The following is a 276,217-nucleotide window of genomic DNA, read 5'->3' on the forward strand; positions in this document are numbered from 1 at the left end:
GCAGCTGGGGCTGCCCCTGGATCCCTGGAAGTGCCCAAGGCCAGGTTGGATGGGGCTTGGAGCACCCTGGGAAGGTGGAAGGGGTCCCTGCCCATGGAACTGGATGAGCTTTAAGCTCCCTTCCAACCAAACCATTCCAGTATTTTATGATTTAGCTGCACCCATTTCCCTCACCAAAGTGCAAGAAGACTCCCAATGCATCCATGAGGAGCCTGGGCCTCCTCTAACCCTTCCCAGAAGGATCAGGAGGAAGCTGGAATGATCTCAGGATGTGCAGAGTCAGACCAGACAGTTCCCAGCAGGTTCACACACAGAGGAGGGGAAAAACAATTAGAAAAAAAAAATAATTAAAATAAAAATCAAAGCAAAAAGAAATATTCATGTTGCAGCTCTTGCTCCTGGAAATCCCCTGCTTGACCCAGAGTGAGTCAGTGGGATTGCTGACCTTGGAATTATGATGGGAATGCTGTGTGACACAAAAAGAGAGCAGAGCAGCCTGGCTGCAGCCTGGAGCAGTGGCATGAGCCAGGAGCTGATGAGCTCCCAGCTCCAGCCCTGCTGCAAAGGCAGAGGTGCTGTGGGAAGAGAGCTCTGCTGGATTCCAGCAGGAAGGTAAATCCAGGGAAAACAGCTCCTCAGTGGCTGCCCCCTGCATGGAAACAGCCCATCAAACCCAGCATCCACTGGAATGGGCAAGAAACAGGTTGCCTGAATGGTTCAGCAGAGTATTCCCATTTTAATTCCCATTTCTGAGGAATCTCAGCCAATGCCTCATGCCTCAAAGCAAACAGAGAAGGAAAATCCAGTTAAATGTATTTAAATGTATTTTGGCCAGGAAAAGTTTCTCAATAAAATATCCTGGCAAAACCAAGCTTATTTTTGGACCAAGCTGACCCACCTAAGGAGGTGAGGAAGTGTGTAATTAACTAATTAATTGATGTCAGAGTTGTTGCCACTCTGGGAAGATCAGCAGGGAAGGAAGGTGGATTTTGGTCGCTGTCAGGAGAGAAGGGTCAGATCCTGGAAGCTCATCCCATGCTGGGAATCCAGTTATGGGAATATGGGCTGGCCAGGCACCTTTCTCCAGGTTTGGAATATTTGCCATGCACTGACCCTTCCTTCCCCTCAGACTGAAAAATCCCCTCTCTTCCTGGAACAAGGGAAAATCAGGAGGAAATTGCAATGATTTTTTTTCCTCAAGTAATTTCTTTCATTGCCAAGGGGAAAATCCAAACCATACATCCAAGCCAGACCTTGGGAAGTTTTATTATGGATTTATCCTTGGAGTTATCACTGTCCCTTCTGACACCCAGCAGTTCCCAAAGATGGAACATGAATTTTAGTGGAAAATCCCCCTGATTACAGCCATGCTGGAAAAAGGCAGGGATGAGAGGGTTTGGATTGTTCAGCTTGGAGAAGAGAAGGCACTGAGGAGACCCTGGAGCCCCTTCCAGTGCTTAAAGGGGCTCCAAAACTGTTGGAGAGGGACTTTGGAAAAAGAGCTGGAGAGACAGGACAAGGGGGAATGGCTCCCCACTGGCACAGGGCAGGGTTAGGTGGGATATTGAGAGGGAATGTGGATACTGGGAGCTAGATCAGCTTTAAGATCTCTTCCCAACCACTCCATGATTCTGTGACTGAGGCAATGAAGGCAGACCCAGCTGAGGAGTTGATTTTTGAGATTTTTGACATTTCCCGCAGCAGGGTTTTCATTCACCTCCCGATTTCCCAGGAAAAGCAGGGGTGGGCTGCATACTTTGGACTGATAAGGGCAAAGAGGAGTCCCTGCAGCCTCAGCCTGACCTCGGCCGTGGTGTCTCGCTTCTACCTTCTCCTGGAGGATCCGTGCCTGTCGCCATTGCCCTCCTGGCGCTTTCTGCGCCTCCCCCGCTCCAACCCCGGCCTCCTTCCGAGCAGGAGCAGCAGATAAGTGCTTAACGAGCCAGCAGAGCACATCCTTTCCCTGCAAGAAGCATCTCCCTGGGTTCCTGCCAGGCTCCGAGCCTCTCCCCCGTGCAGACCGCCCTGGCAGGCAGGAATTACCAGGGGATTGCCGAGGCTTCCCAGCGCCCCACCCCACAGGAACCCGCAGCTTCCCGCTCCCAAACCAACCTCTGGGGGGATTTTTTAGGGGGGGAAAAGGCCTGGCAGTCCCACTTTGGAGCTTTGGGACACAGAGAAAGAAGGGATGTCTGGAGTTTAGGGAGCTGGGTTTGTTAGTACTCGGAGCAGGGGAGGGCTTGGCCTCCGTTCCTCAGGTCACAGTGACAGCAGAGGAAGTCTGGCAGGGCCGCGCTGAGGGACGGAGATTGCTCTCCAGGGGGACTCCAAAAGGCAATAAAAAGAGAAGACAATAAGGAGAGAGATAATAAAAACCCTCCAGCTTTTGATTTTCTCCCAGCAATGCCAGGCTTTTCAGGAAGACCTAATGTTTGCCTACAGATTTACTGTCCCCCAGGCACAGGGGGCAAAGGGACAGAGGTGACGCCACTCGGCAGCTCCAGCCAAGGATTTGCATCCAGCTGAGCAAAAATTGGATAGAAATGGGGTCAGCATTATCTTTTCCCCTGAAGAGCCCTGAAAAAGGAGTAGGAGCTTAAATGAGAATTATTCCTGCTGGAGGCAGCTTTTGCTCCCTGTAACAAACTCCAGCTCCTTCTGACAGGAATAGGAAAGGCCCTGGACAAACAGTGTCACAGCCTCGGAGCCTGCGGTCACCAGGAATCCTTGGGATGATAAAAGCTGAGCTTGGCTATTCCAGGGGCCAAGAGCAGCTCCAGTTGCTCTCCTGGGCCTCCACCTCAGCACAGATTTCAGTCCTTGGTGCAGCCACCACCCAGAGCTCAGCTCAGTCCCACCAGCTCACCCTGAGCGCACAAAGAGGGTAAAAAGCCTAAATCCAAAATCATCACAGAGTTTGAGGATCATGTCTCCTTGGAGAGCTTGGCTGGTCCCAGAGGATGTCCCTAGGGATGAACCAGGGGGGTGGGATCTGATTCTCATCCATGAAAGCCCCCCCAGGCTGGGCACCAGGTGAGGGAGGATGAGCAGGTGCAGCCAAACCTGGACAGCGAATTCCTCTCACCTTCCCCAGCCCTGCCTCTCCAAACCTGGGTGCTGGACATTCCCAAGGGATGCTCCTGGAGGAGAACCAAGCTTGTGGCCCTTTGCTGTTGATGCTCCAAGCATGGGCTGGGGAATGGGATGTGGAAATAGCAGAAAACATCTTCTGAGAGGAGATTGGGAGGTTTATTTTCACACTTCACTTTCTCTTCTTTCTTCCCCTTGGTACAGGAATGCCTAAGCAGATGTATTGGAAAACACTGGAATGTTTTCTTCCAGGGCAATTGAAATATTATGCTGATATTAAAGAATCATGGAATTCCATTAACAATATGAAAGGAGAAGGCTCAACTCTCTTTTTTTTTAATTTTAAATTCTCCTCTTGATATAAATTGGTGAAACGAAGGTCTCCTCCTTCCTGAGAAGGATTTGATTGCAGCCAAGCCATTTCCTATGGAAAGCTGCTCGGCCTGGCTAACTCTCCTGGCTAAATTCCACTTTTTTTAGTTAGCTTTCCATTGGATTCCATTGGATTCCATTATATTCCATTAGATTCCATTGGATTCCATTGGATTCCATTAGATTCTGTTAGATTCCATTAGATGCCATTGGATTCCATTGGATTCCATTGGATTCCATTAGATTCCATTGGATTCCATTAGATTCTGTTAGATTCCATTAGATTCCATTGGATTCCATTGGATTCCACTAGATTCCATTGGATTCCATTAGTCCCAGGGATCGTGGAACTGCATTCCATGTAGTTCCAATGGAACTGTGGAAAGGACTGGTGGAATCCCAACCCACTGGATTCCGTTAGTCCCAGGGATCACGGAATTACATGGATAATGGCCAGTGCCATGGCTGGTGGTGGAAACACAGCACGTGGAGCACCCAAGATATTCATGACTGACTCTTCTGGGGGAAACCCCTCCATGAGCTAAAAAATCAAACATTTGTCCTCATTAAGGTGACATCATTCTTAGTTTTATTCCCTTTTATTGTTTTGGGGTTGGTTGGGTTTTTTAGTTGGGATTTTTGGAGGGATTTTAGTTGGGTTTTTTTTGTGCTCTCTAACCAGTGACTCTCTACCTCAAAAACCCAAAATCTTTCACCACCTTGACCATGTTTTGGATGCCCCCCAGTGAGGTGAAAAAGCCATTCACACACTTCATGAACCCTGCCAGAAACGCTTGGATATTGGGAAAATCCTAAAAAAAAAAACCCAAGCAAAACTGAAAATCCATGCCTTTCAGCCATGGATGTGTGGAAAAACACATTAATCTTGCAGAACACGGCCAGCAGACAGGAGCCAAAAGGTTGCCACCGGGGTGTGGCGAAGGGGAGACATTTCCATGCTATTGCTCAGCAGGTCACAGCAACAGGATGCTGATAACATCCTGCAAACTTCCTCCCCCAGCTGGCCTGGAAAAAAAAAACCCCGAAAATGAAGGGCCTGAGGCACAGCATGAGCAGCCAACCATTCACAAATCCACCTTCTGGGAATGGAGCGGTCCAGGGCAGGCTGGGGATGGGAGATTTTGGCTGGTTGGAAAGGGGACAAGTGGAAAGGAAGGAAAACAGGGGGAAAAGCGGGGGAAAAGGGGGAAAAAAGGGGGGAAAGGGGGGGAAATGGGAAAAAGGGGAGGAAGGGGAAAAGGAGGGGAAGGGGGAAGGGGGAAAAATGGGGGAAAAATGGGGGAAAAAGGGGAAAAAAGAGGAAAAAAAGGGGGGGAAATGGGAAAAGGAAAAAAAGGGGGGAAAGGGGAAAAAAGGGGGGAAAGAGGGAAAAAATGGGGGGAAAAGGGGAAAAATAAGGAAGAAGAGGAAAAAAGGGGAAAAAAGGGGAAAAGGGGGAAAAAAGGGGGGAAAAGAGGGGGGAAAAACGGGGAAAAATGGGGGAAAAATGGGGAAAAAAGGGGGAAAAAAGGGGGAAAAAAGGGGGGGAAAAAAGGGGAAAAAGGGGGAAACTAGGCAGAGCTTCATGGCCAGCAGGACTTTGGAGTGATGGCTCAAGGATCACATTGCTGGCACAGCCATTCCTTTTATTGTTCCAGATGGATTTGACACGGAAAAGAGGTTTTTTTAACAGCTGGGTTTCCACTTTTTCCTCGTCCTTTAGAGCTCAGAGATGTTCAGTTATCCTCTCAACCACACAGGGATGAATGCAGAGGAAGGCAAAGCAACAGGAGAGGATTCCACCCTCAAAAGGCAGGAGATTCCACCACATCCAACGCCTTTAAAATCCATAAAATGAATTCAGTTCAAGTTCGATGAGAGACGAGCAGGATTTCTGCAGTGCACTCGGGCTCATGGCAGGGGGCAGCAAGTGGAAAATTGTTTGCCCAGAGCACTGAGGGATTTCTTTTCCCCTTTTGCAAAGGAAAACACAAAGAGAGGCTCAGAAAGAGAAACGAAACCTGCCTGCAAAGGAAAATGGCTGAGAATAAAAATCTAAAAAAAAAAACCCAGCAATCTAAATATATCTTGGTTTGAGCAAAATAATTTCCTCCAGCAAGGTCACTGGATTCCAATTCACTCCAGTCATGACAATGGTTCTCAGGGAGGATGGGACTCGGAGCTCTGGGAGATGCCAAGGGCATTCCCAGAGCCCAGGGAAGGGCATTTTGCCTCTCAACAAATCTCAGTTCCCCAGACACAGCCCAAGCCATTTCCAACCATTTCTTCTCTGGTTTTCCCTCTCACCCCCCTAGAAAGGGAGAGGTTCTCCAGGAGGATGAGGAACAGCACTGGTGAGGGCATTTCTCCTGCTCTGAGCAGGGTCACCCGTGCTGGGCCAGGTCCAACCACAAACCTGGGGACACCAAACACGCTTCAAACTCAAGGAAAATGCAGTCCCACCCCTTCATTTCCTCAATTGCGCTGAAGTGGGTGAAAATTGTGAAATTACAGAAGGGTTTGGATTGGAGGGGACCTTCAAACTCATCCAGCGCCACCTTGCCATGGCAGGGACACCTTCCACCATCCCAGGCTGCTCCCAGCCCTGTCCAGCCTAGCCTTGGGCACTGCCAGGTATCCAGGGGCAGCCCCAACTGCTCTGGGAATTCCATTCCAGTCCCTCCCCACCCTCCCGGCCAGGAATTCCTTCCCAACATCCCATTACCCCTCTGGCACGGCAGCTCAGAGCCCCATCCTCTCTAAATCACCAACTCTGGCTCTGTGCCGCTGAACTTCCAGCCCGGGGAATGGGATCGTTCCCAAAAAGGGGAACAGCTGGGGACAGCGTCCCCCTGCTTATCTCCCAGCCCAATTAACACCTTTGAGCGGCCGCCAGCCGCGGGCTGGGAATTCAGCCCTGCTCTCGGGTCCGCTCCTCGCAGCAGAGGGAGCCTGTCAGCCCCCGGCCCCCCTTATCTCCCCCCGGAGCTTTCCTGTTTACATTTCCCATTAGAGCCCTGTAATTAACAGCCCCGACAGCGCGGGATGCTTGGGAATGCTGCTGGATTGCCCCCGGGGATGGGCAGCACCCCCACACCTGGAGATGCCCGCAGGGATTTGGGGTGACGCCTCCCCTGGAAGGATGAGCATGGATTGGCCTGGTTTGGTTTGCAGTGGGAAGGAAGGAGCAGCCCGGAATGCACCCTGAGGGATCTGCCTTAGGATGGATGCAAAATGTTCCTAATAAATGATTTGCAAAACCAAAAATATTTCCTGTGCTGGGGGTGCAGTTTTGGCTGCACATCCCGAAACTCCAGCTCCAGGCAGCCTTGGCACAAGGGGAGCAGCCTGGGACTGTTCTGGGGGCACTGTAAAAGCTGGCACAGGGAGACTCCCTGATCCTTCAAAGGGATCTTTTAATCCCTCAGGAGCTGCTGTTAATGCCCAGCATGCGAGTATTTTCACCCCTGCGTGGCACAGGGCTGCTTCTCCCAGAAAATGCTCAAATCCTCCCTATTTCCCCTCATTTCCCCCCATTTTACCCTGCAGCAAACAGAAAAGTTCCAGCACTCGGGCACAGCTGCTGCTGTCTGTCCAGTCCCAGGGCGGGGAAGGGAGGATGGAGAAGTATTAAAAACTCAGATACTGCTTTTTACACATTTTCCTCCATCTATCCCTAATTTCCAACTGTGGGGGTGTGCACAGGGGTCCCAGGATGAGGGAAGAGATGAGAATCTTGACTCCATGTTTCAGAAGGCTGATTTTTATTTTATTATATATATTATATTAAAAGTATATTATATATTAAAACTATACTAGAAGAATAGAAGAAAGGATTTCATCAAAAAGCTTGAAAGGAATAGAAAAGGAATGATAATGAAATCTTGTGACTGACCAGAGTCCGAGACAGCCGGACTGTGACTGGCCATTAATTAAAAACAACCACATGAGACCAATCAGAGATTCACCTGCTGCATCCCACAGCAGCAGATAATCATTGTTTTTCTTTTCTTCTGAGGCCTCTCAGCTTCTCAGCAGAAAAATCCTAGCAAATGGATTTTTCAGAAAATATCACAGCTACGTCCAACAAAAGAGGCCCCGATGATTCCCAGCTCTCCATCTAGGAGTGGATCAGGCTCCAAAACCATCGGGCGTTTCCTTGGAGAGAAGAAGAAAGAAAAACCTGCCCAGATTTCGCCATCGGGAGAAGACCCCATGGCTCCATCCCGGCTTTTAGATCCCAAAACCCCCCGGTGCCATTCCCGGAGATGCCAGCGGGGGGAAAGCAGAGCCATAAACCCCATCCCTGCCCTGAGCCCGTGCAGATCCCTATCGGAATCAAAGCCCGCGGCTGCGGGGCGTGTGGCAGGGAGCCTTTGGTGGGGACAGCCCCCTGGCTGTGCTGTGGCACCCAGGGGAGCGGTGGCTGTCGCCTTTGCAGAGCTCAGGAATCCCGGGGGATTTCAGGGAGCTGCAGCCCAGCTGTGCCTGCCCCCACATCCACACCTCGCAGCAGGGTGAGAGGTGCCATATAAGAGAGCAGGGTGGGGGCAGATATGGATCTTCGAGGAGGGAAATTTGGCAGGAGGGTGAAGTAAAACAGGGAGGAAAAGAGGGAGAAAAAAGGAAAAGAAAGAAAAAAAAAAGGAAGCTTTGAAATCGAAGCCCTGGTTGGTCGCACCCGGAGGTTGGGGAGATGAGAAGGGAAGGGTGGATTGGGAAGGAAAAGGCACCCCTGGGATGGGGGTGGGGTTGTTGTTAACACCTTTTGGAGGTGCACACACAGACATCACATCGGGCCCAGCAGAGACAGAGGGGCCCGTGCTGCTGACTTCCAAGGAGGCATCCTCAAGGAAAATCCTTTTGGCTCCAGGGTCTGGGAGCTCTTCTGCTCAACTGATAACCCAAAGCATCAATATTCACTTTATTAGTATGTGGCAGAAACGCAACAGAAATAAGCCCAAACCTGGAGGGAGGGGTAGAACATTTTAAGCTTCAAAACCCAGAAAACAGCAGAACTGCACTCTGGGCTTGGCCCACAATATTGAACTTTTTTATTACCTGAGATTGCAGACATGCTCCTGCACTGTCACTGCCCTGTGATCCCTCCACCCTCATTTTTCCAGCACATTCAGCTCATTTCTTTTTTGCTTTCCATACAATAAATCCTGCTCATCCTCTGAGTGTGACCAGCCCCTGCTGCCATTCCACATTTCTTGGCTGGTCCCTCACCTGGGGTTCCTCTCCAGAGCACCCCCAATGCGCACAGCACCCCTGGAATGCGATGGAGAGCACCCACAATGCGCACCGTGCCCTCGGGAGCCGCTGCAGAGCCCGCAGGGGTTCGCAGCCCCCGCAGCATCCCCCGCAGCCCCTGCAGCATCCCTGGCAGCATCCCTGGCAGCCCGTCCCGGCTGCGGGCGGCTCCGGCTCTCGCTAGAGGGAGGCAGAGCCAAGAGAAGCCGCAGGAGGAGCTCTGCGGGCAGCCCGAGCCTGCCCAGCCGCCCGGAGAGGGACCCCAGGCAGCCTTTGAGGATGGGCTGAGCTCCTGTTCCTGCCCGAGGCGTTTCCAGAGGTGAAGCCCCCCGGGATGGCATCTGGCTCTATTTTGGGGAGCTGAGGAGCCCCTGAGCTCCTAAATGTCCCTCAAATCCCTCATCCCTCACATCCTAAATGGCTGGAGAGTGCCAGCAGCACTCACCCAGGGATGCTGGTGCACACCCTCAGCCAGGATGAAAATCAGAACCTGGAGGGGTGTCACCATCACACTTTCTGGAATGATCCCTTTCCACAGGATTTTTCCCCTGGGAAGCTGAGAAGCCTCAGAGAAACAGGAAAACAAATATTATATCTCATTTACTTCTCCTGTGTTTTGCTGCTTTGGAATGTGTTTGGGGATTGTTTACCCACAGGTGACTGTTTCACTGGTTTATTGTGAATTGTTTTGACTCATTGGCCAATCAGGGCCAAGCTGTGTCAGGAGAGAGTCAGGAGTTTTCATCATTATCTTTTTAGCCTTCTGCCTTTTTTCTTTTCTGCATTCTTTATCTAGTTGAGTTTAGTATTCTTTTATATAGGGTAATATAATAAAGTAATAAATTAGCACATAGAGTCAGATTCATCATTCCTCCCTTCAACAGAAAATACCGCAGAGGGGTTTGCCTCCATTCCTTCCCCAAGGGGATTTGGTTTGGGATCTGCAGAGCTCCAGGCTGGAATGAGCCCAGGTTTGGCACAGCCCTGGCTCCAGCTGATCTCATCTCCTTCCATTCCTGAAAGTGCAGAGAAAAATCCCTGGGAATCAGCGCCGTGGGGATTAGAGCAGGAATTCAAGTGCTTTGGGACCCAGGTCATTGCTCACAGGTGGTTTAGAGCATTTCCCCTAAATTTATTATAAAATGATAAATCTGTTACAGCCAGGTAGTGAATTTGCTAATTGGCAGCCAGAGCAAGCAGGAATTGAGGAACAGGAGTGATAAATCCATTTTCCTGTAGCACCAGGACTTCCTGAGGGAAAAATAACTATGGAGCTGCTGGGAAGGGGCTTTTTATAGAAGGCAAAATGAGCAGAATATCAGAAAATTGAGGGGCTTACCTCAATTCCTTCTCCAAATGGATTTGATTTGGGATGGGTTTTAGCTGGGACATTAAAATTTGAAAAGCTTTATGAAGAGTTTTATTCATAGATACACAGGTATTATGTTGAGGCGTAAAACACATGTGGATGGATATAAAAAAATATCCAAAATAAAATATAAATGTGACCATTCTCTCCAGGTTTTCAGGAACAAGGAGCAATTTTAAAAACCCAATAAAATTTCTATGTTAAGATAATCAGAAACTTATTTGCCAGACTGGGCAGCTCATTACATATTTAATGATTAGATGATACTCAGAGGGATAAGGAATAAAAAGTTGCTGAGATTTGATGCAAAAGCCCTTTTTTAAGCTAAATCCCGAGGGTTTCTGAAGAAAAGCAGATATTTAAAAATCAATAGGAGTAGATGGTTCCACTTCCCCTCCAGCCTTAGGGAAAGGAAGAGCCCAGGGAAGGAATAAGTTAAATTTTTAAGGAAGTCGGACAAAAGGTTCGATTTTGAAACTCCAGCGTGCCTTTTCTAGGCTGATTTAGGGGAAAAAGCAGAGTTTCTGCTTTCTCCTTAGCATTCAGGGGGACATTTCTGCTGCTCAGCTACCAGGGCTGCCCTTGTGCAGGATCCCTCCCAGAGCAGCTCCCTGGGGAAGGCACCTTTGGAGCTCCTCTCATCAACATCCCTGCAATTACAGGGACAATTCCAACCACTTCAGGCTGCTCAAAGCCCTGCACAGCCTGACCTGGAAGGGTTTTAGGGATGGAGCAGCCACCACCACTCTGGGCAATGCACACCAGAGTTTTTCCACCCTTTTGGAATAATCTCCCTCATTTTATCCAGTTATTCTTTGCAGTAAGTTCCTGGTCCCACCAATATTCCAGATATCTCCAGTGGTGCAGCCAGCACAGCTTCTACCTTCCCCAATGCTGCTCTGCCTTTCAGCACACAGAATTTACAGCAGCCCAGGCTGTTCTATCACAAAAAAAAGGTGATTTTTACCCCCCCCCCCACCAAACCCAGCCCTGAGGGGGTGCACAGTCAGATTTTGTCAAACCCACACAGGCTGTGTTTGTCCCCAGCTCAGCAGCGCATCCCACAGAAAGAGGAAATGGTTTGGAGGCTGCAAATCTTCTTTTTTTTTGTTGTTGGTTGTTGCAGTTGAAGCGAGTGTCAATGAAATGCTGACCAACAGGGAAGGAGTTTTGCACTGGGAGAAAGTTGAGCAGTGGTCAAGCAGTTCCCACGGGTGATTCTGTGCAGGAGGGGGCTCAGCTGTGCTGCAGGGCACGAGGTTTGGTGGAGGAAATGCTGCTGCAGCGCTGCCTTGGGGTGCCCAGACAGCTCCAGAGCTGGGAAAAGCAGCCCTGGGATTTAGTGCTGGAATAACCAGAACCGGGATTTTTCCCTGGGAAAGCAGCAGGTGATTCCTGCAAGCAGGCAGCTGAGCAGGTTTGAGGTTAAACCCTGCGCCTTGAGAGCAGGAATGAGAAAATTATTTGGTTTTAATCCAGAGCCTTGCCTGAGTTGCACCTCAGATCAGGGGATTTGAAGTGAATTTTCTGGCTCTGAGCACCCAATATCAGCCCCCACAGAGCCCTGGGCCCTCCCAGACCTCCAGCCCTGCTCACCTGGCCAGGTTTGCTTTGGTGCAGGAGGAGGACACTGAGAGGCAGCACCCCAGGGTGTCCCCAGGCCGCTGTCCCAGGGCTGTCCCCTTCCCTGTGGGATGGAGAAGGGAAGGGAGCTCATCCCAACACTCCCCTCATCAGCTGCCCAACAATTTATTTATTTACCAACTCACACAGACACTTCTCTGCTTTTCCAAGCAGGAAACCCCCAAGGAGGGGAAGAGAGCAGAGCAGAGGGCACACCACCATCCTCACCCCCACCCTCAAATCCTGCGGTTTTTTGAAAGGGGAGCCTTGGAGATTTGAGGATAATTCCCCCAGGCCCCTGCTGGGACCTTCCCTGAGGATGGGCTCTGCCAGCAATCCCCTCCCCAGCTGCCCTAGAGCAGTCACTGCTCCACCAGAAAGGATTTCTGGACTCCCACTCATCTCCCCCCAGCCCCAGGATCAGGGAATTTATGCTCCATTGCAAGTCTTAAAGAAAATCTGCCAGCAGCCATTAACTCTGATAAGGCTCCCCCCGGGCTCAGGCAGCCCTGGCTCAGGAACAGCCTCCTCCAAAGGCCTTTCCAAGGGATGCAGAGCACATTTCAGATGAAATCCAGGGAATTTGCTGCCCCACCAGCTGCTGGAAGCAAAAAGGAACAAGCAGCTGGCTCAGCAAACACCGACAGCCCTTGTAGGTTACAGCCTCACTCGAGCTGCTCCAACCACTGAGGCATCAGGGAAAAAAATAAATACCCATGCTGCAGCAAGAGCATTTCCTTTCCTCTGCTCCTAATTAGCCTCATTAACCACAGCGAGGTGCACTGTGCTGAATTTAAAGGGCTGGTGGTTAAAGAGGTGTGTGGGAGAGGTGTCTGGGTAAAGGTGAGCATTGTTTGCTGAGTAAGAAAAGGGAACTGGATTTTAAAAGCTGTTTTAGGAGCAGGGCTAGTGCTGTTGTAGGTACACAGAATAATTCTACTCATTTGCTATGATTTCCAGAGATAAAAATACAGAAATACAAAATATACCTTTCAAAAAAAAAAAAAATCCCTAGGAGAGCCACAGCAGAGAGTTGTGTTTGCTGAGGGGACTTTGCTCTTTCCATCCCAGACAGAAAATTTGTGAGGGCCAAAAATGAGCCCCAGTGTGGGAGGGACCAGCTGGAAAACCATCAAAGCCCAGGTCCCTGGTGCCTGGGATGTCTCTGAACATCTTCTCTGTGACAAAAACTCGCAGCAGATTTAGAAATTATGCCTGGATTTATTGTTTGGTATGACCCGAGCTGAGGAATAAGCTCAGGGGGGAAAAGGAGGTTGGGCTTTTAACCTCCAGAGGTTCCTCTCAACCCTGAAATTGTGTGGTTTTATGAAAAGTGGGCTTGGAGATGTGAGCTGAGATAATTCCCCCAGCAAAATTCCCCCATCCCTGAGGATGGGGTCTGCCAGCCCCTGTCAGGATGGGACCCAGGTTTATCAGCAAGGTTTCCCCAGAGCTGCAGAACTCCCCTGCAGCAGCAGCAGCGACTTGCACTTGAAAAAAGAAATCAGTTTTGTGTCCCTCCAAGGCAGCCAAATCCCCCTGGCTGGGAAAGCAGCGCCCGCGGGTTTCAGAGTCCCTGATGGAGGGAAAAGCCACGGCTTTTGTGCACTTGGAGAAGCGATTTTGGGGGCGTTTGCGAGGCAGAGGCAGCTCGGAGCGAGCAGCCACTGGGTGGCAATCGCCATCCGGCTGCGCGCCGGCACCGCCGAGCATCCCTCCCCTTCGCCCCGCATGCAAATATGGGAACATCTGGCAGCGAGGACTTGTAAAGATAGCCCTCAGCTAAGCAAATGCAGGAACAGGGGTTCAACCAAGCTGTCATGTAGTTAAAGCGCTTTTTTTTAATATATAATTATGCTGCTTTTTTTTTTTTTTCCAATGCTCATTTGCCTGTTTTTGTTCACCCCGCTGCATCTTGCTGGGGTTCATGGGCTCTCTGCAGGGGTGGCACAGTGACACAGAGCTGTGGAATTGTGTTGGAAGGGACTTTAAACCCCATCCAGCCCCAACTCTGTGCCACAGGCAGGGACATCTCCCACCAGACAACGCTGCTCTGAGCCCCCTCCATACCCATCTCCATCCTGTGCTCCTTGTCATTTGAATTATCCTTGAAACTCCCAGTTTGCTCTCCCTGGCTGTTTTGGGCAGGGTTGGGTGCATCTTGGGGCACCTGTCAGCATCTTGGGGCGCTCAGGCAATAGTCAGGAGGCTGCTCTGAAACGCAGCCAAGGCTTTTGTGCAATTCCTCCTCGCTCTGTGCAGGCTGGTTTGGGGTTAGGGCTGGAGGACTGGGAAGGAAATCTGTGGTCTGGGAGTCTGGAGCCTGCTCAGACTGGGAGCTGGAGTGGATTCTCTGAGCTCCTGCAGCCCTGCGTAAATCCCTGCGTGTCCCTGGGATTGGGACAGTGGGACATCAGCACAGTCCTGGCCCAGGGAGGAATTCTGAGCACAAGGGAATATCTGAAACACCCAGAGAGCTTCAGCTGTGCTTCCAGCAAGTTTTGTCACTTATCCTGAAGAGCAGTCCAGTTTAGACTCAAACCCTGGTGAGTCAAGCCTAACTCAGCAAGAGGCAAACCACCACAGAGACCATTCCTTGGGCCAGCTCTGCCCAGGTCTCCACTGCAGCTTCCAGAGCTGCTTCACCACCAGCACTGCCCTGAACCACAGGGACAACAGATCTGCAACCACCCCCTTCATCCCTGAACCACACTGACAGCAAACCTGCAACCATCTGACCACACCAATGAAAAACCTTCACCACCACCTTCATCCCTGAACCACAGTGACAGCAAACCTGCAACCACCTGAACCACACCAACAAAAACCTTCATCACCACCTCCATCCCTGAACCACAGTGACAGCAAACCTGCAACCACCTGAACCACACCAACAAAAAACCTTCATCACCACCTCCATCCCTGAACCACACCAACAAAAAACCTTCATCACCACCTCCATCCCTGAACCACACTGACAACAGCAAACCTGCAACCACCTGAACCACAGTGACAACAAATCTTCACCACCACCTCCATCCCTGAGCCACAGTGACAACAGACCTGCAACCACCACCTTCATCCCTGAACCACACTGACAGCAAACCTGCAACCACCTGACCACACCAATGAAAAACCTTCACCACCACCTTCATCCCTGAGCCCCACCAATGACAAACCTTCACCATCACCTGCATCCCTGAACCACAGTGACGACAAACCTTCAACCACTTTCATCCCTGAACCACACCAACAACAAAGCTCCAACCATCACCTTCATCCCTGAACCACAGTGACAACAGCCCTGCCACCACCACCTTCATCTCTGAATCACACCGAGGACAAACCTTCATCACCACCTTCACCCCTGAACCACACTGACAACAAACCCTCACCAAGACCTTCATCCCTGAACCACATTGATGACAAACCTGCAACCACCACCTTTATCCCTGAACCACACTGACAACAAACCTTCATCACCACCTTCAGCCCTGAACCACACTGACAACAAACCTTCATCACCACCTTCAGCCCTGAACCACACTGATAACAAACCTTCATCACCACCTTCCTTTATCCCTGAATCACAGGGATGCGTCAACCAGACCTAAGACTGTGCAGCCAAGGCTGGGTTTGGAGAGCCCCAAGATGTTGGGTTGGTGGCCATGGAGGACAGCCCAGAGCAGACACTCAGAGCCACCTCTTCCCCCTGCCCCCAAACCACTGCCCAGAGGGAAGGAGGCAATGGGGCAGCATCGCTGGGGTGGTGGTGGTGAGTAAGAGGCTGTGGTTCCCCTCTGGGTTTGTGGGGCCAAGCACCATGGTTGTGATGCTGCGATAGGTCCTGGGAGCCACCACTGTGGTCAGCACTGAAGAAATAGTGCAGTGGAGCAGGCAGAGAAATTGCAGTGGGTGCTGGAATGAGGAGAACCAAGGAACTGCTGCCACGGGACAGCTCAAGGTACCTGGGACTGGGCAGGGGCAGAGGAAGGGGCATGGTGGGACAGGGAGGGGTGGGGTGGTGGTGCTGGGTCACTCAGGGGTTGCTGGTGCTTATCTGAAACGGGGAAAAGAGGAGATTGGAAGGAAGGGTGGATATGAGGAGGAATGGGGAGGAAAGTTGAAGAAAGGGATGAACAGAGCAAGGTGAGACTTCTGTGCAGTCACCTGCAAGGTGCATCTCTGTGGGCTTGGATGGACTTGCCAAAGGAGCCAGCAATGGGCTCGATGCTGCCTGGAGCATCCAGTGAGGGGGCACCAAGAGCCCATTTCAGTTTAGGGAAGGAACCACAGGCTGCCAGCCTCACTTCTTCTGGGAGGTGGTGGAAGCAAACTTTGCCCAGCATGGCAGCCAGGCTGCCTCGTTCCTCAGGCTGGGTTCTCCTCTCCTGGTCACAGGTGGCCCCGCTGCCACCCTGAGCATGCAAGCAAAGCACATGTTTGTCATCACCTCAGTGACAAGAGCCCGTTTCCAACTCCAAGAACAACATCAACCATCAAAAACCATCTTGTTCCTATCGGATGAAGGCACCGAGTGAAGGATTTGCGTGGGTGTGGCGTTCCCAGAAGGGGTGAGGCAAACATCTCCTCTCTCTGTGCTCATGGACACAAATGCCCTAAATCAGCTGGCACATTCCTCATGCTAAGTGTTAAAGAGAAAAATTTCTCCATGGCTTACAGGAAGTTTGCTGGTGACCAACATCTGCTCCCAAAGAATGGCTGCCAAAGTTTCCAGGAAACCCTCCAAGCCTTTTTTATCATATTTGCTCAGTGTTGTAACTCAGTGCCAGTGGCACTTTTGAGGAGAATGTCTCAAGGGATTAAAGCCTGGTTTTAAAATAATGCAAATGATCTAACAAGGGTTAGGTGGAAGACATGTTCAGGCACAAAGAGACTTTGTCCTGCTGGATTTTCAGACATGGACCTGCAGATACTCTGCCACAACAAACTGTTGCTCAGGCTCTCCTAACCTAGAAGATGACAGAGTTTTATTGCAGATCTGGTTTCTGGCCAACTGGGCCTCCAGCTGTTCCATCTCCAGATGTTACCTCAGGTAATGTCCGCTGCTCATGGCTGCAGAGATGGCTTCACAGGAGGTGGGCACAATTGTTTTTCTCAACCAACCTGACCACCAGGTCCTTCCTGTTAGCAGCCAGGAGTTGTTATCTTGGTTGCCATCAGCTGGTTGTGTCTGCAGAGAGGTTTCATGGGAAGCAGGAGCCCTGTGTGGCTGTGCCCATGTGGAAGTGAGGGCCCTCCTGCAGTTTCATGCAGGTGGAACCAAGAGCAACGGGAGGCACCAGCACCGAAAGTCCTATCTTGGTTTCAATGGTGAACCACATGGTTTTGCTGTATTGTTTTTATTCTCAGGCCCAAAAATTACTCCCATCTGGTTATTTCCCCCGAAACCATCGCAAACCGGCACTCAGCCAATCGGAGCGGGGCTCCTCGCCCAAAATTCCGTTCTTCCCTTTTATGGTCATAATCTGGTCTCTCCAAAGATAAAAAAAGGTAGGCACGGACCACGCCAAGATGCGGGCGGTTGGTTCCACATGACAGGTTGTCCCGTGACCTGCTCCCGTCAGGCCACCACAGGGCCAGAAAAGAGGAAAGAGCCCAGCGGGCAGAAGGTGACAATAACAGTTTTGGGCCCAAAAAAACAGCCTGCCCACAGACATCTGGGGTGGTGAGACACAGAGAGCCCTGGGGGTGAGGTGTCAGCCCCCCTGACCAGCTCTGCTAATGACCACACTGATTGGGGCCTGGAAATGGCACTGGGCACCATGGCTGGGACTGGGTGTGGCTCTGGGGAGACTTTCAAGGCTTGGCCCAGAGTGGGGAACTTGTTGCTCTTGTTGTCCAACTGGTATGGGAGGAGAAATCTAATGGAGACAGCTTGATCCAATGAGGAAAGGGTTTTTCTCCTCCCAGCCGTGATGATGGGAGCTGGCAGACATTGATTTCTGTTCACTCTTTGATGGCATTTCCAGCCCTCAGCCCCAAAGGCCTTGGCATGCAACAGCTCATGTCCACCTGGATCAATTCATGATCAAAGCCTGACCTGAGACTTGTCTGCAAGTTCAGTCCTGTCTGAAGACAACAGAGGTCAAACCCCACCACCAAGAGCCAACCCAAGCCTTCCCAGAACCAGAGGTGTTTGGATCTTCAGGTGCTTTTTGAGCTCTTCCTGGTTCCCAACCAGGAGATCACACAGCAGGCTCTGTTCATCTCGTCCTGCCCTCGAGAAGAGGCCGATAACCAAGGGGCCAGCAAGGAAACCACTTTCACTCTGACCCTGAGCAGCCTCCCTGAGGGCCTTTAGGAGCGCTGGATTCGGACAGGATTTGCAATTATTCGCTCTTTTCAAGCAGGATGAGCTACCAGAAGGAGTCATGGAGGATCAGGGATTCAAATCCTGGTCTCTGACCAGGCAGCTCCACCAGATCCCCATCCACCCGCCAGTACTCACCACGCAGCTGCCTCCTCCTGCCCTCCAAAAAATGCAGAACATTTCCCAAGCACAATCCCTCGTCACGGTTTGCAGCTCTCTTAATTCCATTCTCAGACAGAAAAAGAAACAAATTACTGGAAGAGGCAAAGCACCCTTAGAGCAACATTTGACTCCTGTCTGAGCCAATCCTTAATCTGGGGCAGCCCTGGAAGATAAACAGACAAACGCCCTGGAACGTGTTTGTTCCCAGCAGCCCAGTGAATTTCCTCATAGTGATCATATTTAAATCTCCTCTCCTGGCATGAGTGCATTCAAGTATTTGGTTAGAAGGTGGATTCATCTGCCAAGCAGGAAAAAAAAAGAGGTGGCATTGCTTAAAGAGGATTTCATGGATGTCGTGCCTGGCCCAGGCTGAGTTTTTGTCACTTAAAAGCTCTGTAACCAAGGCAGGAAATTTGGTATTAATGAGCAGGGGAGCAGCTCGGGGTTTCACCAGCCCTTCTAGGGCAGCACAGGCACCCCAAGGCTGCAGAGGAGATCTCATTTCTCTCATGTGCTGCTTCTGACAGTCCCGTCATGTAAAATTAGAACATGGGAAGTTTCAGGAACAAATTCTCAAATGTGCTTCAGTTGCAAGAAGTAGAAGAAATTAATACCATGGGGAAAATTTCCTCCCAGGCTGAAACTCTTGCTTGATGAATGGAGAGAGAAATTCTCTGCCGAGTCATGGGCACAGAGAGTGGGGAAGGGTGGAGGAGGGCGAATGTTTAATCTGCTTTTGATCTCCAAAACTCTTGACTCAGACTTTCGTGGCTCTTCATACCAAGAGTGCAATTCCTGCTTTGCCAATTCCCCCTCGTTAAAGGGATGCAGCGACAGGAGAGGCAGGAACAGAAGGAACATTTCTGGGCAGCCAAATCTGCAAAGCCTGGGTAATGCCACTGTATAAATTCATGAGCCCATTCCTCTGGGGAGCCAGGCTTTAGTGCCAAAAGATATTGCAGAATTACAGCAATCAGAAAACAATAAAGAGCTTGGGAAAACGCTGATGAGGGAAACCGGAGAAATTAGGGTAGTTAGAAAGACAAATGAGAAGGAATAAAACCCAGGTATTAAATAATTGGTGGGAGGCAGGAGGTAGATTAAGAGCTGTTTTCATGGCTTGGACCCCGAGCACAAGGAGCCATTAGATGAAAGGAATAGATGGGAAATCAAACCCCCCCAAAGGGCAGCACTTGCACTTGGCAGAGGTAATTAGAGCAGGGAGTTCAGGCTGGAGCCACCATCTGAAGAGGTTCACTTGAGCAGGCAGAGAGAATTCCGTGTGCTCTGCCATTAACAGCAACAAAAGCGGCTCTGAAAGGGCTTTCAGACACCCAGCCCCCTCCTCTCTCGCTCTTTTCCTTTCAACATCTGCAGGGAAGCAGCTGCTGGACCACAAGACTGAAGCAAGAGCCTGATGGAGCCTTGGCATTGGCCAAGAGAGACCTCAGCCACAGCAGGGACTGCTGACACCCACGGGAGTCTTCCCCCACAGCCTCGACCCGCTCTGTCCTGGAGATATTTCAGACCAAGCCCATTATTCATCCCTATGGATGACCTAAACCCAGCAGATTTCTGGGAACCCAGCACTGTGACAGCTCATTAATGTTTAACTCCAGATTAGGGGCTTGCTGCTATCACATATTCCCCTGAGCCCTGATAAGAGATAGCACATCCTACTCCAGGAGTTAAATAATCAGGGATTAAATAACCAGGGGTTAAAAAACACACCCGAGTGATGGAGTTCATGGTCTGACTGGCTCACTCTTTGCCTCATATTGATGTAATCCCTTCAACCAAAGAAGAAAAGTGAGAGTCCCTTATTGCAGCAGTGGTTAACACGGCCAGAAGGAAGCACAGGTGATTATTCACCCCTTCAGGACAAGTTGTACAATACTTAATAATAATTTTATTTTCCCTGTAAACCTCCAGCTCCCAGAGTCCTTTCATTACATGAGAATATCACTCTTCCTTTTTTTGAGAAACAAGAACTGCCAGGCCTCCCTGAATGGGAGGACAAGACACAAAGGGGTATTTTTTGCAAAGATTGTGCCTTTTTAACCCAATTTTTCTGGGTTCTCTCGGGGCTGACTCGTGGCACCCTGAGACACCTTGATTTTTTTTTTTTTTTTTTTTTTTTGCATAATTCCTGACCTTGGCAAAAGCACAGAGATGGTGGCCAGCAAGATAAAATAACGGAGGTGATTAATGCTGCCTCTTTAATTCTGCTAAACTTCATAAACAGCTTGACCTCAGCAGGCAGGAGCTCGAAAGTGAAAATAAAAGCCAGGACAAAGGTCACTTATTCCATGCTGGGAGGGGCAGAATTCGCTTGGCTTTCACAAATACTCTCCCAGAAGTTTTATGAATGACTTGTCGGATTTCTCGGTGACTCTCACGTCCCCAGACAGCCTCCAGCAGCTGGGACCAGTCCAGATCCAGCACTCAGGGATGCCAAAGTGGGACAGACACGTCAGGGGCATCCCCGTGCCTGCACCACAAGTTGAAAATGGGATTTCCTCTCCACTTCGTTGCAAAACTTCCAGACAAACGAGTGTTTCTGAGGGAAGGAGGGAATGGCTGCAATCTCTGCATTTCCAGCCTCTCAACCTCTCCAAACATCAGGAGGTGACATTTGCAGGAGAACAACCCAAGCACTGAGGACCTTGACATTCAAAGCTGCATTGCGGATGTCCTTCTCTAAACAGTATTTTTAGTTGAGGAGCAGTGGCTCCATCTGCTTCTTCCTCCTTTCCTATAAGTTAAATAAAACCCAAATTCCTGGAATCTGAGCTCCTCGTTCAGCTGCAGTTTTAAAACCCCATCACGTTTTGATTTTTTCTCCTTCTGGTCCCATCAGTTTGCTTTAATACTAAAGGCCAATTTTCCAGCAACCACAAGTACCTGGAATTTAGGATCTCATTTTCTCCTCCGTTATTCCCCTCTCTCCAATGAGCAAAACATTTTCCTTTAGAGGAGGAGAAAATGTCACAGCGTGCAGGGCTTCTATCACATCCTGGGGGCCAAAGGACACCTGAAACAGGGTTTTTTACATGGGGTGACACTTTTTCAAGCTCATAACCCATGGTAAAAAGTCACAAACATCTGTAGATGTGCCTGATGATATCCCAGCATCTGCCCCATGTCCTGGGGGTGCCACAGGTCTGCCTTGGAGGTTGGCATTTTGTGGCATGTGCCTGGTCAGGAGCGGGGCCACCTCACAAGTTTTGCCTTCATCTTCTTTGGGGTTTTTCTGTTCTTTGGAAGGTTTCAGGCAGAAACAGTGTTTCCCCAAGCCAAAAATAGGCTTTCAAATGTGTAATTATTTTCAGGGTGCCTGCAGAGAGAGGGAGGGCTGCTGTGAAAGCCACGGTGCACCAGGGACACATCCTTCCCCCACTGCTTTGGGCCAGCAAGTGGAAACACCAATAAATCAAAGGAGAAAAAGAAAAAATCATGGGAGTTTTTGGGAATAACTCAAAAAACTCTCATTTCCCCTGGTGTAGCAGTGCATAGAAGATGCTAGAAGTCTGCTTGACTTTGAATTGAATTTTTTGAGGTGCACGAGCATCCTTTGACAGGAAGCACAGCCACTCCTTACACTCCCCACCCTTGCTGCTCTTTAGCAGGGTTTGACCAAGGGGTTTGCTCCCCCTTCCAGGCAAAGCCAGGCAGAGGCCGAGCCGAGCCGTTTGAGCCCCTGCAAAGGCCCTTCAGCCTGGCTGGGTTGTGTTTCCTTCCCTGGCAGGGCAGTGGAGGCAATGCCAAGAGCTCACAACTGGAGTTGCACAACCCCGGGCCAGCGCCGGCTCCCAACCGTCAGCGCTCGGAGGCGGCAGCGGCGGCGGGAGGGGAGGACGTGCAAAGCCTTCTGTGGCCCCCCCAGGCTCTTTTTATACTTTAGAGAAGTTGGGCTCATCCCTAAGTTCCTCTCCCACAGATTGTTCCTGTTGTTGTCGCTGCTCCGACCTCGCAGATCATGCGGCTCGGGGTGACCTGGGCGCAGCCAAGCCGGTGCTGGGAGCTCCCAGTGCCTGTGCTGGGGACACTGGGGACACTGGGGACACTGGGGACACAGACAGAGGTCCCTGTGGCTCCACAGCCCCGTGCTTTTTGCCTCCTCACCATCTCCTCGTTTCTGCTTTTGCTAACTTGCCACGCACCTGTGGCTGAAGGCTGTGGAGCTCTCGATGGTTTCACTGAGGTGCAGTGATTTTCCCAGCCATCACAGCTGGAGATTGCATGCAAAATCCACAGTGTACTGAGATTATAAAACAGAGATAGATCTCGGCTTTGAGTCTGTGGGCTCATGGCAAATAACCCATGTTTACTCGGTGTAGTGTTTTTTCTTTAAACTCTCTGTCATCTTCGCCTTCAAAAGTCAAAAAAAAACCAAGGATTAGATAGAATTCAAACTTGGAGAAAAATAGGATTCCAATTTATTACAATATCCTGGCTATACCATTCAAGAATAATTGAAAGATCCCAATCAACATTTATTAAAACTGTAGAAAGCTTTTGAGCACGACTGACAGTCCATCCCTTTAGGGAACTCACTCCTGCTCTAACTTCCTAAATACAAAACTCTCTCTGTTCCTCTGCCACCTCTACCTTGGCAGCTGTGCCAGGGAGAACCTCTGGCTTCCAGCACCCCAAAAAGCTGTGCCCAAGCAGAGAGAAGGGATTTCATTTTTGGGGAGCATCCCTTGAGCAGGCTTGGCAGGAAGGGCAGGGTGGTGGTTAAAGGTGAAGCTTTCCCTCCTGCTGCTGGGTATCTTCCAGATTTTATCTGCTGCATCCTGCCTGGGTTCAAATTCCCGGTGGTTTGGGTGCAATAAACCCTGATTTATTTCTGGGGTCGGGTTTGCTGGAGGGCTCAGCCAGGAAATTGAGCTGCAGCCCTGCTCTGATGCACACCTGGGCACGGCCACCCCTCTCTGTGCCAGGGACTGCAGGGTGGGACACGGAGCCGGGAGCAGAAGGGAGAGCACCCATGGAACAAACCGAGCTCAGAGGGACCCACAAGGGCCAGCGCTGCTGACCCTGCTCTGGACAGCCCCGGGAACCACTCCAGGTCCTTGAAAGCGCTTTCCAACCCATGTCCCTGCTCCCAGGGCAGGCAGGGAGAGCTTTAACACCCAGAGCAAGGGTAGTCAGAGCTTTGCTGTGAAATGGGTGATTAACAGGGGATTAGGCAGCAGGGATTGATGAGGCAGGTCCTTGGGATGGCTCTGGGACAGCAATTCCCCCCAGTGCTCCACTTGGAGTTGCTGGGCTTGGATGGGCACTCAGGGGTCCTTCCCAAGGTTTCCAGTGCTGGTGGCCAGCAGTGAATCCCATTCCTTTTGCCTCCCACCAGTGGATTTCCACCAAGTGGATTTCAGCACAAAAATCCATTTTTCTAGGGAAAAAAAGCCCCAAAGAGCAGAGCAAACAGTGCAACATCCCACCCAAATCCATGCCCTGCAAACCAGCAGGTGCAAACCAGCCCATCCCATCGAGTATTTGAAATTTTCCATGCCAGTGACCACTTCCTGCATCAACTGGATCGATTTTCAGCACAATTCCTGCTGGAGGGAGCAGTCGGCGAGTCAAAAGAGCAAACTTGGTTATTCTATAAAACAAGGTGAACAATAATGGTGAGACTCTGACCGTGCCCGTTGCATTTATGGCTGCAGCACGTGGGCAAGGGGATCAAGGTGTGCAGGAAGGAGGGACAGAGCCGAAACAGCCCCCAGATTTGCAAATTTTTGTGCAAAAAAACACAGCAAAGGGGTGGTGGAGGGGTTTTTTTGCCATCTCCCTGTGATGCCTTGAGAAGGCTGAGCTAGAACAGAGGCTGGAAAGAGTTAAAGAATAAAGTAGGGATTTATTATTTCTTAAAAGCATCTCCTCCACGGATCCACCTTGGGCAGCACCAGAGCCCAGCCAGGGCTGCACCCAGGATGAAACAAAATGGTCCCAAAATGAACCCAAGGTGAACCAAAATGGTCCCAAAATGAACCCAAGATGACCCAAAATGGTCCCAAAATGGTCCCAAAATGAACCCAAGATGAACCCAAATGGTCCCAAAATGAACCCAAGATGACCCAAATGGCCCCAAAATGCCCGAACGCTCCCGGGGTCTCTCCCTGGGATCAGCTCTGCTCCATTCCCACCTTGCAGTTCATTGTCCCAGCCCAGCTTTAGCCCAGGCAGTCCCAGCCTTGTTTTTCTCTCTCCAGCCCACGGGGTTTGTGCTCCTGGGCTGAGATTTGGCTCATTTGTCCTTGGTGCCCAGCTGGAGCAGGAATTGTTTTGTCTCCCTGCTCTGTGCACAGAGCTCACCATGCCCTGATGGGAACCCAGCCCCACACACTAAAGCAGCACAGAATGTGAGAAATAGAAAAGCCAAACCTGAGGCATCACCAGCCCCTAATCAGGCTCTGGGAGGTGCTGAGGGAGATCTGCTCCTGGTGTTGCAGAAGGCACCAGAAGCCCCAGCTGGGATTGCCACTGATGTCACAGCAGTGGGGATTTATGACAGCAAAAAGAAAATCATGGAAAAGTCGTGAAAACAGAAGTTTGATGGTTTGGAGGAAGGGCAGGGAGATGTTCCCAGTGGAACGGCCTCTCCAAGGAGCCCCTGAGGCTTTCCATGCTTGGGGCTGCAGAAAGCACATTCCAAAGGCCCTGTGGAGCTGCTTCCAGGCTGCAGAACCCTCCCTCCCTCCCTGGGATTGTCTCTGCTTTCTCCACATTTTCCCTCAGTAACACACGTTGTGCCCATCCGGTTTTTGCAGGACCTTCCAGTGGGGAAAGAGCAGTGGGGATTTGGGGGAGTGATTTTCCATAGCCCTAAAGCTTCCTCTGGAGAGAGGAGCTCCCTGAGGCAGGGCTGGACCCAGCCTGGAGCTCTCCCTGTGGAGGGATGGAGGATTGAATTCTTGATTTCGATCTTGGGGGTTGAAATCCCCACCTTTTGAGGACTTGGAGCCACTTCCCTGGCAGAGACATGGAATCTGCCAGGAGAGGATTGCCCATCACCCTCTGAGGGGGCAGGACCTGCAGAGCAGGGGCACCACCTCCACTAATGGGGGCTGATCCCCAATTCCAGCTTCCTCCATCACTCAGAACCATGGAAAATCACACCTGCTCGTGGATTTATCATTTTTTTGGGGTTTTTTTTCCCTCTAACCACAGCCTGTGGTTTTCCCAGTGACTGGACACGGGGTCTCAGCAGCTCTGCCAGGCTGGTGCCAGGCTCTGCTCCCAGTCAATCAGCCCTAATTAACACTGACTCTAATGGTTCTGTGCACTCTCCCTGTTCAGACAGAATATTCCCACTGCTCACTTCCCAGGCTGTGCTTGTTGTTTCTAGACAGATCTTTTCCCCTATGAAGGAAGAAATCCAGAAGGATTTGAAGCTCCTAATTTCAGAGATTTGCTTAGAAGTCATGTTTTTCACACTGCTTTATTTATTACAAACAGAAAACCACATTTTTTTCCAAGCAAATACCAAGAATAAGCAGCTAAAAAAGAAATCAACACCCTGAGCAAGTCCTGTGATCTCAGCTCTGTGTTGTAGCAACACTGGAATGGGGATATTTGCATTTTGTAGAGGCGTGAGCAAAGTTTGTTAGCAGCAAAACAATTCCCAGGCTCCCTGTAAAACCCTCAGCACAAACATTCCCACTTCCAGTGATCCAGGGGGTGGGATTTAAAGGAATCCACACAGAGAAATGTGTTTAGCCCCTGGAAGCACCAAGGAAATATTTAATACACGTGGAGGGAGGGGTTTGGCTGGGGAAGGGCAGCAGGGAATGTGGAATTCATAGCACACATCAAGGAATGCACCACAAGCCTTGGTGATCCACAAAAACAGAGGGAAAAAAAACCTGGATTTGTTATGGCTGAGCTTCATCTTGTCTGGAGGTGCCTGTGGAGGATTTATGGGGTACAGGGGGGATGGTTTAAGGATTATCCCAGCCTGGAAGGGGGGTAGGGTATCATTTATGGAAAGGTTTGGGTTGGAAACGGGCAAGTGTGGGTATTAATTGCTGTGGTGTTGTTGGGGTCTCCAGGACGAGGTGAGAGATGAGAATTGACTCCAAGGTCTAGAAGGCTGATTATTATATATTAATTATATTAATGATTATATTATATTATATTATATGATATTATATTATATGATAGTATATTAGATTATATTAGTATTATCTGAATTATATTATATTATATTATATTATATATTATATTATTATTATTATATTATATTCTATTATATTATCTTCTATTATATTATCTTATATTATATTATATTATATTAATTCTATTATATTATTCTCTATATCTGAGTATATATATTTATTTTATTATATTGTCTGTATTATATTATCTTATATCTATTCTATTTTATATTTATATTGTATTCTATTCTCTTTTTATATTCTATTCTTTTATTATCTTATATTATATTATATTATTATATTATATAGATGTACTAAAACCATACTAATGAAAGAGAGAAAGGAGACATCAGAAGGCTAGAACAGAATTATGATAAAAAACCTGTGACTGAGCAGAGTCGTGACACAGCTAGATTGGGATTGGTCATTGAGTAAAATCAATTTACATGGAACCAAGCCAAGGTGCACCTGTTGGTGAGCAGCCTTCAAACCCCATTCCAAGCAATCAGATAATTATTGTTCACACAGATAATTATTGTTTACATTTCATTTCTGAGGCTTCTCAGGAGAAAAATCCTGGATTTTTCACAAATGATGACAGTGAGAGGCAAGGACACCTTCCCAGTGGATCTGAGAGCCCCGAGGTTTGCTGGGAGCAGCACAGGGTCCCACCCAAGCTGCTGGAGAGGGTCCAGAGGCACCAGGGTGATCAGAGGGATGGAGCAGCTCTGCCCTGAGGAAAAGAGGGGACAGCTGGGATTGCTCAGCCTGGGAAAGGGAAGATTCAGGCTGGTTTCACTGGGGCCTGAAGAGAGCCCACAGCAAAGGTGGAGAGAGACAGAAAGAAGAGAGACTTTGGGCAAGAGCTGCAGTGACAGGAGAGGGGAATGGCCTCACACTGAGGGGGAATTTTGGGCAGGAATTCTTCCCTGGGAGGGTGGGCAGGCCCTGGCACAGGTGCCCAGAGCAGCTGTGGCTGCCCCTGGATCCCTGACAGTGCCCAAGGCCAGGCTGGAAAGGGCTCAGAGCACCCTGGGCTGGTGGAAAGTGTCCCTGCCACGGCAGGGCTGGAATGAGATGAGATTTAAGATCCCTCCCATCCCAAACCAACCAGCGGTTCATGATCCCACTCCCAGTGCTGCTCTGGCTGTATCCCCTCCCCACCTCGCACTCAGACCCCCTCCCTGGCCAAAAGCCCCCCCAGAGCCAGCCCAAGTGGCATTTCAGTGCCCCTTGGTGCCCCACACCCCCCACCCCGAGCAGCCCTGGCCCGTCCCGGCCGGGAACGCGGTCGGAAAACGAAAATGAACTTTCCCTCAGCAGCAGAAACTCTGGGGTGAGGTTTGATTATTTTGGGTGGCAGCTGCAGCCAAGCAGAACCAGGCCTGGGCTGTCCCCACCTTCGAGCAGCACCCGCTGTGCTCTCACCCCTCTCTAGCGTGGTTCCTGCCCGCCCTGCCTGGGGGGTTCTGTCAATCCCAGCCCTTTTGTCACTCAGCCCCAGCTGGGTGGCACCTGGGTGGCACCTGGGTGGCACCAGGGGTCCCAGGACAGGGGAAGAGATGAGAATCTCGACTCCATGTTTCAGAAGGCTGATTTGTTATTTTATGATAGATGTTATATCTCATAACAGCACTCTCATCTTTGCTATTTCACTTTTTCCTCATTTAGATCTGGTTTGACACTTTATTTAAGGCTTTCAATCCTATTTTCCTCCACTTTTGAATGGACCTGGAAGCTGATTTATTTTTTGCTAAATATCAGTGAGATGCACATCATCTTGTGAAATTTCAATAATTAAACTATACTTAAAGAATAGAAGAAAGGATTTCATCACAAGGTTTGAAAGGAATAGAATGGAATGAATAACAAAATCTTGTGACTCTCAGAGAGTCTGAGACAGCTGGACTGTGATTGGCCATTAATTAAAAACAGCCACACGAGACCAATCACAGATGCCCCTGTTGCGTTCCACAGCAGCAGATAATTGTTGTTTACATTTCATTTCTGAGGCCTCCCAGCTTCTCAGGAGAAAAGATCCAAACGAAAGCATTTTCATAAAATTTGTCTGTGACAGGAGGGAGCTGCCCAAACCCCACCAGCACCATGCCCTGACTCCCCTCAGCAGCCCCAGGAAGATCAAGCACACGGGACTGCCAGAAAAAGTCTTCATTTCCTTATAAGCTCCATCATTTCAACTCAAATCTCGTTTTTTTCCCCCTCCACTGTGGCTTCTCGCACGCAAGGAGCATTTTCTTGAGAAAGCCGTGGCTCAGGGGGGATTTTGGAGGGTGGGTGACCTGCCCTGAGCTGTCCCCACAGAGGGGTGGAATGGGGAAACGCTCCTGAGATGCTGCACCCAAAGGCTGAGCCAGTTTTTGAGAGATTTTTTTAATTTTCTCTTCGGTTTTGCACTACCTTGCGGCTTCATGGGAACTCCTCTCTGGGCGCCCAGCGTTTTCATTAAGGAACAAGAATCCTGTTTTTTTACAGCCCTTCCTCATCAGCCAAACCCAAAGGGAAGAAAGAAGATTATTACCCAGGAGACAACGAAAGTGGAGCCTTCCTAAATCTGGGCTTGCAGCTCGTGGCTCCCTGCAAGAGCTGCAAAGAGCAGGGACAAAGCCCTGGCTGAGGATGGGATGAGGATGGGATGCTCCAATCCCAGGGCCTGGCAGGGTTCTGCTGCCCTGAGAGGCATCTCCAGCTCTGTTTGGGCCCCAAAAAAATGAGATTTTGGGGCTGGGAAAAGGCCCACAATCTCTGTAACCACCCCCTTCGTGTTTCCTAATTGCCTTTCTGCAGGGGTTATTATTGAGTAATGCCTATTTGGGTGAAAAATTGCACCACAAACAGCCAACAGGGAAGGAAATAAATAATTGCTAATAAATGTCAAAGTGGATTAGCAAAGCAGAAAGAGCAAATTTTTTTCTCTTTTTTTTTTTCTTTTCTTTGGCTTGGAAAACAACTCCTTGCAAAGATTGGCTTTAATGAAAATTATTTCAGTGCCTCGCAGGGGAGTTAATGCTTTGTCATTTCCTCAGAGTGGGTTAAAATCTGTCTGACTCCCCCACAGCCTGCAGCCAGCCTGGAAAAACAGCCTTTCCTTCTGTAAAACAAGGAAAAGGAATAAAAAATTGATGGATTTCTCCTGAGCACACCAGAAGCTTGGAATATTGGATGCAAAGAGGTTGAGAAAATTGGGAAATTTGTCAGGTTTAGCGACTCTCCAGGGTTTGAAATTTCACAAGATGATGTGCATCTCACTGATATTTAGCAAAAAATCAGCTTCCAGGTCCATTCAAAAGTGGGGGGAAATAGGATTGAAAGCCTTAAATAAAGTGTCAAACCAGATCTAAATGAGGAAAAAGTGAAATAGCAAAGATGAGAGTGATGTTCCTTCACAGCCAGCAGTGTTTGGGAGCTCCCTGTGCAGCCCCTCTCTGGAAGGAGACACCAGGTTTGCCTTGGCCACCACAAACCTGTGATTTAAAGACTCATTAACATCCCTGCAAAGCTGTGCTTGCCAGGCTGGCTGCTGGGAGCTGTGAAAGTGACTTATGGAGAAGGGAAAAATGGGAAAAATGAGGAGAAACTCCCCCTCAGCTCTGCCCTTGGACCAGCAGCACCATCCCAGGGTGTCCCCCTTTGCCAGGCAGGGCTGGTCCCTCTGGTTGCTGCAATGATCTCAGGTTGTTAAGCTCAAAAAACTGATTTTTTTAAAACCAGAATGCAGAGAAACAGCCCCATTTTGAGCTACTTCAGCACAAACCCCGGGCAATCCTCTTTATTTCCTTTTCATTTTCTCCTCTTTCTGTGAGAAACTCATATAGCCCTGCTGTTGTGCAGAGGAAATAAAAACCTCCAGAGAGCAGAGGATGCTGAAATGAATGGCCAAGCCCTCTGCTATTCCTCGTGGCTCCCCTAACTCCTGCCAGCTCAACTTGTGGTTGAGATTACAGCGATAAATCACAAGCTTCTCTTTGAAATAACAGCTCTGATTTCACCCAGGGTGAGGAAGGAGAAGGAGAAGGAGAAGGAGCCAGGGGGGTTGTGCAAGGTGGGGGGACGGGGATGGGATGGTTTCCCCTGGGCTTGGTGGGGAGCACAGGGGTCCCAAACGCATGGATGGGAAGGGACAGCACTCTCATCTTTGCTATTTCACTTTTTCCTCATTTAGATCTGGTTTGACACTTTATTTAAGGCTTTCAATCCTATTTCCCCCCCACTTTTGAATGGACCTGGAAGCTGATTTATTTTTTGCTAAATATCAGTGAGATGCACATCACCTTGTGAAATTTCAAACCCCTGGAGAGTCGCTAAACCTGAAAAATTTCCCAATTTTCTCAACATTTGAGCTCTTTGCATCCAATATTCCAAGCTTCTGGTGTGACCAGGGGGTCCCTCACAAAATTCCAGGCATGTCCTCAGCTCGTGGGCCATGGGTGGAAATTCCAGAGAGAGATTTTCACACTGTCCTCGTGCAGGGATGGAAGATTTGAGCGTCCTCATGGGCAGGATGGAGCTCAGCTGGAGTGTGCAGCTACACTGGGATGCTGGGCTGGACCCTCTCTATGAGGCAAAGGTGCCAAACCTGCAGATTTCTCCCAAAAAACCCCAAAATCTGTGGGTACAGCACAGCTTTGAGCCCCAGAATGCAGCTCCCCGCCAGGGTGGTGACCCCACAGAGCAAACACAGGCGATGCCCAGAGGTGATGGGGAGACCCCCACTAAACCCCTGCCCAAGAGTGCTCCCCCATTCCTCCAGCTGAGCCCCCCAAGCAGAAATAACCCCAAAGACACCCCCAGCTTTTCAGTTAGCCCAGACTGAGTTTCACCTCACGCTTTGGGATCTTCAGAAAGTGGCACCACACCCCTATTTTTAGCCTGTCCCCTCAGCCCCAGCTGCTCTGGCTGGGAGACCCTCACAGCCCTGCTGTGGCCAGGCCAGGCGTTATTTTGGGGTGTTTTGAGCTGTGTCCAGCTGTGCTGGGCCAGGCTGGGTGAGGGAAGGTGTGGTTTGAGCATCTGTGAGCGAGGCCGGCCGGGCAGGAGGAGCAGAAACGGCTCCAAGGGCTTCTTGGCCGTGGCCAGCAGCAAATGTGGAAGTGGCTCCTCAATCCTGGGCTCGGGCAGGGTTAAATAAAGAAAAGGGTGGCTGGGACTGGTGGGTTTTGGTGCAGCTGAGCCCAAGCTCCCCCTCAGGAGGGGAGAGATGGAGCAGCTCCGTGCCCAGACCCATCTGTGCTCTGAAAGGGGCAGAGAGAGAAGACAAGAGGTTTCTCCTCTTCTGTCACCCCTGTATGCCCTCCTGCAGCTCCTGGCTCTGCCACAGGGACCTCAGCATCACCCCAGCCTTGGTGCAACCCTGGGTGCTGGAGTTGACCCCAGTTTTGCTCTCCTGAGAGGCAGATCCACAACTCTCCAGAAGCCACGGCCCCAGCGCTTCCCTTTTCTCAGAATGAAGGGAGATGTTTCTCCAAGAGCAGCAACAACATTAAAAAAGAAACCACGGCCCCCAAAAAAAGCAACGCTGGAACTTTTACTTTCCCTGTGCCTTTTGCTAAATTTCAGGTGGGATTTGGGAAGTTGCTGCAGGTTTGGCAGCTTTCGACTTCGTGTTTTCACTTTTTAAAGCCAGCTGTGGTGGCTGAGATCTGCCTGCCTCTCCCACACTACCTTTGCCTGGAAATACCCAATGGAAAATAAAAAAAAACATCTCCAAAGGAGCCTCTGGCTCCTCTGATGGCCTCACCAGGGTCACTGGTGGGAGTGGGAGGCTGTGGGTTGGTGGGAGCAGCTCTGATGCTGCTGGGGACATGAGCAGCCTCTCCAGAGGTGGTGGCCAAGGTGGTGATGGTGGTGACTCCAGGTATGGACATGGAGTGACCACCTGACTTTATAATCTTGGAACGGTTTGGCTTGGAAAGGACCTTGAAGACCATTTCATTCCAACCCCTGCCATGAGCAGGGACAGCTCCCACTATCCAAGACGGCTCCAAGCCCCATCCAACCTGGCTTTAAACACTTCCAGGGATCCAGTCCTGGATGTGAATCCCTCATCACCCAGCACTATTGAGGGGACATTGAGCCAGCCAGGACTTCATCCTCAGCCAGGCAATGAAGGTTGGATCCCAGCATCACCTGCACCATCACCCGCACAGGGGAGGCCCATGAGCTCCTGAGCAGAGCCTGCACCCCACAGCTGCTCACCCAGAGCTGTCCCATCCAAGCCCCACCATCCCAGGGGCCATTTCCACCTGGACATCACTCCAGGCCAGGCCATGGAGCATCCAAGCCTGCCCTGATCCCACCCCACACACCAGAGCTGAACTTTGGCCCACGCCGTGCCGGCTGCCCTTCCCCTCACCCTTCCCACCCGGGGCTCCTCTTCAAAGCGCACAGCTCAGGATTTATAAATAAAAGAAATAAATAAGGCCTTTTAATGTTCAAATTTAGCCCGGGGCAGACAATGTGTCCGCCCGGTGAAAGACTCGGTTTCCTGTCTGTTTGTCGGGGCTCCTCAGAAGCTTCCTCTGCATAACAAACCCGGCCTGGAGGGCGGAAAGGGTAAGGACGGAGCTCTGGAACGTGAACAGAGGGATTGCACAACAGCCCTGGGCAGGGGCAGCCTCCAGGCTCTGCCATCCAGCTGGATTCCAGGCCCAGGGTGCCGTGCCCTCGGCTCACCCACCTGGCCCGGGCAGCATCAGGGAGGGGAGGCGCACGCCCCGGCCCAAAAATAGTCCTTGGGATCCACAAAATGAGTCATTTGGTTTCTGGACCAAAAATATCTCCCTGCTGAAGGCTTGGGGCTGAAAGGAAAAGCCGGGGGGGTGTCTGGGCCCGGCGGTGCCGGCGGATCCTCGGCCCGGAGGAGGCTTGGGAGGCTGATCCCGGCTGGGAGTGTGGGAAGAGCAGAGCCAGAGCTGAGAATGATGATGCAGCGTTGTTCTTGTGGTATTTCTGGCCCAGCCAGAAGTGGGAAGTATCAGAAATCTCATGAGGCCTTTTGTGAGATTTCCAGCTCTTTTGCAAACTCCCCCCCCCCTCAGGCCCCGAGGCCTGGATTCATCTCTGACCTGGTTTGCTCTCTCTTTTTCTGTTGTTTATTCCTATAAAACACCCTTTGGCCCTGAAGGGATGCTCAGTTCTGTCTTCCTTCCACAAGGATGTGGAAGGAGTGCAGGGATTAATGTCCCATTCCACCCTGCAACCTCCTGCACCAAAAACAGTGGGGGAAAAAAGGGACAAGGAGTCCATCAGCAACAGCAGGAAAAAGGAAATAAAGCAGGAAAAATGGATTTCTCTCATTCCCTGGCATACTCAATACAGCAGAACAACCACTCCTCCCCAGCCCTGCAGCTGGTCTGGCACAGCATTTATTGGTTAAGGAAAGTCTGGGATGCCAAAAAAAGCTCCTTCCTTAAGGACTCTGTTAAACGTGTCCCTTTCCCCAGGAATGTCCACAGGCTCAGCTCCTGCACCCATGCTCAGCAAGCTGGGCCTTCAGGGAGATGGGATCCTGCAGCATTCCAGGGTCAGCCCAGAGGGATCCATTTCCCAGCGTGGCTCGAACACCAGCTCCCCTCCACAAAACACTTCTGTTTCCTTCAGGTCCAAAGGCTTGGACAAAATACCTTGGGGAATTTTTCTCGGAGAATTTTGTGTGCTCCAAGCCCCATCCAACACTTCCAAGAATGGAGCAAGGCTCCTGGGAGGAGGAAACACAGCAATAAAATCACTGAGGTCAGAAAAAATCTCTAAGATCATCAAGCCCAGACATTTCACGAGCCAAGGTAGCCACCAGGAGAGGTGACAAAGGAGAGGCTCAACCCCATCACAGGACACCAGCCAATTCCCCCACGAGGAGAAGAGGTTTGGCAGCTCTCAGGGCTTTTCCCCCTTCAAGACCTTGCTCCAGCCCTGAGGGACACCAAACCAACAGGGGGTTTTAGGGCCCAGCCTGGCGCTGACAGGAAAGCAGCTCACGCCCCAATTCTCACCCAAAAATGTAAATGAGCCCCCAGGCCACTCCTGCACCCACTCTGGCACTCACCACTTTTTCTGCCAGAATTTCTGCAAGGAAATTCTGATTTTGAAAGCACCCTCGGGCTCAGCATCCCACAGGGGGAAACCCAGGAGCTGAGATCTCACTAAGAGCAGATTCATTAATTCTCAGCAGAGGCCAAAGTCTGAACTCAAGGCTTGTTCTGTCACAGGGAATGGATCTCAGCCTGGCTCATCCCAGCAGGAAAAGTCCTGCTTGACTATTCAGGGAGCTTCAGTAGAATAAAATAAATATTTATTTTGTGAATTTTGTTTTTCTCTGCACGTGGGTTTTGTGGACTGCAGCTCATCGGTTTAATTTTTTTTCCTCTAATTTCTTTTGAAAATTTGGTCTCAAGCCAGAATTCCTCTTAAATTCCAGATTCAGGAGGAGGCTGTAACACAAGCACATAATAAATATCTGGAAAAGGAGAGGGGTTACAGGATATAAAGGACTTTTTTCAGCTCATTTCAGTGAAACTCCAGGTTTCTTCGATACAAAACTGAGAGCAGCTCTTGGTGTTGGGGGAAAAGAGTTGGGGAACTTCTTTTGCAGCTCTGTGAATTTTCAAAGCTTAATCACTTGTGTTTTGTGGGCAGTGGAGCTACCTCAGAACCAGATGAGATGGTCACACCTGCAGACTCCGAGGATGAAGCACGTGATGGAAAGATGCTGGTTTTGGGGAGAATTGGCTCTGTCCCAAATCCAGCCTGAGAAAAGCTGATTGAACCTACAGGAGAGCAGCTCTGGCTCTGCCAGCCTCCCCTTGTGACCGAGAAACCCTGATAAAACAGCTAAACCAGCAGAAAAGTAGGGAACGGGAGAGATATGATGGACTCACCACTATTTCTTATCTCAATAAAAAACAGAGGTGTGCTAAATCAGCTCAGACTGGGGTCACAGGTCCACCTCAGGCACGATTCCTGGAACCCTGGGGTTACCACATCGTGCCCAACTGACAGCTCAGGCTGCAGGTGAACCTTTACAGCACTCCAATAAAAGGGAAAACAAACGTTACCCTTCATTCCCACCCTCCTGTTTTAAGATCTGGCCCTGCCCTGGAATCAGATCCCGTCTCTGGCAGCACCTCAGCGTCCATCGGTGTCAGCCACACAAATCCAGAGTGAATTATTAAATTCTCTGGGCTCCTTTCCAGCCTCACCTCTCCTGATAGCCCTGCAGGGCTGATAAGGAGCAGGATGTCTCAAGGACTGGGCTGTGGTGAATCAGCTCCTCCTGAACAGCTCCTGGTTGTTTGGAGATCAACAAATCCACTGTGGGGCAAGGTGAGATATTCAGGATATTCAGCCTTTAGAAAATGAACCTTCATGGGCAGGCAAAGATTTTCCTGCACCTGGGGCTGGAGCTTCTGTCCAAAAATGCTCCAGAGGCTCCAGGCATCATTTATTGCCTTCCATTTATTTCTCACTTTTGAAAGAGGCTGCTACAAACTCCACCATTCATAAAAATTACAGGGAAATCCCCAGTTTTCCACTGTTGTGCTTAAGTGTTTAAACTCTTCAAAGTGTTTAAACTTTTCAAAATGTGGCTGCCCCATCCCCGGAAATGTCCAAGGCCAGGTTGGACAAGGCTTGGAGCACCTTGGGACAGTGGAAGGTGTCCCTGGCCATGGCAGGGGGTGGGATGGGATGAGCTTTATTTGCCTTCCAACCCAAACCTGCCTGGGATTCTGTGAGTAAGAGCCAAAATTAGGAGACAGGAGCAGAAATGACACAGTGTCACCTTTTCCTGCAGCAGCTCGGGAGGATGATGTCACTTTACCAGAAGCACGGAATAATTTCTCAACAAGGCAAAAGCCAAGGCCAGGTTTTGCTTTCACATCGAGACCTCTGCAGTTTCAAACTCACAGCAGGAGGAGTTCCAGGCCAGGTGAAATAATTTGGGACAGAAGGGATTATTAAAGGTCATCTAGTCCAAACTAGATGGCCCAAAGGCCATCCAAACGGGATGGGTGCTGGCCAGCCTGCCACACAAAATCCTCCCTGGTACTCAAAACCCTCCTGACACCTCTTGGCCTCATGACTCCTCCTTACAGCATGAGCTTCACCCAGAAAAATCTGAAGGGGGAAAATGAAGAAATTGTGCCTTTTCTAAACCCTCCTTGAGAACCAACCTCCCTTGAGCCAGCACGGCTCTGGATCTCATCAGAGGGCACAGCCCTCAGCCGGAGAAGGTGGGAAAGGACATTCCAGGAGATCCCAGCCCTGAGGGCTCCCATGATCCTGCCCTGCTCCAGCTGGGACTCGCTCTTTCTCCTGGGGGAGTTGCACCCCGTGACTTTGAGTGCCCAGCACAGCAAAGCTGTAAAACCCCTCAGCTTCTCACAACCCACAGCAAGGTTAAAATTACCCCAGAATTTCCAGACTCTCATCGAGACCGAGAGTTCCCCAGACCCACCCCGAGGGCAGAGCCACCCAGGGTGGGTACAGAGGGTTTGTTTCCCCACTGTTCAGCCTGATCTTGGTCTCCTGCCTGATCTCAGCCCACAGAAGGAGACCCAGCCCCGCCAGTGGCTGTGGGCAGGAAAGAGGAATCGAGCAGACGCCGTGCCCCAGAGATGCTCCTCAGGAGGAACCCAGGAGACTGCCCCTCTCCCAGGAGAGATGGGTGCTGTGTCCTGCCCAGCAGGGTGGAACCCCTCTCTCCTTTCTGATCCCATCCCCACAGGATCCAGCTCTTTCTTGGCCATCACTCCACAGGGGTTGGTCCTCACGAGAGGGTTGAGGGCATTAAAGATGTCCATGGAGCAGGGCTGTGCTGGGGGCTCTGACCCTCCATGCTGCAGCCACAGCCGCAGCCCAGGCTTCCCTCAGCCCCTGGTTTCGGGGTTCAGCTCAGCCACACTTGCTCCTTCCCCTCCCAGGGATCTGTTGGGTGATGTTTTGTAGGACCAGGGCTGGACACTGGGCAGGGCAGGTGCTCACCCTTCTCCTGAGGTGCAGCAGCAGTGAACCTCCCTCCAACCACCACCCTCTCCCACTTTCCCCCACCTTTTCCACCTCCTGCTCAGTGGTGAGCCCCACAGACACCTTCCCCACCTTCCCAGCCACGAGCCTCCTTCCTGCAGGCTCTCCTTGCCCTTGCTGGGACACCACAAGGGAACATTTCCTGCTGATTTTTCCCTTTCCTCGCCTTAAATGCAAGCGAGTGGTCCCTTCCCTTCTCCACCTGAAAAAGAGGCTCTTCCCATCTCTCCTTGGACCAGGTCTCCTCCAGATCTCACCATCTGCCCAAGGAAGGACTGAAGGTCACATTGGTCATGAGCATTTAGGAGCAAACCTGGGCTGGAGCAGCAAAGCAAATCGGCAAATTTGAAATATTTGGTATTTTCCCAAAAGAGGCATCTAGACCCTCCTCCAAAACAAAACCAGGCTGTATTTCTGGGGCAGAGAGGTAAAAACATTCCCCAAAATTATCTCTCCTGCTATTTTCTAGCTGTGGTCACTGGCAAGAACAACCTGCCTGCTGCACCCTGCAGACCTGTCCACGAGCCAGATTTACCTCAGGGAGAAGTGGTTACTCCTCAAATACAGAACAGAAAGACACCAGCAGGGAATCTCTTTTTTCTACCCACTGGTTGCTTCCACATCTCTCAGTCCTCCCTCTGAAGCCCAACAGAAGAAAAAAGCAGGAACCATGGGACGCTGGAAATTGATATTATTGAAACTAATTGCTCCAAAAACTAAAAATCTTGTTGTTTTTGGTGGTTTTGAGCAGCCTGGTCCAGTGGAAGGTATTCCAGCCTTCAGGGAGAGGCTGGAATGAGATGAGCTTGAAGGTCCTTTCCAACCCAAATCCTTCCATGTTTCTGTGATTTGCATTTCTCTGAAAAACACCCGGCACGGAGTAAGGAGGTTTTACATAACCCATGTGAATTATTCTCTCAGCAAGAGCTGGAGCAACTCTTCTGAACACCCAACTACATTCACACATTGGGGTGAAAAAGAAGGAAAAGGAATATTTCTCCAGCTTGGAGTATTTTTTTTTAACCACCACATTGCAAAGACCTCCTTGTGCAATGGCCTGAAATGCCCTTTTTCTTATTCCCATTTCCATTTTTAGGGTTGAGAGCAAATCCTTCTGAGGAGGAGCAGCAGAGACCCAGGTTACCTGCTGGCAGAAATCTCAGGCTGATTTTTCTGGCTGCATCCAGTTATCACAAACAAATCACCCGCAATAAAAACCTGTCAGAGCAGGACCCAGCCCCTGAGCACACACAGACCGAGGGGGGAGGGAGGGGATTTCAGCCTGGGCTGGGTCTCACAACCATCCCAACGTTCTGCACAGATATCACCGTGTTTCTCCTCGTCCCTGTGCTGTCTCTGCTGTGTTCAGCACCCGGTGCTCAGGCACAGACCTGCAGAGGGACAGGGCACCTGTCAGAAGCTGATTCTGAAAATGGAGTGGCTGTCACGTTTTCTGGGGTTTGGGATCTCCTTTCCTCTGCACGAGACCTTCCTGCAGCCAAGTCCAGCTGGAGGAATTCCTGCAGCTTCAGCCTCCTCACCCTCAGCTCTTCCCAGCACCTCCTCTTCCTTCTACTGATGGAGCTGAGGAGGTGCCTTTGGCCAATCCTCCTGTTGCCTCCACAGCTCTGACCTCGTGGTTCGGCCCTTGAACCAAGTCCCACCACCCACCCAAACCAGAAGGCAACTGAAAAGAGTCACATGAAACAGTGTCAAAAAAACAGACACAAAATGGGGCAAAGCCCTTGAGATCCACCAAAGTCAGCTCTGGATGGGTTTTGCTGACAGGTTTCCATCACAAATCATCATCCTTGGCCATAAAACCACCGCCCAAGGGGGTATAAATCCCTTTGGAAGAAGAGGTGGGAGCCTCCATGGAGCTTTCCTGAGTCCCAAGGCATCCTGCTGCCCATGAGGAGGGGGCTGCTCCCAGATTACAGCAGGTTTCCATCACAAATCACCATCCTTGGCCATAAAATCACCACCCAAGGGGGTATAAAACCCTCTAGAAGACGAAGGTGGAGCCTCCATGGAGCTTTCCTGTGTCCCAAGGAGACACCCAGCTGCCCATGAGGAGGGGGCTGCTCCCAGATTACAGCAGGTTTCCACCACAAATCATCATCTTTGGCCAAAAAACCACCACCCAGGGGGTATAAATCCCTTTGGAAAAGGAAGGTGGAGCCTCCATGGAGCTTTCCTGCATCCCAAGGAGACACCCAGCTGCCCATGAGGAGGGGGCTGCTCCCAGCTTACAACACGCAGCCAGGAAGAGCGCGGAAGAGCTGGCTCTGGACAGGCTGCAGTGCTGGAAGGGGGGCATTGAGCAATCAGACCACTTGGAGAGGCTGGTGTCTCGAAATAAAAAGTGACTGTTTGTTTTCTAACGCCTGGAGAGGCGCCGGGGGGGCCGGTGCCAGGCGGGGGCAGGTTGGAGGAAGCAGCTGGAGCTGGTGGCTCTTGGATTCCCGAGCAGTTCAACTGTGAGCTGGGACCTGCTGCTGACTTGTGGTTGCAGAGCACTGGATGGAGATGCCTGCAGAGCTTTTCCTCTTTCTGCAGGTCGAGCTGGGGTAAATCTCAGGATTTAGCTGGGACAAACCTCGCCTTCCTCCTCGGCAGCCCACCAGACTTGTTCTTCACACGAATTTGGCACTAGGTGACTCCTCACACTGGGTTTCAGGCATGTGGGAGGGGTGGATGGATGCTTGTTGTCCTCATGGATGCTGGATTCCTCTCCTGAAGCCACCTTCTGTGGTGCTTTTGGCATTTGGTGAGGAGCATGTCCTGCATGCCCCTCAGCAAACTCCAGAAACAATAATGAACAAGATTAAGGCAACCCAGGATACGACCCAGCTCATTTTCTCACAAGGAAAATGCTTCCCAGAGGCCCAGCTGCCTTCCAGCCCAAACCTCAGGAAAAAAGTTTGGCTTTGGACCCAAATTACATCCCTGAGTCAGTGAGCAGAACATCAAGGGGCTGCAGTGTTGATCACATCCTTTGCAACACCCAGAAATCAAAATGTTCCTCTACCACCGAGTAGACATCTTCAGGCTGGAAAATCTTAGAAAATTCCCCCAAATTTCCTGCCCTGGTCCACCCTTCCCTGCCAGATGTCAAGGGGATTTGGTAAGCACATGGCTCCATCCCAAATATTCTTGAGGGAGCCCTGGATGTTCCTGCAAGTTGAGGTTTCCTTCGTGGAAACCAAGCTCCACTCTCCTTCCCATGTGGAACCTTTTGCTCCTGAAGGCAGGAGTTCAGCCTGGACATCTCCTAGAAATTCCCTTCCCATTCCCACAGGCCCTCCTGGGACACAAGGAGATACCTTGACATCAAGCAGGACTTTGATGGTGCTGCTGCTCAGATTCCAAGTGTGGGAAACCACCAAAAAAAAGCAGCAAGAATTTTGGGGAGGGCAGTCTGAGCATCTCATTTGTGCTCCACTATCCTGCTACACCCGGAGCAGCACTCAGTGGAGGGGATGCAGGGGACAAATCACCCCCAGGGTTTGGGGACAGGGTCCTCAGCCAAAAACTTGGGCCACTTTTGGGACCTGCCAGCAGACAAGCCACTGGCAGAGAGGAGCTGACACTGGCACTGAGGTTTCACCCGGGGAGGTGACGGAGAGGAACCCAAATGAACAGAAACCAACGAAAGTATTTGAGTCACCAGCCACCCAAAACCACCAAGGCAGGGCACAGCTGCAGCAGCAGCAGCTCCCTGGAGCTGCCCAGGGCCCAGCAAGGTGCAGGGATGGGTGCCCAAGATGCAGGCACTGCCTCTGGATTGGGGCTCTTCCAGAGCCCACCAGCTTCCCAGCTGGGGGTGGCATTGCCCTTCCTGCCTGGCTTGCAGGAAAAGTGAGAGACCTGCAGGAATTCCTTCTGGAATCTCACAAAAGCCACGGTGACTCTGGGCCAGAGCACCCCTGGGTGAAATCACTGCACTCACCTGGAAATCTGTGCTGGAACGTCAGTCTTGGAGGCTTCCTCATGGTGGATTGGAGGGAACCCAGCTTAGGCCTAAACCCAAGCCAAACCCAGACATTAAACCCAAGCCCAGCACTTCTGTGAGCCCTACCTGAGCTCACAATCATGTTCCCACCTCGTTACCCTTCCTGCATCCCACTGGCTCCTTCCCAGCCCCTCCTCACCCGCCAGGTATTTCCTCTTGGAATCTCTGTGGGATGGAAGCCACCGTGCTGGTTAAGTCCCAAACTGAGCTGTGGGCTCTGAGACACCAAAAATAACCAGAGCAGCACAAAAATAACCAGAGCAGCACAAAGCACCTCAGCTCCCCACCGCTCTGCCACGATCTGGGGTGGAAATTGAAAGAGCCCTGGGCAGGAGCAGGTGGCTCCAGGCGGGCACAGGGTGGTGGTTTCTGAGGAAGGACTTGGCCCTGCACATGTGGGAAACCACGAGTGGGTTTCTGGTGCCCCAGGCTCCAGCCCATCATGAGTTGTTCCAGCACAGCCCACAGAGGGTACCTCAGCCCCACCTCCACCCTGCCAGGGCCACAGGTGATGCCTCAGGGTTTGGATTTTCTATTTCTCACATTCTGTGCTGCTTTAGTGTGTGGGGCTGGGTTCCCATCAGGGCATGGTGAGCTCTGTGCACAGAGCAGGGAGACAAAACAATTCCTGCTCCAGCTGGGCACCAAGGACAAATGAGCCAAATCTCAGCCCAGGAGCACAAACCCCGTGGGCTGGAGAGAGAAAAACAAGGCTGGGACTGCCTGGGCTAAAGCTGGGCTGGGACAATGAACTGCAAGGTGGGAATGGAGCAGAGCTGATCCCAGGGAGACACCCCAGGAGCGCTCAGGCATTTTGGGGCCATTTGGGTCATCTTGGGTTCCTTTTGGGACCATTTTGGTTCATCTTGGGAATCAGGGGGGCACCTGGCTGTCAGCTGGGATTTCACCACCACAGGACAGTGGAGAAACACTCCCATTTCCCATGGGAAAAGGAAAAGAGGAAGTTTTTGGACACAACCATAAAGAACTGCCCCCACCCCGTGACCCTGAAGCATCACAGCCAGCTCAGTGCTGTGGCAGATGGGCAGGGACACATCCTCCTCCTCCTCCTCCTTCTGGAATGAAGGCTCTCCAAGTGTTCCCATTTCCCTCCCTGCACTGCATTGCAGAATTTTGACTCATTTCTTTCTGCTTGGAGGTGAGTCCAGGAAGAGGAAGGAGGTGACAGAGGTTCAACACAGACCCCACCACAGGTAAAACCAAATTAGGGGCAAGTCAGAGGTGCCAGACTCCCCCCAGCAGCTCTGAGACCCCACCCACTGCACCCAAAAACCACACTGCAAGAGAAATACAAAATATAGCATTTAATGGCAGGGAGATATAAAAATTTACTCCAAAAATGAACAAACCCCAGGCATACAATAAATAGGCAGCTTTGGTGGCACACACACATGTGCAGCCCTGCCCTGGGAGGCACCAGCAGCTCCCCAGAGCTGGGGGCACACAGAGGCTGTGAAAATGAGGATTTACACATGGATGACGCTGCCTGGACACGCCTGGGAGAGCCCCACACGTGTGTTTGGGAGGGTGAAGCCAAGCTGTTCACACTAGGCTGCAATCTTGAAAAATTAAAATTCTCTATATTTATATAAACTCCGGCTCTGGTCAGGAAAAATGAAGATTCCCAAGTTTTCATATTCAATATTTACATCCAGAATCTCTGCATGGGTTTCCAAATTTCAATCCACTTTGGCGTGAAAGAGAAACACACAAATCTCACAGCAAAAATAAAGAGGAACTTCAGGACTCTCTTGGGGAGGCACACCCTGCCTTCCACCAGCAGGACTCTTGGAAGGGGGAAAGCTGATTCCTGGATGGAATTTCCTAAACTGGAGCATTCTGAGGCTTTTCCAAGAGTCACCTCCTATGGAATTGCTGCTCTCAGCAAGGTCTGAGCTGCAGATTGTTGGGGCAGGTGGTTACAGCTGCTGGGGTTTGGTTCTGCCTGACTGGCCATTAACAAATGCAACACAAAGCACAGCCCAGCCCTGACCTTCCTGCACAGCTTGGATGTCCCCAGCCATCAGCTACAGACAGTCCTGGGACCAGAAAAGTCACTTTTATCATAAATTCCTGACAGGACAAAAACTCTGAACATCCAACCTGTTTGCTCATGGCAGTTTTCACCACTGGATTTATACAGACTCTGCACTGGAAACAGCAAAGAACCAAAACACAACTTCCAAAAAGGAAAAACAAAAAAGGGGATAAAAAAAAAAGAAAAAAAATAGGAGGAAAAAAAAATATAGGAGGAAAAAAAAATATAGGAGGAAAAAAAAATATAGGAGGAAAAAAAAATTAAGAAAAAATTAAGAAAAAATTAAGAAAAAATTAAGAAAAAATTAAGAAAAAATGACACTTTTTAGTGTCACTTTTTCAGACCCTTAGGCACTGGTGGGAGCAGTCTGGGAGTGGCCAGGCCAGCCCAGCAGGGGGAGGGCACAGGCTCACACGGCGATCTGCTGGCTCTCTCGGAAGAGCGGCCGGGGTGTGCAGATGTCCTGGAAGATCCGGTAGCCCTGGTCGTGCTGGGGCTCCTCAGCCACGGGCAGCATGGGGCTGGAGCTGCAGCTCTTGCCAGCCTCGTCCACCACCTGCCTCAGGTACAGCTGCTCCACCTGGGACACGGGAAAGAGGGCAGGGATTGAGTGAGGAGGAACTCCTGGGGCACCTCCTGGGGCTGGGGGATGCACAGCAGAGCACAGGGTCCTGCCAGGACAGCAGGTCTGGCTCCACAAGCAGCTCCAGGAATAAAGGAGCAGCCCCAGGAGCTCCTGGCAGCAGGGATATGGAGGTGCAGGGACAGGCTGGGGGTGTCCCAGCACGTCCAGAGTGATCCATCCAGGACAGCAAGAGGTGACAAGGCCAGGAGCTGTGCAGGAGGCACAGGACCAGTCTGTGATCTTGTGAAATCCCCACAGACCTGCTGGGTCTCTGCTTGCTCAAGAGGGGATGTCACACCCTCCCTGTGCCCTCCCTGTCACATCCCTGCTGCCACAGCCTGGCTGGCCCAAGAGACTCCAGAAATGCCCTGTCCTGAGCCTTTTCAGCCCCTCAACTGCTGCAGCTTCTCCAAGGAGAAATTTGTCCAGGGCCATGAGGACTGACCCCACATCCCATCCCCTTCTCCCCCCTCCCAAGATCTTCCAGCCCCACTGCTGCCAGTCCCAGCTGCTGACCACTCCACTGACTGATCTTAAATCCACCACTGCAGGGATTTACTTCCCCATTTCCCACAGGAAAAGGCAGAAGTCCCAGTGCCAATGCAGGATCAGGAGGAAGAGGAAAGATTTCCCTGCAGTTCACAGAACTCTTGCCCTTAGGGAGCTTCATTTGCAAACCCAGCTCCAGGAATTTGAGATCAGCAGCCCAAGCACCTCTGTGGAAAAGCCTCTTCCACCCCAATCCAGGCACTCAAATTCCCCACTGGCTGCAGGGGTGGGGCTCTGCTGGCAGAATTCCCACTCTGCCTGGATTCCCTTTCCTCCCAGCCCCCCATACCTGGACAAGGATGAGTTTACACCTCAGGGGCACGGCGTCTGGGAACTCCTCCCCGAAGCACAGCATCACCCTGCTGTCTGGGAAGCGGCCCTGGTTGTTGTAGTACTGCTGCAGCTCTGCAAGGACAGAGGAAAACTGGGAATTTGCCCTCCAGAGGCTTTGTTACACATCCCTGGGAGAGGCACCCCACGAGGAAGCTGTGGGCTCAAGCAAAGCCTCCGGTTTGGAATTTGCCACACGACCCCAAATATCCTTTCCTAGCTCTGGTAGCGTCACCTGCTCATCCTTGGGAACCCAGCAGGGAGGGATTCAAAGTGTGCAAGGAAAAAGGGCTGCACCCTTTTGACCCCACCACAGGGCTCAAGGGGGTCCCAAGCTCCAGAAACCCTTTGTGCATTGTCCCAAGATTTTGGGATCCCCGAATTACCTCAGCTTTTCCAGGGAGTTTCTGGCCAGAGTCATACCCCTGTTCTCCCATCCCCTCCTCCACCCAGGATTGTCCACCACATCTGCTGGCTGATCACCCTCAACCACTCAATGCAGGGATTTATTTCCCACAGGAAAGAGCAGAAATCCCAACACCAAAAAAAAACCCAGGAGGCTCCTACAAACCTCGGAAGAACAAGTTGGTGTCAAAGATCTTCACCACGTCCTCCCGGTCCAGCTTGTTGGGCCTGTCCTTGTAGGCCATGGTGTTGCCACTCCAGAAGACCCTGCCCTGGCAGAGCCTCTTGATGAAGATGCCCTGCTTGTTGCTGTGCAGGAGGACGCCCCTCTCCAGGTGGCCAAAGAGCTTCCTGGTGATCTGCTTCTGGCGGTCGTTCTGGATGGCGTCGGCCGAGGGGAACCGCACGTGCTCCAGGGCATCGGGGGCGTAGAGCTTCTCCCCGTGGCCCGAGGGCTGCCCCAGGGAGATCCTGCAGCCCTCGGAGCACGAGGTGCTGACGTGGCCCACCAGCCTCCCGCTGTAGTAGAAGCTGATCACCATCTGGGAATAACCTGGGAGGTGAGGGGTTTGTGGGTATCACACCAGGGAAGGACAAAGCCGCTCCTCGCTGCCATGCCTGAATCCCAGATCTCCTGGGAGTGACTCTCTCCTGGTGGAGGGACATCTCCAGGGCTGACCAGCAAGTGAGAGCTCCCAGCATTACAGGATCATGGAGTGGTTGGGGTTGGAAGGGATTTCTGGACCACTCAGTCCAAGCCCCCTGCCCAGGCAGGGTCACCTGGAGCAGGTGACACAGGAACAAATCCAGGTGGGGTTTCCACAACTCCACTCTGACACCATCCATGGGAAGTTGTTCCTCATGTTGGGGTGGAACTTCTGGAGGTTTAGTTTCAAACCCACTGAACCTCTCCCTCCTGCTTTGCTCCACACTCCCCCCATCCCAAAGGCTGCCTGGTGCCAGCATCCCCAGCAGCTGCTCTCTGCCCCCATGCCACCGGGCAGGATTCATCCCAGCATGGAAATGTGGATAATAGGGCGGTGCAGCGCCTCCCAAACCCAAAGAAAAGCCTCCCTCAAGGTGGGGGACAGAGTCAGAGCCACCTCCTGCCACCACAAACAGAGAGGGGCACCTGCTGGCCAGGTGAGGAGCCCTACCTGAGTGATACTGCTCATAGCTGGAGTATCCATTCATCAGGGGCAACGCTGTGGGCACAGAAAGCCAAGCTGAGCCTGCATTCCCAAATCCCAAATCCCAATCCCCCAGCTTCCCCCACCACCCCCCTCATTTTCTGCCCCAGGTTTCCCAGCTCCCACATGGGAAATGCCAGCAAAAAGCTCCCAGCTGGATTTCTTCATGAGTACTTCAAACATTCTTAATAAGGAAGATAAAATACAGCATGGGGAGCAGTTGATCCCCACACAGGAAGATTTTTCCTGCCCCAAAAATCTCCCAAACACCACACGAGCTGTTGGCTGCTTACCAGGGCTGGGCTGCTGCACCCACCAGTCGGGTATTGGGGGGTTCCTGCAGGTCTCCTGGGGGGGTGAGGGGCTCCTCTTGATGATGCCCAGGTACTCATCCACACAGGAGGGCTGTGGGACAGCAGACACCAGGATCAGAGCGGGTGTGATCCTCCAGCAAGGCTCTTGGAGCACTCAGGGAGGGCCCAAATGGCATCACCAGCCAATTTTTGGGGGGTTGGAGAGACCAAGTCTGGCATTGCCCAGGTTGTAGATCTGAATAAGAGCCTCAAGAGCTACAGAGGGCGAGCAGCCAGGTGTGACAGGGCCAAGGAGGGGCACAGAGCTGTGACAGAGCCATCCCCAGTGAGGGTCTCTCCCAGCTTGATGCAGAAGGAAAGCAGGAGCCAACATCAGAGCCTGGAGTGCCGGTGCTGGCTCACCTGGAGGAGCTGCCAACGCAGCCCTGCAGCTTTGCAGAGGCAATCTGGGGAAGGCAGAGCTGTCCCACAGCACACAGCTCGGCCAGAGCCCTGCACCTGCAGCCAGGGTGGGGCCTCACCTCTTTGATGAGGTCGTCGATGGCAGAGGAGCTGCAGTCCATGTCGGTGACCTCGTTCAGGCTGCTCCCGGTGGCCACCCCTGCCTTGCCTGGAGGGAGAGGTGGGGCTGCAGTCAGAACACCCCCACTTGCCAAGCACAGCTCATCTCGGAGGGTTTTGGGAACCTCTCAGCCAGTGAAAGTGGTGAAAGCAGGAACCACAGCAGAGCCATGGAACAGCACCTTGGACAGGCTCACAGCCCCTCCAGAGCTGCGTGTTTGGGGCCAAAAATCACTTTACAACTCATTTCCCCTCTGCACAGGCACCAGCAGCAAGAAAAATCAAAAGCCTGGCTGGTGACAGAGACAGAGCTGGAGCAGAGGAGAGGGTTTGGGGTTTTTTTGAGCACCCCAGAGACTGGGGCTGGGGCTGCTGCTTCTCTTTTTTCCACCAGCCACCCCAGGGCAGTGGCGCTGCTGGTGGGAACCTGCAGTGCCATTTGCATAGTGGCAGCACAGCCCCAGTGTGAACGGGCTGGAGGGGACAGAGATGCTAAAGGCAGATTTCCTGACTGCAAAATCATGCTTTTTTCTGCAAGTTTTTAACTTTAAAAAAAAAAAAAAAAAGGACAAAGCACACAGGCTCCCCTAACCACAAATAGAGTTATAGTTAGTGTGAGCTGAGCCACACTGGACATCAGAGCAGCTCTCTGCAAAATTATTGCTCCTCCAGCAAGAAAAGGGATTTATTGCAGCTCCCCACCACCCTCAGGGCAGGGGTTGGGAGTTAAAAATAAGGTTGAGGCTCATGTCCCTCCCCCAGGCAGGGAAGGTGGAATTTGCCCCTACAACATCCTCAGGGGATGGGAGCTCCCACGAGGCTGCAGCTGTCCCATATTTCCTAGGGGTTTGAGGGGTTAAAAACCCCAAGCCTGGCCTTTCTCCTCCCCTCCCTGTCACCCCAGGGGACATCTGCAGAGCAGGACAAGCACAGAGCACAGAGCAGGGCTGGCCAGGGAGCCGTGCTCAGGCACAGGGCTGTGCCCCCAGGATGGACCCAGAGCAGGGCTCAGTCCCTTCCTGGGGAACTCACACTTCTGCTCCTCCTCTGGCACGATCCTGTAGACCTTGTAGGGCTCGGAGATGTCCAGCTGGGACCTGTCTGTCACCTCCTCAAAGTCAGGGCTCTTGTTCAGGGCGCAGCGGAGCCGCGTCTTCCACGTGGCCGGCTCGGCTTTGTCACCCTCCTTGAACTTGCCTTTGAAAACAGCCCAGGCCTGAAGCAAAGAATGAGAAAAAACCCTAAGAAAACCCTCCCTGTGAGCCCTCTCTGGGCTTGCAGAGAGCATTTTGCATCTTGCACCCTCTCGAGCGTCTCTTGGGGATTTGCTGTTTCGCTCCTAGACTGCGGCCACCTGCACAGCCACCACACCTGGGGGGTTTGGGGGGCAGAGCAGCACTACCTGCCTCAGAAATGCAGAACAGGCTTGCAAAAGCCAGGTTTGCAAAAAGCAGAGGTCAAAATCATCACTTGTGGCTTCACTTCTGCACCTACAGGTCAGGAGCACGAGGAATCGCTGCTCAATCAAAAAAATCAAAATAAACCTCATTTCCCAGCTCCTGGCTAATTAATAAATAAAATTGGTTTCCCTAAGATCAGAACAGAATTTGTCCTTTTAGTAGAAGAACATATTTTACCACTGAAGGAAGAATGAAAAACATTACATGTTTTTTTAAATATACAGATTGATTACTTTTATAGAGATTTCTACATTTTCAGAGGGCTGAGTTCAAGGCTATCCTCATAACTCAGTGCTCCCAAACCAGTTCTTACTGAAATTAAACTCCTTCACCAGTACAGATACTTGGAAGTGGGGTCAGAGGGAAGGGAATTCCTGGGGAAAACCTGAACTTTTTGCTTCAGGATGGAATTTTTCCATTTTTTCCCAAACTGGAAACCCCCCCTTTCAGTGAAATCCTTCCTTCCCACCTAGAAGGTCCTTTTAAGTTTCTTTTAACATAAACCCAGCATTTTATCATCAAACTGATGAGAGGTTTAGAGCAGGTCAAAAGCTGCTTCTCACATCACACCTGGATTCAAACATGCTGAAAACAAACCTAAAACTGGTCCTAAATTTTGGTGAAAAGGAATAAATCATCCTCCCCCCCCCAAAAAAAAAAAAAAGCCAGGAGACCAACTGCAGCATCTCCTGCAAGGGATAAAGACACAAAACCCAGAGACAGCGTGGCCATGTCCCAGCACAGAGCCCAGGAGCTCTCAGAATCTCTGCTGCTCAGAGTGACCCTGAGATGTGTACCAGCTTCTTTTTCCCAGCCTGGCTGTCGAAGGAGGAGTCAGGATTTTTCTGTTCTTGTTCTCAAGGTTGTTTATTATTCCTCTCAATACCATTCTTTCTTTCTCTGACCTGCTGAGGTCTGTCTGGCAGGTTGGGCTGAGGCACACCGGTGTTATCTTTTTATACTAAAAACTACATGTACAATATTTACCATAACTTCCCAATCCCCATCACCAGTGTTAGACAGTGAGCTTCTACTCTAAACCAATCCAGAAGTGCCACCATCGCAGCAGAAGCTGGAGGCCAAGAAGAAGAAGGAGGAGAAAGACTGGACACACCCAGACTCCTCCATCTTACCCCCTGAAGCCCCATCCTAAAAACCCCAAAATTCTACATTTTCACCCTGTGATGAATTCACTCTCATTCTACTCAAACTCCCTTGACTTGCAATCCTTCCTATAAAGGTTGGTGATTGTTTTTTCCATGGGTCAGGATCAAAGGCATGGGGGTCCTGGGCTCTGTGCCAAGCTCTCTGAGCCCCCTGGGGAGGGTCTCGAGTCCTCCAGGGCAGCCAGAGGGATTCCCTGGCTTCCAACATGGAACCACCAAGAGAAGACATTCCCTACCTTGAAAATAGAAGCATCCACCTCCTGGTTGTAGTCCTGCTTGCCAGCGTGCTTCCAGGGGATGCGGAACATGGACTTGTCCTCGTTCTCCCAGATGAGGCCGGCGTAGAGCTCGCTGTCGATCTGCTCGATCAGCCACTGCCGCAGCCGCCGCCCGCCGTTCCTGTCACACATCCTGCAGGGCCAAAGAGCACTGCTTGGCCTTGCCTTTTCTCAAATATCCAAGTGAGTATTGTGTGTGTTGGGTTGGAAAGTGGCGCTGAGTTGGTTTTCTTGGGTGGCGTGTTGAGTGCAGCCTTAGGTTATAACGAAATGTTAAAATAGAAACCATGTAAGATGCTCTTTTTAAAGAAAGGTTTCACACCAAGATAGCAGCCACAGGACACCTGAATCTTTCAGAGAAAGAGAATTTATCAGAATTCTCTCTTATCAGAAGATACAAACTTCTTCCTGCCTGGCTCAGCCCTGAAGTTGCCTCAGGACTCAGAGGAAGAAGCTGAAACTGCCCAGACAGAATCCTCTGTTTGAATGGAATTTATGCATCATGGATGAGGTGTATGAACATGCAACAGGTTATCGTTTTTAAGGGTTGGTCCTCTGTTAACCTGGGTCTTTTTTTGGGCTTATTTTGCCCAGAAAAAGGTACCTGGACCATCCATAACTCTTTGTTTTTATTGTCTCAAATTGTCCTAATCCAAACTGTGCAAATTATTATTACTCTAACTGTATTACTATTTTTATAACCATTTTATTACTATCAAACTTTTAAAATTTTCAAAACAAGTGATTGGCGTATTTCACATGCAGAGACACCCAGCTCCATCCCAGCTCCATCCCAGCTCCATCCCAGCTCCATCCCAGCTCCATCCCAGCACAGGGATTGGGCTGCTCTGCCCCTTTGCCCCGTGCTCACCTGGCAGCAGCACCACCTGCAGCTTTTGGAAGCCCCACCTGCCAATGTCTTCCCACTTTAAAGTCCCTTCCAATCCAAACCCTTCTGTGATCCCACAGTTCTGTAATTCTAAGATTAAAACACCCCCAGCCCACACCCCCCAGCCCATCCTCTGCTTCTTTTAAAATTATTTTAAAAAATTTAAAAAAAGAAAAATGAAGGCAATTTCCTTCTGAGTTCCTACAAATTCTTCCTCCAGCTCTACCAAAGTTCCGCTCCCAGAAGCAGCTGACTCAGTGCTCTGCTTATTCCTATTTTGCTGCAGGATAAATCACAGAGGAAGCAGATGGATGGGGACTAAAGCCCCCAGCTGTGCTGTCACCTGAGCAAGTGACACTGGGCAGGCCCTGCTGGGGTGCCAGAGCTGTCCCTGGCTGGCCTTGGCACAAGGATTTGTCCCGGAGGGGGCAGCAGCTCCTCTCACCAAGCACTACTTGGGGAGCAGATCCCAGCTCCAAACTGCATCCCAAATCCTCCCAGGGATAAGGAACACACAGCTGCTGGAAGCAAAGTGCCAGGATCACCCTCCCTGTCACCTCCATGCCACGACAGGAGCTGGTGGCCTGGCAGAAGGGATCAGCAGCCCCTGGATCAACTTCCCAGGCATTCTGGGCTCTACATTTTACAGGACTGCCTCTCCCTCGTTTATTTGTTATTTACTGCCCCACTGGAAGGTTTTTGGGGAGAAAACAAGGATGTTCCCAGCACAGCCTGATAGCCAGTGGTCCCTGCTTCGCCATGGGCTGCCACCAGCTCAGTGCCACCAAATTCCATCCCTTCTAGAGGGCCCTGGCTACTCAGAGCACAGCCCTGGGTTTTAGGGATGGTGAGCACCAACACCGCCAGCCAAAACGTCACGGAGGGCGCAGCTCTGGATGCCAGCTGGATGTCCCAAAGGACATGCCACAGCCCATCCCTGGAGGAACGGGGCACACACAGCTTCTCTGGGGGCTCCAGCGCCCGCCCTGAGCGATGCCAAAAGGGAAGAACCTGAGCAATCCCGCAGAAATGGGGCACTTGTTTTCCTAGAAAGATTCTTCCCATGGCTGCCGGAGGCCGGGGCTCCATCTCCCTCCCCGACGGGGAGTCACCCGCCCGGGACAACACCGAGGAGCCGCCTCCACCGGGCTGGCAGCGGCAGCGCCGCGGCTCCACCCGCCCGTCCCGGGCTCCGCCACCCGCAGCGGGTTCGCTCCTTGCGCAGGGGACCGCGACACGGGGACATCCCGCATCCGTGCGATCCCGGACACCCCCTGCGGGGACATCCCGCATCCGTGCGATCCCGCACACCCCCTGCGGGGACATCCCGCATCCGTGCGATCCCGGACACCCCCTGCGGGGACATCCCGCATCCGTGCGATCCCGGACACCCCCTGCGGGGACGTCCCGCATCCGTGCGATCCCGCACACCCCCTGCGGGGACATCCCGCATCCGTGAGATCCCGGACATCCCCTGCGGGGACGTCCCGCATCCGTGCGATCCCGCACATCCCCTGCGCTCCTCGGCAGCCCCAGGCATGCGGGAAACCGGGGTAGGGCTCGGCACCGGCCCCAGCCTTTCCCCGCTCGCTGCCGGTGCCTTCCCGGTGTCCTCTCACAGAGGATGGCGGTACAGGACGCGGTCCTGCGGCAGGTCCCTGCCCTCCTACAGGGGATGCCGGTGCCGGTACCCGTCCCCCGGCCGGTCCCTGCCCTCCCACGGGGGATGCTGCTATCGGGATGCCGGTATCGGTCCCCCGGCCGGTCCCTGCCCACCCATGGGGAATGCCGGTACCTGTCCCCCGGCCGGTCTCGGTGCCGTTCCCGTTTCCGCGCTCCCGGTGCCGCGCCCGCGATTTCGCCGAGCTCATTATAAATACCAGCGATATTATGCGGCCACGCCCACTACCACGCCCACTCCACGCTCCACCAATCACAGGCTCCTCCCCCGCTCCCGCCCTACCCAATGGAGAGGCGGGGCCGTGCGGAGCTGACCAATGAGAAGCGTCCCGGCGGGGCGCGCGCCGCAGTTTCTCTTAAATCGCGGCTTTCCCCGAAATCAGCTGACCCGGGGGGCGGGGCCTGGATGGAGGGGGTGGGGCCTTGACGGGAGGGGGCGTGGCTAACCAGTCCCTGTCCCAGGTCTTTCCCGGATTGGATCGGTCCCATCGTTCCCCATCCCAAATTAATCCATTCCCAGTTCCAACCCAGCTTCCCCAATCCCAGAGAAGTCTTCCCTGAGCCAGACTGGTCCGTTACCAGTCCCAGGTCAGTCCCAGATAAATCCATTCCCAGTTTCTGACCAATATCCCAGTCCCAGATCAATCCATCCCCAGTCTCAGACCAATATCCCAGTCCCAGATCAATCCATCCCCAGTCTCAGACCAATATCCCAGTCCCAGATCAATCCATCCCCAGTCTCAGACCAATATCCCAGTCCCAGATCAATCCATCCCCAGTCTCAGACCAATATCCCAGTCCCAGATCAGTCCATCCCCAGCCCATGATCAGTATATGCCCGAAACCCCCCCCACTTCCAGATCAATCTAGTCCCAGACCATTTTCCCCAGTCCCAGATCAGTTTACTCATTCCCAAATCAATTTCCCCATTCCCAAATCAATTTCCCCAATCCCAGACCAGTTTCCCCAATCCCAGACCAGTTTCCCCATTCCCAGACCAGTTTCCCTTTTTCCAGATCAGTTTCCCTATTCCCAAATCAGTTTCCCCAGTCCCAGACCAATATCCCCAGTCCCAGACTGGTCACTCTCCTATCCCAGGTCATTCTATCCCCAACCCCAAATCAGCCTTCCCAGTCCCAGACTGGTCCATCCCCAGTCCCAGTTCAGTGCAGGCAGTTCCCAGTTCCTTTCTGGATCAGCCCCAGTCCCGGATCATTCCCTCCCTGCCTGCCCCAGCAGCTCCCACTGTTCCCAGTGTGGATTTGGTATCCTGACTGTGCCCCAGCCAGACCCACCACAGCATAGAGGGCCATCTGCAGCCTGACTTCAGAGGGGGATTTTTTTGGGATTACCAGATTACACTCACATTTCTTGGAAGAAAACCACAATTGCTCCCACGTGGGCGATACAGAGAAATGGGAAATGTATGGAGCTGCACAGATGGTTTAATAAAAATAACGCTCTGAGGTGCACAACCTTTCCTGTCATTTCTAACAAAGGATGGCTGGAATGGCCCTTGTTTTAAACACCCCACTGATCCTCACTGGATCACCCCCAGGAGATTTGGGGTGAGCCCAAACCCATCTTCTCCAACCAACACAGTCAGAGGGATTCCTTTTCTTTTTTGACCAAAAAATACAATTTTAAGCTTTGCAGGGGTTTTGCACCCTCCTGCTAGATAGAGACCCTCCTGCAAAAACCTCTTTGTTTTGTTAAAATCCTGGGAAACTTGTGATTTTTAAAGGGCAGCACACAGCCAAACTCTCCATCCCCTCTGGAGACCAAAAACCTGGAAATTCATTGCAGTGGTGACCTCATCATTCCCACCTTCACTTTGGCTCTGCAGCTTCATAGCCAAGGTAAAGGTGGAAAGGAAAATCCAGATTCCCTGGGGTGAGGAGGGTTCCTGTGGGAAGGATAAAAGATTAACCCAAATAAAATAGGGATTAAAACAGGGGGCTGAGGTGCCCCCCAGTCCTGTTTGCTGCTGGGAAGGGGAGATGAGCAGGGCCAGGAATGTGTTGGGAACAATTTCCCATGTCAGCAGCACCCCGGGGTGGGAGGGCAGAGCCCAGCAGCCGAGCCTGAGGTGCTCTTGGCAATGTCCAAAAAGTGGAAACCAGCCCAGTTTTACCTGTTTGGGGTTTGGCTCCCAGCTCCCAGAATTCCTAAAGCCACCTCAGGTCTCACTGATGGAGGCCAGAGTGGAAAAATAGATATATTCATATAAAAAATAGATCTTTGATAGCCCCCAAATCCAGGGAAATTTGGGTTAGGGGGAGGTTTTGGGGCAGGGTTGTGGCTGTGATGTCAGGCATGGAGGGTGCTGCTGCATTCCCTGTGATTCCCCAAATCTGGGGGATTTTCCCAGGTTTTGCTTTGGTGCTGTGGTTCCCTGGGAATGTTTGAAGCCCGGGCTGTGGAGCTTATCACACCTCCTGCACATCTAATCTCTGCTTATCACCCATCCCCAATGACTTCCTATTAACTCCCACTTTCTTCTCTTTTCTCTTCCTGCATGCAAGTTCCATTTTTCTGCTTCCTAAAATGAAAACAGAGGCTTTGAATCCAATATTGATCCCTGAGCTGATTGCTCAGCCTCCCTTCAGCCCACTCCTCCAACAGCCTCCACCTCATCCCCTGCTTTCCCATTACTGCCATGTGGAATAGCAGCCACAGGGACCCTTTTCTCCATCAAAATAAATGGAAAAAAACCACTATTTTCCCCCCTGGAATTCTATAGATCATGGCTGAACATAGAATAATTAAAACTTTTTGTTTTGCTGGTGGTTCTCACCAAGAAAATGGGAAGCAGGGAGGTCATTTCAGTCCATCTCTGTAATTCCCACCAGGAACACCACAAATCAAGTCCAGGCACCCTCAGGATTTAATCACTTTTTTCTTTATTAGGAGCTGGCTGAGTCACCCCTGGTGCTGTCACACGATGTGTACCCAAAAATCTTCATCCAGAAGATTCCTAGAAATGTTTTGAATCTCTTTTTTCTTAGAAGGAATTGCAGAACAGACATTTTTTGAGTGGACAAACAGGGCAATTATAGTAAAAGGGCGAGATGGCACGGAAGGGTTGAAGGTTCCCATGTGGAAGGGCTGAATCCATGGGATGGGACCCTCCTTGTAAGGCAGATGGGGGGAAATTCTGCCAAGGAAAGCTCTGGAAAAGCACAATCCGAGATTGGGATGAAAAACTGGACATGGCCACAGGGTTTAGGTACCAAAAAGGCTTTTGGGGAGGGACAGAGTTAAATTGGTCCATGGGCTGAGTGAATCCAAGCAAGCTTTTGGTTTCTTTGGCAAGCAGGGACATTCAGATGGGGCTCAGGGAAATCCCAAACCCTCTCTGGCTCCAGGGATGGAGGCAGTGGGACAGGCACTGCTGGATTTCCCCCCTCCCTGGGGCTGGGATAAGGAAAATTCCAGATAAAAGGTAAATTTGGATTTTCCTTTCCCCTTATCCCTGGGGCTGGGGTAAGGAAAATGCCAGATACTCACCTGCCAAGCACATGCACAGTGAGGGGCAGCCCCAAAACACCTCCAGCCCCTCTCCCCACCCCAGTGGGTGCCAGCTGAGGCTCAGAGCACCCCCACATCCCAGGATTTGTCCCTCCTTCCTCAGAGGACAAGGTGGCCCCTCTCCATCTCCTCCCACCTTGGATTCATTCCCAAGGCCTGCAGCACCTTTCCCGTGCCCTGCCAGCCCAGATATTGTCATGAGGACAGAAGGACAGGGCTGGCTGCTGCTCTGAGGGTGGAAAGTTGGCTGTAATCCATTGGGAATGGGGCAATGGGACACAGCAGGGCGCTGCCACCCATTCGTGGAGCTGGCAGCTGCCGGGGGGCTCTGTGGCTCCTGTCCCCCTGCTCCAGCCCTGGAGCCCAGGCTGGTGCTGGCAGTTTGTGCCATAGACACCAATCCCTGGAGGTGCTTGGCAAAGGGAAAACGGAGTTTCCCAAGCCCCAGGGCCAATTCCTGCCCGGGAACAGCCTGGCTGCTTATCTGCTCATCCATCTGCTGCCAGCAGCGGTGCCAGCAGCGGTGCCACCTGCGCGGCACGGAGGGGGAAAGGTGGGAGCCGGGGAGCTGGGCCAGGAGCAATCCCTGCCCCCGGGCTGCTGCTGCTGCCCCAGCAGGCGCTGCAGCTCCTCCTGGTCCTGGAAGGGGTTCCTGCCGTATTCCCGGCGGATCCAGGCGCGGTACTGCCGGGAAAAAGGCAGGAGAGGTTGTCAGGATGACCTGGAAAGCTGAGAAACCCCAGAGAGAGAAAGAGAGAGAAAGAGAGAGAAAGAGAGAGAGCAGGCAGCTGCGGGGGAAAGCAGCGAGCAAAGCAATTCCTGCTGCATCCCAAAGCAATTCCTGCTGCATCCCCAGCAGGGCCAGCATGCGGGAAGGTCCCATCCCACAGGAGCTCACACTCAGGCTGGAGGGATGAAGAAAAGGAAGGGAGCAAGAGCAGCAGCAGGATGATGGGTAGGGTTAGAAAAGGAAGTCAGTGTGGATGTCCCACAAACGCAGTGGATCCCCCATCTCAGCACTCCCCACATTCCCAGCACAGCCAGCATGCAGGAAGGTCCCATCCCACAGGAGCTCACATTCATGGATCCCCCATCCCAGCATTCCCCACATCCCCAGCCCGGCACAGAGCTGGCAGCACCCTCAGCTTCCCATCCTGGCTGCAGCTGGGACAGCAGCTTCATCTATTTATTCCTCCTTGCCAAGAAGCTGCTGCTGCTCCTCCTGTGCCTGAATTCCCATAAGGAATGTTCCCCAAAGCTTTTTTTTGCCCCCACAAGCAGTTGGTCCTTGCAAGGTGGGGCAGGTTTGATGTCAGAGGACCTTAGGAGGTTGTGGGGAGCCTCTCACCCCACTGATCCTGATTATGGCAGAGGCAGGAGCACCCTGGTGGCCAGGGGCCAGCTGGCAGCAAGGGATGATCCAGAGGAACTGTTCCCGTTCCTGCTGGGAGGAGGAAACAGCCAGACAGCCCCAAATGGCAGCAGGCAGGAGCGTGGGCGGGAAGGGGCAGCTCTGCCAGGATTCACCATTCCAGGGCTCCCAGGGGCTCTGCCATCTCCCTGAGGAGCTGGGATCCACCAAGGAATCACTGGGATGAGTGGTAGGAGCACACCCAGCAACACCAAACACCTCGAGGAAAGGATGGAGGGCACCTGTGGGTGCAGAGAGGGACCGAGCATTGGAGCCCTGGGATGGGGACAAGGACAGGGATGGGATGCAGCCAGGGGAACCAGGGGGAGAGGGAGCAGCTCCTGTGTGCTGCCCAGCCTTGGCACCCCCAGGGTGAGGTGCCCTCGCTGGGGATTTGGGCTCCTGAATGGGCAGGAGCCACCGAGTTCCCAGAAAAAGTTTGGGATGCAGGGCAGCAGGACTGGCAGCTCAGCAATGCAGCAGCCACAAGGAAAAAAAAATTTAGAGTGACCCTGGTGGTATCTCCCTCTCCTGCAGCCAAGGAAAATCAGCTGGGCAGGGGGGATTTCCACTGGGAATGTCTGGATTTCCCAAATCCACTCCCTCCCACAGCAGGACTCACCAGGGCTGTCACACAGCTGCCACCTGCCAGCAGGGACATCCCTGCCCAGGGTGGCCCTGGGAGCCAGGCCTGTGTTCCTTGCTAGAAAACACCCCCTGGGAAGTGAGACCCAGAGGGTTTGGGACAGCACTGGGGGCAAAATCCATGCCAGGATCTCCTGGGGGGCACCTCCCCTCTGTGCCAACCATCCAGAGGGATGGAGCTCCGTGGGAAGGGCTGCCTGGCACCCAGCAGGGCTCAGCACCCAGCTGGGAGCTGCCTCCCCCCACCCAGGGAGGAGGGAGGGAGTGGGTGGGAGATGGGGGAAGCTGGCCAGGCATTTCCTCTTAAAGCCAGAGCAAGAAGTGGTTCCAGCCCATTTCCTCCTCCTCCTCCTCCTCCTCCTCTCTCAGGCCAGGAGCGAAAAAGGCAGCCTGGCCACAATGTGCCAGCACCACAGGGGACACCTCTGTCCCCAGAATGTCCATCTGTGCCCCCTGTGACATCCACACTGACTTCCTTCTCTAACCCTGCCCATCATCCTGCTGCTGCTCTTGCTCCCTTCCTTCCTTCCTTCCTTCTCCATCCCTCCAGCCCGGAGGAGCCAGCTTGAACTCACAGCCGCACGCTCCAGCAGCGAGGCTGGAGCATCTTCCCCATTCCCTCCTCCCATCTGAGCTCCCTGAGGTGAAGGAAACTGAGGCACCACAGCTCCAGGAGGTCCCCAGGAGGTCCAGGCTGTTCCTCACAGGTTTGAACCAGCCAGGATTGAGGTTTCCCACCCACGAGGGCCATTCCAGGGCTGACATCACAGGGAACACGGGTGGGAGTTTCAAGGAAAAGGAAGCTCTTGCTAAAACCCACAGACAGGAAAACACATCCCAGCACCTCCAACCTCAGCTGCTTCAGGGAAAGGCTTACAGAGCCACTGGCAAAACTGTGAGGTGATGGAAAAAGCAGACTGGAAGGGAAAAGGAGGAAATTGTGGTGTCCAGGGTGGATTTTGGGAGCAGGAGGAAGAGCTGGGATGGAGGGAGGGCACAGCAAAGCCCACCCCGGGGTCTGTGGGAAGGGCTGGGGAGAGCTGGCCCTGCCAGGGGAAGCCCCACCGGGAATCTCCAGCACCGCGGGTGTTTTGTAATCCCCAGGAGCATTTTCCACCCTCCTCCAGGGGCGTTTCTGGCAGCTGGTGACAACGGGGCTGGGCCACATCCCTCGTGTGACAGCACCCGGGGAAGGGAACTTGGCCTTGGGGACAGTGTCACAGCTGTCCCTGCTCCCTCCTGCCAGGACAGGAATCCCCCCCCAAGGGCTCAGGGGAGCACAGGGACCCCTGTTTGCCACGGGGGTGGCACTGGGTTTAGGGGTGACAGGAGCTGTGACATCCCTTGCACCCCTCATTTCCAGGGTTTCTCTTTCCTTGCAGAGCGTCTGTGTCCCATGGGAAGTTTGGGATGGGTGAAGGAGCACGGTTCAGGGTGGGAGGCTGGAGGCAGCTGGAGAGCCAGGTGGGAGCTGTGCTTTTAAAAGCCTTTCCCTTTGCTTTTTAAGGTTTTTTTTCCCTTTGCTTTTTAAGGTTTTTTTCCCTTTGCTTTTTAAGGCCTTTCCCTCTGCTTTCGAAGGCTTTCCAGGTCAGACGTGCAGCTCTGACCTCTGCACTAAGTGCTCTGCAGCTGCTGGAATGCAGCTGGGCTCTGCTCCATCCTCCCTCCCCTCTGGGAACCAGCCAGCCCCAGCTCCTGCTCTCCCAAACCTCCTTTTGGGCAGGAAAAAGGAGATTTCTGCACTCCTGCCTGACCCTGCCCCTGAGAGCAGGGCACGGGCTGGCAGAGGGAGCCCGGGCAGATCCCAGCGTGCCCAGACATCCTCAGGAGATCCTTCCTCCCCTTCCACTCCCCCTCTCCCTGCTGCATTCCCGGGAACTGGCCCAGCTCCTTCCCGAGCTTCCCAAGGGACAAACTGCTCTCCCATCCTTCCTGCAGCATCCCAACTCAAGAAAACAAGTTTTTTAAGAACTTTTTTTAAGGTGCACTCACACAATATCAAAGCAATTTTTTTTTAAATTTCTTTTGTTTTTGCACGCAAACCCCCAAATCCTCAGGTGATAAATGGCATTCCCAAATCCAGCTGGGGCAAGGAGCTGCATGCCAAGGAGCCGTGCCTGGTTGCAAACCCCTCCAAGGTGTACCCAAGGGTTTTCAAGTTTGGGGCTTTTAAGTTTGGGGTTTTCAAGTTTTGGGGTTTTTAAGTTTGGGGTTTTTAAGTTTGGGGTTTTCAAGTTTGGGGTTTTCAAGTTTGGGGTTTTCAAGTTTGGGGTTTTCAAGTTTGGGGTTTTTAGGAACATTTTAAGGTGCACTCACACAATACCAAGTCCTTCTTTTTTAAATTTCTTTTTGTTTTTGCACGCAAACCCCCAAATCCTCAGGTGATAAATGGCATTCCCAAATCCAGCTGGGGCAAGGAGCTGCATGCCAAGGAGCCGTGCCTGGTTGCAAACCCCCCCAGGAGCAGCCAAGGGGGCCTTACCTCGTGGAGCAGGGTGCTCTCATACTCCTGCAGCTGCTGCTGGAAGCCGGGGTTGGGGCTGGCGTAGGAACGAACGGCCCTGGTGGCAGCCAGGCAGCTCTGCCAGCCCAGCTCTGTCACTGTCATCAGGTATGCCACCAGCAGGGTGCTGCTGCGGGACACCCCGGCCAGGCTGTCCCCAGAGGAGCCCAGTCAGGGAGGGGATCCCGCAGGAGTCACCCCTGGGGTGCAGATCCCTGGCTGGGCTGAGAGAGGGGAAGGAGCTCTCCTCTCACACTCTCCCTGCTGTTGTCACCTCGCTGTCCCCTCCTCAAGCCACATCTTGGGTGCTCAGGTGGTCAGGGCAGGGAGCACCCATCCCTGTGGATCCAGGGGCCTTCCCGTGGCCCTCCCTGCTACTCTGGGCCTCCTCCTCATCTTCCTCCCCCTCCCCAGTGACGTTCAACACCAAGGACACTTTTTGGGAGCCCATGCCTGATGCTTCAGGGTTTGGCTTTTCTATTTCTCACATTCTGTGCTGCTTTAGTGTGTGGGGCTGGGTTCCCATCAGGGCATGGTGAGCTCTGTGCACAGAGCAGGGAGACAAAACAATTCCTGCTCCAGCTGGGCACCAAGGACAAATGAGCCAAATCTCAGCCCAGGAGCACAAACCCCGTGGGCTGGAGAGAGAAAAACAAGGCTGGGACTGCCTGGGCTAAAGCTGGGCTGGGACAATGAACTGCAAGGTGGGAATGGAGCAGAGCTGATCCCAGGGAGAGACCCCGGGAGCGTTCGGGCATTTTGGGGCCATTTGGGTCATCTTGGGTTCATTTTGGGACCATTTTGGGTGATCTTGGGTTCATTTTGGGACCATTTTGGTTCACCTTGGGTTCATTTTGGGACCATTTTGGGACCATTTTGGGTGATCTTGGGTTCATTTTGGGACCATTTTGGTTCATCTTGGGTTCATTTTGGGACCATTTTGGGTGATCTTGGGTTCATTTTGTGACCATTTTGGTTCACCTTGGGTTCATTTTGGGACCATTTTGGGACCATTTTGGGTCATCTTGGGTTCATTTTGGGACCATTTTGGTTCACCTTGGGTTCATTTTGGGACCATTTTGGTTCATCTTGGGTGCAGCCCTAGCTTTTGCTGCCCAGGGTGGATCCATTCAGGAGATCCTTTTAATAAATCCCTACTTTATTCTGTAGCTCTGCTCAGCCTCTGCTCCAGCTGAGCCTTCCCAAGGCACCATCCCCAGCTCCCAGAGGCCAGCTGGGCTGTGAGGGGTCCCAGGAGCTCTCACCAGTGCACCAGGCAGCCTCCCCCTCCGAGCCGGCACTCGTGGATGAACTGGATGCACTCCTTAAAATGCTGCAGCCTGCAGGGGGAGAGGCAGAGGTGAGGAGTGAAGAGCTGGCTGTCCCTGCAGGGCACCAGGGCACCCTGCAAACAGCAGCACTGTCATTCCAAGGGTTTTCCATCACCCTGGAGCCACCAGCGCGGGGTGGGAGCAGAGATCCTTCCTCTGCCAGGTGAAGGTGATGTCTCAGGTTTTGGCTTTTATATCTTTCAGTTTCTGTGCTGCTTTAGTGTGTGGGTCTGAGCTTCATGCTAGGGGATGGTGAGCTCTCTGCACAGAGTTATTAAGCCATTAAGTTAAAAATTAGTCATTACGTAAGCATTAAGTTATTAAGTTAAAAATTAGTTATTAAGTTAAAAATTAGTTATTAAATTTAAAATTAGTTAAGTTAAAAATTAGTTGAAAGATAGTTATTAATTTAAAAATAAAAATAATTTAAGTATCATTTCTTAATTAAACAGTTTATCCTCAAAAAAACCTTATAAAAAATGGAGATGCAACTCCCTTTTTTACTTATTAAAGAACTATAAAACTCACCATATGTAAAACTGCAATATAAATAAAAACCAATAAACCTCTAAATCCAAACAAAAAATACCATCTCACACATTTCATCCCAACTTTAAGGAAAAAAAACCCAAAAACATCCAGGGAAAGAGGGTCCCTCTGGCAGCCCCTCTGCTGCGGCGCCGGACTTCCTCCGCTGCGCGTGACGGGGTGGGCGAGCCCACGCTGCCTTCCTGATTTCTCAGAAGCCACAGCTTGACCTCCTGCAGTCATTCCCACTGCCAAGGGAGCTGCTTTCCCTCTGGGAACTCTCCAGAAGCTCCTCCATCCCTGCTGGCCCCGGGAGGAGGGTGTTTGTTCTTCACCCTGCCCTGAGCGCGGGGCTCGGCAGCCAAAGTGAATTAATTCAGGGATTGCAGGGGGTTCTGCTCCCCAGGAACAGGAGAGGTGAGGGAGTGTCTGACATGGTCAGCAGGCTGAAAATACTGAGCCTCTCATTCCTGGAAGGAGGTGGCAATCCAAGGATCCTCCAGCAAATGGAGCATCACCGTCTGGGAGGATTTTCACTGCCCAAAGTGATGCCTCAGATTTTAGCTTTTCTGTTTTTCACATTCTGTGCTGCTTTAGTGTGTGGGGCTGGGTTCCCATCAGGGCATGGTGAGCTCTGTGCCCAGAGCAGGGAGACAAAACAATTCCTGCTCCAGCTGGGCACCAAGGACAAATGAGCCAAATCTCAGCCCAGGAGCACAAACCCCGTGGGCTGGAGAGAGAAAAACAAGCAGGGTGGGAGTGCCTGGGCTAAAGCTGGGCTGGGACAATGAACTGCAAGGTGGGAATGGAGCAGAGCTGATCCCAGGGAGAGACCCCGGGAGCGCTCGGGCATTTTGGGACCATTTTGGGTCACCTTGGGTTCATTTTGGGGCCATTTTGGCTCATCCTGGGTTCATTTTGGGACCATTTTGGTCCACCTTGGGTTCATTTTGGGACATTTTGGTTCACCTTGGGTTCATTTTGGGACCATTTTGGGTCACCTTGGGTTCATTTTGGGACCATTTTGGTTCACCTTGGGTTCATTTTGGGACCATTTTGGTTCACCTTGGGTGCAGCCCTGGCTGGGCTCTTGTGGTGCCCCAGGTGGATCCATGGAGGAGATCCTTTCAATAAATCCCTGCTTTATTCTTTAGCTCTGTGCAGCCTCTGCTCTAGCTCAGCCTTCCCAAGGCATCAATGTTTATCCCAGGGGATTTCCCTGCTTGTCCTGCTGATCTTCACAAAGCACACAACATCCCCCAGGGCCTGCAGCTGCTGCCCACTCAGCTCCAGACTCTCCAGATCCCAGTCCTGCCCTTCAGCCCCTCGGCAGGACCAGCAGGAATGTTCTCTGCTAGCAAGGACACAATGCTCGTGCCTCCAGCCTGCACCCCTGTCCCAATATCCCAAAGGAATCGGGCTCCCCCATCCATCCTCACCCACTCCACGGGTGTTTTTCCCACAGGGAAAGCTCTGCCTGTGCTTTCCCAGCCTGGGATCAGGGAGTGGAATTAGTGCTGAGCTCCCGAATCACAAGCAGGACACAAAGTTCACCAGGATTGTGAAACCCAAGGCATAAACTGACAAGCAGAAAATAGTTTCTTGAATAACTCTTCCTTCCTGCAGGCAGCCTTATCTTCTTTTTTTATTTTTTTCCCCTTTTTTTTTTTTTTTTTTTTTTTTTTTCCCTTTCGTAGACACGCCACGAGCGCAAAGAAATGAGCGAAGTGGGAAAAAAATAACAACCAAAAATCCCAGTTCTTGCTGAGGCAGGGTTTTCTTGTAAAGCTTCTCTTTCCGCTCAGCCAGAGCATGAGCAAGCAGGATTCCACCCCCAGGATTCCACGGCTGCTGACAAGGATGCTGGAAAATCCAGCACCTCCACTGGCAGGGACTTGGGAATTAGGTTTTGATGTTTTTAGGGTTTGGTTGGAGAGAAAAGTCCCATGGATTTGTCAATTTGCTGGTGCACATGGAGGATTTATGGGTGCTCGTCACCCAAAGCAGCAGCATCCCACAAAATCCTGGCAATTCCTCCCAGCTCCTCTCAGCAGCTTCATCTCCAAAACAGCATTCCAAGAGTTATGAGCGTGGGTCATTGCTTTATATGGCAAAAATAATTTATATTTTAATAAATTTCTCTTTTAAAAAATATGCCTTGAGGACTGACACAAATCATCTCTCTAACACTCCAGTTTACAATCCTGCCCAGTGGAATAACTCGGAAACTTGACCAAAAAATCACATTTCCTGACTGCAAACACGCATTAAAAACAGATTTTAAGCCCTAAAATGTTATTTACCACACAGCAATGAACCCCACCTTCTGGGAACTCAGGGATTATGAGAAATTTCACAGCATGAATGGACTAAACCTTCATCCTGAACAACCTGAGCTTTTATTGACCAACAGCTGCCAGCAGGAAAAGGATGGGAAATCACTTACAGGTTCTGACTGGATGAATCTGAGGCCGAGATACACAGATAGGTCATGTCCTGCAATACCAAATAAAGCAGTCATGAAAAACCTCCAAGAATCACAAAATCCTCCGTTTCTCTCTCTTTTTTTCCTTTCTCAGTTGACCTTGAGGGGAGAAGAAAGCTGAAAACCACTTTGGGGTTTGCTCCACTGCAATGGATGGGTGCACCCATCCCACCCCACTGATTTCCTCTCAACCCCACAGGACAGGCCAGGCTGTGGGGACAACTAACATTTTCAGGAGCCCCCCAAAACGGAGCCAGGGAGCCCCAGACTCCACCAGGAAGATGTGCACTGACAAAGCCACTCTCATCAATGAGTTATTTCCTCCCTGTCCTTTTAATACCCCATAAATCATCTGCTGCCTGCTGGCCTAGGTCAGATTACTTTCCTCTCCTTAAAACATCGCTTCCTCAATCCTCCCTGTTTGCAGCTAAATTTAGATCCTTTTTATCTGGGGGTTGGGGTTTTGTTTTTAATCCTTTCTTAGCAAAACGGGGGTGAAATCCTGCAGCCAGAGCTCCAGGGATTGCCCCATCTCCATCAGGTCCCTCCTGGCTCAGGCAGCCCAACCCCCCGGACCACCCTCCAGCCCAGGAGGCTGAAAATTGGATTATTGAAGGAAGGAAGGGGCAGAGCAGGATGGGCACAGGGAAAATTCTGTGCTGGGGTGGCCCACAGGCTTTCCACGCATCACCTCACCCGCAGCTCCACACCCGGTACATCCCAACGTGTCCCCGGGCTGGGAAGAGCCACCAAATCCACCCTGGAGAAGCCAAGAGGACCTCGACCCTCCCCAAAGGCCAACCCAGAGCCCCCGGGCCGGGGTGAACACCGGGGCTGCTCCGGGGGCCGGGTGTCCCCATGTCCCTGTCCCCGTCCCACCGTGGCAGCGCCGCTGGGGTTTGCGGTCACCGCCGGGGCCGTGATTGACACATTGCAAAACCCCCCGGGCCCTCCGCTTCCCCTCCGCGGGCTCTGCTCCCTGGTGTAAGGGCTGAGTGCCCTGCTCCATGGTGTAAGGGCTGTGTGCCCTGCTCCCTGGTGTAAGGGCTGAGTGCCCTGCTCCCTGGTGTAAGGGCTGAGTGCCCTTTGCTCCATGGTGTAAGAGCTGAGTGCTCTGCTCCCTGGTGTAAGGGCTGTGTGCTCTGCTCCATGGTGTAAGGGCTGTGTGCTCTGCTCCCTGGTGTAAGTGCTGTGTGCTCTTTGCTCCCTGGTGTAAGCATTCTGAGAGCTTTGCTCCGTGGTCTAAGTGCTGCATGTGCTTTGCTCCATGGTGTAGGCACTCCGAGCGCTTTGCTCCCTGGTGTAAGCATTCTGAGCGCTTTGCTCTGTGGTGTAAGCACTCTGTGTGCTTTGCTCTGCTGTGTAAGCACTCCAGGCACTTTGCTCCATGGTGTAAGCATTCTGAGCACTTTGCTCCATGGTGTAAGCACTCTGTGTGCTTTGCTCTGCGGTGTAAGCGCTCCAAGCACTTTGCTCCGTGGTGTAAGTGCCCTGTCTGCTTTGCTCCCTGTTGTAAGCGCTCCGTGTGCTTTGCTCCCCGTCTGGCCCAGCCCCGCGCTCGCCAGCCCTGGCTGCTGCCCTGGCCCCGGCCCGTTTGTCCCTTGTCCTTCCCCGTGGCTCTGTCCCACTCCCGGTACTCAGCGCCTCAGCGGGGGAAAGGCCCAGCTGGGGTTTTGTTGGGGTCCCCCCCCGTGGTGGCCCCAAAGGATGAGGGGTCCTGGTGGTCCCGTTCCCTTTCTGCAGCACCCCAATATTGGGGTGAAGCACCCCCAGCACCAGGAGGGCGTGGAGCTGCTGGAGAGAGCCCAGAGGAGCCAGGGAGCTGCTCCAAAAGCTGGGAAAACTGCTCTGGAGCCAGGCTGGGACACCTGGGGGTGCTCGCCTGGAGAGGAGAAGGCTCCAGGGAGAGCTCAGAGCCCCTTGAAGGTCCTAAAGGGGCTCCAGGAGAGCTGGAGAGGGACTGGGGACAAGGGATGGAGGGACAGGACACAGGGAATGGCTCCTACTGCCAGAGGGCAGGGATGGATGGGATATTGGGAAGGAATTGTTCCCTGGGAGGGTGGGGAGGTGCCCAGAGCAGCTGTGGCTGCCCCTGGATCCCTGGCAGTGCCCAAGGCCAGGTTAGACAGGGCTTGGAGCAGCCTGGATGGTGGAAGGTGTCCTTGCCCCCCAGCAGGTCCCCAGCACCCCATGGGGTCAGCGAGCCCGGAGGAGCGGGGACACCGAGCAGAGGACACCGGTGCCAGCTCCGGTTGAGGTCCCCGCCGGGACTCCATTCGCGGGGCGCCGCCGCCCTCTCGTGGGGACCCCCCGGCAGCACCGGGCACCCTCCGGGCACGGCCCCGCAGCGCTGCGGGTCCCGTCTGCCCCCCAAAACCACCCAAACACCCCGCTGCCCCCAAAAAGCCACCCAAACACCCCGCTGCCCCCTCCCCAAATCCATCACTGAGCCCCTTTGGGCAGCACCGCCTGGTGCCACTCGGTGTAAATTGGTGCAAATCGGTGCCAATCGTTGCAAATCCAGCATTGCTTCTCCCCAGGCCAGGAGAAGCTCCCGCGTGTCCCTTCCCAGCTCCTGCTGCCCCGGGTGGTCCCCAGGCCCCCAGCCAGGCACGCACCTCCAGCACGGGCTTGGCGCCGTTGTGGACGGACAGGATGTGGGTCACTCCCTTGCTCAGCAGGTTCTCATGGTCCTCAGAGTCTGGAAACGGGAGCCACGTGGGAATTACCTGCCCTGCCAGGACCCCCCCACCCCCTGACCCTCATTCCAGCCCTGCCTCTCATCCCACTCGGTGCAGGGAGGAGGTTGGACACCTCCTTCCAGGCAGAATCCCCCTGGGATGCTCTGGGTACTGAGCAGGTTCCTAAAGCCACCCCCAACATCAGAAGTTACCCTGAGAACTCAGACAAGGCTGTTGTGTCCTTGCTGTTCGGGAGGATTCCAGATGTGCCATGAATTTCCTGGGGCTCCAGCATGGCTGGTGAGCACAGCTCCCGGTGAACATCCCTTTCCTGGGTTGGACTGGGATCACTGGAAATTGGGATGGGGATTTGGGGCAGCTCTGGAGCTCTGGGATTTGCTGAGATTCCCAGTTGGGAGCACATGGAGTTGCCAAGGAGAGGAATCCTCCAGCCCTGCCAGCTGCCCAAGGATCCCACAGGCCCAGGGAGGGGCAGGGAAAGGCACTTACCACGAATATTCCCCAGGTAGAGGCCGGTGACAATCTGGGAGGTGACAGAAAGGAGAGAGAATTCAGATGGCACCAGGAACAAGGTACATCTGATGTGGTGGGAATGAGTGCCAGCAGGACCAGGACACCTGGCACCAAACTACCCAGGCCATGCCAAACCAAGCACCCAAATCCATGGATCACCTTCATAAACAACCAGGAAAGGCTGAGCCCAAACCCCTCAGGAGAGCAGAGCTCAGGAACAACTCAGCACAGAAACGGGAGGAGTTTGGATGTGATCCTCTGGAGTTTCAAAGGTTGCATCTGCCAGCTGGGGATGGATGGATGCTATTTATAGCAGGATTTCTATTTATTGCAGTTAAGAGATGTCAAGGCTGCAGATTTGGTCTCCAACTCGCTGCTGCAGGTTTATGAAGGAGAAAAAGGACAGCTGAGGGTGTTTAAGGGGCATAAGAACCTGCCAGAGCATTTCCAGAGGCACAGAAAGACAGAGCTGATTGTCAGCTGGACTTGCTGGTGCCCATCTGGCAGAAGAGCCCTGGTTTGAGGAGTTTTAGGGTTTTCAACAGCACTGGGTCACATCCAGCTGAACCCCAGCCCACACCTGGGGTGCAAACACCTGGATTCAGCACAGCACAAACTGTGAAGGGGAATGCAGAGCCCTGCATCTTATGGAGTCCAAAACTGGATCCTACAGAAGTGTCTGCAGCAATCCAGCCCTTGGCAACAGCAGCCTGGGCTCCCCAAAGGGTTTGGTGGCCCTGGGGGCTGTAAAAGGCACTTTGCCTGTCAGGCTGAGTTCACAGGGGGTGAATCCCTGGTGTTAAACCCCATCAGACCTGTGCAGAGGGAGTCTGCCCTGATCTGATCTCTCTGTTGTTGTCCCAGAGTCTAATTTTAAACTGGAGGACTCACATTCCAAGTGGTTATTTAAGGACAGCAACAGAAATTGATCCCCTCCTCCAGCCCTGGAGGAAAAAGCAGCACTGAAACCACACTTCCCCCATTGCTGGGGCACACTCCGAGGGTGGAAAGGGGGGAATTTCCCTGCAGGGACCCCTGTTATCCTTGAGGATGAAAATGCCAAGGTTTTACCACCCCAGGGATGAGCATTTAATGCCAGCAGTCACTTTTCTGACACCTGCAGACACTGAGATCTTCACCCAGATATAAACCTTGGATTTAAATCCCTGTTTGCTTTCCTAATTCTCTTGAAGTGCTTGGAATTCCAAAGGGCTGTGGGAAAGGGGAAGGTGCAGATAGCTGTATTTAGGGACCTGGGAAGTGCACCCACAGGCTGCAGAAGAAGAGAAGGTGCTGGCCCCCATCCCACTGCCCCTGTACCTTGCTCATTCCAGTCCCCATGGGCTTTCTCTCCCCAGGATCAGGATTCGGGTGGTTTCTCAGTCTCCAAGGCTACCTGCAAACAAACCCCCCAAATTCCCAGGGAGGATGGTGAGGTCTGACCCCCTCCCAGGGCAGGAGGAAGGGAAACACGCCAGGAGGGGAGGAAGCAGAGCCCTGGCAAACTCAGCTCACCTGAGGCTGCTCCAGTGGGTCCCGCTGCTGCTCTGGAGGGAAGGGAGCAGAGAGTGGCTGGTGCCAGGAAGAGGAGGATGAAATAAGGATCTGGGATCATGGCAAGGCTCAGGTTTCTCTCCTGGCCTCCCTGGGGTTCCACAGCTTTTTGGGAAGGACAGACCCAGGAGGAACAATTCCTTTATCCCAGCAGTACCAAAACTCCAGTATTTGCTCCAAAACAAATCAATTTTCCAGGCACAAACCCTGGCAGCTCCATGTGCCTCAGCCAGGTCAGTACCACAGCAGGGGCTGTGGAAAAAGCAGGGAAAAGCATAATTCCAGCCATCATCAGCCTGGGATTGTCATCCTCATCCTTCTCAGCATCCCAGAGATAAATTTATCACTTAAGGGATTTTTCAGGTGTAGGAAGGGGAGCTCACTGCTTAATTCCCACCAGATTACCTCACCTAAAAAACCTTCCCAAATTTCTGAGTGGAAGGGAAAGAGGGGCCAGCAACAGCCAACCACAGCTCCTAAACCACAACATCAACTTCCTGATGGTTTCCTGTCCCATCAGGAAAAGAGCCAACTTAAGTCCAGGCTTGGTTTAGGCTTCAGAAGGGCAGGGATCAGAGGGATCAAAGTTCTTGGGAATAAAAACCATGGATGCCCACATGTGGGCACACAGGGAGCTCCATCATAATTCAGGAAACTCCTTCATGGATCAGCTCTGCTCACAGAGACACTGGGAAAAACAGGGATTAAGAGCTGCTAAAAACCTGCAGGGTCCAGGAGATGCCAGCTCAGCTAAGGGAGAAATTTGGCAGCAGCTTTCTTATCCCTGAAAACATTAATCCAGGCAGCAAATCTTGTTCAGGAACCCAATGTCCCACCCCAAGAAACCCATCCAGAGACCAGCAACAGGCAGCTCTCAAGTTAACCAGACATTTATTAGCATTTCTGGAGGTGGAGAGGGTGTTCCAGTACAACAAGCAACGAGGTCACACACGGGTGATGGAATCATTTCATATTCAAGCAGAGCAGGTTCCACTGAGTTGCTTTATTTCTTCCATTCGTTGTTGTCAAAATCCCACTGGGCTGTGACGCCCTGCACGGGTTAACCCTCATGTCCAACATCCTCTTGGTCTGAGCTGACAGCCACTCGTCAGAGAAGGTGTGAGGGACAGGGCCGTACACTGCAGGATGGAGGGAATTATGGAGTTATGTCCTCATGCCACGTCAGCAAGTTGGGAATTTTGGGCTAAGTTTTGCTAATAAATGGGTTTCTTTCCCCCTGAAGTCATCCCACTGGAGCAGGTTGCCCAGAGAAGATGTGGCTGCCTCATCGTTGGAAGTGTCCAAGGCCAGGTTGGATGGGGTTTGGAGAAACCTGGGACAGTGGGAAGCGTCCCTGGCCATGGATGGAGGTGAAATGGGATCATCCTCAAGATCCCTTCCAACCCAAACCAGCCTGTGATTCTGTGATCTGTTCAAACCTCCACTCCCTGCATGCAGTCTCTGCAGCACCCAGCTCAAACCACACTCCCACATGGATTCTCCAGTGGTTTCCTCCATCACCAAGATAACAGCTTCCTGCTTTCCTATTTTTGGGAGCCTCAAGGCAGGGAGCAGCTCCTTTAACTGCTGCTCTGCCTCCCAGCAGCTGGAGGCTCCCTGGAGGCTGAATCCTTAGCTGGGAAGGCAGCCAAACGTGGCAGAAACCCAAATGTTCACTACCCAAGGCAGCAAAAGAGGGGAAGCTCTGGGATCAGGAATCTCACCACTCAATCCCTTCCATTTCCTGTCCTCCCAGATTTCTCTGAGTCAGCTTCCTGATTATTTCTGCTACATCCCCACAAGAGATGGCTCCAGGATGGAGTTTTCAGGGACTAACAGACAGCTCCTGCTGCAAGTCCCTGTTCTGGCTGTTCCCTAAACCATCCTGGCCCCACAGAATTCCCATCAGGCATCTCCTGATCCCACTCTCCATGGAGGAGTTACTTACTGAAGTGCTTCTGCCAGATGAGGATGATGCCAGTGACACCAAGGAAGAACAGAACTCCCCCCAGGATGGTTTTCCACTCGTTTGTCCCTTTCTTCATCTCTGCGTAGGTCTCCTTGAATTTTATCCGATACACTGGGGAAAAAAAAGTATCAAATCCTCTCTTTTAACTTTTCCTGGGATTTGCAGGTGACCAGGAACTCAGCAGAGGGAGGTGAACAAAGGCTGAGGCTGCCCAACAGGGGATGGATGTTAAATTACGTTTGGCACACACCAAAGCCAATCAGTTCCTTCACCCCACATCGGTTGTAGTCTCCGTTTTACAAATTATCCTAAAGCTGGGCACAAGTTGCAGTGTAGACCTGGAAGAAGGAAAACTGGGAGTTCTCCTTCCTCCCCTCCAACTCCCAGTGTGGTTACTGACCCCAAAGCTTCCTAGCACAAATAATTCCAACAGAAATGTTTCGAGCTCAGCTGCCGCTGAAATCCACAGGAATTTAAAATCCAAAGCAACAGAAAATCTGGAGCAATTCCTCAGAAAGATTTAAACCTTTGCCAAACCAGGTTCTCCCTTCATACCACAAGAGCAGTTAGAAAAGATGAGGGAATTTTATTTGCAAGTCAAAACACCCAGGGGGAGCCTTCATTAGCTGGAATTTGGTTCATGCCAAGGTCAGTGGTTGTTAACATTCAAATCCATGTTTGTGTTTGGGGCTCACTTCACCCAGCTGGACTGACAATGGCACGGTGGTGTACTGAAGAGATTTTTTTCCTGGCTGGCTCAAAGCAGATGGGAATCGAGAAATAAATCTAATTATTATTATTTGGTTTCTGGAAGAGGAAGGAATGGCTGAATGTGACCTCAGATACGGAATAGAAGCCACAGCAGGGGTATTGCATGTTCTGTAACAGCACCAAAGATCTCAGGAATAAAAACCATGGAGCACACAAGGAGGTCCATCATAATTCAGAAAATTCCTTCATGGATCAGCTCTGCTCATTGACACAGGGAAAAACAAGGATTAAGAGCTGTTCCAAGCATGGCCTGGACAAAAAGCTGTCTAGAGAGTTTTGCCAAGGGCCTAGAGCGCCAGCACAAAGGGAATGGCTCTGAGCTGACTGGGTTTAGGTGGGATTTTGGGAAGGAATTGCTCCCTGTGAGGGTGGGCAGGTTGCCCCGAGATCCCTGGACCCCTGGCAGTGCCCAAGGCCAGGTTGGAGAGAGCTTGGAGCAGCCTGGGATGGTGGAATGAGATGATCTTCGAGCTCCCTTCCCACCCAACCCACTCCATCCACAGAGATGGAAAGAGTGCTGAGGCCGCCTGGGAGGTCCCTCGGAGCCCCCCAAACCTACATTCCACCTTCTCATCGGCCGACAGGGCGCTCCAGGACGCCTTCTCCTTCTCCTTGAGCGCCCGCTGCTGCGCTGACAGGTCCCGCACAAAGGCCACCTCGGGCAGGGGCACGTCCCGGCGGTCCACGTACACGGGCAGGGTGTAATCCTCAGCCTTGACCACGCCTGATGAGGGCAGGGACGCGGGGACACGGGGACACACACGGGGACACACACACACAGGGACATTGGTCACAAGCAGCTCTGACTGCTCTCAAGTCACAGCCCAGCAGTGCACAAGCGCAGCAGGGCAGGAAGGAGGTGGAAGGGCTCAGGAGAAATGCTGAACTTGAGAAATTTTATGTTCTACCAGAAGGGTTTGGGATGGATTGGGAAGGGCTTTAAAGCCCATCCCATTGCAAGCCCTGCTGTGGGCAGGGACAGCTCCCACTCTGCCAGGACTCCAGGCCTGGCCTTGGGCACTGCCAGGGATCCTGGGGGAGCTGAGGGAAGAAAAGGAGACTCAGGAGGGCCCTCCTGGCTCTGCACAGCTCCTGCCAGGAGGGGACAGGGCCCAGGAATAGGAGAGGGAATGGCCTCAGGCTGGGCCAGGGTAGGCTCAGGTCGGACAGCAGCAGGAATTTCCCCATGGAAAGGGGGGTCAGGGATGGGAACTGCCCAGGGAGGGTTGGAGTGCCCATCCCTGGAGGTGTCCCGGGAATTCCTGAGGTGGCACTCAGTGCTCTGGGCTGGGGACAAGGTGGGGATGGGACTTGGTGACCTTGCAGCTTTCTCCCACCTGGAAGATGCCAGGATTGTCCTTCCTGCCACTTCCCCAGGCTCCCTCCATCCCACCCTCCCCTCACCCAGGGCAGATTGCTGTGCTCCCCCCCTCCAGGCTGTGCTTTATTCCCCCTCCCCGACCCACCGTGTCCATGTGCCCTGAGGCACAGGGAGGTGGAGATGGATCTCCTCCCGACCAGGCTGAACACTCTGGAAGCCAACATCCTGCAGGGCCAGGCAGCAACAGTCAGTGCCCAAGGTGAAATAAAAACATTTCCCAAGAGTTTATATTTAAAAAAAAAAAATACAGCCTAAAGGTTTCCTGCTCCTTCTCCAGAGGGCAGCACTCCATGCTGGAGAGGAGATTTAGTGGGATATTCTCCCACTAAACCGATCTGGATGAGCCTTTCTCTCCCTGTTTTTAACCCGAGTCTCCTGCACTGAAAGCAAAGGACATTGTCTTATTTAAACCATCCTTGGAGGACGCTGCTATTCCAAATAAACCATTCCTGGAGCCCCAAGCACATCCCAGAGCCACTGCAGCAACCCCTGAGCAGGGAGCATCCCAGAGAAGGGCAGGATCCCAACAAGGCATTCCCACCCACACGGGATTCATGGTCCTCCGCTGACCCTAGCCCAGCCCGAAGCCGCCCAAGCTCCCACCCGGACCCGCTGTCTGTCCCTGACCTTGCCCTCCCTGCCTGTCACCTCAGTCCCGCCCGACATGTCGCGACACCGGTGACAGAACCCTACACGGACCCCGCCGGAGGGGTCGCGCCGCTGCCCCCTTACAGCCCTCCCGGCAACCTCCAACCCGCGCTGCCCCGCCAGCCCGGCCGTGGATAGGGATGGCGGGGAGGCTCCGTTCCCGCTCCCAGCCCGTTCCCAGCCCGCTCCCAGCCCGTCCCGGGCTCCGCCCGGCCCGGCCCGGCCCCACGACCTGGCGACCGTCCTCTACGGCTGGCGGGACCGGAAGGAGCCGCGGCCGGAAGCGCGGGGCACGCCGGGAGCGCGGGGCAGCGAGCGGGCCGGGCAGGAGCGGCCCCGCGCGGGGACTGATGGGATGCGGGCGGACCGCCGCTGGAGGTTTATCCCGGCTTCCCAAAATCCCGGGATGTCTGAGGGTGGGAAAGAGATCCGAGATCAGCGAGCCCAGCTGTGCCCATTCCCACCTGGTCCCAAGCCCAGAGCACTGAGTGCCACCTCAGGAATTCCCGGGACACCTCCAGGGATGGGCACTCCAACCCTCCCTGGGCAGTTCCCATCCCTGACCCCCCTTTCCATGGGGAAATTCCTGCTGCTGTCCGACCTGAGCCTGCCCTGGCCCAGCCTGAGGCCGTTCCCTCTCCTCCTGTCCCTGTTCCTGTCCCAGGAGCTGTGCAGAGCCAGGAGGGCCCCCCTGAGCCTCCTTTGCTCCAGGCTGAGCCCCCTCAGCTCCCTCAGGATTCTCCAGCCCCCTCAGGATTCCCCAGCCCTTTCCCAGCTCCCTCAGGAGTCTCCAGCCTTTCCCAGCTCCATTCCTTTCCCTGGACACGCTCCAGCCCCTCAAGGTCCCATGAGGGGCCCCGAATTTGGCACAGGGTTCAAGGTTGGAGCCCAGGATGGAAAAGCCCCATGAGGGGATCCGTATGCCAGCTGGGGACAGACCCGGCCGAGGCATCTCTGGAGTCATTTGGGGTGGTGCCTTTTGTACAGAAACCCTTTTTCCTTTATTATTTGGGATTTCCTTTATTATTTGGGATGCCCCGTCCCTGGAAGTGCCCAAGGCCAGGCTTGGAGCAGGCTGGGACAGGGAAAGGTATCAGGGATGGGAATGGAGGATCTTTAGGCCCTTCCAACACAAAATATCCTGTAATTCATGGTGATATGGAGGTGATGGGCCACAGGCTGGACTGGATCATCCCGGAGATCCTTTCCAACCCAACGATCCCAGAGATCTTTTCCCACACGATGATGCTACAGGTCTTTCCCACACAATGATTCCAAAGATCTTTTCCCAGAGGTTTTCCCCACACTATGACCCCAGAGATCTTTTCCAAAACAATCTTCCCAGAGATCTTTTCCACACAATGCTCCCAGAGGTTTTTCCCACACAGTGACCCCAGAGATCTTTTCCAACCCGATGATCCCAGAGGTTTTCCCCACACAATGACCCCAGAGATATTTTCCAAACCGATCATCCCAGAGATTTTTTCCCACACAATGCTCCCAGAGGTTCTTCCCATCCTGTGATCCCAGAGATCTTTTCAACACAATGCTCCCAGAGGTTTTTCCCACACAGTGACCCCAGAGATCTTTTCCCACACGACAATCCAGAGATCTTTTCCCACCCGATGATCCCAGAGGTTTTTCCCACACGATGACCCCAGAGATCTTTTCCAACCTGATCCTCCCAGAGATCATTTCCTATCCAACAATCCCAGAGATCTTTTCCCACTCCATGATCCCACACGATGATTTCTCACGTGATGATCCCAGAGATCTTTTCCCAGAGGTTTTTCCCACCCCACAATCCCAGAGATCATTTCCCACCTCACAATCCCAGAGGTTTTTCCCACCCCACGACCCCAGAGCTTTTCCCCGGTGCGGTCCCGACCGCCCCCAGCCCCCCGCGCTCTCCGCGCCCCTCACCCCGCTCACCCCGCACCCCCATCCCACAGATTTTTGGGATCCTCCCGCACTTTCGCCATCCTCCCCACACCCCAAATCCCCCCCAAATCGCTGTCGCAAAGCCGGCCGCGCTTGGCGGCGCTTGCCGACAGCCGGCGGCGCTGTGCGGCGGGCGGGGAGCGGCGCTCGGCGGGGAGCGGGGCCGCACCGGGCCGCACCGGGCCGCACCGGGGCCGGGGCTCGGCGCCATGAAGCTGACCACCCAGGCTTACTGCAAGATGGTGCTGCACGGCGCCAAGTACCCGCACTGCGCCGTCAACGGGCTGCTGGTGGCCGAGCGGCCGCCGGCGCCGCGGCCGCCGCAGCCCGCGCTGTTCGTGGATTGCATCCCGCTCTTCCACGGCACGCTGGCGCTCGCCCCCATGCTGGAGGTGGCCCTGACCCTGGTGAGGTGTTCCCGCAGGGGTGAGGGGTGTGCGGAGGGGTGCTGGCAGGGGTTTGGGGAGTGCAGGGAGGTGCCGGGCAGGGCAGGGTGGGGAAATGCTCCAAAAATTCGGGGAATTCTGCTGGGAGAGCTGGGGGTGTTCACGTGGAGAGGAGAAGGCTCCAGGGAGAGCTCAGAGCCCTGGCAGGGCCTAAAGGGCTCCAGGAGAGCTGGAGAGGGACTGGGGACAAGAGATGGAGAGACAGGACACAGGGAATGGCTTCCACTACCAGGGAGTGGATTTAGATGGGATTTTGGGAAGGAATTGTTCCCTGGGAGGGTGGGCAGGCCCTGGCACAGGGTGCCCAGAGCAGCTGGGGCTGCCCCTGCATCCCTGGCAGTGCCCAAGGCCAGGCTGGACGGGGCTGAGAGCAGCCTGGGACAGTGGAAGATGGAATGGGATGAGCCCCTCCAACCCAAACCATCCCATGATTGTGAGCAAAAGAAGATCCATCCCTTCTTTATACTATTAAAAATAACAAATTTCTGGTTCCTCCTGAGTCATCTTTAATGTCTCCCTCAGGGTTTTTCATCCCAGTAAAGATTTTATTTGGAAACAAATTCCAGTATCTCAGAAATAAATTCCAGTTTTTTCCAGCTGAGATGATGCCATGGCAATGTTGACATCTTTGTGGAGCCTAAAATGATGAAATGCAGCCAGAGGCACAGGACAGGAGCTGAGCCTCAGCCCTGAGCAGTTAATTTTACCATTAAACACCCAAAAATTATCATTTGAAATCTCTTTACAGCAGTGTGGGAGTAGCAGAGCACTGTGTGTTTCCATTAAGTCAGGATTAAATGTCATTCCACAGGGTCTGTGGCACTGAATTTTGGTAAACTTTAGGCCTTCAGTGCAGCTTTTTAGTGTAGATCTTGCAGCAGGATCAGATTATTAGGAAATAAATCCTGCTTCTTGCAACATCTGCAGGAAGAAAATTATCCCAGAGCCAAAGCAGGGACTTCCAAACTTTAAAGCTTTGCCTCCTAAAACTTTAGGGGGGTCCAAGGAATGCAAAAACCCCAAACAGCTCCTCCAGAGGGTGGTTGGGCACTGAATTCCCCAGGGAATGTTCACATTCCCAAGGTCCCAGAGTTCCAGGAGCGTTTGGACAGCGCTGCCAGGCACAGGGAGGGATTTTGGGCTGTTGGATTGATGATCCTTGAGGGTCCTCCCAGCTCAGGACATTCCAGGATCCTCTGATTTCCCGAGATTCCGAGCTCCAGAGGGCAGAGCAGCAGCTCCCGTGCTTCATTTGCACTCTGAGATCCTTTCCCAAGCCAGAGTCATGAAGAAAAAGTGAATTAAGTTGCACTCGAGCCTCTGAATTTCTCTGCTAATTGATGTGGTTTTACAACCACAGCTCCAAAAGGGAGAAACCGAGGAGCACTTCCCTCTCCTGGAACGGCACTCAGCTCCTCCTCCTCCTCCTCCTTTTCCTCCTCCTCCTCCTCCTCCTCCTCCTCCTCCCAGGGTTTTCCAGCCCTGGTGGCTGCAGCAAACCAAAACCACTTTGGATTTTTCCTTGGCAGGACTGGATGTAACTAAAAATATTTCTAACATTAAAAACATGCTTAACACTAAATATATTTCTACCATTAAAAATATTTCCGACATTGAAAATATTCCTAATACTAAAAATATTTCTACCATTAAAAGTATTTCTAACATTAAAAATATTTCTAATATTAAAAATATTTCTAATATTTCTAATAGGAACTAATTGCTGTAGGATACCTGTGGGATCAGTGCTGAGCTTGGAAATTACAGCTGGAAACAGCTTTCATTTGAAAATGAGATTTTTTTTCCCCCCTTTGTTTTATGCAGAAGCAATTTTTAATTACCAGGTAGGAAAGTGGGAACTTAAAATCATTCTCTTCTTTCTTTTCAAGACAGTTTTTGGTAGGGAGCAAAAATGGATTTAGGACTGCGGTTTTTCATTTTTAAATGGATGGAGTTGGGGTTTTTTTTAATAATTATTATTAATTTTACTGCCTGGGCTGCTGGCTCTAATACCAAGCTTTCAAACCACTAACAATTAAAACCAGAGTCCTAAGCCCTCAAAATGGGTTTGGAATTGAAACAGCAGCTCTTTCAGGGCTGCACAGCTTTTTTTTTTTTGTCACTTAAATCCATGTCATCCCTTGGATTATTCTCATGGCTGCTTTGTTTGGTTGGTTCTGCAGTCTAATACAATAATTATTGCTGAAAATGAGATTGATTTGACTCCCAGGATGCCACAGGTCAGCACCAGATGTATTTTTGGAGGCCTTTTTAATAGAGCTGGGGAGGGTTTTTTGAGGCCGTGCTCTCTAGGGACTGCAAAGGAAAATTCGAGCTGCTTCCTCCCCTTCTGTCTTTGTATTTTGCTGACTTGATACCCTCAATTCTAATAAAAAGCATCATATATATATATATATATATATAGATACCATGTATATATATATAGATAGATATTTTCAAAGTCAGACTCAGCAGGAGGAATCCAGCTCCAGTTTAAAGCAGCAAGAGCAGCAGTGTTTCAAATCATTTAATTAAAAAGCAACAACCAACAAAACTACCCAAGTTTAAATCAAAAATTGTCTAAATTATATGCCAAAAGTACATCTGGTACATCTAAGCATTTACATAGAAATATTAAATAAGGAAAAACTCTCAAAGGAAAACAATTTTATCTCAGTTGAACAGCTTCTAAATGGGACAAACTTCTGCCTCACATTCACCTTTCACCTCAAGCTTTGGTTTTCTAATGAAGACCCCAAATGGTGGCATTTTCCCCTAGAAATGGGACATCAGAAATAAAACCTTTCTGCAAGGACAGGGCAGCATTCTCTAAACTGCCTTGGCAGGTGAACACTGACAGAAAATTGTCCCAGCCCTTGGTGGGTGAGACCCAAACCCTCTCCAGGCTGAGTTTAATTGTTCTGTCACAGGGATTTAGGCCAGGCTTTGACTGAGACAGCTCCTTGCTCTTTTGCTCCATTTGGTTAATGCTTCCCATCATCCTCCAAATGCTCTGCTGGGTTTCTCCATCCCAGCTCAATCAGCCCAACTGTGAGCACTCCCACAACCAGACAGAAATATGGATTTATTTCAAGAACCCCGTGGCAGAGATGGAGCAACACTGCTTTATTTACAGGACAGCCATGAGATTTCCTTCATCCTGAGTTGTTTCATTTTTTTTTTAGCTTGATCCTGGAGGGGTTTTTCCCTAGGATTCATTGTTGCCATTGCTTTTCCAGATTGATTCCTGGTGCAAGGAGAACAGCTACGTGATAGCTGGATATTACCAGGCGAACGAACGCGTGAAAGATGCCAGGTGTGTTGGGCCAATATTTCCTTCTGTTTGCTCTTTTAGCTCGTACCTTGGACTCTGCCAGCAGCAATCATCCCCACAAATCAGGCGTGTGTGATTCACTCTGACAACTGTCAGCTGCTTCCACATTGTCTCCGTGGGGCTGCGGGATGTGGCCTTTGGTCAGGTGCAGAAAGTCCTGGCTTTGCAGAATCCCTGCTCTCCTCCCGTGGCTGCTATAAAAGGCCACTCTTTGAACCAGTGCCAGCTTCTTGAATTGCAGTTGTCAGGGAAAAAGCCAAAATCTGCAGAGTGTTTGCTCGTGCAGTATGGATCTTGGAAAGTCTGGCGACTCCCAGGATCTTATGGAAAGTCAGGAGTGACCTGATTCTTTCTAAATTTCTTCATCGTGGCTGAGTTTTTTCAGAGCAGTTTTTTACGTGGTAAAGAAGTAGAAGATGATGTAAGTCAGGCAGTGATAGCTCTTATTTATCACTTCTTTTCCTCAGGATTAGTCACTTTTTTTCCCTGCTGGCTGACTCAGATTACTCACTAAACAATAAGGAACCTTCCCGTGGAGCCAATTTAATTTTAGATCTGTGTATTCCATGTTTTCCCCTCTATCTGTTGGACAAATCCAGGATTGGGACTAATTAAAATAAGAGTAACTTGTTTAAAGTATTATGCCCTGTCCCTGGAAGTGTCCATGGTTGGCTGGGGTGTGGAGCAACCTGGGACAGTGGAAGGTGTCCCACCCATGGCAGGGGATGGAATGAGAGGATCTTGAAGGTCTCTCCCAACCCAAACCATTCCATGATGCTCTGATTCCAGTTATTTGTTAATGTCTATTCAGACTCAGTTATGGTTTTTAAGAAACGCTTGTGACTTCTAAGGTGTCTAGCAGGGATAAAAGCATTATTTGTCCTTTCCTTGCAAATCTGCACACATTTTTAAGGAGAAGTTGCATTTTTTTCTCTTTGAGGTTTTGAAAGAATGTCACAGGCTTGGTGGTTTTTTGAAAGTTCAGTTTGATTTCTGAAGATAACTGGCACCACACAGAGATTGTCAATGGCACCACATTAGGTGGCACCACATAGAGATTGTCACCTTTGAAACGTGGGAAAGGTTCTCAGAGGTTATCTGATTTTGGACAAGTTTTCAGTGCAGACTGGGGAGAAAACTCAGTTTCTTTTTTAAATACCTGCCAGGGCAGAGTCTTTGGTCTGGAGGAAGAAGATAGGAGGCCACCAAGTGTTGATTCTGTGTCATTCCAAAGCCATTCCTAAACCCAGCTGAGCTCCAGTTTGGGTGCTGCAGAGCCTTCAGTCAGCTCCTTTATCTTGTTCTTGTTTGCAAGCACCCAGAGTCACTCTCACATCTCTCTGAGCTCATTTCCTGCTGCTTTCAGCTGAAAGTGGTGGCTCCCATCACTCAGTTCCTTTTCCTTTCTCTCCAGCCCAAACCAGGTTGCAGAGAAAGTGGCCTCCAGGATTGCCGAGGGTTTCACGGACACTGCGCTCATCATGGTAAAGAACTTCCTTCCCCCCACCCCGCTGTGTGTCCTGATCCTGCTGCTGGACCAGGAAAATGCTGTTCTCTGGCCGCTTTCAGGAGGAATTCAGTTTCTCTTCCCCTCCAAAATGCTCTGGGGAGGAGATGCAATGAGCAGTGAAGTACAGTGTAAATCCACAGAGAGACTGTGGTGAGCTCTCTGCCACCTCAGGAGAACTGGTGGCTTTCTCTACAGGTTCAGGCAGCAATTTCTGGCTCCAGCCCATCTCGTGCAACTTAAATTCTTACATTTAATGTCACAAACTGGGCTTTGCCTCCTCACTGCTGTGACAAAGGACATTGGCAGCCTACGTTTGGCAGTTGGAGGGTAAAACGGTGTGTGGGTGTAAGATGTCCTGTTTTTACAAACTGATTTTGGGGTTATTTTCTCTCTTGGGATGCTGAGGAGGAGACTGAGGTGCTGTTTCCATTTCCCACCCCAGGTTGACAACACCAAGTTCACCATGGAGTGTGTGGAGCCTGCCATCCACGTGTACGAGCTGCACGAGAACAAGTGGAGGTGCAAGGACCCCCACGTGTGAGTGAACCACGAATTCCACGGGCTTTGGGGAAGAACAGGCTGTCCCTGGGAGGATGCTGCAGCCTGGCTTCATTCAGAGTTTTTCTGGGGTGATTCCTATTGGTTTCTCTGGGTCTGGATTGAAGGCACTTGAGATGATAGTTCATGTTCAGACTCAGGTGTTTATTATTTCTTATCAGTGAAACAGTCTCACACCCATGAGTCCTGCAGCCTTTCATTAGCCAGGCACAAAATGGTTAACTGTCTCTTGTTACAAGGTCTTTTAAGGCTAAACTATCCAGTTAAGATATGACACCTAAATTATTTTCCCTTTTAACCCAATAACTGATCCCTTGAAGCCCACAGTGCAGACTTTTCTGTCCAATTACAAAACATCTCCCAAACCCATGGAGAAGAAGGAAGAAGAAGCTAAAGAAGAACAACCAGCCTCCACCCTAAAACCTCCATCTTGCTTCATATTTATTTCTATATTTTAAAACCCCAACCTTTAAGTTTTCTACCCTGTGCTATTACACTTCTAACCAACTCCACACCCATCATCCCACTACTACCAATTAATTTTGGAAGCCTTCTCCACGGCCTCAGGTCAAACGCAGTGTTCTCTTTTAAGCACAGAAAGTTTAAAATCCTCAGCATGCAAGATTCCAATTGCTGCCTGGTTCTTTTCCATCCTAGTGACTTCTGTGAAGACTGGACCGAAGCCCAGCGCATCGCTGCCTCCCTGCTGGACAGCAAGTCCTACGAGACCCTGGTGGATTTCGATAATCACCTGGATGACATCCGCAACGACTGGACAAACCCCGAGATCAACAAAGCTGTGCTGCACCTGTGCTAGGAGGGATCCTCCTGACTAATCCATGGGCATTCCCACTCTGTACTGAAGAGAGAAAAATGCTATTTTTGAATGTAAATAGAATTAATATTCAGTACCTTGTGTGGAAAGCTGACTGATTAAAGAGGAGTGGCCTGTCCCGTGGCGCGGTGCTGTGTCCGTAAAGCCACGGGATGTTGGTGGTGACATTCCCTGGAAGAGCTGCCAGCTGTCACTTCCAGCTGTCCTCGTGGACACCATCCCACTTGTAGTGAATGTTGCTGTTCCTTGGAAACCAGAACTGCTTCTGCTTGGCCCCCACTGTTCCTGTTCCAAAGTTTTGACTTCAGCTTTTCTAATCTTTAGAGAGGTTACTTTTTAATGATTTCTGGAAATACTTTCCAAAAAAAAAAAAAAAAATCAATGCTGTCCTCAGGTGAGAGATTTTAAGGGCAAATAGATCAAATGGGAGGTGAATGGTTTCCTCTGGCCTGGGTTGGAATTGTAACTCTCTTGGCACAGTAAAATGCAAACTGCTGAGGATGTTCCATGCTCATGTGTCACCTGTTTTGCAGTGCTTTAGCATGACAGAGAGTTTTAAAGCAGTATTTCCAAATAATCTGGTGATTCCTGCTCTCCATGGGCTTGGCAAGCACAGTCACTGCTTGAATGTGTTAAACCCAAAGTAAATGATTTATAAAAAGGACTGGAAGCACACTGCTGAGTTTGAATCTGCAGTTGGAGTCTACAGTAGTGAAATGCTTTATTAATTTGGTGCATTTTGTGGGGGGAGTTAATCAGCAGATCTCATTTTCCACATGATCCAAGTACATGAAATCAGGGAGCCTGGGTACAGCCTAATTCAGCTTCCTCATCTTTCCCATTAATATTTATTTCCAAGGAGAAGTTTCCTGGACAATGCAGCTTTATACCAGCCTGGAAGAGCTCTTTGTTGCCTCTCCTAACTGTAGTTAAACACAGCCTCAACCTGCAACAATTCCTCCAGATTTCCTTCCCTTCCTGCTCAGAAATGTTGTCACAAGGAAGATCCAAATATCTATAAACTGTCTGCCTGTCTCCAATCTTAGTGTTAAAATCACAGCAAAGTTGGGGTTGGAAGGGGCTCAAAGATCATCTCATTCCACGGGCAGGGACTCCTTCCCCACGAGCAGGTTGCTCCAAGCCCTATCCAACCTGGGCTTATTTCAAAATGGAATTTCAGAACCTCACAATTCTGAGTCAATAAGCCCAAGTTTTCCTCCTGGTCTTGGAGAGGGATGGGGCAAGGCTAAAATCCCATTTGCAGCAGGGAATAGACCCTGGATGCCCCCAGGCTGTGGAGTTCCCTCCGGGTGAGATTCCCCAGGGCCATGGGGTGAGGTGGGAGGGAGGAGAGGAAGCTTTGGGCACTTTGGTTTTTATCTCCCTGCTGTGCACGGGTGAGGTGTGATTACCAAAGAGGTTGGCACCGAGTCAAGAACCTTCCCTAGGCTGAGTCAGGCTTGCAGAGAGGGAAATGTTTTCACTTGTTGACTGAAAACATGTATTTAGCTCCCCAAACCAGTGAGATAACACATTCCAGTGGCTGCTCCACTCCATATCTGTAGGAAAAGATTTCCCTGGAGCAGAATGCAAAGCACCCAGGCTGCAGGAAGAGGACTTTGTACAAACAGCCAGCGAAATCCAAGGTATTGTTCCAGAGGCAGATCCTTATCTTAGCCAGATTCCTCGTGTGGGGCTGTCAGAAGGAGCTGCTGGGTCTCCTGAGCCACAGGAAATGTGTTTCTTGTTCTTTGTAACAGCATCTCCTAATCAAGCTTTGATCATAAATATGCAAATTCAGGCTAATCCTGCTCCCCCTGTTAGGCAGTTTGTCTCCTCAGTGTGTAACCTGCTGGAATATTCCCTGTGACTAACCTGGGACACGCTGCTGGAAGGGGAGCAGCTTTTAGTGCTTTGTCTTCCCCTTTTTTTAATCTCTTTGCTTTCAAACGAGGATTTTTTGCCACCAGCAGAAGCCCAGGCTGGCTTTAAGCAAAGAGGACAAACCTGCAGATCTTATCTCCCCTGGCCTATTTGCATTGAAGGCTGGACAAAAGCAGCAATTCCATAAATCCAGGCAGCCACCGTGGCTCTCCTGGAAGAATGAGGAAGCTGCAGGGCTCAGGGAAGGCTGTGTTCCCCTCTCCTGCTGATGTGCCCGGAGCAAATGCTGCTTTCCTGGCTGGTTGATCCTCTGGATTCAGGGCAGGAATTCGAGGTAATTCCTTTTAAAACTTCAGGGGGAGGAAATCTTGGGGAAGGCATCTCTCGCTGAGAGCTGGGAAGGCAGCGCTGGAAATGTGTGTCCTGTTCTTTTGGTTTGTTAGCACTTCATGACTTCCAGGATTAACTTTTTTCCTCCCTATCCACCAAAATTTGGAGATTTGATGTTTGCCTGCCCAGATGTTTTTTTGACTCCCAACTTTTTACCTCATCCACACGACCTGAAGCACTTGGGAAAAAAAAGAATTTCTGAATAGTTTGGGTGGGAAAAGATCTTGAAATCATCTTATTCCACCCCCGGCCATGGGCAGGGACACCTTCCACTGTCCCAGGGTGCTCCAAGCCCTGTCCAGCCTGTCCTTGGGCACTTCCAGGGATCCAGAAGCAGCCACAGCTGCTCTGGGCACCTGTGCCAGGGCCTGCCCACCCTCCCAGGGAACAATTCCTTCCCAATATCCCATCTAAATCCATTATCTGGCAGTGGGAAGCCATTCTCTGTGTCCTGTCCCTCCATCCCTTGTTCCTCTCCAGCTCTCCTGGAGCCCCTTTAGGCCCTGCAAGGGCTCTGAGCTCTCTCTGGATCCTTCTCTCCAGGTGAGCACTCCCAGCTCTGCCAGCCTGTGGGATTCTCTTTTCCCCACTCAACCCAATTTTCCAGAACAGTGACAAATATCCCCACAGGCAGATGGGTGACAGGAGCCACGGAATCCCTGACCAGCTGCTCTGGGGCACTCACAGGTGAGGTCCCTGCTCCCAGGGAATGCCAGGTCCCACATTCTCCCTGAGCTCATCACTCTGTGTGTCCATACGAGGATCTGGGGAAGTTTTTTCCCCATCCAGCAAGCGAAGCAGCCTGCTGCTGGCATTTTCCCTCTTCCCATCTGCTCCTGGGATGTTCCCTCCCCGAGGAAAGCGAGCAGAGATGTATCAGCTCCAGCTCTTGCAGCCGATGCAGGAGCAGGTGAGCGGTTCAGAGATCACCTGGCACAGCTGGAGCCAGGAGCAGACAGATGTGCAGAGCCCTCCCCAGCCATGAGGGGCGGCCCCCTGTCCCCAAGAATTCCTCCAGCGAGTGGCAGGCGAGGAGAGGTGATGGTGACAGATGCAGGAAGCAGTTCCCGGTCTCTCAGCTCCCTGGCTCCGAGCCTAATCGCTGCACTCCGAGCTGGAGATGCCGGAGGAGGAGGGCACTGCCAGGGAGAGCCGCGATGATGCTAATGGAGGAGGCTGTTAGCGGGGTGGGCTTGCGGCTGAGTGCAGCCTGGAAAATGGCCTCGAGGGGAAATGTGCTCGGTTCGTGAGCTCTGCTGCTCGTTTGGGTGGAATTCAGCTCCTGGAGCCGAGCTGGGGCACCCACACGAGCTGGTCCCTGTTGGGCTGCTACCCTCCCATCCTGCCCAGGCTCTGCTATTCCCACCTGGACTTGAGCACCTGCACACATCCCAGTCCTGCTGCACAACCCCCTCCTCGCTTCCCCCAGCGCCCTGAGCCAGCCCTCCCGCAGCCGGTAGCGCTTTCTGTGCGCCCAAGGAGCCGCTGAGGGCTTTATCGATTTCCCTTTTTTATTTTTTTTCACTGTCGCTTTTAGACCACATTTTCACCCAGCCTTCTCCTTCGAAAGTCCACTCCAGCTGCATCCCTTCCTCTTGGTTTCCAGAGGCACATTCGGAGAGGACGGACACGGGGGGCTGGCAGGGGGGACAGCGTGTGGCACTTCCAGCCTGTCGGAGCTGGGATGAGGGAAGCAGGGAACTCTGCTCTTAGGAACAGCCGGTAGGTGGGCTGGGGGTGAGGGGTCACTCCGGGAGCCTTTCCAGGCAGGGATGCTCGGGCTGCAGCTCCAGCGGGATGTGGGCAGGATCCGTGCCAGGCACGGCCCTCTCTGCGCACGGCCAGCCCGCCAAGGCCGCCGCCCTTCCTAGAAATGCACCCTGGAGCTTAAAAGATGGACCTAATTGAAAAACTCTATCGAGGTTGTAGCAGCAGGGGATAAAAGGGGAAGCTGGGCCCAGATTAACCTGGAGCTCAGCAAGCTGGGAAGCGCAGCAGCCGTGGCCAGGTCCCTGAGCCAATTCCCGGCCTGAATCCATGCTGGGGCAGAGGTGCTTTGTTCTGGATGCAGGAGCTCTGTGCCTCAGGTATGTCCTCGCTCCCCACTTCCCTCCCGACCCCCTCTCCTGCCCCGTCCCGCTGGATTTTCTCCGGGGGTTCTTCCAGCCCACGCGGTTCCTGCCGCTGTCTCGCTCTGCCGGTCCTGCCAAGAGCCCGAGCTTGGGGAGTGCTGGAGCTGCTCCAGTTCCCCCAGAGCCTGCATCTTCAGCTGCCTCCTCGTGACATCCTCCTCCCTCCCTCCCTCCTTCCCTCCCTCCCCACGCCTGGCATCCCCTCCGGGTGCTGCTCGCCAGCCCTGTTGACTCTGGATCTCCGGGAGGGAATTTCTTCTCCACTCCCAGCACTGGTTGCCACTTCCAGCTCTGGCAAACCCTGGGCAGGACCTTCCAGCAACCCTTTTCTGGGGCAGCCTCAGAGTCAGGCTGGGAGCAGCCCTTTCTTTCCCAGAAGGGCTGGGGGCAGGAGGGGACAGGTGGCCTCGTTGCTCCCTTAGCACGGAGCCGGGGTGACGTGTCACCTGCGTTAGCACACCCTGGCACTCTGTGACCCAGAAAGCTGCTTCCTCCCCCTCCCTGCTGGAAGGGGAGCCCAGCTGGTGTTTGCAGGAGCAGCTCCTGAAGGCAGCCAGCAGAGCTGCTCCGGGCTCTCCAGCCAAAGCTTTTCTTGTGGCCAGTGTTTGCACAACGAGTCCCTTGTCCCTGCGGTTCCTCTGGCGCCTGGGAAGCAGCAGCTCTCCATGCCCTTCCCCCAGAGGGAATTTGAGAGGCTGCCCTCCATCCTCACCCCCCAGCAGGGCTTCAGCCCCGGGCCAGGATGGAGCAGGAGGGTTGGGAAGCACAGGGAGAGGAGCAGCCCAGTACCAAGGGGACACAGCAGGACTGGAAACCAGCAAGTGACCACCTCAGGGGACAGCCAGAGACCACCTCAGGGGACAGCCAGGCTCTGGCCAGCTCTGCAAGGACAATCTTCCCCCAGGGAGTGAAGGTGGCTCCATACCCACCCACCCTCTGAGCCCACCCTCTTCCTTCCCTGGCCAGCTGGCTCTTGGTGGGCTTTGGCCACTTGCCCTGGCGTGATGCTCAGCAAGTCACAGCTCAGAGCCTTGTGACAGGAACCAGCAGCTCCTGGAAGGGATGTGACCCTGGAAAGGGCATGTTGAGCCCACTGGGCTGCTCCTGTTCCTGGCACTCAGCTCACCCAGCAGTGACCAGGGCCCCACAGCACAGGGGCTCCAGGCAATTCCCAGTCACCTCAAGGTGCACAACCCCCAATTTTAAACCCTCACAAAGGTTTTTGCTTTGTTCACCAGCCCTGGGGAGGACAGGAAGGGGTGTTTGACGCTGTGTTTGTGCCTATCAGGTGTCAGCAGAGCAGCTGGAGCTGTGCTGCACCCGCAGAACTAACCACAGGTATTTTAGCAGCCTGGTGTTTATGTTTCCCATCCCTGCTGCAGCAAGACAATCACTTTTTGTCACTGTTGTAGCAACAACTGCTGCTCCAGGCCAGGCTAATTCCAGCCCTCGTGGGTTTGGGGCTGTTTGTTCTGACCCAGCAGCTGCAAACAGGTTGTTTTGGAGACAGGCAGTAAAACAGCTCAAGGTGGAGGCAGGATTTGTGCTGCTCTGACTGGATTTGTGCTGCCAGGGAGTGATCCCTGGCTCCATGGGATGCTGCCTGCTCTGAGTTTGGGATGGGATCTTAAAAGATCAGGTTTGCCAGGCTCTGCTTCAGGACTTGTCTCTAAGTCTTAGATTTAGCAGCTCAACAGGTGAAAAAATCCACATAAACCGATTAATTTGTCAGTTTTCTGGGGGTAAAAAGGGAGCTGTGGGCTGAAAACATCTCTGCCCGGGACTGTGCCCGCAGCTGGAGCTGCAGCCTTGCCCCTGTGCCACCCTGGAGCTCTGCAATAACTCAGTTATTTGACAAATCAGAGGAGTCAGGTCGGGAAGGAAATCAGCTCTTCCCAGGTTTCTGATTTTCATCAGACATGGCAGGACCAAACCAGCAGAAAGTGGAGCAAAACCCCCCGTTTGCTCTCCCTGCTCCCTTCACACCCATCCCAAACCGCTGGGGTCAGCTCTCTCCTGATCCCGGGGTGAAGTTCCAGGCTCCCCTTCCCTTCCAGCGCCGCTCCCGCAGCCGGGGGTGTTCAATGTGCGCCCGGCGTTCCCTGCATTTGGACCGCTGCTTTTCACCGCGCCTGGAAAGGAGCCTGAGGGGCGCGGGGCCTCGCCTCTTAATTGAGGAGGAGGGGGAACATGGAAAAGCCTCTGGCTGCTGTTAATGCGGGAGAAGGCGGCTGCTCCGGAGGCACAGCCTTCCCCCGGGCATCCTCCCGGCGGGGTGGGAGCCGGCCCGGAGCGCTCATCCCGGGAACGGTGAGGAACCCTTCCCGCTGCCAGGCTGGCTCTGGGGCTGGGAAGGGGAAAAGATCCTTCCTGGAAGGTGGAGAAGGTGGAGGTGCTCCCAGAGGTTGATGGCTCTGACATCAGGACCTCAGGGATGCCGGTGGCTGGGTGTGGACACTCACTGGCCCTGTCGGGGCACTTGGTAGCCCTCAGGCTGCTCGTAGGGGTGTTGGATGCCCGGGGGCTTTGCCGGCAGCCCAGGGCACTCCTTCCCCCGTCTATCTCTCGGCTCTGGACCGCCTTGTGCAGCGGGGTGAGAGTAAAGCAGCGTTCCCTCATCACCCAAGGGCTTTCTGGGCATGGATGGGCTCGGAGCGGGGGCTGGATGGGAGGAGCCAGGGCTCCGCTAACCTCATTAACCGGGTTCCAACCAACCCCGCCAAACCCAAAGCCGGCCGGCTGCCACCTCCTGCCGCCCTCCTCCCGAGGGATCCCCCGTGCCAGCCTCCGGCACCCAGGAGCGGCCGGCGGCTCTGGGAGGTGGGATGCGACCGCGGGCATCGCCCCTCCGGGCACCGGGTAAGTGCCACCCCCTGGGCGCCCCGGCTTTGTCCCTTCTTCCCTTCCCAGTGCACGCTCTGAGTGTCCCCCCTGGGCGGGCGGCTCGGTCCCCGCTCCAGTGACGCCTGCCATGAGTGTCTGGGGCTTTTTGGAGCGTGAACTCGTCGGGATGCAAACGTTTCTTCGGCCTGGTGCTGGCACACGGGAGCGAAGTTGGGAGCCCCAGCAGCAGGAATCCCGCTGGAATGCTGGCTGGGGAGTTCTCCACCCGAATTCTGGAGCTGGAATCTGGCCCTTATCCATGGAGAGGGGGCTGCTGTGTCCTCTGCAAGGGTTTGGCCACAGGGGGTGGTCCCAGAGGATGAGATCCCAGAGGATGGAGACCCCCCTGTGCACAGAGCTGGTTGTTCCCATCCCAGAGGATCAGATCCCAGAGGATGGAGACCCCCTGTGCACAGAGCTGGCTATCCCCAGCAGGGCCCTGCTCTGTCCCTGGGTGGTGTGAGCCACCAGCAGGTGCCAAAACCCACAGGATTTGCCTCAGAACAGATTTCTTGATATTTGGGCAGCCTCCAGGAGAGCTGCAAAGTGAGGTCCTAGGGAGGACTCCACTCCCCAGCCCTAGGAGGGGGGGTCACAGCTCAGGCTGCACCTGGGGAACTGATAAAAATACAGAATTAAAAGCAGAGATAGCAAATTTTCACTTCCCCTTGCTGGCTGCTGCCAACTCCCCTCAGAGCTTCTTGGAAAGGCAGAGGTCAGGAGGGGGGGCAGAGGCTTTCCTTGGCTCTCTGTGTGGCCCAGAGCTTGGAAGAGCCAAAATGAGTCACTGACCCTCATCCCAATAAGCTTTTCCCAGCAGCTGTGAGAGGAGGGGTGAAGATTTCCCAATAAAGGGAATTTATTTTCACAGAAAAATTGTCAGCATCTTGAAAAAATGGTGTCCCACAGTGGGAATTATCCATCCAAAAGCTCTGGGGACATCAGGGATGCCCAAGAGGAGCAGGATGATGTGGATTCCCGCCGTGCATCCCAGCAGCTGCTCCAGCTCAGCCCGAGGGAGGCAGCTCTGGGATCACACAGGGGAAACAGAGAAATTGTGGGGTTTTCTCTGCAAGAACCATCCTAAAACCAACCGAATTCCACCTTCTCATCCTGAAATATTTTCAACCCAGACCCCAGGGGTGGAGAAGCTGGGATGGGACCACTCAGCCAGCACCAAGCTCCTTCTCCACCCTCCCAAAAAGTTCTTCCTGGACCTCATCGGGCCAGATTGAGTCACCCAAGTGCCGTGACATCAGCGGTGGTTTTGCGAGCGAGCAGCCGCGTTTCCTGTGGCTCCTGTAGACACAGACACGCAGGGAGAGATGTGAGCTCTCAGCTCCTGCTCCTTCCTCCCCCCAGGATCGCTTCCCTCAGCCCTCTCCTCTCTTCCCCAGCGCCAGCGGCCAGGGCCGGCGGCGGAGCTGGAGAGCTGGATCCCGCTGAGAGGATGAAAACATGGGGCTCAGGTTATCCTGCCTGAAAGGTGAGTTTGGGGCTGGGGCTTTGGGGTGCTGCTGCTCCCTGAAGGCACCTGAGGGATGGTTGTACCCACAGGAGATTCAGGTGTGGGCGGGTTTGGTGGAGTTTGGGGATGTGGTGGAATTTCTGAAGTCCCACCTGTTGTGCCTGGATCACCCCAAAGAGGATTTTCCCAGCTTTATTTTCCCAGTCCTGTGCTTGTCCTGCACCCTTTGCTCTGGAGAATCCATGGGTTCAATAAATCAGGTGGGTTTCCTCAAAGGCAGGAAAGGGCTGCTCAGGGGCACATGGGTGGGATGCAGGGCTCAGCCCAGAGCCTGGCTCCCACCTCCCAGCCTCCAGGCTGGCCCCGAGCATCCCTCACTGCTCCACTCTCCCCAGGGACACTCCAACCAGGAGCTTCTTCCCCAAGTTGAATTTTCTTAATGGATTTAGGCTGGGAATGGCGTCAGGGATGTCTGCAAAGGGGCAAAGCTTTTAGTGCTGCTGGCCTGGCAGGGCGAGGGCTGGATATGGCATCTCCCATTAGCTCTGCATCCCTCTGACTCCTGCTAATCCTCCTTGGGGTCGTTAGGGATGGGGCTTAATGAGGATCCCTCTGCAGGATGCAGGGCTGCCTCTTCCCAAGGCCAGATTCTGTGGGATTCTGCTTGTGATGGGCACAGAGTTGGATGCATCACCCAAAAATGAGCTCTGCCCCCTCTCCGCCTCAGGGATGTTGGGAGGGAGTGGTCAGGGGGGTTTGGGGTCTCACATCCCACCCTGTCCAACAGGGGATAATTGAAGAGGGGAAGCAAGCAGCCAAGGAATCCAATCCTGCCCCAAATCCAGACAAAGCCCCGAAATATTCCCCCATGCTTCCAGACCCCTCTGATGAGCTTGGAGCCTGGAATAAAAGAAAAGACCCTCCCCCTTTTCCAGCTCCCTTACATAAGGCAAGGCTTTATCCTTAATTAAAAAGAGATTAAAAATATCAGTGTCTGTCCCCTCCGGGCATTTTCTTGCTTGGGAAGAGCTGAAACCTCCCTGGATGCTGCCTGTGCCGCGCGGGGCTTTTCTCCTGATTAAAAAAAGCAGATTAAAGCGATCTGCTCCCCTCAGGGGGGGTGGGCTGGGCAGGTGGTCGAGGGAGGGAGGGGGATCCACCTCTGAAACCCCCCAAAATCCAAGGTGGATCCAGGGGAGGAGATGTGAGGGTGCTGTGGATTCCCCAGTGGTGCGGAGGAGGGCGGGGAGCTGGGGGATGCTGCAGCCCGGTGCCTGATCTCCTTCTATCCCTCAAATGTCCCCAGGCCTGAAGATGTGTGTGAGCAGCGGGAACGGCAGCGAGGGGACCTCGAGGGCGGGACAGAAGCACCTGCACGTGCCCTCCATCATCGTCACACCTCCCACGCCCACGGGCACCGCGCTGGCCCGGCGTGGGGAGGGCCCCTCACCCTGCAGCCCGTGCTGAGAGGGGACACGGGGGACACCCGGCCCGGCAGGACCTGTCCCCACTCCGTCGGGATGGAGCCACAGCCCCCAGGGCACGGCTGCAGCTGCCAGGGACACGCGGGGCACCCACGCGGGTGGGTGTGGACACCAGGGACTGGGGTTTGTCCCTTTTCCTGACAGCGCCGGGGAGGGGGGATCCCCCCACGGTGAATAAAACCTCTGGGGCTCCGCATCCTCAGCTCGGCTCTGTCAGCACGGGGAGGGTGGGTGCACCCGAAAACACCCCAGCACCACCCCCGTGCCTGGTGGGGGGCAAAAGTGGGGTCCCCACCTCTCCAGGGGGGATTGAAGGATCCGTTTCAGCAAACAGCAGCGGGAAAATGAACTCGGCGTTGTCACCTGCATCCCGCCGGATCGGCCGCATCCCGGCAGGGAGCCGGGGGCGATGCTTCCCGCGGAGCGGCGGCATCGGAGCCGGCGGGAGAGGCGGGAGTGTGAAAGCAGATGGAAATTTAATTTTTTAATGACAGCAGCAGATGGCAAAAGACACGCGAGGGGAGGCGCAGCGTGGGGGAGACGCTCCTGGAGCGCCCAGCACGTGCCGGCGGCACCGGGGGCTGCTCCGGGAACGGGGCTCGGGGACCCTCCTGGTGCCACCCACGGCGAGGGTGGGCTGGGGGTCCCCAGGGCTTGGCTCCCACCCCAGGATGGGGGTAACGCTCATCCCAAGGGTTGTGGATGCTCCATGGGTGGTCCCAGGGCTGAGCCTGAGGTGGTTGGGGAGGGGACTGGGGAGAGGTGGATTTGTCTGGTGGGGAGGGGATTTCCATGGGGACTTGCAAGTGGGATGCAGCCCCCACCCCAAAATCATCCAGAAACCACTTGGCTGAGCTGGGTGTGGGGAGGGGGATGATGGATGGATGGATGGATGGATGGATGGATGGATGGATGGATGGATGGATGGATGGATGGATGGATGGATGGATGGATGGATGGATGGAAGGATGGATGGATGGAGGGATGGAGAGATGGATGGATGGAGGGATGGATGGATAGAGGGATGGATGGATGGATGGATGGATGGATGGATGGATGGATGGATGGATGGATGGATGGATGGATGGATGGATGGATGGATGGATGATCGATCGAGGGATAGGTGGGTGCATGGGGAACAGAGGAAAGGGACAGGTGAGTATTGGCAGGTGCCTGAGCATGGCAGTCTGAACAGGGGCCACTGAACAGACGGTGCTGCTGGGGCATGCACAGGAGGGTGGCTGCTGGGGCCTGGGTATCGCCCGGGGGCAGCCACGCACAGTCTGTGTCACCCATCACGGCCCGTGTCACCCATCACGGTCCCGTGTCACCCATCGCGGCCCGTGTCACCCATCGCGGCTCGTGTCACCCATCGCGGCCCGGGGGTCGCGGGGCCCCGCGCGCGTTCCCGCGGGGCTCTGACGCTCCCGGCCGCCAGGGGGCGGCAGCAGCGGGCTCCTCCACTCCCTCGGCGCCCCGGCAACAAGTGCCGGGCGCTGATTGGCCGAGCTCCCGCGGGGAGCGTCGCGATTGGTCCCCGTGCCCCCATCCGGACCGCCCCCCGCGGGGCAGCAACCAGAGCGCGCCGCGAGCAGTACAGCCAATCAGAGAGGCGTGCGCTACGGCAACAGAAGAGACAACCAATCAGCTTGTTCCGCGCCGCGTCAGGCTCCGCCTACCCTCGAAGACCGCGAAAACGCGACGGGCAGCCGGGGCGGGAAAAGGTGGGCGGGGCCTGGAGACTGCGCAGCCAATAGAGAGCGAGGGAGGGCTCGGCCTGGGGGCTGCGCAGCCAATAGGGAGCGAGGGCGGGCTCGGCCTGGGGGCTGCGCAGCCAATAGGGAGCGAGGGCGGGCTCGGCGCCGGTGCGGTCCCGGCCCGGTCCCGGTTTGGCTGCCCCGGCTCCATGGAGCCGGCCGAGGTGGAGTTCCTGGCCGAGAAGGAGCTGGTGACGATCGTGCCCAACTTCAGCCTCGACCGGATTCACCTCATTGGGGTCGGCGGGGCCGGGCCAGGCCGGGCTGAGGGGGCTGGAACGGGCCTGGGGCACTGGGGACACGGCCTGGGGTGACCGGGAACGAGTCCGGGCGGCTTATGGGGCTGGGTGGGTCTTGGGGTCAGGGTTTGGGTCTGGGAAGGGGGGTTTAGGGATTGGGATTGAGGTGCAGGAGCTGGGGGAGTGAGGGAGAGGAGCTGGGGGGATTGGGGTGGGTCTGAGGGGAGTGGGAACAGGGGAGGAGGTGGGGAGATGGATTTGGGATGGAGGGATAAAGGGATTCGGGAATGACAGGCAGAGGGTTGGGAGAAGAGGCAGTGCAGCCCCCAGGAGGTTTTGAGGGGGCTGTGCTGTCCCCCACATCTCTGGGGGGACCCTGAGACCAGCTGGGAGTGTCCGGCTGTCCTGGGGGCTGACCAGAACCTGGGGAGCCTCTGGGAGCTGCATGTCCAGGGAGATGGAGTTTGTAACTCCTCTGAAACACCTTGGAATAGAAAATGCACTGGAAAAGTTGGTTATTCCTTCTCGAGGGAAAGCCTGAGAGCAAGAATTCTGGGAAGCAAGAGGATCAAATGGTTGACTCAGGCTTTTCCAGGTCCTCTGGAAACTCTCACCACGTCAGCAGACAAGTTCTGTGCAGTCCAAGCCCTGGTTGTTGGCCACCTCTCATCTTTAATTTGTTTTCCAGGGAGATCTGGGTCCCTTCAATCCTGGTTTGCCAGTGGAAGTGCCTGTGTGGTTGGCCATTAATCTGAAGCAGAGGCAGAAGTGTCGGCTCATTCCCCCAGAATGGATGGATGTTGGTGAGGATGGAGGCTCTGGCTTCAGCTCTGACCCTCAGAGGGCACAGTGGAAACATAAAATTAAAAATAATCCGGTTTTCACCATCAGTGGGGAGCTTAATTCAAAAACACAAAGCAGCTGAGACAGAAGGATCATATGTCCCACCACTGGAATTCTTTATTTGCTCTGAGGGTGGCGAGGCTTGTCCAGAAGAATCTTTAGGGAATTTGGGTCACAGAATCCCTGAATTTTTTAGGTCGGAAAAAACCTCAAATCTCATCAGCTTGTGCCCACCTTGTCACCAGCCCAGAGCACCGAGTGCCACCTCCAGGGATGGGGACTCCAAACCTCCCTGGGCAGCCCCTTCCAGTGTTTAACTCCCTTTCAGTCCAGGAATTCTGAAATCCAACCTGAACCTCCCCTGGCAAAACCTGAGGCTGTTTCCTCTCATCCTGTCACTAATTCTGGGGCAAATCTCTGTGAGGAGGGAGACCTTGGAGGCATCCATGTCCCTTGTGTGCCTCCTCACGGGAGCCTTTTCCTGCCCTCACATCCCTGGAGGCTTGGACACCGAGCTGATCCTACAGAAACAGTTGGGTTTCTCTAGGAAGGGGGAAAAGCACACCTGGAGCATCGAAAGCCTGGCAAGAGCTGAGCATCCCTGGTTGTGTTTTAGGGAAACTGGAGGAAATCCGGGATCAGGAGCGGAAAGAGGACACCTTCACTCCAATGCCCAGTCCCTACTACATGGAGCTCACCAAGCTGCTGCTGAACTAGTGAGTAGGAGCTGAGCTGGGCCATTTTCCACCCCACTTGGTGTGAGCACGGAGGATTTTTCAAGCTTTGCTTGGCAGCAGCCCCGCAGGGCGGTGGGGAGAGGGAGAGTGGAGGGAGGGTTCATCCCTCAGCCTGCCAAGATTTCGCAGCAGCACTTCCCTGATGGTGACTCTGCCTCTCAGGAACTTGGGGATGGCTCCTTCCCTGGCCTCATAATTGGGGCTGTGCTGCTTTATTGAGCAGCAGCTCAGCGTGGAGGCCTGGAGGAGCCGCCACACGTTCCACGGCTGCAATCTGTTCAGCAGCCTCCAGCCTCCAGGCTCCTGCCTTGGCTCTCCTTCAGGAGGAAAGCTCCTCTTCCCTCAGCCTGGGAAGCAGGAGGCCGGGGATATTCCGAGCCTGAGCTCCTGCCTGCTGAGGCATTTCACTTGTAAAATCTGCTGGCTGGTATTTCTCTCGGCGAGGGCTCTGCTGACTTTTTAAGCCCTCGATTAAGCAGGGTGGGCATTCCAGCTCTGGCTTTTCCCTCTGGAGAGGAGGCTCCTGGCGTGCTGCTCCTTCCCAGCACGTTCCAGCAGCCCTGACAGCTCTGTCCCTGCTCATCCATCCTGTCTCCCAGCTCCTTATGGCAGCGCTGAGTGGCCTTCATGGGGTGATGTGGCACATCCCATCCTGCCCTTCCAGCTTAATTCTCCCTGATGGAGCCCCAGGAGCCCCGAGCTGGGAATTTCATCCTTCCTGAGCCCTTGGATTCCCCAGCTGGCCGTGACTTTGGCCGGGTTTGGGGCCCTCTGTGCACCTCGTACCAGCTGGGCAATTAAAGAGCAGAAGGATTCTAGTGACAGCCAGCTGCTGCATGGAGCTGAGCATTCCTGGGGAAAGAACCCATCCCAGAAACTCCAGCAGGACAAGGAGCAGAGAGGATTTTAGCAAACCATCCTGCAAGGCTCAGGGTGGGGTGAGGTGGTGACACCACCACTGGGTGACACCACCGCTCAGTGGCATAACCACACAGCCCTCAGAGCCTGCCCTGAGCCTGCCTTCCCTTTCCCTGCCCCAGTGCCTCTGACAACATCCCCAGGGCGGATGAGATCCGGACGCTGGTGAAGGACACGTGGGACACGCGCATGGCCAAGCTGCGCCTGTCCGCCGACAGCTTCGTGCGGCAGCAGGAGGCTCACGCCAAGGTGGGCCAGCACCCCCTCCCAGCAGGGATCCGGGGTGCTGAGGGGTGAGGGATGAGCTGCTGGGGAAAAGCTGGCTTGGGGCATGCTTGTCCTGGGTTGTGGGGGTGTTACTGGGGAGCTGGAGGTGTGTGTTGAACCTTGTGCCTTGTGGGGGGCAGAGGAGTCTTGGGATGGCTTGGGTCGGCTCTTGGAGGTCTCGTTCCGCCCCTTTCCACACTTCCTGCTAGACCAGGCAGCTGCAAGGCCCATCCAGCTTGTCCTTGAACACTCCCAGGCATGGGGAATGCTCTTAGTTGAAATGGTGCTCGGGTGCTGCTCTTGCCCAGGGCTCCAGCTGGGTCAGTCCAAAGGGAACTGTGGGCTGTGAGCTGCTTCCCGAGTACCTTGTCTTCCCAGATCCTGTTATTTCCCCTTTTAGCTGGATAACTTAACCCTGATGGAGATCAACACCACTGGGACTTTCCTCACCCAGGCCTTGGATCACATGTACAAGCTCCGGACTAACCTCCAGCCTGGCGAGGGCTCCCACTCCCAGGAGTTCTGACAGGGAGCTGGGAAGGAGCTGCTTCCTCTGGGCCACCCCCACCTCCCTGCAGGCACCTGCCAGCCCTCAAATCTCCCCTCAGGGCCGGGTGGGAATTGCTCTAGAGCTGCTGGGGCATCCCCAGAGCCTCGGTGCAGGGGCTTTTTGCCCTCCCTCCTTCCCCCAGGGGTTTTTATTCTCCCTCTTGGGGTTGTCCCCATCCCCTTTTGGGGCACATTTTCCCTCCCACCATTTTTATCACCCACCCAAACCAACACCCAGATTCCCCAAAACACAACTTTATTCACAGCCTGGTCCTGTCCATGTCCCTTCCCCACCCTACAGGGGGATCCCGGTGTCACCTCCCACCCCCAGGAGTCCCACTCTCCTGTCCCTCTCTCCTTCCCCTATCTACAGCTCTGGGATGTGGCACCGTGGGTGACACAGGACATGGGGCGAGCTTGGGGACATCAGCTCTGTGTCACTCTGTCCTGTCTGTGTGTCTTCCCCCTTGGAGTCACTGTGTCCTGCCCTTGTCCCAGTCCAGGTTCTCCCCCAGTCTCCCAGCACAAACAGCAGGGCGGTGCCATTGTCCCCATGTCCCCTCGGGGCACAAAGAGCAGGGCGGTGCCACTGTCCCCATGTCCCCTCGGGGCACAAAGAGCAGGGCGATGCCACTGTCCCCATGTCCCCTCGGGGCACAAAGAGCAGGGCGATGCCACTGTCCCCATGTCCCCTCGGGGCACGAGGAGCAGGGCGATGCCATTGTCCCCATGTCCCCTCGGGGCACGAAGAGCAGGGCGGTGCCGCTGTCCCCATGGGCGAACAGGGCGATGCCATTGTCCCCATGTCCCCTCGGGGCACAAAGAGCAGGGCGATGCCATTGTCCCCATGTCCCCTCAGGGCACAAAGAGCAGGGCGATGCCACTGTCCCCATGTCCCCTCGGGGCACAAAGAGCAGGGCGATGCCATTGTCCCCATGTCCCCTTGGGGCACAAAGAGCAGGACGGTGCCACTGTCCCCATGTCCCCTCGGGGCTCTTCCTCGCCCCCTCGGGGTTGGATGTGCCGGCCTCGGTGAGCTCGGAGCTCCCGGAGCAGCTCTGGCCCCGGCGGCCGCAGCTGAGCGGCTTCTCCCCGGTGACTCTGGGCGGATCTCTCGGGTTGTACTTCAGCGAGGGAACTTCTGAGGGCAGCACAGGCCACACGCTGCCTTGAAAGCCATAAATTTCGAGGCGGTGCTTCCATGGATTTTCTCAGAGCCTTGGGGGAAAAAAAAAAAAAAAAAGAAAAAAGAGAAAGAAGAGAAGATGTGCCGGCAATGAGGTGTCTGCTGGGGAGATCAGCTGGGAAGCAGATCCATCTGCTCTTTGGAGAAGGACAAAAGAAAATGGTTTTCCCTCTCAGATGCCAGGCTGTGGGGAAATACCAGAATATCAACCATCTTTATTTTTGTAATATTTGGCGTTTTAATCTGAAGCTGTCTGTAATAAAATAAAAAAAAAAAAAAAAAAAAGATAATAAAAAAAAATAATTGCAGCTGAAGAACAGCATCAGATTAATTCTGGGCTGTGTGACAAACAATGCTTGGAAAATCCTGCAGCTCCCCTTTGGCTCCGGCCCCGTTTCCCTGCGGCAGAGAGACAGGCAAGGGCAGGATCCAGGCGGGATTCAGGGGAGGATCCAGGCGGGATCCAGACAGGATCTAGGGCAGGATTCAGGGCAGGATCCAGACAGGATCTAGGGCAGGATGCAGGAAGGATCTGGGGTGGGATTCAGGTAGGATCCAGGCGCGTTTCAGAGCAGGATCCTGGCAGGGTCCAGGGCAGAATCCTGACAGGATCTAGGGCAGGATTCAGGTGGGATCCAGGCAGGATTTAGGGCAGGATTCAGGCAGAATCCCGACAGGATCCAGGCAGAATCCAGGGCAGGATCCAAGCGGATCCAGGCGGGTTCTGGCCGGAGCAGGGCTGTGCTGATGGCAGCTCTCATTATTCCCGGTGCCCGAGGGTGCCAGGCTGCTGGCGCTGCCCTTCCCCGAGCATCTGGGCCGGGCTCCCGCTGCCATCTGTGCCCTGCCTGCCCGGGCTGTGCCCCGCGGGGCTGGCACGGCGGGGAGGATGGCAGGAATGACGGCAGGAGCTGCGGGAATGCTCGGAGCAGGGCTGCCTTCCCAAGGGAGAAAGGATTCCTTGCCGTCGTTGTGGAAGAGTTTATTTGGGGTTTTTTTGGGGGGATTTTTTCAGGAATTACAGCAATATATTCATAAATACCTAATTACTACAGTCAACAAATAATATATTACATTACAATTAATTCCAACAAGGTACACTTTGAACATGTTTAGGGTTGGGTTTTCTCCTTTTTTTGGCGTTTTTTTTGTTTTCTTTCACAGCATCCAGCCTGCCCCCAGCAGGCTCTGCCTTCCTCTCCTTCCTTCCAGCCCTTCCAGGCTCTGGCACAGCTCCTCCAGCAATTCTGCACGGACACAAATGCACACCACAACCCCGGGCAGGGGGAAAATCGGTCCAAAAACCCTGAATCCAGCCTGGTGAGGAGGGAAAATCAGCACAGGAGCTGCTACAAAGCGAGGCTGCATCCCAGCCAGGCTCCTCAGCACGGCGAGGGATAAATTGCCAATGATTTTCCATCCCTGGCTTCTTCCCCCCTCCCTCTGCCCCGGCACACAGGAAGGGAAAGGAGCGAATTTCGCCGTGTTAAAATTCCCTTCGAAGCCCGGAGTTGGCAGCAGCGAGGCCAGAGGCTGGCGAGGCAATTGGGGATTTAAAAAAGATTAAACTAATTTCTGTCACAAGGGCATTTTGCTTTTTAATCTCGCCCAGCTTTTTTTTATTTGGTGAAGCCAATGAGAGAGCAGGGAGCAGGGGGGGCGTGGGGGGGTTAATGCTTTCCTTTGCCGGCGCAACGAGGGAATTTAAAGCAGGAAGCAGAGGTCACCTTTTCCCGGAGATGTGAGCTGGTCTCGTGGCGAATTAAAAACAATTTCTAATAAATAATTTAAAAATAACAATCAAATAAAAAGGCTCCCCCTGGGGAGGGGAGGCGGGGCACACGCCGCTTTTTAGCAAGCGGCTAAAAATGGCACCAAGCGTGACCCTGGTGGCACCAGGACATCCCTGCCCGCCTGCGGGCACAGCTCCACACGGATTGTCCCCAAAGTGCCACCAAGAGACCCCACAGGACCCACTCTCCCTGTGCCCACACTACCTTAGAGCTGCTCTGATTGTCTTGGTATTTTTTGGAGGGGACAAGGACACCCCAGTGCCACCCACCCGTCATCCCTCCATCCTCTCCACGCAATCCCTTGGGATTTTTCCTTTGGCAGATGGAGCCTGGGCAAGGCTCAGACACCACCCAGCACTGTGACACCCACAACAACCCAGCTGGAGCAGAAAAAACCCCAGGAAGCAAAGAAAAAGGGAAAAAATAAAGAACAAAACCACAGGAGGGTGGAAGGGCTCAGCTTCTCGAGGGCCTGGTGGTGGGACAGGACCTGCCCCGGTGGAAAAGGGGATTTATTTTACTGGGTATCAATTCTTTTTAAAACATTTCAATATCTTTTCTGGCCCGACCAGCAGCAGTACAAACACTAAAAGCGATTTAATCTTTTTTGCCAAAAGGAAAAAATAAAGAAAACAAACTAGAAAGAAAGTAAAAACAGGGAGGGAGAAGGAAGGAGGGGGAAAAAAGGAAAAAAAAAAGCAGAAACATCTTAAAAAAAAAGGCAAGCTTTTTATAACAATAATTAAAGCAATAAAAACATACAAAACTTTGTTGTTTTTTAATATATATACACAGTACAAGGCTGAAGCACCTTTTTTTTTCTTTTTTTTCTCTTTTTTTCCGCCTGTTCAATCCCAAAGCCGGGGTGACAAAGTGACCCCACGCGTGTCCCTGCCCCTTCCCCACCAACCAGGAACAAAAAGGGACCTTCAACCAGTTTATTGACTTTATTTTTGATAGCCAAGTGCATTTCCAGGGGAAGCCCCGGGCTGGGGGTGCCGTGCTGGGAGCGGGGTCCGGCAGCACCCGGGGCCCCGCCGGGTTTAGTGTTGTCGGTGGAGTCGTTCATTGTCTTTTCTTTTTTTTTTTTGTTTTCTTTTTTTTTTTTAAAAAAAAAAAAAACCAAAGAACCAACAAAAATGAGCGTTATAAAGTGTGGGTGGGTGGAGGGGGGCACTTCAGAGCCGTGGCCCCCAGAGGAGGGGACAGGAGGGGACATGCCGGGGGCTGCTGGCCGTGGGATGGGCTCCCGGCTCCTCCCGGCTCCCGTTTGCTTCATGCATGGCACATTCTCCATTTATTTATTTCTCTTCTTTTTTTTGTTTTGTTTTGTTTTCTTCCTTTTATTATTAATGATTTTGTTGTCGTGGTTTGGGTTTCTTCTTTTTTTTTTTTGTTTGTTTGTTTTTTTCCGTTCTTTTTTTTTTTTTTTTTTAATTTTATTTTCGTAGCTTCAAACCTCCCAGTGAAAAATATTAAATATTCAAGGTAATAAAATAGATTATTATTTCTAGACTATATGTTCGGCCTGGCCCAAGGAGCGTCACCTGGGATACCCCTTGAAATAACCCCTAGACCACTGCATTGCAGGCAAGGCAAGGCACTTCCGCAGGTGATCCAGCTCGGCTTGCAGGCGCTCCCGCTCCGACACCATCTTCTGCTTCTGGCTCCTCAGCTCCTGCAGGCAGGGAATGGGAACGGTCAGAGGGCACCCGACAGCTCCAGGGCATGGGAACAGCACGGGGAGAGGGTGGGGGGGCTGGGATGGGCAGTGCAGGGATGGGGCAGGGAATGGGTGCTGCTGGGAATGGGCAGTGCAGGGATGGGGCAGTGTAGGGAATGTGTGCTGCTGGGAATGGGCAGTGCAGGGAATGGGCAGTGCAGGGATGGGGCAGTGCAGGGAATGTGTGCTGCTGGGAACGGGCAGTGCAGGGAATGAGCAGTGCAGGGAATGGGCAGTGCAGGGAATATGTGCTGCTGGGAATGGGCAGTGCAGGGATGGGGCAGTGTAGGGACGGGCAGTGCAGGGAACGGGCAGTGCAGGGATGGGCAGTGTAAGGAATGGGCAGTGCAGGGAATGGGCAGTGTAAGGAATGGGCAGTGTAAGGAATGGGCAGTGCAGGGATGGGGCAGTGCAGGGAATGTGTGCTGCTGGGAACGGGCAGTGCAGGGAATGGGCAGTGCAGGGATGGGGCAGAGCAGGGAATGGGCAGTGTAAGGAATGGGCAGTGCAGGGAATGGGCAGTGCAGGGAATGGGCAGTGCAGGGAATGGGCAGTGTAAGGAATGGGCAGTGTAAGGAATGGGCAGTGCAGGGAATGGGCAGTGCAGGGAATATGTGCTGCTGGGAATGGGCAGTGCAGAGATGGGCAGTGCAGGGTTTGGGATATAGCAGGAGACGGGCAGTGCAGAGAATGGATGCTGCAGGGCAGGAAACGGTCATGACAGGGAATGAGCAGTGCAAGGAATGGACAGGGAATGGGTGCTGCAAGGTTTGGGATATAGCAGGGAATGGGCACTGCAGGGAATGGGGAATTCCAGGGAATGGCAACTCCAGGGAATGGGGAACTGCAGGGAATGGGCACTGCACAGGCTGGGTGCAGTGAAGGTAGACAGGTGTGCTGTGGGAGGATTGGGGTGCACAAGAAGATCCCAAGAAGGTTGGGCACACAGAGAGCCTGGTGCCCCGGGCATGGCGTGCCACAGGGATGGGTGTCCAAGGGATGGGTGTCCAAGGGATGGGTGCCCAGGGGATAGGTGTCCAAGGGATGGGTGCCCAAGGGATGGGTGTCCAAGGGATGGGTGTCCAAGGGGATGGGTGCCCAAGGGATGGGTGCCCAGGGGATGGGTGTCCAAGGGGATGGGTGCCCAGGGGATGGGTGCCCAGGGGATGAGTGTCCAAGGGATGGGTACCCAGGGGATGGGTGCCTAGGGGATGGGTACCCAGGGGATGGGTGTCCAAGGGGTGGGTGCCCAAGGGATGGGTGCTGTCTCACTCACCGCCATGCTGTGTGACAGCTGCTCAGCCGTCAGGCTCAGGGTGTAGTGCTGGGCCTCCAGCCGCCGGCACTGCGTCTGCAGCACCTGGCGCTCCAGGTTTTGTTCTGCAACATCCAAAGGACGAGGGCTGAGCACCAGCTCCTCTGGCTCCTTGCATCACCCATGGAGGGTGCCAGCCCTGCTCTAGGCTCTACCCAGCCAGCAGTGATTGCCCCCAGCATCCCAGAGCATTCCCAATCCTGGCACTGCCTGTGGGGAACCTTTAGGTCCCCCTGGGAAGACACTGAGCAGCTGTGAATACACTGATTTTTCATGCATGCATTAATTTTTGCAAAAACAACAGTGCCTGTTCCTTTCCAGCTGCTCCTGCACTGCTGGAAATCCCCCAGTGTTTCCCCAGCCCATCCCAGCAGGAACCAGGGACACTTCCCAAAGCACAAACTGGCATTTTACCCTCCTTGCCCAACACCCCTTACCTTCTATATGTTCCTGGTAAGCTTCAAAAATTGCCTCGATCCCTTGCCACTTGGGCCTGGGGTAATCCTCCTCCTCTTCCTCCTCTTCCTCCTCCTCCTCCTCCTCGTCCTCGGAGGCGGAGTCCCGGGGCAGGGGGGGCAGTGGCCGGGGCGGTGCCTCGGCCGTGCCGTTGTGCGGGGTCCCGGCCAGGCGGGAGGACGCCTGCAGCTCGGGGATGTTGTAGTGGATGGAGGTGTCCAGCTTGTGGTTCTGCTCCGCCGTCAGCGCCGCCGTGCCCCCTGTGGGCAGCCACAGTCAGCCCCTGCCCGCTCCCCACACCCCCTTGGAGGCATTAATTCCTCCCTTCCCTGACTTTTCGGGGGTTTACAGGTGGGTTTTTATCACTCCTGGCGTGCTGGAGTGGTTTTGTTTATTTCAGCCACTCAACGGAGTGAGTTTGGAGGCTTTGGAGTTGTATGGTCCCTAATTTTTAGCTTCAGGAATGAGCTCATGGGATGCTCCAGCACTGAGGGTGCCAGTGCCAAACCCTGGTGGGTGGGGGGACAAGGGGGTGATATCCCAGCACCCAACCAGCCTCCTGCATCCCTGCTTCTTTTTCTGGACATCAGGGAGAATTTCTTGCTTGGTAGGGTTGTTAAACACTAAAAGGAGCTGCCCTGAGAGCTGGTGAAGTCCCCATCCCTGGAGGGGTCCAAGAAGGGCTTGCTGTGGCACTCAGTTCAGAATAATACTCTCCTGGATTCTTGAGTACTTTGGATTTGTAAGTAAGGCCTGTAAGGAAGTTCTTGTTTTGTGGTATAGTAAATTCTCTATGAATCCCTTGCTAAATTGTTTAAGTTATCAATTAAGTTTAAATGCTGTTAAGTTTAAGTGCTGTTAAATTTAAGTTAAGTGCAGTTGAGCCTTTAACATAACCTGTTGATCAAGTCCAGTCTCAGTTTAGCACAGGGGTTTACTCTGAACTTGTGACTCAACACGAGGGTCTTCCATATTCCTTTTTGTCCTTACCCTTTCCTATCCTTTTGCTTCCCCCTCCTCCAGCCTCCACACAGATTATTTGGGGTTTATTTATTGACTTTGCATTTTTGTTTGCTTTTCCTCAGAGCGCTTTAACCATCTAATGAACAGGAGAGAGAACCTTGCCAACCAACTTTGTTGTGATACCGGTTTTACCCTAAACCTGGCTTTGCTGATCCTTTTGCTGGTGATTCCTTAAGTGACTTAAATTCCCAACAACTTCCAACGTTACCTTTGTGCTTCTGCAGCGCCTTCTGCGTGGACTGCAGCACCGACTCGTGGAACTGGTGGGCAAACTCCTCGGCAATGAAGGGCTCCCAGGGCTTGCTCTTGCCGTTCATGCTGTGGGACAGCGGCACCGGGATGTCCTTGGGGAGGGGACCCCTGACGTAGCTGAGGATGCTCAGAGCCTTCTTCCCGGGGTGCCCGTCGCTCAGCCGGGGCTTCTCCGTGCCCGACTCCTTGGGCCTGCCTGGCTCCTGGGGTCTCAGCTGCTCTAACCTGGAGGCTTCTGCTGCCTTCGGCACCTCCGGCACGGAGACGGCGATGCCCACGGGTTTATCCAGGTCCAGCAGGAGCGGAGGCACTGGAGGCTCTTTGGGAAGAGGAGGAGCAGTTGGCTGCAGCCAGGACTTTGTGTGCCCCTCAAGGCAAAGCTGTACCCCCGCAACCCACGACCCAGGCATGGACTTGGGGCACTTACCAATGCTGGGGGCACCGGGGCTGTCCCGCGGGGAGCTCTTCACCACCACGGCGGCCGGCGTGGTTTTCTGCTTCATGGCCTGGAGCATCTCCACCAGCTTCTCCTTGTCTGCAGCATGGGAAGCTGAGGTTTAGTGTAGCCTCAGCTCCGCAGAGCAAGCTCAGGGCCCCAAGCAGACCCCCAATGGCACCCCCCGGCCCCAGCGTGCGCGGGCCATGGCTGTTACCTTTCCTCTTCTCGGCGCTGATGTGCGTGAGGTTGAAGATGGTGAGGAAGCGCTTCTTCTCTTCAAAGTTGGGGCTGTTGTTCATCTCGTCGGGGCTGTAGCGGGTGGAGAGCGGGAGGCGCGGCGAGGGCGTGCGGCGCTTGTTCTGCACCGTGGGCGGAGAGGGGCTCCGCTCCCGCAGCATCCGCCGGCGCTTGCGCCGCTTCTGGCTCAGCAGTTCCTCCTTCTGCTGTTGCGTGGTGAGCCCGAAGAGCTGCAGGAACTCCAGCTTCTGGGGCGACCAGGGGGAGAGCAGAGCAGGGTCATACCCCATCCTCGACTTCATCCCATTCTCATCGCCACGCCCACTGCCATCCTCATCTTCATTCCTATTCCCATCCTCATGCCCACCCTCATCCCTGTTGCAATCCCCATTCCCATCCCCATTCTCACCCCCATTTCCCTCATCCTCATTTTCATTCCCATTGCTATCCCCATCCCCATTCTCATCTTATCCCCATTCCTGTTCCAATGCCCATCCTTACTTCCATCCCCATTCCCACTTCCATCCCCATCTCTAACCCCCTGGTGTCTCTGCAGACACGTGGGGATGGTGGCTGTATTGGGCACTGGGAACTGGTCTAGAAGAGGGGCTGCTCCCCCAGGGGACAGGGAGGGGACAGGGCTGCCACCAGTACCTCAGAGGACGTGTCCAGCTTCAGCGGGGGCTGCTCAGCCACGCAGCGGAGATGGGCCCGCACCTCCTCCTCGTCGCTGTCGTCACAGGAGTCATCCAGGTCGTAGTAGTACCCTGGGGATGGGGAGAGGCTGCTGTGAGGCTGGGAACACCTTGGGGACCTGCTGGGACCCTGGGGAATCTTCTGGGACACCGGGAAACCCCACTGGGCATGGGGGTGCAGCAGAGCAGGATGTCAGAGAGGAGTGATGGGGGGGTGCAACCAACTGGAGCCCTGTCCCCTCTCCACCAGCTGTAGGACCTTGGAGGGCATCTCCCATCCCTGTGTATCCTCTTGGCATCGCCCTGGGATGTGTGGCAGGAGTCAACGGGGCACTGGGGACACTGTGGCAGAGCCCCCATCCCACTGGAGTGGGGACAACAATTCCAGCCCCTCCCAGTTCTCTGTCTCCTCCTCACTGTGTTCTCATCCCCACTCCAGCAGCCCCATCAATATTTAAAATCCTCTTATTAGCTCCAGTTCATCATTTATTCATAAGGCATGTCTGCAGCGCAGGGTTTACCGAAGCACACGGATGCGGGAATGTCAGCATCCCCAGGAGACCCCTGGGAGACCCCAGCCAGGTCCTGGTGCCAGGGGGGAATCCTGGTCCCTCACCTTTCTCCCGGGCCTCCCGCCGCCGGCGCTCCTCCAGGTCCAGTTTGCTGACCAGCCTGCGGTGCTGCTGCACGAACTCGTCGTAGATGTACATGGGGTCCTGGGCGCGGGGCTGGGGGGGCCGGTAGGGCGAGCTGGGCTTGGTGGCCTCGGGGAACGGGGTGGCCGGGGCTCTCTGCTGGCTCAGGATGCTCTGAGTGGACTTTTCCAGCTCAGCTAGGAAGGGGGTATGGGTGAAGGCCCCGTGCTCAGGGGCGCCGGGCTCCCGTCCCGGGGGGTATTTCTCCAGAGCATCCCTCTTCCTCGGGCCCTCCTCCAGCTTCTCCGGGCAGAAGACCCTCTCCACCTTCACCAGAGGGATGCCCTGGCGGCTGGGCTCGAAGGGTGCTGGGTGGCCATGGAGGGCGTGGGGCTCGGGGAGGCGCCGGGGAGGGTCAGGGGGGCTCTCCATCAGTGAGACGGGGTTCCAGAGGGACGTGGTGACAGGGTGGTGCTGGGGTTTGGGGGAGATGAGGGGTGGGGGTCCGCCAAAGTGCTGCCCTGGCTCCCGGCTGCTCGGCTCGTGGCGGCTCGATCCCAACCTGCGGGGAGAGGAGAGCACCGGAGCGGTGAGGAGCTGGCACTGCCACTGGAGAGCTGGCAGCGCTCCAACCCCGGGGGATTTTGGGGAGAAACACGCCTGTTAGGAACACCCAGAGGGTTTTGTGCACGTGGGGCTGCCACACTTGTCCCCTCCATGCCACAAACCTGAGGGATGGAGGCAGAGTTAAGGTTGTGCATGGGTGGGTTGAGCATGAATGTGGCTGCATCCCAGGAGCACAGAGCTGGAGACCCCAGCCCTGACCCCAGCGTGGGGACAAGCGAGCCACCAGCCCTGCCACAGCCCTGTGGCGAGGGCAGCACCCCGGTGCAGCCCTCCTCTGACAGCAGGAGCCGGAGCCAGCCCGTTTGCAGGATAAATATTTCATGTGCCCAAGCTGTGCATTTAACACTTTTCCGCTCCAGCGCCCCGGAGCTCCGCGCGCGGAGCAGCGAGTTCAGCTCGGCGCCGCCATGGAGTCACCACCGGCGGGGAGCACCGCCTGCCCCCCGGGATCCATCCTCTCCCGCCCTGCTGGATGCAGGAAAAGGATGGGGAGGGAATATCCCCAGCTGCAGGTGTCTGGGGGTGACCTTGCTGTCTCCTCTCCGCTTTGGGGTGGGAGGAGCGGGTGGGGAAGGGAGCCTGCGGCGGGCGCTCGCCTTTGTGCCGCCCCGTGATCCGCTCCTTATTATCCTCGATGAGCCGCGCTAATCCCCTGGATACCCAAAAATAACAAAGGGAGCAGGCGGCAGAGCTGGCTGGATGAGCCTGCACCGCTTAAGTGCTCAGCCACGGGGGCGAGCAAGGCCCTGTCAATCAATCCAGGAGTGTGGGCACGCTCTGCTGCCCCCCAAACTGCCCAGGCTCGGCACAGGTGCCCCCCAAACCAGGCATCCACCGCCCAGCCCCACTGCTTGGAAAGGGGGAGCTGCAATTAGCGGTGCTGGTGGCTGGGCAGCACCTGGCCACTCGCCGCTGGCCCTCGGCCACCTCCCGGGCTCGGCGCCTGCCGCCGCGCAGATGTCGGGCACCAGGAACGCCTGGTGCTGCCAGCACAGCCGGCCTGGCTGGCACCGTGTGGCAGGAACCCGCTGGCACCACCCAGGTACCGTGGCTTCGGCTCATGGGATATGTGAGGGGCACAGCCAAGGGGTGGTGGATGCCTGATGGGGGGCAGAGGTGGGGAACGGGGTGGGCACAGCCACAGGTTGGCGGGAAAATCCTATAAATCGTCATATCATGGCATTATGGAATGATGGGGAATCATGGGGCGAAGGGACCTTAAAGATCATCCTATTCCAGCCCCTGCCATGGACAGGGACACCTTCCACAAGACCAGATTGCTCAAAGCCCCATCCAACCTGGCCTTGGACGCTTTCAGGGATGAGGCAGCCACAGCTTCTCTGGGTACCCTGTGCCAGGGCCTCCCCACCCTTACAGGGAAGAACATCTTCCCAATATCCCCCATAACCCTGCCCTCTTTCTATATAAAGACATTCCCCCTGACCTATCACTCCTTTCCCTTGTCCAAAGTCCCTCTCCAACTTAAGATACAGATATTCCAGCAAGGACAGCAGTGACACAGGAAAACACAGCCAGTTTTGGGGGAAAGCTCCATCCCTGGAAGCATCCCATCCCTACCTGGGGTGCTCGGGCCGGTGCTCAGGCTCAGCCTGGCTGGGCGCACGCCCTATGTCCAGGTGCTGCTCCAGCACTTGCTGCCGGAACTCCGAGACCTGGGATTGCCGATCCTCCTTCTCCTGGCGCAGCCGGCGCTGCCGGGCCAGCCACTTCTCCTCCTCGTTAGTGCGCTGGATGAGCAGCGCCGTGGCAGCGCTGCTCCCCGGCAGAGGGAACACGCTGTGGTTGGGGATGAGGCTGGGCACGGGGTGGTGGGAGCCCGGTGGTGGGTGCAGAGGGTGCTGGATGGGCTTTGGCGTGGGCAGCACCGAGTCCTTGAGCTTGTCTGCGGTGGAAAAGGGAGGATGGAGAGTCAAGGTGTGGAACACGGAGGGTGTTTTTGGGGTGAGCATCCCTGTGGGTGGGAGGGACTCGGAGCTGTGGGGCAGCCACCGGTCAGAGCTCAGCTCAGGGGGCTGCCCACTCGCTGCCAGCCCAGCTGCCCGGCATGCACTGGGCACCGTGCCAGGCCAGCCCGAGTCAGATGGCACAGGCACTGCTGCCGCAGCTGGGCTCCTGGCAAAGCAATCTGGCAGCCAGGACAGCCCATCCCCGTCCCCAACCACCTCCCGGGGCCACCGACCCCCTCAGCTTTGCCATCTGGAGAGGAGAGGGGAGCAAGGCAAGCTCTGGAAGGCGGGCATTACCTGCTCTGCTGGGTGCCAGCGGCTCCACCGGCTTGCCCCGTTCCTCGGCCGGGTGCCCCCGCAGCCCGTGCAGCTCGGCCACAGGGAGGAAGGGCCCCTCCATGGCTTTCACCATGCTCAGCTCCTTCTCCCTGGCACGCTCCCGCTGCCTCTCCAGCTCCCGCTCCCGTTCCTTTTCCCGCTCGCGCTCCAGCTCCTTCTCGCGCTCCCGTTCCCGCTCGCGCTCCTTCTCCCGCTCCCGGTCGGCTTCTCGCTCGCGCTCCTTCTCCCGCTCCCGCTCCCGCTCCCTCTGCCGCAGCTCCTCGTCCATCTGCAGCCTGCAGAGAGAAACCAAAAACAAAAGCACCAACCCCAATCATCCCCCTTGGAACACCCCTGAAATCAACCCTGACCCTGCCTGTCAGCATCGCCTGGAACACCCCTGAACCTCCAGAGAACCCCCAAACAATTCCTGGGCACCTGTCAGCACTCTCTGCAGTACTCCCAAATCCCTAAGTCAACTACCATCATTCCTAGAGCACCCCAAAACCACCCTGGTCCTCTGTCAGCATCCTTTGGAGCTCCCCATCCATCCCCTGACCATCAGCGTCCTTTGGAGCTCCCCATCCATCCCCTGACCATCAGCATCCTTTGGAGCTCCCCATCCATCCCCTGACCATCAGCATCCTTTGGAGCTCCCCATCCATCCCCCGACCATCAGCATCCCTTGGAGCTCCCCATCCATTCCCCCCACCATCAGCATCCTTTGGAGCTCCCCATCCATCCCCCACCATCAGCATCCCTTGGAGCTCCCCATCCATACTCCCACCATCAGCATCCTTTGGAGCTCCCCGTCCATCCCCCACCATCAGCATCCCTTGGAGCTCCCCATCCATCCCCCCACCATCAGCATCCTTTGGAGCTCCCCATTCATTCCCCCAGCATCCCGTACCTCTCAGCAGCGAGGCTGGAGATGCGCTCGGACTGCAGGGCGGAGAGGGAGGAGTGGGAGAGCTCGGGGGGGTACCGGACCCCCGAGAGGTGCAGGTGCATGGCCGAGGGGTGCAGGGGGGGCAGCGAGCCCGGCGCTGGCAGCGGGTAGAAGGGGGACCTCAGTGCCGACAGGCAGTACGACTCATCCATCCTGGGGAGACAGGGATGCTCAGTTGGCACAGAACCCCCCCAATTCCCCTCCCAGGAGCCAGATGGGGGCTGCCTCCTACTGTGAGAAAGTGATGGAGAGCCCCAAAATGCCCTCAGTGCTCCCACCTCCCAGTTCCCCAAAGCTCAGCTCATCCAGAGGTATCTCCCAGGAATCCCAAGGCTTGGAGGTGCCCACCTGAAGGCAGGATGAGGGAAGGGGTGATGTGTCAGGTAGCTGGGGTGGTAGTAGGCGGCGGCAGTGGCGGGGTCGAGGCCGAGGGGTGGCAGGGAGGACATGCGGAGATCCTCGGCCGTGTGGTAGGGACGGAAGCTCCGCAGGTAATCCTCGGTCACCGCGCTGGGAGGCACCACGTGGTGCACCGGCCGCTGCAGGCTGGGGGGCAAGGAGATGGTCACCATCCCTCCCTGTCCCCCTGGGGAGATGTCACCTCCCCCAGGTGGGAGCAGAGCTGGCAGGGGACACCCTGACCCTGCAACCGCTCCCATCCGTTCCGAGCAGACTCACTTGAGAGGAGGGAAGCGGGAGTCCTGGACCACGGAGCTGGGGGGAAGCCCGAAGGAGTAGGGTGTCCCCAGGAGGTGGGAGGGGACAGTGGGACCCCCTGCCTTCTCCTGAGTCAGGGGGGGCTCCGAGATGAGGCGCTCGCGGCCGGCGCTGCTGCTGCTGCCTCGTGACCCTGCTTCCTGCTGCAAGGCAAGATGGACATCAGGGGACAGCAGGGGATGGGGAATCCCTGCTGTGTCCCCACCCAAGACCCTCAGTAGGTCCCCAGTGTGCCCTGGCTGGCACCAGTACCCAGGGAAGGATTCATCCACCAGGGCATCTCCTGCATCCAGGCTTTGGAAGGGCAGCTGGAGGGATGGGAGGGTCTGGGAGGCTGCACCGGGGGGCCCCAGTGGGAAAGGAGGTGCTACAGCTGGGGCAGAGCTGAGGGCAAGACACCCATTACCTGCCTGGAGATTTATGGCTGCTTTGTTCTCCTGAGCTATTAATCATGCGGGGAGGAGTGACACGGCCGGGGGAAATCCAGCCGGCCTTTGATAAGGGCCATAACCCAGGGGTCAGCCCACAATCCCCCCGGCATCAGCACCCTCCCACGGGGCCTCGGCTGCTTTCCATCAGCTTCCACCCTGGTGTCAGCACGAAGGTCACTCCCTCCAGCTGGGGAGGGACCCCTAGCAAGGGGGAGCAACTTGGGGTGACAAGAGACCCCACAGGAGCTGATAATTAGTGGGGCGACCCCACCAGAAAGACAAGTTTTGGTTTAAAAATTATGATTTTTCATCACACCATCTCCATTCAGCAGCCCAGGAGGAGGAGGATGGTGGCACCCACAGCATCCCCCACCCCATGCATCCCTCCCCACCCCATCCCATCCCTCCAGGGCAGGGCCAGCCCCAAGGTCACCACAAAGGGTGCGGTGTCCCCCACTGTGCTGCGTGCCAGGCTCTGCTCTAATTCCCTCCCGGCTGGGGCACCACGCTGTGAGCGTGGCTCTGCCAGACATCCCCACGCTGGGTTAGCCCCCACACCGGGGGGGACATGGGGGGGACACGGGGCTGGGGAGCACCCTGACACCCCACACACCCCTCTGAGCTGCCGGGGATCCCGGTTCCATTTATTTCCCCCCCTCGCCCCCGGCGTTTCTCATCCCCTACCCTCGCCTCTCTTTGTGGTTTAATTAGTCTTTCCAAGTGGCATAATCCCCCCGGGAATCTGCTTGTAGCATGCAGAGGAGAGGAGAACCACTAACGATGCTTCTTAATTAGCTGCTCTCCCCCCTCCTCCTCCTCCTCCTCCTTCCTTGCCCTCCCCTCCGGATGGCAGCCCTGGTGACAACAACGGGGGACACGTTGTCAGCACGGTGCCAGCTCGGGGACACAGCAGGGAGGGGAAGGGACCAAATGTGGGCAGCCCAGTGGTCCCTTGGGAGCCAGGCATGGTATCCCGTACCCTCCATCCTTCAGGGGAGCTGGAGCCACAGCCATACCTGTCTGCCCTCGCTCCTCCAGACGCCGTTGACCGTCTTGGTGGGGGCGATGGTGACGACGGGCGGCGTGCTGGGCACGCTGTGCCCCCCCGGGGGCACGATGATGGGGCCCATGGGGCCACGCTTGGGCGTGCTGGCAGGGGAGCTGTGGTTGGTGGCTGGTGAGGACACTGGGGACGACTCGCTGCTCAGTGAGGACCCTGGAATTAAACCAGAGATTGAAGTAAGTTAGGAGAAAGGGAGTTAACTGGATGGGGCCACCCTCTGAAGGAGCTGGAGCTGATCCTGACAGGATGTATCACTGCAGGGAGAAGGGCTGGGATGCACTCAGGGTGTTCAGCGTCCTGCTAGACTCCAAAACTGGAGGAGGTCTCCCATCTTCCCATCCCAGAAGTTCCCAGTGGCACTCAAGGTTCCACCCAGCAGGGAGGGATGGGGCAGCCTCTTGCTCCCCCCTAACAGGGACTGGCAAAGCCCCAGTCCCACAGAGCCCTGGCACAAGTGACACCGATGTGGTGCTGGCCCCAGGCAGCCACATCTTCCCAAGGCAGACCCAGGGGCTCCTTAATCCAGCTGCAGAAGCTGTCAGGGACAGGCCAGGGCCTCTGGAGACACTCCCTGAAACCCTTGGGCAAGGCTTTGGTTCCATTTGCATAATACATCTGTACTTTAAGTTATCCCCACCCCAGGGATGCTGGCCATATTTCCAAAGGGAAAACAGAAATGGAGTGAAAGTGGAGAACAGGAAAAGCAGAGAAATACAAATTCCACGTTAACCGTGGCACAGGGAGCCTGGTGTCTGCTCCACGGAACACTTCCCATTCCTCAAACCCATCTGGGCAGCCTGGGGGGCTCTGAACCCCCAAACTCTGCTCTCTCCATCCCACAGTCTGGGTCAGAGGGAGATTCCAACATGCCAGCGGGGATCAGCTGTTGGAGAGTGAGGAGCAGGCTGTGGTCACAGGGTGAGGTGACAGCGATGCTCCCAGGTGGTGAGCGGGGCACGGAGAGAGGCCTGAGTGTGCAGGGTGTCCCCAGAGTGTGCAGGGTGTCCCCTGAGTGTGCAGGGTGTCCCCTGAGTGTGAAGGGTGTCCCCAGAGTGTGCAGGGTATCCCCTGAGTGTGCAGGGTGTCCCCTGAGTGTGCAGGGTGTCCCCAGAGTGTGCAGGGTGTCCCCTGAGTGTGAAGGGTGTCCCCTGAGTGTGCAGGGTGTCCTTGAGTGTGCAGGGTGTCCCCTGAGTGTGAAGCGTGTCCCCAGAGTGTGCAGGGTGTCCCCTGAGTGTGCAGGGTGTCCCCTCACCTTCCCAGCATGCAAGGCCACTCCCCTGAGTGTGCCCTGTGGCAGGAGCATGCCAGCAGCTCCTCACCCCACACCCCACCTCATCCCCTTGCCCTGTCCTCAGGCCACGCAACAGCAGGAGGGAGCCAGGGGTTGGGAATGCCGGGGGAAGCAGGAGCATCCCCAGGCAGCAGGAGGGCTGCAGGGTGGGAAGGATGCTCCAGAAGGATGCTCTGTGGGAAGGATGCTCAGCAGAGCAGAGGCCAGGAGGAGCATCCCGCTGCCGGCCGCCCTCCCTGATTAATGATTCCCGAGTCGCTCCGAGTCGCTTTCATTTGGAGAACAGCGAGGCTGGGGGAAGGAGAAAGGCTGTCCCCGACAAAGGAGGCCGATTTGACACCCACTGAAGTCTATCTTGTCAGCGCAAGGCCAACAACAATTAGCAGCCTAATCCCCTCTGAGCTGGGAAGCCATTACTCACCACGCGATAGCGTTAACAATCAATACCATCACAATGAGCCCGGCAATTAATGAAGCTAAAGTCTTACTTCAGAACCTTAATTCTCGCTGTGTGGCTTTAAACGGGAGGGTTTGTGATCGTTATAATTAACTGGTGGTATTCAGCCAGGAGTTAGTCAATGAAACTAATCTGGATTGGAGATGACAAGAGGCACAGTGTGATGGTGTCACCTTTGTTTTCTGACCTCCCGCTTCCCGCTCGCCGATAGCAGATTAGCAGCCCGGGCTGACAGGCAAATGTAATTAACAGCTGAGACCCTGACGGAGAACTGGGGAAAGGGAAGGGAGGGAGGGGTGGAATAAAACCCACCCTGAGGACAGCCCCGGGCAGGACAAGAGGCAGCAGCCCCCGGGCAGGCGGTGGCTTTGTGGGGCTCTGCTGGGAAGGGGTCGGTCAGGATGAGCTTTGACAGTTTGGGATGCTGTGGAGCAGCAGGGGATCCCCAGGGATGTGCCAGCACACCTGTGAGCCCATAAAGCTGGAATAAAACCAGTGATCCTGCATGGATCCAGCATCTGCCACAGCAGAGCATCTCCCGAGCTGGGAAGGGAAGTGGAGGGAGATCTCCCGTTGTGGGAAGTGGGTGAGGATTTCAGGGAAAAGCAATTTGTTTCCTGGTGCTAAAAACCACAGCAAGGAGAAAAACCCCCTTCCCAACACACACCCAAACCCACACGGATCAAAAACCTCTGGGATGGGCCACTTGAGACACCCAAATGGGCAAGGGAGGGGTTTCTTGCAAACAAACTATGCAGGTGTTAAGGGGAAATCCAAAGGGAATGTGGCTGCTTCTCTCCAGTGCCACAAAATCCATGCCCAAACCCGCTGATGTCCCTTGGGATGGGCTGAGCAGCACAGGCAGGGCACAAGCTGTGGGGTGGGAAGGGGAATAAAAAGCAAAATAATTCCCCAAACTCAATCAATCGCTCCAAAGGAAGCAGATGGGTTCCAGAGGAAGCAGCTGGGAAAAACCAGGAGCTTCCAGTGAGGATGAAGCATCACCAAGACCTGGTTCCCTCAGACTTACAGGGACCTGGTATCCCCACATGTGTCCTTGGGAGCAGCTGATGCTTCAGGTCATGGCTGTGCCAGAGATTTTTGGGCTGCAAGGAGGGGCTTGTAGATGGCGCTTCCAAAAGGGATTTTCCAAAAAGAGCCTGGCAAAAGGGATCCTGGGAAAAAGGATTGTGCCAAAGTGGCATTTTAAATAGGGTCTTCCAAAAAGACTTTGCAAAAAACATCTTGGGTGTCTTTTCCAGGGATCAAAGTGCCCAGGCAGTGGGCAGTGATCCAAGGGGAGTACCCACCAATGCAAACAGCAGGGATAAAGACTATTTCATCCCAAATTGGTGATACCAGCAGTTTCCTGAAACACTTCCCAGCCTGGGGACTGACTGCCTCCCCATCTGGGTGTGAGAGCCCTGGCAATTCCCATGGGACACACTCCCTGTGGCAGGGGGAACCTCGGGGTGATCCAGAGGCAGCTCACACCCAGCACCCCACATCCAAACAGAAAGAGGGGGTGTGATGGAGAATGTGGGTGACAAGGGCTGGGCACCCCTTGGGGCTGTTCAGTTGGGAATTTGGCTGGGGAAGCAGCAAATTTGGGGAACCTCTGGAAAGAGCAGCGTGGTGGGAGGGCGCAGGGCTGGTCCCTGCCATGCTGTGCTCTCCTGGGGCACAGTGAGCGATACAGCACTCGGACCACTCCGGATGAACTGAATTCCCAAACTGCCCCCTGGAGACACGGCGCCAGCAAAAGGCATTGGTGGGGAAATGGCACCGGCTCCTGGGAGAGGCACCAGCGTTTGTCACCGCCCTGTCCCTGCCCCTGTCCCCGTGCCCACCTCTGGGCTCCTCGGCCTGCTTGGCGAGCTTGCGGAGCGCGGCGGCGAAGCTGGAGGAAGGTGCTGCCTGGACGGACAAAGTGCTGCTGGCGGCGGGGCTGCCATTGGGGACGATGGAGCCGTTCAGGGGCGACGGGGTCAGGGGGCTCACGGTGGCCGTGGTGCGGGTGGCCGTGGAGAGCATTCCTAGGGACGGCGACTTCGGCTCATGGCTCATGCCTGTGAACCAGAGACAGCGGGTTAGACACGTGGAGATGGCATCCTCAGTTTCCCCCTGGAGCTGGGACCACCAGCTCCTTTCCTCTAGCTCGTCATCCCACCCCCCAAAATGCACCACGAGTTCAGCAATGGGGGGAAGTGTGTCCCAGCATTCCACAGCCCCCAGGATAATGGAGCAGGAGAGCTCAGCAGAGCTCTGCAGGGTGTTTTGGGGGACACGGGGACTTCAGCATCCTGATGCAGGTGGTGGGGAGAGGCGCAGTCCCCTGACTCGCATGGTGCCACCAAAACCCAAAGCACCACTGCTGCACTCCTTATTGCCACTATTGCACCCCAAATCCAGGCACTGCACGCTCAAATTCCCATCACTGCACCCCTAAATCCCCAATATTGCATTCCTAGACTCCCAGTGCTGCACCCCCAAATTCCCACTGCTGCATCCCTGGATTAACAATATTTTATCCCTTGGTATTCAGCACTGCACCCTCAAACCCTCAATAAAACATCCCTGGATGCCCAGAACTGCAGCCTTAAATCCCCAGCACTGCATCCCCTCAACACCCCAGTATTGCATCCCTAAATCCCCAGCACTGCATCCCCCCAACACCCCAATATTGCATCCCTAAATCCCCAGCACTGCATCCCCCCAACACCCCAATATTGCATCCCTAAATCCCCAGCACTGCATCCCCCCAACACCCCAATATTGCATCCCTAAATCCCCAGCTCTGCACCCCCCAACACCCCAATATTGCGTCCCTAAATCCCCAGCACTGCACCCCCCAACAACCCCAATATTGCATCCCTAAATCCCCAGCTCTGCACCCCCCAACACCCCAATATTGCATCCCTAAATCCCCAGCTCTGCACCCCCACCTCCCCACACTGCCCCTTCAAATCCTCACACCCCAAATCCCCCTCACAGCACCCCAAAGTACCGAGGTCCTAAAGGGCACAGTGACCCCAAAAGTGAGGCTCAGGTGCTGAGCAGGAGGTTGCAGCCCTCCCCGAGCCCCCCCAGCTGTCACACCAATTGCTCCAGGGCTCTCCACCTCCCAAAACAGCAACTGCTGATGTCAGGGCCCTTAAAATAGACTTCACCCAGCAGCTTCATTAACACCAGCCTAAAATTAGCCCGGCTCCCAGGTGGGCAGGAGGACGGGGGCGGGGGGGGGTCGTGGGGTAGCCCCCAACTCCCAGCGGGCCTGGAGGCAGCTCGAGGCATTGAACACCTGGAGCATCCACTGCAGAGGGTGGATGGAGCATCCCCGAGCATCCCGCGGCAGCGGCTGGCCAGGGAGGGCGGGGGGCGCCGCGGGAGCCGGGGGGGCACGGGGGGCACTCAGCGTTGATTAATCTTTGCCCCCCGGCCCCGGGAGAGGCGGCCGGCGCGGCGGCGCGCTCCCCTCTGCCCTCATTATACAAGCATTTATTAACTCCGGTGCTCTCAGCCATTGACTGCCGCCTTGTCGACACGCTCGGCTCATGTAAATTCATTACCAGAACAGCTGGGAAGCCAACCCGCCACGCCAGCCTGGCCCCGGCACCCCCGGGCTCTGCATTGGCACCCCCGGGCTCTGCTCCAGCCCCGGGTGGGGGCTCGGTGCCCCCCCCCCCCCCCCCAGAGCGGGGCACCGTGATCTGCCTGCAGCACCAGGCGCCCACGCACCATCCAAAGGGGACACAGCACTCCAGGCACAGCCTGCAGCTCTCATGCACCTCCTGAGCACTGCCCCACATCCACTGGGCACTGCCCCACATTCCCCAGACACTGCCTGGCATCCCCTTGGCACAGCCCTGCATCCCCTAGGCACTGCCCCACATCCCCCAGGCACAATCCTGCATCCCCAGGCACAATCCTGCACCCCCAGGCACAATCCTGCATCCCCAGGCACTTCCTGGCACCCTCTTGGCACAGCCCTGCATCCCCCCAGCATTGCCCCACATCCCCAGGCACAATCCTGCACCCCCAGGCACAATCCTGCATCCCCCAGGCACAATCCTGCACCCCCAGGCACAATCCTGCATCTCCAGGCACTGCCTGGCATCCCCTTGGCACAGCCCTGCATCCCCCCAGCATTGCCCCACATCCCCAGGCACAATCCTGCACCCCCAGGCACTGCCCCACAGCCTCCAGGCACAGCCCCAAACACTTCCCAGTGCCCCCCAGTTCCTCCCCACCGATTAACCTCACCATAACCCCCATTTCCAGCCCCAGTCCAGGTCTGGAGACGCTTTTCCAGCCATCAGCAGGGATCAGGAGGCTGGCACACGGGCACGGGGCTGGCGGCAGGGCATCACCCGTGTGATGCTCAGCTGATCCCCAAACGCCTCCTGGCCAACTCCTGATCCCAGTGGGATTTGCCAGGCGAGCTCAGGGCAGCCGGGAGCGGGCGAGTGGCCGGGGCAGCGTGCGGGGAGCTCTCCTGCCCCCGGGCTGAGCTGTGCCGCTGCCCCAGCCGCGCTCCAAACCAGTTCTGCCGCTCCCTCCCGGTGATAAAATCGGCGCCTCCGCCCCGGCTGGGGCCCGAGCAGCGCCGCTCACCCGCCGTGCCCCGCCGGCGCTGGCGTCCGTCTGTCCGGGCGTCCCTGGGCTGCTCTGCGGGACTGCTGCCAGCTGGGGAAACTGAGGCACGGGGAGCTGGCTGGGCTGGAGCATCCACACGGGGATGGGACGGGAGACGGGATAGGATGTGGGGCTGCCACGCTGCATCCCCCCATCCCTCTGGCATCCTACTGCCAGCACGGCGTGGGTGCCACTCACCCCTGCGGGTGGCTGGGGACGCCGTGACGCCCCACGGTGAGGTGGGGCCCCCCCAGCTCTGCCCCTCCCCGGCTGCTTCTCTCAGCAGGCAGATCCGTGCGGAAAAACAGGTCAAGTTTGGTGCCTGGAGCAGCCCGGGGTCATGGCAGCAGTTGCCTCACCGGGGCGGGGAGAGGAACCCCAAAACGGGACAGGTTGTCCCTCCACTGTCCCCAGCCCTGTGTGGGTACAGGGCTGGCACTCCCATGTACCCCTCCCTGGGAAAGTGATGCCTGAAACCCCCCACGCACCAAGGCAGGGGGGCTGTGGGGACACCTGGGTCCCCCGCTGAGGCCACAAGGGGGAGGTTGAGGAGCAGGCGATGTGTCACCCTGTCCCCGTCCCTCCCACAGCATGTGCCCGGGCACAGCAGTACAGGGAGTGTCTGGCATTCCCGGTGCCCGCTGGCTGCCTGCCCGCGGAGCAGGCACAGGAGGAGGAGGAGGAGGAGGAGGAGCGGGGATGGCAGGGTCACTGCCACGCTCCCCTCACCCTCCCAGCAGCGCCACACACGGCAGCACCACGGGGCTGGCATCTCCGAGGGCACAGGACCCCCCAGCCCCGACTCCTGGAGCGGCGCTGCCGCCCCCCCGAGCCCCCGCATCCCCGGCTCAGGGCTGGGAGCCGGGAGCTGGGAGCGTGCCATGTTCTCTCCATCTGCTCCTGATGATGCTGGCGGGTTTTTTGGCAGCGGGAGCCTCCTCCGGCAGCGAGAGCAGAACCAGTCTGGCTGCCTGGTGGGGCTGGAGACAAATAAAACCCCTTGGCAGCCGCTGCGGGCAGGCAGGAGCGGGCAGCGAGGGGCAGGGACGGGCTCCCAGCACCCTGAAATCCCTGGGCAGGGGTACGGCTGTCGGGAAACGGGAAGTGGGCAGGTTTAGCGTCCTGGCCCCCGATTGCCCCCTTCCCAGCACCTTGAAAGGCCTCTAATGAGCGTGGAGTGCCCTTGGGAGCAGATTGCCATTGAACTCGACCTGCACCAGCCGCCCGCTCTTACAGCAGCTATTTTGAGCTGCCGGGCTCCCAAGTGCTGGAACTAATAATTTATTACCAAATACGATCAGGCAGCAGCTCCAGCCCCTGGCAAATGGAGCGGAAAAAAACCCAGTGCGGCGGGAAGCCGAGGGAGTGGGGAGAGACGAACGAGCATCCTGCATCCTGCTCCTCCTCCCCGGGGATGGATCCGCACCCACCCCGCAGCACCGCAGCTGGGACGGAGCCTACTTGGCCAAGCCCTCTGGAAAGCTCCACCACGCTGACTGCTGATGGTTCCCCGAGGGATTTGGGGTGATGAAGTCCCCCCTCAGCCTTTTCCCCCTCTCCCAGCGCCTCTGCTCCCGCTCCGGAGCCGCATCCAGCTGCACGCTCCAAGCAGGAACAGCTGCTCTGCATGGATTTTCAATGCTAATGGCCTCGCATTGTCAGCCCCCCCCTTCCCTCTGCCTGAACGCAGCGGGCAGAGCCCCAGGATGGAGGGCAGGGGGGCAGGCCCAGCGCGTGCTGCCGTGGCCCTGTCACACACCCTGTCACCCCCTCGGGCAGAGGGGACAGGCAGGGGACAGGCAGAGGTGACCAGCTCCTCTCCCGGCCATGCCCTGCTGAGCCGCCGCACGTTTTCCACCCCTCATTAAAGCAGCTCTGCCGCTGCACCTCCAACATGCTCCATTAATTAATTAATTGATCGATCCCAGCCCGTGCTCCTGCCCTTCCTCCCCCCTTCCCAGCACACAGCTGAAACGAGGAGAGGTGGCCAGGCTTGATGTCCCCAAGTGTCCCCAGGTGCAGAGAGATGCAGGCACAGCCTCTGTCCAATTTTAGGGTGCTGTGGTAGAACCCAGGGCCCCTCCTGGGAACACCCCCCATCCCCTTGGAGGGGCCTGGATGGGTTCCCGCAGTGAGGAGCACCTTGGGTGGGATTTGGGGCTCCCCGTGGAGCCTGGCATCCGGCACTATTATCCTGGAGGCTGGGCCTCCATCGATCACTCCTCCATGGACCATTGATCTGGCAAACGACAACAAGCAAACTAATAAGAGCTCGTTTGGAGGGCGCAGAGCTGGGGATGGAGCGATGCCGGGTGCTTTCTCTCCCTTCCCAACCCCCCCAGGCCCAGCCAAGCAGCCCTGGGAGCCTTTTCAGCCCTCAGAGGATCGAGCCAGGAAAAGATTTACTTTAAAGCAACTTTCTCCCCTCTTTCTGCCCTGTTTTGAAGCTGGGAGCTTGGAAAATCAAGCCCCTATGCCCCAAGGATGCTGTTAGGTCCTGAATTCCCCCGTGCAGCTTCAAGGTTGGGCTGGCAGCTCCTCTTGGCTCCTGATGCCCAGATCCAAATGCCAGCTGTCTGCTGAGGATCCCTCTGCTTTGGGGGAAGTGGGGTACAGCCCTCACCCCCTCACCCTGGTGTCTTCTGGGGCTCAGTGGCTCTGTGGGGCACTGGGCACTCCATGGGGCTGCCAGGAATTGCCTGGGAGAGACTGGGCACTGCCCTGGGATGCTGGGAATCACCTGGGAGAGACTGGGCATTGCACTGGGATGCTGGGAATCACCTGGGAGAGACTGGGCATTGCACTGGGATGCTGGGAATCACCTGGGAGAGACTGGGCACTGCCCTGGAATGCTGGGAATCACCTGGGAGAGACTGGGCACTGCACTGGGATGCTGGGAATCACCTGGGAGAGACTGGGCACTGCACTGGGATGCTGGGAATTGCCTGGAGGAGATTTGGGAATTGACTGGAGTGATGGGCATGGTCTGAGAGAGAGCTGGGCACTGCACTGATGGGCACCTAATGTCCCTGCCAGGCACTGTTTGGTGCTGCCAGGCACAGCACAGCAGCACTAAATGGTGCCACTGGGCATTCCCAGATGCCACAGGGCACTGCACAGCGGCACTGGGCATTCCACAGAGCCGCTGGGCATCCCCTGGAGGTGGCACTGGGCATTCCCAGATGCCACAGGGCACTGCACAGCGGCACTGGGCATTCCACAGAGCTGCTGGGCATCCCCTGGAGGTGGCACTGGGCATTCCCAGATGCCACAGGGCACTGCACAGCGGCACTGGGCATTCCACAGAGCTGTTGGGCAACACCTGGGTCGGAGCCAGGCACCACACAGCGCTGCCAAAACTTACACAGAGCTACCAGCCACGGCACAGCCCGAGAGCAGGCAATGCCTGGCACCCCCAGGCTGCCCTCCCGTGCCCACGTGCCCGTGCCCCATGTCCCCATGCCCGTGCCCCATGTCCCCAGGTGCCCAGGCTGGCGCAGGCGTGCAGCAGCAGCGCATTGTTTTGGGCGCAGGATCCCTTGCCCAGCAGATGGCAGGTATAACAAAGCAGCTTGCTGCGGCCAAGCCAATTATTTATCTAATTATGATTTACCACTTAACCACATGATCTTTCTGCAGAGTTGTAGGCAATTAAAACCAGGGTGATTATGTGGATTATGCAAATCGGCTGGAGCCGGGCGAATAAAATTGGAGATTAGAGTTTCACGCAGGCTGGATCTTGCATGGGGCAGGTCCTGGAGGGGCAGGGGCAGGGCAGGGGGGCTGCAGAGAGGGGCACGGGGGCTGCAGAGAGGGCCAGGGGGCTGCAGGCAGGGTGGGAGGGAGGGATTCAGCCAAGGGAAGGGTCTGCAGGACACAGCTGGGAAGTGCCAGGACAAGGTGAGCAGATGCCTCGTGCCACCCCCCTGCAGGACAGCCAAAACCTGTCCCCATCATGAGGTGGGTGCCCGCAGGGTGCCCTGCTGCTGCTGGGTGACTCTGCTTGGCACCAGGGACTCCCCAGCATCCACCCCAGCTGCACCCCAAAAAGCAGAGAGGGGTTCCACAGGGCAGCCACCATCCCTTACCCCACCCATGGGGCAGCTCATGCCAGGCATGAGGGGCAATTAATAACAGGTACTAATAACAGGTATTAATAACGAGTACTAATAACGGGCATTAATAACCAGCATTAATAAGGAGCATTAATAACGCCGCCTGGCAGATTACGCCGCCCGCCCGGCTTGATATGAGATTTATGGATGGAGCAAAGGCCGGAAATACAGGAGTATTAATGGTAATTCCTCGTGTCCTAGCAAAGGTCACAGGCAATCTCCATCAATCCCGCTGCAGAGCAGGGGGCCCGGGCAGCATGGGGGGGTCCGGGCAGCATGGGGGGTCCCCCCTTCACCCCCGGGATCCCCCAGCAGTTTCTGGTGGTGCAGGTGGCCCAGCACAGGCCAGAGTGAAAGGTTTTACCTTGGGATAAGAAATGATCCCTGGCAAACAGAGAATTTGCTGTGTGGATTCTCATTTTCCCAATACCAGCACCATCTGCTCCTGATCGGTGCCCCATGTCTGAGCTGTGAGATGCTGTGGAGGTCTTGTGGGTTTCTCCAAGCATGGGAGCACCTGCAGTGTCACCAGGATTGCCTTGATGGGTGTTTCCCTCTTCGTGGAGCTCCACAAAAAAGGAGGAAGGTTTGAAGGAGCAGAGATGTCCCTGGAGCCAGAATCTGCCAGGGATGGGGGATGCTCCCTTTCCCACGCTGCCAGCACTGGTGGGACAGATCCAGCACATTCCTCATTGCAAGGAAGATCAACCAAAAGCCCAGCAAAGGGAGCAGACCCCTCTTCTCTTCCCACGCCGGGATTTAGGGTGATTAATACCGGTGATCCCATGTGCTGGTGCTGGGAAGGCCGGCCCGTGCCCCCATGAGCAGCATCTTTCCTTTTCGCCCGCAGTAATCCTCAGCCTTTCGAGCAAATTATTAAAATTCACTTATATTTAATCTGCCTGCTGGAATTAATTGAATTTTTACGCTTGGCAAATGTCAGTGGGTGCACGCTGCCTCCCAACGGGGACCCGGCTGCAGGTGCAGCGGGCACAGCCCGCGGCTCTCAGCACTCTCCAGGGATAAATCCCACCCTGGAGCAGGGCACAGGATGCCCACAGGCCCCACTGGCCAGGGTAGTGGGATGCCAGGATGCCAGCAGCCTCCCAGCTCTGCAGGAATGCTCAGTGACACCAGGCAGGCATCCCCCAAACCTCCCTGTGAGGGAAGCTCCCCAAATCCCACGGGATTCCCACCGTGGTGGCTTTGCAGGGGACACTGGGAGCCCCTCTCTCCCTTTCTCACACCAGTGCCGGAGATGCCAGCGCCCTGCCTGGCACTGTAGTTGCCCTCCGGGTGATGAGAGCCTTTCTCCCCTCCCCATCCTCCTCCTCGCAAATTGCCAAAGCATCTAATTTGCCCGCTGGGAAGGCCGAGGGAAAAGAGCCTCTATTTTGCCGGTAATAAGCCCTCCAGACAAAGGCGGGATGAGCCATTCAGCGCCGGGAAGGGGGAAGGGTCCGGCCCCACGCCGGAGCGGTGCCAGGGGCTTGGGGAAGCCAGATCCCCTCCGTGTCGGGGGAGCCAGCTCTGGGGACACACACACAGGACGGGACACTCACCCCGGGATGACCCCGGGATGATGCCGAGCTCCTGGCTGGCCGCTGGGAAGGGACACACGGCGCTGGGGACACTGCAGCCCGACAAACTGACACCAAATCCCAAACCCAGGTGGCCTCGCTCGCTGCCGGCCCCGGGAACAGCCCCGTCCCCTGCTCGGGGATGCTCCTCTCCCCACCCACCGGGATGGAGAAGTTCACGGGATGCAGGAGCTACGGGGGACCCCGGGCCCCGGCGGGCAACTTCCAAACTTGACTGGCGCTTGCCCCCCTCCACCGCCCGCCCGGGATTATCATAAATTAAGACGTAATTACTCCATGGAAATTTACAGCACAAAGCTGCGGCGCTAACAAGTGTGTTTGGCGGCACCGGGGGGAGATACAAAGCGCTATTGTTTGGCAGGCGCCAAAAAAGCTGCTGTGCCCCCAAACCCACACATCCCGGGCACAGGGATGAGGGTGGGGATGGCCACGGAGCCACACCACGGCGGCAGCGCAGGGAACCGCGTCTGTGTGACACGGAGCTCCAAAAGGAGGGTCCCAGCAGGGAGGGCTGGGGGAAGGTGGGCGAAGGATGCCCAGGGTGATGGGTGCCCTCCGAGCAGGTGCCACGGCTCTGGTGCCTAACAAAGATATCTCCTTTATGGCCTCAAATAACTCTCAGCTCCCAGCCATGGGTGCTGCACCCAGCAAAACGCCACCTCTAACCCTTTTTGCCCAAGTCCAGCACACACGGGGTTAAAACTAAATCCCCTGGGGACCTGGAGAGGGGGGACACACATGGGGACCAGTGCCAGAGCTGGCGTGTGTCCCCCCCCCAGCGCTGCCACATTCCCCCAGCTGTCACACGCATTAAAAAATAATAATCATCAACGTGGCAAAAAAAAAAAAAAAAAAACAAACCACAAAAAACCAACAAAACCAACAAAACCAACCAACAACCGAACCCAACAAAACAGTGAGAAAATATTCAGGCGGCTAAAACAAATCCAGCAATAAAGGAGCTGGGATCCTCGGAAAGCTGGCTGTGCAATTAAGCAGTTTTCTGCTGTACGCCGATAATCACCTAATTATACTATTAATGACAGTTCAACCTGCTCGGAAATAAAAGGACATTCTTCCATAACAGGATGCCAGCTGTTTGTTACAGATGTCAAACATCTTTAAAGCATTATTATTAAAAGAAGGGGGGAAGGAGGAAGCTTGGGGATGCTGAAGCACAGCCGTCTTTTCCCCCCTCAGAGCATCTTGCAAGGGATGAGGGGATGGAGGTTTGGAGGGTCACCCCCACTTTGAATCCGGGAGAAGAATCTGTCAGAGGGGTTTTTTCGGTGGGGGTCGATGTTTGGAGTCATAAATCCCCCACGTCGGGCTCGCGGCGAGAGGCGCCTGGGTTTAATTAAGCGCAGCGTTTGGGAAATAAAAGTTAAAAATCAGTCATAAAATTAAGAGGGAGGGGACGCTCCCGCTGCCAGGCTCGGGGCAGGGCTGGCCCCGCTCCCCCCCGGCTGCCACCGCCGGTGCCTCGAGCGCGGCTGCCGCCGGCGGTGCCCGCGCACGTGCCGCGGTGCCGTGCCAAGGAGCATCCCGGCAGGTGCCGACAGCCGGTGCCAAGGCGAGGGAGAAGGGGGGGACACGCCAGAGAGAAAGGCAGCACCTGCTCCCCCTCAAAACCCCGCGGTGCATTTGGAGGTCTGGAGGTTTGGAGGTGAGCGGTGCCCGCTGCAGCCCCGGGGACTGGGGTGCGGCGGTGCCAGGAGGAAGGGGGCTGCGGTAGGGGTGCCCCAAATTGCCAGCCAAATTCCCCCTGGGGTGATTCCACCTCTCCCCCGGCAGCTCTGTGCTGGCACAGCCGTTCCCGGGGGACAGACGGGTGCCCACCCACCGTGGGGTGATGCCAATGCTGGCGTTACCCACCCACCCACCCAGACACTTGGCTTTGCACCCTGTCCTATATAGCTACTGAGAAATCTGCCTGTAAAACCATCAGGAACCGGGTTTAGCCTGGGAATAAAGAGATTACAGAGGGGAGGGGGGTGAGAAAGGAAGAAGGAAGGAAGGAAAAAGGGGGTGTCTGGGAATAATTCACCCCCTCCCGGCTGTGTGGCTACTGATATCCCGGGTGCCTGCAGGGCCATGGCATGAGCAGGATGGCTGCAGAAAGCCACCGGATTTTCAGGGTGCCCACCCACCCACTCAGAGCTGGGGGGCTGTGATGGAGCCCCCTCCCCAGGCCAGGACCCCCTGACCCCTTGGCATAGTCTGGGCTGGTACTGGCCTCACTTGCCAGGCAAGATCCAGCAGGAAAAAACCATCTGGGAAGTGTCCCCCCGCTCCGAGCTCTGAGCAATGCCCCCAGTCCCCCCCTTCCCCTGGCTTCCCTCTTCCCCCCTCCCCTCCTCAAACCATCACGGGGAAGCTGGAAAGTGGTTGACATGGTTGCCATGGCGACCGAATTTAGGACTGGCGAGAGGAGGAGGAGAGGGAGGAAGATGGTGGGGTGGGCAAGGGAGGAAGGCAGGAGGACTTCCCGGCACCCCAACACAGCTTGGGCACCACCCAGCCCCCCTCAGCACCCCACCAACACCTCTTCGTGCACCCCTCCACCCCACACCCGGCGAGGATGAGGAAGGGTATCCCCAAACCCCAGACCCAGCAGGGGGGATGCCAAGAGCGGGGCTCAGCCCTGAGCACCCCAAACCCAGCCTGGGGGCGACTGTGCCCGCCCAGCGCTGCCAGAGCCGCCGGTGACTCACACCTCGCGCCAGCGGCACCCGCCGAGCGGGTGTTTACGCGGCATCACCCAGCTCCTTCCATCTGCTTTGATCCAGGGGCTAAATATTCCCAGCCCCGGCATAAAAATAGGAACCATTTGGGAAGGTCCTGAGTCAGCAGCATCCGCTGCCGGCACCCACCGCCATCCTCCCCGGCACGCCAGGCACCCGCCGGGGAGCCCCAGGGCCCCGCCGGCACCTGGGGGATTGCCGGATTTGGGGACACTCACAGCATGGGGGAGCCCCCAAAAAGCTGTGTGTATCCAGGTGCCACCCTGGTGCCTGCTGGAGCAAACAGCCAGGCCCTCCAGGGATGCTCTGTGTCCCCAAGCGGTGCTGCTGTCCCCAAAGGAGGGTGGTGTCCCCGAGGGACACTGACACCAGCCACCGGGTCACAACTGCAGCCACGTTATCCCAGGGAAGATGAGCCTGAGCATGGCTCCCATATGGACCAGCAGGGAATGGGGTCCCTTCCCTGTGCCCTGGCTCTCAGTGATGCCCAGTGGCAGGTCCCCACAGTGCCCGGTGTCCCCTGGCAGCTGGCTGAGCCCTGTGACACAAATCCAGCCTCATGACCAGAGGCATCCAGGGGACAGAGCCATCGGTGACCACAGGGATAAAAGGGCACAGAAGCATCAGTGACCAGAGAGACAGAGGTGACAGGAGCATTGGTGAGGTGACCAGAGGGATAAAAGGGGACAGCAGCACTGGTGACAAGAGGGACAGAAGGATCAGTGACCAGAGGGATACAGGGGACAGCAGGATTGGTGACCAAAGGGATACAGGGAACAGGAGCATCAGTGACAAGAGGGGACAGCAGCATTGGTGACCAGAGGGGACACAGAGGAGCCAGCTAGATCACAGGCCAGCCAAGCTCGGGGAACAAACCACCGAGGAGGAGCGTGTGACACGGGCCACGGCCAGGCAGTCCCTGAGGCGGTGACAGTCCCCAGCAGGACTCGCGCCGCTGAGTCACCGCCACCAGCCCCGCGCTGCTGAGAGCCCCGCGAGCCCAGGGCGGGGGAAGGCTCCCGTCTCCATCTGCTCCCACCCGACCTGGCCCACCGGCATCTCCCAACGCCCGGCAGCTGCCGCCAGCGATCCCGCTGCGTGCCAGCGCCTCCAGCACCATTCCCCCTAATTGCTTTAAACCTCGCAGCCTGACACTTCCATGTTCCTCTCCGTCTTGCTTTTCTCCTCCGGTTTTATTATTCCCCCTCCTCCCAGGCGGCTGGGGAGCCGGCCGGAGCAGGGTTTTCCAGGGCGCCGGAATTAGTGCATCAGCCACAACGGCAAAACCAGAAGTTTCACGCAACAGGAGCTGCCGCCGGGAACCCCGGCTCGCCCGGCTCATGCTAAATATGGAATTTAAGGGGGGAAAAAGCCAACCCCAAACCCGTCTCCCTGCACCTGCAGCCCTTGGAGGGTCCCCAACGCAAAGCATGGCTCCAAGGCCGGGCAGGAATCGCCCAGGGCTGCTGCAGGCAGTGGAGAAGAGCGAGGAGCAGGCGAGGCCATGGTGTTTGGGGGGAACACGGGGCGCGGGACCCCCACAGCCGGCACGGAGGAGGGTGCACGGTCGGAGCAGGGTGGGAGCGCTCAGGGTGTCACAGGAAAGCAGGTCACCCATGTCCCCACCGTGGCACAGCGCTGGCAGAGGATGTCACAGCCCGACCCCTCCCAGAGCGGGGGGGACCCCCTGTTGGACCCCGGTGCCCCTCGGCCGCCCTTCCCGGCTCGCCTTCGTGCGCTCCGGCGCAGGCGCGCCGGGAGAGCCGCTGGCTCCGGTAAGAACGGCCACATGCCAAAGCCATTTCCTGAAACAAACAGCCATCCGCGGGGGAACGGCCACGCGTGGGCACCGAGCCCCGGACAGGGCCCTGCCACTGCTCCCCAGCTCGGGGAGAGCGCCCTGAGCCCGCACCCTGAAAGCGCCTCGAGTTCACAGCCGGGGCTCCCAGCCTGAGGCTGCACCCCGAGCATGAACGCCAAGAGCACCCCGAGATCACAGCCGGAGCTCACAGCCTGAGCTCACAGCCCGAGTGTGCGAGGCTGAACCCCAAACACGCACTCTGAGCCTGTGCCCCCAGAGCACCTCCAGCTCCCACTTTTAAGTACCCCAAAGCCCCCCCAAAACACTCACCCTGAGCACACACCACTGAACACCCTCTGAGCTCGCACCCCAATCCCACTGATGCTCCCCAAACCCCCCCGGGGGGATCCCCCTCCCTCACCAGCAGTTGAAGGGGCCGGAGCTGCCGGCTGGGGTGGCACAGCAAACTTTGGTGCCCCAAATCCCCGTGCCCTCGCAGTGACGAGGCTGGCACCCCAAAACACAGCACAACCCGCATTTCTCCCCATCCCACCCCAGCCAGAACGCCCCCGGCTCCTCGGGGAGAGGGAGAAACCCCCAGGGTAAGGGAGTGGCAGCAGGAGAAGAGAGGGGGATCCGAGCACCCCAAAACACTGCAGTGCCGTGCCAGGGCTCTCTGCTCCCCCCTTGCCCCGCTTCCCCCAACCCCAAAACCTCTAATAAGGTGCTGGAAGAAAGTAAGTTCACCCCCAAATCACCCTTGGCTGCCGCTGACTGGGGCGGACAAAGGGGAGTCCCCGGGTTGGGGGGGACCCCGGGGGAGACCCCGGAGTGGGGGGAGAGGGAGTGCGGAGGGCTGGCGGCAGCATCGCTCGGAGCCTTACCTGGTAAGTAATAGAGAGGTGGTTTCAACCCAAACATGATTTATGTTACAGTTCCATTGCAGCCAGGAAGAAAAAAAAAATTAAAAATAAAAATAAAAGAGCCAACGTGAGGAGGATGTGTCAGGAAGCAATAAAAAAAAAAAAAAAGGAAAAAAAAAAAAAAGAAAAAACCCCAAAAATTAGCACCAAGCCACACGGAGGGGGTTGGAAAAATAAACCAGAGGCGAAAAAATACGGTGGAGCGGGGAGGAGGAGAAGGAGGAGGAGGAGGAGGAGGAGGAGGAGGAGCGGGGGGAATCAAGTGCGTGGGGGGAGGAGGAAAAATAAAAATTGAAACAGCAGCGAGCCCAGGGCGCCGGCGGAGGGTGGCAGTGGCGGCTGTCACCGGCGGGGCCAGGGCAGGAGCCTGGCTGCCACGCGTGACGCCTTCCCGGGGGTTTTCCTGCCGCTGAGCCCACAGCTGCCAACCGCAGGCACACAAAAAGCCAGCGACGAGGAGGAGGAGGAGAAGGAGGATGAAGAGGCGGTGGGACCCTCGGCGGCGGGGAACGCACCCCCTGAGCAGTGCAGCGGGGGTCCCCCCACGCTGGGGAGGGGGCTGGAGGCGTGGGGCGGGTGACCCACGCGGGGGTCGCGAGCCGGTGTCCGTCCGTCCGTCCGTCCGTGCGGCCGGAAAGCCCCGTCTCCGCGGGCTGCGCCAAGGCGGGCGGGCGAGAGGCGGCAGACTTGCCCCTCGATCAATTTTCATGCAAGAATCATTATCGGTAAATTGGAAATCTGGCTCCTTGACAGCAGATTTGTCTCCCCTAATGACGGGGAGCGGGCAGGAGGGCGGCCGGCAGCTGCTCGCCCCGGCACCCTCCGCCCACCGCCCGCGTCCCCCGGGCTCCAGCCTTTGGCCCCGGCGGTTTCGGGGGAGGGGGTGAACCCCGGGGCGCCCCGGGGAGCAGCCTCCCTCCCCCTCACCCCCCGCTCCTCCTCCTCGCCTACAGACGGAATAATTTTAAATTTTTTCTTTCTTGCCTTTTTCTGTTTTCAAACAGCTGCCGATGCGGCGGGCGGAGCAGGGGGGGGGGGGTGAAGAGAGAGGTATATGTAAAATAAAAATAGGAAGGCAAGCTCTCCCCCCCCTGCACCTCGGTCGCTTCAGGAGGGAAAATTAGGAAATAAAACAATAAATAACCCAACTTTCCTGCCTGCCGGGAGCTGCCTGCTGCTTCACAAAAGGCAGGCGAGCAAAGCCGCCTGCCCCAACCCCGGCGCGGGGGGCTGGGGGCGAGCTCCTGCTGCCCCCCCAAATCCCCTCTGAGCCCCTAAATCCCCCCTCGCCGGCCTCGCTGGGCGTCGGGGGCTGTAATGAGCCGCCCGATAGGATCTCCCCCATCCCCTCTCCGCTGATGCATTAGCAGATCCGGGAAGACATGCTTGCAGGCAAATAGGGCTAATAAATGCTATTACGGGAGCGCGAGGGAGGCTGGAGATCCTGGCTGCACCATAGTAACGAGGGCCCGGCTTAATTTGCTTTAAGCAAACGATCAGCCAAGGCGGGGTGGAGAAAGGAGGGGACGGGGTGGTTCGGCAAGGGGGGGGAAGCGTCGCTGGCTCCTCCAGGCACGCACGGGCGCGCTTCCGCGGGCACGCGCTTCCTTCCAGCGGGAGCGCGCTTCTCTCGGGAGCGCGCCCCTGAGCGTTACATGTGAGTCTGACCCCCCCTCTCCGCCCCGGCTCCCAGCGCGCCCCCGCCCAGCTCCGTCCTTCTCTTCCCAAACTGGTTTTAACACCAAAGTTCACCGGGGCGACGTGTGATATCTCGCCCCTGCAAGAGAAGCCACATCCTGTATGATAATGACCAGCCCTTCAAACAGCTTAAAGATACAGAGGCCATTCCCAGGCGCCCGCTGCCTGCCCCTGCCTGCACCGGAGCGTGGGGACAGGGGGCACGGAAGTCACAGTGTCACCCTAAACCCATCCATCCGTTCCCAGGTGGCCCCCGCCTGCTCCAGAGCGTGGGGACGGAGGGGCATGGGGGTCACGGTGTCACCCCAAATCCACCCAGCCGTCCCCAGGAGGACACTGCCTGCACTGGGTGTGGGGATGGGGGGGGTATGGGGGTCACAGGGCAACCCCAAATCCAGTCAGCCGTTCCCAAGTGCCCACTGTCTGCCCTAATTCCACCACAGCGTGGGCACAACGGGGAAAAGGGGGTCACAGTATCACCCCAAACCCCATGGCTGGGCAAGGATGGTTGGAGAGGGTTTGTGAGAGGGTTTGTGAGAGGTCCTCTGGCTGCAAACACACTTGTGCACACCTCTGCACACTCGCATGCACACGCGTGCATGGGTGCACACACACAGGTATCCCTGCACTCCCACCCTGCCAGCCGTGCTCCCCAAAATCCCACTCGGCAGAGACAGAGCCTGTGCAAACCTGCACCCTTTTCCTCCTCCTCCCCCACCTCCCCCGTTAAATATTGCTTTCCCGATTCCAGGTCGGGGGATTATTATTATGTCTTCTCTTCCTTCCTAACCTACATCTGTCAAGATCGACGCTGGGAGTATTTCTGGCCCGTCCCCTGAGTCATCGTCGCTCTCGTCCCGCTCCCTCCCAGGCAGCTCCCCTGTGTCACCGTGCTCTGCGGGGTGCTGGGAGCTGCTGCTCCCACCCCTGGGCTGCTGCTCCACCGTGTCCCCCCACCCTGCCAAACCCCCACCCCAACCTCACTGGTGCACTCTATAATGCCACTGATGGGGTGACACATCCCCAAACCCATTGCCCCTTCTTGTGTGGGGGCAATGGGGACCCCTCATCCCAGGCTGGGAAAGCTTTGGGGTCACCACGTCACCCAGTCCCCACCTCGCTTGCAGAGGGGTTGGATTTGCTGGGTTCAGGCAAGCACCGGGGGACCCCTCCCCTGCTCCCCCCCCCACGGCAGGAGCCGTAAAAATTAATTTGCAAACATGTCATTACACAATAGCTGTGCAGGCAATAAACCTGTAATTACAGGCGGCTGGGGGAGCGGGCAGGCAGGGAGGGGAGGGAGGGGAGGGAGGGCAGACCTGCCTGCCAGCTCCGGTTTTGGGGTTTCACCCCCCTTTCTCCCCCCCCCTCCCTCCGCTGCTTTTATTCATTATGCAAACGAGAATTGCTTCACTCCTGGAAGTTGGGCTCCACTTCAAAGGGGCGCCCTGCCTGCCCTGCCTGCGCTCCCCGCCCTGCCTCCTAAAACCCCAACACCCCAAACCAGGAGCACCCGTTGCTTGGCCGGCATGGGGAAACCGAGGCACAGCGGCTGGGGCAGCCCCGTTGGGAAACCTTTACGACATCGGCCCAACCGAATTATCCGCCACCCTCCTGGGCTGTCCCCGCTCTGAGGCGGGCGACCACCCTGCCTCAGTTTACCCACTTACCAACCCCGCGGGAGCCGGGACGTCGGGCACCGGCCGAGACACCCGCCCGGCCACCCAGCAGCCGGCTGGGCCACGCCGCGCCTCGCCCCTCGTTAGCGGGAGAGCCTGACGAGCCTGACCCACTTCCCCGAGCGCCGGGAGGATTAATTGGTTCCTTTGCTCGCGCGGAGCCGCCGGGAGCTGGGGCAGGTGCCAGGCGGGATTAGCAAAGCATGAGAGCGCAGCTCGCGGGGCCGGCCCTGCCCACACCATCCGCACGGGCATCCCGGATGGACACCGGGATGGACACCCCTCTCTGGGGATGCTCAGCCTCCCCATGGGTGTCCCCACAGGTCTCCCCACAGAATGGGATGCGGCCGTGCTGGGGGCATCCAGCACGAGGATGCCCAACCCCAAGGGATGCCCGCTCTAGGGAAACTGAGGCACGGGCTCCACCACATTCCCTGCAGCCCGGCATCCGGGAAGCATCCAGCAGTGGGGACACAGGATCAAGAGGAGCGAGTGGTCGCCTCCCATCATAAATAAGCAGCTCAGCGATGATTTCCTGCTCTTGTTGACCTTTGACTATGAAGAATAAAGACATAAATCCATATTTTAAACCCATCTGAGCGCCAGCCAGGCCCACAAAGCCATTTACAGCCTGCGATTTGGACGGGGCAGTGAGCAGGAAAGCGATGGTTTCTCGAGGTGACATTCCCCAGGAGGGAAATGAAGTGTTTTATTTGCAGATATATAGGGCACGGTCGTTCCTCCGCTTCCCCTTCCCTCCGCCCTCGGCTCATAAATAAAACATACGGCCGTGTAACCGGCTAATTACGGGAGGATGGCAAAACCCCGCCGGTCGCTGGGAAAAGAAATCAGCTTTTTAATCAGCCCACTTTCCTCCCCATCTAACTTAAGGAGAAAGGGGCATTTCGGGCGCCGGGATGGAGCCGAGACTCTCCGGCGGCTCCTAGGCTCCCCCTGGGGTTGTGCACCCCGAACCCTTGGGGCAGGTTTGGGGTTGCTCTGGACTGGGGTGGGGGGGTTCAAGCTGCTTCTGGTGTTCTGGTTTTTTCCCCCCTGGCTGGGAAAAGGATGTCTTTGAAAAGTCTAATTGTTCCTTACACATTAGATACATTAATGAGGTCTCTGATCAAGCGGCTGGCTCTCCGGCAAGGAGGCTTCAAGTAGCAATTTTCCATTTGTGTTTCAAATTTTAATGAATGTTCCTGTCTCCGGCTGCGATGCGCGGTGATAATCCGTACGGCTCGGGTCAGCGCCGGAGCAGGGGCTGCCGCACGGGAGGGCTTGTACAAGGGTTTGATTTCTTTGGGGAATAGTTCATACAAAAAATGGTAATGGCAGAAGACAGTCTTCCTTCCCCCTCGGTTGCCAGAGCCCAAGAGCTACAAATCAGAGGGTTATTATTTCTTTCCGATGTCCCTAAAGTATCCTATATCTTCAGCGGGAGAGTAAAGTTCAGCCCTGATAAGATTGCGGCGCTGGGCGAGAAGCGCTTTGCCTTTCCTCCTGCCTTGTTTTTTCTTCCCTCCACCTCCATCTCCCTCTCCCTCTATCCCTGAGGAGGTCAGCAGAGTGTCCCCAGGGCCACCAGCCCAGCCCAGGGCCCCCCCCAGCGCCCCACATCCAAGGGCCGGATCCGGAACCCACCCCGCCAGGACAAGATTTGTATAACCTTGTTTTGGCATGCCTGCCATTAACTTAATTTAACATCCATATTGCCGCTACTTAATTAAATAGATGAACTCATTTTACATTTGCAAGTCTTAATTCATCCTGAACAAAATTGGCCATGTTTCGTTCTTTCTACGCTACCAGCTCCCCGGAACAAATGACTGCCTTTTGTAGTTAACTGCTAGTACAGGTTAAACGCTAATTAGCAACTCGGGTTGGGTGTTAACTTCCTTATTTATCACCCGGCGCCACTCGGTGAGCGAGGGGGCGCGGGCTGGCACTTCCAGCTTCCTGCGTGGGCCTCGTCCCGCAGGGTCAGGGGTGCTGGATGTGTGCGGGATGCACACGGTGTAGGGCTTCTGAGGCTCAGGGCACGGTTCCTGCCTGACCCTGGGGCTCCTGATGCACAGAGTGCTCGGTACAGGGGGCCTGGCACACCATCCAGGTGTGTGGGATACCTGGGGATTTGGTGCGTGGTGCACGGGGGTCAGAGCGTGGTGATCAGCACACGCTCGATGCAGCATTTTCAGCTTGACATGCCATGTGTGGTGGTGTGTGGGGCTCAGCACAGCATGCCCACGAGGGATGTGGCACATGGGACACGATGCACGACACGTGGCTCATCGTGGATGATGCAAGGGCTTGACACACAATGCACAGGGGTCAGTGCACGGGCCTTGACACGCATGGCCCTTGTCACAGTGGTGCTCAGTGCATCACACGGCACCCAACCATCACTCAAGCACCCAAACATCTCCCTGGAGAGAACCCCTCCACCTCACCACCCTGCCAAGCCACCATGGGCTCTGCCATGGACAGCACAACCTCCCTGGAGGTATCTGGGGAGAGGCCCCGAAGCAAGAAGCACCCTGCTTTTCCAAGCATGCACCCACACAGGCTGCTCCAGGGGTGCCCACACTAAGTGGCGATGCCTGGAGGCTGCCGAGCCTCACCACACCCCACCCACACACCTCCTGTGTGGCACTGGCTGCAGCGGGGGACACGGCAGGGCAAGGGGACACGGGGACCCCACCAGCAGGGCAGCCAGGCTGCGCTCAGCCTGGCAGGAAGCCGCTCCAGGAAGGCTCATCTGGTTTGACTAACAAATCGCTAACTGCTTCCCCCGAGGCAGGTGGAAGGAAACAAGCTCCGTGGCTGTAAACAACCCCCTGGCCCCCGCTTCCCACCCACGGCCCCCCACAGCCCTCCCCAAGCACTGGCCAGGGGCAGGTTGAGACAGAAAACACTTGTGCAACACCCCTTCATGCTCTGATGCAAGCCCTGCCAGGGGGACAGGGCCCCCCCAGCCCTTGCCCGGTGCCCAGGGACGCTGGCAGCCCGGGCAGGGCGTGGGGTGACGCAGAGCTTGCGCCAGCCCAGGCTGGCCCTGCAGGACAACTCCTCGCTGGTGCCTGCCATGACATCCCAGCTGCTGGCATGACTCAAGGGGACGAGCCGAGGTGGTGGCACGGGGCAGCCAGGGGCAAAGCACACCAGGCTGGTGACATTGAGGTCCCTCTGCCAGCACCCGAAAGAGCAGCGTGCCCAGGAGAGGCCACCATTGGTGCTGGCAGTTGCCATCACCGGTGATGTCCAGCCCTGCTAAGAGGGACCTGGCAGAGGTGGCGTGGGGACGAAGTGGCGGGAGGGGACTGATAGGCATCTCCCTGGCCTTGTAAACCGATCTGCCCCCACCTGCTGAAATAACAGCGAGGGGAGGCAGCTCTGGTTACCGGCAGTGCCGGGGGCCGGCTGGGTGCCAGCGCCCTTGGCAGAGGGCCAGGCAGCTCCGCGGGCACCGAGCGGGGACCCCCGTCCTCCCTCCTTGCCGCAGGCGCCGCACGGAGCTGCTCGTCCCGCTCCCCGGCGTCACGGCCCCGCCTGCTCCCTCCCCACCCGGTATTTCAGGTCTGGCACCCAAGCCGGCGCCTTCGGGAGCCAGCGGTCCCGCAGGGACATCACCTCTGCCCGGGGCCACCGCTGTGGGGATGACACCAGCCACGCCGCGTAGGAGCAGGAATAATTCACCAGCTTATCCCGAGCAGTTTTGGCTGCCTCCTCCTTGGCACAGAGCGGGGCAGAGCCCGGCAGCACCAGGACGAGGAGCCACCATGGCCAAAAAAGCAAAGCCTGATGGGTGGATCCAGCCCCTCTGGGAAGAGGGATAAGCACTCCCAGGTCCCCTCGCTCCCCCCAGGCCCCAGCAGGACCCCATCCCAAATCCCTGCCATCAGCAGAAGCGAAGGAGCGGGGCCGTGAGGAGCGAGGGTGATAGATAACAGCCCTCTGTGCCGGCGAGATAAATAGCCCCAGCAGCGCCAAGCTGTACTCGGCCAGAAGCTAATAGGGGCTGTCAGGGCGGTTTAGAGGAGCAGAGCATCGTTTCGGGGCCCGGCTGGGAGGACGCCGAGGGGAAGTGACAAGGAAGCTGAGCAGAAAGCGACAGGCAGTACACAAAGAGCATGTCCTCTGTAAGTGGTGATAAACCTTGGAAAAAAAAGAGAAAAGCTAAATCAGTTGTTTAGCCGATGTACCACATGCTGACAGGGCAAATGTGAAGGCTTTTATGGCCACATGGGTTTTCATTTGCAGTTATTCATAGCGGAGCCGGGCGCTTTATCTCACTTTACATTATGTGCAACCACAATGCAGACACTTGCACCGCAACGCATTGCCTCCCTGGAAAATATTAATATGTAAATGTCAGGCTCAGAGGGCAGCGAGGGAACGGCAGGCAAGGAGCAGGCCGGGAGATAAAACCTGCCCTGGAAGGGAGGGGCACGAGCAGGACCCCCAGCCCACACCCTTGGGTGTGCAGGAAGGGGAGGCACAGCTGGGATGGAGCGTGCAGAGAGGAGCTGGGTGTGCGTTTGTGTGTGGGCACACGTGTGTGCACCATGCACAGCCTCAGCTGAGAGGGATGTGTGTGTGTGAGCACCAACACGTGTGCACAGCATCCCTCAGCAGACAGGGATGGATTCCTGTGTGTGCACTCACACACATGTGCACAACACCTCCCTTGCAGCGCAGGACGTGCAAGTGCCTCACCTCTGCAGGAGGACAGACAACCTCAGTGACCTGCCATGTGTCACAACCCATGGACAACCCCCACGCCACCTGAGCACCCCCACGCACCCAGGACAGTCCTGGGGAGCCGTGCCCACCCCGAGGGATGTGTGGTGAGGCCATGGGAGGGCCGGCACGCCGGGCTGGGAGCAGCCCTGGCCGGGCAGAGCGCGCCAGCGCGGCGTGCCAGCGCCTGCACAGCCCCGGCGGGCAGCGCTCCAGCCATGCCTGCTGTTCCTGGGCTCCATTCCTCTCCAAGAGCCTCCAGCCCCGGGGTAGTGCCAGACTGACAGCCTGGAGGCTATTTATTCGCAGGCAGAGGCAGCGGGAGCTGCTGGCGGATGCAGCCGCCTTTGTCCTACAGGGAAGTTTGCTCCCTGCCTCATGCCTGGCCCCCATCTCCCCTGGTTTTCCACCTCCACACCCAATGCACCATCCAAACACAGGGAGCCATTTGGGGGAGTTCCCAGCCCGGGGTTCCCAGCCCTGGTGTCCACTGTGCCATGGCAGGACTCGCCACAAGGCCCTGGCACACAGGGACACCAGGCAGCTGCCATGCTCCCCCTGCCCCAGCAGCCCTCAGCATCACCCTGTCAGGCCAAGGCACTGGAAGTGGCACCCCAAAGGTGGTGGGGGCAGGAGGAGGGTGGGCACCCACCTCTACCCACCCCTACCCACCCCTGGGCTTTGCTCCTTGGCATGGTGCCTGCCGGATGGGGGGCACCTCCGAAGTGCGGCCCCCTCAGCCGTTACCAGGAGAATCGCTGGCAGCCGGTGCTGGCATGGGGACAAGCCTGGGAGAGAGGTGGCCCCCCAGCACCTCGGGGAAGGGAACAATCCCTGGGCATTTCTTTTTTGGCAGGCCCCGGGTGCCCCCCCCTCTGAACCCCCCTCCGTCCTCCTCCCGCGCTCGGGCGCGGGGACACAATTAAATCAGTGTTCTGCTAACAATCTGCCGGCTAATAAGACATTTTCCTCCCTCTCCCTCCTCCCCCCCACTCCACCCCAATCCGTGTGTGATGGGAGCGCTTTGATATGAGAGTGGACTCTAATGGGTTCGGTGTAAGGGAGCCTTAATTTATTACGTGCCTGTAATTGATGTTTGTATAAAGTAGCTCTTACAGCTCCTCAGAGTGGGAGATGAAAAGCAATCAGTCAGCCATTTGCCTCCAAAGGAAGGAGAGAGAAGACAGACAGCGAGAAAGAACCAGACATACTCATCAAGCCTGGAGAAAAACCCAGAAAACGAGGGAACAAACAAAATCACCCCTGCGCAGCCTCACCAGCGGCTCTGGCACTGCTGGGTATCACCGCCACCATCCCTGGGCACCACCACCAGCATCTCTGGATGGCACTGCCAGCACCCTTGGGTATTACTGCAAGCATCTCTGGGTAGTGCTGCCAGCATCCCTGGGTACCACTGCCAGCATCCCTGGGTACCAACACCAGCATCCCCGAGTACTGCTGGCAGTCCCTGACTGCCACCAACAGCATCCCTTGGTACCACCGCCAGCATCCCTGGGTACCAGCTGCCACAATCCTGGGTACCTCACCACCCCAGCATTCCCAGGGCTGGATCCTGGTGGGAATGCCGGGGCAGGAGCCTCGTGGAGCCATGGCAGGGCAGGATGAGGCCCCCTCCTGCACCGGCCGGGGCTGATTAGGCTGCAGCAGCCGGTGCTGAGCTGCTCTAATGACGGCGGGCGCTGGGGAGTCACGTGCCGCCCAGCGCCGGCTGGGGAGCCGTACGTCACCGGCCCCGGCAAAAAATCGGTGCTAAATTGAATCAATCCATCTTGGAAATGGCTCTTGTCAGCCAGTGTCAGGGAGAGCGTCTGCAGGAGAGGGATCAGGCGGGGGCAGGCCGGCGAGGGCCAGGCGGGCGGCACCGCTGCCGCGGCACTGCCCGGTGTCTCCTGACCCCCCCATATGTTGGATATGGGGGGTCCTCCTGCCGTCGGGGGGGCAGAGCAGGATGGCATCCTCATCATCCATCCAGCAGGGAAAGCAGAGCCCGGAGCAGACTGCATGCCTCAGTTTCCCCACACTCCGTGCCCCTCTGTCTGGTGAAGGAGGGCAGCTCCACACCAGGTAAAACCCCAGGAGGGTTGGAGACCTCCCCGGTGCCCACGTGCACCACTAGACTGTGCCCAGGGCAGAGTGTGCCAAGCTGGGAAGGACAATTCTGCACCAGGGAGACAAAGACGCCGGCACTTGACACAAATATAGATGGATCCTCGGAGTACGGACCCTGCAGCCTGGCAAATTAAAACGTAGCGTGAAAGGGGGGACGGAAACAGCCCCGGTGATTGATTTTCCATCCAGACATTCAAACCAACCGAATATGTCACCCAGACAAGCCCTCGGAAAGCGGCAGCAAGCCCAGATTTATCCTCCGCTTGGACCGGAGACCATCCATCCCTATCCAACCCTGGGAAATGGCTCCACGCCCCTGCCTCCCCATCACGGTGCACATCCCATGGCCGGGCCAGCAGGTGGGATGGGCACCACGATGGGAAGATGGGGCACAGAAGCCGTCACCGTGCCAGGAAAGAGGATCCAGGCACAGGGACACATACCCAGGCTGCTAACGAAGGCAATTAGAGAGGAAAGCATCCCTCGCACCGCTTCTCCTAATTAAGAACCATCCAATTCCCCAACCCGCCTGTTCCCCGGCTCCGGTACAGCCTGTTATTTACCTGCAGCTAATAGGTTGGGCGCAGCTAATGATAGTCTTGTATCAAATGGCTGGATCTTGGCTTCTGACAGCTTTAAAGACCCGTCTCGGGGACACGAGGGTTTCTAATTACGGGGTTCGTCACGGGAAGGCTGGGTTCAATGCCAGTCACTCTCCCCGGGTGACATTTCTGCCCGGATTGGAAATCTAAACACAGCCCAGCCAGTTAAGGTTAAAAATACGGCGCTTGACAAGACAAGGGATCATAATTTGGGTCACCGCCGGGTTTAATTAATTGGAATGGAGCAATCAAAGCACAGCGTGCGGTAATTACAGCCCCGGTTGGGGCAGGGCTGGGGGAGGCGGGTGAAGGGATGGGGGGATGCTCCCCACCGTGGGGACAGGCAGGGAGGCATCGCCCTCGCCCCAGGGTGCAGGCAGGCATCGCGTGCAAGGAGCAGGCAGGGCAGGCAGGGAGACGCGAAGGAAGCGAGCTGGGAGCTTCCAAGCACGCCATTCCCAGTGGATCACATGCCAGCCCCACAGGAATCCTGGCCAGGTAAAGCGGGCTCCATCCCCAGTGTCCCCATCCCCACAGTGCCACGCGGCTGCAGCCCGGGCTCCCAGGCACCACCGCGGCTCTGCCGAGTGATTTATTCTCACCAATTACCAGGGCACTTTTCCCTTTGCCAGGACCACGCTTAATTGATTGGAACCTATTGAAAACAAATTAACCGGCACCGGGGAGCGGGGACCTGTTTATGGCTCCTCCGTGGGGCAGCGGGGAGGACACGTGAGTGGCTCTGACACGTGGGCGATGCACGGTGGGATCAGGGGAGGAAGGTGGGACAACCCAAATATCCCCCTAAACATCCCCAGCGCTGCTCGCTGGCTCCTCTGCGATGCTTAATGCTGATGTGCAAGGGGAAACTGAGGCACGGAGCAGCATGGAGCTCACACCCTGGCACTTCCTGGCTGGAAAAGCTCCCTGTGGCATGGACAGGACCAAAATGTTCCTCCCCACCGCAGTGCCCCGGAGGAGGGATGCTCACAACGGTGACCCCATTAAGCGAACCCAGCTAGCATTAATTTGACCCCATCCGCCGCGCGCTAATCAGCTGTAACCGTGGCACCCAGCTCAATCCAAATTGATTTACCGAGGCTGGAAATGGATACAAATGTGATTAAAGGCTTTTTATTTTCCATAGGTCCTCTCTAAAATGATTTAAATCAATTGCTACGTGCAGGGTCCTCTTCCTCCTCCCCAGCTGACCCCACGGCGCCATGCAGTCGGCCAGGGTGGGTGGGAAATAACACCCCACTTTCCACATCTGCCCCATAAACCCACCCAGAGGGGAGCAGCACCCCAATTTCCCCCTCTGACCCACCCACACCCCTCGCTGGACCCCTCACATCCTCCATGGGCGGGATGCCGGCGCGCCGGGCGGCCCTGGCGAGCGATCAAAGCCCATTAGGCTGAGCGCCGATGCGCGCCCGTTGTTCGTCAATTATTCAAACAATAATTGCACCCTTATTTAAAGTCTAGTCTTGCGTGCGCAGCACTGCAGGCTGCCAAGGCCCACGTTAGATTTACACCCCCGGCGCGCTCCCGCCGCCAATTAATTAAGCAAACACATTCCTCCGCACGCTCTCAGGTGTGCAACCTGCCCGGTTCAGGTTCAGCCCAGCAGCACTGACACATCCCCACCTGGGCGAGGGGTCACAGCCCCTGGGGGGCCCTATTAGAGCTCCCTGGATTTAGGATTTCCCTAAGGATGGCTGCTCTCACCCTGCTCCAAAGCTGATTAAAGATCAAGCAGTCCCCTCACCTGCTTACCCACAAATTTTCCCAAAGTTGGGGTAAAAAAAAGCAAGGAGGAGGGGGTTGACGTTAGCATCCATTGTTAGGGGCCCCCCTCGCCCCCAGCAGTCCCTAACAAGGGGGGAGGCTGGGAGTGACAGTCACCAAGAGGTCAATTCATTCATCTGGCCATGTTATTACAAGTCCAAATTTATTGTCACCGGGCCACATTAGCGCTGGCACAGAGGACGCGAGGTTGCACCCCTACTGAATAAACAGATAAATGAAAGACATCTGGAGAGCAGAATGAAGGGGCAGATTATTAATGCTGAAATTTAGAAGCCAAGGTCTAAGCCACGAATCCATCAGCGCAACCAGTTATGTCCAATAAATTAGGAGAGATAAGGATTGAAGGATGGTATATTAAAGGCAACATTCATTTCTGAACTGGCACGAGGGCTTGCAGGCATCCTGCCTCTGCAGGGTTAACCCTTGGTGGGCAGGGATGTGGAATGTGGGATGTGACAGAGCTGGGGAGGCCGGTGGTCCCTGCACAGAGCACACCCTGCCACCAGCTGCCTGATTTGGGGCTGTCACCGTGCTCACAAAGGGGTGTGAAGGAGGGTGCACCCCAATGGAATGGGCACTACGATGGAGGTGCAAGGGGACAATGCAGAGGCTGGCAGGGGGGCACAGGGCATCCCATACCCACTGGGCAGGGAGCACTGGGGTCCCCAGCCCTTTCTGCAGCCCATCCATCCTCCCCAGTTAAGGGAGGCCTGGGGGTCTGTGTGGCTCCTCACAGCATCTGTGACCTCCGTCCCTGGGCTGGGGTTCAGCTGGCCCTGACGGTTCTTCGGGGACTCACTGCCACGGGTGACAGGTAAGGACTGAGGGGACAGAGCCTGTCGGGCCACCCCAGCCCTAGGCCAGACAGCTGTCACCAGGAATTGTCCCCCTACTCCTCCTCCTTTGGCTGCCTCCCACCCACAGCCCCCAGCCCACCCCACCCCACAGGTCCCACCACACCAGCACCTCCTGGTTGTGCCTGCCTCAGTTTCCCTCATGGCATCACAACAGGATGGCAGGATCTGGCCACCTGAGAACACTTCAGTGCCTATCCTGCTGATGCGAGGCTGCAGCCTGGCACCTCTAGGACACATTATCCCTAAGGAAAGCAAGGGAACACAGCAGGCCAGGGACTCATGACCTCCTCAGTGGCACAGTGCTGGGGATGAGTGAGCATCTCCATGTCATGAGGCCAGGAAGGAGAAAAAATCAGGATCTTTCGCTCCCAAGTTTGGTTGGGTGACTGCTCAGCAGTGAGGCCACTCACTCACCTGTGTCTCCCCTTGGCACCCCACAAGTGGCATTTTGGAGGAGAGGTGTGCTAAGATGGGGAGATGATGGTGAAACAGGGGGTCCCCTGAGGCTGGTCCCTCATGGCCCAGCAGCAAAGGGATGTAGGGCAGAAAGGCACACAGGGCCCCCAACACCAACCTGGCCCCCACAACACTAACTGAGCCCCCTGCCCAGTCCCAAGCCCTCCCAGCACCCACACAGCTCCAGCCTCCCCAGTTTTGGCCTTGCCAGTGCTCCCGCCAGTTTCAGCATCTCTCCCCCTCCCCATGGTGGCTCCCGAGCAAATTTCAACCAGCCTCATCTGGCATCTGAGGGATTTGGGATTTGTTTAAGCTCTTTTCACCCGCCGGACTTTAATCGGCGCGTTTGCCTGACCTCCAGCCCCGGTGCAACCCCGGCTGTGCCGGCGGTGCTGCCTGAGGGTCCTGGCTCGGGGCGATTCCCAGCGCCAAAGCCCGGGGCTGCCCCCAGGATAGCTGGGATTAGCTATCAAATAACTTTGCATTTAAACCCTTTTTAACAGGGCTGGAGGTCGGGAGGGTAAGGGCAGAGGTTAAGCCTGGCCGCGGCCGGGCGCTGACCCCGCGGCTGAGGACGCCGGAGAGGGGACGGGGCGGCACGCGGGGCCTGGGGGTGCAGGACCCTCACCCTGGCCATGCCACCCACCCACCTCCCCTTGCACGGTGGGGCCAGGGAGGGGACGGCTTGTGGGGCCCTCACAGTGGGGTGTCCCCACAGGAAGGGGTGTCCCCACAGGAGGGGTGTCCCCACAGCCCCCAGCCTCGCCACTCCCATCACTTACTGAGGCTCTGCAGCAAAGACGACCAGCTCTTCATCTCCAGCATGGCGAGGGTCCTGTGCCCCCCTCCCCAGGCCGGTGCTCAGGCTGCTGGCGGGGCCCAGGACAGGTCCCACACCCCAGCAGCGGGAGGCACAGCCCCGGCGCTGAGTCGCTGGCGGGTGACAGCAACCATTTTATTGCCTTTTAACTCTGCCTGCGTGGCTCTGGCGCGCTCATCCTCCCCCTCCCCGCCGCCCAGGCTGGTCCTGAGTTGGGGAGCTTTGCTTTTCCCTCCCTTCCCTCCTCCTCCCTCCTTGCACTTGATAGCAGCCTTGTCAAGCCCGCCGAGCTGTGCTGACCCCTGCCCTGGCGCTGCTAATTAAGGCGGCACAGTGACAGCCCCAGTGCCTCGCCAGAGCGCCGCGGCACCGCTGCTCCTAATTGGAGACGCTTTTGAGTTCTCAGAAACCACCTAGTTGGGGCTGGGGGTCTTTGGGGGGGTCCTGCACCCATGCCAGGGGGTGGTGCTGCAGGGGGATGCAGCGCCCAGCCGGCACCCATCAGCATCCTGGATATTGAGATCCCAAAAAGTATTGAGAGGCTGATGTAAAATTGGATAAAGAGACCCTGAAGTCAGGAGGAAAGTGGTTCTGGGATGGAGGAAGGTGAGCAATTCCCTCAGGAACGTCCCCTGCAGGAGGGGCACCTCGTGCTGGGGCCTCCCGAGATATTTTTGGATGGTGAGGAGTGAGGGCAGCGGGCATGGCAGGGAGCCAGGACACGGGGCTGTATCTCCCTGTGGCAGAGCAGGGGCTGGCAGGGGTATCAGCCGGGACACCTGGCTCCTGTCTCTGTCCCTACCCCTCTGCTGACACCCTGAACACCCTGGGGAGCCCCAGCATGGCTGGGGGACCTCGAAGGGGCACGCCAGCACCCACCCAGCCCCGGGGCCGTGTCCCCTGGGCTGTGCCAGCAGCCTGACGGATCTATTGTGTCGTGACAGACGAGCTGTTTTATCGCGGCGAGGCAGCCAGCGCCAGCCGTCAGGCTGACCCCGCCGGCGGGCTGAGGAGAAACAGAAGAGGGCTTGTATCATCCAGAGGTCAGAGGGCACGGAGGCAGCCGGCCCCCCCGCGCTCCCAAATTCCTGGCATGCACACCCGGGCAGGCAGCTGCGTGCGGCCCCTGAGCTGCAGGTGGGGGCTGGCAGGGTGTGGGGACAGACACCCCGCCTCAGCACCCCCAGTCCCCGTGCTGCCAGCCCAGCCTCCCTTTATAAAATGGGGACTGTGCCCTGAAACAATGTCCCCAAGCTGTGGTGTCCTGTAGCATCCCTGAACTGGGGTCTCCAGTCTGTCCTGTCCCATCCCTGAAATGTTGTCCCCAGCTGTCCCATCCACTGCAGAAGCTGCCACCTCAGGGGGACACAGACGGACCCCACAACCACCCCAGTGTGTCCCAAGCCAAACCAGTGACCAGGGGTCACCGCTTTTCCCATGCCACCCCAAAATCCAGAGTCACCTCCGTGTCAGGGCTCTAGTGGGACAGGCAGGGTGGGGTGGCAACTGCAGCCATGCTCACGTGGAAATGATTGGAAATCACATCTCCAAGGTCAGAGCAATGTCCCAGCACAATGAGATGGGGATGTTTGGACCCCACTGCCTGCTCCCAGCAGCTGGAGTTTTGGGCAAGGACTAAGCAATGCTGCCCCCCTAAAACTGTTCCCAAGACTCACATCCCCCTGGGATCAATCCCACTGGGCTGACATCCCTGGCATCAAGCACGGCCGAGCTGTGGGGGCATGATGGTGCCATCCACATGGGTCAGAGCCTGTCTTTGCCCCCTCACCCTGGCACTGGGGGGTCTGTGTGGGCCAGTGGGGAGTAAATCCCCCCTGGAACCTCTCTGAGCTCCCCATCCCATCCTCCCCCCCCTTCCAGCAGCCTTTGTGCCGCCACCGAGCCGGCACCTCCGGGGTGGATGCATTAAGGCAGCACAAAGCAGAGCCGAGAGGCATTGCGGGTGCAATTTTCCCTGCTCCATTATTGACAAACAAGCTGCTTTGTGCAGGTGAAGCCGAGGCCAGCACAGCAGCTGGGACACTGTGCCACGCCGTGCCACGCCGTGCCAGCTGGACGGCCCCACTCCTGCCCCACAACCAGCCACGCTGCCCTCCCATCCGCCACATCCCAGATCCATGTCACTCCTGAAAACCAAGGAGGGAAGGAAGGGGCAGGGGGAGCGCTCTGGGATGAGCAGTGGTGCCCAGGCAGGCACTGGCATCACTGCTGGGCAGCCCCTTTCCCCCGGCCGGGGCGGCTGGGCACAGCGTGCAGCGAGTCTGTCGTTAGCGCCGTGCCAAACCCAAAGTGGCTGCTTCGGAACGGCAATCCAATAAAAGTGCTACTTGTCTATTTATCATCCTCAGGGCTTTTTATCACAGTGCAGATGGCTGCTACCTTCGCAAGGCACAGCAGTGTGCTGGCACGCGCCCGCCGCACAGAAGCTCGGGCGCCGCGGAGTCTGTGCGTACACCTGCGAGGAGCCGGCGGCCGCCTGCTCCAGAGAAGCCGGCCGGGAGCTGGGCAGCTCCACCTGCCAGCGCCACAGCACCCCAGGACATGCCAGCGCCCCGCCTGGGTGGTGTTTGCACCGGGCTCTGGCACCAGGGATGGGCATTGGGCATTGGAACGGGGCACTTGCGCTGGGGATGTCCACCGGGTGTTCGCACTAATCATTTGCACAAGGTGTTTGCGTGGCACATTTGCATCAGGGTTGGGCACTGGGCATTGGCACCAGGCATTCTTCATCCCTGGAAGTGTTCAAGACCAGGCTGAACAGGGCTTGGAGCACCATGGTCCAGTGTAAGGTGTCCCTGCCCACAGCAGGGGGTTCAAACAAAGAGATCTTTAAAGTCTCTTCCAACTCAAACCATTCCACGATTCCATGATTTGCACTAGGGATGTTCATGAGGTGTGCTGGCACAAGGCTGTTGCAGAGGACACGCTCACTGGGCACTTGCAGGGAGTGTTTGTTTGCACTGGGCACCTGCAGCGGGCATTTGCTCTGGGGGTTATTAGCGGGCGTTCCACTGGGCACCCACAGCCTGTCATTACCTGGCTGGGCGGGCTGTGGGCAGCGGCAGCAGCGGGCACAGGGTGGTGGGTGGGAGCCGCTGGAGCAGGTGATTAAAGCTGTATTAAGTGTCTGTCTGCACGCGGGAGAAAACACACCTAATTATCCACAGGAGTCGGCCGGGAGGGAGGAGCGGCCCCGATCGCAATCGCGTAATGAAGTGGAACGCAGGGCCAGGCCTGGCGCGGGCGGTAATTAAAAGGCAGCAAAGCCAGAATTGCAACGGTGGCAGGCAGCGGGCAGGGTCCCAAACCCGGAGCCTCTGCCTTCCGTGGGAATCCCTCCTCAGGGAGCCCACTCACATCCCCACTCCAGAACACTGCCCCCTGTGCCGTAGCCTCAAGCCCCACTTGCTCATGCCAAATCCCCCCGTGCATAGCACAGCGGCGCGCTCCAGCAAAGCCACCCGGGTGCCAGGACGCAGTGCCAGCACCCCTGCCCTGCCCGCGGGCGCCGGGCAGGCCCCGCCGTGGCACCGTTGCATGGGCGTCGAGCGCAGCCCGCTGCACAGAGGCGATGCCGGGACACGGAGGGCCGGCGCCGCTGGAGCAGGCGGCGGCGAGGCGGCAGGGGAGGCCGGGCCCCACCTCTTGCACCAGAGCCAAAGCCGCCAACCCACGCCACCGCTCCCCGAGCGGGTCCAGCGGGTCAGGAGCGCCCTGGGGAGATGCTGTGTCGCCCTGCCTGTGCCCGGCGTCCTCAGCACCGCTGCAGGGACCCCACGCCCGCGCCTCCCCCCTGGTCCGGCTGCCCCAGCCGGTTAGGAAGCGGCTGGGCTTGCCCGGGAATGCCGCTTGCATCAGCCCCGGCCTGGCTGGCACCGCTGGCAGGCGGGGACGTGCAGTGCCGGCAGGCAGCACGCTGGGGTCAGGCCCTGGAGAGGCGCAGCGGGGTTAGGGCATCCCTGGCAACACCGCAGAGATGCCCACATCCCTTGGGGTGGTGGCACAGAGGACACTCAGAGGGGCAATGACCACCCATCCCATCTCCGTCATTCCAACTGCGGCACACCGCAGCGCAGGACTCACAGCCTTATCCATGGCACAGTGACAATCTCCACTACAACTTGTGGCACGGTGGCAGGCAGTGAGGACACAGGAAGACGTCCCCTCCTTCTCCTCACCCTGTCTTTTTCTCCTTCTAATGTTTTTTTCCTCCAAGCTCTCCAGAACAAAGTACACACTCTACCTCTTCAAACCCACCACCATCTGTCCGTCCGTCTGAGCGCCGCAGCCCCGCCGCTCCGAGCGGCCGCCTCCGAGCAGATGGTGACAGGGGAAGGACAAGCCGCTGCCACACAGGGCCTCGACGGCGGCGGGTCACAGCGGCTCCATCGGCCCTGACCTCCTCATCCTCCCCGGCACGGTAATTACCCAGCGCGCCGAGCAAACAGCCCGCGCCAAGTCATTGTGCCGGACACCAACAAAGGGCGGCCGACGGCGGGACCTCCCGACCCTGCCAGCCCCTGGCAACCCCGCCACCCCTGCCCTCTGCCAAAAGAGCAATAAATCAAAGAGATGGGACAGGGACAGGCTGGCAGGCGGAGATGGGGATGGGGACTACCTCCCCACCAGCACGTGGGTGCACCCCCAGCACCTGGGCGATGAGCCCTGGCTGCTCCACAGCCCCCCTGGATTAGGGAGGCCATGCAAAGCATGGGAGCCATCCGCCTCCCCGGCAGAGGGGACAAGTGCCCGCTGCCCTTGGGGACACACACAGGCTGTGCATGCTCCCAGGCTGAGCGCAGAGGAGTGAGGGTTGCTTCCTCCCCCTCCACCCTCCGGTCACAGCCAGTTAATGGGGAATTTCATGGGTGCGGCACAGCGGAGCGCGGCCGGGAAAATGCCGGAGCCATCTGCTCGCAGGACCTGCGGCTGTCGAGCCGCCCTGACCTCGGCAAGGCAAACAATTTGCAGGAGCAGATGTCGCAGCCTCCCTTCTCCCCTGGGGCTGAGGGTGTGTCACCCCCACAAACCCCCAGCACCCTGGGGTGGTCCTTCGCACCAAGCTGGGGGCACAACCAGAGAGCAAAGGCACATTGCAGAGACCTGGGAATCTCACTGCAGAAGTGACACCCCAAAAATATGGGGCCCTTGGGAATCTGGGCATGGCACAGCAGCACAGAGGATGATCCCTGCTCCCTCCTGGCACCCCGGGCATCGCAGTCAGGTGCCACCTCACAGGCTGCCATCCCCCTGTGCCTGCTGGCAAGGATTCGGAGAGCTGGCTGTGCCCATAGAGCTCATAGCCTGCAACCCTCCTGCCACGGCAGCGGCGTGCCAGGCACAAAGGTGCCTGGCTCTGTCACCACCCGCAGGTAGCACAGCAAGGCACGGGGGTAAAGGTGCAGGCGCGGCTGCTCCGGCAGCAGATCCCAGCCGGATCCAGGCTGGTTTCCCACAGGTCCCTGGGAGTGGCTAGCACCGGTGTCTTTCGGACTGATTAAAATTCATTCTGCATGATTTAGGACCTAATCTCGGTGAAACTCCACAGCGCTTTATTAATAGCGCATTAGTGGATAATTCATGCGTTCGGATGAAAAATCAGCCCGTGTTATTCTCCGGGAGGGGGGTACACGCTGGGGGGGGACACGGGCGCGGGGAGGGGGGCACCCCACTCGCCCAGCCTCCCGCACCTCCCCGCTGCCGCCGCATCCCGGCGAGGCAGCAGCCCTTCTGACAACTGCCACCACTCATTAATCTTGACGAGTTTTCTGCTGAATATTCTTCCACAGGCTTTCAAACCGTTCACTAATTGCAATTAATCACTTACCGAAACAGATGTCAGGAACAATGGAATTGGGAAGTCTGGAGGCTTGATAAAGCTGTCAGAGGAGCGCGCTCGTGTGGCAGCGGGTGCCAAAAGGCGCTGGCAACACCTTCCCCTAGCCATGTGCTGGGGGCACCCGGTGACCCCGTCCTGCCCGCACGGCATCTGTCCACCCCGGAGAGGGAAAATGCACAGAGAGGGGGCACAGGGGGGCTCTGTTTCCCCACCAGCCACCAGCTCGTGGGACGAGGATGTGAGAACTGGTTTTTGGTGGTGGGAGTGGCACACCTGCAGGGAATACCACGGATGCCACCAGCACCACTTCACCCTGACACCAGGGCGGCTGGGGCTCTGCTCTCCATCAGGAAAGCCACACGGAGCCCCAGCGGGGCGTCACGTCCGCCGTGCCTCGCGCAGGCGACGGCACGTTCCCCGTCCCTGCCAGACGTCGCTTTAGCACCAGCAGGGATCCAACAGCCTTCCCCGGCAGGCGCGCCACGCTGTTTACCCATCACACATGAAAGGTGCCGAGCTGACAGCTCCAGAGATGGGAGAGAGCTCCCAGAGACACTGACGGGGCCAAGGTGCCTGTGTGCCTTCACCTCCTGCCCCTGGAGACCCCAAGGGCCACCCCACAGGTGACCCCAGTAAAGGGCAGGCCCCAGGCTCCTGTTCCCCTGCAGCTTTACCAGCTGCAGCTCTGCACACCCCTACACTCAGCTGCTCCCCCAGCCTGAAGACATCCTTTGGGAACAAGATGGGGACAGGCTGGGAGAGGGAACACTTTCCCAGTCCCCCACGAGGCAGACGATGCTGCACAGCCTGAGGCCACCAAGCGCAATTAGCCCCGAGTCCCCCAGCCACTGTGGGGACACTGCTGTGGGGACATCCACAGCTCCCCAGCAGGCAGAGCCCAGGGGATTGGAGCATCCTTCCGGGGCTGGCGCAGCGCGAGCCCAGCCCAGGGCTCGTGACCGGCGCGGCCTCGACACATGTTACAATAAATATTCCGCACAGACACCGTTCCATATGTATGATCCGGTGGGGTGATGATTTTTCTACTGATCACTGGAAGTGACAGCTGTGCGGAGAGCAGGAGAAACAAAGGCACCGACTGCTCTCCCCGTTACACTCTGCTAGCGACATGATGGTGTGACACGGAGCGACAGCATCTGGTGGCACCGGGACTGGCAACCGGGACGGGACGCCTGTTAGTGCCGGCCACAAAGGGGTGGCCACGGGGTGGGGACAGGGTTGGGGTGGAAATAAAGACAGGGTGGCCATGGGGATGGGGTGGTGAAGGAAATAGGGTGGAAATGAAGATGGAGTGTCAACGGGGACAAGGTGACAATAAGGATAGGGTGGCAATGATCATGGGAATGAGGTGACCGTGGGACAAGGGTGGAAATAAGGATGAAGTGGCAATGGGCAAGGGGTGGCCGTGGAGATGGAGAGGAAATACGGATCGGGTGGCAATGGGGACAGGAATGGATACAGGATAGCAGTGGGTGCTGGGTAGTAATGAAGATGGGGTGGGCATGGGATGGCAATGGGTATGAGGTGAAAAGAAGGACGGAGTGGCAACATGGTGACAATGGGAATGGGGCAGCAGAGGGTGACAATGGCAATGGGGTGGCCCTGGCAATAGGATGGAAATAAGGATGGAGTGGTAATAGCAACAGGGTGGCAATGGGGACAGGATGGCGATGGGAATAGGGTGGAAATATAGAAGGGCATCAGTGTGGATGGGATGTCAATGGGAATAGTGCAGAAATAAGGATGGGGTGGCCATGGGGGTGGCTCCCATCTGCCCCCTCATGTCCCACACTAACACCCAGCCCCTCCATCCTGCCCTCCTGCCACTGCTGCGCCCGGCCCAGGCAGGGTCAATATTTGCATTTGATTTGCAAGCGTTTCCTCCCCCCAGATAACGGCAGGGCTGCCACAGGTACGGGAGGGAGAACGCTGGGCTGGGTTAATTATTAGTGAACATGCAAATTCCCCCTCCACGAGATAACAATAAACACCGTGATTTCAGCGAGATAAACAGGGCTTTAAATTTCCAGCAGCCTTTACTGGTGTAAAAATAAGCGTCCCTTATTTATTTAGCTCCTTTGAGAAACCACATCAGTCCCCAAACACAGTCTTTTACTGTCAAGCTACAGTAGAAGCCTTTATAGGCGGCGAAGATCCTGACAGCTACCCCTAGCACAACCATCTTTTATTCATGCTCATAATATAAACTGTATTGCCTCAGAAACAAAAGGATTTAACTCGCTGCTGGCCGGGTGGCAGCGGCCGAGCCGAGGTCCCTGCTGGGGGCACGTGGTCGGGATGGCTTTGCTCTGACATCCCACATCTCTTCATCCCTCAGGATGCCTCCTCCTAGGGGCAGCGCTGAGACAGACCCCTGCTCTGATGCATCAGCATATCCACGGATAAAATAAGCCAAAACAACAATCCCCCCCATCCTGGAGCCATTAGGCAAAGCCTCCGTGCTCTGTGGTTCCGAATCCCACCCTGCCTGCACACACGCAGGAAGAGCAGCGGTTACAAGAGTGGTTCGTATTTAATAATGCAATTTATATTCCACTCTCAACATAAACTATTGTAAAGGCACACTAATGTAAAAATACATCTGGCTTGTCAATAGTTTATCTTCTGGATCTGCATCTAAATCCCTGGGCATTCTTGACTTATGGCTGCACCAGTGTCTAATGAATAAAAAGGTGCAAATTATAGGCCTTGCTTTAATGCTCATCATAAAATTAGATGATAGTTGCAAAAGCTGCATTCTCCTGCCCACAGTGCAGCAATGGTAAGCTATAAATAAAGTGTATTTAATGTATCCCAGCGCTGCACAGAGCCAGGAAACAGTATGTTACTGCACAGCCTTCAATGGATCCGCCACCAGTTCAATGAAGTGATAACTGATCCATCATGTGAATTTATGTTAACTGTCTGCTCGCAAAGTCACGGCCCCAGCACTGTAAATAGCCCACAATCCTTCCAGCCCGGCCTGCCTGCCAATAAACCTGTCACCGGCAGCTTGGGAGCAGCCACCTTAGGACACCGCAGACAAACCATTACAGCTTGGGTTTCCTCCTGGTTTTTCCATCGCCGCCGTGCCTTGGTTTACCCACAGCCCAGCACCCCCCTCCTCGGGGCTTCCCAACCCCGTGAGATGCTTTTCTACCTCCCTGGAGCTGTCACATCAGGGATGCAGGAAGCCCAGATGGGATCTGGGGGGCTGGCGGGGGTGTGGGTGGGATGGCTCCCGTGCTGGCGGCAGGCAAATGGGAAGGAGGGGACAGGCTGGAAGTGGAGCCCCTCCAGTTCCTGCCACAAGGTGGGATGCAGAGCCAGGAGGGATGGTGGGAACAATTCACTGGATGAGGACAGAAATGTAACTGCATGGTGACTGGAAAGCATCCTCCTCTGGCAGAGATGTGTGTCCCAGGGCTGGCATCTGGGAAGGAGGCATCCCTGGGAGGAAGTTCCTGGGAAATTGTGGTCACCAGGAAGGAGATGTTCCTAAAAATGTGGTCCCCCAGGGAGGAGACATTCTCAAGAAGATATTCCCAAGAAGCAGATAACTTTGGGAAGGAGATGTCCTTGGGAAGATGTCATTCCCTGGAAGGAAACATCCACTGCAAGGATGTCCCTGGTAAGGTGTCCCAGGGAAGATGATGTCCTAGGGAAGGACACATCCCCAGGCAGAGCTGAGATGATGTGGTCCGGGAAGGAGATGACCCCAGGAAGCAGATGTCTTTGGGAAGGAGATGTGTTTAGGAAGAAGACATGCCTGGAAGGAGATGTCCCCAGCAAGGGGACATTGCTGAGAAGGTGTCATCCACAGGGAGTTGCCCCTGGGAAGAAGATGTCTCTGGGAAGATATCATCCTCTGGAAGGAGACATCCCCCGCAAGGAAGGTGTCATCCACAGGGAGGTGTCTCTGGAAAAGTGTCAGGAAGAGGATGTCCCTGGGAAGATGTGATACTCAGGAGGTAGATGTGTCTGAGAAGATGTCTCCAGGAAGACACAGTCCTGATGAAGGTGCTCTCAGGAAGCAGACATATTTGGGAAGGAGATGACCCCAGGAAGGAGACATCCCTGGGAAGATGTCATCCCCTGGAAGGTGACCTCCCTGGCACGGATGTCCTGGGGCAGGCGTCACCTGCAGGGATGTGTCACTGGGAAGAAGATGTCCTTAGGAAGGAGATATCCCACTTCAAACAGCCCAAACCCATGGAGCCCCAGCAGTGAGAGGCAGGAGACACAGTGATCCTTGGGTAGTGAGGTGGCACCCGGAAGGACACAGGGGACACCATGCCCACAGGAAGCAGCATTTGCCACCACCCGTCCCTCATTAACGCAGTGCTGAGCAGCCCCTAATAATAGCGACAGTAAATTCTCCTACCCAATTCGGGTCCATTTCTATAAATAATGTAGAATCTTTTTATTTACTGACAGGTTGTAAAAGTATCAGTGAGAATAATGTGAAATCAGGAGCTGCTGAATAATTCATGGCAGCAGCTCCACTCTCCCCATCCCTGCGCTCCCCTGGCCCCGGCGTTTACACGACAGCACCTTGTGCCTGGGTTTATCTCATAAAAACCAGGACTAACGACCTGGCACTAATTCTTTATCAACAGGGACTTTTACAGCGAGGGGAGGAGGAAGGAAATAGAAAGAAATAAAAATAACCCCGGGTGCACTCTATAAAAAATGCATGGGCCCATGTCCTCGCCTCTGCACGGAGCCGGCCATCCCCAGCTCCTCCCATCTGCAATTCCCCACAGACCCCACAGCCTCTCCAAAAATTAGCAATAATTAGCAGCACCCACAGCCCCACACTGGCATCATCCTGGGGTAGCAAGTGCAGGAAGAGTGGCACAACCCTGCTGGGACATGGTGACACTGGCACAACCCATGGGAACACCAGGAGGACTGATGGAGAGACTGGCAGGACCCATGGGGACAATGGCAGGACCCGTGGGGATGATGACAGGACCCATGGGAATGATGGTAGGACCCTTGGGGACACAAGTAAGGCCCCTGGGGATGGTGGCAGGAGCCATGGGAACACCAGCAAAGTCCACAGGGATGATGGCAGAACTCAGGGGGACAATGGCAGGATGCTTCCTGTCCCCATGTCACCCTCAAGGCTGCCGTCTGGGGCAGCAAACCACCGCTGGGGGCAGATGGGTTAAACTGGGGCAGAAAAAGCTGATCACTGGGGCAACTAATCCCTGTAACAACCTGATCTGGTGTCCTTCATCCCTCCTGCCACCGCTGAGGGTGATGGGGACAGTGGGGACCCTCCTGCAGCTGCCCCCATCCCCTCCCCAGAACAATACCTACCCGCCACTGTTTTGATGTGCGGCACAAAGCCAGGAGAGCTTTCCATGTAACATGATAAAAGCAAGTCCCCAGCCAGCACAATTATTTGATAATTCTCCCTTAACACCCATCAAATTAAAGCAATGTCCAAGGGCTGCCTGAAGTGGCACTGATAGGTATTAAACTTTAATGAGATTTAATGGCACTGCCCTACTTTTTAAGCGCTCGGGCCTACATTTATGAACATTTAATTTCCCGGGCCCTGACCTCTTTTTTTTTTTCCCCCTTTTCCCCACGGCCCCCCCTGCCTGCCTGGGAGCACAGCTGGATTCTGTTAGCTCTGGCAGCCACCCCGACCCGGGATGCTCGGGATGCTCGGCCAGCCCCGAGCCCATGGAAATCTCCAGGCATTGCAGAGTGAGATCTTGACTCCTACAGGGAGCTGAGCAGGGAGGGGGAGCCCAGGGAAAAGCTGGGGGGAAGGGGGGTGCAGATGTGATTCACCAGCAGCCAAATTTATAGAATGACTTAATTAATTTGCTCTTGGGATGAAATGACATTGCGGGTCCGGGTGGTTGGAGGGGCCTCACCCTGCTGCAATGGCTTTGTTTAGGCACCCCTGAAAAATAAGTGTGCCCCCACTGCAAACCCACTGTGCCAGGGCAAATCTGGGGGGTGCGACCCCTCAATGCCCACAGGGACAGAGCACAGCCCACTGATCCAGTTTATTGCTGCCCTCTAGTGTGTACGGGACAGCCCAGGCCTGCTGTCACTTGTCCCCCTGGCCAGTTGGCCACCTGGTATGCTTCGTCTCAGGTGGGACAGCTGATGAGATGCTCAGAGTCCTGGCAGACAGGGTACCAGGGGGATACCAGGGTACCAGGAGCATCACCTCAGAGCCCCAAAATCCCACCAATGCAGCTGCAAGATGGGGACAGACTGGCACCAGTGACACCAGGCATCACCTCCTGTCCCACGGCATGGCTAGGACAGGTTTGATGGGGCTTGGAGCAACCTGGACTAGTGGAAGGTGTCCCTGCCCATGACAGGGGGTTGGAATGAGAGGAGCTTTGAGGTCACTTCCAACTCAAACTATCCTGTGATTCTATGCTCCTGGTGGGATACAGGATGCAGCATTTCCCTGCACTGGGAGTACCAACCATGAAGAGGGGCTGCTGGCATGGGTGACCACTCAGGGCATGAGGGTTAGAGAAACTGAGGCACACAGCAAGGCAGCCAGGCTTCTGAGCTGGAAATGTCCCTCTCCCGCCTTCCCAGCACCCACCTCAACTGCAGGGAGCCCAGCAGCAGGAATGCAAAGGCAGGGCAATAAAAGGGAGCCTTATCAAGCGCCAGCAGAGCTGACAGCTCAGGGAGGAGAGCAGGGAGGGAGGGAAAGGAACAGAAAGGGGGAAAAAAAAAAAAAACACCCCACCCTTAACCCCGAGATCACTTATCATTCAGGCTGCATCACGCATCTAGAAAGTGCAGACACAAAAATGTAATGTCATAACATTCGCAGTTCAATAACCTTTGCTTCACGAGACGGCTTGAACTGTCAGAGGAGCTGGAAGGTAAATATTTCAGCGCCCAGGCACTGAATGCAAAGGCTTGGGGAGGGGGTCGGCCTCGGCTTCCCCAGCTCGCCTCGACACGTTCAAATATCCCCCGCCATAAATCCCGACCAGCGCTGGGGAAAGGCCGTGGCGCGGATAAAATACGAGCAGATATAAAGCCAGACACCTTTATTGTTCGGCAAAGTCTTCCAACAAGTTATGAACCCGCAGCTTGACCCTAACCCATCATCTTGTTATACAGCGGAAACAAAGGCAGCGCCGGGAGCCGGGGCTGGAGCGGGGCAGGATGCGGGTGGGAAGGAGGAAAACCCAGCCTGCCTCCTCCACGGGGGATAGTTGGGTGTAATTCATCCCTAAACCCCACATCTACCACGCTCCAGGCTGCCTGTGGGGAGCAGACCCTGTGTTAGCCCCTTGCAAGGAGCCTCCCGGCCAGGTTCAAGGGTACAGAATTCCCTTGTCCGGGGTTAACAGGAGCAGGACCCAGCAAATACCGGTTAACCAGGACTGCCATGCGGGCAGGAGGAAGGAGATTGCACAGCCAAGAACCAACGGCTGCGGGGGGTGGGAAACCAGTGAGGGATCCAAAAGGGAGCAGAGAGATTTCCCAATGGGGAAAAATCCCCTAACAGCACCAGGGCTGTTCATGCAAAGGGACAGCATGGCACAGTGGGCAGTCCAAGGTGGCTGCACAGCACAGCGGGCAGTGGCCTGGTGTCCCAGCCAGCTGCATGGCACAGCACAGCACAGTGGGCAACAGCAGTGCCAAGCAGCTTGCACATCCCCTGCATGGCACACGCTGCACCGCACGGACCTCCCCGCTCCAACTGCGCAGCACAGCTGGGGACAACCGGAGCCACCTGCCTGCAGCTGGGCTGGCTCTGCCACGGCGCTGGCGAACAGCAGGGGAGCGGGACACCCCAGCGCCGAGCAGGGAGGGCATCAAAGGGGGCACGGCCGCGGTGAGGAACAGTTAAACGGCCCCCGCCCGCACGGGGCGTGCGGCAACAGGCACCATCACACCCTGCCCAAACACCTGCTACCGCCGCGCTGGCACGGGGCGAGCGCCCGGGGCGGGCACGGAGCGGCGGCAGCAGCGGGGAGCACGCCAGGGCCCGCAGCGAGAAGCGGCATGTCTGCGCTTGGCAGCACAACAGAGAGCAGGTGACAAGCGCGCCGGCGGTCGCTTTATTACAGGAAGCGAGCACGCAAGCATCTGACGCCGCGCTGCCCGGAGAGAAAATAAAACACCCCCCTCCCCTGCTATTAACAATCCCTCTGCGGGCGCGGGAGAAGGGCCCCCGGATGAGGGGGGTGGGTGCCCTGCTGCAAAATGACGGCCCGGTGGCATCACGGCTGAGCCTCCCCCCACTGCATCACTCCCAAGGCCGAGTAAATCCCAAGGGAGTAAAATTATGTGTGTGTGCACAAACATTTTTCCTCGGCAAACACTCCCCGAGACAACAAAATCAGCCGCCCCTGCACCCGTTCCCGCGCTGCCCGGCTCCTCTGACCCAGCAATTAGAGGCAGGCATTAATATTTAAATATTGCCAGCTCAGGAGAAAGGAAATCAAATAAAACGCGCCAGCGTGCCGGCAGCACATCCAGCTCCCACTCCATCACCTCAAAGAGGGTGCACGGCAGCAGGGGGGTGCTGTGCCACGCTGCTGGGGACACCAGGGTATTAATGTCACAAGGGGAACTCCCCTTCTGGGCCAAATCAGGGCGAGCAAGGAGGCAGCGAGCAAATGGTGGGCAGGCAGCAAGGATGTTGTTGCCTGCTCAGCTGGGGGATTCCAAAGGAACCCCAACCCCACACTGACCGTGTTTTGGGGCTCCCAGTCCCTCCCAGCCACAAAGCAGCCACCTGCAGGGTGTTGAGGACACACACATCCAGGCTGTACCCCCCCCAGGAGTCACCCCCCGGGCCCGCGGGTGCTCGGAGGCGGCGCTGGCCCAGCAAAGAGGATTTACTGCTCAACGCAAGGGGCTTTAGAGGCAATAACTTTCCCTCCTCTTGACTTAAATGGATTTGAAACTTCAAAAAGGATCGAGGGGGCAGGCTGCCAAGCGGCCGCCCCCAGGGGCTGACCCCGCAGGGGCTGAGGGGGCCGAGGGGGGGCTGTGAGCCCAGCCAGGGCCAACGGCCGTGGCAGATAAGGGCTGGGGGGGCCCAGAAGGCCCCGAGATAAGGCGGCCGCCGTTAGGGGCGCGGGAGCTCTGGGGCGCTTCCTCCTGCCCGGCGGTGCAACCGCCGGTGGGCAGTGGGGTGCCAGGGCAGGGGGACTTGGGGGGGACCTGGGGCAGCCGGGGCATGAAGCACGAGGCATGGCAAGGGCCAGTTCAAGGGCAATCCCCCTGGCAGCCTGCCCGGGCAGCCGCCGGAGGCCAAACTCTGTCCCGGCTGCTCCTTCTCTGGGCTCGGCGGGGCTGCCCCACAGCCCCTCGGGGGCACCCAGCAGCCCCCAGGTGGGTGATGCACCCCAGCACTGCCAGCACACGGCAGTCTGGGCTGGGTGTCCCCACTGGGCCGTGATGGCAGAGGCCATCTGCTGCTGCCCACAGTAAGGCCTTACACCCGGAGCTGGCAGCAGTGCCAGGGCTCCGTAACAGAGGTGTGACCCATGGCACCGTGCCCTGATGTGGGGGAGAGCACCAGCACCTCCCACACGGCTGGCACAGGCACAAACCCCCCAGGAACAGCCCCTCCAGGCCTCAGCCTCCCACGGGCCAGACAGCATGCTGAGGGAGAGGGCTGGGAACAAACAGAGGAGCAGCGATTGAAACTAACACCCCCTCCTCAAGCTGCCCCCCAACCTGTACCCCTGTCCCAGCCACTGGCGTGCCAGCAAGGAATAAACTGTCCTGCGTCCTTCGGCACCCCCCCGTGCACCCCCCGGCAGCCTGGCCCCCCGCCAAAGCCACCATCTCCTGCTGTAGCTCCCTGCCCTGCAGCCAGCACGCTCACCCCCCTGTGCCGGCCAGAACAGGCCCCGTGTGTGCACACAGGAGCTCAGCCCCGTGGGACGTGCAGGCACACGCACCCCGCGTGCCCCCAGCCAGAGGTCACCGCGCTCAGCACGCAGAGATTCACACCCCGAGGTTGAGCAACGCTCACACAGACACACACGCAGGGACACACGTGTGCTTACAGCCAGCCCCCCTGCACACCCACCCCCCAGCCTTGGCTGGCCAGCCCTGCCAGGCCGCCGTGCCCGTGGCACTCCCCGGCAGGTTACACAAACAGGGCGCACACGCAGCCGGGCGCACGCTCGCCTCGCTCACACCCACAAACCACACGGGCTCACCCCGGTGCTGCCGGCGCACGCGCGCCCTTGCAGGAAGAGGCGCTGGCTTCCCGCTGCCTTTTCCCTCCATTAACTCCCTCCCTGGATCTGGATCCCGCTCGTGGCCCAGCGGGTACCCACAGCTCTGTGCCCTCAGCCAAGGGAGGAAGATGGGGATGAGGATGAAGAGAGCGGGGCACTCACCCCTGCTGCTCCAAGTGCTGGCAGTGGGCGCTTGCCCAGGGCTTGGGGACAGATGCTACCAATGGGGCACTTAATTGACAGATGCCACCCATTGGGGACTGGCACCCATGTCACCATGCAAAGCAGACACAGGGCACGGTGAACTGGCAGCCCCAGGGCGAAGGGCACGGCAGGCAGCACAGGCAGGGCTGGAAGAGCCAGGACGGAGCAGGGCAATAAAGGCGGAGGCAGGCGAGACGCCGGGGCCGCGGCATCACCCCGGCACAGGGTGCGGTGCCCGGGCTCCCCGCGTCCAGCTCAGTCAGCAACACGGTCCCTCCCCAGCTCCAGCAGTCCTGGGTGTCCAGAAATATTGGTGGGTAAACTGAGGCACGGCCTCACGCTGCACCCTGTATGCCTGCATGAAGAGATGGGCACGCAGCAAGGCAAGGAGAAGGGTCAAGGTCACCCTGTGCCCTGCCAGCCATGGAAATGACCCCAAGGGTCTCTCCGGAATGGGGGTCATGGGGACTGAGCACCTCAGTTGGTCCCAGACCCTGAGGCCACAGAACCCAGAGGGTCTCATCTCCCCACAACATTACCCAGATGGATTCCCAACTCCAAAGCAACCTCCATTTTCCATACCATGGGGTCCCCCAAGGCCAGGGTGACCTCTGTCCACAACAAAACAGGGCACCTGAAGCTCGGGGTGACCTCTGTCCCCGCCACGATGGGGTACCCCTCCACCAGGGTGACCTCCACTCCTCACAAGTGTAAGTAAGGGCCTCCAAGCCAAAGGCAACTTCCATCCTCCAGGCCACAGAGTCCCCCTGCCTCAGGGTGACCTCCATCCCCCAAACAACAGTGACCCCCGAAGCTCAGGGTGACCACCACCCGCTGTGTCATGAGGTCCTCCAACTCTGGGGTGACATCAGTCAACACACAATGGGGTCTCCAAACTCCAAGGTGACCTCAATCCCCCACATCACAGGGACCCCCAACCCCAGGGCAACCATGGGGTCTCTCAACCCCAGGGTGACCTTGGTCTCCCAAACCATGGGTTCCTCCAGACCCAGGGTGACCTCTGTTCCCCTTACATCGGGGTTCCCCAAACCAGGCTGATCTCCATCCCCCATACCATGAGTTCTCCTAAACACAAGGCGACCTCTGCCCCTTACACCGTGACGTCCCCCAACTCCAGGGTGACCTCCATTCACCAAACAACCGTGCCCCCAAATCCCAGGGCGACCTCCACCCCCTATACCATGGGGTCCTCCAACCCCAGGGCGACCTCCATCCCCCACAGCACAGTCTCTCTCAGCCCCAGGGTGACCTCTGTCCCCCCCACCACAGGGTCCCCAGGATGACCTCCATCCCCCACGCCAGACCCCCCAGCAGAGGGGCTGGGGGGGGATTGCGAGCGGCGGGATCACACCAGCCCCATCCCACCCCTCCAGCACCACTCCCCCCCGGGGGGGGACCCCGCTGCCCCCTCCCCACGGCACTGCAGGGGTGGGGGGGTCACTCACCCGCGGGCCGCGCTGTCCAACGGGGGCTGCGCTCCTCCATGGGCAGCGCCGGAGGGAGCGGAGCCGAGCCGAGCCGAGCCGAGCCGTGCCGAGCCTTCCCCCGCCGCTTCCTGCTTCCCTCGGCGCCCGCCCGCCGCCCCGAGAGCCGCACGGCTGGAGCGTGACTCACCGGGGGCCGGGCCGGGCAGGGCAGGGCAGGGCGGCGGGGGCGGGGGCGGCGGGCACCGGGAGCGAGGCACGGGGCGCTCCGAAAACAGGGATGCTGGAAGGGGGGAGGAACCCACCCACCCGGGACCACCGGGAATTCACCGGGAATGGGGGTTCCCCCGTTCGGGGGGTCCCGCGGGGTCTCCGTCCTTCTGCAGCGTGCCAAGAATTAGGGTGATGGGGGTGTCACTCCTGATCGGGGCGCACATTGGGGGTGACCCCTCCCCAGATGTAGAGATGGGGGCATGCCTGTGCCAGGCACTGATGGGGGCAAGGAGTTGGGGTGGGAGCCAGGCCTTTAACCCTCACCCCAAAACTGCTGCAAGATACCCTGGGGCTCTGGGGTGCCAGCGTCGCTCAGCACAGTGAACACCCAGGGTGGTCCTGAGCCCAGACCCTGTGGAAATAAGGGGTGTTCCCAGCACAGCCCCCTCGGGGCACCCTAATTCCCCAGGCACCCCCTGCACAAGGTGTGGGAGAGGGAACAGCACTGTCCCTCTCAGGTGGGGATGGTGGTGGTCATCCCTGTGCCATCCCACCACCACCTGGCCCTGGGGACACCAGTGACATGAATGGGGTGGGGCTCAGCCCACTGGCACAGGAGGAAGTTGCCCATCATTCACCGGCCACATCAGTCAGCTCCACGTGCCAGACCAGCTCAGCTGGCTCGGACAGGCCAGACCCCCACCTCCCTTGGGCAGGAAGGAGGCTTCAGTGAGGAATCTCATCCTGGCACTGCCAGCCATGAACTGGCACCTCTACAGGAGGAGACACAGGCCATGACAGGGACACCCAGCCGTCCCCAAACAAACTGCCACACCACAACACACACACACCCCCAAATCCCTTCCCAGCTCACCCTCACCTCTGCATCCCCTCCATCCTCCTCCTCCTCTTCCTCCAACAGGCCCCAGTGCCCGCCACGCTGGTGCTGCCGCGCTGCCGCTGCTGTCCGCCACCCCCCCAGTCCTCCTCGTGCTTCCCCCCCACCCTCCTCGTGCTTCCCCCCCCAACTCCCTTTTCCCGTTCTATTTTAAATTTTTATTGCATTCTTTTTAAAGAATACAGAGGAACAAATGCCCTTATCAGCAATTCTCACAAGGTATAAAGAGCCGCTTTTATCTCCTGCCTTTACTAATCTAGAGCGAGCCAATGCCTGTTAATTTTTTAATTTTCCTGGTGAATGCATTTGTGGTTCCGTCAGCATCCATCCGGACACGCACGCAGGATCCCCTCGGCATCCCAGCCCAACTACCCTGGCATGGGATTGACACCATGCTGGCAGAGCAGCGCCTCATGGTTTGGCAACCACAAAGGGATTTTGTGCACTGGGAAGTCCCGTGTGTCACACAAGGCTCAGCAGGACACCCTGGGATGTGTCACCACCCCAAGATATGGAGGTGCTCCCACAGATGCCAGCATGGCTCTGCCTGGCCACAAGGAACGCTGACAGTGTGGGTCTCCAAGCTCAGCACGGGGATAGATGCCATGCCAAGCTGTCCAACTGTCATTGTCACCCTCTCTGGCTGAGGTCCCCGCGGGTGCAAAGGGAGGGTCACCCCTGTGTCCCCCCCCCAGGTGCAAAGGGAGGGTCACCCCTGTGTCCCCCCCCCAGGAAGGGACACAGCGCAGGCTGCCTGCACAGCAGGGCTGGGAGCGCAGCAGCCGGACGCGGCGCGCAGATGAGATGTGGCAGGCGTGTAACAAGCCATTAGTCACTGTCACCTTTGCCCGGCAGCCACTGGCAGGGTAATAAATCCCGGGCTGACTCCAGCGGGCCTGTTCCAGGCCACGGCTCCCAGCTTGCCTCCACGCCACTGCCGGCTGGGCTGTGAGCAGCTTGTAAATGCATCCCGGCCCCCCCCGGGGGACACAGCGCCTTGCGGGGTCCCCAACCCATGGCCAAATCCCTGTGGGGCTGATCGATGGGTGACACGGGCCACTGCATTCCTGAGAAGTCTCCTTCTTAGGGAATGTGAGGGGTCACAAATCCCACTGCCAAGCAGCCCCCTGGACCTGCAGGCTGCCCCATGGCTCTCCCTGCCTGCCCCAGCTTCCCGCCCGCTGCACCTTGCGGTTCCTGACTCTTCCCAGCCCAACGCCAGGAACCGGCATCGGCAGTTGTTACCGGATCAAAGGAGCCTGGCATGGCCCAGGCGCGCCCGCCGGGAAGGGCTGGCAAACAAGCCGGTCCAGGGAGGCGGCAGGCGGGAAGCACGCGTGATACCTCTCCTAAAAATGCTGCTGCTCCTGACGGACAGGGTGGCCGAGTCCCTGGAGCCGCGGTCCATCCCAGCCCCGGGGGCCCCCCAGCTCCCCAGCACAGCCAGCCCAACACCGCGGCTCTCTGTGGCGCCCACGGCCTGACTCACGGCCCCAGGGATGGCGAGCAGGGACTGCGGTGCTGTCGGGGTCACGCTCCCAGTGGGGCTGCGGGTGTTGGATCCCCACCCTGAGCCGCTGGGCACAAGCATTCACCAGGAGTCCCAAGCAGAACATCGAGCTGATGGTCACCCCACAGTGGGACAGGGGACATCCCTTGGGAATGGCAGCCTTGTACCCTCCCGTATCCCCCCGCATCACCTACTTGTGGCTCCAGCGTCCGCGCCCTCCGCATCCAAAGGCGTCCGCTGGCCGATGTCCGGGGCAGTGCTGCCCGTTCCCGGGCTCTCCCCAGCACTGGCCACCCGGTGCCGGGACTCACCGGCCGCAGGCTTGGTGACGGCTGTCTCCAGGGATGAAGAGGACGCCTGGAAGAGAAGCAGGACAGAGGCTCAGCGCCGTTGCCTCTCCCGGTCGGAACAGCGCCGGCACGGGTGGGGGGCACGGGGGGGTTCGGGGTGCACAGACACAAGATGCTTTTGTTTTCCTGCCGGCCAGTGCACGTGGCCAGCACGGGAGCCGCACGCCAGCCCGCGCCGCGGGGCTACAGCTGGATCCGGCCGATGGCTCCCAGCACAGCCAGACAAGAAAGGCTGCAGGGGGGGTGAGGACATGAATCAAAGCGGCGTCCCCTCGCCCGCCGGCGGCAGCTGGCCGGTTAGGCAGCTCCCGATTACTCAACCGGGCAGTGTTTACTCGAGATCAACAACCCCCCATCGCCTTCCCTGCCAGGCTGGCGAGGGAAACGTGCTGCTGGGATGGGGATGGCATTCCCGCTGTGCCTTGTTTGGGGACAGTCCCCCTCCTCGACCTCCGGGTGCTGCTGTGGCCCGGGGTTTGTTGTAGCTGTCACCCTCCCGCCCGGGCACACAGCTTGGGCTGTCACCGCTCCTGTTTAGCTTTAATAAAGCAACAGCCAGTAACACAACGCTCATCCCAGCACTGTTGTGCCACCCTGGGAAAGACACACAGACAGCCCAGCTTCAGAGGATGCTGTGCCCACCCCGGGTAAGGCAGAATGCAGGTGACCTCCCTCTGCCACAGGTGACACGGTGCACTTGATTTGGGGCCATTAAGACCATGGTGAGGATTTTATGTTGATCCTGTTTTGCTCGGGATTACTCCCATAAACATGGAGATGGATGGTCGGTGGATGCTTAGCTGGGAAGCCCTTAGACTCAATGAGCCACGCACATGAGAGGACGTATAAATTTACCGTTTGCTTCCTGGAAGGGTTTAATTTATGGAATCCATATGGCAGCGCCGCACAACCGCGAGCGCTTGGCACATCCCGTGAGTCCTCGAGTGCCACCACGTCCCAGCCCCAACTGGCGGGGTGCCACCAGCTGCCCTGGGGATGGCAGGATGCTCTTCTCTTTCCCAGTGATTAACAGAAGGTGACTTTCACAGTGGGCAGGGGACAAGCCCAGGGATCAGGCCCCATCCCTGACAGCTGGGTGTGGGATCTCTGGAGGTGGCAGGGATGTCTCAGGGGGGAGGCCGTGCCACTGCTCCTCCTCCCAGGACAATGCCACTGGCAGCAGCAGGCAGTAATCCCCTACCTGTGGGCATGGGAAAGGCTGGGGCGCACTTTGATACCCGGAGCAACTAATCATTAATTAGCATTAATCACTCCCCATCACGTGTCACGGCAGCATTGGGCAAGACACAGCTGGGAAGTCACAGACCAGGGTCTTGGTGGGGAAAGTGGATTTTGACAGCTAGGCCAAGGCTGGCACCCTCCTGCTCCCCAGGGAGCCCCCTAGACCCCAACCCAACCCACCCATCAGCCCAACAGCACCAGCAGCCCCCACCTCCTCTCTTTTCCTGCCAAGGGATGCTGAGATGCAAAGGCACCAGAGATGGGTCCCACCTGCCCAAGGGCAGCCAGGATCCCACCCCCCCTCACCACCCCTGTCCCCTGGGACCCCCAGGCTCCGCATGGAGCACCGGCCGCCTCCTTGCTTTAACTTCACCCGGCACTATCTGTCAGCAAATCATCCCCGGTTACACAGATAAGGAATAATTGATGCAAAGGAGCCATCTGTTTGCGAACACGGAATATCTGCTCAATTAGGAGGGATCTGTCCACCCAGATAAAGCATGGCAGCAGCCCCTCAGAGTGGGGGCCTTCCTCCCCAGCCACATCCTCAAAGACTCACCCCCAATTAGAGGTGAGCTGCTTGATTTGGGTGCTAATTTGCTAAGCAGCACCCTGAGGTGCTTGAGAAGAGGCTAGGAGGGAAGGGTGCTCTGCCACCAAGAGCTGAAATTTGAGGGGAGAGTTGGCAGATCCCCCATGTCCCTCTGTGATGAAGCTCAGCTCCTCCTGGCTCTGGGAGATGTTTATCCCACATGTTCCCAGGGATGGAGAGAGGGGACCAGGATCTGTGCTTGCTGAATGGCACTGAGCTGAGGCCGGCCCACTTGTGACACACAGATGGACGAGCCTGAAACAGCTCCCAGGACAGATCCACAACAGGGATCAGGGACACAGGGCACAGCCTCAGGCACGTCCAGGTCAGGGGTAGGTGTGCAGCAAGGTGACAGCGATGTGACATCGTTATGTGATGTTATTAACATGGGAAGAATGGAGCTGGCACAGAGGCCAGCTCCACAAGTGGCAAAACCATGGGGAAAAGGCTCCAACGAGAGCTGGCAAGGATGGCCCCATGGTATCACACTACCCAAACCCCTTCTGGGTGGCATCTGTCCCCATCTACCCCAGCAGGTTCTTGGTATGAAGGATGTGGAGAGCTCAAGTCGGGTCAAAACAGAGCTGGTGGCCTCCAGGGACAGGCATAGAGAGGCACTGCCAGACATCACATCAGCCATGTCACCTGTGCCCCACACCACCTGCAGGGTGCCCCCCTGCCCTTGGCATGGTGCCCAGGGCAGGCAGCGTGGCAGTCCATGGACAGAATGGCACCAAGGGATAGTGTCCCCATGTCCAGTGTTCCCACTGTCCCCAGTGTGTCCCTCCCCGCCAAGGACACATTCCTTCTGCTCCCATCCCTGGCTCAATACCTGACGCAGTTCCCAGCTCTGCCCCAGCTTTGGATGGCAGTGGTGGAGTGGGAAAGCAAAGGGCAGGAGGCCACGCCAGCGCACTTCCTGTGCCTCCGGGACACCCAAAAACGTGGCTTCCCCATTCCGCCTCCCCTGCTGCTGGGACAGGCTGCAGCGTGCACAGCACCAGTGCCACCCGCCCACGGAAATGCCACCCACGGGAATGCTGCGGGCACGGCACGGCAGAGCCCCCACCGCATCACCCCAACCTCCACCCTCCCGGCTGGCAGCACCCCGGAAAACCCCTGTGCTGCCAGCAGCCAGGGCACCGGGGGTGGATGCAATCTTTGGCTCCTGGCTGGCATCACCCCGGCAGGGCGGCGGGCACGGAGCCTGGCGAGCACCGGCACAGCTGCACTGGCTCTGGGCTTTGGCACAGCGCCGATGCCAGCTCTGGTGAGTGAGCACGGGATGAGATGAGGAGGATGCCCAGCACAGAGGGGCTGCATCCTGCGCTTCCCAGGGGATACAGGGGCTGGCTGTAAGGCCTGGGAGACAGAACCCCTCGCTGTGCCCCGGCTCCCCCCAGGCCTGGAGGCGGCGCTCAGGACAAAAGGTGCTTTTGGAGTGCTGAGGGCTGCAGGAGCAGGCTCCCCCCAGTTCCCTTTGTCGCTGAGGCCCTCAAGCCCCCTGGCTCCTGCTGGGGCTTTATCACAGCACAGCCCCTGCCGTGTGTTCCCCCAGACAGTTCCAGCTGCTCTTCCCTCCAGAAAGCCTCTGCCCTTCTCATCCTTGTCCCAGCAGCCTGAAAACAGAGGGGTTTCCCACAAGAGCAGGCTGGGGTGCCCCTGGGGAGCTGGGGTGCGTGCTGGTGGCATGGCTTGGCCCTGATGGGTGCCCACAGGAGGGGTGATGGCTGACTCCATGCATCTCCACCGTATTTAAAGTTTCTCAGGCGTGTTTGCTGGCGGAAAGTTGGAACCTACAATTACAGCTGTGCTAACTCCTCATTAAAGAGGGGAAGGGGAAAAAAAAATAGGCAAAGAAACAAAAGGCTCCAGACTGAGACACAGCGCCGTTAACTCTTCCCAAGATAGGGATATGGCCCCCCAGGAAATTCCTACAGCTGGAGGGATGGGCCACAGTGGTGGCAGGTGACACCATGCACCGGTGGTCTGCCCATGGGCATCAGTGCCCACCTGGATCCTCTCTCTGTGTCCTGGTGCAGCGGCGGTGGTGGCCGTGCCGCGGCGCCCGCGTGGGCACGGCTGTGGCTGTGCCAGAGCCATTTGTCACGGCAAGGCTGCGGTTCCCGCTCGCTCTCCAGCAGCGACACCGTGACGCCTGCTCCAGGAGCCCACACAATATGTTCGCACTCATCTCGCAGCTGCCCCCAGACAGCCCGAGGTGCCGCGCTCCTCGCCGGCGCGGGGGCCGCTCTGTGCCGGCAGAGCCGTGACGTGCCGGGAGCCCAGGCGGGAACTGGCATGGACGGAAGGGGCTGGAGACTGTGGTCAGGCCGGATGCCACAAGGGCAGACAAGGCTGGAAACACTACTGCCATGGGCTAGGGATGCAGCGGTGGCTCCCCATGCCCCAGCACACTCACCCAGGCTGTGCCACAAGCCCTGGGAAGGGCTGACAGGGGGACAGGCCTGGCTGTGACCCCCGTGTGTCACTGCAGCCACCCTGCACCACACGGAGCAGAAGCCGGTGCAACACACGAGGTGAAGCACATCCCCCCAGGACCCCATTCCCAGTAAAGGTCTGACCTTGTGGCCACCCTAGCATGGCCACAGCCCCCCTCATGCCCCATCCCCAGGGAGCAGCAGGTCCCTGTGTCACTCTCCAGCCCCCCCCCCCCCGGCGACACCACCTCAGCGCCGCGGCCGCAGCGGCTCTGACAGCAGCTAACGAGCTGCAGGCAGCAATTTGGGTTATATATAGCCCCAATGTGACTGCATCTAATTGCTCCAGTGCACACCGGCCCTGCCGCGGGGTCCGGGTGCTGGGCTCAAGGGGACAGGGTGAGCGGCACACGCTCAGCCCCCTTCCCCAGCTGTCACCCCGTGTGACCCCTCAGGCACCCTGAGGCTGGCAGGGCACAACCATCACCCCATCCATGCCAGCCCCGAGGAGCTGGGCCGTTCCCGGCAGCTTTGTGCCGGGCCATAAGCGGCTTTGGCTAAAGCTGCCGTCCCAGCCCGTCCCAGCCGGGGACCCTAAGGAGCTTTTGTCCCCTCTCATTACGGGGTTTCGGCCAGGAGGCCACAGGGCGCAGCACCCAGCACCCCCTCTCCACAGCCTGTGGGCTCCGGCCAGCTGCTCCGGCAGCCCCGGGAGGGAGGCACGGCTGGAGGGAGGGAGGTGCTCCTTTTGTGGCAGCCCCCATCCCCTCGTAGCAGCTGCCAGGCGAGGCGGCGGGTGCGCAGATGCGGCCGGGGGAGGGAGATGCTGTGTGTGTGTCTGTGTGTGTATGTGTGTGTGTGTGTGTGTGTTTGTGTGTAGGGGGGTCCCCCGCAGCGGCTCCCCACGCCGGCGGGGCAAGCGGCGGCCCCCGCGTGCAGCCGCCGGCGGGGAGGGGGAGCCGGAGCCGAAATTGTTTGCCAGCTTCCTCGAGACGGCACAATGGAGGGCGCGCAGGCGGATCCGGGGTCAGGGGTGAGAGCAGCAATAAGTGGTTTATGCCTTTTGTGAAGAGGCTGAACTGACAGCTCGCTGGATTAACAAAGACGTCCTCTGTTCCCGGGCAGGTCATGTGGAAAGCGCTGCGCCGACCCCTGTCACTTCTTTTTTTTGCAAGAACAGACATTTGTTCGCCAGCGAACAGGGAGGTGATGGAGGGGGAGGCAGGGGGCACGCAGCCGCCCGCTCCCGGCTTTTCCTCGAGCTCCTCTGGGGCTCTGGGCGTGGGGATCGGCGGCTTCTCGCTGCTCCGGCAGCTCCGGCCACACCGTGTCACCTCCCGTGCCTCAGTTTCTCCAGGTTGTGACAAGAGCAGTGGCTGGTGGGGATGTCAGCACCTCCACCCCATGCCCAGGCAATGCTGTGTTCCACAATGCTCCACATCCACTCAAAATTTCCCCCAAGCTCATCCTTCCATCAGCCCACCACTGGGCTGGCTGGGCAGGATGAGACCTGCTCGGTCCCTGTCCCACCACAGGGACATTTCTAGCTCGTGTTTGCCAGTCCCTGCCAGGCTAGGGAATGCTCCCTTCAGCCTCCTTTCCAGGCAGGGAAACTGAGGCAGAGGAGAGTGTGAGCATCCCACCCATGCATGGACAGCAGGGCTGGCAGCAGCACTGCCACTCCTGGTCCTGGCCCTGCAGGGAACAATCAGCTTTTTGAAATCCACAAGGATTTCCTCAAGGTTGTGCAGCACAGAGCCTTCGCTGTCATCATTAGACTCCAGAGTTAACAGCTGCAATGCTGCCGTTCCACCCTGAGACAAACTGCCCTGCCTGGGGCAGTCGCTCCCTGGCCTCAGGTGTCCCTGCAGCTCCCACCTCCCTCTGTCACCACAGCCCAGCCCTGGCTCTAGGACCCCCAGAGCTGGGATGGGAGGGATGCAGCTTGGTGTCTGCCACCCAAACCCTGCTGAGATCCCACAGGACACGCAGCTGCTCGGCCCCAGCCCCTGCTCCCCCATCCCCATCTCAGGGATACCACAACCCAGCACAGCTCACCCACCTCCAGTTCCAGAGCTGCCGGGCAGTCTGTGACCAGTGTTCCCTCCCCGCCACCCTAAATACCTGCCATGGGAACCAGAGGCAGCCACAAGGGGCTTTTCACTCTGGAAAACCCCACCCACCCCACAGCAGCTCAAGTTTTCGGGACATTCCCACACGTGCCAATCCCTGCCTGCTCAAGGGTAAACTGAGGCAGGGAGGAGCAGCCAGGTCGGTGCAAGGCTCTGCTGGGTGAGGGGACACATTTGGGGGTCCCCATCCCTCTTGGGGGGACACATCACAGCAATTCCAGCGCGGGCCACGCTCCGGCTGGGCCATCAGCTTGTGGCACGGTGGCATTAAAGCCCCAATCCGTGTCCCCTTCTCCATCCCCGGGCAGCTTAGCGCCCGTTCCCGGCTCCCTCCTGCCATCTAAAGACGGACTTACCGCCAGGTCCGGCGCTGCCTTAAGCCGCAGATTAAATGTGAACCATCTGCAAGGGGAAACTTTAATGCAGGATAATACCTGCCACACACACCCCACCGTGTCACCACGCAGAGCCCCGCCGTGGCAGTGAGTCCCTGAGCAGCACCACGTCCCTCCGCGGGGTTCTTGAGGCTCTGCACATGATGTTCCCATCCTCCTGGATGTCCCCATCGTCCTTGCTGTCCCCTCCTGGCACAGCCCTGTGAGGATGCACGGCTGGGAACTGCATGCCCAGCCAGCCCCCACCTCACCAGCCCGTGTCCCCCTGCAAAGGAGCCACCCCAGGCAGGGGACACTCAGGCATGGGGGGGGGGGTCCAGCCAATGCCCCACCTGGTTAATTAAGTGATTAAAGTCTCTCCATCAGGGCAGCAGATTAGACCCTGAAGCTGGGAGCTGTTTTCCCTCACAATCTCCTCCCCCAGGGGACAACAAGGGGGGTCCAGCACTGTCCCCATTTTTAGGAGCAACCCCACCTCCCCAGCTCCAGAAGGGTGGTCCAGGTCTCCTCTGTCCCCCCAGCCTGGCGAAGCCCCCAGGAATGCCCAGACCTGCAGCATCACCCAGGGTACAGCGGGGACATGGGGTCACCCAGGCTGTCCCCAGTGCTAGTGGGGACAAAGCTGGGCTGAGCATTACACATCCAGGAATGACCTCTGTGGGGAGGAGGGATTCCTGGGGGGCAGTGAACCCCAAAGCTGGGTGGGGAAGGATGAGACACCTCCTGCCAACTCAGCACCCCAATGAATTACACGGGATCGCAAGCCCCTGCTCAGGTCAGCAGGGAAAGGAGCCAGGGAGGTTTTCCACCACTCCCGATTGGAGAATTTACAGCCAGGATCCACTATGGGCTCAGTAATTAGAATTGGGATGCTGAATCAGCACCTGGCCATCAGCACTGAAGGGATGAAGCTGGGGGGGCTCTGGGACCGATGGCAGCCCCCCAGGAGGAACACAGGGGGCACTGGGGTGACCCAGCAGTGCCTGACAGTGGAGGGGGCCATCCCTGTGGCTGGGAACAGTGGAGGAAAGCTGGTAGCCCAGCATTTCATCCCAGTCTGCTGCTCCAGGACCAACTCCAGCCCAGGATCCCTCAGGTGTCACTTTGGGAACACCCTCGGATGGACAGAACCCTCCCATCCTGTTTACCTAAAGACAAAAATCTCTCTGGCCCTCCCTTCCCAGCCTGGATACTCCATGCCAGGATGCTCAAGCCCTGGGATGCCCGAGCATCCGCCCAGCTGTGCCCGGGCAGCCCTCTGGCCTTGACGGCTGCCATCAATTTCCCGGGGTCGGGAAAGGCAGGGCCGGCTCCCCGGCAGATCCAGCCTCTGCTCCGTGGCTGATTACAGCCATTTCCCTGCCCGTGCCCCCTCCCCGCTGTCTGCCTCCTGCCTCCGTCTGCTGCCTGGTTTTATGAGGGCCATTTCCAAGAGGTCGCTGGAAATAGATTTTTATCACCTCGTGATAAATATCGTTTATGGTGACATTACTGCTCCGAGCAGCCGTGCAGGGGAGGGAGGAGAGGCAGGAGGACGCCCGCTCCCAGCCCCAGCTCCACGGGGCACCCGCTGGGCCCCTCCTCGTGTCCCTGTCCCCATTCCCGGAGGTTGGGGCAGCGCTATCCGACTCCATCCATCCATCCATCCATCCATCCATCCATCCATCCATCCATCCATCCATCCATCCATCCATCCATCCCTCCATCCATCCCTCCATCCATCCATCCCTCCATCCCGGCGGCAGGAACAGAGGGAGCTGCATCATTAGCCCCGCGCGCGCCATTAAGCACTTAAAAAGCCATAGGAATAAGCCGCGCCATTAGCTGGCAAGCGAGCTGGGAGGGGAGGGAGGCATGGAACTGTGCATGGACTAGGGAATGTCACCACCCCGAGGGCTCCCGTGTGCCCTGGAAGTGGGGACAGAACCGCCCCCTTCCCGCACACGGCTCCAAGGTGGAAAACCAGGGGCTTTCAGAGCTGACACATCGCTTCTACAAGGGGTGACGCCACTGGGCGCCTCTCCAGAGGGACTTTTCGGCACGCTGGGGAGAACCGGCTCCTTGTTCATCCCCTCCTCTGCTTTAGGGATGGAGCTGGTACAGAAACCCGGGAGAAAAAGCCACGGCTGAGCTGAGAACTGCAAACTCATGGCAGCGGTGGCCCTGTGTGTTGCAAGCCTGCACGGAGGTGACACGGCAGCCCAGGGGAGCAGGGTCCTGCCCCAGCTGAGCCCACAGCAGGGACAGCTGCCAAGCCATGCCCACAGGCAGCTGCCTCTGGAAAAGGGCACGGCAGCAGGCAGGGGGCCAAGGCCAAGCTGCTCTCCGTGCCAGCCCTGCCACACACAGCGCTGGGCACCGACCACCCCTGGGGGGAAAAACAACTGCTCCGTTCAGCAGTGCCACGGTGAGGGGTGTCACCTGTGGGGACACAGGCACAGTCCCCAGGGAGCCAGAGCTGGGGTGCAAAGCAGCAACAAAACTGCACACCCAGCAAAGAGCAACCCTCGCCTGCAGGCAGAGAGCAGCACTGCCAGCCCGTGCCAAGAATCCTGTTTGCTCTCCCCAGCCCTGGCACTGGGTGCCTCGGGCAAGCTGCCTCCTGCCCCACTGCCTCAGTTTCCCCAGCTGGCAGGGGGTGGGCTGCCATGGGGGGGGACCCAGCCTCGGGCTGTGGCTGCTTGTGACAAGCAGTGTGAACAGCTCTGGCCATGACACAGAGCTGTGGTGACTTCCCTGGGAAGGGACACCCAGTGTAAGGCCAGGGCTTTGTATGGGGACAAGCATGGTCAGATGGCAGCACTGGCAACCTGGTATGGTGGCATGACCCCTCCTCAGCTCCCCACACGTGGTGGGTAGAAAACAACACCAAAAAAAGCCAGTCCAGTCACCCTGATAGCACACAGGGCTGCATGGGGACAGCCAGCCCCACATGCAGGGACGAGGAGTGCTGGTGGTGTCCACTCTGTTTCCCTCTCTGCTGCCAGGACAGGTGCCTTGGTCATCCAGTGCCACCCCCATGTCATTACCCACACCAGGAGCTGGCACTGTCCCCTGTTGCCACATCCCACCTTTAGGACATGGGTTCCCCAAGCCACTGCACCCCCTTGGGGACAAGGAGCCCCTTGTCCAACAGAGACCTCGCAATGCCAGGCAGCAGGATGCCTGCAGAGCCAGCTGCCTCCTGTGCCCATGAAAGGAGATTTGTTCACCTGGTGAGCGGCTCAGTGACCCCAGGTCCAGCTCCTGCCACCACCTCGTGGCTCCTGGCACGCAGGAGCCAGCACGCACTGGCAGGGCCACCTGGCTGGCGGTGGCGGTGACCTTACCCTGCTGCTGGAGCACTCCGAGCCCAGCTCCTGGCCCAGCACTCAGCTCCTCTGGCCAAGGCGGGCTGCTGGCTTGGCACCCACCCTCCCACAGTGCAGTCAGCCACCCTCCTCACCCTGGGCTGGCAGGGAGAGAGCAGCAGCAGCTGCGGGAGGTGCGGATGGACAGACAGACAGATAGCACTAGCGCAGCCGCCTGTGTGCCGCCCCGAGCTCTGGGGTGGGGGTTTGGGTATCCCCTGCCCACACCGGGACTGGCAAAGCCCAGGGGGGCACCCCATGGGCCAGCAGCATCTCTCACTGGGGGACAAATCCCAGCCCAGCAAATCGCAGCTCAGCACCCAGGAGAGCACCAGGGGCGTCCCCCATCACCCACAGCAGAGCCCCATGCTGCCCCAAACCCTTTGCCTACTGCCCCCCAGGAGCCAGACCTGAACCCCCTAAGGGTGGGCACATCTGCTGCAGCCCCCGGGTTGGGGTGCACCCCCATGCACCCCATTAGAGCTGTGTATGGGCCTGCTGGGGTGCAGGACAACCATTTTGCTACTTTTTTTAATAAAAAACCAGAGAAAAAATGGGAAGTGAAGAAGGCACCTGGCAGCACCACACAAAGTTTGCAGCAAGTTCCACAAAGCCCCCCCACAAGTACCTGCCACGGGTCAGGGGGCCACAGGGGTCCCTCCACAGCCACCCCAAACACAGCCAGCAAAATTGGAGGGGCACACAACAAGTCGGGGGGGGCACAGGATTTATTCCCCCAACAATCCCCATGGAGTGCCTGCCTCAAGGTTGGGCAGGGGTGGGAGGGGGGCTACAGCAAGGGGGGTCCAGGCAGAGATTGGGGGTACAGGGTGGGCACAGGCACGTGGGGGGGCACAGGCAGTGCATGGGGGGAACAGAGGGGTGGGAGGATACAGGAGGGGTGGGGGCATTTAGGATGGGGATGGAGGGGTACAAGTGTGAGAGGGGTACAGGCAGAGAGGAGGGATGTGCACACCGGGGGTAAGAGTGGTACTGGGATGGGATGGGATGGGATGGGATGGGATGGGATGGGATGGGATGGGATGGGATGGGATGGGATGGAAGGTACAAGCAGGGTGTGTGGGGGGGGGCACAGGTAAGGCGGGGGGACAGTCCGAGGGGAGGGCACAGGCAGCTGCCTGCCCTGCACGTACCTGCGGGGCACGGCGCGGGGCGCGGTGCGGGGCGCGGGCAGCGCGGTGACCCCGGCGGCGGCAGCGGGAGGAGGCAGCGCCGCGCACACGCACACGCGCGATCACATCCCGAGCCGGCGGCGAGAGGCGGGACACACACACACACACACACACACCCGCACTGCTGGGGAGGTGGGGGCTGCGGTGAGCTGGGGGGGTCAGGGAAATTAATAACCGAGAAAAAGGCACTTACCCCCTCCACGGGGCTCGCCACCGTGCCGCGGGGGTGGCTGGAGGGTGGCGCTGGGAGGGGAGGGGGGGATCAAAGGCTGTGGGGGGGGGGTCTCGCCAGCCCCCGCTGCCTGCCACAACAAAGAGCCAGACACAACAAAAGCAGCATATGGCCAGAGCCGCGCGGGGCTGTAAATTAAACATAAAGGGAAGATTAGATAATTAATGAGCGCTCCCGGGCCGGCCCCGGGGGAAGGGGAAGGGGGGGCTGCCTGCTGCGGGGAGCCCCGAGCCCCCCGCCCAGCCCCGGCGGGGAGGGGGCCGGGGGGCACCTGTTGGGAGGGAGGATGGGCAGCGGCCGGGCCGGCCTCGCCAGCTGCTCCGGGGCGCAGCCTAAGAGGATTAGCGGGGGCATCCCGCCCCCGGCAAAAGGGCTTGAAGCTGCAGGGCTGGGGGTGGGGGTCCCTTGAACCCCCCCACGTGCGGTGTCGCCTCTGCCCCAGCCTCGGGCAGCGTCTCGGAGGAGTGGGGAGGGGTTGGGCTCGAATCCTGCATCCCTGCATCCCTACCCGGAGGGGGGTGGGCTCTCATCCTGCATTCCTCTGCCTCAAAGAGCGGGACCCACAAACACGCAGGGATTCACGCACAGTTCAGTAGTTCAGTGTGCTCCCATTCCCACGCAGGGAAGCCCTTCGGAATGCCCCAAATCCACCCTGCTAGGCGGGAGGGGAAACTGAGGCAGAAGAGGGGAAAACAGGCAGGAGGGGGGAAACTGAGGCAGAGGGACACGCCGGAAAGAGAGAGGAAACTGAGGCAGGAGAGGGTGAGTCCATGCTGGTGGCTCAGACCCGCGGGAGGGCAAATCGGGGCTGTCCCCAGCCAGCCCTGGAGCATCAGCAGCGGCGCTGGCTGCCCCCGCAGGCGGGAGGAGGGGGTGCCCCGGGAAGGGGGTGCCAGAACGAGCGGCAGGCTCGGCCCGGCCAGGGGAAGGAGTTAATCCCATTATTGGCAGGCTCACAGATGGCGGCTGCACTATTCCCCTGCTTAGCAGATTGAACAGATCAGGCAGGAGGGAGGGAAGGAGGTGGGGGGATGTCCCCCCTCCAAACACCCACAGAACAGGGGTGTGAGGGGCCGTGAACACTCCCCTCCACCCCAGAGGAGCCTGTGTGCACCCAGGGGTGCTGCCCTGCTCCCCACCGCACCCCTTGCCAACATAAATCCATTCGCTCTTCCCAGGACTAGGGGTGGCTGACACAGCAGGGGACTTGGGGACACCCCTGCTGTCCCCAGGCCAAACCTGCCACCCCCAGATTCCCCGGGAGGTCAAGGGCCAGGTCCTGTTTCCCTGGCTCGGGGAGATTGAAGCAGCTGCTCCCGGAGCAGCAGCAGCCAGGGCTGGAGCCCGGGATTAGGGAGTGTGGGAAAGGGCTGGCAGGAAGCCAGGGACAGAGAAGCTGGAACGTCCTGAGCAGGGAGGACAACTGAAAAGGGATGGAGAGAGGGAGGGACAGAGGGAAGGATGGAGGGATGAGGGAAGGAGGCAGGGAGGGAAGAACAGAAGCCAACAGCTCCTCACCCCCACCACAGCAGCGTGGAGCCACAGGGCTCCAGTCAAGCACCTCCATCCTGCCAACAGCTCAGGGTGTGATGGCCCTGCCAGGGCTCAGCAACCTCCAGCCCACAGCCATTCCCCACCACAGCCCCCTGGAGACCCCACAGAACCCCAGATGCCAGGTCCTGGTGGCTCCCAGCCCAGTCCCAGCGGGCAGGATGAGGCCACCTCCAAAGCAAAGCTGCCCACTTGCCTTCTGGAAAACAGTTGGAGAACACTGTGCCTTTGATTGTGCAGGGTGAACAGCTGTGCCCAGCCTGGCACCCCACTAAAAAAAACCCCCCTGGCCACCCGCATCAGCCCCCCACATCCCCCTCACCCTCCCTGGAGGCATCCCCAGCACGGATGTGAGACATCCATCCCCTCACAGCTGAGCCACAATTCCAGGGTTGCCAAGGCAATGGAGAGTGGGAATCTGGGTGGGAAAGGTTGGGGATGCAATCCCAAGGGCTGGGGGCCCCTCCAGCACACCAGTATGCAATGGGAGATGGGCTGGAGCACCCCCAGGTTCGACCCCAGGCAGGGAATTGGGATGTAGCCACTGCCTGGCGCCACTGCTCAGCATTGGTGTCCCCATGCCAGTCCCTGTGCTGTGCTCAGGGGGACTCTGCAGGACTGGGGGTGCAGGAAGGCGAGCACTGGAGTGAGCACAGCCCCAGCATCCCAAAACAGCTCAGCTGAGGGAATCCTGGCCAGAGACCTACCCCCAGCAGGAGGGGACAACCCCAGAGCTCTGGGGACACCAGGGGGTTCTAAGGGAAGCGGGACAGCCCTGGTGGCACCCTATCCACACTACAGCAGAGGATGGAGCCCAGGGCAAGAACCCATAGGGGCAGAAGGGTGGGCAGGCTGCTCCCCAGCCCTTCATGCCTCAGTTTCCCCAGCCGTGCCTCAGTTTCCCCTGGCATTCCGGCCCCATGGCTGCAGGCAGGGGCAATTTCAGCAGTCCCTGCCCAACCCCATGGCTCACCCAGCCCACTGGGAGCACGGTGACAGTGCTGCTTCCAAACCTGCCCTTCCAGGAGCACAGCTCCCAGGGACCCACCCCAGCCACTGGCACAGGGCAGAGGGTGCTTGGTGGCCACATGGAGAGCATCCCTCTTACTGCCACTCCTTGCTCCAGGCACCAGCCAGCTCAGGAACATGTTTGTGCCTCAAGAGCCAGGTCAAAGCCCTGGTAAACTCACTCTGGGACATGCCCAGCTCCTGCCTCCACCCCTTCCCAGCACAGGGCTCCCCAAACCTCGCAATTCCCCTCTGGGAGCTCAGCCCAACCCCACTGCTCCCACTGACATCCCCCTGCCAGGTCAGGGGATGTGGCACAGGGGAGCTCCCAGCTTGGCTCTGATTGCAGCCAGGGAGAGGAAATGGGCAGCTCTGGGTGAGGGTGGGCACTGGCACGGGGCTGGTGGCACATGGGGACAATGAGATGGGCACCCACAGGGACTGCCCCGGGCAGAGCCTGGGGTGATTCAACACCAACAAAAAACCCCCAGCTTTTCCTGGGGATGCTCAGCAACCCCCAGCTTTTTTTGGGGGGGATGCCCCCCATTCCCAGCCGGCAGTTCCCACCCACTGGAGATGTGAGGATCCATCAGCTGGGAGCAGACAGGTTGAGGCTGGGAGCTGCCTCCCGTGCCAGCCCAGACAGGCTCCCAGGGGACTAATACCGGCATGTAAATATTAGATACTTCTGTCTCCTCTGAGGCCAATTACACAAATCGTGGCAGCTCCCGCAGGACTCTCTGCTCCTACTTACTGTATCATCATTAACAGCTTATTAGAGAACAGCTGCTCCAAGAGGGGGAAACAAAAAAGGAGAAGCCAGCAGGAGAGGCGGGAAGGAGACAGGCACGTAGGAGGATGAGCAAGCGTGACCTCCACCCTGCCCCAGCACTCAGGGACACCAGGGACATCATCCCCATGGTGGCACCGGCCTGCTCAGCCCTCTCTGTAAACCAGTCCAAAAATCCTGGTGGGATCTGCTCTGGGATTCCCAGAAGGTGCTGGGAAGGGGACAGGGGGATGGGCCTTGCTGGTGTTGGGCGGGGGACAGGAGCGAGGTGGCTCCAGGGGAAGCAGGAGTCGGATTGAAGTCACCAAAGCAGCCTGGCACCCCTCAGCCAGGGGCATTTTGGGGCTGGGAGGACCCTTCATGCCCAGAGGGAGGATATTCCTCAGCCTTTGGGTGCTGGGATGGGAGGACAGAAGGTTTAGGATCAGCTCCCCAGCACAGCCCAGCCTCCCTGAGCGGGGACACACATTCCCTAAACCAACAGCAGCATCATTAAAAGTGCAGCTAATCGGGAGCCAGGCACTCCTTGCCCTCCTCCCGGTCCCCCAGGGGTGACAGCAGCCGGGCTGGGATGGCAGGGGGGATTCTTGGGGTGCCACAACTCTCCACCCTTCCCACTCCCTCCGACTGCAATCAGGCACCATCAGTCCCAGCCCTGACACCCATTCATGTCCCCTGAGGCCACCAAGGCCAGCCCGGGTCCCCAGCGGGGTGGCCGCGGGTGCCTCCGGGGTCACGGCAGGGTGGCCGCGGGCAGGTGGCCGGGGCAGGTGGCCCTGCTGGGAGCCGTGTCCCCGGGAGGATGTCACGACATGCTTCTGGTGCGCTCTAGCGTCAGGCAGCATTAATGCATTGCTGGCAGCAGGCACGGGCTGCACAGCTGGACACGCGGGGGTGGGGACAGACACCTGGACATGGATCCGCACAAGGACAGACACCTGGACACATGCACATACATGGCAAGGGACACAGCACAGCCACCAGACCCCTTGGGCAGGGGACACGGCCACCAGCTGTCCCTCAGCCCAGCCCGGGGGGCTCTGCTGGCCCAATGTCCCACTGTGGGGGGGCTGGGGGGGCAGATGTCCCATGCTGGGGGGCACAAACGACCCCAGGCAGGGGCAGATGCTGCGGGAGGGGAGGGGGTGCGGGGCTCCCCAGGGCTTTCGGGGGCTGGGGAGGCAGCAGCTTCCCGTCTGATTGCTAATTATCCTCGTTATTCCGTGTCAGACACTTTATGAAGCACCGGAGTGATTTGCTCTTTCCCTGTAATTAGGCACGTCGCAATTACCATCTAATTCAAGTTCGAGCTCCGCGTCCTCGCGACCTTCCCGGCCTCAACACCGTGTCCCTGCTTGTCTCTCCAGGGCTCCCTGATGTCACCTCTGCCCTGTGCCTGCTTCTCCAGAGAGGAGAGGGGCACCGAGGGGCTGGTGGAGGACAAGGCACAGAGCCACCCCCCTCCCCCCCCCGAAAATCCACCCAGCTAAATGGGACACCAAAAGCCAGCTTGGGGACACCCTCCAGGAGGGTGACAGTCCCCAACACAATGCTCCTGAGCATCCCTGAGCCCTTGGGATTTTGGGGTGAGGGCTGAGCCCCAGCACACAGCCAGGCCCTACCCATACCCAGCTGCCACTTTGTCCCCTGTATTGTCATTTTAGATTGCACAGGACATATTTAACACATCCATGTCACACCCTGGGTTCGGAAACAGCACGGGAACATCACTTAAAAAACCTACAAGGCTCTTTTTGGGGGAAGAAATGGAATACAGCGAGCAGGAGCCTGCATGGTTGATCAGCAACCCTTGTACCTTCCCAGTGTGGCACTGGGATTCCCTCTCCCCTCCTGGCTCACAGCATTTGCTCCAGGGAGAGCCACATCTCCTCCTGGAGCATCCCAAAACCGCCTCAGCCCCGGGCGCCGCGCCGTGCCAGGCTCGGGTGGCACAGAGCCCCCGCAGAAGGATGCTCCCCCCTCTCCTCCCAGCAGCTAATTAATCCTGCTGCTCAGGCAGAGCTCATTAGTGCCGGTGCAGCGCGGGGCTGCTCCGGCCACCCGGCACAGCCGCCCTTCCCAGCAGACAGCAAGGTCAGTGCCAGGGGCCGGCGGGCACCACGCTCGCCCCAGGCTCTGCCTCCCGGCCCCCTCGCTGGCCCTTCCTGCAGGCTGGGGGTGTTTTTCCAAGCTTACAGCATAGGGAAAACAAAAAAAAAAAAAAAAAACCACAAAAAAAAGGGGGAAAAAGAAAAAAGAGGGGTGAGGAGGTGGAGAAAAGCCCCCCCCCCCACCCAGTGAGCGTGAGCGGGAGGGAGCAGCGGCCAAGGAAAGCAGAGGAGTCAGCCAAGTGCCTCTCTCCGTGGCGGCAGGGCGCGAGTGGGCCGCCCTGCAAATGTTTTGAATTTCCAAAACAGAAGGGAGAAGCCAAGAGCTGCCGAGTTCCCCCACAAGCCAAGGAGGACAAAGGGCATCCCTGTGTGGTGGAGGGGAGGGCGGGCGTCCAGCTCCCCCCGGGGATGTGCCAGGTCAGGGGACGTGGCACAGGGGTGCTCCCAGCTTGGCTCTGAATGTAGCCAGGGAGAGGAAATGGGCAGCTCTGGGTGAGGGTGGGCACTGGCACAGGGCTGGATGATGGGTGGTTGTGATGGGATGTGCACCCACAGGGACTGCCCTGAGCAGAGCCTGGGGTGATTCTACACCAGCAAAAAGCCCCCAGCTCCCTGTGCTGGCACGGCAGGAGTCTCCCAGCTCCCATCCTCCTGGGAACCTCACGCTTCAAGAGCCAAATGTGCTGGAAAAGCCCCGAAGCCAGCCTGCTCGAAGCTCTCCTTGCTGCAGGAGACGCTGACACCAATCCAGAAGGAAATCCCAGTGCCCACCCCGGCTGCTGGCAGGGATGTGAGGATGCTGCATGGGTGGTCCAGCCCCTCGGAGCGATCCCACCCCGCAGGGTGATGCTGAGCCCCAAAAAGCAGAGCCTGCCCCATGAGGAAGATGGGAGATGGGGCAACATCCATGGGAATGCCAGCAGCACAGGCCCCACGCTGCTGGGGGACCCCACACCCCTCCCTCCCCTGCAGATTATAACCTCACACAGATTATAACCTTAAATTATTAATCCCCAACAAATCCAAACCCCATCTGCCTAATCCTGCCCCCCCCAGCACAAACCCCCTCCCAGGGGGATGGGGGGAGTGGGGCTGCCTGGATGCCAGCCCTGCTACCGGGAGGGGTGGCAGAAGCCACGGGGGGAGCCCCCCCAGCCATGCTGGGAGCAGGCAGGGAGACAATCTCGGGCCTATGCGGCCCCCTCGCCGCCAGATGTGTGTTAATAAGGCAGCTGCCCCCTAAGCTAATAAGGTCACTTACTGGCTCCAGCAAGACGAGAAAACAAGCAGGGGCTTGGCTGCGGTACAGCCTGACTTGGCACTCGCCGCACGCCGGCTTCCTGAATTCTTGCCGCTTCCAGAACAGCTCAACGGGGTGGAAAAAGCAGAGAGAAACCTCCCTCGCCCCCCCAAAAAGCACCCCCGCGGCCCACCCGCCTCCAGCATCCCCCTGGTGCCCGGGTGCTGCCGCCTGTGCCCTGCTGCAAACCCACGGCGGGGTTTATTCCTTAGGGAGAACCTCGTGGAAAGGCTGGGAGAGCGGGAGGGGGATTCCTGCAGACTTTCCCAGCAGCCCCCCCAGCCCCGGCCCCGCTCCCTCCCTCGCCTGCCCCCGATCATGGCGCCTACAACTCCCTTTGTTTTAATATTCTAAAGCGAGCCAGATGCCGGCTTTAATCCCCTCAGCTGGGGAGGATTTGCAAACACATTAGGAGGAGGCAGAGCCGGCCCCGGCCCCAGCGGCAGCCCCACGGCGGCACTGCGCCCCATCTGCCGCCTCGGCAAGGGCATCCCGGCCCCTAATTGCCTTCTCATGTCGGGATTAGGAGCTGACAAGGTGTCCCACATCGGGGACACCAGCATCCCCTGCCACTTGTGGCTGGGAAGACCTTGGGTTTGCTGCGCAGAGTTTGGGGGGTTTGCCCTGGTGACAGCGGTGACACCCCCGGTGCCAGCGGGCTGGGAGTGGCGTGGATGGGTCCTGCAGGGTGGTGGGTGCTCAGGAGAGGGGCAGAGGTGGGGCTGCAGCTCTGCTGAAGGTGGGGTGGTGGATGGTGTGTCTGTCCCAGTGGTGCAGTCTCAGCTGCCAGACCAGTTCTCTCCCACAACCCTGGTGGACATTGGGATACTCTGGGGAAAGCTCTGGGGGTCCTTCCTTCAGCATGAACAGGGGAAGGGATTTCCATCCTGACCTCCAGCACCGCCAGCTCCTGCTCTGCTGCTGCCTCCCTCCCCTGGGACTCAGCAAACGAGGCTGAGATTAACCAGGGACAGCAGCAGGAGCAGGAGGAGTCAGATCCTGCAGGAGCAGCTCCAGGTGTGCATCCCATGTGTCCCACAGCATCCAGGCCATCCTCTGCACCACAGTCCCACTGTCCCAGCACAGCCTGACCCTCCCCACAGTCAGGAGGGGGAAATGGCCTCTCCAAAGTGGGAGGAGGCAGCAGCAGAGCCCCAGGAGCCGGAGGGTGACAGGAATGTGATCCTGGAGCGATGTCCCAACCCCACAACATCCCAAATGGGGAAACAGATGCCACCCAAGGTGCCCCATAAACCCCCTCCTCACCCAAGGGTCAGCCCACAGCGCACCCCCACAGCTTCCCAAATGCTGGGGGTTCCTTCCAGACCCCCAGTCCAGGCTGGACTTTGTTGGGAACCCCAAACAGCTCACAGCCCTGCAGGGACCAGGTACCCCTCCAAGGACCTCCACATCCTCCCCTTGCCCATCCCAGTGCCCACAGGAAGTTCCTGCTCCAGCTTCCCCAAAGAAACACCTCCAGGAACACAGAATCCTCCTGAGCTATCCCAGACCCCAAATTCACACTGCAAAAGCAGCAGGGCTTTTTTTGAGGGTGTTTTTTTTTTTCTGGTGTGTTGTTTTTTTTTTTTTTTAAGACCAGGATCTCCTCCACAGCACTTAGCAGCCAGGAGTTCTGAGGGAGCAGAGCTCAGTGCTTTAGAAGGACGCCTCATTTGCCAATAAATAATCCCAAGGAGGAAAAAAAGAACCCAAAAGCCACCAACTCAAAAAACACCCAAAAATCCAGACTCAGAGGATAATTAACTCCACAAAGCAGCGACCCTGAGTAGCTCAAATCTTCGCTGTAACTCCCCAGCCTCCTCTCCAAGGAATTATTTCTTCCTGTCTCCAACACAACAGAACCAGCACCCGGAGGCCTGGGGATTTTATTGGGGTTGTGTGTGTCCCCCAAACCCTGCAGACAGATCTGCCCCCACCCAGGCAAGGTGGGGGGCCCAGCCCCACATGAGAACTCACATCTCTGAGCGATGGGATCACTCCCATCCCTGAGGAGGGTCGGAATAAGGAAACTGGGGATGTGGGGCACCACTCCAGAGGGGATGGAGGGAGGGGGGAAATGGGTGCTGCTGGCCCCCAACATCCACCAGCACCCCCTGACAGAGAAGGAGACACTTTCCAGGTTCCTCCCTGCAGACAAACAGCAGGGAAAGGCAGGACAGACACCCTGGGGGTGCATTTTACCCCCCATTCCCCATTCCCTCTCCCACCTTTAACTCTGGCAGAGGGGATGCTCCACCAGAAGCTGGGCCGAGTGACCCTGGCACCATCACCCCCCAGGCACCATCACCCACCCCCTGCCCCTTCCTGGCCCTGGCCAGAGAGGGGAATTGAAGAGAGAAGAGCTGAGAAAAAGCAGTGCAGAGCCAGCCCTTCCCCCGGCATCCCCCTTCCCCTCCTGACCGCAAAAAGCCAACATCTCCCCGCGCCCCTCCAGCCAGGGGATGGGAATGTGGAAGCAATTGCACTTGGCAAGGCAGCAACAGTGAGTCAAAAACAGTTGTTTGGCTTGTCAGCCACCCAGGCCCTGCAGCACTCTTGTTTTCCTTTGCCTGCCTTAACCCCTTCCAACCCCACACGCTGCTCCCAGCAGGAGCCACAGCCCCCAGCCCTGCCCGGAGAGGAGAGGGGAGCTGGGGAGAGGTCTCATCACACAGTCCTGCTCCCAAACACAGGAGAAAGGGCAATCCTCTGGCAGGAAAGCCTGCAGGGAGAGGGTGCACTGAACCTGCCATGGTGCTGGGAGCTGCTGTGGGGCACAGGGATATCCCAAGGCCACCAAGGATGCCCGGTGGTCCTGGAGCATCCCACCCACTCAGCCCAGGAGGGGCAGAGAGCTCCTTGTCCCTGCCACAGAGAGCATCCCAGATGGCCCTTGGCAGGCTAGGGGACATTGGCCACAAGTGCTGGGGACCCTGTGGTCAGACCCCCCCAGGCAGTGCCAGCCTGGTGGCACTGGGTGATTTAAAGCCCGGAGCACAGCAGGCCCCATCCCATTTTCAGCAGTTTAGCACATCCCAGGCTGTTCCCACTGGCTCCTCCAGCCCCTTCCCTGCTGGCCATATGGCAGCGAGGCCAGGAACACATCCAGAGCCACCACGGGCTGCAGCAGGGGCTCTGCTCCATGCCCAGCTCACCCCCCACAGCCCACCAGGGGGGTCCCACACTGCTGGGACCCCAACTCATCCAGGCTGCCACCAACGCGGGGCAGGGCAGGGGGACACCAGGATGAATCCACCCCATCCCCACCACAGAGGGACAGCCATGGGGATCAGGGTATGGGTCAGGGCATCCCTCTGGGCATCCAGCCAGCTCCCAGAGCTCTCCACTACCCCCAGACTGGTCCCAGAGAAGACAGACACGAGGAGAGAGCCCAGGGATGGGTGTTCTCCCTCTCTCCCCTGGGGACAACCCCCACTGCACCCCTCCAGCAGAGGGGAACCAGGGCGAGGGGATGGCTGGGGAAGAGTTAAACCCTCTGGAGCTCGTGGAAGGGGAGGAAAAGCGGAGGGCAAGGCTGCGCCCGCCGGGAGAGACAAAGCGAGATGCAGGAGCCAAGAGATGAAGGCGAGGATGCGATAAGAGGGGGAGCGGGGTGTGTGTGCTGGAGCGAGGCAAGGGAGGAGGAGGAGGAGAGGTGGGTGATGACCAAAGTCATTGAACATTTTTTGGCACGCCTACCCCCGAGTATCCTGGCCGTTGGCCCAGCTCGGAGCTGAACTTAAACAAACTCCTGTTGCAGCCATCTGCTTGATTTTAAAATAAATCAAACAATCTGTTGAGCCGTGGGTGATCAAATTTCCATCTGTGCGGACGCCTGCTCGCCTCCTCGGAGCCTCCGCTTGCCTCTACCAGCCAAACACTCCTGGCAGCATGTGGCCTCCCTAATTCCTCCAGGAAAGGGAGAAACCGGACCTCCCCCTGCACCCCGGCCCCCTCCCGGCCCTTCCCCGCCACCCTCCTCACTCAAACCCAGCGCTATTTTTACAGCCGCCCACCAAACACAGGCACATCCCGGGTTTAAACGGGAGGAAAACGGGGCTGGAGAGAGGATCCCAAAGGGGATTGAGCTGCTGCCCACGCTGGGGGGATTCCTCATCCTGTCTCCAACCATCCCACGGATCCGAGGGGATGGGAAGGGAAAGGGCAGCAGCTGCTGGCCCCAGTGGTGGTGGCTGCGGCGCAGAGGCCGAGGGCTGGCCAGAAATAGCAGCTGTGAGGCCAGAGCTGTGTGGCTGTCCCCAGGACAGGGACACCGGGCACACGTCACCTCCAGGTGCCTGCGGGTGCCAAGCTCGCAGCCAGCCTGCCCAGCCACCCCCCCCAGGCAGCCTGCTGGCCCTCAAGACCACTCAAAATCATCTCATCCTGAGGGTTCCCCCCTCCTCTGGGAGCAGGGAGCCCAAGGGGGAGCAGCACCACTCACATTTTGCCCCAAGGTCCCCAAAGTGCAAAAGGAGAGGTGGCATCTCCCTCCTCCACTGTCTCCCTGTGTCCTGCAAGACCCCTGCTCGTTTGGGGGAGCAGCACCCACTACATCCATGGCCCCAAAGCCCCTCTGAGGGGTCAGTCCCCTGCCCCAGCCAAAGCCAAACCCCTGCTGGCATCACCCCGACGTTGCCATCCCTCCCTGGAGCCCTTCCTTCCGCTCGGAGCAGAGGGCACCGGGCACAGCTCCAGCACAGCCAGAACTAGGGCAGCAAGGGGTGGGGCAAAAAACACAGCACAAGGACTAAAAGATGAGCAAAGAGGCAGGAAATCGGTGTGAATGAAGGAGAAGGAGCAGGGTGGATAAAGGATGGAGCCCGATTTGGGCTCACTGGACCCCAGCAGCTCCGGTGGGGAAGGTCAGGGTGAGAGCACAGACTGTCTGTGCATGGGAAAGGGAGGAAGGACATGACAGCAGGATCTATTCCTTCTCCAGGGACTCAGCTATTGGGGTGACACTTCCTGAGGGTCCCCATGGCATGGTGGAAGCAGCAGCAAGAAAAAGGAGGTGCCCAGCACCCACCAGAGCCGTGCCAGGAGCCCGAGCCAGCGGCTGTGGAACAAACCTCACCCCTGTGGGATATTGCCAAGCCCAGAGCTGTCCTGGCCAGCCCAGGGCCAGCCTGGCCAAGCCACTCACTGCTGGAAAGAACAGGGAGCAGGGTGGGGGCCACCCTGCAGCCTCAAATGCTTCCCAGTGCCAGCTTCTGGGAGGGGCTGTCCAGCCCCAGGCACTCAGCATGCAGCACCCAGGCTCCAGGATCAGAACGGGGAGATCAGCAAGGGGGGAAAAACTGGAATGAGTGATACAGCAGCTTGGGTGATCCCAGTGCCACAGGGAACAGCTCCACAGGAAAATCTGCTCCTGGGGATCCACATCCATGAGCTCCTGCTGGAGTAAAATCCAAGCAGAGCCCTGACAGGATGCACAGCAGGGAGCAGGTTACACAGCACAAGCAATAGAGGGAAGGAGAGGAAAAAAGAAAAAAAAACCAACCACCAAACCCCTTTTTGGAAGAGGAAAGGGCTGACAGGACCTGGCTGAGAAGCAGGAGAAAGCCCAGATTTCCCAGTTACTGTGCAGATGTTCTGGACTGAAAATAGAAGACGGCAGGAGCGAATTCATCTCCCCCTCCAGAGACGCCGCAGCCGGAGCATCTGGACTGTGTCTGCAGGCAGCAGAGACGGCTCCCCCCGTGCCTGGGAGCCCCACACCGGGCACAGCCTGGACACCCCTGGGGTGCCACACCGGGCACAGCCTGGACACCCCTGGGGTGCCACACTGGGCACAGCCTGGACACCCCTGGGGTGCCACACCGGGAACAGCCTGGACACCCCTGGGGTGCCACACCGGGCACAGCCTGGACACCCCTGGGGTGCCACACTGGGCACAGCCTGGACACCCCTGGGGTGCCACACCGGGAACAGCCTGGACATCCCTGGGGTGCCACACTGGGAACAGCCAGGACATCCCTGGGGTGCCACACTGGGAACAGCCAGGACATCCCTGGGGTGCCAGACAGGGAACAGCCAGGACACCCCCAGAGCCCCAAGCCGGGCACAGCCGGGACACCCCTGGAATGCCACACCAGGAACAGCCAGGACACCTCCAGAGCCCCACACTGGGAACAGCTGGGACACCCTTGGGGTGCCACCAGCACCAAGAGCAGGGCAAGCAGGGACAACCCAGCCCTGTCCCCACAGCAGGTTGACCTTGGCAGCGCTGCCTCCAGGGAGAACTGAAAGGCCTTGTCTTTGCAGTGTTTTCACTCCGGGATAACTCCTGCTGCCTGCTCCCACAGCCAGGGGGAGAAATGGGGAGAAGGAAATGCGGCTGGTTTGGCAGTGAGGACAAGGAGAGGGGCAGGGGAGAGATGGGGAGAAGGAAATGCGGCTGGTTTGGCAGTGAGGACAAGGAGAGGGGCAGGAGACATCCATCCATCCATCCATATATATATAAATATAAATAAATATATATATGTACACTTATTCCTGGCCAGGATAATAACTGGAATCATCAGCACTTGATCATCACTCGATGTAAAGCTTCACTGAAGTCAGCCCCTTTGCAGAAACATGCTGGAAGCAGCTGGAAGGGGATGGCAGCAATTTGCTGTGTGCCCCACACCCTCAGCTGTCTGTGTCCCTCCCTCCTGGGTCTGTCTGTCCCACCGTGGCTGCAAAACACTGAGTGAGACCCCAACGTCCTGACTGTCACCAAAATGTTCCTGGCTCCAAGGTCCCTCCCTGGTGTCCCCAGGGACAGAGGTGGCTGCTGGTGGTCCCTCAGATCTGTCAGATGATGCACTCCCCGTTTCCAAGGAGGGACAAAGCTGGGGAGGACAATTAAAACCATTCTGGAGGGTCAGCTGGGAGAACTCCACCTGCATGGGGCTGTGGCAGCTGTGGCCATGGGATGCACATCCTGCAGGGATGGGCACCCACAACAGGAATCCCCAGCCCCAAAAACAGCAGGTGCTGGGGACACACTGGGTGACAGCACGCCTCAGGGGGGTCACAGAGGGGCTGGAAGCCTGGGAGCAGTCCAGGCTCCTGCCCTTTGGCCAGGGAAGGCAGCTGTCCATCCTAAACCGGGGGGGATGCCCCTGGCTGTGGGGTGGCCACCACCCCCTCCCATCAGGACCTTCCCTTCCATCCCAGCTGGGCCTCAGCCTTGATTCAGGTCTAAAGTGGAAGACAAAAATCCACTGGGACAGAGCAAACCAGTCCCTGCAAGCCCTCCTGCCCTCGTCACATCCCTCGTGGGGGTGCCAGGACCCTCCCCATGCACTCCTGGTCAAAGCCAGCCCCAAAACCCAGCTGCTCACCCCTGCCAAGACCTGGCTCTGCCAGGATACCAGGGCAGGCAATGCTGGAATGGAATAACCCTCAGTAAATCCTGCAGCAGGTCCTTGTGGCACCAGGAATAGCCCACCCAGCACTGGTGCTTGGATACAGCCACCAAAAAACAGCATTTTGGGAGTCCTCTGGAAGGAGGGAGCTCCTACACCTGCACCAGCACAGCATGGACACCCCAGCCCCATGCTGGGATGGGATGGGATGGGATGGGATGGGATGGGATGGGATGGGATGGGATGGGATGGGATGGGATGGGATGGGATGGGATGGGATGGGATGGGATGGGATGGGATGGGATGGGATGGGATGGGATGGGGTGGGATGGGATGGGATGGGATGGGATGGGATGGGGTTGGGTGGGGTAGGATGGGGTGGGATGGGGTGGGATGGGCTGGGATGTGAGGCAGCCTGGAGCAGCCACAGGCTCCTCTGCCCCAGTGCAGGTCATGGCACGCTCAGCACAGGCACCTCTCTGGCAGGTTGGAGAGGGAAAGCTGGGGCAGCTGCTGCTCCAAGCACGCCAGCTCTGTGGGTAAACAGATGACTTCAGTCTCCTGAGAGCTACTAAAGCCCAGCAGCACTTGTGCTAGAGTGGAAGAGGGGAGGAAAAGAAGGAAACCAAAGAGGGAGAAGCCACGTCATACCCACGCCAGGCTGCGAAGCACACCCAGGTAACATCACCCTTCTCCCAGCCCAGCCAAAAATCCACCCTGGAGCCATCCCCTTTATCCCTGCCCTGCTACCGAAGATCCAGCAGGGAAAAGGAGTCACACAGCAGCCAGAGCAGCTGTTCATCCAGCCAGGGCACGGCTCGGCTGCGTGTGCCGGGGAGAGGCCGCAGCAGCTGCTCCCCCGGCACCGGGAGCAAACCACGACCTGCCCGCAGCAGCCTGGGCTGGCACCGGGACTCTGGCACCCTCCACAAGGCCCAGGGAGAGCCACCAGGCTGGGAGCGAGGCCGTTGGCACAGGAGCAGCCCCGCGGTCCCCGCGGCGCGGCTGGCACGTGGCACCGCGCGGCACCGGCGCCGCCAGGAGCCAAGGCACGCCCGGGGCACCGCTGCCACCCGCCTTGGCCGTGGGGACACGGGGCTGTCACTGCCCTGGGACGAGGCCCGGGGGAATCGTGCTGCTGGAAAGGCTCCCGCCGCCAGCTGCTCCCGGCGGAAGAGAGCCCGGCATGGCTGGGAGGCTGCCACTGCCAGCCGGGCTCCTGCCCCAGCTCCCAAGGGATGCCCCTGCCTCACCATCTCCCTGGATTTGTACCCAAGTCCCCACCCTGGCAGTGTCCCCTCGACACACCAGAGGGACATTTTTATGCCATCCCTTCCCGGCCAGGATGGCATCGTGTGGCACAGGCCTTTTGCTGCAGGGAGGAACATCTGGCCAGATGCTGCCCAGCAGCACAGGAGCGTCTCCAAAGAAGGAGCCAAAGGTGTCATCAGGGAGCAAAAAGAGCTCTCCCCACCCCAAAAACCAGAGTGGGAATGGATCCAGGGCACCTCCTGCAGCCAGAGGTGTAAACGGGCTCCTGGCAAACCAGCTGTGCCCGGTGCCCCAAAATATTGTGGGTCCCCAAAACCTGCTCAGGAGACAGAGATGGCTCCTTGCCACTCAAGGACAGTGACAGGGGTGTCAGGACAGGACCCAGCTGGTCTCTTGAGGGATGAAAAGCCAGCTCCTGCCATTCCTGATGTACTTGGAAAACCAGGCACCCACGCTGCTGTGCAGGGAAGTCCCTCCTCGCTGGGAAGCAGCCAAAGAGCATCCCAGGCTGCCCTCTGCGACCGAGCTTCCCGGACGGCTGAGAAAGGCCAAGTGTCTGGACAAAACATCTGTCCAGCTGCAGCAGCCAGAGCCGGCCAGCCGGCCCTTTACCCCATCTCCCGACTTGGCTGCGACTCCAGAGGATGCTCCAGAGGTTGCAAAAGCATTTTCACTGCGTGGGGTGAGAGTGGGGCCGGTCTCTCTCCCCAGGGTGCCCACAGGGGGTGTTTCAGGGGGTGCAGCACACTGTCAGACCAGCGTTTTTGGCAGGTGCCTGCTCAAGCTGCCAGTCCTGCAGCGCTGCTGCTTTTGGGAAAGGCGGGGAGAAAGCAAAGAGCAGGGAGGGCAGGGTGAAAAATAAATATATAGCAGCCAGCTGGTGAGCTGTGGAGTCAGCACAAGGCCTGCAGGACACGGCGCTGGCAGCGGCGCGGGAGCCCTGGAATTTCGGACAGCTGGTCCAGCAAGGTCAGCCAGGCCAAAGCAAAGACCCCTGTGCTGCTCCCCACAGCGGGGCTGAAGGACAAACAGCCCCAGCTGGAAACCCCACGGGGACAAGCCACCACCCCAGGGGGTGACTGCCACAGGCAAAGTGTCAGGTGAGGATGAGGAGGGACAGCCAGGTGCGAGTTCCCACACAGCAGAGCAGCCCTGACCTCAGAGGCAGGAGAAAGCCCAGGGCGCATTTTCCCCGTGTTGTTTCTTTGTTTGCCATGTGGGAACACGATCCCCAGGGAGGCCGTGCCCCGAGACATGAAGTCATATCATGATTATATTGCCACCTCCATGCTGGGATTGAGATCTCATCTGAAAATGCCAGCCCGGGTCGGTGCTGGCTGAGCAGCTGCTTGGCTGAAAGGCCTGACTAAAAACAACTTCACACGCTGCAAACTGAACAGGTTTATCCCAAAGAAGCTGGCTGAAATTCTGCTCTGAATCTGCTGGAATTCCTCCTGATGGCAGAAATTGCCACACCAAGCACAGGTAGAACCACCAAAACCAACGTGAGCTGGAAGCCAAAGGGTTGAGGTGAGTAAGACCAGCTCTGCTCCTTATTTAAGGGATGAGGAGAAGCCAAAAGCAGCTTGTGCCACCCCCCTGGAGCCCACACATGATGCCTGGGGCGGGGACACAGAGGTGCCACCAGCTTGGCCAAAAAAGCACCACCACCCAAAACACTGCCAGTGGCCAGAAGGTTTTGGATTTCCTTCAAAATCCATAAAAGATGCAAAGAAGGCAGAGGTGCCTGGGGCTCTTCCTACACAGGCCTCTTAATTCTGATGCTGCAGTGCACCCAAATATCCCATAATTTGGCCTGGTGCAATGCAGGAGGAGGGCTCAGGCATCACTCCCCGCCTTCTGGGTTTGTTTTCCTGGCATCCAGGGGCTTTGGCTGCTGCTCAGCATCAGTGGGACAAGGTTTAGTGGAGAACACAGGAACTCTTTGATTTTTGCCCAAAAGCCTTTTCTAAAGCCAAAAGGAAAGTGCCCACCAACAGCTGTCAGCTCCACGCAGTGATTTGGAAATGCAGCCATGACCTTTGGAGCTGGGAACCTGCAGCAGGGGCCAAATCCCCAGCTGAGCCAACAGCACTGCTGGCAATTAGTAAATACAGTGAACTCAGCCCCTGGGGCCTGACTGTGCCCTGTCAGGCACAGCCCCACACCACCAGCCCCAGGTGTGCTCTGAAAAGTGGGAATGGGGCATGGAAAACACCATGTGATTCCCAGAAAGCAGCCTGAGGAGCAGGCTGGGAGCAGCAGTGAGATCCAGCTGCTCCCGAGGAGCTCCATGTCAGCACCTCCACAGCACCAAAGGACACTGAGCACAGAACCACGGATTTGTTTGGGCTGGAAAATGGAAAAACCCTCCAAGATCATCATTCTACCGTTCCCCCAGCACTGCCAAGGCCACCAGTCACCATGTCCCCAAGGGCCACATTTTTTAAATCCCTCAAGGAATGGCGACTCCACGACTGCCCTGGGCAGCTGTGCCACAGCTTGATGGCCCTTTCAGTGGAGAAATTTTCCTTAATATCCACCCTGAGCCTGCTCTGGCCCAGCCTGAGGCCGTTCCCTCTCCTCCTGTCCCTGTTCCTGTCCCAGGAGCTGTGCAGAGCCACGAGGTCCCCCCTGAGCCTCCTTTGCTCCAGGCTGAGCCTCCTCAGCTCCCTCAGGATTCTCCAGCCCCTTCCCAGCTCTGCTGCCCCAAAGCTGAGCCCTGGGGACACCACTGGTGACCGGCCACCACCTGGACATGTCCCCATTCCCTGCCACCCTGCAGGCCCAGCATCCAGACAGTTTTATACCCATGGAACAGTTTTTTCCCCGGTTTCTCCAGGGAAATGCCGTGGGAAATGCTGCCAAAGCCTTTACTTTAGTCCACACAGACAAGATCCAGAGGCTTCCCTCAGCCACTGTGGGGGTCACCTTGTCCCAGGACATCAGGTGACAAGGACCTGCTGGTTATGAACCCATGTGGGCTGGGCCTGATCACTCGGTTGTCCTGAACAGCTGGGCTTGAGTCATGGTAGGATTTGAGAGCTTTCCAGACACCTGGAAGTATTTCCAAAAAGTTGCATTTAAGGGGAAAAAAACCCAGGAAACCTCAAGAGGAGTCACTTTTACAGGTACATAAGTGCAGAGAGAGCAATGGAAGGTGAAGACGGGAAGAGTTGGAGGACAGGGGAAACTTTTCCTGGTGAACACAGGACACTGAGAATGCCAGACAGGCTGAGGACAAGCAGCTCTTGAGCTGGGAATGGAGAGGGCTGGAGAGCCTGGGGGTGACTTGAGAAGGCACAGCCAGCCAGGAACAGGTCACTGCCACCTCTGGGAAGCAACCAAAGCTGGGCATTTTGTGGTTTCTTCAAAGCCATGGCTCCCAGCAGCAGCTGCTCGAGGAACCAGCTCCTCCTGGGATGGATGCACATCCCAGTGGGATGCACAGGCAATTTATCCAGATCAGCAGCAGGAGATCTCCCACCTGGATACCCCAAACTCAGAGCCCTACATCAATAAGTGCATTGATCTCCACAGCATCCCCTTGTAAGGGGCACAGCTGGACAGAAAATCCATTTTCACAGCGCACATCTGGGGACCAAGGGTGACAAGCCAAAAGATGCCAGATGCCCTTTCCACACCCAGCACTGCCTTTTTTCCTTGGAGGGGGCAACCCAAACCCACCCCACACCTGCCAACCACAGCAGGGTTCTGCAGAGCTCACCTCCAGCAGATCCTCCTGCAGCAGGGAGAACTTCAGGCACCACCACACCTCCACAGAGCGCTGCTTGTTCCACTGCTCCCCACCACCAAACCAGCAGCAGAGGCACCACCCACCCAAAATCTGGGTGGCTCCTCCCTCCTGGCAAGCCCCAGATGTGGGGGTCCCCCACCAGCACCTCCACACTGGCACAGAGAGGACCTTAGCCCCACCCTGCTCTTGCTGCCCTGCTAAAAGAGGGACCTGTGGGGGTGTCTGGTGGCTTTTGGGGTATTTGACCTCAAGCTTTGAGCCATTGGTGTCAACCATACACAGGTGAGACAGCAGGACGCCACAGCTGTGTGCAGGGGATGCAAAAAAGCAAGTGCAGTCCAAAACTGAAGTTGCAGAGCTGAAAGGAGAGCTGGGGAGATGATTTTAATTGCTCAGGCTCATTCCCTCCAGCTTGGTCCCACCAGAATGGGGACCTGGGTGTCACACAAGAGTGAAAGGCTCATCTGGGGTGACTTTGAGCAGCAAGAATGGCTGAACAAGGGTACAGCTAAATTAACCAAGTGCCCTACCCAAGCATTAAGCCATGTTTTAAATAACCTTGACATCTGTGAGGTCTCAGCCTGCTGGAAAGCATGTGGAGACAGGGAGGGAAAATGTGCCAGGACCTTCTGGCCAGCCAGAGTCCCCACCAGGACAGGGCAGAGCCCGGCCACAATGTCCCCAGGCAGCTCTGCTGTGCCTCCTGCCACCAGCCCCTTGCAGCAGCCCCTTAATTTGCTCATTAGCAAACCTGGGAACAAGAGGAGGAACTCAATAGTGTCCCTTCCTGAGGACACACTCTGTGCCCTTCTGGGTGTTTGGATTGGGGCCAGTGGGGACGAGGACTGGCGTGCCTGGAAAATGCTGGGATCCGGGGGGGGTCACTAAGGAACCCCACGGGAAGCACCCAAAGCACCCACCCATGCTGGAACAGGATTGCTGCTGATGATGTCCCCATGAGGTGGCCTGGGGACACCAAGGGGGCAGAGGCCTGGAAAACCAGGTGGGGACATGCAGGTGATGCCCCTCTCATCAGCTGCACCCACCTGGGGCACTCCAGCACCAGCCCTGGGTCAGCACCACGGCTTGTTCACCTGACTCCTGAGGCCTCCATGGCCACCAGCACCTTGCAAGTGCCACCAGACCCGTGACCATGTGGGCATCACAAGCCACCCAGCAACCATGGAAATGCATCCACAAACGACCCAAAATTACGTCAGGACCATCCGGCTCAGGCTGACAGAGCTGGGGGGAAACCCCCCAAAAGCAACAGCTGCCAGAGGATTCCCAGCCAACCCAACCTCCTGTGCCATCCTGGCACCCTCCAGGTGAATGTAGCTCCTGCCTGGTGGCTTTCCAAGCGTCCCCCCCAGGTCAGGAGCCAGCACAGCTGAAGGGGAAATTATATTTGTAAGCAGCCAAGAGAGAGTGATGGGAGAGAAAAGGAGCGCTGTCTTGGGAAGGACTGGTTTACATTTCTAAAGAAAATGCCAGTGCCTGAGAGAGCTGCAGGGTTCTGGCTGTGGATGGAGCTGAAAGGCTTTGAAGATGACCTCGGGGATTTGGGATGTTGGCATTTGACAGGGCCCAGCCTGGGGCCTGGTTTGGTAATGGCTCTGGAGAGCTCCCGCAAGCTGGAAATTTGGGAGTAAAAGCTGTTATTTTCCCATCCCACGGGAAAGACAAGCTTGGGAGGAATAAACTTTTGCTCTGCCATGTGCTTTTGAGGTGATGCCCTCAAAGCAACCTGTGTAACCCCAGGGGGAGCCACAGAAAGGAGCACCTGGGGAATGTGGCAGCACCTGGGCGATGACACCCGTGACACCCTTCAGGGTTGCAGGGCTTTTGGGGAGCCCTCACTGCAGGACAGCCAGAGCAGCACGGGTGGGGGAACCCAGCCCTGTGCTCACCCAGCAGCTGTGGGAAGAACTGGGGCTTCTCTGAGGGAAATCCCCTCATTAAGGCACCTTGTAAAACTGGGGATAAGTTGGGAAGTTTCCTACAGAGCCCATGAGCTCCTTCCAGCTTCCCAAGGATGCTCCCAGGGAGGGCAGGACAGACAGCCCTCCCTGGCACCTCTGAGCACTCTTGATGGCAAGCAGGACAGGATTGGGATTTCCTCTGTCCTGGCTCCCACCTCCCTCACGCGAAGCTGCCAACAACACAGACACTTCTGGAACAGGCCAGGTCTTGGCTCTTCCCTCCTCCTGGAAGGGTTTTTATCTGTTCCTTCGCAGCTTGACAGCTCCAAAAGTTCACTGCTAAAGGCACCCCATCCATTAGCATCCGCCCCCAGGACCCAGACCCAAAAGAAGAGCATCCATCTATGTCATGGCTCCAACTCCTCCTGGATTCCAGAGGTGGGAAGCGCTGGGAAAGGAGGGATGGGGGTACAGGCCAGCTGCCTTACCTTGGGGAGGAGAGTCGGGGCTGCCACTGCCAGCAGCTCTGGCGGGGTCATGCTCTTGCCAGCCAGGACCACGGCCCCGCACTCGGCACAGGCGCCGATGGTCAGCTGCTTCCCATCGTCCACCAGCAGGCTGTTGGCCACACGCAGAGTGTAGAGGAAGACGGGAAGCCTGGCCACCTGAACCGCTTTTAATCCAAGGCATCTCTTCTTCTCCTGCCGGCAGAAGAAGCAGACGAAGGTCTCCACCTTGTACTGCCGGGACCAGGCGCTGCTGGGGTGGTGCGAGTTCCTGCCCTCGTGCTGCAGCCACTGTCCCAGCAGGTCGTGGTAGCACAGGATGCAGGTGGCCACCAGCCCGGTGGAGTCGGCCGGTCTGGCCCGCGGGGCGGGCGGGTAGACGGTCAAGAAGGGGAAAAAGGGCTCCTTCTCCCCAAACCGCCCTGGAGGGTTGACGTTGAGCTGGAACTCTTTGCCAGCTCCCAGCTCGGCCCCGCAGATGTAGCAGACAGAGGTGGGACCGGGTTTGATGACAGCGGGGTGGCCGGCGAGGTCACCGGCGGAGAAGACCTGGTGGTACCTCCCCAGGAAACTCTGCACGGAGGAGATGAGCTCCTCGTTGTGACAGGCCCTGTACATGGCCCACAGGTCCTGCAGCACCCCGAAGCACTTGCGGCAGCTGCTGACCTCCCAGTGCTTGTTCAGCCCCTTGGCGCCGGGCGGGCAGGGCAGGAGGCTGAGGAAGGGGAAATGCATGGTGCTCTTCGCGTTGCCGTTGGTGATTTTGGCCGCCACCGGCCTCGCCTCCTTGCCGCACTCCTCCCCGCAGAGGTAGCAAGCCTCGGGCACCGGCGGGATGCCCGTGCCCTCCTCCTTCATCCCTCGGCGGCCCTTGGCGGGCATGGCCCCGGCGCCGAGGGGCACCACGTAGAGCCGCTGCAGCACGGGCACGTTGGCCAGCTCGAAGCTTTGCCACTGCTGCATGAGGGAGGCGAAGCAGCAGGGACACACCAGGGTGCTGCCGGTGGGGGACAGCGGCTGGGCGCCCGGCGGGGGGCTGTGCAGCCACAGGAACGGGAAGAAAGGTCCCGGCGAGCTCTTCTCCTGCTTCTGCACGTGGACGCGGTGCTGGGCGCCCGGTGCCAAGGGGCTGCCGCAGATGTAGCAGGCGGTGCCCGGTGCCCAAGCGGGCCGATCGCTGCCTTCCTCCTCCTCCTCCTCGCTGGTGATGTTGATCTCGCTGTCCGAGGAGCAGCAGGGGGGGCCCCGCTCGCTCCCCGCCGCCGGGGGGGCCCGCGCCGCGCCGCCCGCCCCCTCGGGCTCCGACAGGGGCTCGGCGTCGGAGAGCTCGGAGAGCTCGGAGCCGGCTGCCGGCCCTTCCTCCTCCTCCTCTTCCTCCTCCTCCTCCTCCTCCTCCTCCGGGTGGCCGGCGGCGCGGCGCGGCGGCGCGGCGGGGTCCCAGCCCGTGGCCCCCCGCCGCAGCCCGGCTCCCCCCGCCGCCGCTGCCGCCGCCTCGCACTGATGGGGCCGCTTGAGCCAGTACATGCGCTTCTCCACCGGCGTGCGGCTGCGCTCGAAGGAGTCCCACTGCTCGCCCAGGAAGCAGCGGCAGACAGCGCAGACCAGGGCGCAGCCCTCCGCCGAGACGGCGCGGGCTCCGGGCGCCGGCTCCTGGTGCTGCAGGAAGGGGAAGAAGGGCCGGTGGTCGCGGGGGGGTCGCACTTGAAGCTTGAGCTCTTTGCCGCGGCTGATGCCGCCGCCGCAGATGAAGCAGCAGAGCGGGGGCGCCGAGGGTTGCGCGGCCCCGGGGCCGCCCCCCCCCGCCGCCGCCGCCGCCTCGCCGGCCGCCAGCGCGGCCATCAGCCGCTGCTTGCGGGAGAGCGGCGCCGCCGCTGCCCCCGGCCCCGCCGCCGCCCCCGGCCCCGCCGCGCTCATCGCCGCCCCCGGCTCATCCCGCGGCTCCGCCGGACACGCAGGCTCGGGGGGCGGGTTTGCGGAGCGCTCCCCCCCCACCCCTCCGCCCGCCTCCTCCCGCCGGGGGAAGGCAGCGAGAAAGGAAAGAAAAAAAAATTATGATAAAACAACGGCAACAACAAAAAAAAGCTCCCCGCGGCAACAAAATATCCACGAACAGCAACAAAAATAAACCCGGGATAAAAGTTCGGTGCGAAAGTTTGGGTCCCGCCGGCGGCGCGGAGGAAGGGCGGCTGCCGGCCGCCTCCCGGCCCCGGCGCCCCCGGCCCGGCTCCTCCCCGGCCCCCCCGCCGCGACCTGCCCGCCCGGGGGGGCCCGGAGGGAGGAACGAGCCGCTGCCACCCCCCGCCCGCCCGCCGCCAGCCCGGCGCGGAGCGCAGCCGAGGGACCCCACGGGGGAGGGACGTGGGGATTTACACAGCCGCCCCCCGAGGGGGTTTGTGACCGGCCCCACGCGGGGCGGCCCGCACGCGCTGTCCCCTCCGCGCCCGTCACCCGTGTCCCGCCAGCCGCCCCTTAACCGCACCACGGCGCTTTGTGCGGCTCGCACTCCCCTAAGGCACCACGTCCTGCTTCACGCCGGCAGGACGGATCCCACCGAAAGCAGCGGCCCTTTCCTGCCCTTTCCAGCCATTAACTCGGTGTCCCGACCACCCCCGGTAATTTATTTCCCACTTTCAAACTACTGCCGCTGTTCCAGTTCAATACCAGATTCTATTTCCCGCTCGGTCCTAAAATGCTGCGTCGCTTTGCCACTCACTGGTAAATAGCTGATGCGTTCCCAGCCGGAGCTGGCGGCGTTTCAGCGGCGCATGCAATAATCCCGGTATATCCTTACCTGCCTCGCAGCCCGCGATAAGATTTAATGCTTGGAAAGCACTTTGCTGTCCTTGGACAATAGGCACCGCGGAAGCGCAAACTGTGCCCAGGGCCAGCCTCAATTAAACCTGACTGATTAACCACCCCAGCGGCTCGTCGGCGTGCCCACCGGCTCGGCACGGCTCTCCCGATTAAATAAATATATTAGGAGCTGGAAGGGGGATTTTTTTTCAAACAGTCGTTTTAGGAGTGAGCCTGCTCCCTGCAGCGCTGTGGAGTTTGAGTTCACGGCAAGTCACTGCAATATCCCAGGTGCTGTCCTTGCAAATCTCCCTGAGCTGGGAGGGTGCAGGATGAAGCCCAAAGAGGCAAGGTCAGTGGTTGGATAGGACACGGGGACAGAGGGACAGCAGGAGGAATGCCTGAGCCACGTGCCAGCACACCCAGATGATGCACAGAAGGCACACAGTCCCTTGCTCCTCATCACTCCTCGGGCCACCCTGTCTGGGTCCCCCTTAGGCTGACCAACCCTTGGTGTCACCTCCCACCCGGACTGCGGGTGACGGCGTCCGATGCTCCCCGGCAACTGGCCCTGAGATCAAACAGATTGTGTGACATCAGCTGGAGCGCGGGCAGGGGCAGGAGGGCTCATCAGGGACCCGGATCCAGTTTCCACGCAGATGGCTCCGGTAGTAAAGAATCAGGGGGTGGGAGGCAACACACAAAGCGGGAATACGATACCTTGGGAGAACTGGCTCCACGGGGCTTTTTCAGGGGTTTCCAGAAGGCAGCAAGACCTCATTATATTTTATTTATTTATAGGGCTGATGTGGTGGCTGCTCTATGCACCGAGAGCAGTGGGAACGCTGCGCGTCGGGGTGGGCATGACTCAGATGCTCTTTAAAGATGCCCACGGTCTCTCGGAGTCACCCCTTTTCCCGGATGGAAAGGGCCACTGGGCCGGATGGGATCCCTGACCCCAGGCAGCAGCACCGGATCTGGGAATGCCTCACCCCAGCTGCCCAGCTGGAGCTCCCCCGGGAGCTGCAGCCACCAGCTCAGCCCACCCTTCGAGCGCAGCCGACAGATGCTCTCCCGCCTGCTCCGCAGATGGGCGAGAAAACAACACGCCGTATTCAAAGTCCAGAGCTCAGCAGGGCCAAACCCCCCTCCCCACCCTGCCCCGAAACACCGACCCTCTGTGCCCCTCTCCGGAGGCGCCACGAGCCCCCGGCTCCCCCGTTCCTCCCGCGCCCCACTGGGACGCGGCCTCAGAGCAGCTTCCCGGGCCTTGGCTGCGCCCGGACAGAGCAGCTCATTTATCATCCTGTGCCGCCCCGGCCCTGCGGTTGCTGTTTGCAACAGAGAAGCTGGGAGGGAGAGAAAATTTCTCAAGTCGGCCTCGGCAAGAACTGAAAACATATGCCCTGGCGGCAAACGCGTCCCCCGGGGCGCGCGGGGATCAAGGCGAGCCTAGCGCAGGATTTTCCAGCGCGGCTCCCGCCGGCGCGCGGCCCTCCTGCCAGAGCTGGCCCTGCACAGCCACCCCTGGGCTGAGGTGTGGTGGCAGCCAGGTCTGCTCCCCCAGCCCAGCACGGTGAGCACAGTGGCAGGCAGGGCAGGGTGGCTCCTGGCTCGCTCAGGATGGTCAATGTCCCATTGTACCTTGCTGGCTGCGGTGCAGAGGTGGTGCCTTGCTCAAAGACAAGCCCTGGGGACAGATGTCCCTTACAAGGTAGGGGACAGGCCCTGTCTTGCGTCAGGACTCAGCGCCAGTTGTGCAAGGTGCTGTGCAAACAGCTGTGATTGGCCCCATGGGGCAGGGGGGGTTCCTCTGGCTTCTATGGGGCAGCGATTCAGGATGGAAGCATGAGCAGCCCACAGGGTGCTGGGTCCATCCCTGTCCCCATCCTTGTCCCCATTCCCATTCTTGTCCCCATCCTCATTTCCATCCCCATTCCTGCCTCAATTCCTCCATCCATCCCCACACACTGCCAGCCCCAGCCTTATCTTTATTCTCATCGCCATGCCCATTCCTATTTCCACTCCTGTCCTTATTGCCATCTTTATCCTTATACTCCTTTCTTTTTCCACTTCTGTCCCATCTCATCCTCACCCTCATTCCCATGCTCATCTGCATCCTCATCCCCATTTCTATCCCTATCTCCCTCCCCATCCCCATTCCCATTCCCATCCCAATTCCCATCTCTGTCCCTATTCCTATCCCAGTTCCTCTCCCAGTCCCCGTTGCCCTTGGGGCCCTGCAGGACAGGCCCCAGCAGCACCCAATCCCTGGCACCCCGAGGAGCAGGCACGTGCTGCAGATCCCACATCCCTGGGACCGGGAGGTTAATATGGAAATTACCAACTGCTTATTCCTTCCAGCTGTTGCTGTGAGTCATCAAGTGCCTTAAAGAGCATTTCAAACAACACAGTGCCTTCAAGACAGCGTGACTGCTGCCCCAGCCACCCCCTCTGGATAATCCTCGGCAGGGTCTGGTGTTTGAAAAGGGAATATTTCTCCAGGGAGGCAATTCCCAGCCGAGCATGGCCAGGGAGGCAGAACAGCCGCTGCCTCCACGGCTCCTGTCCAGGCTCCCACTCCACCCGTGGGCTCCTGGCATCCTGCCCGAGAGCAGAGCCAGGCAGGGAAGGGCACTGGGAAGGGCAGCCCAGCCCTGGCATCATCCCTGCTCAAAATCCAGCAGGGACATCTAAATGCCACCCCGTGCCAGCATGGGTGATGATCCCTGCTGTGCCACCTGGAGAAACTGAGGCACGGGGTGGCCAGGCTGAGCTCCGCAGTGTCACCTGCCCGGGGTGAAGGTGGCAGAGTGGCTGCCATGGGACGCTGGGACACTGGTCTGGAGTTCAGGGACCTTGAACTCTGCACTCGACAGCTGTATTTGTCTCGGCAAGCTTTTATTTCCTTTTTTTTCTGTTGTTTTTAAAAAGGCTGATCTCTGCACTCAGTTGGTGCTGATTTTTTCAGATGGGAGAGATAGGGCTGGTTCATGGAAATAGTGGGGATATATCCCTTATCTGCTGCTTCAACCTTTCTTTGAACTTCTGGTCTGACTTCATTGATTTTCTCGCTGGAAAAGCCCAGGCAGTTTTTCTCCTGCAAGCTGTTTTCCCCCAGTCCTTTGCATGGCCATGCAGGTGAGTCAAGGATGCTCCTGGCCACGATCCCAGCTGGTGAGAGCAGGAACATCTGCCTCTGCACAGCAGACAGCCTGGAATCAAAAAATAATGACCCAAGGAAAGCTGTGCACAGGTGACAGGGAGCTGTGACGGGGTGGAGGGGAAGGGGACATGGCCACCCCACGCTGGGATCACAGCTGCAGGCTAAGAGAGGAGCCAGGGAAGGAGGGAAGGATGCTGCTGGCATGGTCCTCAGCAGGCAGGAAGGAGGGAGGTGACTCTGGGGAGAGGAGGGGACCACTGACTGCCACCACAGAATGGCAGGGACACTCTGAGCCTCTCTGGGAGCTCCCAGGCTATGGCAAAGACACTGCTGCTCCTGTGACAGCCGGAGGACAAAGCCATGTGGGGACACATTCGGTGCCTGGCACGGTGTTCACAGGGGCTGAGTCCAACCAGGATCCCCAGGAGCACCCTGTGAGTCCATGAATATAAAGGGATGATCCAGCACCCTCAGTCCATGCCCCAAATCCCTCCATGGGCACCCACAGTGCTGACCTCGTGCTGCTCCTCCTGCTCACCTCCAGTGGGACCAGCTCTGATTCCCTCCATGTCCCCGTGGGCAGGAGGGAGCCACGTCCCCTGCAAGGCACAAGGGCCCAGTTGCTGGCTCTGGGGTTTTTTCAGAAGGTTTGTTTTTTTTAAGAGATTTTTTTTTTCTTTTCCTTTCCAGGGCGAGCAGCTCTGCAAATGCCAAGTGCTGATGCCAAAGGGCCGTGTCAACAAAGAAGAATGAGTGTGGCTGTTAGAGGCTGCTATTAAAAAAGGGTGGAGAGGAGAGGGAGAGGGGGGGTGAAAAAGAGAAGAAAAGGTTTGTCACTGCAAATAATAACAGTTTGCAGAGCAGTAAAAATCCGGGAGCAGCAGCCGGACCCCTGCAGTGCCCTTGGGTGCTGGCACCGAGCAGGGACTCTGCACCCTGTGTCCTTCCAGAGCACAAACCCATCCCAGCAACTTGGCATCCCCTGTGGGCAGCACAAAGTGTTTTTCAAGCTCCAAGGGTTTTCCAAGCCTGCTGTGCTCCTGCTTGGCCTCCAGGCTCTGCTGCAGGGAGCCGCAGCAGGGCCGGGCATGGCATCGGCTCCCCGGGACGGGCGGGGTCCAGGTCCTGCCCCGTGAGTGCCAGGAGCTATTTCGAGGCAAGCCCTGGCTGCTGCCGAGTGGGATGGGAGGGAAGGAACCTCTCACATGACTCCGAAGATGCAACGGGAAGACGCGGTCTCTGGTTTCAGCTTTCTATTCCCAGCCCGTTATTCAGCAGTCCAAGGTGGATCTGCCCCGCTGGGCGGCCACGGGAGCTGGGGCTGGATCCGGGGCTGCAGGCAAGCAGCCTCACCCCCTGAGAGGCAGGTGCAGCTTAGAGCTCCTGCCCAGCTGAAAATCCGCCTTGGCATCGCCTCTCCCTCCTGCCGGGATGTCAAACCCAAGTGGATGTAGGGGATGCTCAAGTAACACCACTTGGGAAAAGATAAAGCAAGCAGAGGAAGAGATAGACAAAGCCCAAATCTTACTCCAAAACCTGGAATGAAAGTATTTTTGAGGATAATCCACCAGTTCACTTAATTTTGGCTTTTTCAAAAATATTCTTGCTTACTGTTTTGTACTGTGCTCTGTCCTTAGCCATGGTTTTATTCCCACACCACCTTTCATTCCCACCTTTCCCATGCCACAGCCACCCTCTGTGCTCATCTCAAAAGCAATGGCAGAAGGTTAGCCTCTGGAAAAGCCTGGTTTTCAAGTATTCTCCCTCCCCCCCACCAAAAAAAAAAAAAAAGAGAGAAACCTTGGTCAAAATTGAGATGTTCCCACAGAAATTGGTATTTCCCGATGGAAAAACATTCCATCAGCAAAACGCTGACCTGCTCCGGTTACAGCCTGGTCATGGCCATGAGCAAAAGCAGCTGGAAAAGGAATTAGAAGGGAGCTGGGAGCTGCATGGATCACCTCAGATCCTGCCTGGGCTGGGATGGGGTTGTGCCAGGAGGAGCCAAGCTGCCAGCACAGAGATCCCTCCCATGGATGTTGTCACCAGCCCAGTGGCACCCCGGGGTGGCTCAGCAGGGTGTGACCACCCACGGTTGCTGCTCCCCCAAAGCCAGCTGGAGGTGGGACGAGCCAGCTGTTCCAGATGTTCCCAAGGATGGAGCTCCACAAACAACTCCAGCCTGGTCTGTGCTCCTGGTTGGGAAGGTCTTGCTGGATTTAGAGAGCTGAGGGATGAGATCAGAGGAACAAGGGCTGGGAGCTCAGCAGGGTCACCCCCAGAGCTGGAGATCAAGGGCTGCCTCCAGTGTCTTCCCTGTAAGAATTGGTGGAAGAGCTTTTTTGGGAGGTTCTCCTGTGCCTTGGGGTGTCAAGCAATGGATGGGATTTGGTTTGGCTCTTTTCTGAAGGCAGGGTGGTGCAAGCAGGTTAGAATGGATCAGGAGTCAATGGACCAGATCAGGAATCAATGGACCAGATCAGGAATCAATGGACCAGATCAGGAATCAATGGACCAGATCAGGAGTCACTGTCCCCTTGTGTAGCCAAAGGGTGACAAGAGAAACTCCTGCGTTGGAAAGATTCTTGTTGGCAATAATGGGACAGAAATCCGTGGCCATGCAGCAGCCAGAGCAGCCTGTGAAGGGTCCAGCCCCACCATGGCAAGCACGGATGCCCAGGAAAGGTGCCACCATCCAGGTGAAACAGGCACTCACCCCTGTCACCGTGGGCTCACCCTCCCCACATGGCACTGGAGCCCATCAGCCGTGACGGGCACATCTCTCCAGACACACTGCAGCTCTCACATCTGGGGAAACTGAGGCAAGGAATCTGCAGGAATGTGAGCCCAGCCCTTCCAAATTCCCATAACCACCAGCTCATGCCTTCCCTGTTCCAAGCCCTGCTCCCCACGTGCCTGTTGAGAGGCACCCCCAGCCCCAGAGCCCTCCCTCATCCCAGAGATTCCACATGGGCCAAGCATCGCCTCCTTTGCCAGCTCCTGTCCTGTCTGTCCAGCTGAGGTACAGCCCTCTGTCCTGCTCACTGCTTCCCTGACCAAACCTGGGTTTCCGGCAGGCATTTTCCCATTCCGGACTCTCAGTGCCCCCCACACCTCCCACACTGTGGGACACAGGAGCACTGGTCATGATGGGGACACTGGACCTCTTGACCTGTGTCCAGGTTGTCTCCCGGGCAAGCAACATCCCCTTCCGGGGAGGAATTGTGCCTGTGTGTCTCTCTGACCTCTGCTAAACACATCCATCCCAAGGGATGTGCTGGCCCTGCTGGAGGAGGCAGAGGTGAAGCCTGATCCCACCAGGACAATAAATGTGCCTTCATCCAAGGGATTCCATGCACCCCATTCCTCCCCATTCCCGCTCCTGCCCTAAATCAACACCAGCAGCATGACCCAAAAGCAAATTTATCTTAAAGACTCTTTAAAACGCATATAAAAAAATACAGCTTCATCGGAAAGGCTTTTTTTAATTTTGTTTCTTCTTTTCTTTTCCTTTTTTTTAGGGGGGGGAAAGGTTTATGCCTCCTTGGAGACCTCTTCAATAAAACGCATTCTGGCTCTCGGAGCGTCTGACTGCAAATCAGGTTCCAGCCGTTCCCTTCCTGTGCCGACCTGCTGGAGTCGGCTGTTATTCTTGGCAGGGTGCCCTGAAGGAAGAAAAAAATCCCCCCCCCAAGCTCCCAGCGGCTGGGAAATGCTGATGACATGACACCTTCCAGCATTCTTCAAGGTCAAGAGGGGAGGGAGGGAAATGAAAGGGGAGAGGGGTTTTTTTTTTCTGTTGTTAGCATGGGTTATTGCTTGGCTCAGGCATTTCCCTTTGATGCTCGCTCCTTGTTACACAAGATGTTGCAGGCTCCCCGTGCCCTGGGTACGAGCTCACCACCTTCTCCGCTTCCCACAGCAGGGATCTGCCTCCCAAGGGCATTTTGGGACCAGCACTGCATGGGCTCAGATTAAACTCAAGCTGGTTTTAACCTACACATCTCCAGGAGTGCCACATTTGCTCCACAAAGCTCCATCCTCCATCCTCCATGCCATCCAGGAGCCCATGGTTATCCCAAACCAAAATCTGCCTCCCTGGAATCTCCCCCCAGCAGTGGCCCATGGGGTTCCCCACACAGAAAGCCCTGATCCCCCTCAGCCAGCCCGGGGTGCTGCATCCAGCTGACAGGGACACGCAGCATCCTCGGGGGATGTGCCCTGCCCGCGGGACTCCTGCTCTGACAAATAAAACTTGGCACCTCTCTCCTTCAGATCCAACAAATCTCTGCTAATCCCCCTGCTCCCGGCTGCCAAATCCTCCTCCTCCTCCTCCTCCCCCCAGCCAAGGTGCAGAGCTCTTTGAGGCAAGCTGCACACAACCATTAAACCTTGCAACAAGGAATAGTCATCATCGGGGCACAGAGGACCAGTGGCAGCTCTAATGTCCCCCTTGGCGGTGACAGAGAAGCTGCTGCACTCCTTGGAGAGGTTTTGGTTGATGCCCCAAGCCAGGGCTGATGTGCTGCTGGAGCACACAACAGCTGCTCTGTCCCTGTGGATGGCTCCTTTGCCTTCCCACTTTCCCAGACCACATTGGAAGGAAGATCCAAAATGATCACTGTGACAAAGGGAAGCAAAGCAGGTGCCATCAGGGGTGTTCAGGGACAAGAGAACAAGGCAGGGACAGTCTCACTGTGTGTGCAGGCAGGTTTGGGACGGGGTGACATCCCTGGACCCCTGGGAGCCCAGGGACATTGCTCACATCCTCACAAGCTGCATCACCACACCTGCAGTTCAGACCTCCCCCAGGGGACTGTGCTCCTCCTGCTCTGTGTTCAGCTGAGTTCTCACTGCCACATCATCCCCTGAGACTGCCAAGGATTGTCGCTGAGCTAACCCACCTGCACTGGGATCCCATTGCTGTCTTCACACACTTTTTTGGGGCCAGGGTGGTGAACGGCCCTGTTGGGTGAGCTGGATCAGTTCAGGGCTGATGGGGCTCTCGTGTCTTTGCTGGGTTCTTGGCCCTCCCCCGAGGAATTACCCAACCCTGGGATTACCAGGACCACAATCCCTGGGCTTGCCCTGGGGCTGGCTTGAAAAGGAGTTGAGGAGAGTGTCCAGGACACCCCAGCATCCCTGCAGGTTCCCCTGGCAGCTGGTGCACGGCCTCATCCTGCCCCGAGGGCTGCTGGAGGAAATCCTGGAAGGCCATCTTACAATGCAGCCCTTCCTGTCCCCGAAGGACCGCCGAGCACGGAAAAGGCACCGCGGGCTCCGGCACCGGCCAGCCCCTGGGGGACGTGGGCCTGCCCCCCGGCACCTTGTCCAGCCCACCTGGGGCCACTTCCCGCCGGGCTCCCGGCCAGCAGCGCTGCTTTGTCTTCAAAACCCAGAAACACAATGGGAGCAGCGGGGGGATTGCCCGGGACCCCGCTGGGGCAGCGGCACGGGCACAGCCGGAGCAGCACGCGGAGATGCCACCACCGGAGATGCTCCTTGCCCATCCCACCTCCCCGCCCTGGCATCCCACCTGCTCGGCCAAGGGAAATGTGGCATGGAGCTGCCCTCCTGCTCCTGCCAGGGTCCCTGAGCCCCGTGCGGGGGCCGGGCAGGCCGGGTGGCAGCAGGTCACGTCCCCGGCCGCGGTGACAGGCTCGGCGCGGGGCTCCCGTGTTATTGTTCCCGGTTGTTTTCCAGCGGGGAGGCCGCGGGGCCAGCTGGCTGCCGCCAGCCTGGAACAGCGTGGCCTATTTTAAACCGCTTGCACAAGGAGTCAGCAGCTCCAGCTCGGATTTTTTCCGAACTTTATTTGTCCAAACGCTCCGCAGGGAGGGAGGGAGGGAGAGCAGGAGGTGGGGGAGCAGCTCCCGGCTTGCTCAGCTGCCAGGAGCTCACCTGCAGCGCGGTGCTCTGGGGTGGGGGGGCACAGCCAGGATGCTGCCTGCAACACCCCGGCGTGGGGCAGCCCCTAAATCCCCCAGGATCAACAGAAAAGCTGGAGGTGACAGGGACAGAGCATCAAAGTCTGTGAAAGACAGCAGATACCTGTCCACAGGCCAAGTTGTGGCTCTCAGGAGCTCTCCCAGGGCAGGCAGCTCTGCTGTGCCAGAGGCTTATGCCAAGCAGCCACCCATATGGAGAGACCCACTGTGAGCCAGGACAAAATTCCAGCCAGATCCTGCTGAAGGAACAAGAAGAAGGGATTGGAAAACTCTCCCACTCTCATGACGGTCACACAGCCCCACCATGTCCTTGTGACCCAGCTCATCCTGCCGAGGATGCTGCGACCTGGGGATGAAACACTGACTGTGCAGTGATTAAATATTGACAACTTTAAACTAAAATCCCTTGTTTGTACTTTTCCACACCAGACCACATCCACTGTAAACTTTTTTGGGAGGCGACCCCTTCCCTGAAGGTCCCAAAGGACCCAGAAACACAGAGCAGGAGTGCTCACAGGGAGTCTTTTCCCTCACAGAAGACCTGATATTCCACAATGCAAACAGAGTATCCATCACTCAGAGATTTTTTTTTCCATGCTATTTTCTTTAGATCAAGCTGCTAACTGTACCTCTTTATGAAACAGCTTCTTCTGCTTGGGCTGAGGTGAGCTCAGAAGATCCCTTCCAGCTCCTCTCAGAAATCCAGCAGCTCTCACGAGGGTCAGCAGCCAAAATGATGTAAAACATGATTTCCTAACCCTGCCGGTGGGAAATCACTGGAGAACAGAGGGGATGACTACGGTTTAAAAAATTTAATTGTGCTCAAAGGTTTCTTGTTTTTTTAACTGCTTCCCCAAAGAAGTGGGAGTTGCTGTGGCCAGTAGAAATAAATTTCCTTTTCCAGAGTCACCAGAGCCTTTGCACACAGGGGAGGGATTGAGCTTCTGCTTGGGGGGACCTGGCCCGTGCTGGGGGTCCGGGAGCACATGTTCTGTAACTGCTAAACCACCCAGCTCACAAAACCTTCTCCTTGGGCTTTAAACCCTTGGCTGGAGGCCCTTCCGAGCTTTTGAGTTTTGAAGAACAGCCCAGCTCTTGGAAGAAAAGGCAGGGGGGAGAAGTTATCAGCTGTTGAGTGCTAGCTGGATGGGATAGAGCCGCCGAGCCGTGCGCCGGCCGGCCGGGGGGATGGCCGGGGAGCTCCACGGATGTCACGTTGGCCCGAGGCACGATGTTTATGGCCCTGGCTGGAAGCCCTTCTGAGGAACCCATCGCGGTGATTTACAGCGCTTCCGATGGACACGGAGCCGCTCCTCCCGCACTGACCGGGCTGCAAAGAAAACATCTGCAATCCCTCAAAGTCAGCGAGGGGGCTGAGGGCGCAAATGAGAGTGTGTGTGCCCCGGGGCAGGGTGACACCGGGGCCAGCACGTCCCGCACCGGGGCACAAGGGCAGCTCGTCCTGCTCGGGGACACCCGGATCCTGCCCGCTGCCCTTCCCGGGCTTCTCCCCTCAGCTCTGGGGCCCAGAGGTGCTAATCACAGAATCACAGAGTCAGAATCACAAAATCACAGAGTCACAGACTCACAGAATCACAGAATCACAAAATCACAGAATCACAGAATCACCACAGAATCACAGGATCATGAGGTTGGAAGAGACCTCCAAGATCACCACGTCCAACCTGTGCCCTAACATCTCAACTAGACCACAGCACCAAGGGCCATGGCCAGTCTTGTTTTAAACACATCCAGAGATGGTGATTCCACCACCTCCCTGGGAAGACAACTCCAGTGCTTTATTATTCTTTTGGTGAAAGGTTTTTTTCCTAATATCCAACCTATACCTTCCCTGACATAGCTTGAGACTGTGTCCTCTAAAACATGGATTAAATCAGCAGGCTTGCCTTTCAGAGCAGAGCTGCTTGGGGAGGATGGAGCCCAGCTCTGTGTCATTCTGAATTCACCCTGACAAGCCCAAAGTGTGCTGGGAGCATAAGCAGCAGCCCCTGGCTCCACCACAGCACATCCAACACCCACAGCAGCCTCCCAGGTGCTGGAATCTGCAGCCACACCCTCCTGGTGCTGTCCCCAGGAAGGTCCTGCCAGCTGAGGGGTCTGACCCATGGGCAGCCCCCCAGGGCCCCACTGGGCTCCCCCACCTTGGTGACATGGCTTTGCCATCCATCACGGTCCCCACAGACTGAGATGTGGGAAGCAAGTACAGCCACAATGGCTGATTTCCCCTGGATTTGGGGATGAGTGGGTGGGAAGCATTTAAGTCGGGACACCAGAAGTCATTTCCCTTTTCCCAGCCTAGAAAAGGGACCACAATCCTCCCACACCCTGTGCTGCACCCACTGAGTCACTGAAAGGAGAAGAAGGGGTGATGCTGCCCTTCCTGGGACCCCAAATCCACACTCACACCCATCCACTCACACCCATCCCCTGGAGCAGGGCAGCCAGAAGAACCACATCCCATGGCTGCCAACCCTTGCTGTGGTTCAGGGATGATTGCAGCGAAGCAGGACACAGCCCTAGAGGCTACAAAGTTTATTTTTCTTCTTTTAGAAACCTAATTTTATAGGAAAAAAAGAGCTGTAGTGCAAGTGAGTGATTGTCAGCTGCCTCCTGGGGATGTTGGGCTGGGGGCTGCCCAGGAGGAGTTGGAGGGTTCTGTGCCTCCCTGCTAGGCAGCCTCACCCATCTCCCTCCCTTTCCAGCTGCTTTCCAGCACAGGATGGATTTTTAAACACAAGCAGCCCCGGGGTGATGCAAGCCAGCAAGAAAACAGGGATCACTGCCTGCTCCAAGGAGCCAACCTGCCCAACCCCATCCCACAGCCCCGGGGGTGTCCCAGCCCTGAAACCCCCAGGTGTGGTGCAGGCAGGTGGGTTTGCCCCCCCTACAAAGCCCACATGGTTCCAGTCACACAGAGGCCATCAAGTGAGTGAATGTGAGAGGGATGAAGGCTCCCAGAGGCCCTCAGCAGCCTCCAGCACAGCATTTGAGCAGTAAATGGCTTTATTCTCTTCCCAGCACTCCCCCATTAAACACTCCATGTTTCTGCCACTGCTTTAAGCCAGTGATAAGTCAGATTGAGGAGGGTGAAGAGGGGGATGTAAAAAAAGCACCCCCAGGCATGCAATGCCAGCGAGGCCCTGCTCCCCCCTCCCAGGATTTATGAATGAAAACACGTTTCGCCTTGGCACCGCGCGTTTCCTCGATGCACGCGGGCAAGGAGGGGGGAGAATCCTGGAATTATGAGGCTCCAGCACCAATTAGGGCTGTTTACATTGACGTAAAGTCTGGGTGAAGTCCCCACCCCTGCTCCCAGCATATTTATGAAATTACTCCTGCTGACACTGACAAATGCAGGAGGGAAAGTCCCTGAGAACACGGATCCAGCACTCCGTGGGGTTTTTGAACCAGCACTGAGATAGTTCCTATAAATATCAGCCCCCTCACCCCAAGCAGGACAAAGGGGTTCAGCTTGAGGAGCCCCCAGCATTCCCCTAGGGCCAGGATTCCCAGAGAGGGAGGGGAGAGGCTGGGATGCATAGGAAAACTCTCCACATTTCAAGATTTCCTGGATAAATGTGATCCAGGCTCCCCCTCCCCAGTCCAGGGACTGCTGTCACCAGCTGGGATCTGGAAAAAGGGAATTCTCAGCCCCAATCTCCCTGATCACTCCCTGCTTCTGCACCCAAGCAGGACATCCCAGGCTCCATCCATGGAAAAGAAACAGCAGCTTTCTGGCTGAGAAATCCCCAGGAAAACCTTTTTCCCCCTCCCAGCTCCATAAAGGGAAACCATCTGAACCTGCTCCCCACCACCCACGCGGCAGCACAGACACGGCGCTGGGCGCCAGCACGGGCGTGTTGGAGGCAAACCTTCAAATTAGGGAGCTTGGCCAAGCCAAGACATTCCCACTAACGGCTCCTGGCACAGGAATTTGCCAGGGGCTGAGCAGGATTCGTGCTCAGAGGGAGATGCCACGGCTGGTGCGTGGCAGGGGACAGGGGCTGGGAGGTGGAGGGTGCAGAGCTCTGCCAGAGGCTGCCGCAGCCTCTGCAGAGGTCAGCGAGGTTGGGAAGGCTGGAAACAGCTCCAGAGGGAGGGAATAAAGGCTTGATCCTGCTGGAGAATACCACAGGGGGTTGTGGGGCCGGTGCTGAACACGTTCAGAGGTTTTGGGGAAGGGCCTGGGGCGAGGCAGAAGGAGCTGAGCTTCGGCAGCATGAAAGATGGAGAGAGCGGCTCCTGAACACTGCCAGGCTCAGAGCGAACCCAAATCCCACAGGAGGGAGATCCAAGCGTGGCAGCAGATGGATCAATGCAAACCACTCTTCTTGTTGCACCCCAGCCTGGGGAGCACCACCAAAGAGGAAGCGAAGGCAAAGGAGGAGGAGGAAGAGGAGGAGGAGGGGCTGGAGCTGCCCAATGCTGCCTCCCTGCAGGGAAGCCAAGTGCAGAAATGCAGGAGCAGAAGGATAAGGCCTTGGGCAATGGGATGCAGAGGGACTGGGAGAGCTGCAGGGGAAGCATTAAGCAGGGAGAACCAGCCCATGGAAAGAAATTATTTCCCTTTTTTTCCCCAGAACAGAGATCAGTGCTAACCTGAGGAATTCCTCATGGCTCCGCAGCAGCAAAGCTGGGAGCTCAGCAGGATTAAAGCCATGGATTAATTCCTTTCCCAACAAATAAATATCTCCTAGGCCGTTATATGGACAGCGAGACCATCTGTGGGGACGTTGATGGTGATAAAAACCATGGGCACAAGAGGAAATCTCAGGCTGTGGAGTCCTAATCCAGCTGGATCTGAAGGCAGATTTTCCCTGCTGCCATCCTGACACCACTGGAGAACCAGAGGTTTTGCTCAGTTTGATAAGGAGAGAGGAGCCTCTGAGCTGGTTTTTGCAGCCCTTGGGCACACTGTGATGGAAAAGCAGCACAAGGAGCTCTATACCACAGAGTTTTTATTTGTTAATGGCTTCTAGGTTAAAAAATATTTAACATAGGCTGCAAAACAACACATTTCCCATCTGGCACAGCCGCTCTCTTTAGTTAAAGCAGCTCCACGCTGGTGAGGTCTCCACCCCACCGAAGCCAAGAGCCCACACGGGGTGGGAAGCACGGCAGCAGCCCCCCTTGCAGTGCCCTGATGACTTGCCAAAAAGCAGAACTTCCAGCAGTTCAACTAAAAATGGCAAATCCTCTTTCATCCCCCCGGCGTTATTTTTACCCGGTGTCCCAGCGCAGGGACAGCGCTGCCGTTTCAAAGCTTAGGCTTGAGCTTAACAAGCTGGGAAAAGCTCAGCGGTGGCTGCTGAGTCTCGGGGTGAAAGCAGAGCAGAGAGAGGAGCTGCTTTAATTTCATGATGAAATAACTCCCTGTGCTGGGCCACGGGCACCCTCCTGGGTGGACCTGCTGGGTTTGGAGCTTTTGCTGCAGGGAAGCTCTCGGGTGGGACTTACCTTGGGTAAAATAAAGCAGCTTTTTCAGCAGCAAAGCAGCTTCTAGCAGGGAAAACAACCCTCTCCATCACCACTTCCCTGGCTTATCCACGGAGATTCCCTCTGGTGTCTGCTCCCATTCAGGATGGTGCAGGAGGAAGGAGCTCCATCCTCATCCCACTCCCCAGGGCTAACCCTCCATGGTGGTGAGAGGCAGGAGCACTAGGGAAGAGTGGGATTTCAGGAGGTGGGATTTTCAGGCTGACAACATCTGCCTGAGATGGTTTGAGCGGGGCACTGGGTATTCCTATAACAATAAAGCCATGGGGGGAAAAAAATCCCTTTTGTTTCCCAGGCCAGCAGCTGGAGCAGTTCCTGTTCCAGGGATGGCATTAAGGGGTTTGCTGTAGCACTAATTATGCAGCAGTGGGGATGGGGGAGGGCTCAGCTCTGGTTTCACTTCTTTTTCCCTCTAAATAAGTTGAAGTAAATAAGGAAGGTGCAGCAAGGAGCAGGGAAGTTGAGGCACTCTTGCTCCATTAGCTGCTGGTAATGATATTATTTGTATTAAAGCCTGGGATAAAAGCAGCCAGGCAGACCTCAGCTGGGATCTGGATGGGAGATGGGATGGGGATCCTCTCTGGCCAAAGGGATGCTGGAAGCTGTGTCTGTGAAAGCGTGGAAGAGAAGGGGGGAAATACACACCCATCTCCTCAGATTTCTGGTAGACACCAGAAAATGGGATTTTTTCATCCTAGAGGGGAAGCATCCCAGGCTTTTCCACTCCAACAGCAGGGTTGTGCCATCCCAAGAGCTGTTGCCTCTTGCCACACAAACAAAACATGGATAATTTGGCTGCCTATCCTGGATTTTGCTTCCAATCCCATTGGGAAGGGATGCCTGGCAGCCTGGGGGTGCTGCAATAAATAAACTCCATTGAATTTAACACTGTTCCCATGAAACAACCATAGGCACAGGATTTGCTGTCACAAACACCATGGAAAAAATCAAGGAAGCCTCTTGTCCCATCTCCCAGATGAAGGGAAGGAAAATGAACCATGGAAAGGAGAAACCAGGGAGTTGAAATGAGTGTCAGCAGCTCAGCCTGGCTCTGTTGACACCGCCCGTAATGCCCTGGGTGGTTTTGTGCTGTTTGGGGAAGGGATGGGAAGGCTCTGCCTCCAGCCCTGTTAGGAAAACAAATCCCAAAAGTTCCCCCATGTCCATCCAGGCAGCCCCAGCCCTGGTTTGCATGCCTGGCTGGAGTTTGCAATAGCAAAGAGCCAATAACTGGGTCAGAGCATCCATCCGTGCAGGCAGAGCTGGTGAAGCTGGGACAGGAGGCTCAGACCTGCCCTGGCTCCAGAGCAGGGGGCTGGGTGTGCACATACAGCCCATCTCCAGAGCACAGGGCTGGGTGTGGAGGTCCAGCCCAGCTCCAGAGCACAGGGCTGGGTGTGGAGGTCCAGCCCAGCTCCAGAGCAGGGGCAGTGTGTGCACACCCAGCCCAGCTCTGGGCGGGAGCTCTGGCAGACACACGAGCGGTGTCTGCGGCCGAGCTGCGCCCGGCGCGCTGCCAGAGCCACACAGGGACACCTTGTTCTGCCAGGCCCTGCGAGGCCAACCCACAGCCAGGCCTTGCTCTTCACAGAGCTCCAGCAGCCCCTTCTTTCTTCCCCTGACCCACCTCTGGAGGTGCTGCCAGCCCAGGGAGAGTGCTGGATTCTCCAGCAGGGAGCCAGGACACGCGCGGCTCCCACCGAGCGTCCTCAGGGCAGTGCTGCTCTGGCACACTGGTGTGCTGGGGGCATCTCTCCTCTCCTGGTCCCCAAAATAAATCTCCAGCAGGTTTTCCCAGCATGGAGCAGATGGCATAGCATGGGAAGGCAGCACAGGCACCACCAGCTCCGTCTCAAGCCTCCCCGACAGAAGCATTTCACTCCTGGAGCTGGGATGAGTTTTGCCCCATCCGTGCAAGTGTGGCAGTGAGGGGATGGATCACTCCCAGTCATTTTTGGGGGTGTTTCCCCATCTAGACAGGGTTTGGTGGCTCTTTCCCTCCTCCTGCTCTCTTCCAAGAGCAGGGATGGATTTGTGAATGGGCTATTGTGAGTGGATGGGGAGAGGGAAGGGAGCAGATGGGGAGCGGGCTGGTCCCCGTCACGGGCCGGTGGCCCGAGCCCTGAGCGATGCAGCCAGGTGCTAAAGGCCAGCCTTGCTTGAAGGTTACCCAGATCTGAGAAACCCGAGCTGCAAAAGACCTTGCAAAAGGGCAGACCCAGCCTTATGGCCCGTCTGGAAGAGCAGACCTCCCTTCTGGCTTGCACCCCTTCTTTGCCACCCACCTTGCCAGTGGGGGTGCACCCAGCTGGGGGGCAGCCCCTGCTCACTCTGCTTTCCAGGGCAGGAGCAGCCTCCTCCTCGGGCAGCCGTTCAGTTTTAGCTCAGAAAGCCCAAGCCAAGCCCTGAGCCCAAACACGGAGGTGCTTTGGCCACCAGCCCTGCCCTGGGAGCACCTCCGAGCCTGCCCTCACCCAGGCGGGGTGGCAGCAGGCTTGCACCCCACAGTTCCAATCCTGGTGGAGCTGCGTGGGTGCCAGGGCACCCTCAGGCATCACCACCTCCACCCCTCCTGCCTCTCCCCGGGGGGATGTGGGGGACACCCCGAGGGGGACAGAGCAGAACCCCCACCCGCCACACACACACGCATTCCAGCGGCTTTACCCTTCGGAGTCGCGGCGGCTGGAGAATTCCAGCTATTTCAGCATCTTTATCTTTTTTGGCTACCATTTCTCTTTCGGCCACGTTATAAATTAAAAGCTGCTTTGCTTTTAACCTCCTCCAAGCTGCACCTTTTAACCTCCCTCCCCCGGCTGCTGGCAGGGAGGGGGCTGCTCCTTGCCGGGGCCAACGCTCTCGCCTTGGAGGTCTGCCGCAAGCCAGCCAGCCCGATTTTCCCCCCTCGCTTGGCTCGGCACCGGGTGCCAACAAAGGCTCCTTGCAAAAGGAGCTTGTCATCGCTGATGGATGACGTGGTTGTGCGGCGGCTGGAGCCAGGGAGCCGGGCTGTGTCTGCACGGGGGCTCAGCCAGCCACCTGGATGGCACTGACAGGCTGCCCAGGCAGGGGGACAGCCCGGGGGGTGGCACTGGAACAAGCAAGGCCACCCTGGCTCGGAGCAGGGAGAGTGGCTGCAATCCCACAGGCAGCACCTGGGACTCGGAGCCAACGCAAAGCCTCCCCGGCTGTTCCGTGACCGGCGGGTTCGGAGGGGCCGGCCGGGAGCCGGGGGATGACAGACAGGCAGCGCTGAGAAATAATTCCCTCCATCCTATGTGGCTTCCTACATAAGGTATCAGTGCTGCTCTTGATTAGAGAAAAGCTTCCCATATTACAGGCTTTTGGCTCCGGGGAGGAACGAGTTGGCCAATTGCAATTATTAAGACATTTAAAGTGCATTTAACCCAGGAGCCCTTATTTTCCCCTTTCAATGTAACCACTAATTCCTCCTAAATGGTCTGCTCCGCACTCCCAAGCAGACAAAGGCTTTAATGTTCGCCTAGATCATGGCACAGGCACCGGGCACGGAGGAGCAGAGAGGAATGAAAGGCTGGTGCAGCCTCCAAGGGGGAATCAAAGCTGGAGGCTGGAGGTGAACACAGCTTGAAGTCCTTGGAAGGTGCAGGGTCCAGGCAGGGGCTGACAGGGCTGGAGGCACGGGGTAAAGCTCAGCAGGGCAAGGAGAGACACAGGGAAAGGTTGGGATTGTGTGAAGCCTTGGCCAAAGTTAGCCCAGGGTCACCTCAGGGTAACAAAGCAGCCCAAGGAGACATCACTCACTGTCCCCAACAGCTGGTGACCCCAGACACCATGAGGACACTCACCCTCCCACCTTGCCCACATCTTGTTTGCATGAATAACTGACTGCTGGAGCCAAGGGAGCTCATCTTGCTGCCCTGGTGGTCCTGCTCTGCAGCCAGCAATCCCCTGGGACACCAACCCCTGCCCCTGCAGCTCGGGGACAGCCCCCGGCCACCCCTCAGCGATGCAAACCAGGGCTCGCCTGGAGCTCTGTGCTTTAATCCAGGGCCAGGGGTTATTTGCCTTGTTGCTCGCTGCTGTTGGATCCCCCTCAGGCAGAGCCTGGAAGCGCTGGATTTGTACCAGGATGAACCCAGGGCTGCAGCCTGCAGCAACATCTGTGCGTCCTCACCAGCCAAGCAGCCTGCTACCCTCACCATCCCCAAAAAACACAGGCTCCCCATCCCAAAAATGTGATGTGGGAGGCGGCTGCGGAACTGGAATCCCCGTCTTCTTCCCACTGCCTAAAACTAGAGGTTGGATTTCCCACCTCTGAAGGACTCCATGCCCGGGTGGAACACCCAGCCATTCACATACCCCCCTGTTTTTCACACTCAATTCCTCGCGGAGGAGGGACTTTGGAGGAAGGCTTTCCCCCCAGTCCTGGCTCGGCTGTGGGTTCCCATTCCCAGCTGAAGCTATCGGCGCTCTCGGACCCGATGGGGAAAACAGATGCAGCAGCAGATGCGAAAGTCATCGGCTCCTTCGGGGCGGGAGAGAGACGGGCCAAAAAAAGCAGAGCAGGATGGGCAAAGGGAAAGCAGATTTTTTTCTTGGCGCTGGGGTAACCAGGAGGCGGCACGGCGAGAGCCGGTGCGAGCCCGGCTGTGCCGGATCCAGACCTTTTCCCTGGGGTTTATTTCCCAAACAACAACAACAAATTGGTTGCAGATTCCAAGGCGGGTGGGGAAATAAAAGGAAATCAAACCAAAATCCTTTGACTGCGGAGATTAAAGGGGATCAGAGGCCAAACACACAGTCAGCACCCAGCTCCTCCACTCACATGATGGAGGCTGCTTCGCATGCAGGCTGTAATTAAACAGCTGTGTTTTCTTTAAAGTATGATTTCGAGTTTGTTCAAACACCATTTTTTTGCAGAGTACCGCTGCATTTCGAATGAATAGACTTTTAAAAACATATTTGGCGGGGTGGCCTTGGATTTGGGACCGGGAAAGGAGGCAGGAGAATATCTGGGGTGGGGGGGGAAATGAAAACGAAATTAAATGAAATTAAATAAAAAAGAAGAAAACAGCCTGCAGAGCAAACACATCGTCAGGGAGAACAGGGCAAAGCAGGGCCAGGACTGCCATCCCTGGCAGAGGAGAGGCGGACACTCAGCGGCTGCCAGCAAACACAGGGTTAAGACTCCAACCAGCCCCTCTATTAAGAGCTGAGCACATTTAATGGTTTAATATTAACCCAAGCGTGACGGCAGGATTTCAGCCCTACTGTCTCGCCTTGGAGCTCAGCCCCACAGAAGGCTCCGGCTCCCTGGCGAGTGGGCCCTGGAAAACCTGATGCCAAGGTGATGCCTGCTCCAGCATCCCTGAGCCGGGATGCCAGCAGCACTTTGGCACAGCCGGGGGGTTCCAGTGGATTTAGGCGCGCCCAGAGCGATGGGAGCAGGGCTCAGCTTGCGGCAGGTAGCGTTGCCCGGCTCGGCAGATAGTCAATACCTCATTTGAGGTTTAGCCTTTCAAGCATTTCCCATTCATTTCAGCAAATGGATCGACTCCCACGGCTGCGGGAAGATCGAAGGGCCCCCCTCCCACCCCTCCGGCTGGCCGGGCTGGCAGGGCTGGGGCTGCCCGACCGTCCCTCCCGGCTCTCGGGGCGTTAATGGGAGGTCGATGCGGCGCTAACGACCGCTCTGGGGGTGACCTTGGCGCAGGTCGAGGGAGAGAGCTATTCCAGAAAGAAAATTGCGGCTTCAGCCCGCTGGCTGGTTCAGGAGGCTAATTGCAGAGGGGCTGGCCGCTGAGGGCTGGGGGTGATGGTTCACATCTTGTCTGGGTTTCAGGTCCCTCGGCGCTCATCCCGCCGCAGCCTCCAAGCTGCAGCTGAGCCGGCTCTGGCTGTGCCCATCTCACACATTGCAGCCCTGTTCCTCCAGATCCACATCCCACAGCCCATCCCAGTACATTTCCCACGAGTCATTCCCTCCCAAAGCACCAGGGATGTTACTCGGGTTTCAAGGAAGCATCCAAGCACTTCTCATCGACTGGTTGTTACCTGAAATTGTGTCCACGGGGAGGATTCACAGGCTAGGAAACACAGCAGCTCTGCTGCTGGTAAGTCCATCACCCTTGGGGGCAGTTCCAGGCCTTGCTCTGGCCCAAAATTTGGGCTCAGAGCAGCTCTCCCTGGATGATAGCCCACATTGGAGCTCAATAATGGGCCATGGATGAGGTGATGAGGAGCCATCACTGAGACGATCATTCCCACTTTGGAGTGATTATTCCTTCCCATGGATGGGCTCCAAAGTGGCAACCGTCACTCCATCGATGGGGTCACCACTCCAGGTGCCACCACTTTGTACAGCAGATGCTGAGCGTTCCCAAAACGCGACCATGGGACCACCCGGGGCCCCCGTTTCCCCCGCACCAGCCGAGCCTCCCAGGTGCAGGGAGGGTGATTTTTTGGGGACAAGGCGGTTGTAAAGGTCACTGTTGCCCTCTGCTGGTCCAGGGACAGGGAGAGCGGGGACAGCCCGGCTCCCACCCCGGGGGCTCCAGCCGGGCTGGCAGGGACACCGCTGTCCCTCGCTGCCACGTGTGTGCTGAGTGTGCCCCGTGCTCAGCCCGGCTGCCACCGCCTCGGCAAAGCCGTGTGTGCCTGTTCCACCCCCCTGGCTGGCAAAGAGCCTTTCTGGTCCCATGTCCCTGTTATCTCTCACTTAAGGCTTTTCCTTACAGGCACTGCTGCTAGCTGAGCCTGCAGAGACACTCAGCCGAGCTGGGCAATGCCTTCCACGCAGGAAATAAATCAAATCTCCAGGAAATTAATCAAATCTCCGGGGTAGAGATCCAATCTCCACCCCCAGGGGATTGCAACCTACCCTGGAGTCACGCTTCCTCCCACCCCCATCTCCATCCCCAGGCAGAAAGTGCCCATCCCAACAGGTAACTCCCTCCTCCCTCCCTCCCTCTCTCTCTCACTCTAAAGCTCCGTAATTTTCCCTCTCATAAGCAAATCCATAGGAGGCACAGGGAGGCTGGCATCCGGAAGGCAAAGTCTGCAGATTGCTAAATCCAAAGCTGTCGTTGCAGTCCCAGCACTGGCAGAGGGCCCGGCCAAAGCTGCCCTGCCTGCGGGTCCCCAGGCTTGGCACCAGAGCTGCTGAGCCAGAGCCTGCCTGGCAATTCCTGCCCACACTACGGCCTTGAAAGCTCCAAGGCACACGGGGAGGAGGGATGATGCTCTGTGAGCAGTGGGAAGATGCCTCAAGAGCCCCAGAAAAAGGGAATCTCATGGGATCCTGGTTATGCAGCAGCAGCAGTGCTGGCACAAACTGGGGATGGGAAATGTCTCAGGACTCTGGGGAAGGAGAATCCCTTGGGACCCTGGTTATGCAGCAGCATCAGCTGCAGGCACAGGGTATGGGCACAGCCCTGGGTCTGTCAGGCAAGCCGAGGGTGTTTGTGCGTGGCTCTTCCTGCCACCAGGAGCACAGACCTCCCCCAGGTTCCTCTGTGTCCTGCTCCTGGGTCCTGTATCATGCTCACAAACCCCTGTCAATAAGCATTAAGAAATCATCCAGCTCGCTGGGGAAGGGAAAAATCTGTAGGGTTAAGATAAAGACATGATGACAGAGCAAGACAGGGAGTTATCTCGGGCATGGGGGAAGGAAACAAGAGCAGGGAGGGAGGGAGGGAGGTGGGGAGCGGGGCTGATTTCTCCTGCAGAGCAGCAGCCTGCCAGGCTGAAGGTCAGCAAAGGGCTGTAGCAAATCAGTTTTTAATTGAAAACGAGCCCAGCAATGACGCCTGGGCACTGTTACCTGAGTGGGGATGCTGGAGCAGGCTGCCACCAACAGCTTTGCTCTCCAAATACACAAGAGATTATTCTCCCACCAACACAGCTCCCCAGGGAAAGCCATGTGCAGGGAATCACAGCCCCTCCTGCATCCCTTCAAGGGAGGAAAGCAGGGAGAGAAACATCCTGCTGTCCTGCTACCTCCCAGCGAGAGCAGGAGGTGGAGGAGAAGGACCCTGTTTGGATCCGGTGCTCAGAGACACATGGAGAAACCACAATTTCCTCGAAACTTTGCATCTGCTGGAGCTCGGCGGCAGCTCTGACAAGCAGGGGTTGTGCTCTATTAGATCCATACGTTATTCTGTGCAATCCGAGCCAAGATCCCACCGTGGGATTTGAGGGGCCTCGTCAGGAAAAAGCTCCAGAGCTCAAGAGGTTCCCAGGCAGCTACAAACCAGGCTGCATCATCCTTCCTGCCCCAGGTGTTCCTCGCAGCAGGGACATCCCTTTCATTCCCACCACCCAGGTAGATCTGGTGTGGACCTGCTGGCTCTGGTGGTGTTCCCAAGAGTCCATGGATTCAAGCTGTGCATCCAATCCACCCAGCATCCTCCTTGTGTCTGGAGAAAAGCACCCCCAGACGTGCCCTCAGCCTCCACAGCTTTCCCTCATTCTTCACTTTCATGTCAGCTCTTCCCATCTTTTCCTTACTGGTCCCAGTTCCCTTCTCTCATTAGTCCCCAGCTCATCTAGGTGAATGGCTGTGACCCCATATGGCTTAGGAGCACCAGAGTGGCTTGGAAATGCTTTGGTTTTGGCAGAGGAGTGGGAAGAAGAAGTTCACTGGAATACAGAAACTCAAGGTCCTGCCAGTCATCAGCCCAGAGCCAACCAGCACTGGGAAGGGCAGGAACCACTGAAAGGCTGGAGGAGCGAGCATGGCTCCTGTCAACCTTCTCCAGCTGTGTTCTGCTGGATTCTTGGCCTCAGGGTCCATCTGACGGGCAGACACCACTCCTGGGAAAGCATCTTGGTTTGGAAGACAAGTGTCTGCCAAGGACGGCGGGAACCACCCTTGGAACGGAAAAGAAATATGACCCCCTTCCCTCTGCATTATTATAACTTTGAAATTAAGATGCTTTCAGGCGACAATAAAGGGAAAAGGGACAATGGTTCTTTACTAGAATGCATAAAAAGGCAAACAAACAGCGAAAAGAGCAGAAACCCAAGCGCGGCCTCTCCCGCCTGCAGGCGTGCCCCCTGCGCTGCAGTTCCGGGCACGGCCACCAGGGGCGCTGCTGGCTCCCGGCCGCGCAGGGCGGGGCGCTGGTTCCTCCGAGCCTGCAGGGGGCGCTGTGGCGCCGCGGCTCTCCCTCACGCGGTGATGGCGGCCGGGATGGATGGCGAGGGCGGGCTGCAGCAGGAACGGCGGCTGGAAGGGTGGGGAGAGCAGATCCCGCAGGAGGTAAAGATGTATCTGAAACTGCACAGCTGTAGGAGGAGCCACAGGGTGTCCCGGCAGGCAGTGTAGCAAAAAACCCAGGGCAGCGGCAGCCAGGTTTGTGAACATGGCCGGGATAGGCCGTCTGGAGAGGAAAAAGGCCCAGGGTTCTGGGTTCTCCCCTGAGGCACCCGAGTGGATGGTGAGGGTGCCTTCTGGTGAGGTTGGGTGTTATAAGGTCCCAGTGCAATGGCTGCTCCTATGAGCAGAACTTCACTCACAGCAGGGGCAGACAGCAGAAGACAGAACCCTGCAATGGCGGCGAATTCTCCCCACAGCAACCCCAGCCTGTCTCCCCTCAGATGCGAGAGCGAGAGGAGCCAAGCCCAGCCCCTCAGCCCCCACCAAAGTCTCCAGGTATCTTTGCCCTTCTAAAGAGAAAACACCCCAGGTAAGAGAGGAGCCAGCTGCACCCTTTGCATATCTTGGCCATTTCCTTTGTCTCTTAAATACCGGTCGTTATTTTCTCTTAGCAACAGATGGGACAAAATTCCTGAGAGAAGGAAAAATCCTAACCCCCAACAGAAAACAAGTGCTCAAGGAGAAGGACAGTCACGCCATTGAGGAGGTGAGAAAGAGGGTTCTTTATGTTGAGGAACATCATGGCTCAATTTTTCAGACCATTGTTGGCAATTCCAGTCAGTCCCAGGCACATCTGGATGAATTTCATGGAGAGTTTGGCCAGAGAGGTCCTTGATGGCTTCCTAGCTTCAGAAAGTGAACAGCCCCCAGAACAAAGTGGATATCCTGGTGAAGCCGCTCACAGCCCTGTGCCAGCCCTGTTTGCCAGGATTTATCCCTACTGCAGGGTTCCAGGCAGGCAGAGGCAGAGAGTGGGTGAGCCCACAAGCCCCTAACAAGGTCCTGAACAAACAGTTCCCAGCTGTCACCCTTCCCGGCAGGAAGCAATAAACAACACACCTGCTGTGAAGGGAGCTGTGAGGGCTTCGTGGCAGCCACTGCCTTTGCCAGGAGGGATCTGCTCCCTCCTCCCCTCACTATCCCTGGGCAGAAATTCTTGGTCCTGGGATGCCTGGCTGGGGGAAATCAAGCCAAGGGTTGGACCATGCCTGAGATGATGACACATCTCTGCTTCTCAGAGGGTTTTTGGGGTGGAAAGAAGGGAAGTCACTCCCTATCCACTGTACTGCCTCATGGCACATGGAACCTGGAGGTAAAGTGGATTTTTGGTCAGATGGGAGACCCCCAGGTCTGTATCTGGTCCAAAAGAGCCCAAAATGAGCTTTGTCCCTCAGCATCCCTGTAGGATGCAGCTGGAAAAAATCATTGCTCCTGCTTTGAGCAGAGCAGCTCTTGTACTTCAGTGGTGCTTACAAAGATGAATCCCTGTCTGGAAACACTTCCCCTGAATTAATATCCATTTTTTTCTCCATTAGCACTTCTGTCAAGACAGATTTGCTGCCCTCAGGCACTCAGAAACCAAAGTAAAGACCAAAATCTGGGAACGGGGGAGTTGCCCCTCACCCCAAAGTTCAATATGGTTAAACAGAACCTGATTATTCCTATCAATCCTGCTTTCCTCCATGGAGCATTCCTGTGTCACAGCATCAGGAGATGCTAACTCACTGCTGCTGCCTTTAAGGGAGCGGTTCCTGATTCAGACCAGGGCCAAGGATCAGCTCTGAGTGTCCCCAGCAAGCAGCAGGATGCTCAGGGATTAAGCCTGACATGCCTCACTCCTGAGGGGACGAGGAGAAGCTGTCCCTGCAGTTTCCCATGGGAAGGAGGGGGTGGAGGGGGAGAGCCATTAGGCAGCTCCTTACTCTGGGAATAATTAATCTGCAAAGCCCACGGAGGAGGGAAGGGCTGTGTTGCCCTCTCCGTGCTCCCATTTCCAAGGGGGAGCCTGGAAAGGTTCCACTCAGATCCCATCTCATGGTAGGGGGTCCCTGCTCACCATCTACAGGGTCTTCAAGGGCATGGGAGTCCCTGCCAGCCTGGAACAGGGCATCCAAAGGGCTGGGCAGGGCCACCTTGGCTCCCCAAAGCAGCACCCGGAGGCATCCCCAGCGTGCCGAGCCTCGGGAAGGCTGAGCCTTTCCCCAGCCTCTGGGCAGCCTTTCTGAGCTGGTGCGTTTTTAATCTGGAGCTACGGAAATTCGGGCAGCTCTCCAGCCCTCGGAGCTGTTCTGCATTTTGGCTTTTAGCTCCTGCACCCAGGGCAGAGGCAGGAGCAGGGCTGTGCCCCCCAGCTCTGCCCCACACACAGGGATCTGCGCCAGCACATCTCATCTTCCTGCTTTTCTCAGGGCTTTGGAGCTGGGATCGGTGCAGCAGGAGGCTACAACCAGCCCTGCCATGGTCCATGAGCAGCACAGCACCCTCGGGGTCACATTTTGATCCTGGACACAACTTCAGTCTGGTCCTCAGTGCTCAGGCAGAGCCCAGGAGGCAGCTCCAGGGCAGGAGGCGGCGTCCCGGCTCAGCGGGGCGGCTCAGCGGGGCGGAGGGTGATGGATGCAGGCGGGGGAATCAGCATCCTCTGAAAAACCTTCCTGGGGACAAAGCGCCTGAAAGCCGCTGATGAGTGCAAGGGCTTAGCAAGAGCCAGGAGCTCTGGAAAAGCAGGAGGGCTCGGCACAGCGGTGCCTTTGGGATGTGCTCTCCCTGCCAGCACCTGCCACCTGTGGCAGCCCCTTCCCCAGCCTTTGATCCGCCTCCAGCTCCCGGCTCTCCTCGGCAATCGTGTTGCTCTCTCTAGGGATTTTCCAGACCACCTGGGTAGAAGCATTCCTGCATTCCCCCATGTGGCCCGGTGCCGGCGTCAGCTCCTGGAGCCAGCCTTGTCTCTGCCTCCATTGCTGCCTGGCTCTGCCGTGCCAAAACCCAGGCTCCCAAAATATTCCAAATTTACAGAGCAATCACTTTTCCCCAGCTCCCCTGGCCCTGTGGTGAGGGTTTGCAAAAGCTTTTTATTTGGATGTGCAAACACCAGCGGGTCTAAAGCCACTCTTTAAGCTGGAACTGGCAGGGCTTTATCAACCCAGGGCCTCGGGAAGGTTCACCAGCCCAACCTGCCCTGTTTACTGGGAATTCATTGCTCTCCTGTGCTGCACCAGGCCGAGCTGTTCCACAGCATCGCTGCTGGGCTTCAATGGAGAGCATTCTGGAGGATTGCAGGATGGGGCTGTGTGGACTGTGCTGGCACTGGGATCCCCCACCACCCCTCTCCAGCATCTCCTGTACCATGAAACCCCAACTTCACCATCAAAGTCAACCCCAGGGGTGCCCCAGTCTCCTCATCTCTGTCACCCCCATCACCTCCCATGGACCCAGCCTGCAGGATACAGCCCCCACTCCCCCCTCTGTGTCCAAGGAGAGCCAGCCCCCGGTGGTTTCACCCCCCCTCCTTCCCTTGCAGGCTGTTTTTCTCCTCCTCTCCTCCTTCCATCAAGCAGCAAATATGCTTTCAGAGCAATAAGACGGCTGTTCAGCCTTTGGAACAAATGTTCTCTGCCAGGCTTCGAGCACAGGGGCGGAGGGGGGACTCACACTGATTTAATGACAGTGATTTAAGCAATTTGATCCATTTTTATGGCGCATTTACAGTTAGGGGAAAGGGAAGGGAAAAAAAAGAAAGAGGAGAGAGAGAGAAACACAGGAGTGGAATGGAGGCAGGAAAGGTTAGGGAACGCACCCCAGCAGGCGCTCGGAGAGGGAGAGAGGCTGTCACAAGCTGTTCCCCAGGCTGCTCTGCCAAGGCGAGGCCTCGCCAGCCTCCTGCGCCCGGCTCCGAAATCTGGCTCATGTCAGCATCAGCTCCCCAGGGCTGCAGCTCACCCAGGAGGTGCTGCAAAGCCTCTCCAGGTCACATGGATCCAGGGATGTGGGTTCAGGATAGGGCAGCACCTCATTTTCATTGGGAAAATGCAGCAGGGGCACAGCCAAACCCCAGCTCTCATCCTGCTTTCATGAGGGGAGTCCCCATTCACCCCTAGTGGAAATCCCTCCAAGATCCCATCCATTTCCCAATTCCAGCTATAGGGATAGAAGATACACTTTTGGGGTGCTGAGGGGTAGGTGCCCATATAAACACACCAAATCCACTTGGAATAGAGGTGAAAACAGAGCTCTGAGCTCACCCAGCTCAGAAAACTTCAGCCCCAGGGAGCCTTTCCCATGGTTGTGCTGAGACCTGGCCCCTGATTCCATGTGCTCTGCACAGCTTCATCCTGGCCCCACTCTGTATCTCCCAGCTGGCTCCCAGCATCCCAGAAATTCCAGCCTGATGTGGGTCATGCCAATGGACCCCACTATGGATAGCACCTCGTATTCCTCGGGGCTCTCTGCAGAGAGGTGCTGCACCTGTGGGAGTGCTGCCAGCCCCACCTGCCCATCCTGTCCTGCCCTTCCCCTCCAGTGGAAAATGACCCCAGTAAATACAGGATGCACCAGCCAAGACATCATAGAGTAATGGAGTCAGTGGCCAAACACTGCTCCTCCCTTGGGAAGAGACCTTGGATATGGCCACACTCAGCCTGACAACAACCAGCCAGCTTGGCTCTGTGGGAAAAGGAAGAAATTCCAGGCAAAATCCTAAAGGATCCATCTTGGGGGTCCCCTCTGCCACAGCTGGTGGCTTTGTGGCACCAGAGTTGGCTGAAGCATCAGACTCTGCCCAAATCCTCACGTCCTTGGCAGCACCTTGAGGATTCAGTATCAGGGAAAACACACCTGGACTTTCCCTGCTCCTGGCTCAAGAGCAAAGTGTTTCCTGCCTCAGGAAAATGGAGGGGGAAAATGTCATTCCAAGAGAGTTTACATCAACAAACAGAGGGGAGCAGCCTCTTACCAAACCCCCTCCACAACAAACTTCCAATTGCATCCTCCCCCTCCATCTGCAAGGAAAGCCCTGTGCCAAGATCTTCCCCTGCTCCCAGAGGGTTTGGGTGCTGGCAGTCCCTCACTTTGCTGCTCCATCACTTATGCAAAACAAGGGCTGTCCCAAAACATGGATCTCCACTCCTGATATCCCACCTGCAGTGCCCCAGCCTCCTGCAGACACAGGGATTGGGAAGCTGCAGCACCACTGAAGCTGTCACCCTGCAGAGATACTGCATACCCCTGTCACTTGAGCATGATTTATCCATCTTGGTGCCCTTTGTATCCCACAGGAATGGGTTGTGGCACCTGGGAGCTCTCTGCAGGATGGGGAAAGAGGCACCCAGGGACTGCACAGCAATGTGGGAGCTCCCAGACCAGGCTTTGGCAGCCCACACCTCCCCAAGGAGAATGAGGATGGAAAAGGTTGTGCAGAGAATCCATCTTCCTGCTTGACTGGTCAGTCCCACAGCCAAGAAAACCCTTCCTGGAAGCTGGCGGAATTTTTTCCTGGTTGTTTCTTTGGTTTCTATTATTTCTTTCTCTTTTTTTGCTATCAAGGCCCATCTGGAGGCTACAAATGCCCTGAAGGTCTGTAAGGGATGGGCTTTGAACACATCCCAAAAAGTTCTGCTTGGAGTGCCAGCATGGGAGCCGGTGGCACTGACACTTCCATAGATCCAGGGACATCCCAGAGAGCAGCAACCCCAGCCTGACCTCTGGGGGGTTGTTGCCTTTAAATACCTCCAAAGGAAGAGGGAAAAAAAGACAAGGGAAAAAATTCTAAGCAGCAAACAAAATAAATCTTCCTCTCCAAGCCAAAACAGAGAGAAAATAGCCAGGGACCTTGGCCGGGAAGTTGTTTATTATAGTCCTGGGGTTCACTGCCAATTTCAGCAGTTGGACAATTTTCCTTTTGCAGCCCAGAAATAGCCACCCCTTCGCTGGGCAGCCCTGGGTGCTGCGAGGTGGGCTCCTCTCCTCCTGGACTCCCAAAACATCCCTGCTCCGGCCAACACCCTGACCTGCCCCCCGGCAGGCAGAGGGTTCGCTTTGGCAAAGGGATTTTCGGGAATCACCTGCAAAGCCGAGATCCCGCATGCAAGCAGACCCCTGCAGCAGGATGCGCTGCCAGGTGCAGCTGCCCTCTGGCTTTGTTTCCAGGGATTAAAAGGGAAAAAAAGAAGAAAGGACTAAAGCCCAGGAGAGCAGGAGCGATGGACACACCTGCCTGTGGCATCACCCCGCAGCTGCTCCCCCTTCACCCCCAGGAAAGGGGCAGCTGCTGCTCGGTGGGGTCTGGGGGTCCCATGGGAACAGGGAATGCTGGCCCCAGGGATGGGTAACGTCGGGGTTGCTGTGTTCCCTTCGCCTCCCTCTCCTCATCCCATGAAGACGTAGGACAAAGGGAAAGGCAGGCTGCCTCTAGCACGCGGCCTTTTGTCTTTCAATTAAAAACAAACACAAAATAAGAGCCGGGAGGGATCCGCCCGCTGCGGCCCTGAGGCTCCTTCGCACAGGCGGCTCCGACGGCTTTCCTCAGCCCAAAGGAATCTGCGGGCTGGGAAATCAAATCCACGTGGGATGCGAGAGAACGCTCCTAAGGGGCCACACGCCCCCCTTGGAAGCCCCCGGCCCCCCGGGGGAACACTCCTCCCTCTCAGAGGCTGCAGTGGCACAGCTCCAGCTCAGGCAGTGACTCCACAGCCACATCCTCTCTCCTTTCTTCCCTCCCTCCCTGCCCTCCTTTGGGTCCCTAAATGTGGGCATGAGGATGGGAAGCTCCTGTCCTGCACCCTCCACAGTGGATCCAGCCCCTGGCACCCCCCAGGAGGATTTGGGTGCCCCCGGCCCAGGAGGAGATGCTCATGGTGGTTTTACCTCTTGCACAATGCCAGCATCATCGCTGCCTTCTGCAGGTGACAGTGGCAGAAAGCCCAGGGTCCTGGGCCACCAGGTGGGTGGGGGTGAAAAGCAGCGTGCCAAAGAGGATCGAGGGCAGCTTGATGTTGCAGAAAAGCAGCTGGAGGAAGCACAGCTAGAGTCTGGGAGCACCACTCAAGGCCATCAAACAGGCTCTGAGGCTGCTGAGTGTCCTTGTAGGAAAGGACTGAGCCCCTCAGGTGATGCTCAAAACCCAGGAGTTACTCACTCCCCTCTCCTCAACCTGCTAAACCCATAAAACCACCAGGAAATCACATTATTTTTACACAGAAGCTGAAACTCCATCTGGCCAAGAGAACTTCCAGAAAAATCTCCTTCACTGCATCTCCTGTAACCCTGGGCCAGAGCTGGGGTTTGCTCCCCTCACTGCCCCTGCAAGTCAGGGTCATGTCAGACTTTTGGCCAAGGCCCCAGGAACCCAATTCCCTGCTTTGCGAAGGAAAAATTAAATTTTCATTCAAATTTTCACTTTGGCAGCCAAGATATTGGCTCAATTTCCACCTGCTGCTTTGAAGCCTTCGCTTTGCATGGGAGAAGCACACAACTGAGAGTTTTCAATTATAGAGCACTTGCATATAAGGGCAGGAACAGCCAGGAGTATGGATCTTAAGCCTAAAAAACATCAAAATAAAAACAAAATGAGAGGCACTCGGAAGGACACGCTGCCCCAGGAGGGACCAGCTGCTGCTTGGCTGGGTGGAGCAGGGCCACCACTGTCAGCCCATGGATGTGCTTGTCCCAGTCTCAGTGCCAACAGCTTGTGACACAGAGTTGGGCCCTTCTCTCCCCAAAATCAGCCCTGCAGGTCTGGCTGGGAGGTGCCAGGGCTGAACTCGAGTCAGGTTTGAAGCAGGAACGTGAGGCAGGTTTGGACCTTTCCCTTGAAGGATGCGTGAGTGGGGCTGCCTTCCCCAGGCTATTGCTGTACCCTCTTCCAGAGGGATAAAAGAGGATTTATCCTCCCTGCATGGCTGGGGATTCCCACTCTGAAGCTGCAATTAGACTGGAAACTGCTCCAAGTTTCATCAGTGGATTTGGAAAAGTGGGTGGGAGAAGAGGGGAGCTTGGCTTGAATGCAGTGCCCAGCCAACCCTCCCTGAGGGATGTCTGCTCGGCCTGGAGCCCCAAGAGAAGCTCATCCTAATGTCCTGTAGGAGGAATTTCCACCTGCATCTCTCAGGGGTGGCTCTCTGAGATCCAGCCAGGCTGCTGGGTTGGAACTTCAAGGAGCAGAGGTCCATGAACAGCTGAATCCCATCCCCAGCAACCCCTTTTACATTCCAATAAACCCCATCACCGTGGGAAGAGCAGTGCTGGCTCCCAAAATCATTCCAGGGAACAAGAAAACACAGCCTGGCCTCCCCAGCTCTAGCATCTCACAATTCTTCATACTGTTCCTTGAGAGGAGAGACCATCCCCACCTGGCTCCAGGTGGGTGCAGAGAGTGAGAAGGTCTCTCTAAATATCATCCCAGATCTCCAGAAATTCCCCTCAGGCTGCCAGAGCAGTCCAGGACCCCTTGCTTTGCAGCCTGGAGCTGCACAGAGCCTGGTGACCCCCCCCCAAGCCCAGACTTTCACCTCGATATCAGCGAGCCAGCAAATCCCAGTGTGTGGGACCACCAGGAATGTGACATTTGCCAGAGCCCCTGCAAGGAAAGCCAAGAACTGGGGCAGGATGTGCAAAAGGCAGGAGCAGGGAAGCCTTTGGGGACACATTAAGGAGACTTTGCAGGAGGAGATGATGCTGACACTCTGCAGACACCCAGCATTTTCCAACAGATCCAGACACGAGTCCTGCTCTCCAAACTGGACCCTGTGGAAAAGGAGGAAACCACATGGCCATGTCCCCCCTCCCAACACCCAGCTCCTCTGAGGGGATCCACCCCACTTCCTAAGGGACCTTTCCACGAGCAGACCCTGCCCTTCCTCCCCCACTTTCAGCCTGAGCATCAGCATCTCTCCGAGCCAGCCCGTATCCAATGTTCGCCCCCTGGCCGGTGTGGGGGACTCCCGTGGCCCCCCCGCCAGGTCCAGCTGCACGGCACACCCGAGGGGCCGCCGCCGGCCCAGCAGCAGCTGCCTTGGCCCGGCTTCAAGCCCAGCACTGCTCGAGAGCAGCTTGTTATTTTGGTCCTGCTCCGGGGTTATTTTTAGAAAGCGCTGAACACCCCTTCTCCCAAACGGCTCCTCCAGGGATGACCTTGCGGAGCTGCAGCCGCTCACTCCCTGCTCCACCACCCCTTTCTTTGGGGACTGTCACCCACCGCCCCCAGGGTCCCCACCCTGTGCAAATCCTGGTGGCAGCAGGGCGAGGAGGGAGGGGGCTGAAGGCTGAACTACATCTCAACCCCTGCCGCCATCCAGGTTCGCTCCCGGTTTCAATTATCACCTGCTGGAGCAGCAGCTGCCGAGTGCCGGGAACTCAAAGCGAGTCAACAAGGTCTTGTTGTTTCAGCTGCTCGGGGGCACGGAGCTCCATGCGCTCCCCCCGCCCGGCTCCGCAGGGATGCAGTGGCCCCCGCTCGCCCCTGTGCGTGCAGGGCTGCGGCGCTTCCATAATTCCCCCATCCCACCCTTCCGGGCAGGTAAACGCTGCTGGAGCTGCCGAGGGGGGAGCGGAGAGAAACCTCAGTAACAACAAGGGGGGGGAAAAAAGAGAAAGAAAAGATGTAAAAAAAAAGCCCCAAGAAGCAGCCGCTGCACAGAGGTTATCCGGGGGACAGAGCAAATAATTGGCGAGGCGAACAATGCATTTTAATTAAACCTCTGCAGGAAACGAGGGGAGGGAATCAAGTTAATTGCATGGAGCGGGAGCAGGAGATTAAAAATGCTCTTTGCTCAGAAGATGGTGGCTCCCATCCGCCTTTGCCGAGGAAAACAAGGCCACCTGGGGTGGCAGTGCCAGCGTGGGGACATGCAGCTCGCTGGCTCTGCCCGGGCTCAGTGTGACAAGCAGGGTCTGGGGGGATTATGCTGATCCCCTCTGCCAAGGGGTTGCGGGCAGCCAGTCCACAGGGATGGGTTTAGGATGAGCCTGGGTGTGGAACCACTCCTGGGAAGTCCCACAGGGATGGGGACATTGCCTTGTGTCTGCAAGAAAAGGACCATGAGACACACTCCCAGGGGATGTGTCTCATCACAGCTCTGCCCTTGCCCTGCTCCATGTCCTCTGCTCAGCCCAGGTAGTTCCTGGTGCTCTCCCCGTGAAAAACCATCAGCCTTTACCTTTTCCTGCCCATGATACCTCAAATTTCACCTCTCACAGCTTGGGACCCTGTATTTTTTCTCAACTACTCCCTTTCCTGATCTTTCAAGCCCTTGTCTTCACCCCACCCTGGACACCACAAACAGAGAGACCCCAGCTCTCTGCCAGTGAGCCTCGGAAGAGCAGCACATCCAGGCTCCCCTCCTGCTCAAGAGAGGAAGCAGCATCACAAACTCCAGGCTGCTGGAAGACAGGGGCAGGATGATCACCCCATGCCTGGCACGGGGAGCACTCCCAGCCCAACTCCATCCCCCGGGCACCCATCCACACGGCATCCAGGGCAGGAGGCACCAGCCTCTGCTCCGAGGCAATTTGTGAGCTCGCGAACCCTGCCCTGCCTCCCGCCGCCTGCTAATGAGCCCCAGCCCGCTCTGCCTGCCATGAGAACAGCAATCAGAGCCTGCGAGGAACAATCTCCCTCCTTCCCTCCTCTGCATAAATTTCCCAGGCTGTGGTTTTCAGCCTCTTATCCCACATAGCTTTATTCACAAGAGAAGTCCCACTGGGGGCAAGGAAATTACTCCAGCGAGGAAAATTACCCGGGCACGGGATGAACACCCAGGGCACCAGGCGAGGGTCTGGGGTGGTTTGGTTTTTTGCACAGCATCGAAACCAAAATAAATCCATGGAGGGAACTCAGAGCCAAGCCTTGCTCCTGACCACGGGTAAGAGGCAGACAAATTATAGCAATTAAAAAGAAGAAAGAGGCATGTGGACTTTCATATCCACAAACCTCAGGACGCAGCCAGTGGGGGAGAGAGCGTTTCCCAGTCACACACAGGCAGCAAAGCTGACACACATCACAAAATACTCCGTGTCCTCAGAGGCACAAGCTGTCCCTCCAGGCACTGGTGCCACCAGCGTGAGCACGAGGCTGGGACAGCCTGTCCCTGCACAGGATGGCTGTCAGCAGCAGGACACAGGCTGTATTGTCCCCAGAGCTGGAGACTGAATTGCAGGTTGGCCCTCCCTGCTGTGCACAAGCGCTGCCCTGATGGGAAACGAGAGTTCAGCCGAGATCTTCCGCTTTTCCCCTGCAGCTGCGGGCGGACAGGCAGGAAAACCACAGAGCTCTGCTCAAACGCTCACACCGAGCAGCTTTCCAGCCAGAGAAATGCTGCTGCTTCACCACATGCTTAAATTGCATGTTGGGAGGGAGGAAATTGGCCACTATTTTCACCCCAAAGCTGTGGTGGAGCCAGGAGGTGAAGCCTGTCACGCTGACAGTGAAATGGCTGCAGCATCCCCAGGCTGTTTGTTCAACAGGAGCATCCCAAGTGGGAACAAGGCTGGATTGCACTCAGCATCCCCAGGAAAGGGAGGGAAGGGGGAGCAGAACCAGTAGGGGCAACCCAAAATCCCAGACACCCCCTTGCTGCTGCCTCTCCATCACTCCTGGGACTGTCCCAGCCCACCTGGGGGTATCCCCAGCACCCCTGGAGATCTGCAAAGATCCCTGGCTGCCAGCAGGGCTGTGGGAACATTCTCCTCTGCCTGCCATGCTGCAGGGACAGGGACATTTGGCAGCTGCCTGCCGGGAAGGTGTCTGGAGTGCAGTGGGAACATGAGTCAGAGCTCCCTGCTCTCCCTGACGTCTCCCTGCTGCTCATTTATTCAGCACATCAAATATTTGCCCTGTGGAGACCCGCGTTATCCAGGAGGGGTTTTTTTCCTTTCTGTTGGCAGTGGCAGCTTCAAAAAAGCCACCACAGTGCCATCTTGGGAAACTTGACCTCCCAGCTAAGCAGTTCCAGCATCCTTTTCCTCGCCTGCTTAAGGGACCAGCTCCTCTTCAAGCAGCCATCCCCTCTGTGAGGGATGGAGGGGCTGGATGCCAAAACCCACAGGCTAAAGCAACAACCCATGAGGCTGCAGCAGGGAAAGGTCATTTCAGACCCACTTCCAGCATGGCCTGAGTGACAGCAAAGCTGGGAGCCTGCGGGAAGCAAGCAGTGGCCCTGCTATCCCCTCATGTCCCCGAGCATCCTGCCTGGAAGCGGCACATGCAGTGGCAGGAGAGGCCAGCCAAGGAAAACTGCTCAATTTTGCCTCCTTTCGGCAAGGAAGTAGCTTTGCTGGCTGCCAGCCCCACAGCAATCCCCTGAGGACCTCAGCCTTTTCCTTTTTTTGAGCCACATCCCTGGATTTCTTGCTGAAAGGGGTGCTCACACCCTGAATTCCCATTCCCCAGGGAGAAGGAAAGGTGTTCATCCTTTATTAAAAGCTAAAGGCTGGAGAAGGTGACCTTGAGCAGAGGTAACACAAGAGAATCCGTGTTCCACCTGGCCCCATGGGATTTTTATCCCAGTGTTGCAGCCAAAAATGTCCCATTTCATGGAGAAAGTGCAGAAATGGCTCATAAAGCACAAGCTTGGGGATGCAGCTGAGCAGATCAGCTGCCAGATGAAGACAGCGTGCTCTGGGGGAAAACACACCTGCCTCCATCCTGGCTGGAAAAGGAGGAGGAAAATCTCCCTTCAGCCTCCATTCCCAGCAAGGACACACACAAGGCTTTCTTTCAACTTTTGCAAGAGCTGCCCAGGATCAGGGCTGGCTTTTCTTGCTGGTGGGGGCTCCAGAGCTTTCTGGTCCCAAGCCAGCCAGCTCAGCATTCCTCCTCTTCCTTGGGAAGTCACAATGCATGGAAAAGCCTTAGGGCTGGAATGAAACTACAAAAGGCTTCTGCAGTGCTGTCAGAAATAGCACCAGGAGAGAAGGGAACTGCCTGGTGGGTTTGGCCCCCTCAGTCCTGCATCCTGCTGCATCCCTGAGCTCCATACCCAGCCAGCTCCAGAAGCAGAGAAATCATGCTGATTTCCTGGGATTTTCCAGCTTATCCAGTGTTTACAGAGCTGTCCATCCCTCTTTGCTTGTGGAGGGGCAAATTTGGCTGAGCCCAAGGCAAGGACTGCTGGCAGATGAGCTCAGAGTCCTTTGGGGAAACCAGCAGGGGAAAATCCAGCTCAGCCAAGACACCCCCTGTGTCTCCCAGCTGGACAAGGAGCTGCAGTGACCTTGTCCAAACATGGCCTGGAGTTGGAAGCGAGGAAGGAGAGGATGTGACTCACATCTGGGATGTGGCCACAGAGGACAGATGTGTTTTATTACTGTCCAGCCCCTCTATGCAGCTCTGTCTCAGTGACTCAGCCTTGCCTTCGGGCCCTTCCTAAAGGAACCACAGCACAGCCCTTCCCAGCAGCTTCCCTCTGCTGCAGTAAAACTGATTTGGGAAGTTCAGGCTCCTGTGAAGGGGGAAAAAATAAATTAAAACAAATCAAAGTTATGTTTCTGCATGGGAATCTTCCAATTTCAGTGGTAAATCATTCAGAGAAGGATGAAATCAAATGTTTTAGTGGCAGGATTCATCTCTTTGGAGACTTTAAAGCTAAACGTGCCCCAATCCCAGTGGGAAGGACAGTGAGGACTCCCCTGGGTTTTCTTGGACGCATCCCACAGGGCAAGAGGAAACATCTGGAGATGTTCCATGTCTAGGGGGAGGAATAAGGAGATTTCAGCAGGTCTCCTTCCTGCAATCCCAAGGAAACTCAGCAGCATTTAGTGGAGAGAGCCCCAAAGCCCTGAGACCAGGCAGAGCCACCATGTGTTAGACATCAGAGAATCTAAAGAGGGGAGCTCTGCAGCCAGCTGGGCTCAGCTCATCGTTTCTGGCCCTTCCTGGGAATCCCGACAAAGCTCCCCCACCTTGGGAAGGGCTTCCCTTGCCACAGGAACCCCCAGAGAGCCTTTGGCACACTTCTCTGCACTATTTACCCACCGCTGCCACCAGGTCCCGAGGGACACACGGGGTGACAGCCCTGCCCAGACCCCCCCCTTCCCAGCTGTGCTTTTCCCGGAGGGAGAGCAGCTGGAGCACATCAGCCGGGCTTTTCCAGCCACATCCCGGCCTCGACAGCACCGGGATCCAAAGCCCCGTGAGCCCCCCGGGGCCAGCGCTGCTCGGCCCGGGAGCCAGCGGTGCAGTTCGCCTGGCAGACACTGGATGGGGCTGCGACACCGGTCACCGGCACAGCTGGCACGGCCGGGGGGCACGGCGGCCCCTGCCAGATGTTTTGGGGTCCCTCTTTGTGGGTGCCAGGCTGGCCGGGTCACAGCTGCCACCACTCACTGCGCCGGCACCAGGTGGCTTCAATCCGGGCTCCACCTCTCCTGGATGCTGAGTGAGTATCCGGCAGCACCTGGGGAGAGCTGGAGGCTTCACCTCCCAAAACTTTTCCATGTTCTGAGCACGATGATGGGAAGGGAGAGCAGGAGTCGCTGCCTTGCAAAGTTCTGATGAAGATTTCTGCTGCAGTGGCAAGATGAGGTGAGTTTCCTCCCTCCCACCTGCCTGAATCCCAGCTCTTTGAGGGACTTTGGACAAGGGCATAGAGTGGCAGGACCGGAGGGAATGGCTTCACATTGTCACAGGGCAGGGTGAGATGGAATATCGGGGAGAAACTCTTCCCTGTGAGGGTGGGGTGTCCCCACAGAGCAGCTGTGGCTGTCCCTGGATCCCTGCAAGTGTCAGAGGCCAGGTTGGATGCTGTGTGCTTTTCTCTGGGACTTCCACCTGGTTTTCCAGCACCTTCTTTGCTATGCTGTGCTTTGCTCTTCCCTCCTTGCTTACTGCCAGCTGTAATGTGCTGAGGGGATGGGTGAGGGCCAGAACCTGGGTGTTGGGGAGTTGTGAGCTGGCTGATCCTGCCTGTTGGGGCCTTTGCTGTGGCAGAAGGGCTGCTGGCTGCACTTTGGCACCGTGCCACCACAAACCCACTCCAAACAAAGAGCATTTTGTGGGCAGGCGCTGCCCTTTGAAGTCTCAGTGGTGGCTGTTACCAGGCAGGTGTTCTCGAGGGAGGTGTTGATGCAATCACTTCCTGTCCCCAAGCTGGGCTGGCTCTGTTGCTTGGGGACAGACTGCTGTCCCCTCTGCAGGGCCGTGTGCCAGCCCAGGGCGTGCAGAGCTCCCTTTGCTTTGGCAGGGATGGTGGCAGTGGCACTCCCAGCCTTGCTGTGATGCCACCCTTGTCTCTGCTGTGCCCAGCTGGGGCTGCTCTGCTCCCAGTCCTTGGGAAGCTGCTCCATGCCCTGTTCTGGATCATTAACCATTTCCTTTCCATCCTCTCTGCAGCAGGGCCAGCAGCTCCATTGCTGGGCTGGGAGGAAGGGGGTGCAGGGATGGGCAAGTGTCACAATACAACACAAAATGAACGACACTCACACGCTGAGATGTCTAAGGCAAAAATGTGTGTTTATTTCTGGACCTCGATATTTATAGAATTCTAAAAGTGACTATGAATTGGAGGATGAAATTGCCACTTCTCTAACTACACTGATCAAACCAACAGTCTGTCAATTCTCTCTTCCTCCAGAAAGGAATGCAAAACAATCATTATTTACATGAAAAGTGCGTGAGAAACTCCATTACAAAAATGTAAACATCAGAAGGCTTAGAAGAACTTTAGAGGAACAGGGTGACAGGCAAGCTCTGCTCCCGGGGGTGCCGTGGGTGGGCAGAGCTGGGCAGGGAGCAGAGCAGCAGCCAGGGGAAGCCTTGGCAATGCTGCAGGGATGGCTTTGACTGCTGGGTTCCTGCTGGGGCAGCAGGATCAGGGCTTGTGGAGTGTCCTGGGAGTCCTGGCTGTGCCGTGCTGCTCAGGGACGTGCTGCCTCCCAACGGTGTCCTGGGGACACAGCCGGTGCGGGCACCACGTGTCTTGCTTTGTCCCTTCTTTGGGAGCAGGATCAGTGGCCCGAGCCCCTGGGCTCGCTGTGGGTGCTGAGAGCAGAGTGGCACCGAGCTGTCACTGCTGCTGGGCTGGGACACGATGTCTAGGGGACACTGGCACAGGACATGGCTCTGCCCCACAGCTTTTGGGGGACAGGCTGTGCTTGGACAGCCCATTCTTCCCCATCCTCCCTGCCCCTAACAGCAAATTCTGTCTGCCTTGGCTCCCCTGGTCTGGACTGGTGGTGTTTGATCCATTACACCAAAGTGCCTGTTCTCGTTTGGCTCATAATTATTAACCCCTGTATTGTCTTTTGATCAATTATCAGAGCCTCAAATGCCCTCAAGGACCCCCTGTGACATCAAGTAACCCCTCTCTGGGACTTAGGAAAGGGCAGAACCAGGGAGGAATTAACTCATCACCTGCATCACTAACTGGGGATTCTTGTCTGTGATGCTAATTTGCTAAAAATACAAAATTGCAAACATGGTACAGGGCGTGCTTTCATTCAGTGTGTTGTGCACATAAGGATCCTTCTAGAGGGAACCCCTTTTTATCACCTAACCCTAGTCTGGCTCACAATTTTAGCACCAGGGATAAGTCACTGGTTCCTGGTGACTCCACCAGGACTTGTGACACAGCTGCTTGACCACCCTGCTCCCACCATCCATCATTTTAGGATAAACTGTGGGCTCTTCGTGGTGCTCCAGGAAACTCCAGGAGTTCCAGAACCCAGCACAGGAATAGAGGTACCATAAAAGGCATTTTGTTACACCCACTTGTGGGTTTGCATTTGGAGATCTCTTGTGGGGTATTTTGGGTGGGAAAGGGGCAGAGGGGGTGTCCATAGGGGGGGGTTTTGTTCTTCCCTCAGTGTTGGAATGCCAGTCTCTCCAAGTTCCTCAGGGAGAGAGATGAATGCAGGGGTTGAATTAAAGCTTTCAGAGAAATTAAGATGTATTAAGCCACAGAGATATGAAGTGCAAGTGTAGGTTTAAGTTTGAAGTAAGTGGAAGTTACAGTTTTAAGTAGAAATACATTTTAAGTGCCTTAAGAAACTGTGTTAGCTAGTAAAGGGCCTAAGGCCCAGTTTAAAATTCAGTAACTTAGTTCCAGACTTAACAAAGATGTGGCAGAACTTTGCTGGTGTCTGTGGAACAGATAACACTGTATGTGTCAATAGATAGAACTGTTCATGTGAATAGATAAACTGATAGACGTAAATTTGAAGTAAGAAAATTTATTGGTGTAAATAGATAATATTTTATATGTAGGTTTTAGGTAAGAACTGACACTACTTTTGCACATTAGAATTTAGATTGGTTTAGTAAAAACGTTTTAGAATAATGCTTTTAGATGATTGGATGATTTATGAATAAAAACATAAATTATGTTTATCATGTGTGTTGAGGTGTCTGGCATGGAGGAAGAACAAGAAAGAAGAAAAGGCTGTGGTTTCTGCTGCTGCTGCTGGGAACCTGGGACTCTGTGCAGGGAACAACTTCTGCTGCTGTTCCTCCCAGAGCCTGGGACTCTGTAGCAGAGAGCAGCCCTGCAGCTGCAGCTGCTGCTGGGGACTCCGTGCCAGAAAGATTTTACCATGGAGTTTAATACTTCAGCATGGACTTTAAACCTAGAACTCTTTGTCTTTGAGACTGATGTATTCATATATACTAAATATAGAATAGATTAAATAGTATATTAGAATAAAGAATAAATAATATAGAATTATATCTTATATAAAATATAAAATATAAAAAATAAAAATTACATAAATAGAAAAATCTTATATAAAACAATTTTTATTTAAAATATAAAAAATATAAAATTGCATATAAATATATATTACATAATAATTTAAATATTATATAATAAATTATATATACATATTGAAATTCATTATATAATATATAACAATATAGACATGTATTATTGTATTATTTATTATATAACATATATTATTATATATAATATATAATACATATAATCTATGTAATATTATATAAAATATATATTTTAATAGATGCATATTAAAAAATAAATAAAATTTAAATAAACATAAAATAATGTATATTAATGTATTATTTATTATATAATATCATACATATAATATATTTAATATTATAATATATATAAATATATATAATACATTAAATATATATGTATAATAAAATAAATTAAAAATATAAAATTACTAATAAACAACTTTGTATCAACCACCAACTGCTCGTTTCTCCTTGAAGAGCCCAGACCTGAGCCCAGCTCAGCTCTGCCTCCAGCCTGTCACTACCCAGCTCAGCCTGGGGCCAGGGTTAACTGTTACTCCTTGCACTGTGTCTGCATTTCCAGGAGTTGGATGGTTTTGTCTGATACGTGCAAGGTGGTTTTTTTTTAATCTATAAAACAATAAAATGAGTGAAAATAAAGTGTGGGTTCTGAGTTGTGTTGTGGAGTTTGCTCCCACAAGCAGAAGGGTTTGTGTTTCTCCCTGAATCCCAGAGATTCAAGTCCCAGTCCTGTCAGAGAAGGTTTTTCCTCACTGTTTTCCCAGCTCCCTCCTGGTGCTGCCCCTGCCTGTTGAGGGGTGCCCAGGGTAGAGCGAGCCCTCCCTGGGAGTGCAGAGCCTGAGCACAAACCCCCCAGGACTCAGGGCTGCCAACTCTGCTGCCAGCAGCTTTGTCCTGCTTATACATGGAAACATTCATCTGCAGAAAGTAAAGATCCTCCAAAACTCCCCATTACATTGAATAATAAAACATTGGTGCATCCTAAGAGAGAAAAAACTTCTTTTATCATGGAAGAACTGTTTGGGAATTCTACAGTGGTGTGCTTGATGCAGAAGTTGGAGAAAGGAGGGACCTGGCCTCCCTGTGGCAGCTTAGGGAGTGACTTTGTGTCAGAATTATCATGGAGCCTCCCTCAGCAGCAGCACTGGAGTGAGAGTTTGTGCACTGAGCTCTTCATTGTATTTTCCTGAGGTCACAGGGGTCATTTGAGGTCATGATCGGGGTTACTTGAGGTCATTGGGGTCGTTTGAGGTCACAATCGGGGTTACTTGAGGTCATTGGGGTCATTTGAGGTCATGGGGTTACTTGAGGTCATTTGAATCTTTTTTCATTCATCCGGGGTTACTTGAGGTCATTTTGAGGCCCTCTTTGGGGTTACTTTAGGTCATTTGAGGCCCTGATCGGGGTTACTTGAGGTCACAGGGGTCGTTTGAGGTCATGATCGGGGTTACTTCAGGTCATAGGGGTCGTTTGAGGTCATGATCAGGGTTACTTCAGGTCACAAAGGTCATTTGAGGTCACTGGGGTCTTTTTAAATTGATCTGGGGAGTACTTGAAGTCATTTGTGTCTCCATTAATTGATTGTGGGGTCAAATGTGGACACAGGGGTTCCTTGAGGTCATTTGTGTCCCCATTAATTGATCAGGGGGTCAGAGGGGTACACAGGGGTTAATTCTAATGAGCTGTGGCCAAACAAGAACTTTGGTGTACTGGATCAAACAGTGCCAGTCCAGTCCAGGGGAGCCCAAGGCCTCAGGTGACACCAGTGCCCTGTGGTGTCACCCATCCTTTGCCCTCTGTCCTCTCAGCAGAGTGGCAGAGGCTGGTTATTAGCTTTATTAATATTTATTATTAATTTGTAGTATTTGTTTATTTTATTAGCACTTATTATCATCTCCTGTAAGCAGCAGCATCTATGGAATTGGTGTTAGCTATTAATACAATCACCAATAAATTCTACTGTTGGGATTGCATTATAAGTTAAATTATCTATTAATCTATTATCTAAAAATTATATCTTAAAAATTATCTAAAAATTATCTATTAAATCTATTAAATTCTATTTACAGTATTATCTTTTAGGATCCAGAAGTACAATCAGCTATTACAACCTAAAACTATGATTATTTCTTATAATTAAAAGTAGATTTATTAATATTGGCAATTAGCAATGTATTATGAGCTGCCACAGGGGTATAAATGCATCCTATTGGAACATCCATGGGATTATGGAATTCCTTTCCTAACCTTCTGTTTGTGGGAGCAAATTTCTCAACTCAGCTTTGAATCTTTATTTTCACACAGGGAAAAAAAAAAAAAAAAAAAAAAAAGCCTTGCAAGTATCAGACCAAAAAAATCCCAACTCCTGGAAATGTTCACACAACCCAACAAAAATTTATCCCAGACAAAGCTTTTGCTGGGAGACCAGGTGTGGCAGGGGGACAGCTCCCCTCTGTCAGGGCTGTGCTGGGGACAGCACTGGGACACCCAGGGGACAGAGAGCAGAGCTCCCAGGGTGTCACTGAGAGGGGCTGGGACAGGACCTCAGGGCAATTCCTGCTCCTGTCCCCTCCCCACTGCAGGGCCAGGGTGGGGTTTGACCTGGGGCTGGCAATACCTGAGCACAAAACCCCTGGGCTGTCACTGACTGCTCTGCCTAATCTTGATTCTAAATGTGTGGGAGCTGCTGTGCAGTGTCCCTAAAATAAACCCAGAGGGGAGAGGGGAGCCCTGCCCCTCCCACCAGCACAGCTCCAAAGCAGACATCCTAAAGCTTTCCTGTGGGAAGAGCAGTGCTGGCTCCCAAAATCATCCCAGGGAACAAGAAAACACAGCCTGGCCTCCCCAGCTCCAGCACCTCACAATTCCTCATCCTGTCCCTTATTCCTTGAGGTACCGTCCCCACCTGGCTCCACCCTTCCAGGAGGGTGCAGAGAGTGAGAAGGTCTCTCTAAATATCGCCCCAGATCTCCAGAAATTCCCCTCAGGCTGCCAGAGCAGGCAGGGAGCCCTCAATTTGCAGCTTGATGAACCAGCCCCCTCAAGCCGACACCTCAATATCAGCCAACCAGCAAATCTTCCAGTTCCCTTCCCACCCAAACCACTCCAGGACTCTTTGCCAGCTGTGGGATTCTCCCATGTTTCATCCCCAAACCCGGGGAGGATGGGAAGATGCAGCCCCAAAGCAGAGGCTGAGCCCAGCGAGAGGCACAGCCCCGCATTGCAGATCCTGGCCAGCCCCAAATTCCCTGCAAGCTGCTGCCAGCCCTCCCAGCAGGGCTCTGAATCCACCCGGACTTCCCTGGCTCCAGCTGGCTGAACAAGCTGGCAACAGCAGAAAGAGAGGCAAAGCCTCTTCTACTCAGGGAAAAAAAAAAAAGACTGGGAGAAGTCTCCATAAATCCTGAGGCAGTTACTGGTGGAGAGGACTCCCCTCCTCCTGCTCCACGCTGCAGCACAAATTATGGCCCCAGCTTCGCTGTTGTTCAGTGATGAACATCTGAAAGGGCTGTGACAGATGAGAGGAGGGATGATTTAACAGCCATAAATCCAGCCAGCTTAGAGGTGTTTTTACAACCAAACCCATCTTGAATCCCCTCTGTTATGAATACTTATCACTCCCAGACACTGCCACAATGGAAAGATTTTTAACAGCTTTAATAGAGATGCAATAAAACCCCCAGAGCCCGGCGAGCAGCCGTCCTTTGATCCCTCCCGAGGGAGGGAGAGGGGCTGCGAGCTGCTGGCTGTGCTCAGCCTTGAAGGAGCAGAGCTGCAGCAGCCTCTCGGCTGACCCTGGCTTTAATGGATGGGTGGAATCACCCCGGAGCTGGATCAGCTTTCCTAAAGCTGCTGCCTGGTGTAATTAACACCGGGCGGGGAAGGGGGACAGGCTGTGCCTGTGACATCCAGTACCTTCTCCAGGGCTCCTCCTGCAGTCTCCAACAGCCCTGGCCCACCTGCAGGGATTTAAACCGAGGCTGCTTCCAGCTGCATTAATGACCCTCCTGGGTGTGGTGACACCACTTTTTAACTTTTTCACAGTACTGACTAAATTGGCTCAATGGCCACCACCTGATGAGCAGGGCAGGGACACTGTCCCTTGGCACTTCCCAAGCAGGGCAGGGACACGGTCCCTTGGCTCTTCCTGGAGCTCAGGAGATCTCCCAGCTCCAGGGTAACTGGTCATGGATCTCACACCCTCCCAGGCTGGGATTAAGCAGCCCCAAATCTCATCCCCACTTCCTAAAGTGCTCCTGCAGCCTCACAAAACAATTCTAAGCACACAGCGAGAAAAACCAGGAAAAGGGAAATACCAGGGGGCACTTACTGCAAAGGGCACCTGGAGCTGGGCAAATACCTCAGGAATAAGCCCCTCCCTTCCTATACACACACACTTATCAGGCACAGCCGGGTGATAAGGAATTCAGCAGGTGGAGGGAACAAAACTGATCCCAGGCTCTTTGTTTTCCCCAGCTGAGCAGTCCACACCCAGGGAAAACACCAGGGAAAACATCCAAGCTTTGGGGCTGGTGGGTTTCCCTCCTGCATGGGGGGGATTTCAATAAAAACAAGGAGCAGGGAAAGCTCCTTCCTCAGAGAAATGTGGCTACCAAGAGAGATGTTGGGCTAGCAAGAGAGAAACCAGTCGTGCAGGACAAGGAACAGGCTCAGCTTGGCCACACAGAGACCTGAGGGGACGTGGACTCTGAATCCTGGGTGGAATGTGACATTCCCAGCCTGCTAACCTGAGGGAACTCTTTTCTTTTAATAAGATAATACTGAGTAATTGATTTTTAAATACACTGAAATCAAATGTCCCGAGGCCAGAGCAGGATCCCAGCTCTGCCATCAGCTCCGAGGCCGCTGGCAGAGATGGAAAGCACAAGGGAAAAGAAAATAAAAATGAAATCTCCTTCAAGTGCCTCTCTGGCTCCGGGGCAAATGTGAATATCTCTGTGAAAGGTACAACAATTTTTCTCTATTAAAAAATAGATTATCAAAAGGGAGAAGCCGGTGGAGGCACCAGGGACCAGTGAGGTCGAACAATGTGGAGAAAATCTATCTGCTTAAAAAACACAACAACAATTGAGAGAAAAGATTCATTTCTAAGATAATTTATTCCAATCTCTCTCTCACACACATCCCATCCTTCACACAGCCCCAGTCAAGGAGGGTTTATGGCTATTTTTTATTGGATTTTAATTGTTTTTATAGAAAAATACACATGCAAATAATATATATACTTCAGCACTGAACATTTCTTTTCATGTTGGAAAAAAAAAAAAAAATAAAGAAATGAAGGAGGATTTGGGAAAGACCTGAGTGGAGACAGAGACAGGGATGGGATGCTCCAGGATGCTGAGCTGCTCATGGTGCAGCACATTTTATCCAGCAGGAAGGAGTTTTTTGGGATGAGCCCCTGACCCCAACAAAAACCCTTCTCCAGTGACTCTGCCCAGGTTTGGGAATGGCCAAGGGAAAACTGGTGCTGGATTTGTCCTTCCTACGAGACCCAGCACGGATCCCATCCCAAATAGCAAGGGAAGCCCAGCTTAGGTAAAAGCATCACTTTGATGCTTGGAAATGACACCAGAAGCCAAGAGCTACATGGAAAAATTATCCTTTTATGCTATTTCCTATGGGAATACAGCAGCACAGGGAAAATGGATTGATTGAAACCTGGACTCGTGTTTCAGGATGATTTTCTTGGGGTGAGACTGTTGGACCCTTGGCTGTGCAGGGCTGGGGGTTTCTGCCCCTGTGGGCTGCTCCTTGCAGAGAGGAGCAGCGATGTCCCCATGTCCCCAGAGATGTCCCTGTGTCCCCAGAGATGTCCCTGTGTCCCCAGCCTCTCTGCAAACACCGTGCCAAGGTCCAAGGGATAAAACAGAGCTGCTGCTCCTGGAGCAGAACAGGAGGTGTCCTTTGGACAGGGCTGTTTCAGGTTTGATGGATGAGCAGCTGGAGCAAAGGAGGGGGCAGAGAGGAGCAGCCTGGGGAAGGAGGACATTAATCTACTGCCACAGGATGCCAGGAGGCTTTGGGAAATGTCACAATCCAGCAGCACCCCGACACTGACAGGGCAGCAGGGACAGGGATGAGGTTTTGTCATCTCCTCCCAAGCCAAGCAGAGCTCCTCTGCCTCTGCCTGCAATCCTGCCCAAGGCCATGGCTTTTTTCCTACTGATCCAGGCTAATGCTATGGAGCAAACTGCTGTCCCTTTGCCCAGAGGTACAAACCCACACAGGCAGCACAGTGAAGGTTTCCCAAGGGAAGGATTTCCCTCCAGCTCCCAGAGAGGGTGGCAGCAGCACTCTGCCAGCCCCACCTCTGCCCCCAGCGAGGCCCCACCCTGGCCACGTCCTCAGGCAGTGGTGACACCTGGAGACAGCACAGAACCTGACTGAGTGGTGGCTGGGTGCAGCCCCAGCTCCTGGCTGTGGTCCCTGCCATCACCTCCTGCATCCCCGGTGCAGCTCCAGCATCAGCGAGGGGACTCCAGCAAGGAAAGGCAGCCCTGGATCCCTCTGGATTTACCACCAGAGACTCCACCATGGGGGGGCTGCAGACACAGCACCTGGGGGCTGCACAGCCACGCTCTTCCTGCTTTCCCTTGTGTTCTGTCTTGCTTTTTAACCAAATTCACTTTCGGGGCTGTCTACTCCGACAGTAGAGGCGGGAGGGTCTGGCGAGGGCGGGCGGGGGCTGTTTGGCTCCTATGTCTACAGGCTGCCCTGGGGCAGCTCTAGAGTTTGATGGACGATCATGCAGGTTTTATTGCAGCTCGTGTGTGTGTGGTTTGGTTTGTAGGTAGCCCAGCTGCAGTGTCAGGTAGCCCCGGGGGTGGGCTCCTCTCCTCTCTCCTCCCCACCCGTGTCCGGCTGCCGTCTCTCCGCCTCTGCCCAGCGGCTACTCCGTGGCCATCTGCTCGATGTGGTCACTGAGCAGCTTGTATTGCTCTGGGAAGGAGAGAGAGAAGGGCTCAGCGAGGCTCCTGAACCATCCCATCCCCACTCCATCCCCCCACAAAGGGGCTGCACAGCCCCCAAGCTCTCCCCTACCTTCGTCCAAGTTGCCGATGGTCGCCTGCTTCTTCAGGAAGTCACTGCAGAGCTTCTTGTTGAGGCCAAAGGCCAGCATGTTGTGGATGAAGGTGCTGAGGGAGGACAGAGATGCTCTGGGTGAGAGAATGGCCAGGCTGCCCTTTCTTGCCCCCACCCTCCTCTCCCTCTCCACAGCCCCTTGCAGCAGGCACTGGGATGATGCTCAGCTCGGTCCCTTGGGGTATTTAACAGAAGGGGCAGGAGCAGGTCCCAGGGAGAAGCATCAAAGATGCTCTGCACCATCAGGGATGTCCCCAGAGGGGGAACAGCTGGGAGGTGTCCCCAGGGGGGTGGTGCCCGTGCCCTGCTCACCCCAGCTGCCCGAAGGTGATGTTCTCGTTGAAGCGCAGGCTGTCGTCACGCTCCTCCTGCGTCATGTGGCACCACTTCTCCCTGCAAGGAACAAGCCAGTCTGGCACCACTCTGTCACCACTGTCACCTCAGGACCCCCTGCCTGCTTCCTCCCACCCTGGGCCACGTTTCTGGAGGGCAGGAAGGCACCCAGAGCCCCTGGGTGTGGTGCTGGGTGTTGGATGAGCTCACAACATGGATCCAGCTGCAGAGCTCTTGCCCTGGAGCAATGCAAGAGATGCCCCAAGGAAAAACCTTATTCAGCCTTGGCTTTGCCTGGAAAGGCCCTGATTAAGAGCTAAAAATAGCATGGATCCCTCCAGCACAGAGCTCACCTTCAGCACCACTATGGGCACAAGGAGGAAGCCAGGGATGGCCATCCCAGCAGGGCTCTGCTGAAGCCCCCCAGCCTGGGAGGGTGACAGGGGGACACCAGGCAGCTGTCCCTCATCTGCAGCAAGGCTCCAAGTCCCCAAATCCCGAGCAAGGTGCTCCCCAAACGTACCTCCCCCTCGGACAGGGCGGGAGCTCCCACACCCCTCCCCGCGGGCCAAAATGCCAGCGGTGCCCTGAGGGTGCCCTGGCTCCACTCGGGCTCCCTGCAGCTGCAGCAGCACCTTCAGGGGTGGAGGGGTTTAAGCTCTGGGTGTTGGCAACCAGCTCTAGGCAGGGGCAGTGTCCCCACCCCGGGAATAAAGCCTGTGCCACAGGGGTGTCACTCGGGGTGGTGGCAGCAGGGCTCGGTGCATGCATGCCAGGGAAACTCCAGCTCCAGGGTGAAGCCAGCCCCTTCCCAAGAACCAGGTGAGGTTACAGCCAAGGATAAGAGGAGGAGAAGCGAGGAAAAACAGGGATAGGCAGAAGAAAAATGGAGGAGAAGGAAGAGGAGAACACCAGGAGAAGAAGGGATGCTTGTAGCTGGCCAGAATACCAAGCAGGAGGGGAGAGCTGGGGGGAAACTGGGATAGAGGGGATGGCACCTGAAATTCAGAGAGGCTGGCACAGCCCCAGGATGGCTGGAACTGGAAGAGAATGGGTGCTCAGCCAGGCTGGGCCCCCCCAAAAGGAGCCAGTCCCCACGAAATCACCCCAGCCCAAATGTGCAAAGCTGCTGAGCTGAGCCTGCAGCCATCAGCTCATTGTTTACAGGGCTCTGGAAATGCACACAACATGTTTCAGGGGATTTTTGGTTTTTTTTTAAAGAAAAGAAGGTGTAATTTCTCTCAGATAAAGCTTAGGATAGCAAATAAAACCCACAGCCAAATGTAGAGGCTGAAAGGAGAGGGGAAGAATCAAATTAAGGGGCTTTGAAATCTGGAAGCAAAACTTCACAGACCCCACTGGCTCACTTACAGAAGAGGCATGTTTGTAACTCTTTTTTTCCTGCCTTTTTATGATTTGGAGGGAGGAAGAAGGGAGAAAAAACATTATCAAAGTGCCTCCCCAAAAAATCTGGCCACGTTTCTGGCTTATTACTGGAGAGTAACATGCCTGGGAAGGGAGAAAACCCACATGTGGCTCCACTCAAAGCCTTTGATCTTCACCAGCAGGACAGGCACAGGGGTGAGGAACCCCCTGGGCTGTGGGGTTGTATTTTGGGGTATCCCAGGGAAGACTTGCTGTGCCTGGAAGTGCTGAGAATTCTTCACCAACTCTCTCCTCTTCCAGCAGCAGCGTTTGCCCCTACACAGCAAACCCCAGCAGTGATACCTACACCATCCCTCAGCCATGACATTCCTCAGCCACACAGAAAATTCACTGTCAGCCTTCCAAAATTCCTCATCTTCTTGCTAATGCCATCACCTGGAGGGATTTGCCCCCAGATCTCACACTCCAAGAGAGCAGTGACTGTTCCCAGCTCGTGGCCCCAAGGACACGCTCCCAATTGTGACATGCAGCCCTCCCCGTTTGCAATTTTAATTTTGTTAAGGGAGGGCAGCAGAAAAGTGCATTAAAAATGGAAAAGGACCAGCTTTTCCAGCTGGCAAAGGATCCCCAGCACCTCTAAGTGGCAGCAGAAGCCAGGAGCGAGCAGGACGGGCAGGAGAGGGGGATGCTTTCTGCACAAAGAGACTCAGTTCATGCCCAAAACCTGCCCAGAGGGATGTTCCCAGCGAAATATCACAGCTTGAAACCATTCAGGCTCCTTTTTAAGAGCCACATGAAAGAGGAGCCAGTGTAAACCCCTCAGGCCCTGGAGAGGGTGATGCTCCTGCTCAAACCTCCTGCAGCTCCTCCTCCATGGAGAAAGGGCCTGGCAGAGCCCCCCAAAACACATCCCCCATGTCCCCAGGGCAGGATCTGGAGCTGAAGGGAGCACCAGCCTGTGGGCACTAAGGAAGGACAGGGACAGACACACCTCTTCTCCTCTTCCTCCCCAGTGTTCCCTCTGGAGCGGCGGCAGAAACGGGGCCCACAAAAGTGGCGCGTGAAAAGGTCATGCAAGACAGAGGGATGGAGGGGAACGGAGAGAGGAAGAGATGGAAGAAGGTTGTTAGAGGCAGAGAGAGAGGAAAGAGAGAGAAAAAGAGGAGTTTAGTTCTGATTCCTTCCCCCCCTCCCCTGCCCTCCCCACCCAGAGGAGGAAAATCCTCCCCAGGTCTCGCAAAGGACAAAGCCCGGCCACCCCAGAGATGTCCTGGTCACCCCATCACAGAGGTGGCCTCAGCCCCATCCTCATGGATCTTCTGGGCATCTGCCATGGCCAAGGGCAGACCTGGAATTCCAAACCCAGCCCCAGGCACGTCCTCCCTGCAGGGATTTCAATCCTCAGCCAGGCATCCCAGCTCACTGTCAGGATTCTGCATCCTCTCCAAAGGACTCGGGGGGGTCATCACCACCTCCCAACCCCCTGAGACACTCAGGATTCTCCAGGCTCCAGCCCCCAAAGCTCCTTTGTCAGCCAGGCTTGCTCCTGCAGCCGAGGCAGGCTCAGCCATCAGATTAATTGGGAGAGGCACTGGGAGCAGGGAGCAGCTGCCGGTGGCGTCTGTCCTTGTGAGGCACTCGCTGCTGCTAATTTGGGGCTTAATCAAGGCAAAGGCAGTTATGGCTCCACTGCTGCTCTGTAGGCTCTTCCCATGCTTGCTTGGGAGAAAAAAAGGAAAGCAATAAAGGGGAAGACAGGGATTGATCCTAGAGCTGAGCCTGGCACAGCGTCCCAGGGTGTGAGCCAGGGCTGCTGCGCTCAGCTCGGGGTTTGGGGGGACACAGAGGGGGCTGGCAGAGCTCGGAAATGGGGAAAAGGGGCAGCTCGAGGGCTCCAAGGAGAGCTCAGAGCTTCAGGCACTGCACAGAGAGCGGGAGGGGCTGGCTGGGAGGGGGAAACTGCTGCCAGGAGAGGAGGGAGAGGCTGGAGCCCTCACACAGCTCCGGGTGCAGCAAGAGATGGGCACAAGCTTAGTGAGTGTCTCACCCACTTCTGCACCCCCCAACACAAGCAGCCCCTTCCCTGGCAGGTTTATCCCAGTTTTGGGGGCTGGAAGTGCCACCATCCCCAGCTTCTCTCCTTGCTGGCTGCTCCTGGGGACAGCTGGGACATCCCTTCCATCCAGTACACCTCCCTGGTGGCTGCACCAAGCACCTCCCAGACCCGCTGGCAAACTCAGCACCAGCAGCCTGAGCCCTGGCTGGGATTTCTGGGCACGTCTCTAGGGTTTGGGTCCCCCAAAAATGCTGCACAAGGAGCAAGAAACCCTTCCTGCTGCCACAGCCCTGCCAGGCTGCAGATCTCACCAGCACACCCCGCTGCCCAGTGCTCCCGGCAGGATTCCACTGGGATGGAAAGCAGAGCATCTCCCCAGGGCTGGACGAGCTCAGGGCTGTTGGGAGGAGCTCCCTGGGGGACTGGAGGGGACACAGAGTCTCCTTTTCCCACAGGGACGTGTCCTACCTGGTGGTGGGGGACCTCTTCCTGCGCTCGCAGTGCACGGCGTCGAAGAAGGCGGCGTTCCAGAAGCGGAGGTTGTGCCTGCAGGAGGGAGCGAATGTTGGGAGAGGCTAATTGGGATTTATAATTAGGTAGCACAGAGTGCCCAGAGCAGCTGTTGATGCCCCCGGGTCCCTGGAAGTAGCCAAGACCAGATTGGACAGGGCTTGGAGTAACCTGGGATAGTGGAAGATGTCTCTGCCATGGCAGGGGTGGGGTGGGATGGGATGGGATGGGATTTAAGGTCCCTTCCAACCCAAACCACTCCAGGATTCCTCAATCTCACCCAGCCTGTCCCTGAGTCCTCCCAAGGGTCAGGGTGGGCCAAGCAAACCTGGCAGATTTCTGGAGCAGCCCTTTGGTGGCTGCAAACGCACTCTCATTAGCACAAGGGACGTGCCAAAGCCAAGGCCAGCTCTGTTAGGGACACTTGTGAACATCTGGGGACATGTGGCCAGCAGGACAAACCCTCCCCAGGCAGGAGCCAGCTCGCCCCAGGGCTTTACCAGATCGGCTGCTGCTTGAGGTGCATGTACAGGTAAATCTTCTCCCCTTTCTTCTCCTCCTCTGGGCTCTGCAGGGACACTGTGGGGACACACAGTCACACACCAGCCCCTGGGGGACCCCCAGCTTCCCAGCCACCTGTGGATTTTGTGCCCCCTCCCAGTCTGGAGGCTGAGCAGCTGGGATGGAGTGCACACCAAACACATCCACAGCAACGGGAGGAGGTGTCGCCCTGATTTTGTAAAACTTTGTAAAGCCTTCTGATGTTTATATTCTTTCAACAAACTTTCTCACACACAATTCTGTAAATAACCTATGTTTTGCATTCTTTCATGGAGGTGGAGAGAATTGATGGACCCTTGGTCTGTCCAGTGGCATTGGAGAGGTGGCACTGTCACCCTCCAATCCACTGTCACCTTTGGAAAACTATAAATGTTGGAGTCAGAAAATAAAGGTCCTCTTTTTTTGTTCCCCTCGAGAGCAGCAGTGTCTGTGTCATCATTTCGTGCCTCATCTCAACAAGGAGGAGCTCTGAGTGCCCCTGGAGGGCAGGGGTCAGCCCTGATGAAGGCAGGGATGTCCCAGGAGGATCCTGGAGGGAATGGGTGGCTGCTCTGGGAGCACACAGAGGAGCTGGGGCAGACTGGTGCACCACCAAAGCTCAAGGCAGTGGGTGCCCAAACCTCTGAGCCTGTGACACTGAGGACAAGATCCTCACAGGACGAGAGTTGTGGTTGGAATTTCAAACCCAACCCCAAGGAATTCCAGCATTTCCACCCCTCTCTCCTTCCCCAGGGGTGCCTTGGCCATGCCTGTTTCACCAGTGCTGGCTGCACTCACCTGTCTTCTTCAGCTTCTCCTTTGGTTTGTCTTCACCTTCTCTGTGGCACAAGAAATCAACATCAGCTCCAAAAATCCTCTTCCCCCAACAGCCCATGGTCCCCTGGCAGAGGGAACCTCATTTGAGAGACCCCCTGACCCCATGCCACTGTCCCCAGGGCCAGAAAGGTGACAAAGAGACGGTGAAACAGTGACACCCCTCCCCTCAGACCCAGCACAGAGATGATGCAGGAGATCACCAGCTTGGAACCACATAACTCCGTGGCTGTCTCAGTTTTGAGACAAATCAGGAGGAATTAGGACAAGGCCAAGGGAAACAGGCCTCCCAGACCACGAGGTGACAGTGACTAAAGCACGGGACCAGGCTCTCGTGGCCATGGCAGCCCCATGGTGGCCACACACCCCTGGCTCGGTCACGGCATGGTGCCAGCCAAGGGAGCGGTACCCACTCGCTCTTTTTGCTGCCAGGACCCTTCAGTTTGGTCTCCAGGCCCCCGAAGAAGCCCTTGACGTTCTCTGTCCTGGCTGAGGTGTTTTTCAGCAGCCTCTCTGCAATGTCCTTCTTCTCAGCCAGCCAGGTGTTCGCCGACTTCAGGTACGAGTCGATGCTGCCCGTGGGCTTCTCCTTGGCCTCCAGGGGCAGGGCCTGAGGTTTCCCTGGGGAAAATGTGCCAGGAGCTCAGTGGGCCCACGGCCCTGAGTGCTGCCAGCTCTGGGGACCTGCCTCCAGCTCCACGAGGCACCACCAGGAGATGGAAACACCCCAGATCCCATCCCAGTTCCCAGAAGTTTTTATTTTTATCCTCCCCGCTCCCATTTTGGATAGAAAATCCAGCCCCCCGTGGAGGAGCAGCTGTTGCACACCAAACAATAAACCAGGGTGCTTCTGGGCTGGGGGGTTCACATCCCACCCTGGGGGCTGGGGTCACCTAGGGGTTGTCACACAAATATTCCTGGATGGAAGTGAGCACAAAGCAGCATCACCAGCCCAGCAGGAGTTCTGCCAGGTTTGCATGGATTCTGGGCTCTTTTCCACCTGAGACACCCCTCCAACACCTTTCCCATGCACAGGACACATTTCACAGCAGCCCCCAGCACCAGCAGAGCCTCCCCAGGGGGGCAGGCTCCCTTACCTATGTAGTAATAGGTGAAACACATGGTCATGAGGTTCTTGGCAGGGCTGAAATCGTCCATCTGGTGACACCTGGCACAGAGGGAGAGCTCGGTGAGGACACCCCGTGATGGGAGCCCAACAGAGCTCTGCCCTCAGGGCTTTTTGGGGGTTCCCACCAAGCCCCAGAGGGCCCCCAGCACTTACTCAAAGAGCACGAGGGCGAAGGACTGCATCAGGCGGTAGAAGGTCTGCTCTGAGACACACTTGGAGTTGCAGCGCTGCAGGGACAGAGCCCAGGGTTCAGCACAGCAGCAGCAACAGCCTCAGCCCCCCAGGACCCCCACCACGGGCAGGGAAAAAGAGCACTCATGGCTGGGACTCCCCTCAGAGGCAGCGTTGTGCCTGTCTGGGTTTGGGTTTTTTTTCTTTTTAGGGAACAGGATGTGTCTGAGTGCTGGTGGGATTTAATTTTAAATAAAACGAGAGAATTCCCTCCCACGTTGCACCAAGGGTGTATTTAACTGCTCAAAATGCATTTATTCGCTCCTGTATCTCCCTCTGCTGTGGTTCCTCGCTTTCCTTGAGTTCCTGCCTTCCAAAAATACTTCTCTGGGATAAAACTCAATGCCCCTGGCCCGAGGCTGTTGCAGAGCCCACACAGGACCCCGGCTGCCTCCCCAGCTCTGCCCTTACCTGGGCGCTCACGTATCTGGCGAACCACTCCCTGCCCTTCCCGTCCTCGCTGCTGCACAGCTCCCCAAACCTGGCCTTCTCCTCTTGGTCCAAATCCTCTCTGCAACAGGGAAAAATTAAAAAACATCATTAAAGCCAAGGATGTGACCTGCACCCTCCGCTTGGCATCAGCATCCTGGTGCTGGAGGAAGGCAGAGGAAGAGGAGCAGAGGAGCATCCATTTTGTCATCCCTGCCCTTGTGCTGCTCTTTTCTCCCTCCCTGGTGGGAGGGAAAGCAAAGGCAGAGGGAGAAGGGAAGAGCCAAGGACAGTGTGAGCAGAAACTGAGCTCCAGAGACAGGCAGGGAGCCCCAGAGCAAAACCAAGCCCTGTTGCTGCTCCTCACGCTCCATTTGCTGCATCCAGCCTGACACGGAGCCACAGAGTCCCGGAGAGCTGGGGGATGCAGGGCTGGGGGCACAGCCAGGGGCTGCCACAGGGTCCCTGGGCACATGTGAGCCACTGGCACTTCCCTGAGCATCAGTGCGGAGAGGAGATGGGGACAGTGAGCCCCTGGCATGGGAATGGGGACAGAGAAGGGAGGGAAGCCGGGGGTGGAAGATGCGGCCAGGAGAGGAGCGCAAGGCAAAAGCCACATCCCCATCAGCACCGTGCAGGGGAAGGACAAACTGCTGCTCCTGGGGTGGGACAGCAGCCAGATCCAGCCCCATCCCGTGGGATATCCCTGGCCCTGCTCGCTCACCCCCCAGTGAAGATCTTCTCCACGTAGCCCCGGATGAACTCCCGGCGCTCGGCCGCGGCCTCGTCCCGCGGCGCCGACTCCGTGCTCTGGCTGGAGGAGAAGGACTCGTTGGAGGAGGAGCGGCGGGGGCCGCCCCAGTGCTGGGGAGAGTCCCCCATGTCATTCTCGCTGTCTGCTGACTCGGTGGCATCGCTCTCCTCGGCGGCCACGTCCCCTGTGTCCCCCGGGTGGCCGCTGCCATCCCCCGGGTGGCCGTTGTCGCTGGGGGCAGCAGGAGGAGCAGGCTCTGAGGGGTCACAGACGGGCGTTTCACTGTCAAAGTCAATGAGGTTCCCTACAGGTACATCCAGAGGGGCCTCCATGGCTCTCCCAGGGGATGTGGCAGTGTTGGGGACACTCTCTCCTCGTCCTTTTGTCCTTCACAGGGGCGTTGAGGCCATGGCTGGCAGGATGCTGGCTAAGGCAGGCAGGATCTCCTGGGGGGACACAGGTCACCACAGGACATCTGAAAGACACAAGGAGCACAGAAGTGAGGACAGGACCCCGGGGAGCCACCACCATGGAGCTTGGGCAAGGCCACCACCCACGATGTCCCCAGAATGGCTGTCCACAATGCAGGGACAGACAGAGCTGGCTCCTCTCCAGCAGCCACGTGAATCAGCAATCCCATGGGATGCTCGCATGCTGTCAGCACTGCTCGAGAGGGTTTTCCATCCTTCAGCCCAGAAAAGGGACAGCAGAGCCTCAGCTCCATATGTCACATTTGGGATGTGACATCTCGTGGCCTGATGGGCAAAACTGGGCTGGCAGGAGCCAGCAGCTGGCAGGACACTGGTGGCTCTCCAGGGCAGCCCTGACCTCCTCCTGTCCCTGGCCTCTCTCTGCTCACGGCTCTGTCTGACCCCGTTGGGAAATGGGATCATCTCCAGGGTGGAGCATCCTGGAGTTTAACACATCCACTGAGCTGGGAATGGAAAGGGAATGCTGGACACCACAGGAACTGGAATGGGATGAGGATGCAGAGCTCTGGACTACAGTGAAGGGGTTTGGCACCCCAGATAGCAAAAGTCCTGCAAAGGAGGTACAGAGAGCACAGGGATGGGGATGGACTGGGATGCTCCAGCACGTGCCCATCCTGGACCTGCAGCAAAGGAGGCAAAGACAGGGCCACCCTGAGGCTGCCCCTGTGTCAGAGTCACTGCTGTACTCACTGAGGGTGTTTCTGCCCCAGGAGGGGCGAATTTTAATGTCTGAAACCCAGCACACACTGCAGCATCCGGGCACAGGCGGGACAGGAGCAGGGACAGCAGCACAGGTGACAGTGACAACCCAGGGCAGCATGACAGCAACACTGCCACAGCCCCGCTGCCTTCCAGGGAACCAATCCCAGGACACAGGCAACCACACCCAGAGCAAAAATCCCCCCGAGGGCCGATGTCCAGTTCATCAGACAAACAGGAGATCAAGCTGAAACCAAATCTGACGTGTTTCACCAAGCACAGCACAGTGGGAAAACAACCCCTGGGCTGCAGGAGCAGCTGCTCTTCAGCAGCATCATCCCCATCCTCCTCCTCCCCTCCAGGGACCCTTTGGGGCACTGGACAGCGAGAGAAACACAGCTCCTTGAGTGGCTGGGACACTGTCCCCCAGGGACAGCAGGGACAGAGAGAGAGAAGTCACCTTGGGTGGCAGCACTCACAGCCACCTCTGCTGGCAGCCCTCTGTCCCAGCTTCCCTCACACTGAGCCCCTGGCACACACCTAGAGCTGGCTCCCAGCAGCTGCAGGGACACTGCTGAGCTCCAGGGGCTGGGCAGAGTTTGGCTCCAGCTGCAGGGACACTGCTGAGCTCCAGGGGCTGGGCAGAGTTTGGCTCCAGCTGCAGGGACACTGCTGAGCTCCAGGGGCTGGGCAGAGTTTGGCTCCTGGGAGAGGAGCAGCCCAAGACTGCAGCACAGCAGGGACTGGCAGTGTTCCCAAGGGGATCCAGCTGCAGCCTGGCTCTGTGCCCCTGGCAGTGTGACCCATCCCAAACCAGCCCTCCATCATCCATCCATCCATCCATCCGTCCATCCCTTCCCACTCCCACAGCAGCTGCAAAGTCCCTTTGGCACTGATGGAGAGAAGGTTCTCAGGAGAGCTCAGAGCCCCTTCCAGTACCTAAAGGGACTCCAGGAGAGCTGGAGAGGGACTTTGGATGGAGGCATGGAGTGACAGGACACAGGGAATGGCTTCCACTGCCAGAGGACAGGGATGGACGGGACATTGGGAGGGAATTCTTCCCCATCAGGGTGGTGAGGCCATGGCACATGGGATGGAGGACCTGGAGTTCAGCCCATGAGCCCCAGCTCACAGGGGGATGGGAAAGATTTAATCCCTCACTGACCAGCTCATGGTAAAGCCCTGCCCTTGATGAAGGCCACCAAAGGTGTCCCAAGGTGTTGGCAGCTGCTGGGGGTGCCCAGGCTCCCCCAAAGGTTCTCAGCACAGAGCCCAGAAGAGCTTCAAACCCAAAACCAGCTGCAAATCCAGCCCAGTCCCCACTCCCCATCCTCCTCATTGCTCCAGCAGGACAAATCCAGGGAAGGAGTAGCCAAAATTCCAAAGGAGAGCCTCAGGTCGCACAGCTGGCACCATCCACTCATGGACTCAGCACAGCTGCACATCCCAGGCACAGCCCAGGGGGGTCCCATGCCTGGCTGGGTCCAGTCTGACAGTAAATGAGGGTTCTGCAACAAAAAGAGACTTTTAGGCTGCCTGGCAGCCTTGATACAACATCATGAGCTTCAGTATCATCCTGAAATTCAGCAGATCTGGCTTTAACCACGAAACTCAACCAGACAAGTGGAGACACCAGCCCAGGAATAAAATCCATGAATGTGCTGAAGCCGTGCTGGGAATGCCACTGGAAGCCAATGGTGCCCTGAAAATTTGGAAAATGCCTGGTTTTACTAAAAGGAAATTCTGGGGTAGATGTGAATGATTCATCTACAGCTGCACATGTGTGCAAGCAGCTTTTATCCATGACCTGCCCTTGAATCCAGCATTCCTGGCTGGATCTCCCAGCATCCCTAAGCCCTGCATGGAGTTTCCCCTCCGGGCCTTTTCCAGGTGCTGAGGTCAGGTTTGCTGAGGGGCTAATTGGATCCATTGGATCCAATCCAATGGAAATGCCAGTGGAGAGCAGGATTTGGCCAAGCTGTGTCCCAGCTCTCCTCTGCTCCCAGCCTGTCCCCAGAGCTGGATGACAAACAGATAATCCCTGTTATCAGCTCGGGCCGTGGGTGACATCCCACACTGTGACACTGCTCCAACCCACACACTGCATCCTGCACGGAGACAGTGCTCCAGCCTGGAGCTGTCAGGGATGACTAAAAACTGTAATTAAAGCAAAGAAACCTCTGGCTGCCTCCTCCTGGCCTCCTCCCTGCAGTCTGGCACCCAGACACGGAGTGCAGGAGCTCTGAGAGCCCCGGGGGCACTCAGCTCCAGGAGAGGGGAAAAGCCACAACCGCTGTTCCTGCAGGGCTCGTCTTGGCAGCCCAGAGGGGACAGCTCTGCTCCTTTGGACAGAGCCAGAGCTCTGCAGAGAGCCCTGGCACCGTGTCCATGCCAAGGGCTGCCTGCACCCGTGCCAGGGGCTGCCTGCATCCCGCTGCTGTGCGGGGGCGAGGGATGCTCACGTGGGCAGCACCTGGCCCCGGCCAGGGCAGGTTTGTGCCCCGTGCTGCAGCACAGGTGATCCCAGCACATCCCACGCCTCTCTGCCAGCTGTGCCAGGGCACGAATCCTTCCCAGCCTGCAGGGAAGGGGGCAGAGCGCTGCTGCCTCCTCCCAGCCCACGTGCTGGTGCCCTGCAGAGGAGACAGCCCCGGGGACACGCTGGGAGGAATTTTTGGGACACGCACAGAGAGTCACCGCTGCTCGGGGGCTGGCAAAGCGCCACTGCCCGGTGCTGGCACTTCTCCACGCTGCGGCCCTCTCTGGAAATCCTCCCGTGTCCCATCCACCCCGGGGGCTTGCACGGGTCTGACACGGGAGTGCCACCCGCTCCCGGTGCTGGCACTGCCCGGGGACACCGCGCAGCCACGCACCCGCACCCGCTGTGCCACCGCGGGCACGGAGCCAGCCCGGCCGGGCTCTGCAGGGGCACCCTGAGTGCCTGCCAAGGAAAACTCCCTGTGCCGGCAGGGAACAGCCTGTTTCCTCCTGGGAACTGGTCAGTCTTGTTCCCTGGGTCCCTCCCCCGGGGAGAACACGCCGGCAGCAGGGTCACTGCTCCGGGCTGCAGACCCGTTGAGTGCCACATCCCCAAACGGGCCCTAAATCCGCGCTTACCCCCCTCCCAAGCACCCCACGGATTTTAAACGCACAAACCTCCTTGTCTGAACACATCCTGGCACTTTGGAGAGCCGAAATCCCCCTGGCTGGGCTGGCCCGTCCCCGCCGCAGATCCGCTCTGCTCCCGGGGCCGGGACGCGCTCCCGGTGTGATCGGGGAGGCTCCGGCCGAGCCCTGGCCGAGGCACAGCCCTGCTGCAGCCCTGCCCACAGCTCTGCGACTCCCTAAAATCATTCCCTGGATGCCAGGGGGGTACCTGAGAGCGGTGCCCAGCTGGGCTGGCACAGGCAGGGCAGAGACCGCACACACTCGGTGCATGCCAGAGCCAGCTCCCAGAGCCAGCTCCCAGAGCCAGCTCCCAGCCCATCCTGAGCCGCCACCGGGATCCCAGTCCCTGACGAGGGAGGATTTTTGGCGTGTGATATGTGTAGGTTTGGAGGATCTTTTCCCCAGAATCACCTCCTCTCCCAGCCCCAGTGCTGGGGCGCTGCTGCCTTCCAGGTGAGTCCTTCCCCTTCCCAAGCCAGGCTTTAGCACACACCGGGCACTCATAAACCATCACCCAGCCCTCAAACCGGAGCCATTTCCCGGGAATCTGAAGCCCGGCGAGCTCCCAGCTTGCCCTGCTTCCCGGAGAGCCTTTTCCTTTCCCCCCGCTGCCATCAGACACCAGATGGCAGCTCCCCATTCGCCTGGGCTTGCGAGGAGAATTAAACGTCCCTTGAATAGACCGGAGGTGCGTAAGCCGGGCTTTTGTGCGAGCAGCGGTTTCTCCTTTCACACTTCCCAGCCGCACAGCTCCCACACACCCCCTCGGCCGCGGCCACATCCCCAGGGAGCCCCAAAACGGAGCTACTTATTCTGCAATTCCCATTTTTACCTGGCAAAAAATTCCTCCCGGGGGCCGTACCAGGCTGTGTTTTGGAAATGAACCCCCCGAAAAGCACAGGCTGGGGAGGGGGAGGTGTCCCTGCCCCGACCACCCCCAACCCCCCATTCCCACGGGAAATGCTGCTGCCAGCCCCCGCGGGGCTCCGGGATGCAGCCGGGGGTGCGAACGGAGCCCGGGGACACCGGGAGCACACGGGGACCCTGCCCGGGGAGGATGGGGGAGGATGGCTGCATCCCCCGGGATGTGCTGAGCCCAAAACCAGCTGGAAAAAAAAAAGCGGGGTGTCCCCTCCCGAGCGGGATATGGGGACAGAGGACGGATTAAAGCCCAGCCGAGCGCAGGCCTGTCCCCAGGCGGGGTCACGGCGCCATCCTCATCCTCCCCCCTCCCTCCTTCCTTTACCTGCAGCCGGGAGCCTCGCAGCGCCTCGGCTCGCCGCTGCCCCGGCAGCATCCGGCCCGGGGGTGGCCGGCAGGCCGGGGAACGGGCGATGGAGGGACGCGGGGACGCTGCTGTCCCTCCTTCCTTCCCTCCTTCCCTCCCTCCGTGCGGAGCTCCGGCGCTCCCGGTGCCCACGCGCGGCTGCGCGCACAGCGCCGGCTCCGGGAAAGCGCCGAGGAAAAAGCTCCCGGTGTCACCCGGCCACGCTCCGGTGGCTCCCCAGAGCCCTTCCCGTGGCACACAGCCAGCGTTTCACCCGGGGAGGGATCCCCAGCCGGAGAGGGATCCCCAGCCTCCCCCCAAACCATCCCCTGTGCGCCCTATATTGAGAAATATTAAGAAGAATTAGGTGGGATCCCCGTCAGAGGGGAGTTCTCCAGCCCAGAGTAGCTGCACAGGCAAATATGCAAAATATTGACCAAAATGATGTGGGGTCCCCATCAAAAGGGGGACAAATCATCTTAAGTCCCTGCACGTGCAGGTAGCCAAAATATCAAGGAAAATGAGGTGGGGTTTCCATCAAAGAGGGATTCAACCAGCCTAAGTCCTGGCACATGCAGATATCCCAGAATGAGGTGGGGTCCCCATCAAAGAGGGATTCTCCAGCCCACAGCAGCCCATCCAAGCCCCTGTGCACCCTGATATCTGGGACATTCAGCAAAGTTATGCATGAGTCACATCAAAGACAAATTCTCCAGTCCCAACCAACCTGAGTCCAACCACTTGCAGATATCCCAAATATTAATTAAAATGAGGTGGGGTCCCCATTAAAGAGAGATTCTCCAGCCCAAAACAGCCTAACCACCTGCACATGCAGACATCCCAAATATGAACCAGAATAAGGTGAAACTCCCATAAAAGAGGGATTCTCCAGCCCAAAACTCCTTGTCCAAGCCCCTCTGCACCCTGACATCTGGAATATGAAACAAAACTAAGCAGGATCCCCCCCAAATGGGGATTCTTCAGCCTTTTCCTCACCTTTGGCTGGTTTTCAGGCCTCCCAGCACTCAGCCCCTGAGGACTGTGAATTATCTGCTCTGCTCCTCCCCAGCTGAGCCACTCTGGGGGAAAAGGTGTCAGGTGAGATCAGAGGTGGGAAAGCCCCAAGTGGGGAGGAGGAGCTGGGTGGGAGCAGCGCCAGGACAGGGGCAAAGCTCGGGGGAATTGCTGCCCCCTCACAGGGCACTGCTGGGCTCTGGCTTCTCCCCGAGCCTTGGGAGAAAAACTCCAGGGGTTTCCTGGCAAGAGATGGGGAACAGGGCAGGGCTGAGCCCCTGGGAGGGGGGATGTCCTGGGCCAGGCAATTTTGGGGTGCTCTCAACAAAGGGGAGTCTCTGACACAGAGAGAAGCAAACGAGCTTGGAGAGGAGGCCAGCAAGACCTCCAGCTCTGTCCTTGCCAGCCTGTGCCAGGGCCCCTCAGCCCTCCCAAAGGACCCAGGCACTGCCTGCATTAACCCAGAGGAGTTTCCCTGAGGATTGGGCTGGAAATCTCCATATCAGCACAGGATCCCTGCTTCTGCTTATCCTCCCCACCCCAGCATCACCCCAACACGAGCAGAGCCCTTTTCTGTGCATCAGAGCCTCCCCCACGGACAGGGAGACAGGAGCTGCTGCCCCAACACGCCCTGCAGGACCTGCAGTCCCACTCTGGTCCCCAGGAAGGGCAAAAAGCAGCCAGAGCCTCATCCTCCCCCTCTGGAGCAGCAAACTGTGTGATCCCAGGGACACACTGCTGGGAAATGCAGCAGCCCTGGCACAGCCTGGCCAAAGCTGAGCTCTGCTGCTCCAGGGCACCCCTGGACAGGACCCCAGAGCCTCAGCTGTGTGGTTTGCAGTGCTCTGGAGGCAGGCAGGGGTGAGGGACATGGGTGAGTCACTCCTGCCAGGGAGCATCCATCAGGAGAGCTCTAACGATGGCAATTAGTGTGAGACTGCTCATTGTCCCCTCCATCCCCACACAGCCAGATGGGATGCTGCACAGCCATCATCATCATCATCATCATCATCAGCCCACGGCTGGCCTGTGACACAGCCCTCGAGCTCAGCAGAAACCCAGGAGCATCCCTGCCTGCCTGCCCAGGGTGATTATTGTAATCAAGGCAGGCTTCAGGAATTCCAAGTGACAGGAAACCCCCCCCCAGCTCCCCAGTTCTGACAGGGCACCCTGGGGAGGGTTTTGGTGCCTCCCCCACACCAGTTCTTGGCTGGGTTTTCACGTGCATGCCTGGTCTTTGTTTATTTGGTTTTATCTGTTTTTTCTGCTCTTGACCCTGGGTTTGGAGCATGGCAGGTGGAAATCCTGGGAGTGCACACGTCCCTGGCACCTGGAGATGTTCCAGGCCAGGTTGGACAGGGCTTGCAGCAGCCTGGGATAGTGGAAGGTGCTCCTGCCTGTGACAGGGGGTGAAACTGAGTGAGCTTTAAGGCTGAGTGAGCTTTAAGGCCCCTTCCAACCCAAACCCAAAATTCCCATGGCTCTGTGAAGTTTTGTGCCTCCTCCACCTGAGCTCACAGCCCTGCCTGGGAATTCTTCACCTTAGCAAGGAGAGGAGAGGTCCCAGGAGAGGGGAGAGCATCCATGCCCTGCCTGCCACAGCAGAACCCAGGCTCAGGTTGGGTTTTTCACCCTCCAGCACCCTCAGGAGACACCCAAGACTTCCCAGGTGGAAACCTCTCCATGGTGGTGCCCCCACAAACACCCTCCTGGGAGAGTGCCCCCCTCCCAGCTCCATGCCCAGCCCAGAACCATCTCCCACAGCCCCCCTGGCACCTCCACACTGCCCTGCTCCCTCCTGGGCACCTTCCAGGGGTGCCCACAGCTGCCCTGGCAGCAGGGCCCAGCTGCAGCTGGCACAGGGACAGCTGCTGGTGACATGGGTGTCCCTCCCCGTGTTCCCATTCTGCAGACAAAGGCTCTGGGGGTGCCTGTGGCTGTCACACACCACAAGTGCCCTCTTTTCCATCCCTTGCCATCCCATCCTGCACAGCCACAGTCACATCTGCCAGGGCTGGGTGCTGAGCACAGGGTGACACCCCCACCAGGGTGACACCCCTACCAGGCACAGGGTGACACCCCCATCAGCGACAGGGTGACACCCCCACCAGGCACAGGGTGATGTCCTCACCAGGGACAGGGTGACACCCCCATCAGCACAGGGACAGGGTGACACCCCCATCAGCACAGGGTGACACCCCCACCAGGGTGACACCTCCCCAACTCAGGGGAAGCAGATTTTGTGGAAGTTCCTGAAGCATTGGGTAATTTTTTGCCTCAGAGCCCAGAGCAGCAGGGTCAGGCCCAAGGGCCAGGGGAGGAGCTGGCAGAGCCAGGAAGGAGCCAGGGCTTTGATGGCAGAGGGACCCCAGAGTCACAGAATGTCTGAGCTGGAAATGACCCCCAGGGATCATCCAGCCCTGCCCAGACCCCCAACAACCCCACCCTGTGCCTGGCAGTGTCCAAACCCTCCTGGAGCTCTGGCAGCCCCGGGGCTGTGCCCATCCCCTGGGCAGTGCCAGCACCTCTGGGGGAAGAGCTTTCCCTGAGATCCACCCTGAACCTGCCTGGCACAGCTCCGTGCCACTCAGGTCCTGTCCCTGGTCACCACAGGGGTGTCTGAGCTGCCACTGCACTGCACTTCCCAGTGATTTGGGATGTCAAATCCTGCTGTGAGGACAGAGATGACAGCTCTGATCAAAACCCCAAAGCTCCCATAAAACCCCAAAGCCCTGATGAAAACCCCAAAACTCTGAGAAAACCCCAAAGCCCTGATGAAAACCCCAAAATCCTGATGAAAACCCCAAAGCTCTGAGAAAACCCCAAAGCTCTGCTGAAAACCCCAAAGCTCTGATAAACCCCCAAAACTCTGATAAAACCCAAGCCCAGGCCCTGTAATGCCCCACCAGGGCCAGGCTGCCCCGGTGCCAAAAGAGGGGACAGCTCCTCTGGGCAGGGCTGTGCCACCAGAACCAAGGCACCTGGAGAGGGACAGGGACCAGAGGCATCAACACCAGCCAGCCACAGCTCCAGGATGAATTAATTGGCATTCTGAAGGATTTCCCCCAGCAGGAAACCACCCCAGCCCCAAAGGACACTCACCCTCCGGCGTCTCAGGGCTCAGAGATTTGGCTCAGCCTCCCAAGAGGAGGAAGGTGCCGGTTCCTGGGGCTGGTCTGAGCTCTCTGCCAGCCCAGGAGCTCCTGGCTGCTCCCTGGGCCCTCCAAGCCAGCAGCCGAGAGCAGCACAGCGGAACCGAGCGTTGCCACAGCCCGGCTGGTTGTGACACAGCTGCTGCAAACCTGAGCAAGCTGCTCTTCCAGGCTGACCCTCTGCAAATCCCTCCTAATCCAATCTTGTTTGTGGCATTAGGCTGCACCCTCCCATACTGGACACCCCTGGGGAAAATCCTGGTCTTTTCTCAGTCCTGGGTGAAGATCTGATGAAGAAGTCACCAGAGCTCCCTTCTCCTCCTGTGTGGAGGTGTTTGGGGACAGGGAGCTGCACTGCCAGCTCCACACCCCACTGGCACATCCCCTGTGTGCCACCTGGGCACGGGAATCCTCCCTCTGTGCCAGCCTGACACAGCCAGGACCTCTCCTTTGCTGGGTTCTTGTGGTTTAAAACAGAGATTTCTCCTCCTTATCCCCACCCAAGGGAAGAGCAGGAGGAGATAAACCCTGCTCTGACCTCCAGCTGCCCCCACAAATCCCAGCTGGGCTCCAGGTTAGGAAACCAGCCCCAAACCACCTTAGTTGCTGTGCTATTCCCACAGGAGGTGCCAGAGCCACGTTCCCCACCACAGCTCAGGGCTCTGCCCTCCCGAGGCCATCCCACAGAGGGATCCCAGTGAGGAGGACACCGCCCTGTGACACAGCCCAGGCTGTCACAGCCCCACACCCCTGAGCTGCTGATTGCTTCAGGGAGGAGAACGCCCTGCCCCTGTGTCCCCTGGGGCTGCTCTGGGCCAGCAGGCATCTGCCAGCTCACTGTGGCAGAGCAGAGCAGCTCAGCCAGGAGGATGGAAGTGTTAGAATTGCCCTCAGCCCCCCTGGAATCTGCAGGAAAGTCGTGACACAGAGAAGGAAATCTGTTCCAGCTTTCCTGAAAGGAAAGCCAAACCTGTTTATGAAGGGAGGCACAGGGGGAGAGGCTGGCACAGGCTGGAGCAGTGGGAACAGAGCTCCTTTCCCTCTGCTTCCCCTCCAAACAGCCTGGAAGATGGGATGGGATGGGATGGGATGGGATGGGATGGGATGGGATGCCAGTGCCAGCCACCCCAAGGTGACTATTTTTTAACACACACACCAAAATTTACCCAAACCAAGCTCTTTTTGAGCTGAGGGGTGGAACAAGGTGCCCTTTGAGGTCCCTTCTAACCCAAACCATTCCATGATTCTCTGATTTTACCCTCCCAAGCTGCTTCCCTGGCCAGGCCCCTGGGCTCTCTGGAGGTGCCTTGTGTGTTGTAATTTCCCTTCCAGCCCCAGCAGTGACTCCTGGCTCTCTGTGTGTGTAAAGCTCCACCACGTGCCGGGGAACAGCCCAGCCAGGAATTCACAAATTCCTCTCTGGAGGCAGCAATTGCCACTGCAGCCATCTGTCAGAGCAGGAGCCAGGCAGTGCAGGGACAGTCCAGGGCATGGATGTGTCACTCCGTGCCATGGATGAGCCCCCGGGGGGGAGCAGCAGAGATGCCACAATTTGGGATCTCTGCTCACTGAGGCTCGCCCTGCTCACCACCCAAAATAATGCAAAAAGTTTCCAAACTACACCAAATTTTCCAACTTTTGCCATTCTCCCCCTCTCTGCTGAAGGCCAGCCCCCGATATTCCCTCCCAGCAGCCCAAACCTGCTCCCAGAGAACCCCAAATCCCTTTTTACCTCCTGCCCCTGGGGCTGCTCCTTCCAGCGGTGCTGCCCAGCCTGGGCGGGCACAGCCTGGCGGGACAGGGACAGCGACAGCGACAGGGACACTCCCGCCGGCCCCTGCCGCTGGGCAATGATTAATTCCAGCTCCGGGTGACAAAGTGAAAGCCAAACAAGGCGAGGCCGGGATGCGCCCGCTGCTTTTCCCTGTCCCCGGGTGCCGCCCGCCGCTGGCAGCTCCCGGCGGCTCCGGCGGGACTGGAAAGACCTGTCGGTGCTCCTGCCGGGGCCACCGGGCACGGCACGGGCAGGAGGGGTGTGGCAGGGCCAGCAGGGCTGCTGTCACCGCCTCTGGGGCTGTCACCCACACCCCGAGCCTGGCCAAGGGCTGGGGACACGTTGGGTGCATCCCAAGAGGAACCCGAAAGGATTTCGGCCCCTGTGGGGCTGGGCCTGCCCGGGAGTGAACACGTTTGAGCTGTCCTTGAGCCAGGCTGGGCCTGGAGGCTCCTGACCTGTGGCTGGGACCCTGAAATGCCCGAGGAGTAACCCCAGGGATGCCCCATCCCAAATCCAGAACCTTTGGAATGCCCCGAGGCAGCAGCTCCCAGTGCCCATCTCCCAGGGCAGCACAAACAGCACAGCCAGGGCGAGAAAACAGGGAAGAAAGTGTGGGAAATGGAGCTTTACTTCTCCCTGACATTTAATAACCTTTCCTGTCCTCTGAGCCGGCAGCACGGCTGATTTCCCTCCAGGCTGGAAAAGCTTTGGAGCCTGGCAGCTGCCCCATCCCCCTCACCCTGCACCAGGAACCCCAAAAGGTTCCAAACCAGGAGGAAAAACTGCGGGATGCTGAGGTCAGGGTGGCCCTTCCAGAGCTCCCTGGGATCCCTGCTGCATTCCCAGGCTGCTGGGGGAGATCTTCCAGCACGGAAGATTCCAGGGATGCAGCAGAGCATCGGAGCCAGAGGATGAGGCACTTACCAGGCACGGGGGAGAGGCGCTGACAACTCGCAGGAGGCGAAAGGAGGAGTTAATGGTGCTGCAATTCCCGCTGCCTCCATCGTTAGGGGAGGAAAACGCATCCCAGCGGCCTCGCTCGAATGCACAAGGTAATTTGTTTCGGATTTAATGTCATCCTGCTTCCTGGAGATGGGAAAAGCCTCTGCTTGTATGGGCCGTGCCCCGGGGAAGGTGGGAGCCAAGGAGGGGATTCGAGGAGTTTTGTGGAGGGAAAAGCTCGGCTGGACCTGGGCAGGGCTGCTGCTGAGAGCACCCAAGTGAGACATCACCCCCAGGAACTGCTGGCTAAAAAACGCCTCAAATCAGCTTCCTTTGGAACATCCACGTTTTAGGAAGGGTCTCAGCCAGGTTTTCTCCTGCCCACCAAAAGCAGCATCAGCATGCCCTGCCCGGGGCAGTGGCACCACCTCACCCAGAACCAGGAGTTTGGGGGCAGGACAGCAGAGGGAGGGGGAAGCCCAGTTTTCTCTGGGATTTAATCCTCTCTTGGAGCCCTGAGCTTTGCAGGAGGAGGTCAGGATTTCCCCCAGCCTGATGTGCTTCCTCCTCGGGGCCTCTTGTTTGTGCAGGCGGCCGGGAATGTTTCCTCCTCCCGGAAAAGCCCCGGAGGGAGCAGCCAGGATGGGCACTCACAGCCCTGACTTCCCCAGCCTCCAAAACACCTCTAATTCAGGAATCAAATCCCCTCAGCTCACCCCTCCCTAAAACCTGCAGAGCTCCCCTGCACCTCCTGCTCCTGGCTTTTAATCCTGAGCCCTGCCAGGGTTGGGAATTCCAGTCCAATCTCCAGGTGCTGCTGCTGCAAGAGAGGAAAATAATCAAATACAGACCTGGGGGGGTCCCACAGCAGTGAAATCGCTGGGTTTTTCCTGCAGGGCTGGAACAAGGAAGAGATAAATCACGTTTGCTCCAGAGCACAGGCAAACAACTGCTTATCACCACGTTGGCAGCCTCAAGGCTATTGCAGGGTGTCAGAGAAGTGTAATTCCTCTCCTCTCCCGGGAAAGGTTCTATTTTGGGCCCCTCCGTCACAGGGAGCTGCTGCCTGCACCCGCCTGGGGCTGGAGAGGAGCCAGCCCTGCAGAGCCCCTTCCCTCCCCTGCCACCCTCCCAGGGAAGGGATGGACTTTGGGGGACAGAGGCAGCTCTGGTCCAAGCTGCAGGATCACCCTGGCCTGGCTCACAGAGAAAGTTCCAGGGAGAGCTCAGAGCCTGAAGGGGCTCCAGGAGAGCTGGGGAGGGACTGGGGACAAGGGATGGAGGGACAGGACACAGGGAATGGCTCCCACTGCCAGAGGGCAGGGATGGATGGGAGATTGGGAATGGGAATTGTTCCCTGGGAGGCTGGGCAGGCCCTGGCTGTGGCTGCTCCATCTCTGGAAGTGTCCCCAGGACAGGGCTTGGAGCACCCTGGACAGGGGAGGTGTCCCTGCCATGGGATGAGCTTTGAGGTCCCTCCCAACCCAAACCACTCCAGGATTCTGGGATAACCCAAAGCTCAGCTGCAAAGGGGCAGAGCCAGACTTTGTGCTGGGTTCTCCAGTGACATTTTAGGGGTCACTGGTCATTTTCAGGCTGGAAACAATGAATCCTGTGTCCCTGGCTGGGGGCTGGGACAGAAAAAGTCCCGTCTGGCCTGACCCAGTGCTGGTGAGAGACCACCAGGTCCTTCTGCCAACACATTGGTGACACTCCCTGCACCACAATTCCCTTGGCCAAAGAGGACAGACCCATCCATTCCTCCCTGGCTCCACTCCCCAGCCCTCACCAGCTCACCCTGGCGAGCTCCTCCACTCCCCTGCACCAACCCAAACAGCCAACACATGGAAAAAGCCCTTTTCGGATGATTCCCCTCTGCCCAAGTGTGAGATCGCTAATTGAGGGTAAAATTCCATCCAGGGTCCTGAAAATAGCCCGATAAATGAGCTCAGCTCTTTGCTGCTTGACTCAGCTAATCCTTCAGCTGCCGCCAGACAGCTTTGATTGTATCTTCTCTCCTTGGGCTCCCTTTAATGCCAAGGCCGAGCCGTGGCAGCTGCAGCAGCTCCCTGCAATTCATAATCTGCCTTTATTCCTGGCTGCACCACTGAACAGAGGTCGGCTCCCGCTCCTGCCTTGATTTATGAATATGGATTTTGTTGGTTAAGCCATTAGGAGCGGTGATGGAGCAATTCCCGGCACATCCTGCACCGCCGGTGCCTCATTTGCAGCCCGCCCCGCAGAACGCTCCCCCTGCAACGCTGCTCTTCATGCAGGGAAGATTATATTAAGGCTTTGTCTGTAATGCTGTAATTCCACCTCGCCTCCCTGAGCCCTCTCCAATCGGAAACAGCCCCGCTGCAGGCAGGGAAGCGCTGGGGAGAGGAGGGAACTTGAGCCCAGCGGGAGGAGCTGATGTCCCGCCCCAAAAGGCTTCAGGGAAAGTGTTAAACCCGCTGCCAGCCCAGCGGGGACCCCGCTCTGGCTGCTTGTGGTGCTGCCCCAGTGCCTCCATCCCTTCATCCATCCATCCATCCATCCCTTCATCCATCCATCCATCCATCCATCCATCCATCCATCCATCCATCCATCCATCCATCCATCCATCCATCCATCCATCCATCCATCCATCCATCCATCCATCCATCCATCCATCCCGCCATCCATCCCTCCAGCCATCCCTCCATCCAGCCCTCCAGCCATCCCTCCATCCATCCCGCCATCCAGCCAGCCATCCTCCATCCATCCATCCATCCATCCATCCATCCATCCATCCATCCATCCATCCATCCATCCATCCATCCATCCATCCATCCATCCATCCATCCATCCATCCATCCATCCATCCATCCATCCATCCATCCATCCATCCATCCATCCATCCATCCATCCATCCATCCATCCATCCATCCATCCATCCATCCCTGGGGCTGCTCCATCCGGAATAACCGGGGTGAGGGGGAGCTGATCCTGCTCTGCCCCCCTGGCAGCAGCCCAG

General features: G+C 56.7%; 7 protein-coding genes and 1 long non-coding RNA gene across 18 annotated transcripts; 3 read left to right on the forward strand and 5 right to left on the reverse strand.

Moving 5' to 3' along the window:
• Positions 1-42,736: 42,736 nt before the first annotated feature.
• IRF8 (interferon regulatory factor 8) lies at positions 42,737-53,142 on the reverse strand. Of its 3 annotated transcripts, none has more exons than XM_009090897.4 (9): positions 53,048-53,142; positions 50,322-50,496; positions 48,492-48,675; positions 47,420-47,508; positions 46,878-46,989; positions 46,552-46,599; positions 45,561-45,947; positions 44,949-45,064; positions 42,737-44,065 (listed from the first exon to the last, which is right to left on the reverse strand). In XM_009090897.4, the coding sequence occupies exons 2-9, from the start codon at positions 50,493-50,495 to the stop codon at positions 43,895-43,897; spliced, it is 1,281 nt and encodes a 426-aa protein (XP_009089145.2). In that variant the 5' UTR covers position 50,496; positions 53,048-53,142; the 3' UTR covers positions 42,737-43,894. The 3 variants fall into 3 exon arrangements, with proteins under 3 accessions (XP_009089145.2, XP_050834989.1, XP_050834988.1); XM_050979032.1 differs by having other exon boundaries at positions 50,322-50,617; positions 53,048-53,106; XM_050979031.1 differs by lacking the exon at positions 53,048-53,142 and adding an exon at positions 52,944-52,969 and having other exon boundaries at positions 50,322-50,617.
• A 2,712-nt stretch (positions 53,143-55,854) lies between these two features.
• On the reverse strand, positions 55,855-69,922 carry LOC103816870 (dual specificity protein phosphatase 22-A-like). The gene is made up of 7 exons (XM_050979088.1): positions 69,902-69,922; positions 68,558-68,696; positions 67,985-68,067; positions 65,328-65,377; positions 62,288-62,362; positions 61,002-61,173; positions 55,855-57,147 (listed from the first exon to the last, which is right to left on the reverse strand). The coding sequence occupies exons 1-7, from the start codon at positions 69,920-69,922 to the stop codon at positions 56,944-56,946; spliced, it is 744 nt and encodes a 247-aa protein (XP_050835045.1). The 3' UTR covers positions 55,855-56,943.
• Positions 69,923-71,009: 1,087 nt separating this feature from the next.
• LOC103816871 (cytochrome c oxidase subunit 4 isoform 1, mitochondrial) lies at positions 71,010-75,218 on the reverse strand. The gene is given in 6 exon segments (XM_050979026.1): positions 71,010-71,197; positions 71,200-71,274; positions 72,084-72,215; positions 73,435-73,599; positions 74,342-74,421; positions 75,137-75,218. Coding segments are annotated over 5 exon segments (510 nt in total). The 5' UTR covers position 74,421; positions 75,137-75,218; the 3' UTR covers positions 71,010-71,138.
• A 1,745-nt stretch (positions 75,219-76,963) lies between these two features.
• Positions 76,964-84,192, forward strand: EMC8 (ER membrane protein complex subunit 8). Its single transcript, XM_050979030.1, has 5 exons — positions 76,964-77,252; positions 80,531-80,607; positions 82,040-82,109; positions 82,578-82,672; positions 83,351-84,192. Exons 1-5 carry the CDS (start codon positions 77,055-77,057, stop codon positions 83,508-83,510), a joined length of 600 nt encoding a protein of 199 aa, XP_050834987.1. The 5' UTR covers positions 76,964-77,054; the 3' UTR covers positions 83,511-84,192.
• Positions 84,193-91,927: 7,735 nt separating this feature from the next.
• On the forward strand, positions 91,928-93,965 carry LOC127060037 (uncharacterized). Its single transcript, XR_007778567.1, has 2 exons — positions 91,928-92,303; positions 93,592-93,965. It is a non-coding gene; the product is annotated as an uncharacterized LOC127060037 (long non-coding RNA).
• A 1,628-nt stretch (positions 93,966-95,593) lies between these two features.
• Positions 95,594-103,557, forward strand: GINS2 (GINS complex subunit 2). Of its 3 annotated transcripts, none has more exons than XM_050978826.1 (5): positions 95,594-95,765; positions 96,454-96,568; positions 97,225-97,324; positions 98,386-98,512; positions 101,430-103,557. In XM_050978826.1, the coding sequence occupies exons 1-5, from the start codon at positions 95,676-95,678 to the stop codon at positions 101,664-101,666; spliced, it is 669 nt and encodes a 222-aa protein (XP_050834783.1). In that variant the 5' UTR covers positions 95,594-95,675; the 3' UTR covers positions 101,667-103,557. The 3 variants fall into 3 exon arrangements, with proteins under 3 accessions (XP_050834783.1, XP_050834784.1, XP_009089016.1); XM_050978827.1 differs by having other exon boundaries at positions 101,478-103,557; XM_009090768.4 differs by lacking the exon at positions 101,430-103,557 and adding an exon at positions 98,931-100,425.
• On the reverse strand, positions 103,127-203,044 carry GSE1 (Gse1 coiled-coil protein). 5 transcript variants are annotated; one of them, XM_030227589.2, is made up of 17 exons: positions 201,113-203,044; positions 167,823-167,985; positions 118,504-118,722; positions 114,859-115,058; positions 113,373-113,554; positions 113,043-113,240; positions 112,656-112,847; positions 111,725-112,041; positions 111,039-111,363; positions 108,815-109,395; positions 108,158-108,270; positions 107,481-107,751; positions 107,255-107,377; positions 106,784-107,146; positions 105,534-105,812; positions 105,058-105,161; positions 103,127-103,736 (listed from the first exon to the last, which is right to left on the reverse strand). In XM_030227589.2, the coding sequence occupies exons 1-17, from the start codon at positions 203,042-203,044 to the stop codon at positions 103,602-103,604; spliced, it is 5,697 nt and encodes a 1,898-aa protein (XP_030083449.2). In that variant the 3' UTR covers positions 103,127-103,601. The 5 variants fall into 5 exon arrangements, with proteins under 5 accessions (XP_030083449.2, XP_009089020.4, XP_018770233.3 ...); XM_009090772.4 differs by having other exon boundaries at positions 107,255-107,362; positions 113,373-113,551; positions 201,113-202,222; XM_018914688.3 differs by having other exon boundaries at positions 113,373-113,551; positions 201,113-202,222.
• A 47,492-nt stretch (positions 203,045-250,536) lies between these two features.
• KIAA0513 (KIAA0513 ortholog) lies at positions 250,537-273,844 on the reverse strand. Of its 3 annotated transcripts, none has more exons than XM_009090774.4 (12): positions 273,202-273,844; positions 260,680-261,184; positions 259,938-260,037; positions 259,449-259,522; positions 259,264-259,334; positions 258,580-258,787; positions 258,131-258,171; positions 257,293-257,371; positions 256,751-256,828; positions 252,820-252,900; positions 252,466-252,560; positions 250,537-252,363 (listed from the first exon to the last, which is right to left on the reverse strand). In XM_009090774.4, exons 2-12 carry the CDS (start codon positions 261,039-261,041, stop codon positions 252,314-252,316), a joined length of 1,239 nt encoding a protein of 412 aa, XP_009089022.1. In that variant the 5' UTR covers positions 261,042-261,184; positions 273,202-273,844; the 3' UTR covers positions 250,537-252,313. The 3 variants fall into 3 exon arrangements, with proteins under 3 accessions (XP_009089022.1, XP_050835017.1, XP_050835018.1); XM_050979060.1 differs by lacking the exon at positions 273,202-273,844 and adding an exon at positions 272,233-272,391; XM_050979061.1 differs by lacking the exon at positions 273,202-273,844 and adding an exon at positions 270,451-270,563.
• Positions 273,845-276,217: the final 2,373 nt, after the last annotated feature.

This window comes from Serinus canaria, chromosome 11 (genome assembly GCF_022539315.1).
Source record: "Serinus canaria isolate serCan28SL12 chromosome 11, serCan2020, whole genome shotgun sequence".
NCBI classification, from domain to species: domain Eukaryota; kingdom Metazoa; phylum Chordata; class Aves; order Passeriformes; family Fringillidae; genus Serinus; species Serinus canaria.

Bases quoted from the DNA above. Each gene is read 5' to 3' on its own strand.
- KIAA0513 (XM_009090774.4), bottom strand. From the start codon at position 261,041: ATGGAGGCCCCTCTGGATGTACCTGTAGGGAACCTCATTGACTTTGAC. The intron at 258,788-259,263 runs GTAAGGGAGCCT...CATTTTCCCCAG, and splicing joins TTTCACCTATTACTACATAG to GGAAACCTCAGGCCCTGCCC. The intron at 257,372-258,130 runs GTGAGTGCAGCC...GTGTCCCCACAG, and splicing joins GGAGAAGCTGAAGAAGACAG to TGTCCCTGCAGAGCCCAGAG.
- EMC8 (XM_050979030.1), top strand. From the start codon at position 77,055: ATGAAGCTGACCACCCAGGCTTACTGCAAGATGGTGCTGCACGGCGCC. The intron at 80,608-82,039 runs GTGTGTTGGGCC...CTTTCTCTCCAG, and splicing joins GAACGCGTGAAAGATGCCAG to CCCAAACCAGGTTGCAGAGA. The intron at 82,110-82,577 runs GTAAAGAACTTC...TTCCCACCCCAG, and splicing joins CGGACACTGCGCTCATCATG to GTTGACAACACCAAGTTCAC.
- LOC103816870 (XM_050979088.1), bottom strand. From the start codon at position 69,922: ATGGGGACTGGAATGAGCAAG. The intron at 68,697-69,901 runs GTACAGGGGCAG...TGGCCTGGGTAG, and splicing joins TGGGGACTGGAATGAGCAAG to TTTGGTGCCAGGTGTCCTGG. The intron at 61,174-62,287 runs GTGAGAGCTCCT...CTCTGGGGACAG, and splicing joins GGAGGCTGCCTGGTGCACTG to CCTGGCCGGGGTGTCCCGCA.
- GSE1 (XM_030227589.2), bottom strand. From the start codon at position 203,044: ATGAGCGCGGCGGGGCCGGGGGCGGCGGCGGGGCCGGGGGCAGCGGCG. The intron at 111,364-111,724 runs GTAATGCCCGCC...TTTCCACCGCAG, and splicing joins GCTGGCACCCAGCAGAGCAG to ACAAGCTCAAGGACTCGGTG. The intron at 107,752-108,157 runs GTACTGGTGGCA...TGGTCGCCCCAG, and splicing joins AGCTGGACACGTCCTCTGAG to AAGCTGGAGTTCCTGCAGCT.
- GINS2 (XM_050978826.1), top strand. From the start codon at position 95,676: ATGGAGCCGGCCGAGGTGGAGTTCCTGGCCGAGAAGGAGCTGGTGACG. The intron at 95,766-96,453 runs GTCGGCGGGGCC...TTTGTTTTCCAG, and splicing joins ACCGGATTCACCTCATTGGG to GGAGATCTGGGTCCCTTCAA. The intron at 98,513-101,429 runs GTGGGCCAGCAC...TTTCTTTCACAG, and splicing joins AGCAGGAGGCTCACGCCAAG to CATCCAGCCTGCCCCCAGCA.
- IRF8 (XM_009090897.4), bottom strand. From the start codon at position 50,495: ATGTGTGACAGGAACGGCGGGCGGCGGCTGCGGCAGTGGCTGATCGAG. The intron at 45,065-45,560 runs GTTTGTAGGAGC...CTGTCCTTGCAG, and splicing joins CACCAACTTGTTCTTCCGAG to AGCTGCAGCAGTACTACAAC. The intron at 44,066-44,948 runs GTATGGGGGGCT...CCCGTGTCCCAG, and splicing joins GTAAACTCATCCTTGTCCAG to GTGGAGCAGCTGTACCTGAG.